This window comes from Cervus canadensis, chromosome 17, assembly GCF_019320065.1.
Source record: "Cervus canadensis isolate Bull #8, Minnesota chromosome 17, ASM1932006v1, whole genome shotgun sequence".
Lineage (NCBI taxonomy): Eukaryota > Metazoa > Chordata > Mammalia > Artiodactyla > Cervidae > Cervus > Cervus canadensis.
In genome coordinates this window covers 3234530-3519837 of record NC_057402.1, presented here as the reverse complement: position 1 = coordinate 3519837, position 285308 = coordinate 3234530, and the positions used below count along the sequence as shown (strand labels likewise).

At 52.8% G+C, this 285308-nt stretch overlaps 4 protein-coding genes and 1 long non-coding RNA gene across 17 annotated transcripts in view; 2 read left to right on the top strand and 3 right to left on the bottom strand.

Moving 5' to 3' along the window:
- The first annotated feature begins 64771 nt into the window (after positions 1 to 64771).
- BEGAIN (brain enriched guanylate kinase associated) lies at positions 64772 to 111063 on the top strand. Of its 9 annotated transcripts, none has more exons than XM_043434379.1 (8): positions 64772 to 64932; positions 83459 to 83487; positions 99153 to 99242; positions 102998 to 103159; positions 105072 to 105138; positions 105593 to 105700; positions 107962 to 108045; positions 108921 to 111063. In XM_043434379.1, the coding sequence occupies exons 1-8, from the start codon at positions 64891 to 64893 to the stop codon at positions 110295 to 110297; spliced, it is 1959 nt and encodes a 652-aa protein (XP_043290314.1). In that variant the 5' UTR covers positions 64772 to 64890; the 3' UTR covers positions 110298 to 111063. The 9 variants fall into 9 exon arrangements, with proteins under 9 accessions (XP_043290314.1, XP_043290319.1, XP_043290321.1 ...); XM_043434382.1 differs by lacking the exon at positions 64772 to 64932 and adding an exon at positions 81588 to 81943; XM_043434378.1 differs by lacking the exon at positions 64772 to 64932 and adding an exon at positions 82100 to 82214.
- Positions 111064 to 117007: 5944 nt separating this feature from the next.
- Positions 117008 to 249990, bottom strand: WDR25 (WD repeat domain 25). 3 transcript variants are annotated; one of them, XM_043489472.1, is made up of 7 exons: positions 249892 to 249990; positions 244871 to 245718; positions 171218 to 171365; positions 160402 to 160532; positions 121443 to 121613; positions 117978 to 118118; positions 117008 to 117470 (listed from the first exon to the last, which is right to left on the bottom strand). In XM_043489472.1, the coding sequence occupies exons 2-7, from the start codon at positions 245675 to 245677 to the stop codon at positions 117249 to 117251; spliced, it is 1620 nt and encodes a 539-aa protein (XP_043345407.1). In that variant the 5' UTR covers positions 245678 to 245718; positions 249892 to 249990; the 3' UTR covers positions 117008 to 117248. The 3 variants fall into 3 exon arrangements, with proteins under 3 accessions (XP_043345407.1, XP_043345405.1, XP_043345406.1); XM_043489470.1 differs by lacking the exon at positions 249892 to 249990 and adding an exon at positions 249369 to 249503; XM_043489471.1 differs by lacking the exon at positions 249892 to 249990 and adding an exon at positions 249360 to 249429.
- On the bottom strand, positions 156530 to 158463 carry LOC122454838. Its single transcript, XR_006273540.1, has 2 exons — positions 158350 to 158463; positions 156530 to 158083 (listed from the first exon to the last, which is right to left on the bottom strand). It is a non-coding gene; the product is annotated as an uncharacterized LOC122454838 (long non-coding RNA).
- On the top strand, positions 249458 to 278131 carry WARS1 (tryptophanyl-tRNA synthetase 1). Of its 2 annotated transcripts, none has more exons than XM_043489474.1 (11): positions 249458 to 249590; positions 255694 to 255870; positions 261009 to 261222; positions 262356 to 262464; positions 268679 to 268798; positions 269674 to 269856; positions 270676 to 270776; positions 272665 to 272777; positions 273028 to 273201; positions 275660 to 275800; positions 276875 to 278131. In XM_043489474.1, exons 2-11 carry the CDS (start codon positions 255766 to 255768, stop codon positions 277034 to 277036), a joined length of 1422 nt encoding a protein of 473 aa, XP_043345409.1. In that variant the 5' UTR covers positions 249458 to 249590; positions 255694 to 255765; the 3' UTR covers positions 277037 to 278131. The 2 variants fall into 2 exon arrangements, with proteins under 2 accessions (XP_043345409.1, XP_043345408.1); XM_043489473.1 differs by lacking the exon at positions 249458 to 249590 and adding an exon at positions 250569 to 250725.
- A 4092-nt stretch (positions 278132 to 282223) lies between these two features.
- Positions 282224 to 285308, bottom strand: part of SLC25A47 (solute carrier family 25 member 47) — a 7719-nt gene continuing 4634 nt past the window's right edge. For both annotated transcript variants that reach the window (XM_043434594.1, XM_043434595.1), the window contains exons 4-6: positions 284533 to 284715; positions 283408 to 283729; positions 282224 to 283088 (exon numbers count right to left, since the gene is read on the bottom strand). In XM_043434594.1, the coding sequence (XP_043290529.1) occupies positions 282808 to 283088; positions 283408 to 283729; positions 284533 to 284715 (786 nt within the window). In that variant the 3' untranslated portion in view covers positions 282224 to 282807. The remainder of the gene's footprint in view (positions 283089 to 283407; positions 283730 to 284532; positions 284716 to 285308) is intronic.

The window sequence follows — 285308 nt, the reverse complement described above, 5'->3', positions numbered from 1 at the left end:
GATGGCCTCCTCTCGTGTGTCCCCTCCGCCAGCCGGAGACCCGAGCCACCCCTGTGTCCCTGGCACCCTCACCCCTGCCGTCGGCGTCCAGGGGTGTTTGACAATGAGGATGGCCAACGCCTTAGTCTTAGTGGAGGAAGAAGATGCGAGCACACGTGCTGACCTAGTGAAACTCTCCCGCAAACATTTGCCAGCGGCTCCCACACTCTTCCCAGACCCGCCTACCCCCAGGCCAGCGGCAGCACACACCTCTGAGCCACCGCACAGGCTGATCCTTGTGCCTGGAACCCCACCTCTCATCCAGGTCCCTCCAGACCCTTGGCCGGGGATGGGGACTCCTCCTCTGACACCCCCGCCCCCCCCAGGCCCCAGGCCTTGCCCCGTCACTGTCCTTGGGCCTCTGGATCAGAGCGGGCCTGCCTACTGGCCTGTCCTCTCAGGGGTCAGCTCTTTGGAGCTGCGAGATCAGCCAGCAGAGTCAGCGTGTCTCCCAGCCCTCTCTCCTCTCCCCAGGGCCCCCCTCATCCCCCCACCTCGAGCTGCCCACCTCCCCTCTGTCCTCACACCATCTCTTCCTGAGTCCAGGAGCACGGCCCATTTCTGCCTTGATGCTTCCCAGCTTCTAAACAGTAGTATCCGCCACACCCTCACCTCTTGCCCAAGACACCTCGATCCCACCCTGGGCCTGGCCTGGGCAGGGTGACCCAGTGACCAGGACACAGCAAGAGTCTGGAGCTGCTCCCAGATCAGTGGGAGTGGCGGAGGCATAAACAGCCAGTGCAGCTCGGGGCGCTGGGCAGAGGGGCCCCAATGGTGTGAGATAGTCTGAGGTCTCCAGGGGGTGACGCCTGAAGGCACGAGGGAGGTGCTGGGGGGCCAGGGAGTGGTGGCTGGAGGCAGAACCATGGCCAGTGGTCGTCTGTGAGCATTAGGGCCGAGGAGGGAGGCTGGGAGGGTGCAGGGCCCCCGTGGGTCTGCCCGTACCCGGGGGGGCGAGGGGAGACTACAGTCTGGGCCACGTGGTGATTCTCAGGAACCTGAGGTGTTTTTTGCCTTTGTGGGCTCCTTCCAATATTAAAAGCTTTTTAAATTATATTTTACAACTGCACTGGTATAAAGACAAATATAATCCAGGCTGGATTCATATTATTATATTTATCTTTTTCTTTTTGATTCTAAAAGAAATTAAAATGAAAACATGTTTGCAGGCCCTGGAGCATCGCGAGTCCCCTGTTTCTGTTGCTTTTTAAGGGACTGGCCAGTCTGAACTGCTGGGTCTAACCCCTGCCGGAGGCTCTGCTGCCTGGAGGGGTCGGTCCCTGGAGCTAGGGGCGCAGGGGGAAGAGAGTTGAGTTCCTGCAACTGGCATCACCTTGGGGGGGGCGTCTAAGGCCAGACCTGAGGCTGGGGGCCTGGAGGGAGGCCGCGTTCTGCTTGCCCACGGCTCGCGGGACTGCTGCTTGGTCTCCCGTCTCGCTGGAGGGGCTGGGGCTGGGAGTTGGCAGCGAAGTTCAGCTACGCAGACCCCCAGCTACGGGGGAGGTTTCCTCATCTGTAAAATGGGACCATTCAGGTGGTATGAGCCACACGTGGTGAGTCCTTGACGAGTGTCACCACCTTCCATTCTTCTCTCTGCTATTAATAGTTATCTCAAGGGTCTCCTTGCCCCCCTGCAGCAACCCCTAGAACGATGCTCGTTATCCCCACTGTACAGATGAGGAAACTGACCAGCAGAGGAAAGGGAGCTGCCTGGGGCTGTGGGCTGCAGCAGCTCCAGGGAGGGACAGGAGATTTCAGTCCCCAGGGAACATTCTGGAAGCAGATGTGCAGGGCAGCCCCTCCCCCCCGGCCATGGCACATCCACCACATCACCCACCTGGCCGCCAGGGCCGGACGGGCCCCCAGGCCTCCCACCGTGTCCCCGAAGCTTCCGCAGCGGGATCTGTGGCTTGTTTTCTCTTTAAGTGGTGACTCATGTTCTGGAGACATCATGTTGCAAGAACAGTACATTCTCCGGGGCCCACACGGGAAGGAGGTATTCATCAGGACAGCACAGGATTGACTGAGCACCGTTCCTGAGGGCCTCGCATGCTGAATAGCACCCCGGAGGGTACGGAAGAGCCTGCCGCCCTGGGGTCTCCACCCGGTGATTTTAGCCAGTCTGGCACAAGCCATGATCCATTTGACCTATTTGTCCAACATTCATTCCTTTATTATTAAGTTTGCTGTGTGCCTACATGGGGTAAGCATCCCTCTAGATACTGAGAACATAGACTTGGACTAAACAGATCAGATCTAGTCGGTGAGACAGAGCTGAAGACATCATCACACGCTGCAGTGAGGGACAGGGAGCGCGGGGAAGTTCACCCAGGGCACTTGGCCGTGATGCCGAAAGCTTGGCTCTCTGTCTGTGGGTGCCGAATAGAATCTCAGAGACAGAGTTTTGGGTGAAGTAGAAAACAAATAGCTTAATTGCTTTACCAGGCAAAGGGGGATGCAGTAGCTGGCTCCTGCCTCGAAAACCTGTGTGTCTCACCCAGGTTTGGTGAGACCTCTCACCCAGGAGGGTTTGATAAGGAGTTCTATAGCTGCAGTCCATGGGGTCCCGAAGAGTCGGACACGGCTGAGCAACTGAACTCAACTCATTCAACTTCTATAGCCACAGTTCAAGGGTGAGGTTGCTGACAAGGTTATGGTGTGTGGAGGGTCTCAGGTGGTGGCTCTCCTCATCTTTATGAACTTCCTCGGTCCCTTTAATCTGGCCTTAGCTGGTTTCCTGGACATGAGTGTGAGCAAACTCCGGGAGATGGTGAAGGACAGAGAAGCCTGGTGTGCTGAGTCTCAGAGTCAGACACGACCGAGCAACTGAACAACAGGTTTTTTCTCACTGCTCCTTTGAGCGGTAACTGTTGGAATCTGCCCTTTGGAGCTCAGGGGAGGCTGAGTCTTGCCCACAAGAAATGGAGGGCAGAAGGAAGCCCCACAGGGTCCTTGGTTTCACCGGGGAGGCCCCAGAAGGTTTCTCAGGCACAGAAACCCCTAGAAAGGGGACGACCAAGGAGAGGAGGAGATGCTGGGTGAGGGAGCAGCACGAGATGGGAAGGAGGCTTTCCTTTTTTTGTTCCAAGGCCGGTGATAATCCCGACAGTGGGCGTATTTACCAGGACTCTGCCCTAGGCTCTGCCCGAGGCCCCGAGACACCCAGGTACACCCCGGTCCTGCCTCTAGCTGCCTGGTGTCCTAAGGAGAGGCAGATATTCCTGGACCATCTCCGGATGCACCCACTCCCACTTCCCTTCCTCTCTTATGCGCCCTCCTGCCACACAGCTTGGCCATGAGGATTCTTGCTTTAGGAGGGCTGTGGGGACCCCTGAGAACAAGGGCATCCTGGGGGCTGGGAGGTGCAGCACGTGTCACCTAGGACTTCCCACCTGACCAGACGAGGGAGCTGAAAGCCAGTGGGGAGGGGGAGCGGGGAGGGTCCCTGAATCCCCAGGGAATCTCAAGAATGCGGCCAAAACACTGGAAGATGTCCAAGGAGCCGCTGGGTGGGTCTACAAATGGCAGAGGGAAACATCCCAGGTAACCCAGCAACTGTCCATCCCCTAGACCCTGCAAGAGCCCCTCACCACTCTGCCCACCCACGCTCCACCCCATTCTCCACCCCGAAGCCAGGGATGCTGTTCAAAACCCAATATATACAATGGAATATTACTCAGCAGTAAAGAAAAAAAAAAAAAAAGAACGCATTTAAGTCAGTTCTAATGAGGTGGATGAACCCAGAGCTTATTATACAGGGTGAGGTAAGTCAGAAAGAGAAAAACAAAAATCATATATTAATGCACACACGTATATATATGGAATCTAAAAAGATGGTATTGATGAATGCATGGCAAGAGTGGAGACACAGGCGCAGAGGACAGACCTGTGGACAGGGCAGGGGAAGGAGAGGGTGGGATGAATGGGGAGAGTATCACCGAAACAGGCGCATTACCATGTGTAGAACAGACAGCCAGCGGGAAGTTACTGTCTGGCAGACGCTGGGAGCTCAGATTCAGTGCTCGGTAACAACCCAGAGGGTGAGGTGGAGGTGAGAAGGGGGTTCAAGAGGGAGGGGACATGTGTGTACTGGGCTGATCGATGCTGATATAAGGCAGAAATGATCACAATAATGTAAAGCAATTATCCTCCAATTAAAAGTACATCATTTTAAAATGGCAAAAATAAATTGATTACTTTTTTTAAAAGTAAAGAAAATAACACACACACATACGCACACACACAATCCCAGACGTTCGGCTTCTAATCTAGCAGAGAAGCGTGGAAGCCGCCGCTCCAGTCCTAACAGCAAGTAAAAACCTGCACAAGCTGAAAAATCAACAACTCTTGTTAGATTTGCAAAAGAAGTGAGGCCACGGGGAAAACTGCTGTCCCCGCTTGGGAGGCACCAACAGCTGAGCCCAGAGAAGAGTGGCTCCCAGGAGCAGAAAGCCACCCAGGACCCAGGACGGGGGAGGGACCCCAAACGGAAGCTGCTGGAGCGCTAGGGCCTCAGTGTGGCCAGGGACTGCCCTGTAGCTCAGACAGTAAACAATCTGCCTGCGATGCAGGAGACGTGGGTTCGATCCCTAGATCAGGAAGATTTTCTGGAGAAGGGAACGGCAGCCCACTCCACTATGCTCGCCTGGAGGAATCCCATGGACAGAGGAGCCTGGCAGGCTGCAGTCCACGGGTTCAGAAAGAGTTGGACATGACTGAGAGACTAACACTCCACTCAGGGTGAACAAGGCCCAGAACTGAAGCTCCAGAAGAGTCGGTGCAAGAGGGATCCTCACCTGTCTGTGAACTTCGCCTCCAAGAGCCCAAGCTGCTCTCACTAGGGAATACTGGAGGAAAAATCTCCATGTCCTTCCAGCAGAGGAGGGGGAAAGGAACCATTGTGGAATATGCCAGAATATTCCATTCTTCACAAAGCCCTCAGGGGAAACCGGTTTAACCTAATCTATCAGATTTAATCTATCGAATTATTTAATCTATTAGCAGTAGTAGTAGTATTAGTCACTCAGTCGTGTCTGACTCTGTGACCCCATGGACTGTAGCCCTCCAGGCTCCTCTGTCCATGGGATTCTCCAGGCGAGAATACTGGAGTGGGTTGCCATTCCCTTCTCCAGGAGATCGTCCCAACCCAGGGGTCAAACCTGAGTCTCCTGCATTGCATGTGGATTCTTTACCATCTGAGCCACCAGGGAAGTCCAATCAGAGCCTCACAGAGTGTTAGAGAGAAAGGAGTGTTATAACACAATTTCAAACCACTCTAGATGTCCTGTCCCATCTAAGGGGAAGGAATGAGAAACATTCATGAAATTCATGGTCCAGAGGCACAGGCTCACTGTAGGACTGAGACCTGGAATGCTGCCGCACCTTCACGTTACTGAAGTCCTATCTCTAAAAGTTTCTTTCTTTCGTCCATCATGCTGCGGATATCAAGAAAAAATCACACTGCAAACTTTAAAAATTAAAAGGCAAAAAGAACATAATTTGAAGAGACAGGACAAGCATCAGAATCGGATCCTGACACAGTGAGGAGGGCAAGAATCCCTTAGAAGAAATGGAGTAGCCCTCATAGTCAACAAAAGGGCCCCAAATGCAGTACTTGGGTGCAACCTCAAAAACAATAGAAAGATCTCTGTTCATTTCCAAGGCAAACCATTCAACATCACAGTAATCCAAGTCTATGCCTCAACCACTAATTCCAAAGAAGCTGAAGTTGAATAGTTCTATGAAGACCTCCAAGACCTTCTAGAATGAACACCAAAAAAGGTGTCCTTTTCATCATAGGGGATTGGAATGCAAAATTAGGAAGTCAGAAGATACCTGGAGTAACGGGTGTTTGGCCTTGGAGTACAAAATGAAGCAGAGCAAAGGCTAACAGAGTTCTGCCAAGAGAACGCACTGGTCACAGCAATCACCCTCTTTCAATGACATAAGAGACTAGTCTACACATGGACATCACCAGGTGGTCAATAATGAAATCAGATTGATTAAATTCTTTGCAGCTGAAGATAGAGAAGTTCTATACAGTCAGCAGAAACAAGACTTGGAGTTGACTGTGGCTCAGATCATGAGATCCTTATTGCAAAATTCATACTTACATTGAAGAGAGTAGGGAAAACCACTAGACCATTCAAGTACGATCTAAATCAAATCCCTTATGATTGATTATACAGTGAATGTGACAAATAGGTTCAAGGGATAGATCTGATAGACAGAGTGCCTGAAGAACTAGGGAAACAGGTTTGTAACATTGTACAGGGCACAGTGACCAAAACCATCTCTAAAAAAAAGAAATGCGAGAAGGCAAAACGGTTATCTGAGGAGGCCTTGCAAATAACTGAGAAAAGAAGAGAAGCTAAATGCAAAGGAGAAAGGGAAAGATATACCCAACTGAATGCAGAATTCCAAAGAATAGCAAGGAGAGATAAGAAAACCTCCCTAAGTGATCAGTGCAAAGAAATAGAGGAAAACAATAGAATGGGAAAGACTAGAGATCTCTTCAAGAAAATCAGAGATACCAAGGGAACACTTCTTGCAAAGATGGACACAATAAAGGACAGAAAGAACAGGGACCTAACAGAAGAGACAGAAGAAGAGGGGGCAAGCATACACAGAGCTGCACAAAAAAGGTCTTAATGACCCAGATAACCATGATGATGTAGCCACTCACCTAGAACCAGACATCCTGGAATGTGAAGTCAAGTGGGCCTTAGGAAGCATCACTGTGAACAAAGCTAGTAGAGGTGATGGAATTCCAGTTGAGCTACTTCAAATCCTAAAAGATGATGCTGTTAAAGTCCTGCACTCAATATGCCAACAAATTTGGAAAACTCAGCAGTGGCCACAGGACTGGTAAAGGTCAGTTTTCATTCCAATGCCAATAAAAGGCAATGCCAGAGAATGTTCAAACTATGTAGAGTATATCATGCAAAATGACAGGCTGGATAAAGCACAAACTGGAATCAAGGTTGCCAGGAGAAATATCAATAACCTCAGATATGCAGACTATTCCACCCTAATGGCAGAAAGTGAAGAGGAACTAAAGAGCCTCTTGATGAAGGTGAAAGAGGAGAGTAAAAAAGTTGGCTTAAAACTCGGCATTCAAAAAACAAAGATCATCGCATCCAGTCCTAGCACTTCATGGTAAATAGATGGGGAAACAATGGAAACAGTGATAGACTTTATTTTCTTGGGTTCCAAAATCACTGCAGGTGGTGACTGAAGCCATGAAATTAAAAGACACTTGCTCCTTGGAAGAAAACCTATGACAAACCTAGATAGCATATTAAAAAAATCAGAGACATCACTTTGCCAACAAAGATCCATATAGTCAAAGCTATGATTTTTCCAGTAGTCATGTATGGATGTGAGAGTCGGACCATAAAGAAGGTTGAGTACCAAAGAATTGATGCTTTTGAACTGTGATGTTGGAGAAGACTCTTGAGAGTCCCATGGACTGCAAGGAGATCAAACCAGTCAATCCTAAAGGAAATCAGTCCTGAATACTCATTGGAAGAACTGATGCTAAAGCCGAAGCTCCAATACTTTGGCTACCAGATTCAAAGAGCTGACTTATTTGAAAAGACTCTGCTGCTGGGAAAGATTGAGGGCAGGATGGCATCATCAATTCAATGGACACGAATTTGAGCAAACTCTGGGAGCTACTGAAAGACAGGGGAGCCTGGCCTGTTGCAATTCACAGGGTCGCAAAGAGTCAGACAGTCAGACTGAAGAACAACACGGCAGGACGATTGGAGTGATAAGACCAGGAATTTAAGACAATGATGATTGATATGCTAGGGATTTAATGAGTAAAGTCGACAACGTGCAAGAACAGATGTGTGGTGTAAGCAGAGAAATGGAAATCCTGAGAAAGAACCCAAAAGAAATGCTACATATCAAACACACCCTGGGATGGAAATGCCTTCGAGGGGCTTATTAGTGGACTGGACACGGTTGAGGAAAGAACCTCTGAGCTTGAGAATATCTCAATAGAAACCTCCAAAATCGAAAAGCCAAGAGAACAAAGGCCCCCCCCAAAAAAAGAAATGATAATATCCGAGGAGTGCAGGACAACTACAAAGGTGTGACATGTGCATAATTGGGAATTCCAGCAGGAGAAGAGAGAGAGACAGGAACAGAAGAAACAGTTGAAACAATTTCCCCCAATTAATGTCAAACACCAAATCACAGGTCCAGGAACCTCCGAGAACACCAAACAGGATAAATGCCCCAAATAAATTACACCTAAGCATTTCATTTTCAAGCTGCGGAAAAGTGGAAATAAAGAAAAAAGTCATAAAAGAAGCCAGAGGGGGAAAAGCACATTGTCTATCGAAGAGCAAAGGTAAGAATTACTTCCAACTCCTCGAGAATGAAGTATTTAAAGTGCTAAGAGAAAAACCCACAAATTTAGAATTCTGTACCCTGTGAAATTACCCTTCAAAAGTGAAGGAGAAATAAAGACTTTCTCAGACAAACAAAAACTAAGGGATCTCGTGGCAGGTAGACTTGCCTTTCAAGAAATGTTCCAAGTAGTTCTGTAAAGAGAAGGAAAATAATATGGGTCAGAAACATGGAACAGTGTAAAGAAAGGGAGAACACAGGGGAAAAAATAAGTGAAGGCAAAATAAAACCTTTAGTTTTCTTCTTTTACTTAACAGATAACAGTTTATTCCAAATAGTCATGCCGACAATATATCTGATTTTATACACAAACACACACACACACACACACACACACACACACGATATAGGCTTATGAATATTTATGTATAAATAAAATGAGGGACTTCCCCAGCGGTCCAGTGGACTTTACCTTCCAATGCAGGGAGTGCCATTTCAACCCCTCGGTCAGGGAACCACAGGCCTTGCGGCCAAAAAAACATAAAACAGAAGCAATATTGTAACAAATTCAGTAAAGACTTTTTCAATTTTTTACCTTAAAAGCTACAATAAAATGAATGATGGCAATGACACAAAGGATGGGGGGAGAAATTAGGATTACTTTCTTATTATAAGGGATTGGTACAACCCAAGAAATGGTACAGTGTTATTTGAAAATGGATTGGATTAGCTGTAAATGTATATTGCAAACTCTAGGTCAACCACTGAAAAAAAGAAAAAACTGATAGGATAAGAAAGGAGAGGAACTGGAATCATCTAAAATGCTCAATTAAACCACAAAAGGCAACCAGAATGAACCTTGGGAATATTCATGTTAAGTGAAATAAGTCAGAGAAAGACAAATACTGTGTGAACTCACTTATATGTGGAATCTAAAATAGTTGAAATCATAGACATAGGATACAAGGCTATAAGCTTTCAAGTGTAAGAGGAATAAGCTCAGGGGATCTAACATACAGCTGGTGACTCACACTAGCAATGCCGTATTGTAGAGTGAAAGCTCTCACCACAAGAAAAAAAGATGACTCGGCGAGGTGATGGATGTGTTAACTACCTTTATTGTGGTGATCATTTCACAATATATACTTACATCAAATCATCGTTTTTAAATTTATACAATTTATACAATTTCTTCTGTCAATTATACCTCAATATAGCTGGGGGGAAAAAGAGAGTAGTTACTCTAACACAAAAGTCTCTAAATATCAAGTGCTTAACGGATATTTATTTCTTACTCAAAACACACACACACAGACAAAAGGCAGGAAAAGTAGAAGACAAAAATAGTAACAAAGAACAATGATAACAAATATAAAACAGTGACAAATGCAGTAGACATTAATCCAACCACCTTGCTAATCACTTTGAATGTCAACAGTCTAAACTCATCAATTATAATAAAAGAAGTTGGTAGAGTGGATCGGAAACAAGAGCCAACTATAGGCTGTCTAAAAGAAGCTCACTTTCATATAAAGGTGCCAGCAGATTAGACGTAAATGGAGGGATGGGGAATTTGCTGGTGGTCCAGTGGTTGGGACTCAGCAATTTCACTGTGTAGCCCTGGGTTCAATCCCTGGTCGGGGAAACAAGATCTCACAAGCTCTGCAACAAAGACAAAAAAAAGAATAAATGGATGTGGGGCTACCCTGGTGGCTAAAGAGTGGACACACGGGTTCGATCCCGGGTCCAGGAAGATCCCACAGGCGTTGGACTAACTGAGCCCATGAACCACAACTATGGGGCCGGCCGGGGCGCCACAGCCACGGAGCCCAGGAACAGCGACCACTGAAGCCCGACACGTGCTCTGCAACAAGACAGACCACCACAATGAGAAGCCCCCACACCACAGCAAAGGACAGCCCCTGCTCACCACGGCTAGAGCAGAAGCCTGTGCAGCAACAAAGACCCAGCGCAGCTAGAAATAAAGGCATGATTTTTAAGTAAACGGATGGATAGGGAATTTCCTGATAGTCCAGTGGTTAGGATTGGGCACTTTCATTCCTGTGGCCGGGGTTCAATCCCTAGCCAGGGAACTAAGATCCCACAAGCCTTGCAGCAAAGCGAAAAAAAAAAAAGTAAATAGATGGAGAAAAAAAATATACCACGCTAACACTAATCAAAAGAAAGCAGGGATAGCTAATTAATTTCAGACAGAGCAGACTTCAAAGCAAAGAGTTTTATCAGGGATGAAGAAGGGTGTTGCAAAGTGATAAAGGAGTCAATTTTCCAAAAGGACATATCCTTAATGTGTGTGCACCCAACAACAGAGTATCACAATACATGAGGCAAAAACTAATAGAGTTTCAAAGAGAAATAATGAATCCCCTATCATGGTTGGAGACTCCAACTCCCCTCTATCAGAAATGGGCAGATCCAGCAGGCAGAAAATTAGTAAGGACATAGTTGGACCCAGCAACACCATCAATCAACTGGATAAAATTGACACCTATAGACGACTTCATCCAGAAAGAGCAAAATACATACTCTTCCCAAGCTCACACAGAACATTCACCATGATAGACCCCTGACAGGCAGAAAACACGCTTTAACAAATTTTAAAGAACAGAAAGCATACAATGTCTGCTCTCCAGACCACAATGGAATTAAATGAGAAATCACTAACAAAAAGAAAACTGGAGAATCCCCAAACACTTGGAGATTAAGCAACACACTTCTAAATCACACATGGGTGAAAAGAGAAATTGTAAGAGAAATTTTAAAATAGAGTTGACCGTTGAACAACATGTGTTTGAACTGCACAGATCCACTTAAATGTGGAGTTTTTCAATAAACACATCCCATAGTACTATACAATCTAAGGTCGGTTGAATCTATAGATGTGCAACAGCTGATACGGAGGGCCAACGGTAAAGTTATATGCAGATCTCCAACTGTGAGGGGATCAGCACCTCTAACCCCTGCATTGTTCAAGGGTCAACTCTATCTGGAACGAAATGAGAATGAAAGCATAACTTATCAAAATGCATAGGATACAGCAAAAGCAGTACTTTAAGGGAAATTTATAGCATTGAGTGCATATATTAGAAAAGAAGGAAGATCTGAAATCAGTCATCTACTCTACCTCAAGGAACTGGGAAAAGACCAATTTAAAACCAAAGTAAGAAGAAGAAAAGAAATAACAAGAATTAGAGCAGAAATTCATAAAATTGAAAATAAGAACTCAACAGAGAAAAATCAACAAACCTGGTTTGTTGAAAAGATCAAACTTGGTTCTTAGAAAAGATCAATAAAATCAATAAGCCTCTAGGCAGGCTAACTAAGAAAAAAGACTCAAATTACTAGTACTAAAAATGAAAGTGGGAACATCACTATAAATCCTATGGACATTAAAACAAATACCATGAACTATGAATCAGGGAGTTCTATGAACAACTCTGTGCTGACAAATCTGATATCTTACATGAAAGAGACCAGTTCCTCAAAAGACACAGTCTGCCAAAACTCTCATAAGAATACATAGACAATCTTAAAAGTACTGTATCTATTAAAGATTATTTTGTGTATGTGCTTAGTCGTGTCCAACTCTTTGTGACCCCAAGGCCTATAGCTCACCAGACTCCTCCGTCCACGGAATTTTCCAAGCGAGAATACTGGAGTGGGTTGCCATTTCCTTCTCTAGGGGACCTTCCTAGCCCAGGATCAAACTCGGGTCTCCTAAATTGCAGGCAGATTCTTTACTAGTAGCACCACCTGGGAAGCAACAATTAATAACCTTCCAATCATAAAACAACAGACCCAGATGGGTTCACTGGTGAATTCTACCAAACATTTAAGGAAGAAATTATACCAGTTCTCTACAATTTCTTTCAGAGGAAGCAGAGGAAACACTTCCTAACACAGTCTATGAGGTTAATACCAAGGCCAGACAAGGAAATTACCAGAAAAGAAAACTACAGACCAATATCTCTCATAAACATAGTTGCAAAAACCCTCAAAAATATTAACGAGCCAAATCCAACAGTGCATAAAAAGAATTGTAGACAACCAAGTGGAATTTATCCCAGATATGCAAGGCTGGTTCAATATTTGAAAATCGATTAATGTAATCCATCACATCTACAAACTAAAAAAAAATCATGATCAAATTAACAGATGCAGAAAAATTCCTTGATATAATCCAAAACCCATCTATGATTAAAAAAAAAACTCAATAAACTAGGAATAGAGAGGAAGTTCCTCAATTTGATAAAGAATATCTACAAAAACCTTACAGCTAACATCATACCTAAAGGTAAGAAACTAGAAGTTTTCCACATAAGCTCAAGAACAAGGCAAATATGTTCCTTCTCATCACTGCTTTTCAACATTGTACTGGAAGTTTTAGCTTATGTAATAAGGTAAGAAAATGAAATAAAAGGTACACAGATTGGGAAGGAAGAAATAAAACTGCCTTTTTCAACATGATAGTCCAAGTGAAAAATCCAGAAGAATTGACAAAAACAAAACAAGACAAAAACAGAAAACAAGAACAAGTGATCATGTATGTCAAGCCTGCAAGACACAAGATTAACACAGGCATTCCTCAGAGACATGGTGGGCTTGGTTGCAGACCACCAAAATAAGGAAAATATCATAATAAAGCAAGTCACACAGTTTTCTTTGGTTTCTCAGTGCATATAAAAAGTTATGTTTACACTGTACTGCCGTCTATTGTGCACAACAGCATCATGTCTAAAAAAAATGTGCATACCTTAATTTAGAAGTTCTGTATTACTAAAAAAAATGCTAACCAACATCTGAGCCTTCAGTGAGTAGTCGTAACATCAAAGATCACCAATCACAGATCACCGTAGCAAATACGATAATAATGAAAAAATTTGAAAGATGTGAAGAATTACCAAAATGAGACACAGAGACACTAAGTGAGAAATACTGTTGGAAAAATGGTGCCAACAGACTTGATCGATCCAAAGTTGCCTCAAACCTTCAATGTGAAAAAAAAAATGCATTATATGTGAAGCACTACAAATAAAAGGACAATAAAATGAGGTGTGCTTATGTACAAAAATCAATTGGTTTCTTATATTCTAATAAAGAACAAGTGGAATTTGAAACAGAAAGTACAAAACCATTTATATTAGCATTCCCCAAAATGAAAGAGTTAGGTGTGAACCTAACAAGATAAGCATAAGACTTACATGAGGAGACCCGGATGAAAGACACTTTTTAAAGATTCTAAATAAAAGGAAAGATATTTCATAGTCATGGGGAAAAAACTCAATATTGTCAAGATGTCAGTTCTTCCCAACTTGATCTACAGATTAAATGCAATCCCCAAAAGTTGAAATCCCAGGTCATTCTGTGAACATTAACAAAGTGATTCTAAAGTTTATGGGAGGACTTCTCCGGTGGTATGGTGGATAAGAAGCCACCTGCCAATGCAGAGGACACAGGTTCAATCCCTGCTCCTGGAAGATCCCACACGCTGCAGGGCAACAAAGCCCATGCGCCCCAATTACTGAGCCTCGTCTCTAGGGCTCAGCCAATAAACAAGCAAACAAACAAGTAAATAAGGCTGATATGGAGAGGGGGAAGACTCAGAATAGCAACACAACATTCAAGCAGAACAAAGTTAGAGAACTGGCATTACTCAAATTCAAGACATACTAAAAATCTACAGTATTCAAGACTGTGTCATTGGTGAAAGGGAAAGAAAGTGAAAGTCGCTCAGTTGTATCCAACTCTTTGCGACCCCTTGGACTATACAGTACATGGAATTCTCCAGGATAGAATACTGGAGTGGGTAGCCTTTCCCTTCTCCAGGGTACCAACCCAGGGATCGAACTCAGGTCTCCTGCATTGCAGGCAGATTCTTTACCAGCTGAGTCACAAGGGAAGCCCAAATAGATCAATGGAACAAAATAGACAGCCCAGAAACAGACCCTTTATGTATATATAGTCAACTGACCTTTTACAGTGGGGCAAAGATTGTCTCTTCAACAAATGGTGCTGGAACAACTGGACCTCCACGTGCAAAAAAAATGAATCTAGACACAAAGTCTACACCTTCACAAAGACTAATTCCAAATGGATCACAGACCCTAAATGTAAAATGCAAAACATAAGACTCCTAGAAGCTAACATTGGAGAGCATCTGGATGACCCTGGGTTAGGTGATGACTTTTTAGACATCAAAGGCAAGATCCACGAAAGAAAAAAAAAAAAAACTGATAAACTGGACTTTATTAAAATTTAAAAGTTCTGCCCTGTGAAAGACACTGTCAAGAGAATGAAAAGACAAGCCACAGACCAGGAGAAAATATTTGCAAAAGACAAAATCTGATAACAATTTATCCAAAATATAAAAAGAAATCTTAAAATTCAGTGATAAGAAAGCAAACAATTGGATTAAAAAATAGGCCCAAGACCTTAACAGACACCTCACCAAAGAAGATATATTGATGTCAAGTAAACATATGAAAAGATGGTCCACATCATATGTCATCAGGGAAATTCTAATTAAAACAATAGTGAGATACTGTGCTTACTCAGTTGCTAAGTCATGTCTGACCCTTTGCAAACCCATGGACTGTCACCCCGGAGAAGGCAATGGCACCCCACTCCAGTACTCTTGCCTGGAAAATCCCAAGGATGGAGGAGCCTGGTGGGCTGCAGTCCATGGGGTCGCTAAGAGTCCAACACGACTGAGCAACTTCACTTTCACTTTTCACTTTCACGCATTGGAGAAGGAAATGGCAACCCACTCCAGTGTTCTTGCCTAGAGAATCCCAGGGGCGGGGGAGCCTGGTGGGCTGCCGTCTATGGGGTCGCACAGCGTCGGACACGACTGAAGCGACTTAGCAGCAGCAGCAGCAGGACTGTCTCCCACCAGACTCCTCCAGGGGATTGCCATTTCCTCCTCCAGGGGATCTTCCAGATGCAGGGATCAAATCCATGTCTCCTGTGTCCACTGCCCTAGCAGGCAGGTTCTTTACCAGTGAGCCATTGGGGAAGCCGCTGGTGAGATACCACTACACCCCTTTTAGAATGGCTCAAACCTGAAACACTGACAACATCAAATGCTGGTAAGGATGTGGAGGGACAGGAACTCTCGTTCATTGCTGGCGAGAATGCAAAATGGCAGTATTATCCGAGATCACCCTCCAAATGAGTTGAAAACTTAATGTCCACACAAAAACCTGCACTTAGGTGCTTCTGGAAGCTTTATTCATAATTGCCAAAAGTTGGAAGCAATTAAGCTGTCCTTCAGTATGTTAACAGGTAAATAAACTGTGATTCGTCCAGACCATGGAATATTACTTAGCAAGATAGAAGTGAGCTATCCAGCCATAAAAAAACATGGAGGAACTTTAAATGGATATTACTAAGTGAAAGAGGCCAGCCTGAAAAGGCTGCAAACTGCTTGATTCTAACCACACAACATTCTGGGAAAGGCAACACTATGGAACCAATAAAGAGCTCACTGGCTGCCAGAGGTTAGAGGGGAGGAAGGGGTGAACGGGCAGAGCACAGGGGATTTTTAGGGCAGTGGAAATACTCTGAATGACACCATATTGATGGATACATGTCATTACGCATCTGTCAAATCCATAGAATGAACAAGGCTTCCCCAGTGGCTCAGACAGTAAAGAATCTGCCTGCAATACCAGAGACCCAGGTTCAATCCCTGGGTTGGGAAGATCCCCTGGAGAAGGAAGTGGCTACCCACTCCAGCATTCTTGCTTAGAGAATTCCACGAACAGAGGAACCTGGTATGCTATAGTTCATGGGGTTGCAGAGGCAGACACAACTGAGCGACTAACACGTATAGAATGAACAACATCAAGAGTGAGCCCTAAAGTAAACTATGGACTCTGGATAAATATGATGCTTGTGACATTTAAATTCATGTGTCAACCTGGCTAAGACAGGGACAGAAGCTTAAGTACTTTACAAGAACCCCCTGGAAACCCCCATCGCCCTGGACTAGAACCCAGCTCCTGCCACATCCCACACATCCCTCCTCTCGGCAGCCCAGGCGCCAGCTTGCCAGGCAGAGGACATGTTTGTCCTGCACGTCTGGCAAGACTTCCCCAAAACATGGGGCTGCGGTCAGTTCCCTTTGGGCCCAGGGTCTGTGGACACCCAGGGTGTGACCCTTGGACCCCCAAAGAAGCCAAGGCTCCAAGGTGGAATGACTCGCCCCATCTTACTGCTGGACATGATGGCTATGCATGTGGGTTTCCTAGTTGCATGCACCTCGGCTTAAAGTTGACCCCCAGGGGACTTCCCTGGCAGCCCAGTGGTTAAGACTCTGTGCTTCTAAACAGGTCCAACCCCTGGTCTGGGAACTAAGATCCCACATGCCGTGAAGTGTGGCCAAAAATAAATAAATAAAACTTTTATATAAATTTAATAAAATAAAATAAATCTCACTTTTAAAAGGGACTTCCCTGGCAGTCCAGTAGTTAAGACTCTGAGCTCCTAATGCAGGGGGCACGGGTTTGATCCCTAGCCAGGGAACTAAGATCCCACATGCCACTCAGCTTGGCCAAAAAAAAAAATAAAAGCTGCCCCCTCACCCCCTCCCAGCCTCAGTTTTCTCACTTATAACCTGGAGACAAGGACAGCTTCCTCTTGGGTGACAGGGAGCACTGGCTGAAATAATCTTTCCTCCATTTTGTTGGCATGTATTGAGCACCTACTATGTGCCAAGTGCTGGCCAAGAAGCATGGTATATGTCAGTGAGCAAAATAGAGGGAAAAAACTTGCCTTCGTGGAATGTACATGTCAAGGGAGGTAGAAAATAAACAACAACAACAACAAAAAAAGTTATAGTCCCAGGTGGTAGTAAATGCTCTGAAGATAAATACAACTACTGAAAAGAGAGGGAGGTTTCCCAGATGGGGCTAGTGGTAAAGAATCCGCCTGCCAATGCGGGAGATGCAAGAGACACGGGTTTGATCCCTGGGTTGGGAAGATCCCCTAGAGAAGGGAATGGCTACCCACTCCAGTATTCTCACCTATAAAATCCCATGGACAGAGGACCCTGACAGGCTACAGTCCATGGAGTCACCAAGAGCTGGACACGACTGACTGACTGAATACACACAAAAGGGGAGGGGGGGAGGTTGCCAGTCCTTTACCCACCATCAGGAAAGGTTTCTCTGAGAAGGTAGGGTTTGAGAAGAGGCTTGAAGGAGGAAAGACCATGAGCCACATGGCCATCTAGGGAAAGAGCCTTAAGACAGCAGGGCCGGGCCGTGCAAAGGTCCTGAGGCAGGAGCAGAAGTGTGCACAGAAAGAGCAGGGGTGAGGGCAGTGGGACGGTGCAGGGGTGAGGTGTGCACACCAGAGGCACAACGGGAGGACAGGGGCTGCAGGACACGTGAGGGCCTTGGGCGGTGGCCCCCCAGCAGGGTTTGGAGCAGACTTGCTGGAGAAGAGACTTAAAGGACAGAGGCAGGAAGGGGAGATCACGGCTGGGACTCAGTGGGCGACTAGAAAGCAGAAGAGGCACTCAGATCCTGGATGTAATCTAGGATCTTGTGGTAGCCACAAGCCCTAGGTAGCTATTTAAGTGAATCAAAATCAAACAAAAATGGGGACATCCCTGACCGTCCAGTGGTTAAGACTCTGCACTTCTACTGCAGGGGGCGTGGGTTCAATTCATGGTTGGGGAGCTAAGATCCCATAGGCCATTCAGCCAAAAAAATAAAAAACAAAACAAGGTCAGTTCCTCAGTCACACTGAACACCTGTCCAGTGGTCAAGTAGCCACGCCGCAGAGCCCAGACGGTGCCCTTCCTTGTGGAAAGTTCTACGGGACAGCGCTGCCCAGGGATCCAGAGCAGCAAGAGGGCGGCCTGTCATCCAGACACAGGGTGTGAGGAGACAGGAGCCGGGAGCGGCCCGGGGTTGCCCAGCACCCGGCACACACAGCGAGTCGGCCATTGTCCTCACTGTGACGATCACCCTTCACTCGTCCGTTCACACGCTCCATCAGGGATGCTCTCAGCAGAACCCTTTCCCCTTCTCTCCAGCCCCCGAGAGCTAGAAGTCCCCCAGCAGACGCTGAAGCCTCCGCCCCATTCCCCACACCCCTAGCCTCTTTGAAGGCAGCAGCCCCATCCTTGAGTCCACGACTCCTGAGTCCGCAGAACAGAGGCTAACTGGGGAAGCCAGTGCCGGGCCCCCTCTGGCCCAGCCTCAGGCGAGTTGCCTCCCCACTCCTGGCCTCAGTTTCCCCACTGAGCAGGGATGGACTGGTCACATTCCGGTCCTGCCTGGGACGGAGCAACAGCTCAGGGGCCGCGGCACGGGCAGGGTCTCTGGGCCCGGAGGCGGGGCTGATTTAGCTGAGGGATGCTCACTGCCCGGGTTGAATCATTTGCACCTTCAGAAGTCAAGAGGCCGATTGCGGCTCTTCATCATGGTGATCTGCAAGCTATAGGCCCCGTCACTCAGGCGCCTGCAGAACAAGGAGCCAGCTCTCCGGAACAAAGGACTCCTGACTCTCCCCCACATAGCCCCGCTCGCCCTGTGACAGAGGGGCCCACGGAGGCGGGCTCCACCACAAACACCTCGGTGCTGGGGCCAAGGTTTCTGCGTGCTTGCGCGGGGCCGCAACCCCAGAGTCTCTGCTCTACAAAAGGGCAACCGATGGCAGCCTGGATGGGCCTGCACCTGGGTGATACCCAAACATCCACTGCTTAGCACCCAGGCTGCAGCAAAGAGCTGGCCACTCTCCCCCCACGTGACGCAAAAGCAGGTCTCTAACAGACCGCCCGCCCACCCCAGCTGCTCTGTCAGAGGGTTTGTTTGGGGGCCGGAGAGTGGACAGCTCAAACCCCTGTAGAGATCCAGGGAGAACCTCTCTGTTTACCTAACCAGGGGCATTGAGAGGTCAAGGTGACCAGCGCTGCCTTGCCCCTTTCCTGCTTCTTCCCAGCAACATCCGTTGACCCCAACCTGGCCCTGGGTAAAGTCCTCACAATCAAACATTCGGAACAGGAGTCCAAACTGACCGCGTGGAAACAAGGAGACAGGCATTCTCTGACACCTGTAAGATGTAAGTGAGTCACTTTATAAACCAAAAAAGCACCTGGTTTTGGAGGTGTCTCTGTCCCTTGTTGACCCTCAGTCAATAAGGAGGCAAGGACGCACCCCAAGTTTATAAACCACCTTCCTGCCGAACCCAAGCACTAGACTATGGGGATGGAAGAGGGGTGGGGGATTTCTTGATTCACAGGGGAAAGGTTAGAGTTTTCTTAATACAATACCCTCTCCCTCCCCACTTCGGCTTCCCTAGGGACTCAGATGGTAACGAGTCTGCTTGACATCCAGGAGACCCGAGTTCAGTCCCTGGGTCGGGTAGATCCCTGGAAGAGGGCATGGTAACCCACTCCAGTATTCTTGCCTGGAGACTCCCCATGGACAGAGGAGCCTGGCAGACTACAGTCCATGGGGCCGCAAAGTCAGATACAACTGAGCGGCTAATTCTTTGACTTTCACCTCCCCATTCATTGTTCTTTGGACCCCAGCACCTGCCACTCCTGCTACTCTGGGCTGGTGGACCTCGAAGGCTCCCAGGAAGCAAAAGGCAGCCAGAGCCCCTGGTAGAGGAAGCCTGGGCCCGCCTTCCCTCCCGCCGCTGGAGGCTCTGGCAGGTAGAGACCCGACCTCTCGCTGCAGTCTGGAGTGGGCGGTGGGGTGGGAGGAAGTGTACCAGTAGTTCATGGGGGGGAGGCTCCTGCGGTGTCTATGGCCGGCGGCCAGCTCACTTGTCTGCTGTGATTCTCGCCCCCCAGCAGTGGCCTCCCAACGCCTTTGCTGGGTTCAGAGCAGAAGCCAGGCAGCTGAGACGCCAGCCCTGGGCAAGAGCCGGCCTGAGAGCCTGGGTGGGCTCTTCCAGCAAGACTTTGACGTGGTTGAGTCCAGCTGCAGGGGCTGTCTAATGAGGAGTGGTCCCAGGGAAGGTGGGGAGGATCAGAGCACTATCCCCAGGGGAAACCAGCTCCAGAGTACCACTCAACCGCTGAGCTGCCTAGTCTAAATTCCAAGTGTCGTCTGCCCTCACTGTATGAGAAGGAAGCCATCTGCAGCCTGTCAGACACGTAGGATTGGAGGAAAATGGACAAAGAGGCCAGGAACGTGGGTCCCGGAGTCAGGGTGCCCTGGATTGGGGTCTAGACTACTACTTCCTAGCTGGGAAGCCTTGAGTAAGCTGCTTACCCTCTCTGGGCCGTGTTTACTCAGCTGTGAAACAATGATCAAGGTCATTGGGAGGTTACAATCACCCGCCCAACAGGAGAAGACGCTAGCACCAAAGCCACACTGAGAAAAGCCACCTGAACGTGTGTGTAATAGCATGCTGCATTGTTCAAGTAAAACAGACCCATGTGCTCAACACCGGATTCCCAGTCTAAACATTCTGGGGGGACCCAGAATGGGTGGAGGGACCAGAGAGTGGAGGGTGCGGGGGGTCAAGGGCCTCCGATGACTGGGGTCTGTATTTGAGGCGATCCTTCAGGTCAGTGGGGCCAGTGAGAGGTGGAGTAGGAGGGAGGGTCCCAGGGCTCTTCTCCACTGTGTGGTCCAGAGCCTCTGTGCAGGGGCTGGGTCCTTCTTGGCTGACTGTCACTATAGTGATCACGTTGCCTTTCTCTTTCTTCCAAGTAAGAGGGCGCAAGCATTCCCTTCATGCCTCACTAGAGCCTTGATTCTGAAGGGTCTGGGGATATTTCAAGCACGTTCTCTGTGGCCGGAAGGTACTGACAGCTGGCCACGCCACCTCTTCTCCCCAGCTCCTCCCCCAAATTGGGAGCACAGTCAGAAAGCTCCGGCGGCATCCTGGGAGACAGGAGGCGGCAGGCCTCGGACTTTGCTTGTGTTCTGTCTGCTCCCCTGCTGTCTGACTCTGGGCAGGTCGGCCAGCCTCTCTGAGCCTCCGCACCTCGCTCCTGCAGTGAGGTGACAAATATTCACTGCAGACTGCTATGGACTGAATGCCTGTTTTCCCAGAAACTCATTTGTTGAAGCCCTAATGCCTCCATGTGATGGTATTTGGAGGCAGGGATCTTTGGGAGGTGACTAGGTTTCTATGGGACCTGCCTCCCTGGTAGCTCAGATGGTAAAGAATCTGCCTGCAGTGCAGGAGACCTGGGTTCGATCCCTGGGTCAGGAAGATCCCCTGGAGAAGGGAATGGCAACCCACTCCAGTATTCCTGCCTGGAGAAGTCCATGGACAGTCCACGGGGTTGCAAAGAGTCAGACACGACTGAGCAACTAACACTTTCATTTAGGTTTCTACGAGGTTATGAGGATAGAGGCCCCAAGATGAGATTTGTGCCTTTACGAGAAGAGACCATGCAAGCTCTCTCCCCGCCCCTGCCCCCACACCCCGTCTGCAGCACCACGTGAGGTACAGAAAGAAGGCAGACACCTGCACGACAGCCTTCACCAGGGACCAAATCAACCAGCACCTGGATCCTGGCCTTCTCAGCCTCCATCACCAAGAGAATTTGCTCGTTCGTTGTGGACGTCACCCAGCCCAGCAGCCAGAGCTGACTAGGACAAAAATTTGTGCTGAGAGGTCACGTGCTGCTGTAACACACCCTTCAAAACACAGAAGTGGCTTTGGAACCAGGTAATGGGAAGAGTTTCAAGATGCCCACTAGAAAAAGATGGTATCGGGATGATACTGTGAGCAGACAAAGTGAAAGGTGATTCTGTTAAGACCTTAGGAAGAAAAGAGGAGAGCTGTTGAGAAAATTTCCATCTTCCTGGAAAACACACAGATAATCGTGAACTGAATGTTGGGAGAATTGAGAAGGTAAAGGGGGACGCTGAGGAGGTCTCAGATGGAGATGGGGAGCACGTTATTGGACAGTAAAGAAACGGTGATCCTGCAGCACGCCAGCAAAGGACTCAGCTCAATTATGCCCGTGTTCTAGCGTTTCACGGAAGGCAGGACTTGCAGGGGATGAAACTGGGTGTTGAACTGAGATTTCTAAGCAGAGTGGTTCCTCCCGACTGCTTCCAGTAAAATTCGAGGAGAGAGAAGTGAATTGAAGGAGGAATTATTCAGCAAAAAGAAGCCAGCATTTAAGCATCTAGAAAATTCTCAGTCTATTCCATATTGCACAAAACGAGAGAGCGTGTTGGGAAGAGAGTCCTGAGAGTGTGGCTGACCAGCCCTTAATGAAGGTGTGAACCCCGCACCTCACCAGCCAGCCCAGTTTACACGGAAGGGACTGGGGATGGGAGGGAGCAAAGGGGAGCTGTGGGCTTCTCAGAGCCTAAAGGACAGGATGATAAAGCTGTTCAGCTGCAGAGGTGCACAGATCTTCGAGAAGAGAGGAGGGAGGACCGGAGGAAGGCATCAACGTCCAATGACAAGATAAATAAATCCTAGGGACTTAATGTACTGCACGCTGCCCACGGCGGGCACTGCTCTACGATACACAGGGGGCTTCCCAGTGGCTCGGCGGTAAAGAACCTGCCTGCCAAAGCAGGAGACGTGGGTGTGATCTCTGGGTCGGGAAGATCCCCTGGAGGAGCAAATGGCAACCCACTCTGGTATTCTTGCCTGGGACACCCCATGGACAGAGGAGACTGGCGGGCTACAGTCCGTGGGGTCACAAAAGAGTCAGACACAACTTACCGACTAAGCAGCAACAAAGATATACAGGGATGTTGTTAAGAGAGTCAGTCCCAAGAGTTCTCATCACAAGGAGAAAACGTTTTTTTCTTTTTATTGTATCTGTATCAGATGACAGATATTAACTAGATCTAGTGCGGTAATCATTTCATAATATATGTCAAGCCATCATGCTGTACCCCCTAAATGTATACAGTGATGTATGTCCATTATTTCTCAATAAAACTAGACATGGGAGAGAAGAAAAGAGGATAACGGTGCCTAAGGTGATTCAGAGACCCTTAAGGCCACTACCTAGGTTTTGACGTGCCAGGGGGCTGCCCACCAAAGCCATGGGCGCAGGGCTTCCAGGAAATTATGGGGGTACCACCCCTCCCGGCAGAGCTGTTGTTTCAGCCACCCAGTCTACGGTGACTGTTATAGCAGCTGAAGCAGACTAAAACACAGGAGCCACTCACTCAGGGTCCAAGAAAAAGGATTTCAGAATCAGCCAAAGTGGGGGCAGATGATGACCCATATGTCAGTCAGAGATGCGGGTTCAGAAGCCAGACTCCCTGCATTTAATTCCCTTCTCCATCACTCACTGACTGCTGTGTGACTCTGGGTAAATGATCAACCCCTCTGTGCCTCAGTTACCATATTAGAAAGATGTAAATAATAGTGGCCCCCACCCCCCTAGCACTGCACAGCAGGGCCTCATGTTATAAAGGCCCAACCATACGCCTGTCGCCACCATCACCATCCCAGCCTCAGAGTTTCTCGGTTCATCATGATCTGTCACTGGGGCCCCTGGCAGTGAAGTGTCATACACTTAGGGGTAGTCACAGGCTCTGTGTTCTGGGATCCCAGATCCTGACACCTCAGGACCTGTCAACCAGAGAAGTTAAGAGATTCAACTGGCAAAGGAACAGCTTATTCCTTCCATAGACAGCAAAAACAAAAGTAGTGTAGCTCCCCGTGACCGTTGCAGGGGAACACCAAGAGAAGGGGTAATGCCTGCCACACACAGGGTGGACCCCTGCCACCAAAGAGACTTTGGACGGCTTGCCGCAGTACCCTCGGGGGCAGAGCCAAAGGCTTTATACCCCATTGCGCATGCGTGCTCAGTCATGTCCGACTCTGCGACCCCATGGTCTGTACATGGCCTGTCCGGATCCCCTGTCTGTGGGGTTTTCCAGCCAAGAATACTGGAGTGGGCTGCCATTCCCTTCTCCAAGGGATCTTCCTGGGAAGCTCCCTCAAAAGTACAAACGAGGCACAAAGAAGCATCAAGGGAAGGACGAGTAAAATTGAGTCCCCACCACTAGTGGGGCGCTGGCCAGAGACAGTCAAGTCTTCATATATCCAGTGGAAACGCAAGGTGACCTGGCAGGGCCGGCCCCGGGAGGCGGGTCTGATGCAAGAGAGACAGACCCGTTTGGATGAGGGGCACGCAGCACCCTCTGGAGAGTCAGGGTCGGGGAGCAGACCCTTAACACCCTGACCGCCGAGGCCACCCTGGCCTCCAGGCAGCTGTCCCAGATGTGTCAGCAGGGCTCTGCCCTTCCCTCCTGGCACTGAAGGTCTCAGGGCTGAGTGTCTTCCTGCAGCTTCTCCTCTGAATCGGACTCATCATGGCAGACATGAATGGTGACTTGCATGGGGAACGGGGACAAAACCGTCTCTGTGCTGGCCTCCCTGATAGGTGGGGAGGGGAGGGGTGGGAAACAGCCTCGTAGCAGCTTCCTCACAAGCCCCTCAGGCGTCCTGTTCCAGGAGGAACACTGGGCGTCCCGCCGGAGCTTAGCTCAGCTGTGATCGGGCTTTGCATGCGTGGCCTTTGTGGAGGTGAACAGGGTTGCCAGGCGGCCAGAGGGCATCCGTTCCCCTAAAACTGGACGGAGGTCACCCTTCAGGAGGAGGTGACCCAAAGAGGCCTTGAAGGACGGGTTAGGACAAAAGAGGCCAAGACTTAGGAGCAGCATCACGTCACGGGGGCTGGGGCCAAGGCGTAGACAAGGAGATGCTTCCCGGGAAGCGCAGGTGGTCGAATCCGGCTGCTTCAGATAATGTGGATGTTCGGGGGTGTGAGCACAGGGACATTGGGAAAGGAGGCACGGAGATCGGGCCGCAGGGTTTCCTGGTCCCGTCGGGGAGGCTGTCCCGGCCACGCAGGCACCGAGCGCCCAGGAAACCCTGAGCTCAGGCAGAGAGCGGCACAGGCACAGGGCAGCGGGCCCGGGAGAAAATCAACTGCCTTGTTTTCCATAATTCAGAAGAGTTTGGGGTCTCCATTTGGGGTCTTCCTTTTCCCGGGAGGGGTGGCGTGAGTTGTAGCTGCCCCCCCCACCCCCTCCAATGTCGTCTGATGTACCTGACACACGGGGGCTCAGAGAAAGAGGCAGCCTCTGTGAGAGCCGGCTTGGGCCAGACCAGGGAAGGCAGGGGGGCTGCTCACAGGCCCCGCGAGCAAGGGCCAGGGGCCAGGCCCCAGACCCTCGGTCAGCCTTCCTGCTGACCAAAGTTGCTGTCCAGGTCAACCCCACAGGTTACACTGACCCCAGGACTCATTGACTAAGGATTCCTCTCATTTAAGTGACTCCTAAAAGAAACCGCCCCCATCTGTGGCCCTCCTGGAAGGTCTCTACTGCGTTCTTGAAAAGGCCTTTGGCCAAAAAGCAACACAAACCGACCTGAAATCGAACATTTCCCCCCACCTGGGCGGCGGCCTTGCAGCCTCACGGCGCTCCTGCCAACCCACTGTCAATACAGATGCAGGGCAGCGGCTCCAAGGACCCCCCAGCAGCACGTAATCAATCCCCGGCTCCCTCCTCGCCAGCCCTAGAAGGCAGGCGATCATTTATTCTGTCAGCTGCACATCAGTCTTTCTGGTTTGGTTTTTCTTGATCAGCGTGAAGGCAAAAGTTTAAAATGCATGAGAAGCCTTCAAACAGTACTCCCCACCCCTCCAATGCAATGCAGGCTGGCGGCAGGTGGGGCAGGGAAGGGCGGGGGGCCAGGCCCGTGAGTCAGGGAGACCTCAGAGGAAAGACAGTGTTAGGATGGGCTCTGAGCCTTAGTTTGGGTTCTTCAAAGTCGTTTGTTCATTAATTCCTGCCTGCCCGCTCCTAACAACCTTCATTTCAGCCTCACTCCTCCCCGGGCGAGTGAGTCCTCGTTGTCCCCAACAAGGCCCGGGGATCTTAAAGTGAGGACAACAGCTCCTCCTTCACCTGGCTGTCACAAGGGTCCTGGCGCAGCTCTCTGAGGTGTGGGGACAGAGCCTGGAGCCCAGGAGGAGAGGCGGCTGGAGCACGTCCTGGGAGCACCAGGGGAGGAGTTGCATTCAGCTGCCACCATGGAGCAAAGCCAATAGGAAGCCACACCGGGGCTCACGGAGGGCTGGGTGCTCTGCGCATCCAGCGGCGTCTGCGGGCTAGGGGTGGAGACCGGCGGGGCAGCAGGTGGATGTCCGAGGCCCCAGGCTTCTCGGGGGGGTGTCAGGGTGTGATCCCTCTCCCTGAGGTCACCTCCTCGCGTCCTCGTTCTCAGCTGAGCGGGCCGGCCAGACTGGGAGTGGGCCAGCTTCCCGCTCTCCTCCCTTCTGCCTCGGGGTTCTGGCTCCCTGCACCTCGGACCCTCTCTGCACTATACGTCCTCTGGGCACAGTCTGGGCCAGATTCCCTCTCTGCTTCTCTCCATCAGGCCTGAGAGATGGAATCTGATTGGTCCTGCCTATCTCTGCAAGCCCCGCCCTGCCATGCAGATTGGCTGCCCTCCCGGCAAGTCTCTGTCCTAGGCCAGTCAGCTGGGGCCATGGGTGGGGCTTAGTTCCTACAGGTGCAAGTAGAGTGTGGAGGGTCCGGGTGGGGCAGGGAATGGGGGGCGTCCCTTGTTGAGTTGCGGGGGAACGGTGGTCTGGGCTGGTGTAGGCCAGCAAAACAAGGCAGTGGTTGAGGAAGTGGGGCGTGCTGCCAGACAGTGTGGCCTGGCAAAAGTCCTCCACCTTTCTGCACCTCCCTTTTCTTCTCTGTAAAATGGGATGACAATGGCTCCATCTCATCAGGTTTGAATTAATGAATGAATGAGGAAATTCACTCATTTGGGCCTGAGTGTAGTGAAGGCTCTGGAGAGGGAAATGGGCAACCCACTCCAGTATTCTTGCCTGGACAATCCTATGGACAGGGACCCCTGGCGGGGTCTGGGAGGGGTCGGACAGTCCGTGGGGTCGCAAAGAGTCAGACACAACTTCATGACTGAGCACACAGTACACATAGGGAGGGCTCAGAAAATCCTGCTGCTGCTTTGTATCATCACTGTTATTACTATTGGGAAGACTGGCCTGGCCTCTGACCCACCATCAGTGGTCTCCCCGGGACCCTCCTAGTTCTGAATCCCTGAGCCATTTTGCTCAGTCTCCTCTGGGCTCTGCCAAATAAAGGATTTGAGAGGAGGTGGGGCCGGGGTGCTGGGTAGGGGGAGGATAGTGAAAAGCTGTGATTATCGCTTGCTCGCTGGCTCAGCAGAAGAGAAAGCGTACGCCCAGCCCACCTAGCAATTACCCACAATGATGATGGTGATGGAGCCAGATGCGGCAGTGATGGAGGGGGAGGGGCCGGGATGAGTGAAATCTCCTTCTTTGGAGAGGGTGCTGGAGGAGAGGGTCTTTGGGAAAGATGCCTGGGCCTCTCTTCCCTTGCCCAACCGCTGCAGAATCCCAGTGCTTTTTGAGTGAAGTTAGAGAGAAGACCAAACACCCATGCAGGCCTCCAGGGCCCCAGCTTAGACTGGTCCTTGCCGCCTCTGAGGCTCTGCCCCAACCCCCGCATTCCTGTGCCCTAGCCACCCTGGCTTTCTGCCAAGCTCTTTTCTGACTCAGGGTGTTTGCAAGGGTTGTTCCCCTGCCTGGATTGCTGTTCTCTCTACCCTTTGCCTGGCTAACTCTGACTCCTACTTTGGGTTCCTGCTTGATTGTCACCATCCCTTGGACAGCAAGGAGATCAAACCAGTCAATCCTAAAGGAAATCAACCCTGAATATCCATTGGAAAGGCGGTTGCTGAAGCTCCAATATTTTGGCCACCTGATGGGACGAGCCGACTCATTGGAAAAGACCCTGATGCTGGGAAAGATTGAAGGCAGGAGGAGAAGAGGGTGACTGAGGATGAAATGGTTGGATGGCATCACTGATTCAGTGGACATTAACTTGGGTAAACTCTGGGAGATGGTGAGGGACAAGGAGTCCTGGTGTGCTGCAGTCCCCAGGGTTGCAGAGTCAGACGTGACTTGGCAACCGAACAACTACAAAAGTCACCTTATATAGGCCCCAGTCCAAAGGAGGTCTCGCTGGAGGGTTTCTTAGCACATTGCCTGAGGCCCCTGGAAGCCTGCTGTGCTGTTCCCCGAGCCCCTGTTAGGCCCAAACTTAGGGACACGCCCAGATTGAGATTGCCTTTGGAACATCCTGTCTGGCAGGGAGGTGAGCCTGAGCTGATGGAGGCTTTGGGACCCACCATGGCCTTTCCATCGTCACTGCCCGCCCAGCCGCAGCCCCAAGATCTGACTTCCAGCAGCCAGCCGCCTGCCAGCCAAAGGGCAAAGTTATACTAACGAGGATCCTTTTTATGCTGCCGAGCTCATGTCTGAGCTAATTAATTTCCAGGTTCCACATGAACGCGAGAACTGAGAATTAGCACTTGCAGAAAGCCATTCCCCTGAATTACAGGGGGGGCTGGAAGCCCAGAGGCGCTGACGGTTCCTGGTATGGATGTCCCAGCAGAGGCTGCTTTCTCCTCACCCCCTCCCCTGGCTTGCTTCCCCGCCCCCCACCCCTGCCCCCTGGCTCTGGGCAACAGGGAGGGTACAGCATCAGGCCCCAGACATCTCAGTCTCCATGTGGGGCCCAGATCCCCCAGTTCATGGAGACCTGGGTCGAGCCCTGGAGATGACCTTCTCCTCTACCCCCCTGCTGGTTACACTTCCCCTTGAAGTAGACGGAGGGCTCCCTGGGGGAGGCAGCCAGGTTAGATCCATTCCTAGTCCCAGAAGCATCCGGAATCGTCCTGTTTAATGAGCCTCTCCTGACTCCTGGATGTGTCAGAAACTTCTGCCAACCTTGGATGAAGTCCAGAGACCTGTTTCTCCTCCTCAATGGAGTCCTGGTTCTCCCTGTGAAATGATGTCACTGTCTCCTGGGCCATGAATGACTATGACCATGGTGACCATGGTCACTTACTAATGTTTGACAGTTTTCATTCTCAGAAGAAAAGCTATGACCAATCTAGACATCAAATTAAAAGGCAGAAACATCACTTTGCCAACAAAGGTCCATCTAGTCAAAGCTATGATTTTTCCAGTAGTCATGTATGGATGTGAGAGTTGGACCATAAAGAAGGCCTGAGAACTGAAGAACTGATTCTTTTAAGTTATGGTGCTGGAGAAGACTCTTGAGAGTCCCTTGGACAGCAAGGAGATCAAACCAGTCAATCCTAAAGGAAATCAGCTCTGAATATTCATTGGAAGGACTGATGCTGAAGTTGAAGCTCCAATCCTTAGGCCACCTGATGCAATGAGCCAACTCTTTGGAAAAGACCCTGATGCTGGGAAAGAGTAAAAACAGGAGGAGAAGGAGGGGACAGAGGATGAGATGGCTGGATGGTATCACCAACTCAATGGACATGAGTTTGAGCAAACTCCAGGAGACAGTGAAGGATAGGGAAGCTTGGCATGCTGCAGTCCTTATGGTCACAAAGAGTCGGACATGACTGAGCAACTGAACAGTAACTGCAACACTGAAATATGTTCACAGTCCTTGCTCATCCTCTATAAGGACCGCAGGACCTTGGCTCACTGGGGCTAGGTTATGCGGTCAGGCTTAGGAACAGGGTTTTAGTTTTCCGGCTTGGTGGGTTTGGGAGTGGGAGGAGCTCTGCTGGGGGGCTTAAAGCTGATGACTGAGTGCTTGGCAACAGGCCTGGCTCCGGAGCAGCTTCTGCATTTGCCACCGGTCCTCTGGAAGCAATTACAAGCACCGTGGCATCTGCAGCTGAAGGTGAACTTGACCCTGCCACCATCCCGTGGATGGAGGTGGCATAATGGGGTCACAGGTGACAGATGTGGGGGGAAGGCTTTACTGGTACCCAGAGTTCAATCACCCTTGGAAGTCACCCTGCCCTTTCTGGACTCTGAGTCCTTTTTACAGAGGTGACATGAGCCAAACATCTGAAAGTAGTGTCCTTCCAGGAAGGGCAGCAGAGACACGGCTTCCCCGTTTTGTTTTGTTTTTTCACCCTTGCCCCAGGGCGGAGACAGCCCCTTGAATCGACAGCTTCGAGCCAGCGGTGACCCCGAGAGCCCCGGGCCCCCGAGAGCCCCGGGCAGGCAGCCACACTCTGTAGTAATGAGACCTCTTCCCGTGGCAGCTCGCTCCCCCTCCCAGACCCCAGGGTGCATGGGGGGCAGGAGATGGCCTCCCGTCTTAGAAGCACAGAAGTATGGAGCGAACCAAGAGTCGTTAAAACAGGAACAGCCCTTAAAAAGGATGATAGGCAGGATCCACACGGCCCATCCACGCCCGTGCGCGCCCCCGGAGCCCGTTTCTGTGTCCCCGCATCCTTCAGAGAAGCCCCGGGGCGCTCCGGCTCCTGAATGAAGGCCTCATTCATGTCACTGCCCGCCCCCCTCCCCAGGAGCCTGGCCGCTGCGTCCAGCACGTGCCAAGCTGGCGGGGCCCAGGCGGGCACTCAGGCTAAACTCTTCTGTGTTTGCACAACTGGGCTCTTGTCTGTCTTCTGACCGGTGTTATTTTAGGAAGAGTTCCCAAACAAATTAGGCTTTCTAAAAGCCCACCTTCCCTAAAGGGGAGGGGGGGGTGTGTGTGTGTGTTTCAGCTCAAACACGACTAAATCTGATTCTACCCCAGGGACACAAATCTTTAAGGCTCCGCCCTCACTTATAAAGGGGTGTGACTTTAGGGAGCACCCCTCCCACGGAAGACCTGCGGGAACCAGCCAGGCGGTTTCCTTGCATAGCCGCAGCTTTCCGCCCCGCCCTGCCACCTCCTCCCCAGCTCCCTCCCACACACACCAGGGGCAATCAGACATCCCTTCTCCAGTTTTCCTAGAGCTTAGAGATCTTCCCAGTTGCTCTAACCAATGGGTGACAAGAACCCGTGGATGGTTTCTTCTCCCATCCATCCCCCAGACATATGTTCAAGACAAGTGTTTTCAGGAGGCCTCTCTGAAGTCATTCCAGGAGACAGAACAAAGGCTGGGCTTCCTCCAGCTGCACCAGCGCAGCAATGCACCCCCACCTAGGCACTTTCACTTTTCTCACCCCAACATTCTGGGAATGTGTTCTATGTATTACCTACATATGTATATACATTTAGGCTGTGCTTAGTCGCTCAGTCGTGTCCAGCTCTTTGAGACCCTGTGGACTGTAGCCTGCCTGGCTCCTCTGTCCACGCGATTCTCCAAGCAAGAATACTGGAGTGGGCTGCCATGCCCTCCTCCAGGGAGTCTTCCCAACCCAGGGATCGAACCCAGGTCTCCTGCATTGCAGGCAGATTCTTTCCCTATATATGATCTTATATATAATATAATACAGGCATTGCCAATTCCCTGAAAGACCCCGGATCAACTTGTTCTGAAGCAAAGCCAAGTTTCCTAGTTATTGGTACCAGCTCCCTGGACCGTCTTTGTTAGGTCTCAGAACAGGGAGTTGAGGAATGGGTATCCCTAGAGGTCCGGGGTCTGGGCTTAAAGGTTTTAGTGAAAGTGTTAGATGCTCAGTCATGTCCCGCTCTTCGCAACCCTGTGGACTATAACCCGCCAGGTTCCTCTCTCCATGGGATTCTCCAGGCAAGAATACTGGAGTGGGGTGCCATTCCCTTCTCCAGGGGATCTTCCTGACCTAGAGACTGAACCCAGATCTCCTGTATTCTAAGCCACCACCCAAGCCTTTTGACATAGGGGTTGGCAAAGGCTGTTTAGTTTTGTTTTCCCTCAGGATTTAAACTATAAAACTATACATAACATGGAGTTTACCATCTTAACCTTTTTTTAAAAATTTTACTCTTTCATTTTTATGTCTGTCTTTATTTTTGGCTGCACTGAGTCTTTGTTGCTAAGCTCAGGGTTCCCTTAGTTGCAGTGAGAGGGGGGCTCCTCCCTAGTTGCGATGCACAGCCTTCTCATTGCGGTGCTTCTCCCGCTGTGGGGCACAGGCCTCAGTCACACTGGCTTCAGTCGTTGCAGCATGTGGATCCGGCAATTGTGGCTCGTGGGCTCTAGAGCTCAGGCTCAGTAGTTGTGGTCCACAGGCTTTGTTGCTCCGTGGCATGTGGGATCTTCTGGACCAGGGATCAAACACATGTCCCCAGCATTGGCAGGCAGATTCCTATCCACTACCAGGAAGTCCATCTTAACCATTTTTCAAGTGTTTGGTTCAGTGGGCTGACGTCCATTCACGTGGTTGTATAGCCACCCCCACCATCTGACCCCAGAACTCTTTTCACCTTCCCCAACTGAAACTCTGTCCCCATTAAACGCTAACCGCATCTCCCTCCCTCAGCCCCTCACAGTCACCACCCTGCTTCTGTCCCTGTGAATCTGACTCCTCTGAGTGCATCACATAAGTGGAGTCATACAGAGTCTGTCCTTTTGCACTACCTTATTTCACTCAGAACAGTGTCTTCAGAATTTCATCCATGTGGCTGTTGGTCAGTCGCTAGGTTGTGTCCAACTCTTTGGGACCCCGTGGTCTGCAGCACGCCAGGCTTCCCTGTCCTTCACCATCTCCCAGAGTTTGCTCAAACTCATGTCCATTGAGTCAGTGATGCCATCCAACCATCTTATCCTCTGTTGTCCCCTTCTCCTCTGCCTTCAATCTTTCCCAGCTCAGGGTCTTTTCCAATGAGTTGGCTCTTTGCATCAGGTGGTCAAAGATTGGAGCTTCAACTTCAGCATCAGTCCTTCCAATGAATATTCAGGGCTGATTTCCTTTAGGATGGACTGGTTTGATCTCCTTGCAGTCCAAAGGACTCTCAAGAGTCTTCTCCAGCACCACAATTCCAAAGCATCAGCTCTTTGGTGCTCAACCTTCTTTATGGTCCAACTCTCACATCCATACATGACTACTAGAAAACATGTAGCTTTAACTACACAGACCATGGAATGCAAAAGTAGGAAGTCAGGAGATACCTGAAGTCACAAGCAAGTTTGGCCTTGGAGTACAAAATGAAGCAGGACACAGGCTAACAGAGTTTTGCCAAGAGAACACACTGGTCATCGCAAGCACCCTCTTCCAACAACACAAGAGATGACTCTACACATGGACATCACCAGGTGGTCAATACCAAAATCAGATTGATTGTATTCTTTGCAGCCAAAGATGGAGAAGCTCTGTAGATTCAGAAAAAACAAGACCTGGAGCTGACCGTGACTCAGATCATGAACTCCATATTACAAAATTCAGACTTAAATGGAAGAAAGGAAGGAATACCACTAAGCTGTTCAGGTATGACGTAAATCAAATCCCTAGTGGGCTTCCCTGGTGCCTCAGCTGGTAAAGAATCTGCCCATAAGGCAGGAAACCTGGGTTTGATCCCTAAGTTGGGAAGATCCCCTGGAGAAGGGAAAGCCTACCCACTTCAGTACTCTGGCCTGGAGAATTCCATGGACTGTATAGTCATGGGGTCACAAAGAGTCGGCCACACGGAGCAACTTTTTGTTTTGTTTTGTTATTATACAGTGAAGGTGACGAATAGCTTCAAGTGATTAGATCTGGTAGACAGAATGCCTGAAGAGTTATGGACCGAGGTTCGTAACGTTGTACAGGAAGCGGTGCCAAAACCATCCATGTTGTAGTCTGTGTCAAATTTTCCTTCCTTTTTAGAGACTGCATAATATCCCATCATGTGTAGGTACCACATCTTGTTTATCCACACCCATCAATGGACACTCAGGATGCTTCCACTTCTCAGCTGTTGTGAGTAACGCTGCTGTGAACACGCATGTACAAACAACTCTTTGATTTCCTGCTTTCAGTTCTTTGGCATATATACCCAGAAGTGTAATCGCTGGATCTGGTAATTCTATGTTTAATTTTTGGAGGCACCATCGCCAGCGTTGTGCTGGGACAGTTCAGGATGGGTGGACCCAGTGAGGGGAGGATCTGAGAGTGGGTCTCAGTGAGTAAACGGTAGGTCTATAAGCGCGTTGAGGGATCCACTGGCCTGAAAAGGAAACGTGGGTCCATACGGGCACCCGCTGTCTCATGAAGGGGGTGGTTTGAGCGCCCCTCTGTGTGGATGACTTCATGTTCACACATCATCCTGTGGTTGACAGACTCTCCACTGATCCTGACGATCGCACCTCCTGGTGTTCACGCCTCCGAGCGTGGGCGGGACCCTGACTTGCTTATAAACAGCAGACAGCGGCAGAGGGAGTGTGGAAACACAGGAGGAAGTTACTCACTGGCTTGGTCTTCGCTTCCCGGGCGAGAACGCCCTAGAGCAGCCCCTCCTGTAGATACGGTGGTCTTAGCTCCTGGTCGTCATGGCTATGACGTATGGATGCTGGCAGGGGCGTTCTCACCCTCCACCTCCCCCACACTGACAAGAGACTCTGTCCTGCCCCAAACCTACCCTGTCTCAGCCCGATATCAGGACCCAGGCTTCTGCATGGCCAGGAACCAGACACCAAGCTGGCCTGGGACTGCCCTGGGCAGCCTGGGTGCGCTCCCTACTACCAAGATCAACAGATTCTTCTTCCCCAAACCAGCCTCACAGTCTTCCTGCTCCCTCCCCACTCGCTCGCTTGCCTGTGGGGAAGGATGGTGGGGATGGTTGCACGACCCTGTGAATGTATTTAATCCCACTGAACTGAACACCTGTAGATGGTTTAGATGGTACATTTGATGTCGCAGAGATGCCTCCCCTGACTGCTGTCTCCTTGTACAGAACCGGGGCAGGAGTGATCACCCACACACACGCCCACCCACCTCCCCCGCAACATGATTGATTTGCTTGCTGACTTGTATCTGCCGTCCCTGCTAACACACATGGGCAGAAGCACTTCTTCACAGGGATATTCCCACCCCCACAGCAGAGCCTGGCACATAGTAGGCATACACAGAACCTTTACTGAATGAACAAATGTGCAAAGCAGAGCTGGGCCTGGGAAGGGGCGCCCCTTCCCCGGACAGGATGAAGGCCTGGGTCAGGGGGTGGACACAGCCTGCCTTGGGTCCCCCTGTCTCTCCAGTGTGTCAGTCACAAGTGTCCCAGTCTGCACCGTGACCTGCTGACCTCACTCATCCTCAGACTCACCACGGAGAGCCAGGGGGAGGGGCAGAGCCGGGGAGGAGGCTTGGTTTGGGTGCTGAGACCCCGGAAGAGATGAAGGGGCTCATGGAGGCCTCCCCCCAAAGAGACACCTCCAGAGACGTCTTCTCCTTGAGACAACCACTCGGGGTCCCCTCCTGGGGTCAGCACCTGCCGTGAAACGGCCGACCAGTGTGATGATGGTGACAGTGGTGAGCGGGCTGGGGAGGGGGGGTGGGCACAGCCTGGGAATGGCCCCCAGCTCCATGTGGCCCCTCCCACGCCAGGCCACCTGACCATCAGCCCAGAGGAGAGGGCCTCCCTGCCGGGAACGCCGGCTGCCTCCTCCTCGGGGTGCCCTCCACCTGCAGACTCAGACCTCCTCTTCTCCCCACCAGAGCCTCAAGCTCAGCCCTACTTTCTGTAGCTGGAGCCCTGGTCATCCCCTGCCAGAAAAATACAAGGGCCTCACCCAGACGGCGGGACAGGGAGCTCGGCTCCAGGAGGAGTGGTGGGTCTGCAGGGGCCCATGCACAGGCCTGATGGTGCCCGGAGCCAGGGCTCATGACCACGCAGGGGCCCACGTGCTGCCCGGGGACTCGGGAAGTCCTCCTGGGACCAGGTGCAGAAGGAGGGGCTCCCAGGGCCTTGGCCGGAGGCGCCCATTCCTAGCAGTCACTGACGACCCCCAACCTCCTCTGCCCACCTCCATCCAGACATGTATTCCCCAGGCCCTGCCCTGAGCTGAAAACCAGGGGGGCCCATCCAGGCCCTGGCCGAGCTCCAGGAGGCCCATCTTCCACCCCCATCCATCAGTTACCCCCGAGATGCCCGTCACCCTGGCCAGGTGGCCCTGGCTGTCTGGTGGCCCCACTCCCAGCTTCGGGGCCCTGGGTGGGAACCATGGCTCGAGGATCTAGCCTCCTGGGGACACAGAAGTCGAACGAGAGTTATGATCGGGTGAAGAAAGGATCAGAGTGACAGCGAGCCCTCTCCTCAGGTGCGGGCGGCGGTAAGGGGGCAACTCCCCCCAGGTTCTCGGCAGGATCAAAGGCAACTTGCGAGCATGGCCTCGCAAGCGGAGGTGCGGTGGCTGCTTTCCAAGGAAACTGCAGGCAGCCCCGCCCCAAGGTGGGCCTGGCCCCGGGCCCTCCATCAGCCCTGCGGAGGGGGAGGTACCAGTGGGGTCAGGCCAGCCAGCCTCCGCCAGGGACACGTCTGTGTTTTGTCTAGAATCAGGCGGAGTGCCCATGAGCCCGCGGGGCGCATGGGTGGGGTCTTGGGAGGCATGCACACGGTGGGGGTGGGGGGGGTGTCCGAAAAGTGATCAGGAGGGAGTCTTCCAGAGGCTACAGGGCTGGGAGTTGGAGCCCGGCTCTGCAGGAAGGTGGGCACCCGGGGGCCCTTGTCTGGTGGCTGAGGTCAGGCGCTGACTCAGGTGTCCGCCTCATCCCTGCTGGCAGGGTCCTGACTCTGCCCACGCTCAGCTCCAGCGCCCCCTCTGTGCGGTGGCTCCAGGACGCGCTTTCTCAGCTGCCGGCCTGACGAGGCCCCAGGCCCACCCACAGCTGTCAGCTGGGCCCCTCCCGACAGCGCACCCGTCGTGTCTCCCCGACCCTCTCCCAGGGCAGCCCCACCCCCACACACGCATCACACTTCCGCACTGCCAGGCACTGCCCCTTCTGCCCAGCGGGCCCTCGTCACACAACAGCCAGCAACAGCCAGCAACATCCTCCTTTAGTCCAGCTCAAAGCTGGGAGGCCGCCAGGTCAACTGTGACCCTTCTGTCTTCATCTGAAAGGCGGCGCAGAAAGGGGGCTGCTGGCTGCCTAGATCACACACCACTTCTCGCTGGCTTCTGTGATTGTCCCTCCACATCTGCTGAGGCCTTGAGGACCCAGAGGTGGCCCCGACTCCGACCCCCACCGACCCCAGGGGCTGGCACTCAATAGCTGCTCAGTAAATATCAAATGCAGGAATTAGTGAATGAGGCCCTAATGAAGAGCTAAAAATGGACTCACCCCTCCCGAGGCCTGACCCACTTTCAGAGCCTTCGCCAGCTGCCCAGGGAAGCAGCTTTGATTCTTCCAAGCTCACGGCTGTCACCTCAATGTCCCTCTGGCCGTGGCCTCCTCTGGGCCTGGTTCAGGAAGAGCTGGGTGGGCCGGGACAGGCAGGCCCGGGCCAGTGGGCCCACGAGGACAGCAGGGGGGACCCGGCCCGCACAGGTCCCGGGGCTTTGGGGTCATTTTGCCCGTCCTGCCTGTCACGTCTCTCACATCTTGCCACATGTGGACTCGGAGTTCCCTGAGTCTGTTGGGCTTCAGTTTCCTCAACTGGAAGATGGGGTGACATCGCTCAGGGGCGTGGACTAGTTGAGGGGCCGGCATGGTGCTTCTGTAACGCGCAGGATAGTAAATATTTTAGGCTCTGTGGGCCAAGCCATGTCTGTTGCAAATACTCATGCCGCAGTGGCATGGAAGCTGCTACAGACAAGATGTAAATGAATTCATTTGGCTATGCTCCAGGAGGACTCTATTTATGGACACTGGATTTTGAATTTCATATAATTTCAGATGTCATGAAATCTTCTTTTTTATTTTTTTTTTTTCCCAACCATTTAAAGACATAAAGACCGTTCTTAGCTTGCAGGATGTATAAAAACAGGCTGGATTCAGTCGGCGGGCTATCTCTGAACTCGATTGCGAAAGTGCCCCCTAACATCTTTGTTCCCAGGTTTATCGTTGTCTCTGGCTCTTTGCCTCCAAAAGGAGGCACTTGGAGATTAGATATTAAGATAATTGCATTTTGTTGGTCATTTATCCAACACACGGTATTCGTGCGAGGAAGTTACTAGCAGTCAGGGCCATCGATAGATGGAGGTGGCTGCTGGAGTGGTTGTGAGCGCCCCGTCCCTCAGGGTATGCAGACAGAGTGGAATGCCCAGGGCAGGGAAGCTGTACAGAGAATTTAGGTATCAGGTGAGGAGGGCAGGAGAGTGTCCACGGAGCTCCCTTTTGCCGGACTGTGTGATGCGCAGGCCTGCGGCCTCAGTGGCACCGGGGACGCTGGACTGCGTCCTCTCCAGCCGCAGGCCCCATCCTCAGGCCCTGAGCCCAGTGAAGGGAGCCGTCTTCCAGGGTTGAATAGAGCGCACTGCCCAGTGAGCCTGGCAGCCCGTGGCTCTGGAGCTCCCGGAGGGCTCGGGTCCCAGCTGCTGCCACCTCAGTCTGGGCCCCCAGAGTCAATCCTGAGACAAGGATTTGGGTGCATGTGGTTTTATCTGGGTGATTCCAGGAAGCACGTGGGGAAGGGAGCAGGGTGGGCAGGTTTATAAAGGCCATCTTAATGATCCGTTGCTATTGTTTAGTCGCTCAGTCGTGTCTGACCCTTTTGTGAGCCTGCCAGGCTGCTCTGTCTACGGGATTTCCCAGGCAAGAACACTGGAGTCAGTTGCCATTTCCTTCTCCAGGGATCGAACCTATGTCTCCTGCATCGGCGGGCCGATTCTTTACCGTTGAGCCACCGAACAATGACTAATGATCCAGCGCCACCAGCTCAACTTGTGGGGGGCCCTCGGAGAGAGGGCAGGGGGACACCCTCGGGCTTGGCCCACCGCAGGAAGAGGAGGCTGGGTGCTTATCCACCACTCCTGCCCCCTAGATCCGGGGATGTTACCTCCGGCACCTCGCAGCCGCCCTGTGCCCCGAGGTCAGAGGCCCTCTGTGGGGTAACTCAGGTGCTTGACAGGCACTTCCCACAAGCTCAGGACCACCCCCCAGCCTGGGCAGAGGGAGGGCATGGCCAGGGCCGCAGTAGGGACTTAACTGATGATGGTTCTGGCTCCAGACATGCCCAGGGCCCTGCTGTAAACAGAGAGCCAGGCCTAGGCTCCCCTCCACCCAACGCCATGCCTTTGGCTTGTGTGGCTGGGGCTGCCTTCTGAGTCTTGGCTCCCTCGCTGTAACACCCCACCGCACACACCCTGCAGGGTTGTTGTGAGGATTAAATGAGACGATACGTGTGAGCACCGCAGACCGATCCTGTGCATCGCAGATGCTCCAGACCGGGCAACGCGTTGTCACTGTGTCCCCTTGGCTGCCCTTGTCTCTGGCCAACTGAGCCTCTATTTTCCACAACTGACCCCAGCGTCACTCTAATAAGTGAGTAGAGTTGTGTTAAGGCAATCACCTGGCTGGCATCACTGGTCAGGAACAGTGCACGCCTGCTAAGTGGCTTCAGTCATGTCCGACTGGGGCCCGCCAGGCCCCTCTGTCCATGGGATTTTCCAGGCAAGAATACTGGAGTGGGTTGCCATTTCCTCCTCCAGGTGATCTTCCCAACCCAGGGATTGTACCTGCTTCTCTTATGTCTCCTGCATTGGCAGGCAGGTCCTTTACCAATGGCGCCATCTGACTCAGGTATGGGCATGAGGCCTAATTCTAGCCAACAAGAGAAAAAAGAATTCAGGACTGTCTCTGCCCAAGGGTAGTGTGGTGGGGAAGTTTAAGCATGTGGGGTAGACATTTTGCTACCAAAAGGCAAGCGGCTGGGGCCGCGAAGGGTACCAATTTGGAGCCCAAGGATGAAAACAAATAGACAGAATGCAGTTGAGTTAGGGTGATAGACTTTTGAGCTGTTCGATCAAGTCTTACCTGAAGTTTTTCAACTTTTCAGTTACATGAGCCAATAAATTCCCTTTATGTTAAAGTCACAAGGAGTTTCTTTTCTTTTCTTTTGTCTTTTGCAATGTAAAGAGTCCTATAACAGATAGAGCATCCCTCTTGGTTGCTGGGGCTCAGGGGCAGGGCCTTAAAATATGGGGTTTACTGAAAAGACACAGAAAGCAAGACCTTTCCAGGCTGGACCAGTAGAAACTCAGTTCAGCTTCTGCTCATCGCTGCAGCAAACTCACTCAGTTCAGCTACTCTGAAGCTTTGAGGACATCATAGAGGCACCATGAATGACTGGCTCGGTGGCCAGCCAGGAGCCTCCGGGTATAACTATAGCCCCAGAGGTAAAGGAAGGGTAGCGAGGAAGGTGGGCTTCACCCACATTCACAGTCCCACGCAGCCGGCACGCCGCTTGGCAGCTGCAGCCCGCAGAGGACAGGCAGGGGCTCCTGCCTTCCCTCTCCATCATCTCAGGAGAGGAGAAAGCCTCCGGCGACAGCCCACGAGCGTCACTTTTCTCAGTTTGCAAAGCCTCGCAGACCTCAGGCCCCACTCCCAGCCGGGAAGCAGAGGGTGGCGGGGAGGAGGGAGGCATGTGGGAGGAAGACGCAGGCTGGGCGTCCTGCGGTTTGCTGGCGGTTGGAAATCTCCGACTTTGCTTTACCCGATTAACACGTTCGTGCCTCCAGAGATGTGGCGAGAAAGACGGGTGTGAGAACCGTGGGGTTTTCCTTTCTGTAGCAGTCACGGCGAAATAGCCACCAAAGGTTCAGCATTGAACCCGCCCGGGAGCCAGCCCACACGGGAAGTCACACTCCTGTCCCCAAGGTGTCCGGAGCCTCGCTCGGTGTATGGATGACCTGGTGTCCAGGAGGCCCCGGACACGGCCAAACAGAGAGCAGGTAAATGTCCCCGGTCAGAGGGCAGGGCCTGCTCAAGTCTTGGTGCTTAGAACCGGGTGGCCAACGCCCCCCACGGAAGACGGAAGGGGATGGCAGGGACTGAGCAAAACAGGAATCAGGGTGGACATTTTACAAACCTGTAACTAACTCCGAGTTCTCAATATTAGACCCATTTGACAAAAGGGTAATAAAGCCAAGGCTGAGCGGCACTGGGACTGACCCAAGGTCACCCAGACACTCTGAGCCAGATGGAGGTCTGAACCCAGCTCTGAGCCCCCCAGAGCCCATCTCGAATAGCCTGGTCCTCCCCAAAGCTGTTCCCGCTCCTGCTATTTGTCCCATCCCCCGCCCCACTGCCATCAACCCAGGCCCTCTTCAAAGTCATGCTCTGCTGAACCCCACGGACCTGGGAATGCAGGCGTGATGAGGACCCCAGCGGGCACCTGGTCATGGCAGCAAGACATGCAGAAGAGCCTGAGGGGCCAGGAGGCTGACTGGAGCCAGCGGACCTGCTGGGGCTTCCCGCCAGCATGCACGTGTCTGGATCTGAGAGCCACTCTTCGGGAGGCCTCTGAGGGCATCCTTTGAACCCCAAGCAGTGAAGCGGGACGTCCAGTTCATGGGGTTTTTTTCTTTTTTTTATTGTGTCTCCTGCCCCAGACACACGTACACACAGCTGTCATCTGAAAGCTGCTGGTGGGGGAGCAGAGGAGACAGCCAACCTCCCCTGCCTGGACCCCGTCTCCCCGCCCCCCCCCCAAGACCTCCCCAGTTCTCAGTCCTCAGCAGGCCTTGCCCGGGAGCTGCAGGAAGGCGGCGTGGCCCCAGGCACGGTGGCCGGGATCAGGGGCGGGTTGGAGGGTGGCCCAGCGGCCCACAGAGCGGCCATCTGCTCCTGGGCTCCCAGCGCGGCGGGCTGCAGAGAGGAGCGTGAGTTGGCAGCGCCCCTGGCGCGAGCGGAGCCGCGGCCACTCCGCGCCCCGACCGTGGGCCTGCCGACCGGCTCCGGGGAGGCAGGAAGGGCCGTTCTCGCTGCCTCCGATTTCCTTTCAGAAAAGTACACAGAACAAAGAGCGCACAGCTGTGCACCCTCCGCACAGAAGTGACAATCACCGGCATTCTGTGCCAATTGTTTCAACACTTTCTCTCTTTTAACACAGAATATGGAAACATAACAGATAATGCTCAAGTCCTCTACGAGCCCCCAGGTGGGGTGGGGGCAAGCCAGGACTCAGACGCTTCTTGCCAGAGACACAAGAACTTCAGAGGTACACACCGTGCCCAAGCTGGCTTGTGGGGTGGGGGGTGGTCCCCCATCATGGGCCCCTGGCTCTTCGTGACCACATGGCAAGTGGTGAGTCTAACCCCCGCTTCTCAGCCAGGGACTCTGACCTGCAGGATATGACTGCCTCAACCCCAGAAAGACAGTCACCCATGGAAGCATCACCTTAGCAGCATCCCTGGGACCCAGACTCCGCCACGCATCTGTTCTCTCAGCCTTGGTGTGTTGGCCTGGCGAGATGGTCCTTAGGTCCCCCTGTCACTCACAAACACAGCACATCTTCAGGGAAAAGACAGGCCATCGTTGCTATGTGCCTCTTAGATGGGTCCCCATGGAGCCTTGCACACTCTACCCTGGTCTCCTCGGCCTGCCCCAGGGGGCTTCCCGGACTGCTTCTGATGAGGGCATGGCGCTGCTGTGATTGGCTTGGAAGTCACGTGCAGGAAGCCAGGTGACCAGAGCAAATCAAGGTTCCCTTGGTTAAGAAGAAAGGGTGGGAAGGGAGTGAGGGGAAGGGTGTGGGCAGGCAATGCTAGCCAGCATTGGTCACCCTTGCAAGTGGACCCCAGTCAGCAGGGGCCGAGGCAGGAATGAGGTCAGCCCGCCTGCACCAAAGCCACGTCCATGCACTGCACCATGCATCGCCTGCACTACCTCCGCCATCTGCCTGTGCCACCAAATCACCAAACTCTCCCAGCTCTGCCACACGCCACCCCCACCACTCTGCCAGTGCACCAATGGTCCACCCTCCCCACTGCCACGTGGCCACTCCACCCTCACCACTGCACCTTGTAAGGTGAGTGGGTCCAGGAGTGAGGGGCCGCGGCTCGGGGTGGATCCGAGGAACACAAGGAAGGTTAGGAAGCAGAGCCCAGAGCGCAGGCCACCCTTGGGCCAGCTGCAGAGGGTGGGAGGGAAGCCCAGACCCAGGCTCGATGGAACGACCGGTGACCCGGCGTGACACCAGCCTCGTGACTCCTCACGGTGGAGCCACGTCCTCTGGGCACTCTTTGACTGGACATTTAAGAGGAAAATTGGGGTGGGCTGGGATGAGAGGGTATATCCGTTAGAATTAGGCTTGGCTACAAAGCAGAAAGCACTAAATAATGCAGGATTAAACACACAAGAATTTATTTTCTCAAGTAACAGAAATTGAGAAGTTGTGCAGAGCTGCTGTGACTGGGCCCTAGGCTCCTTCCGTCCATCTCTCTTTCCCTACATCCTTAGCAGGTAGCTTCCATCCTATAAGTCACCTCCTGGTCTAAGAAAGCTCCTGGAACTCCAGCCATCATCTCTTAATCCCAGATAATAGGAAAGAGGGTAGGGGACTGCAAAGGGAGACTTTGCCCAGTTGTCTGTCTCAACTTCTGAGAAGTCATACGAAGCATTTCCATTTCCAGCCAAAATGGAGTAATAGATTTACACTCCAGTTTTAAACTACACACACACATGAAACTATGGTTTTTCAGATACTGGATAAAGTGCATCCCAGGACAGGGAGTCCTGACAGAAGGCAAACAAATGAGGTGAGCATGATGAACGCCACCCAGAGAGTTTTCAGGCCACATCCGGAGAAGGGAAACCTAACCAGAGTCCAGTGATGTCTCTGAGTTGGTACACAGAGGTCAGAGCATCTCAGACATCTCTAATTCATGGTGTGGAACACCAGAGAAGAAAGAGCGGCACAGAGATAAAGAGCTTCAGTGATTTGCAGAGGGCTCTCCTCCAGTCTTGAGCTAAGTACTGAGTATGAAGAAATCGGCAAGGCTGAAGAAAGAGCATCCAGAATGGCAGAGGCAGAAAAACCCCCTGGGCTTGTACAGGGATGAGAATGGTTCATCTTCCCACCAGCCCAAGTGGAAAAAACTTCATGACAATAGGGCATAAGTAGAGTCCTCACAAGAGTATTGCCTTTACAGTGAGGTCAATTTAGTCCTAGACTAAAGGCTGATCTTAAAAGAATCTGCCTGCAATGTAGGAGACCCCAGTTTGATTCCTGGGTCAGAAAGATCTCCTGGAGCAGGGATAGGTTACCCACTGTATTGTTGGGCTTCCCTTGTGCCTCAGCTGGTAAAGAATCCACCTGTAATGCAGGAGACCTGGGTTCAATCCCTGGGTTGGGAAGATCCCCTGGAGAAGAGAAAGGCTACTCACTCCAGTATTCTGGCCTGGAGAATTCCATGGACTGCATAGTTCATCAGGTCACAAAGAGTCAGACACAACTGGGAGACTTTCACTTCACTTTCAAAGGCTGATCCGGATCTGCCTACAAAGCTTAAAAGTAAATCTCAAAAGAATCAAATTGTCCCCAAGGAGCTTAATTGCATATCAGAACAAAGCCAAGAACATTTAAAGAAATATGAAAAACTCTAGCACCTCACAAAGTGAAACTACAATGCCTGGCATCTAATAAAAAATTATCAGGAATGTAAAGACGGAGGAAAATAGGATCCATAAGAAGACAAATCAGTACAAATGAATCCATAAATGACCAGATGCTAGAATGAGGGAAAGGGATGATAAAATAGGTAAAAGAAGGCAGAGGAAATCATGAGCATGAAAATGAAAGAAATAGAGTATATTTTTAAAGGCCCAGATTGAACTTTTAGAGTTAAAAATACAATGTGAAACATGAAAAAATGCTCAACATCACTAATTATTGGAGAAATGCAGATCAAAACCACCATGAGGGCCCACCTCATACTCATCAGAAAGGCCATCATTAAAACATCTACCAATAACAAATGCTGGAGCGGGTATGGAGAAAAGGAGATTCTCCTACACTGTTGGTGGGAATGTAAGGTGGTGCAGCCATTATGAAAAACAATTATGGAGGTTCCTCAGAAAACTTCTATGGTCCTACAGTCTCACTCTTGGGCATATATCTGGACACATCTATAATTCAAAAAAATACATGCACCCCCATGTTCATAGCAGCACTACTCACAATAGCCAAAACATGAAAACAACCTAAATGTCCATAAACAGATGAATGGATAAAGAAGGTGTGGTACATATATGCAAAGGAATATTACTCAGCCACAAAAAGAATGAAAGTATGCCATTTGCAGCAACATGCATGCAATTAGAGATTATCATACTAAATAAAGTAAGTCAGAAAGAGAAAGACAAATATCATAAGATACCACTCATAATTAATTTAACTGAAGAATAATTGCTTTACAGAATTTTGTTCTTTTCTGTCAAACCTCAACATGAATCAGCCATAAGTAAGTAAGTCGCTCAGTCGTACCCAACGCTTTGCGACCCCATGGACTGCAGCCCACCAGGTTCCTCTGTCCATGAGATTTTCCAGGCAAGGATACTGGAGTGGGTTGCCATTTCCTTCTCCAGGGGATCTTCCCAACCCAGGGATTGAACCCAGGTCTCCTGCACTGCAGGCAGTTTCTTTACCAACTGAGCTACAAAGGAAGCCCATGAGTCAGCCACAGGTATACATATATCCATTCCCTCTTGAATCTCCCTCCCATCTCCCTCCCTACCCCACCCCTCTAGGTGGATACAAAGCCCCTGTTTGAGTTTTCTGAGACATAAATTAAAAAAAAAAAAAAAGATATCACTTATATGTAGAATCTAAAATATGTCACAAATGAACATATCTACAAAACAAAAACAGCCTCATAGACATAGAGAAGAGACCTGTGGTTGCCAAGAGGGTGAGGGGAAGGGAGAGGGATGGATTGGGAGTATGGGATTGGTAGATGCAAACTGTTACATTCAGAATGGATAAACAACAAGGTCCTAATGTATAGCACAGGGAACTATATTCAATATCCTATGATAAACCATAATGGAAATGAATATTTTAAAAAAAAAGTTGTTCTCTAACCAAACAAAAAAAAAACTCAATATGCAAGACAGAAAAAATATACTAGGTGGAAAAAATACACTAGGTGGGATTTAACAGCAGATTAAACACTTCAAAGGGAAAGATTAGTGAACTGGAAGCCGTGGCAATAAAACCTATCCAGAATTAAACGTATAGAAGAGAATGATCGGGAGAAAAATATAAACAGAGGATCACTGACCTGGGGACAACATCAACACATGTATAATTGGTGTCACAGGGGGGAAAAAGGAGAGGGAACAGAAAAAAAATAATTGAAGAAATAATGACCAAAATTTTTCTAAATTGGATGAAAATTATAAATCTACAGAACCAAAAACCTCAATGACTCCGCAAGCAGGGGGAAAAGAACAAGGAATCTCACTGAATCCCAAGCAGGTAAAGAAAACTACGCCAGGCCATATCATAATCAAATTGCTGTAAACCTATAAAAGTAGAATGAAAAGACAAATTGTGTACAGAGAACAAAAGATAAGAGTAACAGCAGACTTCTTGCTGGAAACAATCCAAGCCAGAAGATAATGGTGCAACAGCTTTATTGTAAGAATGAAAGCTGACCACCTTAAACTTCACACCCACTGAAATTTCCTTTCAAATATGGAGGGAAAATAGACTTTTTCAGATCATCAAAATTGGAAGGAAGCCATCACCAGCAGAATAGCTCAAAATGTTAAAGGGAGTCCTTCAAGCAGAAGGAAAATGATAGCAGAAGGAATCTGGACCTACAAAAAGGAGTGCAAGAGACAGAAATGGCTGTTCTGTAGGTAAATATAAATGGCTTTTCTTCTAATTTTTAAAAATCTCTTTACAAACTGCTTTACTGTTTAAAGGGGAAAAATGAACTGTGGGGCTTATAGTATATGCAGAAGTGAAATGTACGAAGAAATAATCTGAAGTCCAGAATGGGGGCAGGGAACGGAAGTGTATCATGGTAAGTTTTATGTTATCCATGAAGCAACACAATGTTATTTGAAGGCAGAGTGTTATAAATTAAAGAGGCAAGTTCTAAACCACAACAACACATATATTACCAAAGAGGCTCAGCTGCTAAGCTAAAAAAGGGTAAAATAAATATTAGTCAATTAATCAGAAAAGATGGAAAGAAAATAGAAAAAAGGGACTAAGAACAGATGGGCCAGATAGAAAATCAGTATTAAGATCATCAATTTAAACCTAACCATAATAATCATCCTAAATACAAATGGTCTATACTCACCAATTAAAAAGCAGAGATTGTCAGCTAAGATGAACAAGCAAGACTCAATTGTATGGTATGTACAAGAAACCCACTCTAAGTATATAGGCATAGATAGATTAACAGTGACATATGTAAAGAAAGATATACTGTACTAACACATTAAAAGAAAGCTGGAGTGTCTATACTAGCAACACACAAAGCAGATTTAAGAGGAAAGAATATTAGAGAGTAGTTTCATAGTGATAAAGACTTTAATTCCTCAAGAATTCATCTTGAGAACAATCTTGATGTTTTTGTACCTAAACTAAGCCATTAAGGTTTGACCTAAATCAAATCCCTTATGATTATACAGTCAAAAGTCAAAGTGTTAATTGCTCAGTCATCTCTGACTCTGTGAGACCACATGGACTGTAGCCCAAAAGGTTCCTCTGTCCGTGGAATCCTCCAGGCAAGAATCATGGAGTGGGTTGCCATTCCCTTCTCTAGAGGATCTTCCTGACCCAGGGATCAAACTCTGGTCTCCCACATTGCAGGCAGATTCTTCACCACCTGATCCACAAGGGAAGCCCACAATTATACAGTGGAAGTGACAAAAAAATTCAAGGGATTAGATCTGGTAGACAGTGTGCCTGAAGAACTACAAATAGAAGTTCATGACCTTATAGGGGAGGCAGTGATCAAAACCAACCCCAGAAAAAACATACAAAAAGGCAAAATGGCTGTCTGAGGAGGCCTTAAAAATAGCTGAGGACAGAAAAGAAGCAAAAGGCAAAGGAGAAAAGGAAAGATATATCCATCTGAATGCACAGTTCCTAAGAATAGCAAGGAGATATAAGAAAGCCTTCCTAAGTGAACAATGCAATGAAATAGAGGAAAACAATAGAATGGGAAAGACCAGCGATCTCTTCAGATGGGCCCAATAAAGGACAGAAATAGCAAAGACCTAACATAAGCAGAAGATATTAAGAAGAGGTGGCAAGAATACACAAAAGAACTATACAAAAAAAGATCTTAATGACCCAGATAACCACCATGGTGTGATCACTCACCTAGAGTCAGACATCCTGGAGTGTGAAGTCAAGTGGGCCTTTGGAAGCACTACTATGAACAAAGTTAGTGGAGGTGATGGAATTCCAGCTGAACTATTCCAAATCCTAAAAAACGATGCTGTTAGAGTGCTATACTCAATATGCCAGCAAATATGGAAAACTCAGCAGTGGCTACAGGACCAGAAAAGGTCAGTTTTCATTCCAATCCCAAAGAAGGGCAACGCCAAAGAATGTTCAAACTACCAAACTACCACACATTGCACTCATTTCACACTCTAGCAGGGTAACGCTCAAAATTCTTCAAGCTAGGTTCCAACAGTGAACCAAGAATTTATAGATGTACAAGTTGGGTTTAGAAAAGGCAGAGGAACCAGAGTCGAATTGCCAACATCCGTTGGAACATAGAAAAGTAAGAGAATTCCAGAAAAACATCTACTTCTGCTTTATTGACTATGCGAAAGCCTTTGACTGTGTGGATCACAACAAACTGGAAAATTCTTAAAAAGATGGGAATACCAGATCACCTTACCTGCCTCCTGAAAATTCTGTATGCAGGTCAAGAAGCAACAGTTAGAACCAGACATGGAACAATGGGCTGGTTCCAAATCGGGAAAGAAGTATGTCAAGGCCGTATATTGTCACCCTGCTTATTTAATTTATATGCAGAGTACATCATGAGAAATGCCAGACTGGATGAAGCACAAGCTGGAATCAAGATTGCTGGGAGAAATATCAATAACCTCAGATATGCAAATGATACCACCCTTACGGCAGAAAGCAAAGAGGAACTAAAGAGCCTCTTGATGAAGGTGAAAGAGGAGAGTGAAAAAACTGGCTTAAAACTCAACATTTAAAAAACGAAGGTCATGGCATCTGGTCCCAGCACTTCATGGCAAACAGACGGGGAGACAATGAAAACAGTGGCAGACTTTATTTTATTGGGCTCGAAAAATCACTGCAGATGGTGACTGCAGCCATGAATTTAAAAGACGCTTGCTCCTTGGAAGAAAAGCTATGACCAACCTAGACAGCATATTAGAAAGCAGAGATATTACTTTGCTGACAAAGGCCCATCTAGTCAATGTTATGGTTTTTCCAGTAGTCGTGTATGGATGTAAGAGTTGGAACATAAAGAAGGCTGAGCACCAAAGAATTGATGCTTTTGAACTGTGGTGTTGGAGAAGACTTTTGAGAGTCCCTTGGACTGCAAGGAGGTCACTCCAGTCAATCCTAAAGGAAATCAGTCCTGAATATTCATTGGAAGGACTGATGCTGAAGCTGAAGCTCTAATACTTTGGCCACCTGATGCCAAGAGCGGACTCATTAGAAAAGACCCTGATGCTAGGAAAGATTGAAGGCAGGAGGAGAGGGGGACAACAGAGGACGAGACGGTTGGATGGCATCACCGACACAGTGGACATGAGTTTGAGCAGGCTCCGGGGGATGGTGAAGGACAGGGAAGCCTGGCGTGCTGCAGTCCACGGGGTCGCAAAGAATCAGACATGACTGAGCAACTGAACAACAATAGCAGCAGTATGAGATTGATTTGACATTTGAAAATCATTGTGATTCAGCACATTGACAAACTAAAATATACATGTATGTACATATATATGATCATATATATACACATAGTCATCTCAATAGGTGCAAAAAAAAATTTTTTTTTTTAATTTCAGCTTTCATTCCTAATAAAGACTCAGTAAACTAAGATCAGAAAGGAACTTTCGTCTTCTATTTTTTTTTTTTTTTTTTTTTTGGCCACATGGTGTGGCATGCAGGACCATGGATCAAACCCATGCTCACTGCAGTGGAGTTGCAGAGTCTTAAATACTGGACCACCAGGGGAGTCCCAGAAAAGAACTTCTTTAACCTGATAAAATGTATCTAAGAAAAACCTAATGGCTTAACACCAAGTTACATTTAATAGTGAAGAATTCAATGTTTGCCGGCAATACAGAGAACAAGGTAAGGGTGTTCCCTCTTACCACTTCTATCCAACACTGTAATGGAGATCCTAGCTAGTATAGTAAAGCAAGAAAACAAAACAAGAATCACACTGATTGTAAAGAAAGAAGTAAAAGTATCCTTACACACAGCTGGCATAGTCACCTATGTAAAAATTTCTAAGGAATTTATACACACAAAAGATATTAGAGCTAATCTGTGAGATTAGCAAGATGGCCAGATACAAAGCCAATTGTATTTCTACATACAAGAAACAATTGACTGGGAAAGATTTTTTAACCACAATAAATGCACATTATTTTTAAAAATTGATAATGTGAACTTAATCAAATATGAAAACATTACTCTTCAAAAGACAGTTTGAAGAAATTTAAAAGCAAAAGCCTGGTAAGGAGTATTTATAAAAAGCCTGGTAAAGAGTATTTGTAACACAGATCTCTGACAATGAACTCATGTTCAGAACATATAGAGAACACTTACAGCTGAATAACAATAACCCAAACAATCCAACTAAGAAATAAACAACTGAACAGACACTTCACTGAAGTTGATTCTTAATACCATCAGTCATTCAAAAAATGAGAATTAAAAGCACAAACAAGTCATGCAGCTCAATATAAAAAAAAAAAACACAATCCAAAAATGGGCAGGAGACCTAAATAAAGGTTTCTCCAAAGAAGACATACAGATGGCCAAAAACACAAGAAAAGAACCTCAACCTCACTAATTATTATTGCTGTTGTTCAGTCGCTAAGTCGTGTCCGACTCTGAGTCCCCAGGCACTGCAGCATACCAGGCTTCCTGGTCCCCCACCATCTCCTGGAGTGTCTTCAGACTCGTGTCCACTGAGTCAGTGATGCCATTAACCATCTCATCCTCTGTCATCCCCTTCTGCCCTCAACCTTTCCCCAAATCAGGTCTTTTCCAATGAATTGGCTCTTCACATTAGGTGGCCAAAGTATTGGAGCTTCAGCTTTAGCACCAGTCCTTCAGATGAATATTCAGGATTGATTTCCTTTAGGATTGACTGGTTTTATCTCCTTGCTGTCCAAAGGACTCTCAAGAGTCTTCTCCAGCACCACAATTTGAAAGAATTAATTCTTCAGCACTCAGCCTTCTTTATGGTCCAACTCTCACATCCGTACACGACTACTGGAAAAACCATAGGTTTAATTATATGAAATTTTGTTGGCAAAGTGATGTCTCTACTGTTTAATACACTGTCTAGGTTTATCATCACTTTTCCGCCAAGTAACAAGCATCTTTTAAATCCATGGCTACAGTCACCATCCACAGTGATTTTGGAGCCCAAGAAAATCTGTCACTGCTTTCACTTTTCCCCATCTATTTGCCATGAAGTCATGGCACCGGGTGCCATGATCTTAGTTTTTTGAATGTTGACTTTTAAATCAGCTTTTTCACTCTCCTCTTTCACGTTCATCAAGAGGCTCTTTAGTTCCTCTTTGCTTTCTGCCATTAGGATGGTATCTGCATATCTGAGGTTATTGATATTTCTCCCGGAATCTTGATTCCAGCTTGTGCTTCATCCAGTCTGGCATTTCGCATGATGTACTCTGCATATAAGTTAAATAAGCAGGGTGACAATATACAGCCTTGACGTACTCCTTTGCCAATTTGGAACCAGCTCATTGTTCCATGTCTGGTTCTAACTGTTGCTTCTTGACCTGCATACAGGCTTCACTGGAGGCAGGTAAGGTGATCTGGTATTCCCATCTTTTTAAGAATTTTCCAGTTTGTTGTGATCCACACAGTCAAAGGCTTTCGCATAGTCAATAAAGCAGAAGTAGATGTTTTTCTGGAATTCTCTTACTTTTCTATGTTCCAACGGATGTTGGCAATTCGACTCTGGTTCCTCTGCCTTTTCTAAACCCAACTTGTACATCTATAAATTCTTGGTTCACTGTTGGAACCTAGCTTGAAGAATTTTGAGCGTTACCCTGCTAGAGTGTGAAATGAGCACAACTGTGTGGTAGTTTGAGCACTCTTTGGCATTGCCCTTCTCTAGGATTGGAATGAAAACTGACCTTTTCTGGTCCTGTGGCCACTGCTGAGTTTTCCATATTTGCTGGCATATTGAGTATAGCACTCTAACAGCATCGTTTTTTAGGATTTGGAATAGTTCAGCTGGAATTCCATCACCTCCACTAGCTTTGTTCATAGTAGTGCTTCCTAAGGCCCGCTTGACTTCACACTCCAGGATGTCTGACTCTAGGTGAGTGACCACACCATCGTGGCTATCTGGGTCATTAAGACCTTCACTGGATAGTTCTTTTGTGTATTCTTGCCACTTCTTCTTAATATCTTCTGCTTCTGTTAGGCTTTTGCCATTTCTATTCTGTATTGAGCCCATCTTTGCATGAAATTCTTCCTTGGTATTTTCAATTTTCTTGAAGAGATCTTTAGTCTTTCCCATCCTATTGTTTTCCTCTATCTGTTTACATTGTTCACTTAATGAAGGCTTTCTTATCTCTCCTTGCTATTTTTTGAAACTCTGTATTCATATGGGTGTATCTTTCCCTTTCCCCTTTGCCTTTTGCTTCTCTTCTTTTCTCAGCTATTTGTAAGGTCTACCCAGACAACCACTTTGCATTCTTGCACTTATTTTGTGGGAGGAGGGGATGGTTTTGGTCACTGCCTCCTGTACAATGTTACGAACCTCCATCCATAGTTCTTCAGACATTCTATCTGCAGACCTAATCATTTGAATCTATTCATCACTTCCACTGTATAATCATAAGGGATTTGATTTAGGTCATACCTGAATGATCTAGTGGTTTTCCCTTTCTTCAATTTAAGCCTGAATTTTGCAATAAGGAGCTCATGATCTGAGCCACAGTCAGCTCCAGGTCTGTTTTTGCTAACTGTATAGAGCGTCTCCTTCTTTGGCTGCAGAGAATATAATCAATCTGATTTTGGTTTTGATCATCTGGTGATGTTCATGTGTAGAGTCATCTCTTGTGTTGTTGGAAGAGGGTGTTTTCTATGACCAGTTTGTTTTCTTGGTTAGCCTTTGCCCTGCTTCATTTTGTACTCAAAGGCCAAACTTGCCTGTTATTCCAGGTATCTCTTGACTTTCTACTTTTGCATTCCATCCCCTATTATGAAAAGGGCATCCTTTTCTTGGTGTTAGTTCCTGAAGGTCTTGTAGGTCTGCATAGAACCAGTCAACTTCAGCTTCTTTGGCATTAGTGATTGGGGCATAGACTTGGATTACTGTGATATTGAACAGTTTGCCTTGGAGATGAACCGAGGTCATTCTGTTGTTTTTGAGATTGCACCCAAGTACTGCATTTAGGCCTCTTGGTGACTTTGAGGGCTACTCCATTTCTTCTAAGGGATTCTTGCCCACAGTAGTAGATATAATGGTCATTTAAAATTAAATTTGCCCATTACCATCCATTTTAGTTCACTGATTCCTAAAATACCAATTTTCACTCTTGCCATCTCCTGCTTGATCAAGTCTAATTTACCTTGATTCATGGACCTAACTTTCCAGGTTCCTATGCAGTATTGTTCTTTATAGCATCAGACTTTACTTTCACCCCCAGACACATCCACAACTGGGCATCATTTCCGCTTTGGCCCAGCCTCTTCCTTCTATCTGAAGCTATTTCTCTGCTCTTCCCTGGTAGCATATTGGATAGCTACCACCCTGGGGGGAGCACATCTTCCAGTATCATATCTTTTTGCCTTTTCATACTGTTCATGGGGTTCTCAAGACAAGAATATCAAAGTGGTTTGCCATCCCCTTCTCCAGTGGACCACATTTTGTCAGAACTTTCCACCGTGACCCTCCAGCTTGGGTGGTCCTGCACGTCATTGCTCATTGCTTCCTTGAGTTACACAAAGCTGTGATCCATGTGATCATTTTGATTAGCTTTCTGAGATTATGGTTTTTGTTCTGGGGGTTGTGGGATTATAGTTCTTGCTTCTTCTGTCTGCCCTCTGATGGATGAGGATAAGAGGCTTGTGCGAGTTTCATCTTAGAGAACTGTATATTAAAACTACAGAGAGGTTATCACCTCACAAAAAAAATCACCAAGAAATCTACAAACGATAGATGTTGGAGAAGGTGTGAAGAAAAGGGCATTATCTTGCACCACTGGTGGGAATGTAGATTGATACAGCCACAGTGGAGAACAGCATGGAGGCTCCTTGAAAAATTAAAAACAGAACTACCATGCATGTGTGCTAAGTCACTTCAGGCATGTCCAGCTCTTTGCAACCCTATGGACTGGGGCCCTCCAGGCTCCTCTGTCCATGGGAATTCTCCAGGCAAGAACACTGGAGTGGGTTGCCATGCCCTCCTCCAGCGGATCTTCCTGACCCAGGGATTGAACCCACATTTCTTATGTCTCCTTCATTAGCAGACAGGTTCTTTGCCACTAGCACCACCTGGGAAGCCCCTATATACCCAGATAAAGCCATAATTTCAAAAGATACATGCACCTCAATGTTTACTGCAGCACTATGTAAAATAGCCAGGACATGGAAGCAACCTAAATGTTCACTGACAGAGGAATGCATTTTTAAAAAAAGATGTAGCACATATACAATGGAATATTACTCAGCCATAAAAAGGAACAAAATTGTGCCCTTTGCAGAGATGCGGATGGACCTAGAGAATGGCTCATAGAGTGAAGTAAGTCAGAGGAAAACAAATATTGTATATCAACACATAATGTGGAATCTAGAAAAATGGTACAGATGAACCTGTTTGCAAAGTGGAAATATAGACACAGACATAGAGAACAAACATACAGACCTCAAAGGGATGAATTGGGAGACTGATACTGACATATATACACTGCAATGTATATAAAACAGATAACTGATGTGTACCTACTATGTAGCACAGGGAAGACTACTCAGTGCTATGTAAGGACCTAACTGTTTCAAAGTGACTGCATGATTTTACATCCCTAGCAGCCAAAGGAAGGAAATCCAAAAAAGAGGGGATATCCTTGGAAGAAAAGCTATGACCAACCTAGAAGGCATATTAGAAAGCAGACACATTAGTTTGCTGACAAAGGTCCATATAGTCAAATCTATGGCTTTTCCAGTAGTCATGTATGGATGTAAGAGTTGGACCATAAAGAAAGAGCGCCAAAGAATTGATGCTTTTGAACTGTGGTGCTGGAGAAGACTCTTGAGAGTCCTTTGGACTGCAAGGAGATCACACCAGTCAATCCTGAAGAAAATCAGTCCTGAATATTCATTGGAAGGACTGATGCTGAAGCTGAAGCTCCAATATTTTGGCCACCTGATGCAAAGAGCTGATTCAATGGAAAAGACCCTGATGCTGGGAAAGATGGAAGGCAAGAGGAGAAGGGGATGACAGAAGATGAGATGGTTGTATGGCATCACCGACTCGATGGCCATGAGTCTGAGCAAGCTTGGGGAGTTGGTGATGGACAGGGAGGCCTGGCGTGCTGCAGTCCATGGGGTCGCAAAGACTCGGACATGACTGAGCAACTGAACTGAACTGATAGCTGATTCCCTTTGCTGCACAGCAGAAACCAACCTAACATTGTAAAGCAGTGATGCTCCAACAAAAAAGAATTTTTTAAAAAAAGCACAGTGAGATACCAGCACACACCCATTATGAATGCCTAAAATTTAAAAGACTGGCCTTACCCAACACTAGCAGGAATGTGGAGCAGCTGGATCTTTCATATTCGGCTGCTGGGGATGTAAAATTGTTCAGCCACTTTGAAAACAGTTTGGCAGCTTCTTAACAAGTTAGAGATACACCTACCATATGATCAAGCCATTCCACTCCGAGGTATTTGCCCAAGAGAAATTAAAGCAATATGTCCACACACAAACTTGGACCCAAATATTCCTAGCAGCTTTGCTTTCATAGCCAAAAAGTGGAAAAACCCAAATGTCCATTAATTGGGAAATGGATAAACAAATGATAGCATATTCATACAGTGGAATACAAATCAACAATAAAAAGAAACGAACTATTGATATACCCAACAGCACGGATGAATCTCAGAATCATTATGCTAAGTGGAAGGAGCCAGAATTCCCCCAGCCAAAAAAAAAAAGGGGAAAGACAGAGAATACGTACTGTAGGATTCTACTTATATAAAACTCCAGAAAGTGCAAGCTAATCTGTAACAGTATAGAGCAGATCAGGGGTTGCGTGAGGACAGGGGTGAAGTGGTGGATGGCTTACAAAGAGGCAAGAGGAAATGCTTGCAGCTGATGGAAATGTTCACTATCTTGATTGTGGTGATGGCTTCCTGACATACACGTCGAAACTTACCAAATTGTGTGGTTTAAATGGGAGCAGATTATTGCAAGTCAATTGTACCTCAGTGAAGCTATAAGAAAACAACAACAACAAAATCCCCTTTAACAACTTCTTCCACTCAATTCCCCACACAATTCACCTGACCATTCTGGCTCGAGGATGGCTGGAACATACTGTGCTTCAACGGGGCCTGGACCACCAACCCCTGGACAAAGTTCTGTTCGGGGGCAGGGGGAGGGAGTCACATGGGTGGGAGGCACTGGCCGCAAGTACAGTCTCGGAATGAACACCCCCTGGGGACTGCGGACAGGCCCCCGGGGGCTGGGAGCTGCCATCCAGCCCCTGCCATCTTGCTCAGCCATCCATCTTGCTCAGCAGTCTTCCATTTGTCCAAGCTCCTTGCTTCCGGACCTGACGTCCTGGGGAAGCTAAGTTCCCACGGAGCCCCCTGGGCATCCCAGGGCCCGTCCTAGGGCCTCCACAGACCTTGTTCCAAATCTTCCATCTTCGTAGCATCTTTGCAGAGAAGGGAACCCCCTTTCAGATGCAGAAACAAAAGCTGGAGCCATGAATGGCCTCCCCCAGGGTAAGGACAAGGCCAAGCTGAGATTTGAACGAAGCCCTGGCTGACTCCAGAGTCCCCTCTGCCCTAGGTGGATGGGGGTGTGGGGGGTGCTTGTTTTGGCCAGAGAGACACCAGTAACGATGGGGTGGATATCCAGATGGTCTGAAAGCCAGACCTCGTGTCTCGCGGGGAGGCTGTCCTGAGGAAGAGTGGGATCCGAGACTGGGTCCCGGAAGTGCAGCCCCCTCCCCCCGGAGAACCCCCAAACTCCTCAGGAGTGTGCTCAGCTCCTGGCAGAACCTCGAAACAAGCAAACCCCACCTCCCTCCTAGCCAGCACTGCTTCCTCAGTCAACCTCGGCCCCCTCCACCAAATCCCCTCTAGCCCCGAAGCCCCCACTACCTCCCAGTCTGAGTTTGGACTTGAACCACCCAAAATTCTTTATCTGCCTGTGATCCTGGTTGGCCCAGGGCTGTCCCATTTTAGACCCGAAAGCCTGCTCAGCCCTGTACTAGGTGGGTCAGTCCCCCAGGCGTGTCCCAGTCTGCCCCAGTCACTGGCTGCTCTGACCGGGGAGGAGCATGCTGGGCTCCTGGACCTCAGCTGTGGCCCCCTGGCCCCTGCTCTGCCCCTCGGATGGGAGGCTTTGGTGGTGTCCTCCAGAAGTCTGAGCACCTGGACGTGAACAGCGCCTGGCCCCTTCGAAACAGGGGCGTGCTCCATTGCTTTACCCACCTCTGCTTGACTGGTCCCATCTGGGGACGAGCGAGGCCACTGGCTAAGGGGCCGTGCTAGGGCATTGTGGCAGTGAAACCCCACCCCTCATGTCCCCTGAGCACGCCAGCCCAATCCTCTGAGCCTCAGTTTCCCCTCTAAGCCGGGCTGAGCCTCCCTTCCTTGCAGGTCTGCTGGGGGCTCTGCGATCACTTGCGGCGGAAGCATGTGACCGCCCCACTGCGCTTTCTTTTGGGGCCCTCCTCTGTGATGTCCACAGCCCCGAGAGAATCCACCGCCCAGAGGGCAGGTGGAGGGCAGAGGGGCAGAGCCCAGAGAAAGACTGGAGAGGCTCGAGAAAGAAAGCTGGAGATGCTCAAGGGCCCGGAAGGGCTCCGGCCGCTGTGGGCGGGCTGCCTCCCTCCGCCTCCAGTCTCCGGAGCGGGGGTCCCTGCTGCTGCCTGACTTTGAGGTTCATGGCAGCCCCTGTTCCGACCAGCCTCTGGATCTCTTGCAGGCACAGAACCGGCTGGAACACAGAGGAATCAGAAGAAATAATTTTCCTGCTCAGTGGAGTGGGGAAAATTGGCGTCCGCCTCTGCCGCCCACTTTCACCAAGGGCAGCCCGCCCACGTTCCAGTAGCCCCGGCATGCATGCCCTCCTCGCTGTCTGTGGGGCTCTGCGCCTGGCACAGAGGGGTGTGCCCCATAGTTGGGATGTTCCAGGCCTTTGACCCCAGGGCTGAGGCTGCAAACTCCTCTGTCCCCGGACTCATGGGCATGGTTCCCATCCTCTAGGCGAGGAAATCTCAGAGAAGAGAATGTCTCCCAGTTAATCCCAGGCAAACTGGACCAGACCCACAATCTTCCTAGTACCCAGGTTAGAGGTCTAAGCAGGAGACTTAGAAGTCATGCATTCCTTGGCATTGTTCTGGGTGGAAGCCACGGAGAAGGGACAAGAGGAGACTCATGAAGGGGTACCATCTGCTTGGAAAAGAGAGTTTAGAGCCATTGAAGAATGAAGTAGTGAAACAGTGTGCCCTGGGGGCCAGAAAGCGGGGATGTGGACAAAGCTGGTCCCATGCAGACCTTGCCCAAAGCCTCAAAGGGTGGCCCCACCCTCACCATCCCAAGGGTCAGAAACACAAGAAAATTTATTTTATTGGAGTGGTAGCTCAGATGGTAAAGAATCGGCCTGCAGTGCAGGAGACCTGGGTGTGATCCCTTGGGTGGGAAGATCCCCTGGAGAAGGGAATGGCAACCCACTCCAGTATTCTTGCCTGGAGAACTCCACAGACAAAGGAGCCTGGTGGTCTACAGCCCACGGTGTCACAGTGAGTCAGAGACGACTGAGCGACTGACACTTTAACTTTTCACTTTTGCTTTTCTCCTGTTCTGAGCTGGGACCAGAGGAGAAGCTGAGTGGGCATGGGGGTAGAAGAGGCAGGGGGCCATCAGGAAGGGACAGGAGGGAGCAGAAGATCCTGTTGCATCTGTCAAGAGTTTAAGTCCCACTGGAGACTCCTTGGAAGGAAAGTTATGACCAACCTAGACAGCATATTAGAAGGCAGAGACATTAGTTTGCTGACAAAGGTCTGTCTAGTCAAAGCTATGGTTTGTCCAGTGGTCATGTATGGATGTGATGGTTGGACTATAAAGAAAGCTGAGAGCCGAAGAATTGATGCTTTCGAACTGTGGTGTTGGAGAAGACTCTTGAGAGTCCCTTGGACTGCAAGGAGATCCAACCAGTCCATCCTAAAGGAGATCAGTCCTGGGTGTTCATTGGAAGGACTGATGCTGAAACTGAAACTCCAGTACTTTGGCCACCTAATGAGAAGAACTGACTCATTTGAAAAGACTGATGCTGGGAAAGATTGAGGGCAGGAGAAGGGGATGACAGAGGATGAGATGGTTGGATGGCATCACTGACTCAATGGACATGAGTTTGGGTGGACTCTGGGAGTTGGTGATGGACAGGGAGGCCTGGTGTGCTGCAGTCCATGCAATAGCAAAGAGTCAGACACGGCTGAGCAACTGAACTGAACTGAACTGAACTGGAGACTCAGGGAAGCCCACGGAAGGCCTTGAGTGCCAGGTGGGACATGTCGGGCAGTAGGGAGCCATTGAATGTTCTTGAACAATAGAGGGACAGGGTGAGAAAGGAACTAGGGACCCTGCCCAGGGCCCAAAATAGATGTCAGGCAGGATTCAGAGACAGGGGCCACAGTGGGGAAGCTATGGGGACTCTGTGGAAGGAGATGGGAGCTTCTGGGCTGGGAAGGGTGGGCGTGGGCCCCCCCACAGATGCCTGCTGCAGGCATCTTCAGCGTCCATGCTTTGGGGCCAGCACACCAACTCAGCACTGCCCTGCCCTCCCCATCAGCCTTGCCATTCACCGCAGTGCCAGACACACATGCCGGGAGCTGGCAGCCTGGCCGGTGGCCATCCCCGACCTCAGTCTCGGCCTCTTGGTCTCCTTCTACCTCCTCAGCCTCCATTTCCTCGCCCCAGCGCCCAGGCTCCTGTAGGACCCTCCGACGATGACCTGCTCAGTGAGCCCCAGGCTGTCGCTCTTTGGAAACCACATGCACCTCTGTGGGGTTGGGGGGGGGGCGGTCACACCTCCTTCTTAGATGAGGCAACTTCGGGAGCTGAGAGGGGGCGTTTTCCAGAGGGACACGCCATGGAAAGGCACCCCAGGGTGAGAAGACGTCAGGTGCAAAGGCCCAGAAACGAGGGCGTCGACATTGACGGGGGGTGGGTCTTCAGCCCAGGCAGGGGGGCGTGGCAGGAGCATGGGAACAGCCCACCCCAGGAACCCAGACTGGGCCCAGGACCAAGCAGGTGGGCTGCTAGCGAAGCCTGGGTCTGCAGGTGGGACCTGACCACACCTGCCCCTGTTGGCAGGTGAGTCTGTCCTCAGCAGAGATGCATGCCGAGTTGTCATTTCACCCCAGTGAGGCCGCCTCGGCACCATCCCTGCCCTGTGATCCTCACCATGCCCAGGCCTGAGGATGGAGGGCCCAGAGACAGGCCCCCTGGCCTCCTGCAGGGCAGCCTGGGGCAGGAATCTGGGCATTGCCCTTCCCCAGGCGCTACAGATCATCCAGAAGAAGGGGGAGCCAAGCGCCGACTAGCCAGAGCTGTCCCAGGAGGGAAAGAAATGACCCTGGTCTTCTGGTGCCTTGAAGCCTTCTTTCAGCAAGGCGGCTCTCATTTCTTTTCTCGGCCTGAACTGACTTGTCTATTTAGGCGTGAGAAGTACATGTCCAGTTTTGTTTTCATAAGTATTTGGTAGAAATGGTTTCCCCCCCTTACAGTTTCTGAGCCCACGTCACAGCGCCCAGCCCCGCCTGGCAGAAGAGCCCGAGTGCTGGAGAGACGGCTGCTGCCTCCCAGAGACGGCCCAGGACGGGCCGCAGCCAGGAGCGAGGGGCAGAGCCAGAGGGTGTCCTGGCCCGGGGCTGGAACCTGACCTATGGGCCCGTAAGCCCCATGAGGCGGGACCACGGAGAAGGGGGGCGTCAGGGTTCCCCCTGGAGTCTTTACTACATGGCATTGACGCCCCTGTTTTTTTTAATGAATTGAGGAACATTTTGTTCTTTGGTTGCCCAAAAGTCTTGGGTTATCCCCCCAAGCAGACGCTGAATCCTTGACTCTTAAGAAAGTGCTCCCAGGAGAAACAAGTGAGGGATGGTGGGAGCAATGGGATGGAGAAGTGGTGACCTGGGGGGGCGGGAGGGGTGGGGATGGGTGGGGTGGGTGGGGAGAGGGGGAGGGGGGTGCTGGCTCTGCAGAGGGCAGCTCCGCGGGATCCTGCAGGGCAGCCTGGAGGAGGCTACATCACACACCTGTAGGGGCCTGGAGCAGACAAAACTCTCGGAAGGTCCAGAGTTCGATTTCCTAGAACCTTCTCCTTCCTAGCCTGAGAGGGGAAGACAGGAAACACAGAAGGCTGGAATTGGACTGACCGGCCGACTCTGGAGCCCAAGGCGGGGAGGGGCTGGACCCCCACACCTGGGTGTCTACAGGACCCTTGCTCTCTGTGACCCCTGACCCGCTACCCTCCCCCGCCCACTCAGCCACCACAACCAGAAGCCAGGCGTCACACCGGCCTCCTTCAACACCCCCTCCTTCTATCATCCTCCGTTCATTTGTTCATTCTCCTCCCCAACCCCGCTGCCCTCGTCTCAAAGCGTACACTCCAGCTGGGAAGGTCAAGAAACAAGTCAATGAGGTAACAGCAGAGAGTCGCAAGAGCCAGGAAAAGAAAATAAAACCAGGGCACGGGATTGAGAGGTGGAGGTGAGGACTGTGGTCAGGATGGTCAACAGACACCCAAATGAGGGCAGGAGGCTGGGGGACAAGGGACCGACCCACCCCTGCCACTTTTATCTCTTCTTCCCATCTTCAGCTGAAACCTCACCTCTTCCAGGAAGCCTGCCTGAATGTCACTGATGTTCCAAACCCTAGCTACACCAGCTGCAGAGGCCTTTCCAGGCCAGCCCATCCTGTAAGCATCTTCAAGTTTGCACCATCTTGACCTTCTCGGCAGAGACGCCGAGAGGCGGGTCCTAAGGTGAGACCTGAACAGAGGTGAACATCTGACCAGAAGGATAGGGTTACTAAATCCCAGCTTAGCCCCTATTTGCTGAGTGGCTTTAGGTGAGGGACTTTGCCTCTCTGAGCTTCAAAGAGGGCTAGCGCTACCTCCCTCACAAGGTCACTATAGGGGTCAACTGAGACCACCCCCGCCCCCCCCCCACCCTAGCATGCTGGCTTTCTCCCCACTTCCATCGTCAGTGAGCCGAGAGAGGGGAGAAGAGAGGGCTTGCTGGGTGGGGAGTAGGTGTGCAGTGTGGGCGAAGGGCTCTCCCGGGGCCTTCCCAAGCAGGCCTCCAGCTCAAGTGTGCAAGCAGCCTGAGCCAGGCCTGGGCACCTCTGCACCCCCGCCTCCTCCCCCCCTTCCCCCCCTCCCCCCCTCACCCCTCTTCACCCTTCCCCCCCTTCCTCCCTCCCCCCGCTTCCCTGCCGCCCCCTGCCCCTCCCCTGCCCCACCCCCACCCCCCTCCAGCCATCTGCAGCGTTGGCAGTGGCAGAGCCGGGGCTGATGGTGAATGTTCTGGCACCATCTGAGCAGGACCAGTGTCTGGGCAGGAACTGCGGGCAGAGCCCTACGTGTACCCTCCACCCACCTTCCACCATTACTGTTGTCCCCCTGGGACCTGGGGAGGGCAGGGACATTAGGGTTGGCAGGTGAGAGGTTGGCCCCCACTGCCTCTTGCATGCTGCCCCGATCCCTCCACAGGGCCTGCCTGAATAGGGTCAAAACCCTCAAGGGCAGGAGCAGAGGTCACGGAGCCTTCCAGCTCAGATGGAAAACCCAGGGTCCAGGTGAGCCAAAAACAGCCCTCCAAGGGGGATTTAAAGAGCCCACGCCCTTGGCAGCCACTTCTCATTTTGTCCCCGTGTAGGTCCTGTGCGCCAACCGGGAGGCTTGTCGCCTGATGCCCACCCCGGCCCCCAAACCCCCCTGCACCTCCTTTTCTTCATTTGTGCCTCAACAGGGTCCCCAGGGCCTGAGGGGCGGGAGAGAGAGGCCTTTGCCTCCGCGCTAAATGGCTCGAATCCGTGGCCGGCTCCTTTCTGCTGTCTCTCCTCCACTGATTTCCCCACTTCCCTGGCCATCAGGGCCTCTTCACAGCACTGTCCTGTGCCTGAATGTAGCCACCCACTCCTCCAACTAGAAGAGTGACTAGAACGCGCAAAGTGCACACACGTGAAATACAAGGCGGATGGCGGTGGTGGTGACCGCACAACGAAGTCAAAGTCCTTACTGCCACTGAGCTGTACGCTTCAAAACGGCGGAAATGGTCAGTTTTGTGTTATATGTATTTTGCAATGATTTTTAAAAGTATGTATATATATATATATATATATATATATATATATATATATATATATATAAAGTATTCATAGGCAGCACCTTGTAATCTGCCATGTGCTTGGGAATTATATAAACGTGGTGAGCCACGAGCCCATAGGTCTCAAGGGAGGGCAGGAGTCAAGTACATGTGCTCTGGGACCTCCCTGCACCAGCCAGGATCCTTCCGGCCCCCTTGTGCTTTTTTTTCCAGGGTTCCAATGCTGGCTGCTGCAGGGCTGGCCTGGCTGGCAGACTTGTCCAGGTGCCCTATGTAAGGCCCTCAGAGCTGAGTCTGGTTTTTGAAGAGGCCCCAGCCAGGCCTGGACCACGGGGATGACCTTGCACCAATGCCTCAGCAGGGAAGGGCCATGGTTCACTCTGTACCCTTCTTCAGGACTAGGACGGGGCCAGCCTGGGACTCTGCGGCGGGTAGGGAGAAGGGTGCTCCAGCTGGAAGTTCCTGGGGTAACCCTGACCCCTCCAGAGGCCACCTCCTCTTCCAGATTGCTGGGGAAGGGGGTGACCCTCCGCCATCACCTGGCTACCTTGGCACAGGTGTGCTGGCTCAAGCAGAGCGGGAACGCGGGGCCCCATCCATTCTTTCCCTCAACACTCCCTAGTGCATTCCTTCCTCATTCATTCGTTCCCCCGGCTCGCACCGCACTCCTTCATTCACCGCGCTCCACCATTCATGCTCCCGCGGGTTCATTCATTCCCCGGCCGGCTGCCATCCCCTCCCCGGCTCCCGAGTGCACGTGGCGCCCCGCGCCCCCAGGCCTGCCCCAGCGTCCCCCAGCCAGTGCGCCCCGCCTGGGCGCTGCGGGGGGAGCCGCGGAATCAGCCGCGGCTGCGCGCGGGGCCGGGGCTGGCGGGGAGCCGGGCTGGGGGCGGGGGGCGGGCGCTCCCTGCGGGAAGCCGGGCGGGGTGGGGGTAGCCCCGGCCGCGCCGCGGCTCCGGGCGCGCTCGGCCTCGGAGGGGAGGGTGCGGGCCGGGGGCGGCGGCGGCGGCGGCAGCGGGACCCGAGCGCGGCGGCGGCGGCGGCGGCGCAGGCGAGCCGCGCGGCTGCCCCGGGGCCATGTGGACGGGCGGCCGGCGGCCGGGCCGGCTCCGCCGGGCGGTGAGTACCCGCGAGCCCGGAGGGCAGGGCGCGGGCGCGGGCGCGGAGGCGGGGCGGGCGCCACCCACGCGGCAGCGCGGTCTCGGCGGCGCCGGCGGCGGCCCGCGTGCCCCCTCCCGCGAGGGGGGCGACTGTCCAGCCTCTGCTCCCCCGCCTGTAGCGCCCCCTCCGGTGCCGATGCGCGGGGTGGGAGAGGGGGGTGGGGGCCGGCCATGAACGCTTCGCCGGCCGCGGGGGGCACTCGCAGGGCGGGGCGGGGACTCGGCCTCGGCGCGCCGCCCTGCCCCCCGCGGGGCCGGCCCGAGCACCTGGGACCGAGTTGCGGGGGTCCTCGCCCCTCTAACACGTGCATCCCTCCGGTGGGAGGGAGGCTGGGGCATGGCGGGGGGAGGGGAGCAGGGCGGGGCCTAGGCGATCTGGGACCTGCCGCTGTCAGCTGTCACGGGCGGGTGGCCGGCGTGCTGGCAGGCCCCCCTCCTGCCGCGGGTCGAGGCTCAGTAAGCCCCTCCACCTACCCCGGGAAAGGTCGAGGAGCCAGAAGGAGGCTGGACCAGGGGCTAGTTCATTGAGCGATCGCAGTGCGTGGGCTTGCGCCGGCCCCGGACCCCCTAGGTCTCACTCTGCGCCTGCAGGGCAAGGAGCTCCCATTCCCCACAGTTCGAAGGGAGGAAACTGAGGCTCGGGGAGGGGAAGGCGCACCCCGGGGGCCGCTCCACCGAAGCGTCCACCCTCCCTGAACCCCAGCACAGTTGGATGGGAATTGCTGCCCTAGCGTTTCCGCTTCCTGCCTGGTGTAGAGGTGTTTCCTTCCTCGTTTGGGCCCCACCCCGTCCCCAGTGTGGTTCCTTTGGGGCAGGAGCAGCGTGGGCGACCTCCTGGAGACTCCTGGACCAGCCGGATGGGAGCAGAGTAGGGACCCAGGAATGGGCCGGTGGTGGCTGAGTGCGCTGTGCCTGCAGAGGTGGAGCCCTGGTGGCCAAGGTCAGCCACAGACCTGGGCTGTTTGCAGACTGGAAACTGACCAGGGGTCAAGGCCTCGGGGCTCCGGGCCAGCAGGACAGGGTCTCCCCACGGGCTTGGCTCCTGTGGAGGTCCCAGCGCCCTAGATCTCTGAGGGGCCGTGGAGAGGTCCTTGCCCTTCACTGGGCCCCAGTTCCCCTGCCCACTGCCTGCAGCGGAGTCCCTTCCACCCCCAGGGCCGGCGAGGACCGGGGAAGAAAGTCCATCATCCGCTGCTGTGCCGGCAGGCCCAGTCCGGGTGGCATTGCCGGCTGGGGCAAGTGGCCGATAAGGGGCGGCTCTGCCTGGCATGTGTGACGCACAGGGCGGGGAGGCAGCAGCCTGGGCCCTGGCAGCATCCCCGAAAACCCTTAATTTTCCCGACTCTCACTATAATCAGGGCGGCACAGAGAAGCAGGCGCAGTGGCAGATGCAGTTGCTGCAGGCCGGCGCCGGGGCGAGAGGAGGCTGCCTGCGCTTTCGGAAGGACTATTGTCTCATATTTATAGATTCCTGCGCTCCGTGTTCCTCTTACCCTCAGAACCTGGAGCTGTTCACACCTGGGATGCTGGGTGGGCAGGGCGGGGGCTGCCTGGAGCCTCAGTGCTATGGGTCTGTCTTTCCACCGGGCCAGGCTTGGAGAGTGGGTCATTTCTGGGCCGGAGAGTGGAAGCCAGGCAGAGCAGTCTGGAAGGAGATCTGTCCACCCTCAGAGACTCTTGGGCACAGACTCTGGCCCCAAAGAGCTGCCATTTATTGAGCAGCTACTATGTGCCAGCCCTGATATAAGCACTTTCATGCCTTGTCTCCACGGCAATGCTTTGAAGTAGCCCCCCACTCCCACAGGCACTTAAGGATGTTAAGAATGAATGAATGAGAGGGGGAAAGAGCAGTCCATGGGTGACTGAGGGCTTGGTTGGAGACGGTCCCTGCATGCATGCGTGCTCAGTCGTGTCCTACTCTCTGCAACCCCACGGACTCTAGCCCGCCGGCCTCCTCGGTCTATGGGATTCTCCAGGCAAGAATACTGGAATGGGTTGCCATTTCCTTCCCTAGGGGATCTTCCCGACCCAAGGATCAAACCCGGGCCTCCTGCATGGCAAGCAGATTCTTTACCGTCTGAGCCACCAGGGAAGCCCCTGGAGACCATCCACAATTTCTCAAGTCCTCGGAGGCTCAAGAAGCCCAGGGCCTGGGTGGGAGTTGAACAGGGGAGGGTGGAGGAGCAGGAGAGGGGAAGGCCTAGAGGTGAGAGTGATCCTGGGTCTATAGCAGCTTGAAGCAGGGCTTCAGTCCCTGGCCAGAGAGTGAGATCAGACCGTGGCAGTGATAGCAGCGAATCCTGACCACTCGACCAGTGGTCAGTGACAAGGCCCTGGCCCTTTGGCTTTGCCGAAGAAAAGAATTCCCACAAAGATGGAGAGTAGTGAAACAAGTTAAGTGCTTATTAGGAGAAAAAAGTACAGGACATGTGGATAGACACAGGGGCAGACTCAGACAGTCTCAGAGTTTGGTAGTTTGAGTTACTTTTATGGGGCATTTCTTCCGGTTTCCCTCTGACCAATCATTCTGACTTGCCCAGTGCAGAGTCCATATTTGGCGTGTCTCAGAATCCTTCTGTGTGTGCGCACGCATCTCTCAGCCAAGATGGATCCCACCGCAAAGGCCTGTGGGTAGTTGGCGTCATTCAGCATCACTCCTGTTTTGACCTCCAAGGAGCCTTTCCGCGCATGTGTGGTTGGGGAGGTCTCCTGACTTTGCAAATGAGAAATATGTGGTCTGGGCAAGGCCTAGCTTCCTCTCTCAATTGTCCTGTTCTTGATATTTTAGAGTTTTGGTCCACAGGGAATGAATCTCCAGTCACCTTACCCTGTGGGGTGGGGTCCGTCTACCTCCTGCCTCAAGGGGGGAGAGTGCAAGGATCAGAGGAGGCTCGGTCCAGCCGAAGTGTGGAGGTCAAGTGTGTGTGTGTGTGTGAGGAGGAGGCTCTTCCCCTCATAGCAGGTAGAGATCCCTGGGGACAAGTCCAGGGGTGACCCCAGGCTCACCGGGTTGGCCTAGAATTGCTCCCAGCATCCCCCTCCTGGCTCCCCCTCCTGCCCCAGAGCAGGTCACTAGCCTGCTAGGAGGAGAGGCCTAGATGGGAGTCTGGAGTCTTGGGTTCTAGTTCCTCCTCTGCTCTGTGACCTTGAGCAAGACCCTGCCCTCTCTCTGGGGCTCAGTTTCTGAGGCACAACGCCTCTCTGAGTCAGAGGAGTGGCTTCCATGGCCCGAGAACAAGCCCTTGGTGATAGCCAGTGGCAGAAAGAGCTGACCAGAGCTGTCTCTGTTGGTTCAGTACTGCAGGAATGAAGGACTGAGTGAGTGGATGAATTCCCCATCCCCCTTAGCATACTCTCCCCATGTCCCCCACTGCGCCCCGTTCACTGGGACCACTTAGGTGAATCTGATACAAACCTCGCCCTTCAAGATCTCACAGTCTGCCAGGAGACACAGACCTTGACTAGCATGATGGTGTTAGGAGGGTGATGGTGGCTTTCACAGCCCCCCAGCCAGGAAAGCGACCAAGCAGTGACTCCAGCCCCAACAGGCTGTGGATCTAGAGGCTCCCACTGCAGCCCCTAGGGGCTTCTTGGGGGTGGGCATCAGCTCATGCCTAGCTCTGAGCCAGGCCACGGGACTGCAGTCATTTGTCCAACTAGCAGCCTTGAACCGAGTCAGGGATGGGGATGGGCCAGACCTGGTCCTGCCTGGGGAAGACAGACACCGAAAGCTCCAGTCATGGTTCTGGTGGTCCATGCTGGGATTCCCGTGCATCTGGGTGGAGAAGCAATGTGGGTGGACTGCAGAGGCCGGTGGGTGTATTGTAGGCAAATGGACGTGGTGGGAGGCATGTGGCAGGGCAGACCAGGGGATGGATGGATAGAAAGCTAGAGGGATAGATGCATAGAAGGAGAGACTGATGGATCTAAGTGTTAAGAAAGGGATGGATGAGTAGATGAATGAAAGAATTGATACCGATAGGACTGGATGGATAGAAGAAATCCGTGGATGGATATAAGGGTAGATTGATAGACGGATGGATTTCTCATTCATATGACAAGACTGATACATGTGTGGATGGAAGGCTCTAAAATGGATGGATAGATGTCAACGGACGAATGGGTAAAGGGCTGGATGGATACAGGAGTCCATGTCAGAGGATGGATGGATACAGGCATGAGAGAGTGGATGGATGCTTAATGGGTTCAGTCAATGTGTGGATGCTGGGGTGGATGGATGGGGACTTGAATAATGTCAATAAAATGATGGATGTAAGAACAGAGGAGTGGATGGATGGATACAGGAAGAGTGCATGGATAAGTGCTTGAGGATACATTCGTGATGCATGGATACAGGCATGGAAGGGCAGATCACTGCAGAAATGGACACATGTTGGCGGGTGGCTGCATCCATGATGGACGGATGCATGTGTGGATATAAGACACAAATGACAAGGATGGATACATGGACGAATGGGTGGCGGGTGCAGGTGCAGGCCCGGAAGGATGCACTGGTGTGCGAATGGGTGGGTACCTGCTAGCAGATGAGTGGTTACCGAGATGGGTGGGTGCAGCATCCAGGCTTGCATAACCCCAGACCCTCCCGTTCCATGATCCCATAGCAGGGAGGCTGCAGGGCTGGGAGGAGGGCGGGGGCCAGGAGGCCTCTCCAGTTAGGCTGGAAGACAGGCTCAGGGAGCCAGGAGGCCGAGGTGTGGCCTCTTGTAAAGACAGGCAAGCAAGCAGGGACTCCTGCAGGGAGTTCCGTGTCCCAGGAGAGTTCCTGGAAGGTCTGGATGGCTCAAGTGCATGCCCCTGAACTCTGACCTCGGCCCCAGCCCTTCTTCCTCATGGATGTGTGGATGCAAGGATGGACACCTGGATGAATGGGTGGCAGACCGCAGGTGCAGGCATGGAGGCATGCACCGGTGTGTGGAGATTGGTACATGCTAGCAGACGAATGGTGTGAATGCATGCCCCAGGGCACGGATGCCAGGGCTACGGCCACCCTCAGGGGTTCTCAGGCCAGTACAGAAACAGCCGGAAGCAGAGGCAGCGTGGTGAAAAGCGTGAGAATCCTCAGACCTGGAATGTCCTCGTCTGTAAAGGAGGGGGCTGTAATAGAAACTTCCGCACTGGAATGAGGGAGGCTTGGAAGGCAACTGCACTTCCGTGGGTGTTGGCTACGGTTTATTGCGTGTGGCGGGCGTGGCTGTTTACCAGTCAGCCCGGGTCCTGCTCCAAGAGACGGGGTGGCACGTCCCAGCTTGGGGTGGGGGTTGCCACAGAAGTTAGCGAGGTGATGTTTGGAGCACTTAGTGAATGCTCAACCTGCCCTCCCCATCCCCACCCTCCCCACCCCCCAGCCCCGCAGGGTCCCACCGGTGCCTGGGTCCAGGTCTCACTGTTCCAGCTCCAGGAGGCAACCCGAAGTTGGGTCCCTCCTCCCTGGGAGCTCACAGACCTTGGCCAGCTTCCCATCTTTGGGGGCACGGTGGGGCCGGGAGGTGGAGAAGGGGCTTCGGGGGTCCCGGAGTGACACAGGGCCTGAGGCCCCCCGCCCCGGGTCTGCCACATCCAACCCCCGTGACTTCAGACAAGTCACCTGGCCCCCACAAGAGCCTGCTCCTTTAAACATGAGACAGAGTTCACGGCTGTCCCACCTCACTGGGTGAGGATTTGGGCTACGAGTTGGAACTTGGCACCCAGTAGGGGCTCAGGAAAGGAGGTGGGGGGGCGGAGCAGATGAGTCAAGAGGCAGGGGCTGGAAGCCCTCTCCGGAGAGGCAGCCCAGGCCGCTGAGAGGTGAGCAGGCCCCGGCTGCGAGCCGCCGACAGCATCCTCTGGGGCCTCGGGCCCAGGCGGCTGAGAGCCAGTGGGTTGTTATGACAACAGGAACTTGTCTGATGCAGCCCGGCAACTCTGGGAGAGGCTCGGAGGACCGGCTGGCCAGGCCCCCGGAACATTCCTACGACAGCACATAGCAGGGGGGTGGCCACCTGAGAGCCCCCGGGCTGAGGGGTCCCAGGGTCCCACGAGAGGCTGGGCTCCCTGCCGAAGGCTCCCAGCAGCCCCTGTGCGCTCTCCCTGCATCCCTCCTCGGGACTGGGTGCTGCTCTGTTGACATCTGGCGATCTGGAGAGGACGTGACTTGCCCAAGATCAGCTGGGGTGTTGGAGGTGAACTTGACCTTGGTTCTGCTAGCCTCCAAGTTTAGTTCACACCGGTGGTGGAGCAGGGCTGGATGACTGGATGCTGCTGGGGAGGGGGTTGTCCAAGTGTAAAGAGGTGGCCTTCAGAGGATAGCAGGAGCAGGTGGGGACCTGTGGCCTTCCCGAGAGCCTGAGACCCCTGACTCCCACGTTCTCCTGCCCGTGCCCAGCCAGAGGAAGTTCACACCAGGCCAAAGATGCTTATGAACGGACAGTCTGAACCTGGGGTAGTGGTGGTCGCTAAGTCCTGCCTGGACTCCATGCAACCCCATGGACTGCAGCACGCCACGCTTCTGCTGTCCTTCGCTGTCTCCCAGAGTTTGCTCCAATTCATGTCCTTTGAGTCGGTGATGCTATCCAACCATCTCATCCTCTGCCTCCCCACTCTCCTTTGGCCTTCAGTCTTTCCCAGCATCAGGGTCTTTTCCAGTGAGTTGGCTCTTCTCATCAGGTGGCCAGTGGATTGGAGCTTCTGCATCAGCAATGGGGTGCCTTCACTTATTCATTCGAGAACTACTGGTTGAGTGCCTCCAACGTGCTGGGCCCTGTGCAGAGAGCTGGGGTGAAGTGGAGCTCACCGTCTAGGGGGACACATGCTAAGCAGATTCTTGGGAATGTGTCAGTTACAGTTAGGGGTCATGATACGGGGCTGCCGCAGGGGTACCTGATCTGATCTGGAGGGTGGAAGGAGTAAGGTAGATGGAACCCTGAAAGGACCCTGTAAGGTAGATGGGAGTTGAGTGATGCTAAGGAGGGGGAGGGAGAGTGCTCCCCGGCAGAGGGACCAGCAAGTGCAAAGACCCTGAGACCAGTGAGGGCTTGGCACGTTCAGGAAGTAGATGGACGTTCCTGGGTGTTCTGTGGGTGAGGGTAGAGAAGACCCTGGGCCATCAGGGCCTTGCAGGGTGCATGAATGTGTGACATTGTCTGGTTATCTGGTCTGCAAATTTCAAAGTTCACACGAGCTTGTTTGTGGAGTGGACCAAGCTGGGGTCAGTGGCCCCAGGGAGAGGTGATTGTAGGTGTCCAGGTGAGACATGGTGGCACCTGGGACCAGCTAGGTGATGGTGAGGATGGAGGGAGGCAGCCAGGTCTGAGAGAGGCTGAACGGTCAGGGCCTGGTGATTAGGAGTATGGTGAGGGGAGGAGAAGGAGGGTGCCGGCAGCTTCCATCCCTGACCTGGGCAGTTGAGCTCATGAAGTTTTTCAGACTTTCAGTCCCAGGTGCTAGGAAACACTCAGAGAGGTGTCCAGCTGAGCTCAGAGAAGAAGGGGTCCCCAGCACTTGATGTGAGGCGTCCAGGTGTTGCCAGGTGGGCAGACGCCCCAGGTACACAGCCGCAGGCAGGCAGCGCTAAAGGCAGCCTGGGCTATCCTCCAAGCGGCACCAGAGACCAGGGCTGGGGATCACGGCCAAAGGCCTGGGACGGCCACCCGCTGGGGAGCCGTCCTGTGAGTACACACAGCCGCATCCCAGGAAGGAGTCCTGCCTGGACCCCTGGCTTCCTGAGATGCATCAGTGAGTCTCCCTTCATACAAAAGAGCAAATGCCCGGGACTGGCTCTGGCCCTTCTCTGGGGTAATCTCCCCCTCCCTACTCCCCATCTAACTATACTCTAGGCCCCCATCTGCCAAAAGCTCTTGCTCATAGCATTGTCAACTGTGATTCCTAACCTTATCCCCTGTGTATCAGTGAAGAATTGCAAACTGCTGCTAGTAGCAGAGATTGGAAATAACTATGGCTAAAATAAGACAGGGGTTATCTCCCACAAGTTAAAGAAGTGCCAGTACCAGAGGCAGGTGGCCCAAGGCTGGTGTGATGACTCAGTGGTCATCAGGAACCCAGGTTCTTCTGTCTTTCTGCTCCTCTAGCCTTTATATGTGGCTTCTGCCTCAAATTTGCCTCATGGTGCAAAATAGCTGCAGTAGCTCCAACCATCACTTGCATGTTCCATATAAGAAGTAGCAGAGTTTGGGAGAGGGAGCAAAAAGGGCACAGGCAAGCTATCTGATCCCTTTTAAGGAGTAGTCACGCCCAGTAATTTCTGTTTGTATCTCATTGGCTACCCCTGGCTACAAAGGAGCCTGGGAAATCTTGCCTCACAGAATAAAAGGAGGACTCTTCACTAAGAGTGGGATGACAGTGGGGAGCCAGCAGTCTCTACCACAGCCTCCTATTATTTCAGATGGAGGCAGTTCTAATTTCCCCTCCTTCAGGCCCCATGTTCACCCATGTCCCTGAGCCCAACTCACACCTGGCAGAGATGAGGAGATGTGGTGAGTGGCGTGTGTGAGGCTTACCCTTCGACACACAACGGGTATTCATTCAGCGCAGGCTACTTCCCCAGGCAGATGCAGAGTTCAGGACATGACCTTTGCTTCTCTAGCACTTTCTAAGCCCTGAAGCCCGGCTCCCATTTAGTAAGAATCAATTTAGGGGGCGGGAGGCCCCCTGCCACGCGCTGTCTGAATCAATTGGGGGCAGGCGCTCAGCTGATCACTCTGGCCAGTGAGGGACCAGTGACCCTGCGCCACCACCCCCGCCCCGCAGAGGGTACAGGGCCCCCAGCCACGTGGGAGGAGGGAAGCGGGAGTCAGTGAGGTACTTGGAGAGGCTTGACCTTGGACTGACAGAGGAGGATGCTCTCCGGGGCCGGCTTCCAGGCACAGGGCCCAGACCCCAGGAGCCCCAGGCAGGATGGCCCCAGCTCCCTCATGGAGCCCAGGGCCGAGGCCCCCAGGAAGGAGGCCTGCAGGGAGGACCTTAGAGGCTGCAAAATGAGCCCCACCTCAGGTCGGAACCCCAAGGGCCCACCATCTCACGCCGGCGGGGCAGCACAGCCCAGCCAGGAAGCCCCCAAAGCCTCACCCGGCCCCCTGTCCGCTGCCGAGCCCCCAGGCACAGGCAGCAGGCCAGCTCCTGGCCCCCTGGCCTGGCTGGGCTGCCGACGGGAGGCCAGACTGCCCTTCTCCAGGTTCCTGGATGAGGTCGCCGTGCGGGTGCTAGACCCCGGGACGCTGGAGGCCTTTCGAGGGCACAGGGGCCGCAGCCCGGAGCCCTCCCCTGATGAGCAAGACCCAGCCCCAGCCCAGGAGCCCCTCGCCAGAGCCGCCGCCCCAGAGAAGATCCTGGCCCTGAGCCCGGAGCTCTCCTCGGAGACTGCCCCGGAGGCTGCAAGCAGGGCTGGGCCGGGCCGGGCCGCGGAGACCACTGGGCTTCGCATGGGCAGCAGCAAGCGTGGAGGCCGGGCTGCCTCCCCCCGGAGGCCTCCAGGCCGGGTGAGTCTCAGCCCCCGCCCATCCCCCAGTGGGCAGCGAACAGAGGTCTGCTGGGCCCCTGCCCTGCTCCTTTCAGGGGCCGTTTCCCCACCAGCTCTGGCCGACCCTTCGGAGTTCCCTCCTCATCCCGCCTTTCATAGTCACTGGAATGGCAAAGGCCCTAAGAACCCAAAGAATGGACCTCTAGGATGAAACCTCTGGTTTAAGGAGGCTATTTCTGGAGTATGCATGAGTAGACAGCAAGGATATTCGTAGCAATAATAATAATATCACTCCCCTATTGGCAGAGAGCTTGCTATTTTACCTCAGGATTTCCTATGATGTTTCCTTTGAGGTTTTGAACGTCAGTCATGTCCATGTGAGGTAGGATGTCACGGCCCTGTCAAGCAGACAGGTGGGCCCAGGTCCTTCAGAGCTGCCCATTTGATGGAGTTGGAAACTGAGGTCCTGAGTTGCCCCAGGGCCTCCTGGGGAGTCTGGACTTGGACTGAAGTCTTTGTATTTAAATACCACGTTAGCACGTCCTCCAGACACACACGCATGCGCACACACGCATGCGCACACACACACACACTCTGGCTTCAGACAGATGGGTAGGAAGACTTGGTGAGACCTGCCCAGCTGTCCTGGGGGGGTCGGGTTGTGTGGCACGTCAGGGTGGCAGCACCCCCACCTCGGGACTGACCTTCATCTCCCAAGCCATCTGTGCCCCCTGGGGCCGGGGCAGGTCCTTACAGGCTGTTGAGGACATTGTCCCCTCCTGACAACTCCGGGCACAGGACCGAGGTTGGGCCACGGGGCCAGGGCGGTGAAGATCTCGCCCAGACCCTTCCCAAGAATGACGTCCCTGCGGGGAGGAGTTCTGGTTCTCGTTACATGTATTGACTTCTTTTTGGCTGCACTGGATCTTCGTTGCTTCTTGGGCTTTTCGTGTCCTCTCTTGTTGCGGAGCAGGGGCTCAGCACTTGCGGTTTCCAGGCTGTAGAGCGCAGAGTCGGTAGCTGTGACGCAGAGGCTTATTTGCTCCAAGGCATGTGGGATCTTGCCGGACCGGGGATCGAACCCGTGTCTCCTGCATTGGCAGGAGGATTCTTTACCACTGAGCCACGAGGGAAGCCCTGAGGGCCTGTTGTGGCAGCAAAGTCCTGGGTGGTAGGAGACAGCTGATGCTTGCCAAGTGCTTGCCCACGCTCTTCTGTCTCTGTGCCTGACCTTGGTGCATCCCCACCCTCGTGGGTGCCATCCTTGCCTCTAGTGACCTGACCCCCTCTTTCTCCAGGGAGAGTCCAGAAGCAGCATGGCTGCTGGGGGGTTCCGGGTGTTTGCAGCCCACCAGCCCTTCCCCTGGGGTCTGCTGGGCCGAGCACAGCCAGTGAGCCCTCAGCTCAGGGTAGAGTACCCTCAAGGACCCAGATAGGTCACCCACCCTCTCTGGGCCTCAGTTTCCCTGGCCGAGGAAGGGCGGTAGTGGTCATGAGCTTTCTTTTGCTTTGTCCCTGGAAAGCCTCCAGCAGTCACCCAGTAAGCCTGGCATCCCCAGCCTCCTCCACAGGGGCCTGGTGATCCAGGACTCTTCTCTGCTCTGGGCTCGGCACACCCTGCCCCCCTCACTCTGGGGACCACTGGGTCCCAGGGGAGCCCCACGATGCCCAGGCCTCTGGAGGATTCCATCTCAAGGCCCCTCGCACATGCCTCCTGGGGCTACCAGGCTGCACGGGGCCTTTGGGACCTGTCGAGACCCTGCAGCAGGTGCTGGGGGGGCGGGCAGGGCTCTGTCCCGGGACCCAGCCAGAACATCCTTCCCAAGGAGCTGGCGTTGGCACCTTGAAGCGGGAGGTGGGCGTCAGCCCTGCACCACCCCAGTGTCATGAGTGGTCCCCTCCAGCCTCGCATCACTCCAAAGAGGCCAGTGAGAGAGATGCTGGGATCAGGCCCATTCCACAGACCAGGAGCCGAGGCTCAGCGAGCAGAGCTCGGCAGAGTCCTGGCGGGGCTGTGCCCTGGCTCAGTGAGCCCGGACAAGCCGCATCCACGGTGTCTCCAGGCTGTGTGCGTGGCGGGGATGGGAGGTGATGGGTGAAGTTGCCTGCACACAGCAGGAATCCCATCACCGGGCCGATGGGAGCCAAGCAAGTGATATGGCAGCCCCTCCACCTGGCCTGGACAGGCTTGTGTCCCCGGAACAGTTCCCAGGGTGAAGCTGGAGCTTTGGGGAAGCAGGGCAGACCCCTGGCTTCCTGGCATTGGTCTGAAAGCCATTTCTCGAGGGCAGTGCCTGGAGTGACACCGTGAACCCCTTTGGGGAGGAAGCGGCAATCCAGGCCAGGGTTGGGGAACGGGGGGTGGAGGTGGGGTGGACTCTAGTCCCGCCTCTGCTGGGTCTGGCTGAGGGGTCACGGGGGACTGTGGTCTGACCCTTCACTGTCCAGCATAGGAGACACTACGGTAGAAGGTCTCCAGGACCCCAAACCGTCACCATCACAGACCTGGTACCAAGGTCCACTTGTGCTAGAGTGTCAATGACTTGAGACAAGGGTTTCCTGAGATCACAAGGGGCAGAAACGAGCAGGGGGCACCGGCCAGTGTCCAGGGCGGAGAGGAGGGCTGGGGCCTCTGCAGCAGGCTTCGGGAGGGTGGTCACAAGACCCCAGATGCCAGGCCTGGGAGTCTCCGGAGCTGCGTTTGGATCCTGCCCGACAGGCTTCCCCCCCGGGGAGACCTCAGGCAAGCCCCCCCACCTGCTGGGCCCCAGGCTCCCCGTTGGTGCGCCCAGCCTAAGGTATGACAGCGCTGCTCCGCGGAGAGTGGGGGACCCCCAAGGTGCCTCTGGAGGGGGCAGCTGCTTGATTCCCTTCTCCCCGACTGCTGCCACGTGGGAATGTGGGCCGGAGTTGCCAGATCTTCCAAAATTTCAGCAGGAGCCAAAAATACGGATTTTAAAATGTAAACGCTCCCAATTTTTACATGTTGGCTCAAATGCTTAAAAAAAAAAAAAAATTAAAACCCTCTCGCAGGCCAAATACAACATGCTGGCAGGCCAGATTTAGCTCAGGAGGCCAGTTTGCAGCCGCGGGCCTAGTCCATCTGCACTGGCGCACAGCTGGGGGCCCTAGGCCCCGCCCTGGCCACGCGGAGAAGCGTGGGGCGCGGCCGGGGGAGGGGACAGGGCACCTCTCGGCCCACGGCGAGGTCCTCCTGAATCACCAAGGGGAAGGATGTTCTTGGCCCCACGTGGGGACAGCCCCAAGCCAAGGTTTGGGGTCAAGTCCCCAACTTGCTGAGGGGCCTTGGGCCAGCACCCGCCCCCCCCCACCCCTTCCACCAGCGCTCAGCTTACTGTTCCGACTAAGGTATCTGCTGTGTGCCCCGCACAGTGGGCCCTGAGACCGGCCTCTCGACCTCCCCAGCCGCCCCGTCTCAGTCTCTCGGGCTGGTCCCGCCCCTCCCAGGGTGGAACCCCCACCCGGCAGAGTCCCTCCTGTCCCCGATCTGGGCTGGCTCCCCATGTGGTCTCATCCAGGGTCGGGGCTCAGGTGCTATCTCCATGTGGGCCACGTGCAGATTTATATCTCCTGGACCCTCCTCTGAACTCCAAACCCCTGTCCCCCACCCTCTCGCCCGTGTCCCCGCTGGGATTTCCGAACCTCCGGCCTGGGCCCTGTTCACCTGGACTGCGTGGGTGCGTCCAGCTGGACTCCCGGGGCACCGCACTCAAGCGGCAGGGCGCCCTCCATGCTGCAGCCCGAGGGGCACCCCTCTGTTCAGCTGGGTGGGGGGCTTCCCACCCTCTCAAGATAGAAGCCAGAGTTCTGACGATGGCACACGAGGCCCCCGACTCGATCTCTGCTCCCCACTGGTGAACGGACACCCCCTGAACTCAGGGCAGGAGGGGCACCCCACGGTGCCCTGGGCAGTCTGCCTCCTGCTGTGGGCATATCAGCACCATGAGGGCAGAGACGCTCCTCTGGTCTAGTTTGTTCGTTGCTGAGTCCCCTAGAACAGGGCCCAGAGGGAATGTTTGTTGAATGAATACAAGCGGGCAAGGAGTGATGTAAAACCTCTTCAAAGAGGGTCCAACCTGAATGATGGCATTAAAAGGCTGGCTCGGGAGCAGCGACAACCCTTCACCAGCCCTGCCCCCAAGACAGTCCCGTGCACTCACAGCATCCTCTGAAGACTTTGCAGCCTCCCGAGGTGAGGCATTGAGCTCAGAGAGGCTGAGGGTTTTTGCCCAAGGTCACACAGCTGCATGGGCGGCTCAAGACTCCACCTGCGGGAGGCGGGTGGCCGCCGTCTTGACCATGTCTGGAATCTGGTCCTCTCCGTCATCTCTGCCCTCGGTAGTTTTGGGCCTGTTTCCTCCCTTTGAAGAGGGGGTGAGGGAGCAGGCTACAGAAGAAACCAAGGAAGCTGGGCTCCAGGTAGATCTCAGGAGGGCCCAGGGGCCTGAGCACAGGCCTCATGGGAGGGCGGGGACTCGCCCAGGGTCAGGGGGCAAGTCGGAGGGGAGGCCTGAGCGCCCGGCAGGCCCCTCCCTGACCTGCCCTCACTTTCCTTGTCGGGGCAGTTTCAGGTATTACAGGACTGGGGGGCGGGGGGGCAGGAACGGGACGGGGCCAGATGGTCCAGCGAGGAGTCACACGTCCGCTCGTGGGGGCCGGAGCAGGACTGACCCCCTCGGCAGAGGGGTTCCCTGGACAGGGTTCTGTGCGGATGCATGGATGTCGGGGCCTAGGTGGGCTTGGGTGCCCCCAGGGTGATGGTGAGCTTTGGAGGGGGGGTGTGGGGGCATGGGCCGGCATGGGAGTGAGACCATGAGGGACCTTGAGAGCAGACCGGAGGCTGCTGGAGGCGGAGAGCAGATGCCACTGGCTGGGGAGAAACAGCAACTGCATTCATTCGGGCGTCACCGCCTGCTCGCTGGAGGCCGCTGTGCCGGCCTTAGAGACAGAGACGCCATGGCTGAAGCAGAGATGCCCCTGCCCTCAGGGTTCAGGGCCAGGGGTAGGGCAAAGGGCCAAAGGAGTGGAGTCCAAAGGGGCAGGGCGTGATGAGACACCCTTCAGCAGAGAGAGGAGCTCCTCTGGGCGGGTGGTCAGAGAAAGGAAGGCGCCAGCCCTGCAGAGATCCAGGAGTGAAGAAGTGCAAAGGCCCTGAGGCAGGAGCGAGCTGGGTGAGCTTGGGACCAGCACGGTGGCCAGTGTGTGCCAAGCGAAGGGCAGGGCAGGGGGGTGTGGGCAGAGGGTTAGGCGGGGCCAAGCCCGTGTTTCCCAACCCCTGGCTGAGGCCTGACTTGTGACCCTGAGTTGCCTCCCTCTGTGGCCTGTTGGCCATGCTGGCCACAGAGCAGGTAGCTCAAGGGTGGAAGGGGCTGTACCTGGCCCTCCAGAAGCTCAGAGTCTTGGGGAACAGGGAAAGAAGGGAGGTGGCGGGGCTGTGATGGTCAGCGCCCCCGCTGACCACCCCGCCCAGGGTGTGGGAAGGCAAGCAGTCGGGGCGGCGGGGACCAGCACAGGCAGAGACTTAAGAGGAAGAGGCGGCAGGTGGCCTGAGGCAGAGATGCGCGGTACCATCCAGTTTAGCCAGCAAGAAGGGCTTGTGTGATGCTGGGAAGTAAAGATGATGGCCACTGGGCTGGACCACCAGGAGGGTGGGACCACCCAGAGGGGCTGGACCACCCAGAGGGACAAGAAGCTAGTTCAGGGCAGACAGTGATGACGTCACAGGTCTGCTGCAGCAATAGGCACGGGGCTGTGAATTTGGGGTGAGCTGGAGGGGCGGCACCCAGGGCAGGGATGGAGTGTCCCTCTGAGAGACCCGGAGTAGCCCACCTGGGTTCTCACCTGTATCAGGAGACCACTGGGGGCCTCCCTTGCCTGTGGGTCCCTGGAGGGGCCCAATGGAGCCTTGAGGCTGTTTCCTGCCACCTCATTTCGCGCTGGGGACCATGGACAGCTCACAGGCCCTTCAGAGCCATGGTCCCCAGCGCCCTGCCCCCTTCTGTAACAGAGGCACCACTTCTGGCCCGAGACCCGGGCAGTGCCCCTCGGGTCTCCTCTGCCCAGCCCATCTGCAGCCCTCAGCTGACCTCAGGGGACTCAGAGCCGGCCATTCATGCTCCTGCTGGGTTTCTTCATCTCAGGAATACCCCCCAAATCTCGTGGTTATGAGCTGCAGAGTTAAGACTCGAACACGGGGCTCTGGCCTCAACATCAAGACCACGGCCAAAGGCACAGTGCCTCCCCACGGGGCCAGCCGCAGACCGCTGTAACTGCTCTTGGCTCGACTTCCCAGAGCTTCGCACCCAACTCCCACCCCCGGGTGAGGTGCTGGCTGGATACAGCCAGGACACAGCTGGCTGGGAAGGACATAGACCCTGCCCCAGGGAGCACATACCCACTGTAGAGGCCAAACCCAACAACTCGGCTGGGTCTTCTCCACGGAGGGCTGCCTGGAGGAGGCAATCTTTCAGGATAAGGACCACGGTGACCACATGGGCACTGAGTCTGGGGAGAAGGTGAGACTTGGTGGTAGGATCAGAGCCAGTCTTCAGGGTATGGCTCATCGGAGTGAAGGGAGAGGCTGTTAAGGTGCTGGGGCTGGACCCCCACGCCCCTTCTCTGTCAGCCTCTGTCCCACCCCCGCCGCCCACCCCTTGCCACCTGGGCGACTCAGCGTCCTCTCCTAGAGCCCCTTCGTGGGGGAGAAAAGTCCCAGACAGGCCTTTTAGACTAGCTGAAACATTCAATATAAATAATAAATGCTAGATTTTTATAATTAAATTTTAATACATGCTTATTAATTTTAGACAAACTCACTGGCAGGTCATTCACTGTGAGTGATGGAGGCAACCGGAGACATTTGAGGAGCGTCCCCAGCCTCTGGTGGGAAAGGTCCCTGAGGCTTGGGGGCCAGTCCCAGCCGGGCTGTGTCTCTGGGCTCCGCTCTCCTCCTCTGTAAAATGGGAGAGACTTCCCGGAGGAAGAGCTGGCCAGCGCGATGACGAACACAGGGCTGCTGGGTGCTGGTGTCCTTGTGACCTCAGCCCTTCTGCTGTGGGTGGACTCCTGGGATGGGAGCCACGGTTTCATTTCTCAACCATTAGCCCCTGGAGGGCAGGGCTCACCTCATTTGCTGCGGCCTCCGAACCCCAAGAACCCAGCCCCAGAGCTAATGAATGAGCAAGGCACCCGTGGGTGGATGATGGAACACTTGGACTTTTGGGGTTTGGGCTGACCCTGGCAACGCAGGGCTCCTCCCACCCTGCGTTGGCGGGGTGGAGGCCAGGCCTGCTGGGTGCTGGGGGTGCCCGGGTGAAGGGACAGGACTCCTGCCTGGAACTCAGAGCCAGAAGGGAAGAGGCAGGGAAAGACACGCCACAGAGGCGTAGGATTCAAGCATGCCTCGTCCGTGTTTATTGAGCGCCTGCTGTATGCTGGGATCAAGTGTGCTGAGCGTGCTGATGGGAACCCAGGAAAGGTGGGCCTGGGTACATAGGGGGCGTCGGGGAGGTGTTGGCCAATCGGCCAGCTCCTTGTCTTGGGGGAGGAGGGTATATAGAGGGGTCTGGGCTCGTGGGCTCCGACAACTTTTAGAGCATCGGGGACTGTGTCTGGCTGCCAATCCAGACGCCTCGGGGATCCTTTCGTCTGAAATCCCTTCCCGCACCCCAGCCCCTCCGCAGTCTGCGATGCAGAAGGGCAACAGAGCGCCTCATCCTGCTCCCCCCGCCCCCAAACCTAGCTCGCAGGTGAGGAAACTGAGACCAGAGGCATCTGGGGAGGGCCCGAGCGAGCACCCGGGGAACTGGTGACGGAGCCTGGCGGAGGGCCCCCGGCCGGGCCTTCCAGCTCGGCGCTGGCTGCCCGGGCTGCGCCCTCGCCCGGCGGGGCGGTGGGGGAGGCGGCGTGGGGCCCGGACCGGAGCGGAGCGCGCTCCCGGCGGACGCGGCGGCGGCGCCCGGCGCGAGGGGCCGGGATGGGCAGTCATCAGTCTTCCCAGGTGTGTCGCGTGGTCCCTGGACGCAGCCCCCTCCCCCGTCCCCCTTGAATCCCAGGCATGGTACGGGAAGACGGGGTAAAGCTCCCGGGAGCGGCCTCTCCCGGGCGACTGAGAGCCCTCCCCGCGCCCCCCGCTCCGCGCAGGAAGTGCGAGCCCGCCCGGGCCGCTTGCGGTCCCAGTTTTTCGCTGGCGCCCGCAGGGTTAACAGCAGCGGGTGGGCCCCCCGCCCGGCCCGCAGAGGGGCTGCCCGGCGGCGCGGGGCTGGGCGGGGAGGGTCTCCAAGCCGCGCGCGGGCGGGTCTGCGCAAGCCCGGCAGGGAGCCCCGCTGGCGAACCTAGTGCGCAGGGGTTAATCCCTTGGGCCCGCGAGGGGTGAGCCAGGCCCGGACCCCAGAAGCTGCGGGCAGAAGGGCCCCCGATTGAGGAGTCTGAGGTCCCGACTGCTAGCACCCTCGGTTCGCGAGCGTGTCAGGTTCTCCACTCCTGTACGGACCCCAACTGCCCGCTCTGAACATTCTCCGACTCGCAGATTCTGCAATTCCGGGCTTGGCTTCCTCCGGGAGGGAGCGTGGGGCTGGAAGGGTTAACGGGCGGGGTGGGGCGGGGTGGGGGGGTGTGCAGCGGGGGCCGCAGCCGCCGGAGAGTTAACGCAGTCGGGCCGGGTCCCTTCTTTTTCGGGCGGGCGAGACCGGGATCGCCTCGAGCAGTGCGGTCCCGAGTCCCCGGGCCAGCCCCTTCCTCTCCCCGGGGGGCGTAACTCGGTGCGCGGCGGCCCGGGCGGGCTCACCTGTTACTCGGCCGAGGCCCCGCGCATCCCTTGAGTCCCCGGGACCGCGGCCGGTGAGTGTGGGCTGGGGGCGCGCGGGCCGGACTTCCCAACCACCGAGGCGCGCCCGGGTGCCCCGCCGCTGTGCCCGCGGTGCCCGGCCCCGCCCGGCGCGGCCGCGGAGCGCACGACTCCTGCCCGCTGACCCTCTCGTTTGGTTTCTCGCAGGCCTCTGCCGCAGACATGGAGAAACTCAGGTGAGTGGAGCGTCCTCCGTGCCGGGGCTCCCGGGGCCGGGGTCGGGGATAGGGGCGCCAGGGAGGGCGAGGGGAGAGGACTGTTGTGCCCGAGCGCATCTGCGGTCCGCGGCCGCCCAGCGCGGCTGGTCCGGGCCGGTGTGCCTGTGTGGTGCGTGTGTGGGCGCGCGCGACTGGACAGCGGGGAGCCCCGCGCCGGGGTCCTCGGCGGGGCTGGGGCCACTGCGGCTGTGGGTGGGGGCGCGCCACCAAGGGCCGGGCCGGCGCGAGCGCGCGCGGGCCTCCGCGATCCCCGGGGCACTGCCCTGGACTCTGGATTGTCCCCGGGGACCCTCGGGGTCTCTGCTCTGCTGTTACGCACCCAGACCCCCGCGCCGGCCACCACCCCCCCCACCCCCCAGCTGACAGTTGCTTGGTTCTGAGCTTTTAAGTTTACGCCTCATTGGGGCTGGGGGGTTAGGGGATGGAGTCCTCCTGGCTGGCCTGGCCGTCGCGCCTTGGAGCCATTTTGGGGGAATCCCGCGACGGCGTCTGGAGAGTGCTCCCCCCGGCCTCCCTGCAGGTGCTAAACTTTGAGCCTAGGTGGACTCCAACTGGGCGCCCTTTGAAGCAGGCCCGGGATCCGTCCATGTGAATATTCATAACTTCCCTCGAGCCCCCTGACCCCCACTTTGGGAATACCGCGCGTCCCCCTGCGACCCCCCCACCTTGTGTTTTCCTTCCGAAGGCTGAGCCTAGACTTTGTGTGAGCAGGAGGCCCAGCTCTGGCTTCTGGGTTTCAGGACAGTCTCCTGGGCTTGGCAGGGGGGTGGCGGGGGGGTCTCTTGGCCTCCGCCCCCCCTCCTCTTTCTCCCTCCCAAGACCAGGATCCGCAGCCCTGGAGAGGACGCTGGATAGCAGGTGCTCCCATTCCCCAAGGGGCAGGGATCCTGAAGAGCCCAGCTTGTTCCAGGACAGGTTCCTGGGTCTCAGGGAGGGAGCCCCTCACTGCCGTGGATGGGTCACTGGGGCATGCCCAGGTGGGTGCCTGATGACAGGTGGGCTCACGCGGACTGGCCGCAGGCTGGACATGAGAGCAGGGCCATCTTCTGGCCACTGGGCTGGAGTGAAGCCCTCCCCTGGGGGTCCCCGAGGACCAGAGCCCACCTGTCTGGGGCTGGAAGGAGGGGTCCAGGCTCCTAGAGCCCAGGAGCTCAGATCCAAATGTCCCAAATGTCCATCAGTCAAGCCCACCTAGTCATGGTCAAGGTCCAGGGGGAGCTCTGGCCATGTGCCTCTGGCCATGTAGATGAGTTCAGATCTGAGCCCCCCAGGACCCTCCCCGATACCCCCATTGGCTGTATCTCGCCAGAACCCCCACTGGACTGGGCTCTCTGTGGAGGAGGGGTCCCTACTTAGCTGGGACTTAGAAAAAAAGGCACCATTCATGGGGCACCTTGAAACCAGGGTTGGGGGGAGAGCCCTCTAAGGTCCTCTGTCTCGACCCCTCTTTCTCCATGCCCAGCCAAGACTGGAGCACGTGTCCTTGTGCAAGACACAGCCCCACCTAGCTAGGAACACAGGCAGACAGGTCAGCCAGGTGGGCAGACCCACTGCCCCAGACTCTGAGGGCACAGAGCATCTCTCTGCTGGGTGGGCTAAGGGCTTCCCTGAGCCAAATCCGGAAGACTGGTGGCAGTGGCCAGGGCCCAGGCTTGTGGACTGCACTCGGGAGTGGAAGCAGAGCCCCGGAACTGGTGGGATTGGGGGGTCCCATGTGGCCAGGACCCAGTGTAGCCTCCCAGAATTGGGGCACCTCCTGCCCTCTTCTCCCTCTCACCCCATGAGTGGTCTCAGAACTCCCTCAAGGGCTTTTCCAGACTGTTTCTTCCCGGCCAGAGCTGGGGCTGCCCCTGTGAGGTTCTGCCCTGCAATTAGTGTTAGGAGTCCGGGACCAAGAAGCCCCAAGGGATGTAGGGGAAGTTGGTCAGCATGGCCCCCCACGGTGTAGGACACAGGCTGTGGGGTCCTCTGGCAAAGTCCTGACCCTCTCTTGGGCTCAGTTTCCTCATCTGTAAAGTGGGTATCCTAGCCACCCCCACCTTGTAGGGCAGTTGGGAGGATGACCTGAGCTATTCCGAGTGACAGATCCCACCTGGGAGCTGGCCCACAGCAGGGATCCAGGTAAATGTTCACTGTGGGACATCTGAGCTGCACAACTGTGGGTTCCCAGGCAGGAGAAGATTCATGTATGGTCCAAGGGAAGGGGTCCTGTGTGTCCAGAGTGATGACCCTCGGCTGGGATCCTTCCTCTTGTTCCTAGGCACACATTGCAGGCTGGGCCTAGGAATCTGCATTGAGCTCCAAGATGGCAGGTCCTTTGCCTCATCCAGTGTTTGTCACACAAGCACACACACCCCAGGGCCCAGAACCACAGGGCTCATTGTCATCCTCAGGTACCCAGCTGGGGTGCCCCTGCACTTGCCCCTCTCTGCCCGAGTTCTCCTCCCCAGCACCCACCCCATACTGCACCCCCACTTCTGGGTCCTGAACGAGTTGTCACCTTCATGCCTCTCTGCCTTTGCCCATGCTGTTCCATCTGCTCAGAATGCCCTTCCACCCACCTTCTTGTCCACGTGGCAAACTAGTTACCCTCCTTGTCATCTTTTCTCGGTGGCTTTTGTGACTCTCTACTCCCTCACCCCCCAGGTGGGTTCGCTCCCCTCTCTGTGATCCAGCTCCTGCCCTGTCCCTGAGATGGGCCAGCCCTCCAGAACAGGGACCCAAACCCATCCGCACATGCTCCCAGGGATGCCAGATTGGAGACACTGGCTGGGGGAATCCGAGAGGACTTCCTGGAAGCAGGGACACTTGAGCCAAGGCTTTAAAGAATGAATAGAAGTTTGCAAAGAGAACAGATAGGACGAGCCTTCTAAGAGGTGCGGGGTCCTGGGGGCCTGAGGAAGCGAGGCTGTGCTCAGGGAGATCGGGGAGGTGTGGGGAGCAGAGGTCGGGGGAGCAGGGTGTCCTTGGTCCTCCCCACCCCAGATAGAAGCCCCTGGAAGTCCGTTTCTCCAGCCCGAGGTCCAGCACCCCTGCTCTGGCCCGATGCATGCCCCCTGCCTGTCGCTCACTCAGCTATCCTGCTTCTGCTTGAAAAACTCTTCCAGTGACACTCAAATATTTGCAGATATTAGCAAGTCCCGACTGGCTCTCTGCGTGCGAGCCGCTGCTCGGCTAATCCCCAAGTTAATCCCCTCCTCTGCCTTCCTCTGCACCAGTCCGCCCACCTTGGCTCCCGCCACGGCCACTTTGCTGCATGCCTTTTGGCAAGCCACGTTGTCTGCGTGAACCTCAGTCCCCTCATCTGTCACAGAGCGAAGTGGGTCCGTCGCCCGCAAGGCGCGCGGGACACAGAAGGGGCCCCGGAAACCCAACCGCAAACCTGTTTCGAGTCCGCGCCTCCCCCCCACAACATAATTTTTCAAAGTTGTGAACTGTGCTAGGCACCTGGAAAAAGTAATAATTCCCTGTGCAGGTTAGAGGTTCACTTTAAGATAACCACCACCCAGGTCAAGAAGTTGAATGCCGCCAGGCTCCCAGGCGCCCCCCCAACTTCCCGCAAGACCCTTCCCCCCATCACAGCCCCCTCCACCTCCCCCTGAGGTCTCCAGGATCCTGGCTTTTGTGATGAAGTGGTTGCTTGGGTTTGTTCCCCGCCCCACCCCCCCAATCTGGCCGCCCTTGAGCATCCCTAACTGACTTGGTTTTTTTGTCTTGTCTGGTCTAGAACTTCACACACATGCTGTCTTTTAGCCTGTACTTTTCAGGTTGGCTTTTTATTTTTTTTTTAACCCCCACCAAAACAATGATGTTTTGGAGAGTCGTCCTTAGCTGTGCGTGGAGCTGCCGTTGGCTGGCTGTCTCGGGGAACGGCGCAGCGGCGGCTGTGAGTGAAGTTGCTGCATTCTGGTTATTAGCTGATGGCTGTCCGGGCGCTTCCAGCCTGGACCGCAGCAAATGAAGCTGCTACAACCGTGCCTGTCCGGGCTTGGGGGTGGTGGGGGGCGCGGGCGTGCAGCCTCCCCCCAGGGGACCCGGGAGCCGCACTGCTGGGGCGCATGTGGTGGGGGATGCCGGGGTAGGGGATGGCTCATGCACGGCCAGCTTTCGGCAGGGAGGCCACACCCTCCCCGCGGCCCCGGGACTAACTGCATCTCAGCATCCTCGGCACACCTGGCACCCGGGTACCAGCCCCGGCTCGCCAGGCCGCAGGCGGAGCTGCTGCTCCGGGCGCGGTAATTGCGCGGCCCTGGATGACAGCCGGCTTGGAGCTTCCTCGTTGGTGACTTCTGCGTGTTTTTCCATCAAGTTGCCGTATTGATTTGGAGCTCTTCAGAGAGAGCCCTCACCGGTCACATGTGTGGCAGAGGCACCTCCCGCCGGCGGCTGGATTCTGGCCCTTTCAATGGTCCTCTGATGAACAGAAGTTCTTCATTTTAATTCTGTTGAATTTCTCTCGAATCTTTTAGGCTTTTTACTTTCTGATGGAAGCTTCTTGTGCCTTGTTTAAGCAACCCTTCTGATGTCATGAACCTATTGAAAGTGGGTTTTGTGCATGGTTTTGAGGTTGGGCTCCTTTTTGACGTTGACCGCCACTGCATCACCGCCCCCCCACCCTTGGTTGGTTTGGTTTTGTGTGTGTGTGTGTGTGTGTGTGTGTGTGTGTGCATGCGTTTGCTTTTTCGTGTTTCGGGGGGGTTTTGGGGGGTTTTTTGTTTCTTTGTTTTGTCATTGGGGACTTGGGGGGGGTTGTGCTTTTTATTTTCGGAGGTTTTAAATTTTGAGGTTTGTTTTTAATTTTCTCGTTTCTGTGGGTCTTACATTTTTTTGGTTGGGGGGCATTTGGGGGTTCAAAAAAAATTTTTTTTTTTTTTTTGCTTTTGGATTGTTTCCTGAGTTTTGTGGTTTTAAGTTTGGGGGATTGGGTTTGTGGGTTTTTTTATTTATTTTTTTTTTGTTTGGGGAATTTTTTGGTTTTGGGATTTTTGTTTAGGGGTTTAAATTTTGGGGGTCTTGGGGCTTTGGCTTGCTTTGTTTTCTGGGTTTTGTGGGTTTAAAATTTTGGTTTGGGGGGTTTCTTTGTTTTTTTTTTTTTAGTTAAAAAATTTTTGTTTCTTTTAGTTTATGGCTTTTTTATTTTCTGGGTTTTGAGGGTTTTGTGTTTTTAATTTATTTTTTGGTTTTATGAGGTTTGTGTTTTGTGAGCAGGTTGCTTAGTTTTTATTTATTTTTTTTATTTGAGTGATTTCTTGTTCAGGGGGTTTTGTGCTTTTTTTTTTAATTTTTGTGGGGGTTTTTTGTTTGGGTTTTTTATGTTTTGGGGGTTTGTGTTTTTTTAACTTTGGGGTGTGTTAATTTTTTGTTTTTTTCTTGTTTGGGGTTTTGTGGAGGCTTTTTTGACTTGGCTTTTTGTTTTGTTGTTTGGCTTTGGGTGGGTTGTTTTCTCTGTTTGCTTATGTGGGGCTTGGGTTTTCGTTGAGTTTTTGTTTTCTGGCTTTTTTGCTTGGGGGTTCCGGTGTTTTGGGGGTGCTCTTCCTTCACACAGACGCCCGAGTGCTCAGGCCCACACTCTTGATTCACCCGTATCACCAAGTGTGTTACAGCGCTGCCTCTGCCAGACGCCACTCTCCACGCTGGAGACACTGTGCCAGGTGCCAGGCTGACGTCCTAGAGGTAGAGACAGACGGTTTTCAGGTCGCCTCACAGGTGTCAGAGCACACTGACCTCATCTCCAGAGACTCTCCCAGCCCACTCCCCCCTAGACCCCAGGCCTCCCTGCTGCGCTTCAACTCCATCAGACAGGCACCTGCCCCAGGGCCTTTGCACGTGCCTTTCCTGCTGGAATGTTCTTTCCCAGATATCCGTGTGACTCCCTGCCTCCCCTCCTTTCACATCTTGCTCAAAAGTCATTCCTGGTCAGGGGGTCAGGGTTGGGGGAGCTCCTGACCACTCGCTCCATCTACAGTTAGATCCCGTCCTCCATGCTCCGCCTCCTTGCCTTCATTCCCATCTCCCTGATCCCCACCTGACCCTCAGTCTGTTTTACTCACTTATCTTGTCTGTCATCTATTTTTCCCTGCTGATCTGCAGCACTTAGAGCTGTCACATAGTAGGTGCAGAGTAAATTCTCTGAAATGAGACCCAAGGGTGGTGCATAGTGAGGAAGAGGGATGGAGAACAGCTCCTCCCCACGCTTCCTGATGCCCATGATGGGGGGCTCACCACTCTGCCCCCCAAAATGGGGAGTGTTGGGGGACACTTGTGCCTCCCACCCTACTCCCAGGGGGGTTTTAATTTTTTTTTTTTTTTAATATCACCCTGTGAGAGGTTCCCAGAGGTGTGAGAGCCTCCAGTGGAGGGGATTTGGCTTGGATGGAGGGAGATGCTTGGGTGGAGATGAGGAGGTGTGGGGGAGGGTGTTCCCAACAGGGGGTCCGACATGGGCAAAGGCCCACTGCAGGAGGGAATGCGCTTCCTCACGTGGCAGCTGAGTTCTGCCTTTCTCAGACCCTCAGCATTCTGCCTCCTGCATCCTCCTCCAAGCCAAGAGGGAATGTGGAGCTGAAGGGGTTTGGAGAAACGGAGGCCAGAAGCAGAAAGGGCCTTTTCCAGGCGTCTGGGCCTCCCAAAACAGCTGGTCATTGCCCAGTGGGAAGAGGCTTCTCTGTGTTTGGGCCAAAATTTACAGCCCACTGGCCATCCTCTGACGTCCCCTCCTGAGGGCCACGCCATCATCCTTCCTGAAGTCCGGAGCTGACGATGTGCCTCCAAGACCTCCAGGTCCCCATTTGCCCTCAGAAAGCCAAAACTCTTGTGTGGCACCCAGTGCCACTTGACCCATTGTATGGCCCAGCTGCTCCTCCCGGCTCTGCCTCACTTCTAAATGTAATTCTGGGGGAGGAAGTCTTAGGGGCTGATTCTCACTAAACTGTGAATGACTCCCTTGCTTCAGTTTCTCCGTCTGGGAGTCAAGGCATTATAAAGGGACCCGCCACATGGATGGGGCTTGCCTGATAGCTCAGTTGGTAAAGAATCCTCCTGCAATGCAAGAGACACTGGTTCAATTTCTGGGTCGGGAAGATTGCCTGGAGAAGGGAAAGGCTACTCACTCCAGTATTCTGCCCTGGAGAATTCCACAGACCATATAGTCCATGGAGTCGCACAGAGTCGGACACGACAGTGACTTTCATTTTCCCTTTTCCACATATTCTATTCTATCTTACCTTCTTCTGCTCTGCCCTTCAAAGTCTCCTGTCCCTACAGCCCATCTGAGTCCCTACTCCTCTGCAAAGGCTCCCTGGTGAAGTATGTGGGTTAGTAAGAAGGTGAACCTACCTGGATTTGAATCCCATGCCTGCCACTTACTGTTTGGGTAGACTTGGGCCAGTTTCTAAACATCTCTGATACTCAGTTTCTGCATCTATAAAATGTAGATCGTAATAACACCACCTAACTTAGAAGGCTGTTTTGAGAATGAACTCATGAACGTGGAGCCAGGCACATGGCTGGTACTGGGTGGGCTGCTTCTGCCTGTTAACCTCCTGCCCTGCCCAGCTCACATGGTCTCCTTTGTTCCCAGGCCCTGTTTCCCCAACCATCAGGCAGATGACAGTATTCCTATCATGAAGGAGAGGACCCGGCGAAATGGGGTGTCAGGGTGTGACCTGCAGACCTAGATGGAGCTAAGACTGCCAGAGCATCTCAGAGTGGGGGCAGGGGGCCGGCTCTGCTGTGCCCCCAGGAGGCATCCCCTGCACATCCCCAGTCCCGGCAGTGACTGGGTGTTTCAGAGCAAGGATGTGTCCTGGACCTGTTTCCCAGCCTCTGCCTCACCCCCGTTAACCATGGGCAGAAGACGGCCCTGGCTGGCTGAGATCTCTGGGCCTTTCGGGCCCTTTCTTACTCGACATTCCCAACAGCCTGAAAGCTGCCACATGGCCTGCATCCCTGGACAGGCGCTCTGAGTGTCCGGAGGCATTTCCATTTGGCGCCGGTGACGGAGGCAAGGCCTGGGGGTCTCTCTTGAGTGATGGGGCTGAAGGTTCTGGAAACATCTGCCTGAGATCACTCAGTCACCCCCCTATTCAATCATTCAATCACCCAGTGAGACCTACTGCATGCCATTGACAGTCTCTTCACTGAGTCCTCACCCAAGGTTCTGGAAGGGACGGAGGGGAGGCTGCCCATTGCACAGACGAAGAAATGGTGGCCTGGAAGGCCTCTGTTAAGGGCCCCTGGTTAAAGAACCTGGGAGCCAGGATGGAACTCCCCCAGGGAAGCCCCTCCAGGTGTCACCACTAATTGCCCAGCCCTGGCCCTCTGGCCAGGACACAGCACCCCATCCCGCAGAGTACTCCGTGATGAGGGCTGCGGGTCCCAGGACACCTGCTCCCACCCCACAAGTATCTTGCGCCTTCCCACCTGCCCCGTCTCCATCCTCCACGTGTCAGGTGACCGAAGGATTGAGTAGGGGGCGATCTCAAGGGGGATGCTTTCAGAAGAAGGTGATGGTCACAAGGGTCCCTTTGGACTTCGGTCACCGTTGGGGAAACTGAGGCCCAGAAAAGCAGCCTCCTTCCTCAGCCTCTGTGCCTTGCACCCACCTGCTGCTGCTGCGAACATCTTCCATCATAACGCCAGTTCTTTTCTCCCAGACTGGGGTTTGGCCCCCAGGACTCTCTCCCGTGGGTGTGGAGAGGTGCGGGGTAGGTGGGGAGGCAAGAGCAGAGGGGCCAGGGACCAAGGGCATCCCTGAGGGGCCTGGGGCCACGCAGGGGGCGCTGGGTGGGAGCCGGCCGCCTTACACCCCGCGCTCTGGGGTCATCAGTGAGGCTCCCGCAGTCCTGATTATGTTTATGATCCCCAGAATTCCAGAAAACAGGCCCTCCCGCCGATCCAATTAATGCATGCCCGTGTCTGTTTGCAGGGGTGAGCCAGCGGGTGGGGTGGTCAAATTAGTGGAGCCAGTGTGGATTCTGTGGGGGGCAGTAATGAGTGCTGAGCGGCAGCCCCCTTCTCACCTGAGCTCCGGGGCAGCGTGGCGGGTGCTGGGAGGGTCATCTGGGAGCCCTGTGGGGACCTGCTCACCCGCCGTGGGGACAACCCGTAGTCACACCACCCACCCATCCTCCCCACGGACACCCCCTGAACACCACCTCTGGGCAGAGAGCAGGTGTGACCTTGGGGCAGGGAGGGACCCAGGGCCAAAGTGTGCACAGCCCCACCCTCCGGGCCCCCCACCCCCAGTCTAGAGCAGGGACGAGAGAGTAGACAGCAATGGTGCCGGGCTGGGTGCGGGTTGAGAGGGGCCAGGCAGGGGAGGGCCCCCTCCTGAGGCAGCCTCCTTAGGACTCCCTTTCTCAGTCCACCTGCCAGAGGGGCAGCCCCAATCCGGGCCTGCCTCCCGTCCTTCCTTCTCCCCTGGGGCTTCCTGTGCGCTGAGTGGCTGGGGAGCGGGGAAGGGATGCTTGGCCTTCACTCAGAACCAGGCGCCCGGGGCCTCCTGGCTGGCTGACCCAGGCCTGGGCTCAAGCCACACTGTCTTCCGGACACACCCGGGCCCCACCAGGATCTTCTCACCCCCCAGCCTTTGCCCCACGCTGAGTCTCCCGCACAGACGGCCGGCCTGCTTCATGACGGGGGCATGGACGACCTCTCCTGCCGGGGTTGGAGGTCCACCTCCACGGGATCACCTCTGCCTTCGTCCTGGGGCTGCCGGATGAAGTACAGGATGCCCAATGAATTAAATCCATCTAAATACATTTCACTGGGTATCCTCTGCTTTATTGGGCTGCCCAATCTCAACAAACAGCAGGGTGCTTATTTAGCATAAGTATGTCCATGCCCCGTTTGGCACATTCTTAACACCAAATACTATTGTTGGCCCAAAATTCAGATTTGACCCTCTCACGATCATTTCGGGGGCGGGGGTGGGGTCAGCCCTTAATGGAAATCAGAGAGCAACTCCTTTTGGCTGAGCCCGACAAGACCAAGCCAGACCACTACAGCTCCAGACCTCAGAGGCAAGGAAAAGGCCGAAGCACCAGACACTGCAGAGGGGCATCTGGATTGATCAGTGGGAAGCCTGCAGGCTGTGGACCCGGGGTGGGCGCTGTGTCCCTCGGCCCCTTCGCAAGCTCGTCTGTAAAACACGTTCATTGTGTTTTCCATTCATTCAGTGAATGCTTATTGGGCCCTTCTGGTTGCCAGGCTCTGCTGCAGGGTCCAAGGACACAGCAGGAATGAGGAGGACAGAAAGCCCTGTCCTGGGGAGCTCCTAGGTGGGGCGAGGCCATAGAGGGACACAAGCCCAGCAGGGAATGGGGGAGAGAGGGTGCAGAGGAATTCAAGAAAGTTGCATCTGAATGTTGAAGGAGGAGAGGAGCAGCCACGGGGCAGGGGGATCCAGGCAGAAGAACAGGAGGTGCAAAGGCCCTGGGGCAAGGCTGTGCTGCCTGTGGCTGGAAGGTGAGGTCCAGGGGGCGATGGGAAGGCCACCTGCCATCAGGTGACAAGAGTGAACACTTTGGGCTTGATCCTAGTGATGTAGGGGCCGTAGAGGCAGGTTTTGAGCAAAGGGAGGGGGTGGATCTGACTTAGCCTTCCATGGGGCCCCTCTGGCTAAGCAGGTGAGGGCAGAAAGCCAGTTAGCAGGCTATGCAGTAATCCCGTGAGAGAAGCGGGACCCAGGGTGACGGGTGGGGCTGGAAGAGCCGGAGGCAGGGCCGCGGGGGTTGCCGCTGGCCTGGGAGGACGCTGTCTCCTGGGAGACAGGAGTGGAGGATGCCTCCAGGTTTGGGCAGGGGCACTGGCCTAGCTGGGGAGGTGGGGATAGAAAGCAGAGTAGGATACAGAGGGCCCTGCAGGTCTGTGCTGCCTGCGAGCTACCCAAGCAGAAATGGAGGCCGCAGAGGGTATGCACGCCTGGAGTCAAAGGGGGACAAAAATTTGGGGGGTTCTCCGTGGAGTGATGGTATCTGTGGCAGGGGTCACTATGGGGAGAGTGTACCCAGAGAAGGAGGCAGGACCCCTGGGCCCTGCTGGCGTTAGGATGTCAGGGAGACGAGGTCCACCTGCAGAGGAGGCTGAGGAGGGCAGCCAGGCGAGGGCGGGGTTTGCAGGAGGAGGGCGGGGTTTGCAGGAGGAAGGCGGGGTTTGCAGGAGGAGGGCGGGGTCCACTGTGCCCCCGGGGGCCGAGGGTTCAGGTCACGTGAGGACTGAGAAGGGACAGGCAGGAGCCGGTTCAGTGGCGTGGAGGGGACAGGAGCCAGGTTGGGCCCTGGTCCTAGTGGGCCAGGTGCGAGGACACACGAGGTGTCTCGGAGCAGAGAATGAGGACAGTCCTGGACGGTCAGCGGAGGGTTGTTCGCAACATGGGAAGCATACCTGCATGTCTGTGTGCCGGAAGAAACGAGCCAGGAGGAGAAATGGGCGGTTTGGGAGCGAGGGGAGACAGGCTGGAGCTGCGCCTGGAGTGGGCGGAGGGGCTGCCTGGCAGGGTGTCTGTAGTAACAGGCAGGCAGATGCTGGGGGGGAGTGGTGGATGCCTAGCGGCGGCATCTGCAGAAGCTCCCTTCGGGTGGCTTCTCCATCTTCAGTGGAGAAGAAGCGAGGTCATCAGCTGTGAGTTGGGGTGGGAGGGAGGCGTGGGGACATCAAGCACAGAAGAGCCCGTGAAGATGCTTCCTAGGCAGGTGAAGGAGGGAACCCAACAGAGGATGTGGCCGCTTGCCCGGCCCCGCCTGCTGGCTGGGCTGAAAGCAAAGGCCTGGGGTGGCTCAGCCCCGGGGACATCGTGCGTCTCTGTGGGGTGCCGGCACCCAGGCTAGGGAGAGGCGGCACCAACCAGAGCGAGGTTTGGGAGGTCAGGGAGGGCTTCCTGGAGGAGGTAAATAGAATGAACCGAAAAGCAGGAAAAGGGGGTGTTCCGAGCAGGAAGCACAGCGTGTGCAAAGGCCCCAGGGTGACTCTACAGCTGCTCCATCCACCAGCCAAGGGGTGACCCAGCTCGGCCTGGCCCCGAGCACCCCTGGGTCTGCCCGCCCACGGAGGGCTCTCAGGCCGGCCGCCTGATAAGAGGAGGCAGAGGCAAGGTGAAAGGTCTCCTGTGGCATCTCGGGGTCTCTGGGCGGGAGAGCAGTCGTGTCGCCGGCCCTGAGGACGGAAGCGGGATGGTGCCCCTGGATGACCTTGGTTAGCAAAGCAGAAGAGGGCGGGGCCTGGGCAAGCATAGAGTCCCTGGGCCCGTCGGCTCCTCCTGGCTTGAGCAGGGGGACCCCTCCTGGCTGGGGGCCCCAGGCCAGCCCTGTGACAGTCCTCTCCCCCCCGCACACACACGGACACGCACAGACACACACACGCGGGCTCCTACAGGACCTAGCGCCTTGGTGGCCGGGTCCAGAGACCCCATCCCCATGCCCGTAGTGTTGCTGGTGAGGTTGTGGCAGAGTCAGCCGAGGGGCTGCCCAGGGGCCGGACGGGCATGCCTGAGCCTCAAAGAGCTGCCAGCCAGTCCCGGTGCCCGTCAGCCTGAGTTCCAGGGGGTCCGCTCCCAGGGGACCGTCAGACGCTGGGTGGGAGCGGGAGCCAAGTGGTCCCCACCAGCACCGCAGTGGGGAGGAGGGAGGACTGGGGAGGCTTTTCCAAGCCCCCTCACCATTTACCTAGCCCCACGGTAGGCTCTGGGAACACAAACACTCCCCGGATCTTGCAGCCCCAGAGACCAGACCGCAGTCTCTCCTGCCGACTCTGCACGGCCTTTCAACATCATGCGCTGCTGGTCCCCGGCTCCGCGGAGACAGCGCAGGGCACTGGGGCGAGAGGGTGTGGGAAGGAGGCGGTCCCACGGGAAGGCGGGCCGGTTCCCGGGGCATCGTCCCCGCGGCAATGAGACCGAGTGGAAGGAAGCAGGCTGTCCCGGGAGCCAGGGCCTGAGCGGGGAGCCCAGAAACAGCCCAGAGGGAAGGTCCCTGACCCAGCGGACGGCAAGGACAGGGTGGGAAGGAAGGGACCCAGGGGCACTCTGGCGCAGCCCGGAGGCGGGCGAGGCGGGGCCCGGGCCGGTCTGAGTGATGGACGGGACTGGGCGGCGGATCTTGCCCGGAGATGGGCGTGGTCTGGCTGGGGTTTGTGACCTGCCCTCCGGCCGATGGGGAAGACTGGACTCGGGGCTCGCGTGGAGCGGGACACCGAGCACTGGGCGCTCAGCCCCATGACCCTCCCTGGGGGGCCGGCCGAGCTGGCAGGGGTGCCAGGGTCCCCCCCTGCCAGGCCCTGGGTGGGGAGGGGTTAACCTGGACGGAGAGAGCGAGTGCCATCCTGGCAGAGGGGACACAGGGACAAAGTCACCGAGATGAGAAACCGCCTGCCGCCGGTGAAGAATGACAAGCAATTTGGTGTCACTGGAGCGTGACTGGGGGGGCTAAACACGGGGGTGTGGGGGCCTTTGGGGGCACCACAGGGACCTGCTGCTCCTGGATCTGTGTGCCCAGCAGCCAGGAAGAGAGTGGACATTCGTTCAGCCTCCACCCTGCCCCATTCGCCACCCACCAGGGAGCACCGCTCCCCTCCGCGGAGCAGGGAAGGAGGTCCCCCGGCTCCTGGGATCCCCACGGCGCGTGTGTCCTCCCCACCCTGTGTGCCCAGCACAAGCGTCACAGGCGTTCGGGGCAGGGTGGGGGGATCTCATCTTTGCCTTGGACTTGCTCTGTGATCTGGAGAGACTTGCTTAACCTTTCTGGGCGCCAGTCTTCTCATCTCTAGCAAGAGGTGCCCTGCATGGCAGAGGCTGGAGATGATGAGAATCGGGGTCAGAGCGAGAGCAGTTGTCAGGGACATAGAGGCCCTGCGTATGACCAGAGGCGAGGTCTGGCTGAGGCCACAGCCACGCTCCCCATTCCCCGTGTTTCCAGGCAAGCCCCCCACACCCCTCCCCTGGGCCCCAGTCTCCCAGTCTCCCTTCTACTCCCCTGAGACCTCACCTGCCAGGGGTCTCCCTGCGGAAGGGCCTTCTGGGGTGGGGACTGGTGGGCGAGGGCTGGGCAGGGCACTACCCCAGGAACCGCTGACCTCGGTCAAGCCACTGAGGGGAGACTGGGTCTCTGGCCGCTCCCACGGGAGCAGAACCAGCCCATCCTGCCCCCACTGTCTGTTCACTTGACAGCTCTGGGGTCATTGCCCGAGAGTGGACCCCAGGCCTGGAATCCCAGAGTCCAGTTTTCAACCAGAGAGCAAGTGCCTGCAGAAAGCCAGGCAGGGCCAAGGGCAGCCTGTCTCACAGAGGGTCACAGAAGCGGAGATCAGAGCCCAGAGCTTCCCCGGCACCCCCACCCACACCTTGTCAGATCAACACTGGAAATCTTTTTGAGGGGGAGGGGCCAAATGTGATCCTTCGTAAACTTTTTAAAAAGTTTTCATCCTCACTGTAGGAAATACGATCAATCCAGCAGAGGATAAAGGGAAACATCACACCTGCCCCAAATCCCACCACCTGGCCCAAGCCACATCGGCATTCTTCCTTTCCGTCACCTTGTGTGGCCGTCTGGGCGTGGTCATTTTGTCCACGGGATTTCGCGGCTCTTTCACACACACACACACCTGCCCATGTCTCCAAGCCTTGTTTGGACGCCTGATGTCCGGGGCAGCATCCTCCCATCAGAGTTCTGCTCTGGCTCGGGGGGCCGGCACGACCTCTCTGGAGAGACTGTGGCAAGGGCATGACCCAGCGGACTCGGGCCCAAGGCATCCCCCAAGCAGGGCATTGCCATGGGGCTGGGCTGGGTCGTCCTCCACCCTGCATCCCACCCATCCACCTGGCCCAGACAGGCCACGGGCAGGGTTGGTGAGAAGGGGTCCCAGGAGGGTCCTGTCTTGAACCCCTGACATCCACTGGGTCCCACAGCCTCCAGAATACTCCACTGATGTCCACACAGATCAGCCGATCACCACCTCCCAGCAGGGTCGGGGATCACACTCCCGCCATCCTCCTCGCTTCTCAGGGTCTCTGACCAACGGGTCCTACTAGGAATCCAGCAGTAGCTGGATAGGCTGGGTGGAGCCTGCCTCCCGGGACTCCCCTCTGAGGCTGAGTTGGGGGTGCAGGCCTGAGGGTAGGGACCCTGCTGCTGGTGGACGCGGGGCCAGCAATGCATTCAGGCAACCAGGGCTGGCAGGTGCCTACACCCCGGCGCATGCACAAGCACCCCGCTGCTGTGTTGGTGACAAGGAGCTCTCCTGCCGACAGGGGGATGACCCCCCACGTCTCTGTGACTGCGGGCTGGCATGGCCCCCCAGTTCTGGTTCTGAGCGGCTCTGGGACTGCGTGCCCACGGTGGGCCAGCGTGGCCCCCCGGTTCTGGTTCTGAGTGGCTCTGGGACTACATGCCCATGGTGGGCCGGCGTGGCCCCCCGGTTCTGGTTCTGAGCAGCTCTGGGACTGCGTGCCCATGGCGGGCCGGCGTGGCTCCCTGTTTCTGGTTCTGAGCGGCTCTGGGGCTGCGTTCCCATGGTGGGCCGGCCTGGCTCCCCGGTTCTGGTTCTGAGCAGCTTTTCTGGGACTGCGTGCCCCCGGCGGGCCGGCGCGCCCCGGTCCCCATTCTGAGCGGCTCTGTCCTCTTCGCCCACAGGCTGCGCAGCGCCTGGGTACCCTCGTGCCTCGGGCAGTCCCGCACCCTGCAGGGCCGACGGGCCAGGTCCTCGCCCTCGCTCTGGGACAGGTAATACACCTGTTGTCTCCCCACTTCCTCAGCCTCTGTCCCCAGACATCCATCCGGCGTCGGCATCAGTTTCCCCACCCCCCACCCCAAGAAGAGGCCCAGCACCCTCAGCCCTGCTTCCCAGCCATCCTGTCTCAGAGGCCAGGCCCCGGTGACCCCCAGCCCAGCCCAGGCCTCGGTCCGTGGGCTCCGGCCTCTGCTGAGTGGCCAGAGGGGCTCCTGGTGGGAGGCTAGCGGGGTTCCTCCAGGCCCTGCTCTATGCCACGCAGCTCATCTTTCTCCCCTGTGAGCTGGGAAAGCCTTCCAGGGACTTCTCACGGGCAAAGAGGGCACCAAGAAGCACCCACCCACCCACACACACCAGACCGCGGCTCAAGTAGGGCTTCCCGAGCCCCCCACCCCAGTCGGGAGGGTGCCCCTGATTTAAGGGCGGGCACAAGGGATTTCCACGCCCGCCCTGTGCATCTGTTAATGGGCCGTTTCTAGACTCCAGGGCCCCCTGAGCCAACTCCACACCGGGGTGGGGGGGAGGCAGAGGCCACAATGGCTGCCCCCAGCATCATCTCCCGGTTCTGATCACGGGGGTGCAGGGACCACGGGACAGCCCTGCTCCCCGAGAGTGGGCGCTCCAGGGCGCGGGTGCACACGTCCCCATTTTACAGACGCAGAGACTGAGACTGAGGTCAGGCAGGGCTCGATGCCCTGGGATGGCGGTACCACCCAGGTGACTGAAGACCTCGGGGTGCCCAGCCCAAGGCCCTCTCTGGACCAGGAGGGGCGGGGACGTGTCCAAAGCTCTTGAGTAGTGGATTGCCAGGACTTTGGTGACGGGCTTTGGAGGGTGACCACAGGCGAGAGGGGTCACCATGGCCTCTCGGGGTCTGACTGGAGACTGATGGGCAGCACAGGAGGCAGAGAGGGGTCAGTGTCAGGCGCGCTGGGTGAGGGGTGCCTGTGGGCCTCCGGGAGGAGAGGCTGGTGGGCGGCTGGATTTGGGGTGAGCATGGAACCCTAGAGAGGGGCGGGGCCTCCAGATGGAGGCCTGGGAGAGGTTCGTGTGGGGCTGGACATGGAGGACGTGTGGTCCGAGGTGTGTAGGGAGGGGTGAGGGACAAACCAGGGTCCTGGGATCAGCCTGGGCAGTGGAGCTGGAGAAAGGTGGCGGGAAGCGAGGCGGGCGCAGCCGAGGGGCCAGGGAGGCGCGATCAGGCCCGGGGCCCAGGCACCTGCACCAGGAGGGGGTAGGGGCCCGGGGCTGCGGGCGCTGCCCACCCAGGGCCGGATGGGCTCAGGGGTGGGTGGGAGCAGTGTTTGAGGGGTGGTGGGGACACAGCCGCCCGGCACATCTGGAAGAGCATCCGGCGGCCACGGGGGGACGTAGGCGGAGGTGGGCTCCTCGACAGAGCTGGCTGCCTTGCAAGCAGCGGATCACGCTGCCCCGGGGCAGGTCCTGGCTCTGCTTGGAGCCCACCCCACCACCCCATCAGGGATTCTTCCAACTCGCCTTCTTGGGGAGCCCGTCCCCTTGCTCATTGTCTGTCTCCCCTCGAGATGATACACTCTGAGGGCCAAGGACCATCTTTGCCACTGCTGTGAGGTGCAGGGTAAACAGGGGGCCCAGGGCAGGCCAGGAGGGAAGGGGGGGCAGGGGAGACGTGCCGTAGGGGGGATATGGCGGGGTCACAACAGGAGTGAACAGTCCTGGGACGGCAGGGCCCCAGCTATGGCTGTGGGCGGGTGGCCAGGGTCGGGGAAGGAAGGGTGCTGGCTCTGAGAGGTGGAGGGTGGGTGCTCTCACTTCTTTCCGGGGGGCGTGATCGAGGGCTGCGGGTGCACCTGCAACCCTGCAGGCTGGCTGATTGCAGGGGCTGCTGCCCAGACCCCTTGCATTGCAGGGACCCTTGGGGTGGACGTAGGAGAGCCCTCAGGGTGTCTGGCAGCCCACTGGAGAGACAAGCCTGGGCTGGGGGGAGCCTGGGATCGATAGCTGCAGGAAGCTCGCAGTGAAATCAGTCAGGTGTGCTGCCTGGAGGAGGTGGCGGGCACTGTGTGGGCAGCCGTGGGCACTCTGCCACGGGGCTCCCTGCTTGCTTGTCACTTGGCATCTTCCTTGGGGACGCCCCGCCCTCCTCTGAGGTTCTCAAAACATAGGCAACTCTTTATTTTTACTTATTTTGAAAAAATGTAGACCTGGGCAGGGGTCCAGGAATGCTTAAGGGAGGTTTGCTGGGTGTGTGCCTGTGGTCACACGTGTGGTTTGTGTGATCAGGCTGGAGGCTGACGATCACTCTGCCCCAGACGCTAGAGGAAGCCTCCTGCCTGCCTGCAGCAAACCCACCAGAAGTTACCACCCAGGGGCCTTGGCTCCAGATGGTCCCCTGAGGGGGGCTGTGCTTCTTCCAGCAAATGATGGGCATTTGGGCTCCTCCTCCCACCCGGGCACCTCTCTGGAGCCAGGACTGTGTGTCAGGGCAAGAGGGGGACAGATGAGTGCATTGCGGGGGGGTGGGCTGCTGGCAGGGACTGGCAGCTGGGTCTATGTGACGCAGGGCCCCTGCCCACCCCGTGACGCCATGGAGCTCTGGGCTTCGTTGTGACTGTAGCGCAGGGGCTGACGGGGCACAGTTCAGGGGGTGACTGAGCAAAGCGCACAGCCAGGGCACCGAACGGCAGCTTGAATCTTAGCCTCACTCGTGGCTAACAGCCAGCAGAACTCCCCTGGTGCCCCTACCCACCGCGCAGCTGTCCCTTCCCTACAGAAACGAGCCCTCCCGGCTGCTGAAGGTGAGTCCGCCCCCCGCGGCCCCCTCTGCGCGCTCAGCCAGCCCAGGGAAGGGTGCCTCCGAGGGTCAGCACGTGGTCAGCCGTGGTTAGGTGCTTTCTGGGGGCTGGGTGGCAGCCGACAGGAGGGTGTGGCCAGTAACACCTGCCCCTCCTGCCTCATGCCCCAGAGTAGCTCATGTGAATGGGTGGCATGTGGCTCAGCGGGGAGCCGCCCCCTGTCTGTTTTTCCCTGAGCAAGGGGACTCAGTGGCCAGGGTCCCAGAGGAGCCCTCAGTCTGGGGGGGAAAGTAGAGCCTAAGAGCCAAGCTTGCCTCTGGAAGGCTTCCTGGAGGAAGGGAGACATGAGCAGGCCTGGGGTTTTCTGAGTTTCTGATGCTCCGTGCAGCTAGCTGGCCACTATGGTGGATGCTGCCTGGGCACGGGCCCTCACACGGGGCCCCTCCTCTCCCTGGCCCAGAGGCCACGCAGCCCGCTTGAGGAAGAGAGGCCTGCTCTGGGATGTAGCACCACGGCCTCTGGGCCTCACCGGCCGGGCCCCTGCTATAGAGAAGCAAAACGGGGGCCCTGTAAACGGTGCCGGCTGGAGCTGGGCTCCCAGACAAGGCGGGGTGCTGCTGCTGGGCGATCTTTAAACCAGGGTCCTTTCAGCTGCCCCCAAACACTTGCCCCAGTGCCAGACTGGCTCAGTGTCAGGGACCGTGATCCCCCAGGGAGGGGCTGGGGAGGTGTGCGCGCTTGTGGGGTGGGTGTGTGTGTGTGTGTGTGTGCCTGTGGGGTATGGTGTGTGTGGGGGCGCGTGGGGAGTGTGTGTGCCTGTGGGGTGTGGTGTGTGTGTGCCCGCGCGCGTGCAGTGTTTGTGTGCGGTGCGTGTGCGCGTGCACTGGTGCGGCCGGGCGCACCCGGGGCGCACCCACGCGCGCCTCGAGCTCACTGCCCGCGGCCTGGCCCGCCGCCGCCGCCTGTCGTTGCAGCTCACTGCAGGAGCAGAAGGGCGAGCTGCGCAAGCGGCTGTCCTACACCACGCACCGGCTGGAGAAGCTGGAGAACGAGTTCGACTCCACCCGCCACTTCTTGGAGATCGAACTGCGCCGTGCGCAGGAGGAGCTGGAGAAAGTCACCGAGAAGCTGCGCAGGTGAGGGGGCGTGGTCTTGACGGGGCGGGGCTATGGGCGGGGCCCTGGAGAGGCGGGGCCTGGACGGGGCGTGGCCTTGGTGGGGCGGAGCTCTAGGACGGGACCCGGGAGGGCGGGGCCTTAAGGGGCGTGGCCCTGACGGGGAGGGGCTCTGGGGCGGGGCCCGGGGCCCTGCGGCCGGTGGGTAACCCCATTTGCACGTAAGGTCTGCGAGGCCAAGTGGCTCTGCCAGAGTCACACCTTGTACCAGGAGCTGCCAAACCAGGATCTGAACGTGGGTCTGGCCGCTGCGAGGTACAGCCGCTTCCCTGACACCTCTCGGTCCCCTGCTCGATCTTTCTGTCGTCTTTACGTGGTGGCGGGCATGATGACACAGAAGCAGCCATCTCCAGACCCAGACTGGCCCACCAGGGCCCCGGCCACTGTCGCCTGGGTCTCTGATAGGAAAACGATGTCTAGCCCCGGACATGAACCAGCATTTAGAGACCGTTCCCTTCAGCGGCCTGGTGTGTGGGACGCTGAGCGATGACTCCCTTAAAAACAAAACTTCTGAAAACATCGTTCTGCACAGGTGCTAGTGGCAAAGAACCCGCCTGCCAATGCAGGAGACGTAAGAGATGCGGGTATGATCCCTTGGTCGGGAAGATCCCTGGAGAAGGGAATGGCAACCCACTGCAGTATTCTTGCCTAGAGAATCTCCTGGACAGAGGAGCCTGGCAGGCTGCCGTCGAAATGATCGCACAGAGTCAGACACGACTGAAGTGACTTAGCACACAGCACACACATTTAATATGAACATTTTTCTTTAAAAATATTATACACTTTACAGCCTTCCTTTAGAAAGAATATTAAAAAAAAAAAAAAAGCACGCAAACTTTGCTATTGGCTTCAGTTCAGTTCAGTTGCTCAGTTGTGTCCGATTCTTTGTGACCCCATGGACTGCAACACGCCAGGCCTCCCTGTCCATCACCAACTCCTGGAGTTTACTCAAACTCATGTCCATTGAGTTGGTGATGCCATCCAACCATCTTATCCTCTGTCATCACCCTCTCCTCCTGCCTTCACTCTTTCCCAGCATCAGGGTCTTTTCAAATGAGTCAGTTCTTCACATCAGGTGGCCAAACTATTGGAGTTTCAGCTTGCTATTGGCTTGGTTTGTTTTAAATATTTATCAAGGATTGTGTGCTCAGTCATGTCCGACTCTTTGTGACCCCATGGACTGTAGCCCACCAGGCTCCTCTGTCCATGGGATTTTCCAGGCAAGAATACTGGAGTGGGTTGTCATTTCCTTCTCCAGGGGATCTTCCCGATCCAGGGATCTAACCCGTGTTTCTATAGAACACTGAATTTGCAGGGGGGCTCTTTGTCCCTTTCTACTTAAGCACTTCTAGCCTCAGTTTCTCTGCTGGCAAGACACAGCCACTGACACTACACACAGGCTGTCGAGAGGGTGGGCACTGCCCCTTCCACCATCACACCTCAGGGCGGCCATTGATTCCCAACCCACACTTGCCTCCCCACCTCAGCCTCTTCCAGGGAAAACCGTCTTATTCACCGTGTGTCTCCAGCAATCACCTCAGGGCTCATTGCATAGTCTTAAGCCTGTTCCCTGCTAACCTGCTGTTGAACTAGGAACCCCTTAGCCAGATTTGTAAGGACTGTGTGTAAAATGTGCGTTCACTGGCTCTGAGCGAGTTCCCGAGAATCCGTTCTGAATAAGAAACTTTCCCTTCTCATCAGTGGGGGTCCTGGGTCCTGGCAACCAGTTAGTTTAAATGAGATGTTTTCTAGCACAGGAACAATTAGACCAGAGAGGGGGCCTAGGTTCAGCCATCAGCAGGCCGTATGGCTGCAGGGGTACCATGGGAGGGTCAGGCCTGGCACAGCAGTGACCTCATGGCCTCCATTCCAGGATTCAGAGTAACTACATGGCGCTGCAGAGGATCAACCAGGAGCTGGAGGACAAGCTATTCCGCATGGTGAGGCCATGACCCTCCCCTTCCCCCACCACAGCACACCCAGCCCGGGGCCCCCAGCTCTGGAACCCTGGTGAGGACCAAGGGCCAGGCTACCATGCCCTTGCCCGTGGAGCTGAGCCAAAGGCCTCGTTTCCACCCTGCCCTCTCCCTCAGGGGCTGGGCCAGTCCCCCCCATTTCAGCCCCGAATGGGAGGTTGCTGTCAAGTCCTCAGCTGTCACTGTCCCCACGGTACCGGTGAGAAATGGAGACTCAGGGAGGCACTGACTTGCCCAGGGCCATTTGGCTCCTCGCTGGCAGAGCGGGATTGGAACCTGGGTTGCTCTGTGCTCTGACCCTTGCATTCCTTGGACTCCAAACTCCTCGCTTTCCGGGGAGGCCAAGAGGAACAGCGGGGCTTGAGGCCCAGGCCTTGGCTGACCGCTGACCACCCCCCTGCCTGTACCCCAACCCCAGGGCCAGCACTATGAGGAAGAGAAACGAGCTCTCAGCCATGAGATTGTCGCCCTCAACAGCCACCTGCTGGAGGCCAAGGTGACCATTGACAAGCTGTCGGAGGACAATGTGAGTGTCGGGCCGATCTGACCCCGCGTGGCAGCCCTGGGGGGCTGGCACAGGGCTGGGTGGAGAGACGGGTGAGGCAGGACCTCAGCAAGCACGTGGGCGGTCAGGGAACGACAGGGGCTGCCTCTCACACCACGTCCGTGAGACCCTCCGCTGGAAGGAGATAGAACTCAAGGTGGGGAACACGAGGCCGCCTTGGCCCAGTCAAAGCAGGGCTTCCCCGAGCCCAGGGTTGGGGTGGGGCCACTCAGGACTCCTGCGTTTGGCCACCCCCACTGGGCATCAGAGCCGTGGGGCTGCCCGTGGGTCCTGACTTCCTGGGTCCCATGAGAAGGGCGGTGCCCCCCTCCACAGACCTCTGACCGCTGAGCACACACTCGCTTATTAGCACCTGCTCCTCGAGGCTCTGAGAGCAGGGTGTGAAGAGCACAGGAAAGCCAGTGGCTTGTGCACGTGGAGCTTACATCTGAGCGGGGAAGGCGGACAGAACCCAGGAAAGTAGGTAAACTGTGTAGCGAGTTAGAAGTGCTAAATGCTGCGGAGAAAAATAAGGCAGGCGAGGGGGCTGGGAGCAGCCAGTTGCAGGGTCAGGGAGCCTCAGTCTGGTGCTTCAAGAAGGGGCTGCAGGAGCCGAGACCTGAAGGCGAGCAGGGACGTGACCACGGGACGGCGGGGGAGGGCTCCCCTTTCAGGCAGAAAGCCACAGCAGCAGATGGGGGCTCTGAGTAGCTTGAAGACCAGCAAAGAGACCGGAGGGGTCTCTGGTGGGGAGGAGGGCCTGAGGGTCTGAGGTCAGGATAACAGGAGGTGGCATTTAGGCACCGGTAGGAATCTGGGTTTTATTCTGCATGAAATGGGAGCCACTGAAGCTTCCTGAACAGCAGGTAGCCTGGCTGGACTTCCTCTTACGGGCTCCACGGCTGCTCTGCTGAGGACAGACTATAGAGGATGAACCTCGAGTGGATGCTCGACCAGGCAGCAGTCTGGGAGAAAGAGGACAGGGGTCTGCTGGGATGGCGCCAGGGAGGCGGGGAGGGGGCTTGAATTCTGGTTATATTCTGAAGATGGAAGCAAACTGATTGACCGAGTAGGGATGTGGGGTGTCAGAGGACGACATGGGTCCAGTCTGACCGCAGAGGTTGAAAGCTGTAGGACAGGAGCCACCTGCTGTGCTCTGGGTCGGGGGGTGGGGGGAGGTGGGTAGCAGGAGGGGGCAGGAGCCGCCCTGGCCAGCCAGGTGCCATGGGTAGGAGATGGCAGACGAGTACAGCAAAGGAGAGGGGAGGCCCCGATGGGGCAGCACTCCCGCATCTGTTCACGACTGAGTGGCAGGTCTGGGCTGGCCAGACAGTGCCCACAGACCTCTGGTGCCAGCAGCAGCTGGTCTGAGCCTCACAGGGGGCTCAGTTCTCAGCTCTCGGCCAACTGTGCCCTTCCGGGGATGCACTGAAGAGCGGGGGACCCAGGTTCCCTCCACTGTGCTGGCCAAGTGGGGGACACCAGAGTCTCTAGGACCAGGGTAGCGGGGACCGGCAGGGGTGCCCACGGCTTCAGCAGCGCCCCCGAGCTGCAGGACACCTGGTTCTGGTTGAATTGAGACTGTGGGTGGCTCTCAGGGCAAGGGTGCCCCCATCAGAGCCCTGGCTGCAGAGAGTCCCCAAGTGGGGGTGGGAACCAAGGACCAGCCGCAGGCACGTGCAACAGGTTTCCCAAAGGGAGAACCACGCACCCTGGATTCCTCCTGTGCGCAACTGTTTTCAGCTCAGGAGGCTGAGCCGGTCCCTGCCTGAACCTGGGGTCACACAGGCCCTCCACCCCCACTCGCCCTGACCCTTGCCTGGCCCTGCAGCCCCCTCCATTGCCAGGCCTCACCCTGAGACCTGGGGGGGCAGCAGATCCTCTCCTGATCACCGGCTACTGCCAGCACTGTCCACGGAGTTCCCTTGGGAGGGGCTCGGAAGCCAAGGGCAGGGAGACTGGGGCCTCTGGGACTTTAGGAGCCTTTCCTCCTCCATGGCCCCTGCCTTTTGGGAGGTTCCCGCCCGGGTCAGTGGCAGGACTGCCTGCCAGGGGACCCTCCACACATCGGGCTCCAGGTTGGGGCCGGTAACCTGTCCTACAGGTGAGAGCATGAGGCCCAGAGGGGGTCCGCATGCTGCCCACCGCACGGCCGGCTCTGCGGGCCACCTATCACGTCGGCTGCGGGGACCTTGGCACAGGCCGAGCCTGCGCTAAGTCAAACGGCTTCTCTTGTCTCCTAGGAGCTCTATCGGAAGGACTGCAGTCTCGCGGCACAGCTACTGCAATGCAGCCAGACCTACGGCAGGGGCCACAAGATGGCCGAGGTAATGGGAGCCCCACCCCGGCCAGGCCTGCCACCAGCCCCCGCGACCACCGTGCTCCTTCCCAGCAGCTCCCGCCCTTGAGCTCCGGGAAGGCGCCGGCTGAGCCCAGACCCCGTCCCCCTGGCCACCTCGATCTTGTCCAAGCCCCTCTGCGTATGTGGTGGAGGGCCCGCCCTGCACGTACCTCCCCACCAGCCTGGACCGTCTGCCCCAGTTTCCTCCAGGGGGTTGCTCCCGGCAGGGTGACCCTGTGTGAGCCTCTCAGAAACCCAGTGGTTTGGTTTGGGCACAAATCCTGCAGAGATAAGAAAGCTGGCTTCACCCAGGAGCCACTCAGCTGGGGCCACAGGGCGAGTGCCACGCGGACCCGGGGCTCCTGTCCCAGCCAGGCTGTTCCTCCCCATCCAGACACTCCCCTCACCCAGGCCTCGTCCAGGTGCCTGCTCCCGGGAGCCTGGGCCACCCCCGAGACCCTCACAAAACAGGCCATCCTCCACCAGGCACTCACGTGGAAACCGCATGCATGCCTGGGCCCTCAGTCTTTGCTGCATCTGTTTCTGAGTGTGTCTGGTTTGAGCCAGGCTATCACAGGACTGGGTGTCCCCTGGAGACCGTGGGGCTGGGACAAGCGAGTCAGCCCCTCAGGGGGTGGCCCGAGTCAGAGCCGGAGGTCCAACCTTGGGGCTCTGCGGGGGCCCCATCGGTGTGACCCGGGGGGTGACCGGGGCCATCCTGAGGCTTGCGGGATACAACTCCGGCTGGTGGGATCAGACAGGCCCCGGGGAAGGTCCCCTGTCGGTCGGCCTTGGCCGCCGGTTCCGGGCTGACCGTGACCCCCTCCCTCCTGCTCCTCGCATCGCCCCCCTCCCCTCCAGCTGCCCGCGGAGTTCCAGGAGCGCATGAACCTGCATGCGGAGAAGCCAGGCTGCAGCCTGCCCGCCCCGCTCTGCCACCCGGCCTACGCCGACAGCGTGCCCCCCTGCGTGCTCGCCAAGGTGCTGGAGAAGCCGGACCCCGGCAGCCTGTCCTCCCACCTGTCGGAAGCCTCGGCCCAAGACCTGGGCTTCCCCGAGGGGCTGGAGAAGCCAGGGCCCCGGCCCCCCTACAAGGGGGACATCTACTGCAGCGACACGGCCCTCTACTGCCCTGAGGAGCGGCGCCGAGACCGGCGGCCCAGTGTGGAGGGGCCCGGGTCCGACGTGGGCTTCCTGCAGGCCCAGAATTCCACCGACAGCACGGCCGAGGAGGAGGAAGAGGAGGAGGAAGCTTCCGAGGCCGGCGCGGCAGCCTACCCTGCGAGCTACCGCCACGAGGCCTTCGGCGGCTACGCGGCCTCGCTGCCCACGTCCAGCTCCTACTCCAGCTTCAGCGCCACGTCCGAGGAGAAGGAGCACGCCCAGGCCAGCACGCTGACCGCCTCGCAGCAGGCCATCTACCTGAATAGCCGCGACGAGCTCTTTGGCCGCAAGCCGCCCGTGGCCTACGGGAGCAGCCCGCGCTACGCGGCTGCCGCGGCTGCGGTGGCCGCCCCACTGGAGGCCGCAGTGGCTCCGGGGTTCCCCAGGACTGTATCGCCGTTCCCCGCCGAGCCCTTCCGCTTCCCGCTCTCCCCGGGCCCCCAGCCTGCCCTGATGCCCCCCAACCTGTGGAACCTGCGGGCCAAGCCCGGGTCCGCCCGGCTGGTCGCAGGGGCTGGGCGCGGCCAGTGGCGCCCGCTGAGCGTGGACGACATCGGCGCCTACCCCTTTCCGGCCGCGGCCGCGGCCCCTGCCCCCAGCCTCGCCTCGCCCAGCGGCTTCAATGACCGCTACTTTGGGGCCCGAGGTGGCCCCGGCGAGAACGCCGAGGGCCGCGCCAGTCCCCTCTATGCCAGCTACAAGGCCGATAGCTTCTCGGAGGGCGATGACCTCTCCCAGGGCCACCTGGTCGAGCCCCGCTACCTCCGGGCGGCCGGTGACCTGAGCCTTAGCCCTGGCCGCTCGGCCGACCCCCTGCCCAGCTACGCAGCCAGTGAGGGGGACCGTGAGCGGCTCGGGGTGCAGCTCCTCGGGGCAAGCGGCAGCCCTGAGCCCGAGCTCAGCCTCCGCAGCTCCAGGGACTCCCTGGAGCCCAGCTCCATGGAGGCCTCCCCGGAGATGCACCCCGGTGCCCGCCTCAGCCCCCAGCCTGCCTTCCCTCGGGCGGGCAGCTCGGGGCTCAGCCGCAAGGACAGCCTCACGAAAGCCCAGCTCTACGGAACCCTGCTCAACTGAGCGCCCCGTGTGAGGGCCCCGCCATGGCCGGTCCCACACACTGGGTCCCCAGGGGTGCTGCCTCGACTCCCCGCCAACCCCACCCTCTCGGCCCTGCACACCAGGACCCCTCTCCACCTAACCCAGTCAAGCCCGAGAGGGGGACCCCAACCCGAGCGTCTTGTCCACCCTGCACCACCACTGTGCAACGTTTTCTGACTCAGCAGTAGCCTTCCCGACTGAAATGAGTATCCTCCCCCCTTGCCCCCCTGCCCCCAGCTTTACCAAGTGCAACTATTCTTATAGAGCAAAGTGTCTTAATACACTCGGCCTCCAGCTCCCTGGACGGCAGCCCCGGGCGTTTTCAGCGCAAACGCTCCTGGATGTTTTCGGGTGAGGGCAGGTGGGGCCTGCCCCTGGGAAGGGAAGGGAAGGGTGGAGACACCCCATAAGCCAGTGATGACTGGTCCGGAAGCTGTGTCGACAGAGACGGGGACTGGAACGGGTGATGGGATGTGAAACGCTTCTAGCTGTTCTTTCCGTGTGGCCGCCGACCCCTCCCCCAGCTCTACTGTGGTCCGTAGTCCCGTGTGTCCCGAGTGGGGCCGGTGCTCGTACCCCCACCCCCAGCGTCCCGCTCCCCGGCACCACCTCGCGCTACCTCACACGTAATGAGGCCCTCTGACCCCGGTTTCCGTGACTTGCTTCCGTGTTGTTGTCTGTGATGCATGCCCTGTCTCGGTACTGTATTTTGCGATCATTAAATAAAGACATGGGTGGAAAAGAACTTGCGTCTGGGTGGTTTCTTCTCCCCGCTGCCTTTTGCTCTTGGGGCATGTGGCCCTGGGTATCTCCCCTCCCTGTCCTCCCCTCTCTGCACAGTCTCCTGAAACACCCCTCCTTCCCCGCCCTGGCGTCTTTTGTTACCCAGCTTAGAATTCTTCCACTGTCTCAACCTCTGCTGAATGGTGTCATTGCCCTCTTATACAACATTCCTTGGAGACTTTGCTTCTGCCTCAAGATTCCTTAGGATTTCCTTTAGTTTGGCTCTGCTGGTGACAAACACTTCTGGCTTTTTTTTCCTCCCTCTAAAATGTCTCTACTTTGCCCCATTTCTGAAGGTTTGTCTTACCTGGGAGAATGTCAGTGGGGGTTTCTTGCCCTTGCCTCACAGAGATGTCCCCTGGCTTCCTGCTGGGGTGGGATGTGCTGTCCGCCCCTCCGGGAGCTGCTTCTTTGGTGCTAATCTGTCTTTTATCTCTTCAGCTGCACGAGCTCTTCCCTCTGACTTTGGTTTCCTGCAGTTTCCCTGAGGTGTGTCTGGCTGTGGATTTATCACAGGAAGTCTTGTATCTGTGGACTGATGTCTTTCATCGGTTCTGGGAAATCCTCAGCTACTTTTTAAAGTAACTCTCTGCCCTTCCCGCCTCCTGGGACTGCCATCGGCGCCTCCTACTGATCTCTGCCTCCGTGTCCCTCCCTCATTATGACCCACATCTTGGTGTCAACGTGCCTGGTCTGCATGCCTTCTAGGTCACCCATCCCCTTCTGCATCCATTCAGCTGCCAATCAGAAGCCATCTAGTTATTAATGGCTTCCATTTCTAGAAGTTTTTTTTATCTGGTTATTTTCAAAACACACCATGCCACTTTCTAACAGGGTCCTATTCCCTAGAGATATTTCCACGCTTGTCCTTTGTTTCCCTAAACAGAGTGGGCACAGCTGGTTCACAGCTGGGTCTGACACGTCCATCAGTGGGGTCTATGGAGACCTGTTTCTCTTGGCTCCTGCTCACACTGCCTGGTTTGTGTGTGTGCCTGGTTATCCTTGAGCACGCTCACTGATGCCCTTGAGAAAGTACCTGTAAAACCTCCACAAGGCCTAGGCTGGAGGCTGCTCCTCCAGGGCCTTTATGTCTGCTTCTTCCAGGGGCTGGACACTTCCTGCTGGGAGGGGACCACCAGGACCCAGGTGCATGGCTGAAGTTGCCTGGCCCACCCAGCTTTGCATAACTCCAGGGTGCCTGCCCTTGACCTTCAGGCACACCCCAGGAAGCAGTCAGCTGGTGGGGGGAGGGGGCCTGTTGGGAGGCTCAGGAATCAGCTCCCCCATCTGGGGCCCAGTTTCCCTGTGGGCAGGTGGGAAAGTAACGCTCGCCGACCTGGTGTGGGGGCAACGGCAGGGTGGTGGGGAAAACAGACGACCTCCAGCGCCCAGCAGGCTCTAGCTCAGAGACGTTCCCAGAGGAGCCCTGGGCCTCGTCAGTCCCATGTGGGCTGTGCGACTGGACAGCAGGGCTGGGACCCCCAAGGGCTTTGCAGCCTGGGCCCCTACGCTGTCACCTCAGAGCCTGAGCACCCGTCCCCCAAATGGCCAGCAGGCCTCACAGAGCTGTCCTGCTGTGGCCTCCAAAGCCAGCCACAGCTGGGCGGGCGGAGGGCCTTCCTTCTTCCACAAGACACCCCTCTGGCTCCACGCCAGTCCTACCTCACTGCCAACGGGACCCCAACGGGGTGCCCACCATCCGCCGACCCTTCCATCCATGTTTCTTCTCAACCCACGGGGGGCAGTGCAGGGCTGTGTGACCTTGGGCAAGTCCCAGGCCCTAGGGGCCTGTGTCCCCTCTGGAGCCTGAGGACACTGACTCGTGAGATTCCCAGGGGCCCTCGAGACAGTGGCTGTCCCAGTGCTTGGAGAGCCCCAGGCTGGGCTGGAGGCCGGTCCCGAGGGAGGGGACAAGCACAGACTTTCCAGGCCTGTCCCTCTGCCCTCCGAGCATCGGGGCTCACGGCTGCCTCACGGGGGCTGCGGGCGCCAGCCTTACTCAGGGTCACCGCCACACCCGTCAGCACACACAGCCACGCCTGCCTCTCAAGATGGAGCTGCTCTCCTCCCACGACGGCTTCAGAGCTGTGTTCAGATGTATGGGCGAGGCCAAGGTAAGCGCCCAGCCCCAGGAAGGTGGGTGGAGGGGAACAACCCACATTCCTTGTACATTCCTGCTCCGTACTTTCTAATTTTAGCTCTCTTGTTTCAAAATTGCAAATGGTGAACTCCCAGACACCTTGCTGAGGATCAGAATGAGTCTTGAATGCTCTTTGGAAGAAAGCATTTGGAGAGAGAAACAGATGAGGGTGTGAGAGCACCTGCCTTTCTTCCCCGTGAAATAACCTAATGAGGCGATGGGGCTTAGAGGGCACAGAGCGGAGAAAGCAAGTCTGCAGGGGAGAGGGCTAAGAAAGAGCCACAGCAGTTTCTGGTGACCCTGGATGTCCCTCTCCCAGGGGGGTCAGAGCTTTCACCAGGGTGTCCTCTTTGAGGACAGAGGTTTGGATGGTGTTTGCCCCAAGATAACCTGAGACGGTAACAACCTACAAAGCCCTTTCCTCTGTGCTTCCTCCCTTGTTCACTCCAGCAGGCCCATGTTAGAGATGAAGAAACTGAGGTTCAGAGCAACAAAGTGCCCACAAAGGCCCCATGCAAGCAAGGGATGGGTCTGGGACCCACAGGTTGCAGGCAGCCGGGGTGTGGGCTCAGAACAAGGGAGGGGCCGGGCAGCTCGGTGGACATGGGGTCGGCCCCTGGTAAACGCCAGCACCCATGCCAAAGCCCAGCGGGTACAGCCTGTAACTGATGCCCATTAAATACCTGAGTGGTCATACTAGCATGTCACAGTGGGGAAAGCAGTCAGCAAACCACACGATGAAGTTCCCACTCGAAAGACGCTCCACATAAAGGAAGGTAGGAAAACGCCTGCTTCGGGCTAGGCTAGAAAGCAGGAAGCCTGGACTCCAGGATCTGGGGCTGGATGCAAGGAACGGGGGCAGGAGAGGCGGGCGAGAGGCACCTGGGAAGGCCAGTGCCCCCCCTGCCCCGCCCACAACGCCAGACAACTGCTGCCTGCCCTAGCAGCCTGTCTGACTTCATTCACACGTCGTCAGTCCATTCGACAGACACCGGCCAGGGGTCCGTTCAGACCGGACCCGGGGGATACTCCCTCGTGAAAGAACCATGGGGGTCCCATCACTCTCCCCTTCAGCTGCACAGTGGCAGCTACGCCTGGTCAGGGACCCCTGGTTTGGGGCGGGAATGTGACACAAACCAGCCAATCCTAGGCCTTCCCTGGGACTTATCGACTGAGAGAGTTGGGGGAGGAGCTGTCCCTCCCTGGGGGCTGAGGATGGAACCCGATTCCGACCTCCGGCCTGAACGGGCTCAAGCCCTGCCCCAGTGGCTTGGCTGCCACCAATACTAACGTTATCACTGACACTGACCCCCGCCGCCGGCTCCCGGGGGGCCTGCTGCACGCACGTCCTGTGTGAACCCCCACGAGCTGGGTTCTGAGAGTCCTTTACAGAAGGGACACTGGGGCACAGGGCGGCTTGGCACTGGTGGTGATGGCACGACGACAGAAGGTGGGGACAGGGTTTGAGCCCACGGCTGCCCGATTCCGAAGCCCGTGTCCTGTGGGCAGGTGACACCTGCAGTTATTCCCAGAACGCCCCCCGGGAGCAGGGCCCTGCGGCCCTGGGCAGCTTACACGGCAGTGTGCACGTGTGCTGGGAGGGGCCAGGGTTCAGGGCACAGCTCACACACAGAGCCTTGGAACGGGGGGGGGGGGGTTGCTGGGGGAAGAGGGTCGGCAGGGGGGGCAGCGGGGACACTGGGAGGGCTTTGCAGGTCACAGAGCTGCCCACCCAGAGCAGAGGCAGCCACTCCAGAGCCCGAGTGGGGAGGCAGGAATGCCCACTGTCTACCCAGCCTCCCTTCTGCTGAGGCCAGGACAGCCCCTCACGGGGCCTCCACTTCTGCCAGGGGTTAACCTGCAAGGGCTGGGGTGTGGTTATCTTTCTTATTTCACCAAAGCGGCCCTTCTTGAGCCTAAAAAGAGAAGGTGATTCTACCCTGAGCTCCTACCACACCCAGACCAGTGGCATATGGGGTCACTGGGGCCCTGCTGCGTCCTGCCCAGGCCTGGGGAGTTCCCTCCCTTCACCCTCCAAGGGTCTCAGCCCACCACCCACACACTCTGGCCCCTCCAGCCCAGCTCGGGGACCCAGCATCCAGTTGACACCGATGGCAGGCCAGGCTCCGTGCTGACTGTGGGGGGGTGGAGGACGAGGGACAGAAAAGGGGTCAGCCCTCAGGATTAATCCCCCTTCAGGGCCTTTGCACGGCCCTTCCCTCTGCTTGGGATGCCCGTGGACCCCAAGATTCCAAGGGTCCAGAGGCAAAGTAGACCCACTGAAATAAATGCTTCTCCACCAGCCCCAGTTGTTCACTCAGTCGTGTCTGACTCTTTGCAGCCCCATGGACGACAGCACGCCAGGCTTCCCTGTCCTTCACTATCCCCCAGAGTTTGCTCAAACTCATGTCCATTGAGTCGGTGATGCCATCCAACCATCTCATCCTCTGTTGTCCCCTTATCTTCCTGCCTTCAATCCTTCCCAGCATCAGGGTCTTTTCCAGTGAGTCAGCTCTTCACACCAGGTGGCCAAAGGATTGGAGCTTCAGCATCAGTCCTTCAATGAATATTTAGGGTTGATTTCCTTTAGGATGGACTGGTTTGATCTCCTTGCAATCCAAGGGACTCTCAAGAGTCTTCTCCAGCACGAGAGTTCGAAAGCATCAATTCTTTGGCACTCAGCCTTCTTTATGGTCCAATTCTCACATGACATTGGAGAAAGAAATGGCAACCCACTCCAGGATTCTTGCCTGGAAAATGCCATGGATGGAGAAGCCTGGTAGGTTACAGTCCATGTGGTGACAAAGAATCGGACATGACTGAGCAACTTCACTTTCACTTTCTCACATGACCACTGGAAAAACCATAGCTTTGACTATATGGACCTTTGCTGGTAAAGTAATGTCTCTGCTTTTTAATATGCTGTCTAGGTTGGTCATAGCTTTTCTTCCAAGAAGTAGGCGTCTTTTAATTTCACGACTGCTCCCAATCTGTCCAATCCCCATCCCCAGATGAGCTCCCAAGGTGCCGACACCCGCCACACACTTGACCTTCCTGGACCCTCACAGCAAGCCTGCAGGCTGGGTACTGACACCACTTTACAGAGGGGGCAACTGCGGCTCCAAGAGGAAATGTGACTCGCTCTCAGCTCCACCAATAGCAGAGCCGGACTGGGAACCCAGGTTCTGGAGAGGCCAGCTGGGCACCGCCTGCCTCTGTGGCCTCCTCCTCAGGTCCTGCGTTTCCTCACTGACCCCCTGCCAGGACACCCTCCTCACAGGCTCGCTGTCAGCCTCCTCCTGGTAGACTGCCAGGACTGCAGGGATGCGCCTGTCCAGAGACAGGCACCTCTGGCCCCCGCCCTCACCCATCAGGGGACCTTTTGGCTCCTGGGGGAACATGTCAATCACGGTCCTGGGGGGACTTAGGGCTCCTCGGCCTGTGGGGATCCTCGCAGGCTCCTTGCTTCTTCTCGTCGCTCTGTCTCCCAGGGAGATGCACTTCCTCGGGCAGAGGGTGAGAAGGAGTGCAGAGGGCCCTAGGCTCAGGGAAACCCAGGGACCTGGCCTGGAGGAGGCTGGGGCGGGGGGGGGGGGCGCCCGGGCCTGAGCAGACCCTGTGAGATCGGGGGGCAGGCAGACCTAGGACCCAGAGCCCCACCTCTCCAACCCCCACTTGCCCTTTGTCTCCGAGCTCCATCGGGCCCACAAGTAGGGAGGCGAGAGAAGCTGCCGATGCGTGTTTGTCGCTGAAATAACCTAAGAAATGGCAAAACACTCATGTTTATTGAGCATCGCCAGCAACCCGCCAGGTGCTTTTGCTAACACACAGTCCTCGGAACCCTAAGACACAAGGTTTTCATTCCCACTTTACAGGAGGACACTGAGGCTCGGAGGATGGGGAAGCAGCATCCAGCTGAGCCTGGCCCTGAAGCCAACCTCAGGCCGTCCTCATCGCACATGCCCGCCCGCCCGCCCGGCCATCGGGAAGCTTCCACGCCGCGAGGCTCAGTGCCAGATCTTGACGTCGCCCTCCCAGGAGCAGGTGGCGAGCACGGAGGGCAGCACGGGGTGGAAGGTGGCGCCCACGCAGGCCTGCGTGTGCCCGTGCAGCGTGCGGGCGCGGCTGGCGGTGCGGAAGCTGTACACCAGGATCCGGCCGTCGGCGCTGCCCGTCAGCAGCAGGTCGCCGTCCGGGGAGCACTCGCAGCCCACGGAGTAGCCTTCCACCTGCGGAGGGTGAGCGACCAGCTGAGCGACCGCGCGGCTCAGCGCACGCGGCCCCGCGGCCCTTCCCACAGAGGAGCGGCCGGGCCCGGGCCGGGGGCCGAGCGCCTGCCGTGAGCCGGGGCCGTCTGCCAGGCCGGTGTCCCTGGTGGCTCTCGTGGGTCCAGAGGCACATCTGTAGCACGGGGACAGGCAGGGGTCCCTGGTGCCTGTGCCTCAGGGCGGCCCGCAGGGAAGAGAGGCCGATGGAAAGGGCCCCCCAGCCCCAGGGCCACGTGAGCCGCCAAGTCAAGGAGACCAGCCCTGTCCGGCAGCTGGGGCCCAGGGAAGGGCCAGATGTGGCCCGGGGCCTTGAGCGGGCATCAGGTCACACGGTATGGGGTCACCCAGGAAACAGAAAGCACAGGTTGCCCGGACGGAGGGTCCGTGCTCTTGGAGACTGCAAGGCCCTTGCCGGCGTGGTCGTGGGACAACTCCCCACCCCCGGGGGGACGCGACAAGACGGGGTACCTTGTGCCCTTCGTAGCGCCGCCTTCTGCTCATCCGGTAGGGCCACACGGCGGAGAACAGGGCCAGGTAGTTCCCGTTGGTCTGCGCCAGGAACACAGGCTCCCGCGGATGCAAGGTGAGGCTGGGGCAGGTGTACCTCTCCTGAGAGACAGCAGGGCACAGACACGGTGGAGCAGGCTCCCCAGCGGCCTCCTGCCTCTGACGGGCCCCCCACCCACCCTCTGCTCCTGGGGCCTCGAGCCCCCCGCCCAGACCTCGGCTCAGGGGTCTGCAAGCTTCCTGTTGCTGCTGTAACAAAATGCCTCTAATTTTGTGGCTAAAAGCACATTTATTATCTTATGCTTCTAGATGTCAGAAATCTGACGTGGTCTCCCTGGGCTAAAATCAAGATGCCAGCGGGCTCTGCTCCTTCTGGGGTCTCTGGAAGGAATCTGTTCCCTTGTCTTTTCCAGCTTCTAGGGGTCCGTACACTCCTTGCCTCCTGGGCCTTGGTGTGGACTGAAACATATCCCCCCAAAGACTTCTATGTCTGAATTCCTGGGACCTGTGTCACCAACTGGGTTTTTTAAAAAAGCAGGGGGATCTTTGCAGGGATTAACTTAAGGATCTTGAGATGAGGAGGTTACCCTACATTACTGCCCTAAATGCAGTCACAAGCATCCATAGAAAAGGGAGGCAGAGTGAGACCAGACACACAGCAGAGGGGCCGTGAAGACAGAGCAGAGAGATCTGAGGATGCCGGCATGCGGGCTGCAGGGATGCAGCACAAGCCAAGAGTCACCAGCTGCCGCCAGAAGCTGGACGGAGCAAAGGACAGATGACAGAGGCCCCACCAGCACCTTGATTTCAGCCCCAGGATACTTTTTTACAAACTTCCGGCCTCCATCACTAAAAGGACACATTCCTATTGATTTAAGTCACTGGGTTTATGTTACTTTGTAATTTGTTACACAGCAACAGAAAACAAATCCACATGCCCATCTCCCCACCTGCACAGTGAGCCAGTGGGGAACCTCAGCCCAGCCTAGGGTCCAGAGTTACCAGAACACACAGTGAGCAAGGAGGTGACCGGCCAAGTGCGGAGATAAACGCGTGCACACGGGGTTCCGAGCAGGAGAGATCTTGCTGCCTAATGGACTGAGTCACACAGAAACACCCCTAAAAGCTCCCTTCTGCACTGCACCTGTCCTTCCACGTTCTAAGTGATGTCCTGAAGCCACAGCCTCTAAATGAGCCCAAATTCACAGGGCGACACTGGGAGTAGTTGGAACCACAGACTAATGTGCTGCTGGAGGCTCACGGCGACCTGATAATGAGCTCCTGGCGTGAGGCTCCAGGCGGAGCGCCTGCTCACCGGCACACAGGGCGAGGAGGTGTGACTCTAGGAGGGCTGGCGGCTCGGGCACACAGCACTTTCATCCACCTCACTCGCTTCCCTGGTCTCTGCAGGGCCAGCGGAGGCAGGATGCCCCAGGGGCCAGACACACCCCTCCAGCCCCCTCCCAGGGCTTGCCTTTCTCAGGGGGTTGAACTAGAACTCTGAAGTGAAGGTCTAGAGGCAGGTTTGTTCAGGGCTACTTAGAATCCTCTAAGAACAAGGGGGAAAAAAAAAAAAAAACAGGGAGAGGGAAATGGTGTATGTGGACACCTGCTGCTGCTGCTGAGTGCCCAGTAGTGTCCGACTCTCTTTGACCCCAGGGACTGTAGTCCGCCACGCTCCTCTGTCCATGGAATTCTTCCAGGCAAGAATACTGGAGTGGGTTGCCATTTCCTACTCCAACGTACACCTGATATACATTTTTAAATTCTGAGTGGCAGCATCAAAGAGATTAGCCATAGCTAACTTGAAATCTTAAAAGATGGTGGTGGTGGTAATGACAATGATGGTGATGATGGTGGAGATCGTGACGACAGTGATGATGGTAAAAGGAGTGATGGTGATGAGGAGGGTGGTGATGATGACAATGATGATGGTGGTGATGGTGGGAATGGTGATGATGGTGCTGATAGTGATGATGGTGGTGGTGATGGTTGGGATGATGGTGGTGATGATGACAATGATGATGGTGGTGGTGATGTTGGTGATGGGAGTGATAGTGAAGATGGTGATAACAGTGGTGATGACTGATAGAGATGATGGTGGTGATGGTGGATGGTGGTGATGATGACGATGATGCTGGTGATGCTGGTGATGGTAGTAATAGTGGAGATGGTGATGACGGTGGTGATGACTGATAGAGATGATGGTGGTATTGATGGTGGTGATGGTTGATGGTGGTGATGGTGGTGATGGTGATGGAGATGGTTGGGATGGTACTGATGGTCGTGATGGTGATGATGGTGGTGATGACAATGATGGTGATGATGGTGGTGGTGATGGTGATGTGATCATGATCACAGAGGTGATGGTGATGATGACGATGGTGGGGATGGTACTGATGGTCGTGATGGTGATGGTGATGATGGTGGGAATGGTGATGATGGTGGTGATGATGGTTGGGATGATGGTGGTGATGATGACAATGATGATGGTGGTGGTGATGTTGGTGATGGGAGTGATAGTGGAGATGGTGATAACAGTGGTGATGACTGATAGAGATGATGGTGGTGATGGTGGATGGTGGTGATGATGACGATGATGATGGTGGTGATGCTGGTGATGGTAGTAATAGTGGAGATGGTGATAACAGTGGTGATGACTGATAGAGATGATGGTGGTGATGGTGATGACGGTGGTATTGATGGTGGTGATGGTGGATGGTGGTGAAGATGGTGGTGATGATGGTGATGGTGGCGGTGATGGTGATGATAGGTAATGCATTAATTGAGAACTCCCTCCAGCTGGCACCGTGCTAGACTAAGTATCTACATCTTTTAATTCTCAAAACCACACTATGAGCAAGAAATATTCTCATCCTCAGTTTTCTAAGGGAAAAAAAATGAGAATCAGAGGGTAACTACGGGGCCTGGGCCCCTGCTTGCAGATGGTGGATGCAGGAATTTAACACACGCAGTGGTCTACCTTCAGGGTCTGGGCTCCAACCCTTGAGTCACAGCCGCTGCCAAAGCTACTGAGCAAGGGGCAAGGTGGACCCGCAGGCTGCCTGGGGTGGTGGAGGGTTAGAGTAGGGTTGTCTCGGGGTGGAGAGCCACTTTCCTGTGGATGTGAATGAGGCTGCCTCCCACACCCTTACCCCGTGGCATGGCTGTGCTGGGCAGAGATCGAGTGAGAGGACCGCGAGGGAGTCACCCCGATCCGGGAGCCCATGGAAGGTACTCCAGGCAGGGCTGGACCTGCATGTTGCCTCTCCGAACCCTACAGACTTCAGGCAGCCCTCTGCCTCCTAAGCTCCTTCTGGCTGAACCACCTCTGCAGGACGCAACCTGGGACCCCAGACAGCCTGGGGGCTACACGGATGCACCCTGGGGCGCAACCTGAAACCAATGCCCAACGGGGTTTCTCACGTGGAAGATCTGGTTGGAGATCTTGGCGGAGCTCTGGAAATCCCAGGCAATGATGGTGCGGTCGGCAGAGTCCCGGCTTGAAGCATCTGTGCTGCTCAGAAACTCGGAGCCTTCCCGGAGGAAGAGGATGTCCAGGGTCTGCTGGATGGTGGCCTTGTAGCTCCTCACCACCTGCAAGAGTGGGCAGCCGTCATGGTGGGGCCCCCAGAGCCCACGGGCAGGGCCAAGGAGGGCACCGACTACGTGTGGACTGCAGGGTCTGGGAAGCCAGTGCGGGAAGATGTGCACCGCCCCCCACCCCCACCAGGACGAGCAGCCCAAGCATGGGGGTGGGCGCTGCTGGAGGGAGACCTCCAGGGCCTCCCGCCCCCCAGGAGGCACACGTCTGTCTCCCTCGGGCCCTGCTCCCTGACACCCGCCACAGCCTTTCCTCTCCCCGTGGATGTCCTCCACACCCATGCCCTCCCCACATCCACTGGCACATGTGCCCAGGGAGGCAAGCAGATGCCCCCCGGCCTCCTGATGGGTCCCCTAGGGAGCAGCAGGGGCCGATGAAGCAGAGCTTAGGGAAGGGCCCACGCCTGGCCAAGGGCACAGAAGGGCACCATCACGTGATGCCCACCAATACCCGGGCCATATTTTGTGCAAGACTCTTGCTTCTGAAAAGTCCCATAATTCACAGCTTTCAAAGCCTCGGCCTGTAGTCCCTGGAGTGGTACCTGCGATGTGGGAGCCAGCCGTCTCCAGCTCATGGAGCCAGAATCACAGTACGTTAGCTAGCTTTAAAGACACGCTTTCTTTCTTACATCATTGCCAACATTCCATACTCTTCCATCTCTAAACTAATGCAATTTAGCATCAAGCCATTGTTCAGCTTTCTTCAGAGTGTTTTATCACATGAACCTTCCATTCTACAACAAGTAGGCTGGTTAGGAGCAGGGTGGGGTTCCCAGCACCAGGGTCAACAAGTACCTCCATGTAACAAACTCCAGGATGACTTTAAATTGCAATAGTGAGCAACAGGCTGTGGGCACAGCGCCTTGGGCCCACCTGCCAGGCCTCGCGGCCTGTTTACCAGCTCCCAGGGCGCCACCATGTGGCCACAGTACAAACACAGCTCTCCGGCACCTCAGCCGCCGGTCGGGAACGAGCTGTCTTGACACATATTTCAAAAACTGAAATTTAAAATCTTGCAAATACTGCAGACCTAGACATCGTAGCATCCTCTTTCAAACATATATAAGTCAAATTCACGTGAAATGCAGCACTCCATAAATCCAATTTAGACAGAGGGGTATTTTGAGACCCATTCTCCAGATGAGGAACACTGAGGCTCAGAGAGATGCAGCCATTTGCTCAAGGGTGCAGGGCCAGGGCGTGGTGCTTCCCAGGGGGGCTCCCAGCCAGGTCTCCTGCTGGCCAAGTCCTGTCTCGGTAAATGCTGGGACAAATTCCTGGGAGGAGGGTGGGCAACCAACAAGTGCCTTCTCTGAGCCTCTTCAGAAGCCCAGTGAGCATGGTTTCTGGGTGGGCCCCTGGAGCCTGAGAGGTGGTCCAGGGGCAGAAAAGAGAGGGCATACAGGCCTCAGAACCCAGGCCAGACTGTGCGGCTGCTCCCCACACAGCACAGGGCTGCCAGCCTCCCTTCCTCTCTCTCTGTACCAGGATCTCACAGGCTCGCCCTGCCCTCCTAGGAAGCCGTGAGTCTCCTGGACTGTGAACTGGAAGGAATGCTCCGACCCTCAGCCAGGAAGGGCACAGCAGCTGTTTTGCAGACAGATGCTCCGGCCTGCCCATTTGGAGCCCGGGCAGTGGTCTAGGTCCTTTGAGCGGACAGGGCACGTGGCCGCAGTGCCCAACATCTGCCCCTACAAGGGCACGCTATCCCGACTCACCAAGCACAGCGCCATCTCAAGACAGGCTTTGGAACCTGCTCTGGTGGGAAGAGAAGGGAGGGGCGGGAGCGAGGAGCGTCATCAGGGTTCCAGACCCACGGCCCCGCCCATCCGCGGAGCCACGCCTCTCCCCTCGCTTAAACCCCCCCTCCCCACCAGCCATCCCACGCCTCCACACTGCGGCCGCGTGGGGGCTGCACGCCCTCCTGCCCCCTTTCCCAAAGCTCTCGCCATCACCGCATCCAGGTGAGGAGCAGGGGGCTGAGGATGGCCGGAGCAGCAAGGATAGGAGTAAGTCTGACCCAACTCAGGCCCCTGGACGTGACCGGTACACTGAGGAGCTTCTCCTCCCGGGTCAGGGGGACACGGCCCCCCAGAGCCCCACCAGCCCATGAGAATGGCCGCCAGCGGGCACGACCGTGAGGCTCATGAGCACTGGGGCCACCTCCAGCAGCGGCACCTCAGTCCCCACACGCACTCAGGAAACGCACTGACCCAGGAAAGGACGGGAGAAGAGGACGGCCCCTGAAGCTCCAGCATCAGATAATTCATCTCCTGACGACGCGGGAGGAAGCTTCTCCCGGAGGGCGGCGCGGAAGCCGGGAGGAGCGAAGAGCCGGGGTGCTCGGCCCGACCCTGGCAGAACTACCTGCGTGCCCACCAACACGCCACCTTGCCTCCCCAAGACAAACTTTTTCAGGAGAATAAAAACCCTTGCTCTGTACACTTACTGAGAACGCATGGAAATGGCCCAATTCATTAGGGCGTCGTAAAATCAAACGGCCGAGAAACCAGCCGTGTTATGGGCGATCCCTGCCAGTAACACTGCTGTAAGTGGAAGGCTGACCTTTGGAGTGATCGCCGCGGAACATGATTGACTTGCCTTCCCAACTGCTCCTGCCCCGGGAAAGAGCAGGGAAGTCATTTGTGCGTCTAGTTGGTGGGTTTTATGATGAACTTAATTACACCGACAGCTGGTTCGTCCCGTCCCAGGAACGAGGGATGGCGCTACACGGGCCTAACTAGCTGGATACAGAGGGGAGCCTTGCTCAGACTCTTCTGGCAACCCGGGCCTCCATCAGCAGACAGTTGGAGACACTTGGCCAAGAGGCTACAGCTCTGGGAGAAAAGGAAGATGTGATCAAGACACATTCAGTGTGATGAAAACCACCTGATAACCCTTTAAAAAGTCTGCTTGACCCACCAGACAATCCTGGGTAACTGGGCTGCTCTGGATTCATCTGAAGGCTCAGCTTTCCCTTCCCGGGGCCCCTGGCACATCCGAGGTGCGTGGGGTTTGGGCAGGGGCAGGTGAGGCTCCAGTCCGGCCTGCTGACTCACTGTGTGCCCAGGGCAGTCCTGCCCTCACCGCGTCTGGTTTCAAATCATCACCACCCGGGGACTGGCCTGGACGACAAGCTTCTACTCAGTGATGGATCCCAGAGACAGGAAGGGCTGGGGAAGCCAGCTTCCCTCCTCCCACCCAGGCCCGCAGGGACGCGAGGGAGCCGCTGCTCTGCGCCCCACGGGACAGCCGAGGCCACCTGCCCACCGCACCGGACGCTGTGCTCCTGTCTGTCTGTCTGGTCACCCTTGGCCAGGGCTGGGTCTGCCCACTGCAGGCGGCAGTAAGGTGTGTTGAATGAAGGATAAGTGAGTGAGCAGCTACGCAAATGGACAACTTGAAAAGCAGCGACCTGTGGCCTCCGGCTGCCAGGAGCACGCCCGCCCTTGGGCATCACGAAGTCCAACACGGGCCCCTCCACGGCCCTTGCCGTGGAAACAAGGACACCTCAACCTCCCAGGATCTCTGAGGCCGTGGCAGGGGGGTGGGGTGACGCTCAGGGCATGCACGGCATGGCCAGACATCCGGAGGTGGCAGGGCCAAGCTCTCAGGCAGACGCCCGGGTATCTGAGCGTGATGGCCCATCTGACTGCCTGGTCCAGGGCAGGCAACTCACCTCTCCGTGCCTCAGTCTCCACACCTGCAAGGTGGGGCTAACCAGCAGGACCTATGGCTCGGGAGTGAAGGACGGTGACAGGCCTGGCCAAGCTGCCGACACACAGCAGCTGATCATAATCCTCTTCCCAGGCCAGCCAGAGCTCATCCCTGGGATGGGGCCGCAGGTCCTTGGACAAATCCCTCCTCCCCAAATCTCAGTTCCTTCCCCTTGAAAATAAACATATTGGTCTCTTCGGGCTCAAAGACGAGACGAGTCTCTGCACAAAGGCACGCTGGAGAGTTGAGCACAGGGCCCCTTTCCGTGGCTTAAAATCACACAAGGGAAAGTAGCCGGTCACAGAGGACAGTATACACCAAAAGTGCTCTGTGGGTAATTTTTTTAAAATCAGAAACTTCTATTAAAAACAAAAAGAAATTACACAAATATGAGAAGAGAGTATGATTAAATTTTTCTACAACCTGAGACTAGGGGAAACTTTCCTGGCTAGCGCTTCAAGGCCAGAGCACCAGGAGAAAAGATGGCAAATCTGAGTACATGAAAATAATAGTAATAACAATACTAAACACTATTGCATGGCATAAGAAACAAGTAAATAATTAAGAAGAGTAAAAAAGACAGATGGGAAAGATACTTGAGATTTACAGGTCTCATCCTTGTTTAGTTGCTAAGTCGTGTCCAACTCCTTGCAACTTCATGGACTATAGCCCACCAGGCTCCTCTGTCCATGGAATTCTCTAGGCAGGAGTACCAGAGTGGGTTGCCATTTCCTCCTCCAGGAGATCTTCCTGACCCAGGAATAGAACCTGTGTCTCCTGCACTGCAGGCAGATTCTTAACCACTGAGCCACTTGGGAAGCCCCAATTTATAAGGTCACTATCACAAAGGTCTGTCTAGGCAAGACCATGGTTTTTCTAGTGGTCATGTATGGATATGAGAGTTGGACTGTGAAGAAAGCTGAGCGCCCGAAAAATTGATGCTTTTGAACTGTGGTGTTGGAGAAGACTCTTGAGAGTCCCTTGGACTGCAAGGAGATCCAACCAGTCCATCCTAAAGGAGATCAGTCCTGGGTGTCCATTGGACGGACTGATGCTGAAGCTGAAACTCCAATACCTTGGCCACCTCATGTGAAGAGTTGACTCATTGGAAAAGACTCTGATGCTGGGAGGGATTGAGGGCAGGAAGAGAAGGGGATGACAGAGGATGAGATGGCTGGATGGCATCACCGACTCAATGGACATGAGTTTGAGTAAACTCTGGGAGTTGGTGATGGACAGGGAAGCCTGGCGTGCTGCAATTCATGGGGTCGCAAAGAGTCGGACACGACTGAGCGACTGCACTGAACTGATCCCTAATAGTCCCTAATATACAGTTTCTAAAAATTGATGAAAAAGACCAATAGCTCTACAGTAAAATGGGCAAGAGGAATGAACAGAGAGTTCATATCAGAGGGAATGTAATTGGTCCTTTAATCCTCGTAAGAAATGAAATTTTAAAATTACATGTGGAGATATCATCTCTTATTGGACTTTGCTGGTGGCTCAGACGGTAAAGTGTCTGCCTACAATGCGGGAGACCTGGGTTCGGTCCCTGGGTCGGGAAGATTCCCTGGAGAAGGAAACAGCAACCCACTCCAGTATTCTTGCCTAGAAATTCCCATGGACGGAGGACCTTGGTGCAGGCTACTGTCCACGGGGTCGCAAAGAGTCGGGCATGACTGAGCAACTTCCCTTTCCTTTCCTTTCCTATCATCTCTTATCAAATTAGAAGATCCCAGAGTTCGACAACACACTCCGTTAGGTGGCTGTGGGGCATTAGTTACACTACACACTGCCGACAGAAATGTAAAATGGTCCTGTCCCTCCGGAGAGAATTTGGGCAATGCCGAGCAAAACGGCATAGGCCTTGTTACTCAGCGACACGTATAACCCAGCACCCCGACTTGTAGGAACTGACCCCAAAGTTACAGCAGCAAATCCCAGAAAACAGAAGCATGAGGCTGCTGAAACCAGCAACACTTGTGAAATTAAAAAAGCAGAAATGACTCAAATGTACAAAACGTGCTAGTCACCCAGTCGTGTCAGACTCTTTGCAACCCCATGGACTAGTCCATCAGGCTTCTCTGCTCGTCGGATTCTCCAGGCAAGAATGCTGGAGTAGGTTGCAATTTCCTTCTCCAGGGGACCTTCCCAACCCAGGGATTGAACCCATGTCTCCTGCATTGCAGGCAGATTCTTTACCATCTGAGCCAAATGTACAAAAAGGGACCAGTTACGTTCTGGAATGTCCAGGCACGTTCTGGAATGCTATGTGCAGTGCTGAGAAAGAGACTGAGGCCCGTGTCCCCGCCTGCTGTGGGCTGGCCTCCCGGACACACAGCTCAGTGCAAAGCCAAGGTAGAGAGGAACAGGGTGTAAAGGAAATACGAGAGGTTTGTATTCGCTTCCACAAAAACAGCAGAAAATAAACCAGAAACTAAGTAAGGAAATAAATCAGTCAGGCTGCCTCTGAAGGGGACAGAACAGATTGGGGAATTAGGGGCCAGAGGTAGAACCCAGAGGATCTCTACAGAGGGGTAGACAGTAAATACATCAGGGTTTGGAAGCTACATTTAGGCACTGTTGCACACTTTGTGTGTGTGGTGGGGGGGGGGGGTGTTACAGTCATTTAAAAGTGTAAAAACCATTCTTAACTCAAGGACCATACAAAAACAGTGTAGCTAAGATTGGGCCCATGGGCTGTAATTATCCAATCCCTTCTCCAGAACCATGTCCATATTTTATAAAATTATACAACAAAATTAACTTAAAAGGCAGAGTCTTAAAATGTGAAAGCAAAATTAAGCAAATAAAATTAACCATCTTGAGCTAGTAGCTTAACCACACAAATAGAATTTATTTTAAAAGATATGAAAGCACAGTAGTTGAAGGTAGATCCTCTGCTGAATATACATTATAAACTGAAAACAGTAATTTGATGGTAAATCTTAATTGGATATACTTTGCAAACAAAAAGAACTGTGAGAAATCTCACACTGTTTTCAGTCATTACATTGCTAGAGTCAATCCATACCAACAAAATTTGAATTAAGGCAGAGAAAAATAAAATTTTTCAGTATAAAAGAGATCAAAAAATGTATAAAAACAAAGAAGTTAAAGAAAAGCTCTGTAAGGCTAAATCTGAATTGAACAAATCAGCATAAACAATGATATATTTTTTCTTAGAAAGAAAAACATTTCCTAGCTCTGTCTGAAGGAGCCAAGAAGCTATGAGCAACCACCACACTCTGATTCTGGTCTCTAGACCCGACGAAACCCACAAGAGACACAGATGACAAAGCAAGGCATCACACTAGTCTTCACAACTATACGTAACCTATGTTTAAGAAGGCAGACGGGAGACTGGCCCAGGTTAGAAGGGACGTGGAGGATACAGGAGCCCCAGAGAATTTCTAGCGATGGCATACACAGTGCTGGAGGGAAAGGAGCCTTAGATGGAGCTAACATCAGATGAGACACTGCAGAAGAGAACATGACCGAGCTAGAAGACACAACAATTGAAAATTTCAAAACATAGGAAAGAAAAAAGACTGAATTTTTAAAAATGAACAAAATCTAGTTTTCAACCAAAATGGAGCAAACCCATTATGGCCTCTCACTCTCTTTCATAAATTACAGCAAGAAAACTCTGGGCAAAATCCAAGAAGCAACTACCTGCAGACTTTGCAAAGTAAACAACAGCTGGTAGGCTGAAGAGGGAATCTGAAATTTGAAGAAAGACGAGTACAACAGGTAAGGCTCTAGTCTTTGTTTTAGTTTTGGGGGAGGGGGGCATTGGGGGTTTGTTTGGATTTTGTTTTTGGTGGGGTTTTTTTTTGGCCTTTTTAACTCCTGATGTTGACCCACAGACAGACTGAATTAAGGAATTACATAGTAGACATGGATAGCAAAAATTTTGAAATAAATCCATCATCCTGGCCAGAGGAATAAGAAAACGGGTCCTTGTAAGCCAGAGAGTATGGGGGAAAGTTTTAAAATATCTCCTTGCTCTCCTAGCCCTGCCCCGATGCCAACCCCAACAGCTCTGACAGTGCAGGACCAATACCTAAAAACCAGAAGGGAAGAAATCTGAATAGAAGAACTAGGAGAAGAGGGAAAATTCATGTCATCTTTTCATCTCTTTTCTCTGGCCAATTGTGTTGAAGGGGATCCCACTTACGGACATGGTGTGGTGAGGCAGCAGGCTAACATTCTCAAAGAACCCCATCTCTGTGCAGAAGAACCAGGAAAGGAAGTTCAGGAAGCCAGGCAGCATGGGAGAAATTCCAAAGAGGAGAAAGCTGAGAAAGAAATCCTCTGCTTCTGGATATGAACTGACCGCATATCCCAGGACAATCCCTAAGTTACATGTGTGTGGAACACAACCAAAGAAGCACAGCTAAAGCTTCAAGAAGTGGCATAACATATTACTGCTGCCCCAGTCTGAAACTAACCCTTAAGTGGTTCAGCATAACAAAGGTTTTGAATATGTAACTGAAAATAGGTTCACTGCCCACAGGAGAGAAGGAATTCACAATCTGAATCTAACAGGCTTGGTTGCCTATTAAGACAAACAAATCACTATTCTCCATGGGATTTTAACAAGACCAGGATCTTACAACATAATATTAAAAATGTGCACAATATAGTCTGAACTTACTTGTCATACAAAGAACCAGGAAATGTAAACAGTACCCATAAGAAAAGAGAAATGATATATGCCAACCCCAAAATGACCCAGATGCTTGACCCATACTATCAGACACATTTAAATAGCTATTAAATAAAAATCCTCAAATAAACATCTATTGAATAATAATCCTCAAGATAAACACCCCTGAAATGAATGGACAGATGATCTCAACAGAGAAATAGAAATACATATGCAGTAAAGTGCATGCTCAGTACTATCTGACTCTCTGCAACCTCATCTACTGTAGCACTCCAGGCTCCTCTGTCCATGGGCTTCTTCAGGCAAAAATACTGGAGTGGGTTGCCATTTCCTCCTCCAGGGGATCTTCCCAATCCAGGGACTAAACCCACATCTCCCACAACTCCTGCATTGGCAAGCAGATTCTTTACCACTTGAGCCAATTTGGAAGCCCAGAAATTAAATATATATATATACACACACATATAAGTGAAAGTTAAAGTGACATTCGTGTCCCACTCTTTGTGACCCCATGGACTATACAGTCCATGGAATTCTCCAGGCCAGAATACTGGAGTGGGTAGCCTATCCCTTTTCCAGCAGATATTCCAGATCCAGGAATCAAACCAGGGTCTCCTGCATTGCAGGCAGATTCTTTACCAACTGAGCTATGAGGGAAGCCTACACACATATATATATAATATATGCACACACTTATACATACACATACACACACACATATATATATATATACTTTCTATCTTTAAGTAGAAATTTTAGAGCAGAAACAAATATTTTAACAATGGGATAAGCACCGTAACAAAATGGAAGTGACAAAAGAAAGAACTGGTGAACTTGGAAAAGGATCAACAGAAATATTTCGACCTTAAGAAAAAACGAGGACTTCCCTAGTGGAGCAGTGGATAAGTATCTGCCTGCCAGTGCAAGGGACACAGGCTCAATCCCTGGTCCAGGAAGATCCCAGTGCCGCAGAGCAACTAAGTCCACGCGCCACAGCTCCCAGGCCCGCACTCTAGAGCCCGCATGTCACGACCACAGAGTCTGCGCACTGCGACTACTCAAGTCCACGCCGCCGGAGCCTACGCGCCACAACAAGAGGAGCTACCACGAGAGGCCCGCGCTCCTCAATGAAGAGCAGCCCCTGCTTGCCGCAACTAGAGAAGACCCACTCAAAGCAACAAAGACCTGGCACAGCTAATAAGTAAATCATTCATTAAAAGGAAAGAAAAGTTAAATCCTAATTTAAAAAGAAAAAATGAGTGAAGTCTTAGGAACTTGTGAGATAGTATCAGAACTTAAAACAGTTTAGTCAATGGAGTTCCTAAAGGACGGGGATAAGAGAGTCGAGCCAAAAAGAAAAAATATTGATTGGAAAGTGTCCAAAATGAGCACACTGAACCTTTACCAAAATAGACCACGTTATAGGACATCAAACAAGTTTCAATAAATTTAAAAGGATTCAAACATACAATGTATGGTGTGTGACCACAATGGAGTTAAATTAGAAATCACTAACATATATATATATGGAAAACCCCCAAGTATTTGTAATCTAAATTCTCCTAAATAATCCATGGATGAAGAAGAAATACAAAATGCAGTTAGAAAAAAAAAAAAGAGAGAAAAAATTTTAAATAAATAAATAAAAATGTAGTTAGAAAATATTTTTAACGGAATGAAAATGAAAAACTGTATCAACAGTTGTGTAATGAAGCTGCAAAACCTAGAGGAAAACTAAAAGCACTGAACATCTATAGCAGAAAAGAATAAAAATCCCAAAAGAAAATAAACCTAAGTTTTAAGCAGAAAAGAAAAAAGTTTAAAAAGTAAATTGATCATTTCTTAAAATAAGAGAAATAGAGAAAAATCAGTGATACAAAAATGTATACTTAAAGATCAACAAAATTGATAAATCTCTATCCAGACTGACAAGAGGAAAAAAGGGAAAAACACAAATCACCACTATCAGGAATGAGAGAAATGAGGTGATATTGCTACATATTATACAGATATTTTTAAAATAATTAAAATAGCATGACAAACTTTATACCAGAAAGATAATTTTGATGAAATACATGCATTTCTTGAAGGACAGAAACTACCAAAGGCCACTGAAATAGAAAAAGAAAATTGGAATAACCCTATATTTACTAAATAAATTTTATTTGAGGTTTCAAACCTTCCCACAAAGGAAATTTCAGGCCAAGCCAATTTCATCTGTAGTCAACTCTAATAAACATTCATGGAAGAAATAATATCAATTATACACAAACTCTTCCATAAAACTGAAGAGAAAGGAATACCTTCCAAGTTATTTCATGAATTTCATGAATTTCAGAATTACTCTGATATCAAAACTAGACAAAGATATTATAAGAAAAGCAAAGCATAGATCAATATCCCTCATGAATACAGATTTTTTAAAATTCTTACATTTTAGCTAGTAGAATCCCAAACTATGTAGAGAAGATAATATATCATAATCAAATGAGATTTATCCCAGGATTACAAGGTTGCTGTAATATTTGGAAATCTTTCAAGAAAATTCACCATATTAACATAATAAAAGAGAAAAACTACACTATCCCTTCAACGGATATGAGAAAGGCATTTGACAAAATCCAGTGGTAATTCATAATAAAAACTCTCAACAAACTAGAAATAAAAGGGAAGTCCTCAAACTGGTAGGAGCATCTACCAAAAAACAGCAAAATACTACAGTTAACATCATACATAACTATGGAAAAGAATATTTTTCTTCTAAGATTGGAAATAAGGCATGTCTTTTTTCAACATTTCTAAGTCAACATTGTTCTAGAGGTCTGAGCCAGTGCAATAAGGTAACAGGTGGTGGTGGTTTAGTCACTAAGTCGTGTCCGACTCCTGTGACCCTTTGGACTGTAGCCCACCAGGCTTCTCTGTCCTTAGGATTCTCCAGGCAAGCATACTGGAGTGGGTTGCCATTTCCTTCTCCAGGGGATCTTTCCCACTCAGGAACTGAACCTGGGTCTCCTGCATTACAGGCAGATTCTTTACTGACTGAGCTACAAGGGAATCCAAGGTAACAGGAGGAAGAAGGAAAGAAGAAATTACATCTAAATTAGGAAAGAAGCATTTAAGCTGCCTTTATTCACAGATGACATGATCATCTTTGCAGAAATAGAATCTACAAAGAAAGAAGCAACTAGACTACATGAGCTTAGCATAGTTGCAGAATTCAAGGTAAATATACAAATATTCACTATATTTTTATATTTTAACCATGGATAAGCAGAAATTGAAATTGAGAAATACTTCTTACAATAGCATTAAAAATATATAAATACTTACGCATAAATCTAACCCAAAAAATGTGAAAGACTTAATCATATGGAAAAATATAAAATGATTATGGATTGGAAGACTCAAAATTGTTAGTAATTCAATGCTCCCTCAAATTGATCTGCAGCTTAAATGCAATATCATTCAAAGTTCAAGCAGGCTTTTTTTTTTGTAGAAACTGACAAAGTGATTGTAAAATTGAAATGTAAATTCAAAGAAGCTAGAATAGTCAAAACAACTTTGAGAAAGAAAAAAAATTGAGAGACTTACATTACCTGATTACAAGACTCATTGTAAGATTACAATAGTGAGAACAATAGGGTATTGGTGTAGAGACAGACAAAGAAAACAATGGAATTGAAGAGACGGTACCAAAAAGACCTACACATATTCAGTTATCTGATTTTCCACAAAGGCATAAAGTCACAGATACTGTTTTCAACAGATGTTGCAGCACTATTGAATATCTATTTGTAAAACCATTAACTTCCATCCATACCTTGTACCGTATATAAAAATTAATACAAAATGTACCACAGACTAATATAAAGCCCAAAACTATACAATTCCTGGAAGTAAACAGGAGCAAATCTTTGTGGCCTTAAGTTATACAATTTACTTATATTGACCACCAATAACAAAAGTTGATAAACTGGACTTTACTAAAAAAATTTTAATTTGCTCTTTAAAAACTGTTATGAGAATGAAAATACAACCTGTAGACTGTGAGGAAGTATCTAAAAATCACACATGTGATAAGCGTCTTATGTTCTGAATATAAAGAACACTCTAAACTCAGTATTACAAAAGCAATCTGATTTTTTTTTTTTTTTAATTTTTTTAAATATTTTTATGTGCAATCTGATTTTTAAAATGAGCAAAACATCTGAACATACCATCAAAAAAAAAAGAAACAGATGGCAAATAAGCTCATGAAAACACACTCAACACCATTAGTCATTAGGGAAATGCATTTTAAAACCACAGTGAGAGAACACATCATATACATTTTAGAAGGTCTAAAATTAGAAAGATTGACCATACCAAATGTTGGCTAAAATAGAGAACAATGGAACCCTCACAATGTCAGTGGGAATATAAGAGTGCAACCATTTGGAAAAGGTGACAGTTTCTCTAAAAGTTAAGCATACACCAGACATGACCCAGACATGCCCCTCCCAGGTATTTATCCAATGCCTCAATCAGTTCAGGCCTCCGTGATACAGTACCACAGACTTACACAACAGACATTTATTTTCCCACAGTTCCAGAGGCTGGAAGTCTGAGATCAAAGTGCCAACGGAATTGAGGCCTATCTCTTTGGCTTGAAAATGGTGCTCTCTTTTGCGTCCCCACGTGGCCTTTGCTCTACACAGCACACAGAGAAAGCTCTGGTGGACTTCCTCATCTTAGAAGACACCAGTCTGGATTTCCCAGGTGGCACAGTGGATAAGAATCCACCTGTCACTATAGGGGACATGGGTTCCATCGCTGGTCCAGGAACATTCCGCATGCCATGGGGGAACTAAGGCTCGTGAGCCACAACTCCTGAGCCCACGTGCTGCAACTCCTGAAGCCCATGCGCCTGAAACCTGTGCTCCGCAACCAGAGAAGCTACTGCAACGAGAAGCCCGCGGACTGCAACAGAGCAGACCCCCTCACGGCAACTAGAGAAAGCCTGTGCGCAGCAACAAAAACCCAGCGCAACCAAAAAATAAACAAATAAATAAAAAGACACAGTCCTATTGGATTGGGGCCTCACTCTTAGGACCTCATTTATATGATCTAAATCAAACCCCTTATGATTATACACTGGAAGTGACAAATGATTCAAGGGATTAGATCTGATAGACAGAATGCCTGGAGAACTATGCCAAAGAACGTTCAAGCTACTGCACAGTTGCAATCATTTCACATGTTAGCAAGGTAATACTCAACATACTTCAAGCTAGGCTTCAGCAGTACATGAACTGAGAACTTCCAGGTATACAAGCTGGATTTAGAAAAGGCAGAGGAACCAGACATCAAATTGCCAACATCCATTGGATCACAGAAAAAGCAAGAACATTTCATAAAAAAACATTGACTGAACAACAACTTAGGTCCTCACTGAACCTTAATTAGGTTGTTAAAGGCCCTATTTCCAAATATAGTCACATTAGGGGTTGGGGCTTCAACCTATGGATATTCAGGGGGTACAGGGAAACACAATTCAGTCCATAACACCTAAGGAAATGAAAACACGTGTCCACACAAAGCCTTGTTCACTCTATTTCGTTTGTAATAACTACAAACTGGAAACAATTTAATGTCCGTCAATAGGTAAGCAGGAACACTGTGCAACAGCCTTAAAATGGAATACTACTTAGCAACACAAAGGAATGAACTATTACCGATACACGGCAAAGTGGGTCCATCTCAAAATAATTATGCTGAATGGGAAAAAAACATCATGCAAAAAAGAGTTACCTGCCATTGACCATATTTACACAAAAATTCTAGAAAATGGAAACTAACTTGTAATGACAGGGAACAAATCAGTGGAGGCATTAAGAAGGGGCACAAAAACACTTGAAGGTTATGGGTGTATTACAGGGCCTGGTGATGGCTTCATGGACGGATGTGCATGTCACCACTGTATACTTCAAACATGTGCTATTTATTATATGTCCATTATACTTTCATAAAGGTAATTTTCAAAGGGCTGACATGGGGAAAATGAAGGAAAATAAAGACTGTTTTGATAAACAAAAACCGAGAATTCACAACCAGCACATCTATACTACAAGAGATGTTAAAGGTAGTTCTTCAGACTGAAGGGTAATAATAGTAGATTGGTACTCAGATCAACAGGAAGAAATGAAGACACTAACAGCCAATTAAGAAATAAATTGAAAGACAGAATGATAAGAGCAATTTTATTTCAACAAATCTGACATCTCAGATGAAATGGACAAAATCTTTGAAAGAAAAAATTTAGAAAAATGAAGAAGAAATAGAACACCTGAATAGCCTATATATACACTTTCTAAATTTACTTTTTATTTTATATTGGGATACAGTTGATATACAATGTTATGTTAGTTTTAGGTATATGGCAAAGTGATTCAGTTATACATATACCCATTCTTTTTCACAGGAAAAGCAAGAGAATTCCAGAAAGACATCTACTTCTGCTTCATTGACTATGCTAAAGCCTTTGACTGTGTGGATCACAGCAAAGTGTGGAAAATTCTTAAACAGAGAGGAATACCAGACCTGCCTCCTGAGAAATCTGTATGCAGGTCAAGAAGCAACAATTAGAACCATACATGGAGCAATAGACTGGTTACAAATTGGGAAAGGAGTACGTCTAGTCTGTATATTGTCATTCTGCTTATTTAACTTCTAGGCAAAGTACATTACACAAAATGCCAGGCTGGATGAATCACAAGTTGGAATCAAGACTGCCAGGAGAAATATCAGCAACCTCAGATATGCAGATGATACCACCCTAATGGTAGAAAGTGAAGAGGAACTAAAGAGCCTCTTGATGAAAGTGAAAGAGGAGAGTAAAAAATTAAAACTCAACATTCAAAAAACTAAGATCATGGCATCCACTGCCATCATTTCATGGCAAATATATGGGGAAACAATGGAAACAGTGATAGATCTTATTTTCTTGGACTCCGAAAGTACTGTGGACAGTGACTGCAGCCATGAAATTAAAAGATGTTTGCTCTTAGGAAGAAAAGCTATGACAAACCTAGATAGTATATTAAAAAGCAGAGACAACACTTTGCCAACAAAGGTCCATATAGTCAAAGCTATGGTTTTTCCAGTAGTCATGAATGAATGTAAGAGTTGTGCCAAAGAATTGATGCTTTTGAACTGTGGTGTTGGAGAAGACTCCTGAGAGTCCCTTGGACAGCAAGGAGATCAAACCAGTCAATCCTAAAGGAAATCAACCCTGAATATTCACTGGAAGGACTGATGCTAAAACTGAAGCTCCAATACTTCGGCCACCTGATGTGAAGAGCTGACTCATTGGAAAAGACTCGGATGCCAGAAAAGATTGAGGACAGGAGGAGAAGAGGGCAGCAGAGGATGATGTGGTATCATTGACTCAGTGGACACGAGTTTGAGCAAACTCCAGGAGATGGTGAAGGACAGGAAAGCCTGGTGTGCTGCAGTCCATGGGGTCACAAAGAGTTGGACACGACCGAGCGAATGAAGTGATCTGAACTAACTGACACACGAAAAACAAACAACTGGAAAATATAAATTTTCTTTAAAACTCATTTACAATAGTTTTCAAAACTATTAAATAAAGAGAAAAAATTTAATGTAATATGTGAAACATCTGAACACTGGAAACTACAAAACCCTGCTGAGAGAAACTAAAGAAGATCTAAATAAACAGAGAAATATAATGGTCACGAGTCAGAAGACTCAATATCATTAAGATGCCAATTCTCCTGAAATTGATCTATATATTAAATATAATCCTAATCAAAATACCAGGAGGCACTCTTGCAGAAAGTGACAAAGCAAATACAAAATTGAAATGGGATGATAAAAACCTAAAATAGTCAGAAAAATTTTGAAAAAGGAAAACAAGGTTGGAGGATTTGAAGTATCCAATTTCAAGAACTACTGTAAAGCTACATAAAGAGGCTATGGGATGGGGAAAAGATAGCTATATTAATCAATGAACAGGACTGAGAACCCAGAATGCTTACATGGACAACTGACTTTCGAACAGAGGTCCAAAAGCAATCTAATGGGGAAGGAATGTCTTTTCAACAAATGGTGCTAAAAGAACTGAGCATGCGCTATGTGACAAAGCTAAACAAACCTTACCTCATACTAGACACAAAAATTGACTCAAAATGGATCCTAGACTTAAAAATACAAAGAAAAACTATGAAACTAAAAGAACACAGGAGAAGTTCTGTGCAACCTTACAGTGGGCAAAGATTTCTTTGCTAGAACACAAAAAACAGCCATGGAATGGGAGAAAACATATAAAGAACCTCTAGACCATCATCATCATCATCATTATTATTATCATCTTAAATAGGCAAAAGACTTGAAGTGACCTTCTGAGAAGAAGGTGTTCAAATGGCCGACAAACCCATGAAGAGGTGAGCAGCATCATTCGCCATCAGGAAAATGAAATGAAAGCCACAAACAGGTACCACTTACACATCCACTACAACAGCTAAAATGGAAAAGACTGACCATACCAAGCATTGGCGAGAGTGTGGAGCAGCTGAAACCCTCTTAATGGAGCAACTGAAACTGCTAATGGGAATGCAAAATGGTACAACCACTTAGGAAACAGGCTAGCAATTTATTATAAATGCAAACATATACATACAATACCACCTAATGGTTACACTCCCAGTTACATAAAAGAGAAGTGAAAATACATATCCACACAAAGACCTTTTTCATGAACAGTCACAGCAGCTTCATTTATATTAGTCATAACCAAAAACTGGAGACCACCCAGACTGTCCATCAACAGGTAAATGGATAAACAGACTGATAAAGTCAGACCCTGGACTAAGACTCGGCAACAGAAAGGAATAATGATACATACAGCAATGTGGATGAATCCCAGACAATTATGCTAAAAGAAGCCAGGTACAAAAGAGTATCTACTGCATGATTCCATTTATACAGAAGTCCAGAAAAAAACGCAAACTGCTCTTTAGTGACAGAAAATAGATCAGTAGCTACCAAAGGGCTGAAGCAGAGGAAGAGATTTACTGCAAAGGGGCGGGAGGGAACCCGTGAATGATGAAAATGCTCTGTATCTTGATTGCAGTGGTGGTTCCACAAATGTATACACCTGTCAAAACTCATTGATTTGTGCACAATAATGGGTGGCAGTTAACTGTATTAAGTTATAATAAAGCTGATTTTTTAAAAAAAGGTTCAGAAGCCTACTTAAAGGAGGCTCAACTCACCAAATAATGGGCAATTTGAGCACTGGAATAATAACAACCACAACTGATTGAGACAAATCAAATATATTATAAGGACAAAAATTCATAATGATACAAAAAAAAAAGAAAAAGTCTATGGAAACCTAATCAGGTACTTTTAGAGATGCTAGGGAAGCAACTCATTATTCTGAAAACTTGTAAATAAAGGAAAAGACTCAAGCCTTTCTCCTGCCTCTTCTGTCCTCAGGGTAGCTCAGTTTGAAAGCAAAGCTTTCTCTATAGCAGTAGTCCGGTATTCTACAAACTCTAATGAATTCATAGATCTCGACAATGATCATTAATAACTACTGAGATCATTAGATGAAAATCTGATGAGGATTTTATAAATGAGACGCCAGGCGGACAACCCCTGAACCCCCTGATGAATCACATCATCATCAAAAGTGGTTCAACCAGACGTTGGGGGCCTCCTGGTGGAAGAATGTACCATGACCTGTTCTTCAAAAAACTGAGTCTGAATCTGATCAAATATTCTTGATAAAGGGAAGAGGAAGAAAAAAAAAATCCCTGAATCTTATCAACCGTCTATCATAGGTATTACCTGGGAACTTATTAGAAATGTATCTTCTCTGACCCCACTCCAGACCCACTGAGTCAGAATTGGAATCAGAGTAACAAGTTCCCCGGGTGATCTGTGCACGCATTGCAGCATCAGAAGCCCTGTCTAGCCTTAACTTCCAGTTTGTAAGACATACAGGGAACAGAGGAATGTGCTAAATGATACCACAGGGGATGCAGTGAGGAAATGAAGGACAAACAACCAATGTATTCCCCGAGAAATAAATTACAAGCAGAACAAGGAAGCAAAGTAACCCAGAGACTGAACAAGACTTGAGAGATTTATCAACCAATTCTTTAGTTCCTCGTTTGAACAAGGCAACTGTTTTAAGAATGTTTAAAAACATGAGGCAATCAGGGCAACTTTAAATATGGATTGAATTTCTGAAGGAACTATTGCTAAATTGTTAGAAGGACAACGGTATTATAAGTCTGTTTCAGCCTTTATCTTTTAAAGAAGAGTGTGTACCAATGAAATACTGGGCTTCCCAGGGGGCACTAGCGGTAAAGAAGCTGCTTGCCAATGCAGGAGACATAAGAGATGCGGGTTCGATCCCTAGGTTGGGAGGAAGGCATGGAAATCCACCCTAGTATTCTCGTCTGAGGAATCCCCGTGGACAGGGCAGCCTGGCGGGCTACAGTCCATAGGGAGACAAAGAGTTGGACACGACTGAGAGACTTAGCACACAACGCACAAATGAAATACTAGCATGTGTCTGGGATTTGCGTCAAAATAATTCAGCAGTGGGGGCGGGGAGGGAGAGACTACTGGGAAAATGAGTAGGATCAGAGCTAAAAAGAAGCCTGGCCATATGTTTATAATTGTTTAAACTGGGTGCTGGAGGTTCATTAAACAGTTTCTCTACTTTGGTATATATTTAAATGCTTCAATAATAAAAAGTTTCCTTAAAGTGCTCTGTGGGGAGGAATGAGCTTCACAAATGTTAATTCTTCTCCTCCTCAGTGGGGCCGGAAACAAAAAGCAGAGTGAGGACCAGAGGAAATCGAGCAGCAGGTTACAGCACAGGCGTAATTAAAGCAAAACTACAGCCACAGCAACGTACATCTGTCTTGTCTCGTCCGGAGCACGGTCCCACCCTGCCAACAGGGCTCCAGCGGTCTTCAGAGGCCGGGCCGAGTCGCCGAGGCTGGAGGCAATGCTGTGCTGCGTAAATGAGACTCTGGAGCTCGGCGATGCTCCTACCTAGGTGCCAATGGTTTCTATAGAAACCACCAGAGAATGGTACTTCGGAGAGCACAAAGCGTCTCCACTGGTCTCCACCAGCTTTGTTCACACTTACCCATCAGCATCTGAGATCCAACCTATCAAAGCGGGCCTCGTGGCTCACTTTTTAAAATAGGTACAGCTCATTATAAGGCACCTGCTCTCAAACGTTTCCAAGGAAACAGAGGCCCCAAGATGCCCTTCTCTAAATTCATTAGCATTTAACAGCCCTTAATGAGGCTTAAAGATGGCGCGCTTTAATAACCATATGCTGGGGGAGGACACCTTTCCCTTTGGCATTTAGGTATAACTGATGAGCTGGCTCGGGCTCCCGGAGGACCAGCCTCTGCTCTGAGCCTTCCTTAAAGGCAGCGTCGTGAGCACTGGGGGTGTCTGCGTCCCTGGGGAGGGCTCCTTGTCCCGAAACCCTCCCTTGAGGTGCTCAGCCCTGGGCCCCAACCTAGACATGGCCAGGGTGGAGGCCCTGCCCTGAAAGCCAGGCTAGCCTTGACTCCTGACCCTCCTCTACACACACAGACACACACCAACTTACACACTCTCACACCCTGTGTGCACTTCAGTCACACAGACGCCTCTCCATTCCCTTATGTGTCAAGCCCTTTCACGCCTCTGTGCCATGGCGCGTTCCTTAAACCTAGAATTCCTTACCCTGACTTGCTGCCTAGAAAACTCCTATGCATCCTTTAAAACCTTCTGCAACCAAGCCTCCCAAAGTGCCAGGCAGACTCACCAGTTCCTCCCTCTGCGGGCCTTCCACCATCCCCCACGACAACTCCCATCACTCCACTCTCTAACTGTCCGATTCTGCCTCCTCCCCTTGGCTGTGAGCTCAGGGCTAGGCGCGGGGATGAGCCCCTTTGCCCTCTATCCTGCAGCCACTTGCCACTCAGTAGGTATCTGGTGAGTGGTGGAAGGCTCCCTGATGATGCAGACTGAACAGTTCCAGGGCCCTGGGGAATCAGTCAGCAGGTGGGGAGAGGGGCAGCCCCTGTCTGGGGGGCTGCAGCTCCCCCTGGGGAGAGGGTGCTGACCCCTCACAGCGTGTGGCCTCGGCCAGGCCTCCCCAGCGACACGCTGCGGAGAAGGGCCCTGCTCCGTGCAGACCTCATCTCAGAGTCCAGCCCCTGCCTGACAGATGCGGGGGACTGAGGCCCAGAGGACGGGGTGCTGAATGTGGGGCTCACCAGGGCCACCTGGGCCTTTCCCAAGGGGGTGGGGTGGGGAAGTGGAGGAGGAGATTGTCCCTCGGATGACTTGGAGAGGAGGAAGCCACCACCAGTTGTGGGGGGCGGGTGGCGTGTGGGAGGGCAAGGGCCCCCCACCTCTCCCTCTCCACGCCCCCTGAAATTGTCTGGGGCTCACACCAGAGGCTAGGCTCCTCTACTACCTCCAAGCGGGAGCAGGATCTGCCTCCTAGGGACCTCCTTCCTCGGCAAGATGCCCACAGTGGGGCCCAAGGAGATGGTGGGGTGGAGAGTGGGGTGGTAGTTACTGGGGCAGGTCGTGAGCCTTGGGCCTGATGGAGGGGGCGATGAGGGGACCCTGGAGAGAAGCAGCCAAGTGTGTCTCACTCTCCAGGAGCTCCAGGGAACTCAGGAAACCCCCCCACCCCTGGCCACCCCTGGGTCGAGCCTGTGTGGCCACCTTCCTCTGTCTCTACAGCGATTCACTGGCCAGTCTCCTGGGAATCACAGGACCAGCAACAGCTCCCGGGCGCCTGGGGCTGGGTTCCCATCAAGGCACCTCCTAAGGGCCCACTCTCTTCTCGTCCCTCCATTCCAAGTCTCCATACTCACTAGGCAATAATTAATTCATTTCTCTCTTTTAAAAATTAATCAAAGACACAGGGGAATGTATATCTGAGCCTCTGATCAGCCCGAGAGGACCCCTGTTACTGCACGGGGTTAGAACACCTTCGACTGAAAGCAGGCACTTGACATTTTGGTCAGGCGTGCTGCCTGGCTGGGGGGAAAGCATGACCTCCGCCGAGCTTCTAGCAAAACTGAAGGCAGCTGGTGAATGCCGATCACCGCAGGCTCGTGGAAAGCACGGCCCTGCAGGGACCTTCTGAGAGGCCCTGGATGGCAGGGAGCATTACCTGAACACCTACTGCGTGCGTGCACCTTACCAGGTGCTTTTCCTGTGACCCCCGCTCCATCCTCATGACCACCCTGGGGGTGGGGATTCCCAGCCTCGCTGTGCAGATGAGGACACCAGGCCAAGAGACGTGACGGGCCGGCCCGTGATCACACCGCTAGGTGGAGGCACCCCTGCCGCAGCTGACACCGAGGCCCCCCACCCCACCCCACAGGCTGCCCAGCCAGGGGCAGAGAGTAGCTGCTCAATTAGCGCCTGCTGAATCTGAGCCAGATCTGAACACGACCCATGGAGAGGCCGTCACGTTGGAGACAACTGTGAAATTTCAAATTACAGCTGCAGAACGCGAGGGAGAAGAAGAAAAGCAGAAATAGACAATTACACGTGTATCCGCGTCGCTGATCCTCTCAAGTGAAAAATTGGTTTTCCGCACTGTACAATGGAGGCATGAATTAAGAGTGGGTTCTAACAATGCAGCCGCCCCCAAGGCGGCCTGGCTCAGCGGTGCCCGCACCCCTCTGCTGTGCCCAGCGTGCATGCCTCTCTTCCGGGCGTCTCGGACCCTCCAGAGGCCATGAGGGCAGCACGCAGAGGCTCAGGCCTGCCCTGGGCAGGAGAGACAGAGAGTGTGGGGCTGTCCTGGCTGGGCCTGAGAGGAGGAAACCAGAGCACAATGGCCTTTGCCCCCTGAGACCCAGTCCATGTCCAGGACAGGGGCCTTGGAAGGAAGCAGGCCCCTAGTTAGGCAGTCCCCTCTCACCCTGCCTCTCCCCGGCCTCCAGCCCACCCCTCTCAACCAGACCTTCCCCGAGGGTGGTGAGTGTTCATACATCTCTCCTATGCACCATACAAGCCAGCTAACCCACCAGCCCTGTTCGCAGGGTACACACTGGTCATCCCTTCTGGAAGGAAGTGGCCAGTGGAGTCCAGAACCTAAAACCACACACACCTTTAGATCAAGTCTGCATCTGGGTGGGTCTCCCCTGGTGGTCCAGGTGTTAAGAATCCACCTTCCAATGTAAACTGGTACAGCCACTATGGAGAAGAGTATGGAAGTTCCTCCAAAAACTAAAAATAGAGCTACCACGCGTGCATGCTCGATTACTTCAGTCGTGTCCGACTCTTTGCGACCCCATGGACTGTAGCCCACCAGGCTCCTCTGTCCATGGGCTTCTCCAGGCAAGAACCCACTGGAGTGGGTTGCCATGCCTCGCTCCAGGGGATATTCCCAACCCAGGGAAGGAACTCGGGTTTCCCGCATTGCAGGTGAATTCTTTATAGCTGAGCCAGTGGGGAAGCCCAGAGCACCATATGACTCTGCAATCCCATTCTTAGCCATATACCCAGAGAAAATGATCTGAAGGGATACATGTACCCCAATGCTCACTGCAGCACTGTTTACAATAGCCTAGACATGGAAGCAGCCTAAACGCCCACTGACAGAAGAATGGATAAAGACGATGTGGGTGGGTGGGTGGGAGGGTGGGTGTGTGTGTGTGTGTGATGGAATATTACTCAGCCATTAAAAAGAATCAAGTCATGCATTTTGCAGCAACATAGATGGACCTGGAAACTGTCATCCTGAATGAAATTAGATGGAGAAGGAGAAATATCATATGACATCCCTTATATGTAGAATCTTTTTTTAAAAAAGATACAAGTGAACTTACTTACAAAACAGAAAGAGACTCACAGACTTGGAAAATGAACCTATCATTGCTGAGGGAAAAGGGATAGTTAGGGACTTGGGGAAGGTCATGTACACGCTGTTACATTTAAAATGGATACCCAACAAAGACCTACTGCATCGCACAGGGAATTCTGCTCGAGGTTATGTGCCAGCCTGGATAGGAGAGGGGTTTGGGGGAGAATGGATACATGTGTATGTATGGCTGAGTGCCTTCACTGTTCACTGAAATTACCACAACATGGTTAATCAGGTATACCCCAACATAAATAAAAGGTTTAAAGAGAAAAAATGAAAAGAATCCACCTTCCAATGCAGGGGACGCAGGTCCAATCCCTGGCCAGGGAAGTAAGATCCCATATGACCTGGGACAGCTAAGCCCACGCACTCTGCAACTCATGTGCCAAAACCAGAAAGCCCACAGGCCACAACTAAGTGCCACGTGCCCATCACAGCCAAATAAATAAATTAAAAATTTTTTAAAGTCTGCATCTGGGAATTTACATACGGAGATGTTTACATCAGTGTTGTAATAATGGAAACACTGGGGAATATGATAAATACCCAATAATTAGAGGACCGGTTAAATCCATTATAGGATACTGGGTAACTATTAGAAAATTACATCATCCAAAAACTTTTTAACCATACAGAAACACTAATAATATATTAAGTAGGGGGAAATCATTTGAAGATGTAAATATATGCATTAAAAAACTGGGAGGAAGGACCCCAACTGCCAACGGTGGTTCTGGGTGTGGTGATATTGATGGTTATCTTCCTCATTACAGTTTCCTATCTTCCAAGGAGGCTGCAAAGAGCGCAGATGACCTCTGTAATGAGAGTGAATGTCCAGAGCACAGCCTCCCTTTCTGCTCTCCTGTCACAGGCACACCTGACGCTCTTTTCCGTCTCCACCGATGCACGCTGCTGGCATCCTGAGTCCCCACCCCCAACAGCTCTCAGCCCTGGACCCAGCCCCACTCCCGGGTCTCCACCTGCTCCTCTGAAAGCTCTCCGTCCTCCATCCTCTTTGGAAAATAATGCACCTGCTCTTTTATTCTTAAGAGTCAACCCCACGCGTGGCAGACAAGTCAAATACTCTGGGCAGGTGTGAAGTCCCCCGGGCGTGTGAGGTGGTGGCTGCGGGGAGGGCTTGGGGCAGGCTGGGCATTCAGAGGCACGGCTGGCGACCCAGGCAGGACTGGGCACTGCGGAGCTGTCCTCACTGGGCAGTGGAGGGTCGGGAAAGGCTCTGAGTCCAGGGGCACATGGGTTTGGATTTGCATTTCCCAGAGATGACCTTGTGGTGTGGAAGACAGAAGGGGTGGACGGTGGGCTGTGCTGGGGTCCCTGGGGGAGAGGGTGAGGAGCAGACCTGGTGAGGATGGAGAGACAGTGGATACAGCAGATGGAAGGGGAAGTGATGGGGCCACAGCTGGCCCACCTGGGCCCTGGTTCGTATCAGGAACGTATCAGGCCCTGCTTCCCCGACAAGGGCAGGGCTTGGCCAGCAGAACACCGGCTGGATTCCAGCACTCAGCCGCCCCCTGACCACGTCCTTGTGTGCAGTAGACAACCTGCACGACCTCACGTGTCAGCCCCAGAAGAGGGAAGCACAGGGTATGGTGGGGGGTGTGGGGGGTGGTGAGGGGATGGCAGTCCTAAAAGCTGCCACTGAGGTTTCCCACTTGGTCCAGCGACTCGGTGGATTAAGTGCAGGTGTGAGGCGTCTCCTGTAGCTTCTTTGAATCCAGAAAACTAGGGAGATGGCCTACACGTGATAGGTGCTTGGCAAATGTTCAGTGAATAAATGAATGAAACAAGCCAGATAACCAGAACTTTCTTTAAAAAAAAAAAAGTAAGTGATAGGCTATAATTAAAAACTGAGAAATCTGCGTGATGTAAAATGTACGTGCAGGGCTGGTGAGGACAGACGCCCACCGCTCGTCTCCTCCCTGAGTCCACGGGATGAGGGGACTGCTCGGCACAGTCTAATTACAGGAGGCCTTGTGCCATTTCCTCCCTCAGAGCACACCGCCTTTCTCAGCCAGCGCGCTGGATCCGCAGACAGACACCAGACAGGCTTTTTGTCAGGGTCGGCGGGGAAGGCTGTGGCCGCCAGCAGAGTGGGCCCACTAGCGGGGTGCACAGAACACCCACGTGCTGAGAACAGCACTGCTATCGACACAGCCCTTGGGGCGTGAAGCTGGACTGCGTAAACGTAAGTCATAGAATCTTTGCAGAGTTAGGCTGCAGATTCACGAAGGTGCGTATGATCATTTATTTGAGAAACACAGAGCCACTGACCGCATACCAGCAAGACGGGGTCTGGGGACACGATGCCGGGTTGGACGAGCCCCTCGGGTCCCCCAGCCCTCACATTCCAGTGGAGCGGGAAGCTGACACTTGCCAGGAAGCTACAAACCACAGCAAGGGAGGGAAGCAGGCAGTGGGGCTTGAGGGGCTTGAGGAAAAGGCCCTGGAGAGGAGACAGCCGTGGACACCTGCAGGACAGGAGGCACCGGGCCAACAGAAGAGGGGGCATTCAAGGCCAGGAGGAAAACACCCACGTGTGGGGCCACGTGGGATCCAGTAAGCCCACCAGAACCTCTCGCCCCAATGATTACAACTAAAACTCTGGGGAAAATGCAAAAAGCAACTCCCCAAGGACTCTGAAAGTAAACATAAGCAGACAGACCACAGAGAAAGGGCGAAACCTGCAGAAATGACCAGCACAAAGGTGAGAAGCTATTTTCTTTTCCAGTTCTTTTTTTTTTTTCTTCTTATTTTCTCTAATAGCTTTGACCTGGGAGCAGGCCCTCAGTGGAGCTCTGGTGGCAACTTCTAAATACACAAGTGAAAAAGGACAGAACTAAAAAGAGAAACACACGAGCCCACAACTGTGATTGGTGACTTCAACACCCCTCTCCCAATAACTGAAAGAACAAGTAGACGGAAAAACCAGCCAGGATCTAGAAGAACTAACTGAACAATCCCTTCGTCTAACTTGCTCAAACTGCCATTTACAGAGCACCCCACCCAATAACAGCAAGACACACATTCTTGCCAAGAGCATATGGAATATATTCAATGAAACAAAACATGTTCTGGGACGTAAATGTATTGAAATCACACAAAGTATGTTTTCTGAGCATAACAGAATTAGTAAACAAAGAAGTTAGTAACAGAAAGATAACAAGAAAATCCCTACATACTTAGAAGCTAAATTTTGTTGTTGTTATTGTTGTTATTTAGTTGCTAAGTCATGTCCAACTCTTTGCAACTGCAGGGACTGTAGCCCACCAGGCTCTTTTGTCCATGGGATTTCCCAGGCAAGAAAACTGAGTAGGTTGCCATTTCCTTCTCCAGAGGATCTTCCTGACCCAGGGATCAAATCCGTGTCTCCTGCATTGGCAGGCAAATTCTTTATCTCTGAGGCACCAGGGAAGCCCAGAAGCTAAGCAATAAGTTCTAAATATCCCATAAGTCAAAGAGGAGGTTAAAAATAAGATTTTTTTACTTGCATGAAAATTTAAATACTGCACATCAAGATTTGTGGGGTGCTCTTAGAGGGAAATGTATAGCATTAAAATGCTTATGTTAAAAAGGATTTTGAATCAATAATCTAAATTGCTGCCTTAAGAAATAAGAAGAGGAAGAACAAATTAAACCCAAAGCAAGTAGAAGAAAATAAATCTCTAGCCACAGTAAGGAAAAAAGAAAAGACATAAATATCCATATCAGGAATGAAAAAGACAGAACCTAAAGACATCAAAAAGGGTAACAAAGGAATGTTATGAACAAGCTGGGCTTCCCTGGTGGCTCAGACCGTAAAGGGTCTGCCTGTAATGCAGGAGACCCAGGTTCGATCCCTGGGTTGGGAAGATCCCCTGGAGAAGGGGATGGCTGCCCACTCCAGTATTCTTGCCTGGAGAATTCCATGGACAGAGGAGCCTGGCAGACTACAGTCCATGGGGTTGCAAAGAGTCAGACACGACTCAGCCATGAACACTTTCACTTCATGAAAAAGTTATGTATATAAATTTGATAACACAGATGAAACAAACCAATTCTTTTGAGAAACACAAACTACCAAAGCTCATTCATGAAGAAATACAGTCTGCACAGACCTATATCAAACCTGAAGGAGAGGATTTCGCTGGCGGTCCAGTGGTAAGACTCTGAGATCCCATTCCAGGGGGCCCAGGTTCAATCCCTGTTCAGGGAAGCAGATCCCACATGCCACAACTAAGAGTTTGTGTGTGGCAACTAAATATATTGTGTGCCACAACTAAGACCTGGCATAGATATTGATGGACAGACTTTCAGGAGTCCACAGTGAGATACCACTTCATACCCACTGGGATGGAGATAAGCAAAAAGACTGATAACAAGTGAGGTGAGGACAGGAAAAATCGGAACCTTCCTACGCTGCTGGTGGGAATGAAAAGTAGTGCAAACACTTTGGAAGACAGTCTGGCGGTTCCTCAAACTGTATGATTCAACACATAAAATGTCCAGAATAGGCGATCTACAGAGACATCTGGAGAAAACACTTGAGAGTCCCTTGGACTGCAAGGAGATCAAACCAGTCCATCCTAAAGGAAATCAACCCTGAATACTCACTGGAAAGACTGATGCTGAAGCTGAAGCTCCAATACTTTGGCCACCTGATGTGAAGGGCTGACTCACTGGAAAAGACCCTGATGCTGGAAAAGATTGAGGGCAGAAGGAGAAAGGGGCAACAGAGGATGAGATGGTTGGATGGCATCACCGACTCAATGGACATGAGTTTGAGCAAGATCTGGGAGATGGTGAAGGACAGGGAGGCCTGGCATAGTGCAGTCGATGGGGTCACAAAGAGTCAAACACGACTTAACGACTTAGTGACTGAATAACAAATAGAGACAGAAGGTAGACCAATGGTTGCCAGAGGAGTTGGGGTGACTGCTAAAGGGCACAGGGTTTCTTTTTGAGGTGAAGAAAACGTTCTAAATTGACTATGGTGATGGCTGCGTAACTCTGTAACTATACTAAAAACAAATGAATCCCGTGCTATACATGAAGGCATTGATGATCTCTGAATTTCATCTCAACAAAGCCACTACCAAAAGATTTTAACAAGTATTTAAAGTACATTAAGACAAAGTAACTAGGGCATCAAACCTATGATTTTTTGGACGCTATTAGTTATGGCAAACTAAAATAAGTGTTTAAGTAAAACAAAAGCTGTGAATCAATTTCATATACATATTAAATTTTTAAAAATCTCAAAAAAACATCTCAAGGAGAGATGTTCAGTGTATGTAACACAGCTTATTTAAGTGGTAAAATGAATTGCAAAGGACATATACATTTATTTATATAATCATTACAAATTTCATGAAAATATTACATTTTCAAAAATCTCAAGGACAGGTGTTCAGGGTATGGAACACATCTTCTTTTAGTGGCAAAATGAAGGACAAAGGACACACACATTAACATTATGTAAATACTGTATTTCTATAATCACTGCAGGTCCGGTCAGAATCTGCTTTCTATTTTCTAACAGCCCTACTGCAGCTTTAAGAGCCCTAGTGCTCACGTGGGGACAGGGCCCTCCCGACTGGCACGTTCTGCCGTGGACACACACTGAGCGCCCCGTGGCAGGTCCCATTTCAGGTTTTTAACCAGAGTCTGCTTGGCACCCCAAGGAAAGTGCCGCCGAGTGAAGGTGAAGAGAAGGATCCGGCTGGGGGCAGTCTCTGAGACTCCGAACCCCAGGAACCCTTTCTCCAGCTTTGCCCAAGATTCTGGACGACCCAGGAGACACAGGGGAACTCCCCAGCCGCTTGTGGAGGTAGCCGATGAGGCCCACAGATCCACCAAACACCAAGGAAACGTCCCTTCTCGGGTCCTTCTTCCAGATCCTGAGCTCCAGGCCCTGGGACGCTGCCTGGTGTCCAGTGGGGGCTCAGTTACTGAACTGTGTCCTCCTCCTGCTGAACGGAGAGGGAGAGTTCAGAATAAGACCCGGGTGCAGATGCAAGTCCGCGGTGGCTGCCAACTTCTGCCCTGAAAGCTGGACCTCCCAGGACTGGTTTCCTCGTCCACACGTGGGGCAGAGGGGCCGCCCGCACAGAGATGCTGGGCTCGTGACTTCTGACCTGAGGCCGCAGGGCCCTGCCCTCTCCACCTCACAGCTGGGTCCTCTGACACCAGGCACCGGGCTGCAAGCGGCAGGGCTGAGTGGGCGTCTGAACTCAAGGGCTACCCTGTGTAGGCTTCCCTAGGACCAAAGCGCCCGGCTCTCACCGCCAAAGCTTTCCTTACACCCAAGACTGACTTCACTCAACCCGTGAACAGGAGGACCAGCGGGGTGTGGGAGTCCAGGCTCTGGGTCAAGGTCCTACCCCTACCGGCCCTGTGCTGGCACCTCTGTGAACCTCAGGCTCCCCGCCAGGGGGAGAGGGTGACGACAGCCCCTGGCACACCTCCCAGGATTGCTGCGTTGCTGTGGATGAGACAAGGGGAGGGCCCATCACAGTCAGCCAGGCGGGGACTGCCCAGTCCACACCACCACGTCGGGGCTGGGAGGCTGCAGGGCTGAGAGCTCCCCACTGCCACTGGACAGACGGGGCCGCGGGAGCCCAGAGGCTGTGACCACCTCCCCTCGGCGCCAGGCTGCCCACGTCCCTTCCCCACCTCTGCCTCCTCCCTTACCTCCCGCTCTCATTTGCGTAAAAAAGTTTGGTTTGAGGCAAAACTTAGTCAGGACTACACAAGTACAAAGAATCCAAATAAAAAGGCTTTTTAACATAAAGCTGATGAAAGAGACAAATGGAGAGTAATCAAAACCTCATTAGGGCAAATGAGCCACCGGCCTGCAACCCCGCAAAAACGGATGCCGCCCAGAACCCAGAGCCGAGGGCACTGCGTCTGCCAGGCAGCCGCCCCCGTGGGCGCCATCACTTCCGACGCCCTCACCGGCCCGGCAGACACCCCGCACAACACCATTCGGGGCTCGGGATTCTCACTTAGGCACCTGGCTCCCAGGATGGTGGTTCACCAGTCCAGCTCTGCATTAGAATCACCTGCAAAGTTTTCAAAATGCTGAGCGCAGAGACCACCTGCGGAGGGGCTGGGTCTACCCTAAGGTTCTGGGCGCTCTGACCACTAGGTCAGCGTGCAGACCAGCAACCACTGGCTGAGTGACCAACTGGTTCATCCCCCCGCCCCTGTCCGGGGCACGATGCCCATGGTGGGCGCCTGAGAAGAGTGTGTTAACAGATGCTGACTCAACTTCCGATTCAACTGGGAGGGCTCATCACGAGGGATTTTTTTTTTTCAATTGGTCTTGATTTAGGCCGTTAGTCATTCCTGCGACACTTCCATCCCATCCACCCAGCACTCGGCCACGCGCGCTGGGAATACAGCAGAAGTGAGCAAATTCCTGCCCTCAGGGAGTCTACACTCTGCAGGGGAAGTGCAGCGGAGTGAGAGGCGGTGACAAGGGGCAGAGATGAGATTCCAGGCGGGTGGGATGGGTGATCCAGAACATCGCCCCGCCCGCCCCCTGACACTGTCACCTGCATGAGGACACACACACACCTGCAGTGGGTCTGGGACAAAACTCCACAAGGAGGTCAAGACACCAATTCAAGATCTGCAAGTCAAGATGGCCCCTTACAAACTTAAAAAGAAAGAAAGGAAAGGGGCTTTCCCGGTGGTTCAGTGGTTAAGATACAAGCGACACTGGTTCGATCCCTGGTCTGGGAAGATCCCATGTGCCAAAGGGCAACTAAACCCCAGCACCACAACTACTGAGGCCCACGTGCCCCAGAGCCTGTGCTCCGCAACAAGAGGAGCCACCGCAAAGAGAAGCCCGCACGCCACAGCTAGAGAGGGGCCCCCAGCCAGAGAAAGCCCACGAGCACGGCAATGAGGACCTAGCAAAGCCGAAAATAAAGTTGTATTTTTAAAAATATTTTTAAAAAAAGAAAGAAAAGCTGTAGAACAAGCATGGAAGATTGATGATTCAGGTCAAACCAACACTAGAACAAAACTGCGTGGGCCTGTCGGAGCGAATCTCATCCTGAGAATTACCCGAGCAGGTGCGGTCAGGGCTTTGGAGGCCCAGTGGGGGCCTGAGTGCATCTGAGGCTCCTTCTTGGGCACAAAGTCCAGCGATGCATCAAAGCCAGCGCGGCCCCAGCCCGCCCGGGGTTGGCCCTGCTTGCAAAAGGGAAGAGAACTGGGGCAGGGGCCGGGCTCCCAGTTCCGGGAGCCACGTGTCCTAGATTCTCCAGGTCTGCTCCAGTTTGCAGCGCCAGGACCTGCTCAGCTGAGAGGTAATTTGCTGAGGTTGGAGTTCCATAATTTACTCTAGTAAAAAGGATGATTCACTAAATCAGTTCAGTTCAGTTACTCAGTCATGTCGGACTCCCTGTGACCCCATGGACTGCAGCACGCCAGGCTTCCCTGTCCATCACCAACTCCTGGAGCTTGCTCAAACTCATGTCCACTGAGTTGGTGATGCCATCCAACCATCTCATCCTGTGTCATCCCCTTCTCCTCCTGCCTTCAATCTTTCCCAGCATCAGGGTCTTTTCCAATGAGTCAGTTCTTCACATCAGGTGGCCAAAGGATTGGAGTTTCAGTTTCAGCATCAGTCCTTCCAACAAATATTCAGGACTGATTTCCTTTAGGATGGACTAGTTTGATCTTTTGAACTGTGGTGTTGGAGAAGACTCTTGAGAGTCCCTTGCACTGCAAGGAGATTCACTAAATAGGCAATATGATTTTTAAGCCTCGGGAGAAGTTTTCCTACAACTTTAATTCCTGATACAAGGGAGAAAATGTATTACCTATGCCAAATTTTGGCTCAAATTACAGAGTCATCTGACAGCAGACTTTCAAGTAACTACCTTGGAGCATTTCCCACAGTACTGACGGGCCCTGCAGGCCTGGAATTCTCAGGCTCCCATTCCCTGCTGGGCAAAGAGCCAGGGCCTTGCAAGGCTGGAAACTCCGGCATCTAGCAAACCATGGAGCCCACAGGAGCTTGGGTTCGGCCAAGAACTGCAGCGCTAGAACCACTGCATCAGGCCTCACCTGGCCTGGGATCTCTAGCTACACTTCTGGAATGATCAGTTACAGCACTGAATGGCAGCTAGCCTTTATTTCCCATTTGCGGGAGGACCCATCCCTCTGCAGAGATCCCAGGGAGGTCACTGCCCCTGAGTGGTGGGCGTTCCTGCAGGGCTCCCTCGGGGTGCAAGGGGCAGCAGACCCCACGTTTCCCCCTGACCTGCTGTGGTCCTGGTTCGGTGGGAGATGCCGGGGTGCAGCCATGATTCGACTCAGCCCCCCCACAGGCAGTTGTAGATGAACACCCCTCAGGTGACGACACCCACAGTCTAGTTATCACTGAGAGAGGTCACGGTGGTGAGGGTCAATCAAGGACGAAAACTGAGGGTGCTCACACGAGAGAAGCATGGGACCTGTTCGGAGGCCCTTTGAGCCCTGGCTTCTCCAAGTGTGGTCCGTGGGCCATCTGCCCCTCCTGGGAACCTGCTAAAATGTAGGATCTCGTCTGCAATGGGCTGAATGCTCGTGTCCCTCAAAACTCTATGTTTTGAAGCTCTAATCCCCAGTGCTTTCCTGTAGTCATGCACAGATGTGAAAGTTCAACCACAAAGAAGACTGAAAGCCAAAGAACTAATGCTTTTGAATTGTGGTGTGGGGACTCTTGAAAGTCCCTTGGACAGCAAAGAGATAAAACCAGTCAATCCTAAAGGAAACCAATCCTGAATATTCATTGGAAGGACTGAAGCTGAAGATAAAGTTCCAATACTTTGGCCACCTGATGTGAAGAGCCGACTCACTGGAAAAGACCCTGATACTGGGAAAGATTGAGGGCAAGAGGGGAGGGGGGTGGCAGAGGACAATATGGTTGGATGGCATCATCGACTCAGTGGACCTGAGTTTGAGCAAACTCTGAGAAATAGTGAAGGACAGGGAAGCCTGGAGTGCTACAGCCCATAGGGTCGCAAAGTGTCGGACATGACTGAGCGACTGCAACAACAGACAACTGCAGTCCCCAAAGTGATGATTTCTGGAGTTGAGGCCTTTGCGAGGTAATTAGGTTTGGGATAAAGTCACAAGGGTGGAGGGCCCATGGTGAGAATGGTGGCCTTAAAAAGGGGTAAAGAGATCAGAGGTTGCTCGCTCTCCATCACGTGTGGACACAGCAAGATGGCAGCTGTCTACCAGCCCGGAGGAGACCCCTCACCAGAATGCGACCACAATGACACCCTGATCTTGGAGTCCAGACTCCGGAAAAGTGAGAAATAAGTGTTCGCTGGCTAAGCCCATGGGCTGCAGCGTTTTGTTCCAGCAGTCTGAGCTGACTAAGACATCATCCGGCAGAAACAGAGTCCGCATCCTAACGAGAGCCCCAGGTGCTCTCCTACGTAGGGGAGGGTTGAGAGGCCTGCTGCAGAGATGACCTCCTGCTACCCCTTTCCTGCACCACTGGGGAAACCCGATGGAGGGAGGCTTTCGCCTAGAGATTCGCCTACAATCAGCCAGCTAAGCAAGTGGGAGAGGGAGGCTGGGAGCCAAGGTCTCCTGGCGCTCAGGCCAATAAGCTCCGGAAGCCCATTGGGGCTCAGACCCCCACGGTCACACGAAGGTCAGGCCACGGACATCTTGGGTTCCAGACCGTACCTACATTTGAGCAGACTCTCAGGAGACAAAAAGCATCAGAAAATCCCATGCCGGCAGCATGGAGCCAGCGCCAGTAAGCAGGCTCAGAGGGCTAGTGTGGAACACAGCCTGCTGACCGGCCGGAAATGAAGTCAGGCACTTTGCAGAGATGAGGGATGTGCTCTGATCATCAAACCTGAGTGGAGAGAGATCGGCCGAGAAGAGAGAGGAGCCAAATCGCCCATTTGCTGTAATGAATTGGGCTGGACTGGAGAAGCCCAGAATCCTGACATTGATCATGCAGCTTAGCTTAAGGAATCATAAAAGTCTATGGCTGGAAAGCAGCTTTAATGTCATCTGTTCCAACTGCTCCTCGGGCCCAGCGGGAGGCTGTCTGGCCCTGTTGTCATGCTCCAGTGGTGGAATCGGCCGTGGCCTTAGACACCTACCCCTCACCTTCAAAATGCGGACTCGCTTTAACCCAGCAATCTGAATCCTGGGGCCCAAGCTGCAGGAAATAAACTGCAAGTGTGGAAAACACTAGACACACAAATGCGCCTGACAGTAGAATGTATAATAAAGCACCCTGGGGTGGTTTGCCTGGAGATGATAGATAACAAGGGAGAGAAACAACCCGCATATCCCTGACTGAGGCACGGTTCTCTGGAAACAACGTTCCGCGTGCACACGATTTCCACAGGGTGAGGCACGGGGGGCCCCACCTGGTCAGCCAGGTCAGGGGGATCAGCCCTGACCAGACATGGAGTGACACACGCCGCAGCCAGACCCATCCCGGCAGGGGTCAGCCAAATCCCAGCTATGCTGGCCCTACGGATCACGCAGTCTTCGGCTCAACAACTCAACCCTTGCTGCTGTGGTGTGAAAACAGCTGCAGCCGCTACGCAAGAGAATGACCAGGACTGTGTTCCAATAAAACTTTATTTACAAACACAGGCGGCATGCCAGACTCAGCCCCGAGCTTCAGCTGGTCGACCCCTCATCGCCACCTTTACATCTATTACCTTTAAATGGCAAACCGAACAACAGGAAATGTCCTCCAAACCAACCTCAGGAAATGGTTTAATAAGCTGAACCACTTGAAATGGACTCATTTGATCCATATTTATTGGGTGCCTGCTGTGTCAGACACGTGTTCTGAGTACCAAGGATGACGCGAGGAGCAAACCAGCCAGGCGTGCGGTGTCCGAGGGATGCACTGAAAATCTACAAGAACTCAGCTCACTGTAAGAAAAACCCTCAGAATGCTGTGTGAAATGTGCGAAGTGAAATACAAAACTATAAGAATAAGACCGATCAACATTTAAAGAAACACACAGTGGAAAAGAACAGTGAAATTAAAAAAAAAACCGGCACATGTTACGAATGTTCACCTTCAGCTGGCTCGGCCACCCCTTCTATTTCTAGTTTCTAATTTCTTCATATAAAATCACATATTATATGAAATAATAAAGCCCTTCCCATTGTCCTTTTCATATTTATTTGTTTGGCCACATCAGATCTTAGTTGACAGCACGTGGAATATTTAATTGTGGCATGTGGGATCTAATTCCTTGACCAGTGATGGAACCCGGAGCCCTGGCATTGGGAGCACCAGGTTAAGTCCCCTTCCCATCATTTTTAAAAGAGGAAATCAGTCCTGATTTTAAGGTAAAGTCCGTGTACGTCCTGCAGTTTTCCTGGCTGCCCCTGAAGAATATAAGAGCCACACTCCTCAGCCCTAGGTGTCTGCACGCTCGCCAGGCAGGGCTGGAGGGTTCAGCACGCTGGACAGAGCCCCACGCCCCATGGGAGTGCAGCAGGACTGCAGAGAGTCACCTTAAGCCGGCACCCTTGACCCTCCTCTCTGGCCCCCCTGCTGGGTCCACAGGAGGCCCTTGGGCCACACCTCTCAGAGGAGACATTCATTGAAGCGGGAGAGAGAGTGGTCCCCTGAGCCTGGCTGGTGCAAATGGAACGAGCCCTGTGACCCAGCAAGGAGGACAGGCGGTCGGATTGTTGGGGAAAAGGAAGCAAAAACAAATGCTGCGCGGATCCCGTTACCCACGTTATCAGCTTGGGAAAGGGCTGGCAAGCATGCCAATACCAGTCACAGCAACATCTGCTCCTAACTGCTTCTCCCCTGGCGTTCTCAGAGCGCATCAGCTGGCGTCTGCCCTGGGAGAAAATCCGATATTTTTAACAAAGTCTTAAATCAGATGGCGTCCTTGATGAGCAATTTCTTACGTGGTTGGTCTTTGGGGCTAAAAACAGTCAGCGCACCTCCGAGGGACGTGGCCGTCAGCAGGGGCTGGGTGACCAGGAGGCCCGGCTTCAAACGGCATGACTAAGAGTTTCCAGCTCCAACAGCACTTCCCAGTATTTTCTTTCATTCATCATGTATTTATAGCCCAAATATGAGTGTTCCAGTGCTTTTATAAGTCCACGTGTCCACTTCTTTATGGGTAGCTTTTCTCTCTTTTCCAAATATTTTTGTTTAAAAAAAAAAAAATAGTCTCTTTGTAAAAGAAAAAAATGCGTGTTTTTTCTTTTAAAAAAAAGAGTACATCTCTCTATGTCTAATTCTCTCCCCCACCCACCCCCACCTCCCCCGTGTGAGGCACAATCCTTTAAGCTAGACACATATGGATGGAACATCCTGTCCTCTTGAAGGAAACTGTTTCTGGTTTTAGGTTCTCCTCAAAACACCAGCATCCCCCCTCCACAGCCTGGTGGGAGCTCACCTTCCTGCAGCGGCTGATCTGAAGCACCAGCCTGCCTTCTGAATCCAGCACTGGAGACCTCACCCCGCCACGTTTCATCCCAGCCGTTCGGAAAGGCCTCTGCTCAGCACAGACCCGCGGGGGCCGCTATACCTGCCAGGAAGGGGATGCCTTCAGGCAGCAGCTTCAGTACTGCAGGTGCAGCGGGCTAGAGCCCTTCCGCACGGGACCACCGACTCCCTCGGATCCCAGCTGGAGGACAACAGTCTCTGACAGTCTGCACCCTGTTCTTTGAAGGTCAAGATCGATGCAGGTTTCATCATGAATGACCCTGTAGCATTTCAGAGACTGGTGCCTCCTTCAGACCAGGGGCATTGCTTCTCAGGGCTTGAAAACAGGCATCCTGAAACCACTGGCTCCCCAGAGGCAGGAGCACTCAGGTTCTTCCTCACTGCCCCTCCCTGAGTCCTTCCTCAGTCTTGATCCCAGCCCCGCTGCTCACAAACCTCCCATGCCTCCTCACTGCTGACCCGAATCCAGACGCACAGCATTAAAAGTCTCTCGGCCCACCTGTCCTACTGCCTGGGGCCCATTCCCAGCCAAGTCGAGCAGGTCACTGGCTCTGTCCGCACCTTGCATCCCTCACAGTCTGCATGGTCGCCCTCTGCCTCCAGCTGCTCATTCAGTCAACCAAGATCTGCTGAGTGCCTTCCATGTGCCAGGCACTGGTCTAGAAGCTAGAAGTCAGCAGCAAACAAAACAGACAAAAACCCTTTCCCTGGAAGAGCTTACATTCAAAGAGAGGGAGACAGACAAATAGACACATACAGCCATAGTGTGCCAGATGATGATAAATGATACAGAGAGAAATGAGGTGTGGGGGGGACTAGTGAACACCAGGGCTGGCCGGCACCTGGTCCAGGAAGGCCTTCCTGCAGAGGCGGCATTTGAGCAGGACCCTGGAGGAGGGAGGGTGGGGACCTCTCCATAGAAAACCAGGAGGGGTGCACTGCAGGCAGAAAGAGCGAACGTGCAAAGGCCCCGAGGCAGGACTGTGGGACCAGAGCTGCAGAGGAGGGGCTGACGGGAGATTGTGAGGCCTGTGGGCCACTGCAGGGACACAGCTCTAACCGCGAGTGAGACCTGAGCCTGGACGGTGCTGACCGGAAGGGTGACACATCCGACTTTCGCTGTCACGGGCCACCCTGGCTGCTGAGTCGGGAACAAACTGTACGGGGCCGGGGCTGGGGCTGGCGCGGGTGGGGCGGTACTGCCGGGAAGACATTTATCAGAGAGGCAGGCGCTGCCATTACCCAAGCGGGAGACAAGGGCGGCTTAAAACCAGAGTTACAAACGGGTCTGCTGACGGTTTGGGTGTCAGGGGACGAGAGCAGGAGCAGAGAGCGTGATGATTCCGATGGGTTTGGCCTGAGCAACCGGAAGGATGGAGATGCCAGGTCTTAAGTGAGGGAAGCAACGGGAGCAGCAGGTTGTGGTAACGGATGGGACTGAACAATCGCTTCTCTATGGGACCGATGGGAACTAGCCTTTAAGCCCCGAAGGCAACACAGTCTCCTCTGTGAAGCTGTCCTTGCGCTGAGCTAAAATCTCACCCTCTCTGAATGCTGGCCCCACCCCAAGTCCCCTCCCCTCACGCACACACATACACACACACATGTGCACACACAGAGAACACTCCTCCACACCACTGATTTGGATCCACATATTACTCTAGGGAGTAATCCACAATCCACATACTCCCTTGAGTAATATGTGGATGATTCACTTTCTAACATCCAGAAGCATCTGCACACAGTAGGTGCTCCACAAATATTTTTAGCAACATGCTTTCAGAGAACTGCACCTACGATGCTTTAATATCTAACGACTCAAGACTGTTCTTTCAAAACTGTTCTTTCAAAACATCTAAAAATTATGCTTCGCGCTGATTAAATATTAAGTGGTAATTATTCCATCTCGAGGGTCCTATATATAGATGCTGACCCGCCCCCAATCATTCAAATTGTCAAGAAAGCTCTTCTGGAAAGGCCAAGTGAGGAAGGTGGGTGTTACCTTGCTGGTCCTTATGTCCCAAGCTTTCATTTCAGAGCTGAAGCCGCCACATACAAAAACACTGGGGTCTCTTGGGTGGAACTTCAAGGTAGTGATCCTAAAGTCACTTTGGCCACTGAATAGCTGGGTTCCTACAACACACAAGAAGAAGAGAGTATTAGAAAAGACTCAGATCACAAACTAAATATCTTAAAACTAAGATGCCACCTGGTATGGAGCCACAGAACAGAGCCCCCTGGGCCCAGGCGGCCAGTGAAGAATTCCTGGAAGCACAGCAAGGGCAGCATCTGCCCTCACTCTCAGGCTACCTGAGATCCTCTACTAGCTCAACCCCATCCCACCCCCACCCGCCAGGATAAGCAGTATGCCTGAATCCATGAACACCGCCTTTTAGGTGCTCAGTAAATACCATGCACATCAACCCAGGTAAAGCACATGACAACCCTAAGCCCACTTTGCAGTTTGAAGAAAGCAAGCCTCAAGAGAATTAAGTAACATCTCCAAAGCTGCACAATAACGCCATAGATCACTGATCTGGCAGTCTAAAAACCGAGAGCAGGATGCCGCAAAGTGATTCTTCTCAGGATCGGCACCTGACAATCACACCCTCGTGGCTTGCAATAGGATGTGGGGGGGGTGGGGTCTGATGTAGAGCGTGGCCGGTGGGGTGCCGTCAGACCCTGAGTGGTCAATGAGAGTGTGATATCACAGTGACGCAGGCCACAGGCTGGAGGAAAGGGCTGCGGACCACCTTTTCTCTCCGCCATGATACTGCAATCAAGCACTCCTAGGCGTTGTGCAAATGTCTGCCTGTATGCACGTAACTCTGCTGTGGAAAATATCTTCTTTATCACTGAGATCTCTTAGAGGTAAGCCATAAAAATGCCAGAATGGTCGATCATTTAGAACGGGTCAGCCTTGGGGCACGTGGGGAATGGAACTTATGCGCTGAGCCCAGGTATGTTGGCCTCCAAAGCCAGCGTGCCTTCCTCTCACAGTGCCACAGCCCAGGAGGGGCATCCTTGACCACCTTTGGCCCTCGAAAACCCTCCCCTGGACTGAGATGGTGGGCAGCTAGGGACCTAAGAAGCCGGAAGCCAGTGCCCTGCCAAGATCTCAAGCATAGTCTCCTCTCCCAGGAGCCCAGGAAGTGTGCTGGGCCCACAGATTCAGGAAGCACTTCAGGAAGGCTGCCTGGCTTTGCGTTCAGGACCCACACTTAATTAAACGCTCCACCAGCTCACCAGGGAAGGAGATCAAAGTCATCAACTGGTGCTCCTGAGACTTACAGCAGAAGTCTTGATAAATCCAATTTGCCTAGATCCTTGGTGTCCAACCTTGTCTGACAGCACAGGAGACACCCTTAGGCATATAATGCCAACACGGGTATATTTATTTAATAAATAAGTGACACAGTGTGCTACTGTACCCATGTATTATGAATATAAAAACAATTACCAAAAAAAAAAAAAAAGATGATTTTGAGACAAGGATAAAAGAATAAAATAACCCATATTTTAAAACACACTTTAATATGCCATTTACTAAGAGTACCAACAAACCTCTTGGAAATTATTAAACCAAATGAGTTACGATATTTTTAGTAAGAGCAGCAGGACTGTACTTACTTCCATTTTTGTAATGTAGGGACCTTTCATTGACTCGGGGACTTGACAGCAGTTCAGTTACAGCCTCAGTTTAGACACTGAAGTCTGTCAGAGCCCCAGAAGCCTCCTTCCAGAGATTCGAGGAACCAGAATGGAAGACATTTACCACTGGAAACAGGAGAGGCATTTCCCACTTTCTTCTACCACTGATGCAAAGAATTTTATGAACATTTTGCTAATAAAGCTCCATTTCCCCTAATGCCAAATAATGACTCCTGCAACTAATCTTTAACAACCCAATTCACAATCCACTGAAATTTTCATTTACAGGATTTTAGAGATTAGAAAAACACTGTTCCTGGGTTAAGAGTGCAAAAATCAAAGTTTTTAATAGGTGATACATTCACATCATTTGGGGCAACAAAAATTACAGAATATTACAAACGATTTAAAAACATGTTTTCAAAATGTCCTCTCCATGGTACAGATTTCTTGGAAAGAGGCTACTCTCTTGCTCTTTGTTAAAATATCACCTTTACCTTGATGGATGATTAAGCATGTTGATTTTTTTTTTTCAAATATCTTCTAAGGGCCTAGAGTTGGCAGTCACTTGTCATCACAGGAAATTTTGGAAACACTTGACTTTTTGTAAATGAAGACTCTGTGCCTCCTTAAGCTCAATAAGCCCCTCCGCTATTTTGCTACAAAATTCAATGCACAAAGATTTCCGTGGTCATCGTGTGTCATCGCGACATGCTGTCAAGAGCTGGTCAGTTGGGATCGCACTGCTGATTACGGTGAAGGGACCATAAACAGCAGCCTCGCTGTCCAACCCGAGGAGAGCAGTTAAGGCAAATACGGTTCTCTGCCTGGTACCAGGCTGAAAAGCCATTTACAACTGGAACTATAAATAGCACTGTGGCAAGAAAGACAATGCTGGATACTTGTTCTTGAGTTACAGGAATAATAAAGAAGGACGGATGCAAACAAAGATGGGAAGACGTAATTCGCCCAAGGAAATGCGTAGTTTGAGGGGCAGTAAGATAACTTCTTAAATTATACTAATATTGCTGTCATAATACTGCTTTTCTAATAAATAACTCCCCTGCGAAGCATCAGGAAGACGAGCAGACTTATGTTCTGGGTGCTGTACCCCTTTCATTAGCTCAAAAGACAAGCAACTCTCTCAAGTTAACCAAAAAAATTGCTTCCCAGGGAATCAATCTCATTGGAAACCTGGTACTTCTTGTTCTTACTCTTTCTTTTCCTTTCCTGAAACCTGTCTGGAAGCCAAACTCTTCCTCACCTTTCTGCCACAGTTGAAACCAAGTCAGAAAACCATGGTCAGAAACCAAGGGTGGGACTTCCCTGGTGGTCCAGGGACAAAGACTTCCCAGCCCCAATGCAGGTGGCCCAGTTCGATCCCACGTTCTGCAAATAAGTCTGCATGCCACAAGTCAAGATCCCGCATGCCGCCAGGAAGACTGAAAGGTCCCACGTGCCACAACTAAGAGCCCATGCAGCCAAGTAAACAAATATTTAAAAAGAAGATGAAAGAAAGAAACCCAGCATTTAAGAGCCCAGTTAGCAGGCTCCCCTCCCGGGAAGGATGGAGTAGAGGCTGCCAGCCCGTGCACCCCAGAGATGGACTTTGTGCCTGCAGCGCTGACCTCAGGAGCCTCAGTCCAGACAAGGGGCTGGGGGACCCCCACGGGGGCTCAGGGGGAAGGCAATCATCACGTTCCCTTGACGGAAAAGGAGCGTACAGGTGCCCCTGCAGCCCTCCCCAACCCGAGAAGGCCCCAGCAGGCCACAAGTCTTCTCTTCAGACCGAAAAAACTGCACCTAATGCCGACTTCTTGCTCATTTGCAATTCACCGCCAACCCTTAACTCCACAAGGAAAAACAAACCAACTGCCTGGAGGAAAAAAAAATCCTCCCTGTTTCTTGGACCATATCATATAACCATATGCTTATTTCAGGAAAGGCAGTGAATTAGCCACGTTTTTTTTTTTTTTTTTTAGCCACGTTTTTTTCAAAAAGTGTAGTGATACAGTCTAGCCAGCAATGGGGGCGGGGGGGGCGGGGAGGAGAGGAAAAGTGAAAGTCGAGCTGCTAAAAGATAATGGCTGAACATTTTTGCCGGAAAAAAATGTATTTCTGACTATGTTATTCATCCTCCATTCCCTAAAGAGACGGAGAGAGAATCTATGTCTTTTAAGTACTAAAATTTTCCAGTTAGAAGACAAGCCATAATTTATATCTTTTTTTCCTACTTTTAATTGTAATAACTCGGGATCTGCTGTATTTTCTTTGTTAAAAGGGACCAAAACTAAAAAATGTTTCCATTTTTTAATAAGCTTCAGTTCAGTTTAGTTCAGTCGCTCAGTCATGTCCGACTCTTTGCGACCCCATGAATCGCAGCACACCAGGCCTCCTTGTCCATCACCAACTCCCGGACTCTACTCAAACTCATGTCCATCAAGTCGGTGATGCCATCCAGCCATCTCATCCTCTGTTGTCCCCTTCTCCTCCTGCCCCCAATCCCTCCCAGCATCAGGTTCTTTTGCAATGAGTCAACTCTTCGCATGAGGTGGCCAAAGTTAATAAGCTCACAGATCCCTAATTTTCAAGAGAGACAACCTAAAGAGGTCTGGGGAGAAACTGTAACTCAATCAGGACCCCAGCGACCTGTGCAGAGCAAGAGGTGATACCGCGGAGGGGTTGAGGGTCACACAGACCCGGGTCTCATCCCAGCTCTGTCACTTTCAGGAGCGCGACCCTGGGCAGGCCCCTTCTCCGGGGGGTCGCACGCCCTCAAACACGCACGTCTGTCGGGAGGACAGTAAGCAGCGTGGTATGGAGAGGATGCTAGAAGGCCCAGCAGACAGCAAACAACAAAGGGAAACTCTTACGGTTTGAAGACAACTAAGCCTCAAATTATTGAATTCATCCTCAGCTAAACTGAAAGCTAAAACCAAGGGATATGAGTTTTCAACAGCAGCAGACTTGAGAGATTATTGACTTAAGTTTTTGTTCTGAGGCTATGAGACTATGATGCTCCGGGCTGGCCTGTACATTTTGTTAAAGAGATATGGACAAGGCCGGCAAATATTTATCAGACACTGTCTTGAAGGTGACAGCCACGATGCAAGCGGAGGTCCTCGCCTGTCACCTGTGTTCCTGCTCTGAAACTTCTCAGAAACGGAGCTGCGTGTTCATCACATCCCCTCCCCGGCCATGAGACTCTGAGCACGACGCTTGGTTGTATATAACCTCTAACCGTGAGACGCATCCAACTTGTTTACGTGTTTGTTATGGAAAATTCCACTTATTCGCTGTACGCTGCTTATAAGAAACTGAGCTTTAAAATATTTAATCCACTAACACTGATGTTATTGATCTTGTTCTAATGAACTCGACCGGTATAAGCACTGTTCAGACCCTCTTGGAGTTACGAAAAATCACTTCTTTTCCTCCATGAATCGATAATGATACAAATAAACTATAAATCGCCGTTAAAGCAAAAACATGTTGAAAACAGAATGCAGAAATGCAATTTGTTCTCTCGACACTCCTGTTGCCGCCAGTGCGCCGTCACCAATATAGCTGTGACAAGGCAGCTGGTCACACGGGCCAAGCTCCTCCTCAGGGAGCCCCCCTCCCCCTTTCTCAGATAGAGACCTTGAGTTCCCCGAGGTGCCCACCCACGCGCTGGGCAACACTAACGCCTGCCACGTGGGGCCCTTTTGTCATGAGGGCTCCAGGGCCCTTTGGGGGCCTCTCCAGCCCCGCAGTAGGTCTGCGCCCCGGCCCAGATCCTGGCACATAACAACTCAGGGGAAACCCAAGTCTGGGTCCCAAAGAGACTGCGGGAAGTTCAGGCCTCTCCCAGGGGAGAGCGCCCCTGCCTGGAGCGTGCACGGGTCCCGCCACGGCTCTGCGTGGACCTGTTTCACAGTGGGATGCACCGAGGACAGAGGGGATGCCACACAAGTCGGTCACGCTGGGACAGAGGCTGGACCCAAGTGACCCCGGCGCCCGGCTGGCTGCACCCCGCCTCGCCCGCCCACAGGCGCGCCGTGACCTTTCCTTTTCCTGGGCTCTGCGTGCACATCCCGGGCTGGGGAGCGGGCCGCCGAGACGTTGACAAGGGATTGGCTGCGGCTGCCGGCTGCGGGTGATGGAGCTTGTGTTCCCAGGCAGGCGGCATATGACTCATTCCGCTAAAATCAATATCATTACACTCATCCTCTGGGAAGTATTCAGCCAGCTGTAAATTTAACCATCCTGACTCGAAGTTAACGAGAACAGGAGCTTGCTAACTTTCAGATCAAACTCCACGGATCAGAAACAAGGGCCGCCTTGGCACGCCAGGCTGAGTCCTGGGGAGGGGCCTGGGCCAGAGTCAGACAGGCCCGTGTCTGCACGCTATCCCCACGGATAAGCTGGCGGCCCGTGGATCAGCCGGCAAGCCTCTCAGATCTGTGGGCTCCCGGTACATGGGATCAGGATAACAGATCTGACCTTCAGAGGCTGTTCTGAGAATTAGAGGCGATGCAGGGGAGACAGAGAGCCCCAGACAAACGGCAGCTGCTGACGGCAGTCGGAGCAGCAACAGAAGAAACGGCAGGAGTTGTAGAAAGTTCTCTTACATCAAGCTTGGCCACTGCATTTAATTAACTGGACAGGGCTGAATTTTCCAAACTTTTTTCTTTTTTTAATAGTTCTCCACTTGCAAAAATGAAAGGGTCCGTCCCAAAGGCATAACTTAAGTTGGTTTTCTGGGACCCGGAGGTCACCGCTGGGACATGAACAAGCCGTGACCGAGTTTAGGCTCCGGGGTCAGGCAACAGAGGTCGTCCTACCTGCGAAGGGAGCCAAACTGCAGGGCAATTGCAATTAAACACACACAGAGATAAAGCCAGCACCGCTGCGCAACAACGGTCATGAATGAAATAGGACCGTTGATTAAAAACCACCTTTGATTTATCCAGGGGGCTGGCAGGAGCTTAACTAGCGGATGACAAGATGGACGTCTGTGGAAGCGGGGAGGGGCCCCAGAGGCACATTCCAAGTGTGAGATACGGGGCTGGCGGGGGCCTGCTCTAGCATCCGATTTCATACATAGCCACAGCTAGGGTCAGCTTCTCACCCCAAAGCTGTGTGGAAAGAGGGGGAGAAATCAAGGTTGGGACTGGACAGAGATACTCCTGCGAGCAGAAGAGAAGAGCACAGGTGGGAACAGGGACCGGGGCCTGGATCGAGGGGGCACAGACTCCGTGTCTGGATCTAGGACCAAAGGAGTGATGACACGAACGTGCCCGCACCCTCGGGAGCGCCGTACCCATGCCCACTGGCAGCAGGATGCCCCGGACAGGCTGGTCACACATCAGTAGAGCTGACCGGGCACTGGAAGGAAAACAAGGGACCCTGACCACCCAGCGCCCTGGGGGCTCCAGGGAAAGCACCACCTCCTTTGCAGCCAACAAATGCATGCCAAGTCCGAGGCCTCACCAGCCAGGCTGGGGGGCTGGAATCTGCAAGAAACCAGCGCTACTTAGAACTGAACGAGCACAAGCTCGCCAGGAGCTTCCGAGGAGACAGGCTGACTTGGTATGCCGGACGCTGACTCATAAAATGGGAGACACTTGCGCCCGGGCAGAGTCGACCAGCGCTCCCCAAGGCCACCTCAGCCAAATGCACCAGAGATGTTTTGTTAGGAAGATTACAGACTGAAATGAGAGCACCAAAAATAATTAATCTGTGAGCAGATTTTATTTAAGTGTTGATTCATGGTTGTTCTATAAGCCAACAGCCTGTCAGAACTATAAATTAACGAGATAAAATGTGGTTGGCCCTCCATATTTCAGGCCGGGTATTGACGTTTCAGAATCCACAGATTTTTAACTGTATTGATTGAGGACACCAGGATAAATGGCCTTGGCGCCAAATTCCCATTAGCGACAATGGGCACCGAGTGACTAATTCCCAGAGCGCGGCGGTGAGAACGCCCTGCGTTGCCTTCTCCTGGCAGGGAGTTCTAATTAGATTGAAATGAAAAAGCCAAATCACCAAGGGCGGAAAGAGGCAGACCAAGTGAAAAGGAAGATCAGACTTGGTGGCGAGAAAGGACGAGAGAAGTCAAATGAGGTCACGAGCCACAGGGACTGCTCGCGGAGAGCATCCCCGCACGCGCTGGGCCAGCGCGTGGAGCCCCCAGCCCGCCCCGTCGCCCCGCTGAACCCAGTCCTGCCCGGCCAGCACCAGCCTCAGCTCAGCCTCGTCCACACGCCCGCTGAGCAGCTGCTCCAGCTGGTCCTGGCCAAGCGACAGAGACCCAGAGACCACCAGGACAGTCCCCCCCAACCCCCATCTCAGGGAGCTCCCACTCTAACCAGGGGGGATAGGCCCAGAAACCACAACAACCCCTCAAAAGGAGAGGCCCCGTCCAGGAGCTAGAGGGCTTCCCCAAGGGGAGAGCCAAACCCCTGGCCCCAACCTGCCCTCCTCAAGGAACAAAGCTCGTGCATCCTGCTCACTGAAGCGGCCCCAGCACCGGTCCTGTACACAGCTGGTGCTCAATAAGTAACAGCTGAATGAATGAAAGGGGGCCTTCAACAGGCGCATCAGGTGGTAAGCCCATTCCCAGCAGAGGGGTGCAGAGGAAAGTGCCCCCTCACCACCCTAAGTGGACAGCAAGACCGGGTGGGGTGGGGTGGGGCCAGACCTCCCCCGTCCCACCCCACACACCGCAGCTGGGGGAGCAGACCGCGTTCCCTCCAGCAGGGTCCAGCACAGACCGGGCGGGGCAGGCACATTCCCCTCCTGCGGCCCCCACCCTGCCGCGGGTCACACCCGCCACCAGGGAGACCTGCCAGGACTCCCGCCTGCTCCAAACTCAGCAGCGGCCCGCTACTGCCACCTGCTGTGGCAGCCCCTAACGCGGCAGCAGGAGGACTCCCGGAAGGCCTGAACACGTCCGAACCCCCCACACTCGCTCACACACACACTCACACCCAGAGACCATGCAGGGCCTGTTTAACATCTGTTGATTGAGGAGATAGATCATGACAAAGGGCCGCCAGGAATCCACTAATGTTATCAAACCAACTTGTATTTGATTAACCCAACAGCACCACCTGCATGTGAAACTCATCCCATCACCACTCTTGCGCGGGCGACTGAGTGGGTGCTCAGTCGCTGGTCTGGGGAGCAGTGTGTGCGGAAGGCACGCCCCACGGGCTAGGAAGCGTGTGGAGCCGGAGCTCCCGTTCCTGCACCCCCCGACTCACCTCCCCCAGCTCCCTGCACCCCACACACCACATGGTTCAAGCTCCTATGATGGGTCCATCCTCATTCCATCTGCTGAGAACCAACTTCCCTCCTCCTCCTCACCAGCCCCTCTCCATCCTGATTCTGTCTCCCCTATTCCTGCGTCAGCTTGGGCCCCGCTTCCTCCAGGAAGCCTTTCTTGATCTTCCAGGCTACATGCGCTTGCAGTTCCTACATCTCAACTCTTCACTGTTCTCTGGGACTCTCTGCACGTCTGTCTCCCCCAGCAGATGGGAGCTTCTCCAGGGTGGATCCTGGGGCTTGTTCACCTCTGTGTCTCCAATACTAAGCATGGCTTCCTGGACCCACGGGCAACACAGTGTAGCAGTCAGGCCACCCACCAGCCTCAGAGCCTGGCAGACCTGTCACCATCCTGGCTCGGCCACTGCCCGGATGTGCCTCTGGGCCTGCCTGACAAAGGGGACTCTGGGGGCGCCAGTCTCAAGGGGTGAGTGGGGCCTCACCCCGAATGGAAGGCTACAGAAGACCCGACACACAGTAGGTACTTGGTGACAGTACCTCCTGCTGTTGCTGACGCAACGGTCACCAGCACCCAGTGGCACCAGACTCCCAGAGCCGCAGGTCCCTCTCGGCCCGGACAGGCTCCCAGGAAGGTCACGGTCTGAGGGGTGCACACACCCCGCACAGTGGAATGGGCATGGGGCCTGCAGTGGCACAGGTGTTGCTCCAAACCCCACCTTCCATGCACCCCTGAAGGCCCCGAGCCAGTCCCTCGCCACTCCGAGCCTCAGTTCATCACCTGGGGAATGGGGAGAACGGTGGCTGGCAGGATCGACATGTCATGTGCTAAACCTGAAACACTGCACCCACCGCCCTCACGGCTCGGTCAGAGGCGCTGCGAGGCACCCACAAGGCCACCCCTGTGCGACCCAGCGGAAGACGAGGACACTCGGGGTGAGGAACAGACCCGCTGCATCCGTGACGCGGGGCAGAGCGAGGGCCCAGGCTCTGGGGGTGCCCACCCCCTTGTCTGCTGGGCTCTGGGAGAAGCCCGGGCCGCCAGCGCCTCCCCAGCTGGGCCAGGAGGGCAGGGGCGTCCCGGGGACCAGTGTGAACACAGGCCTCCCGTCCTGGCCCTAGCAGCAGTAGCAGAAAGTGAGCCAGGAGGAAGTCAGGGAGGCACCGAGGGCAACCAGCCTGGGGTCAGGGGGCGAGGCTGGAAGCCAGCTCCGTCCTCACCGGAGAACCACGGCCAGGCCCATGGCACTCCGGCACCTGCCGCCCAGGAAAGCTGGCGAGTGGAAAAGCTCCCTCGCTAACTTCTCTCTCCTCCTCGCCCCGCTTGTCAAGCACCCCTGGAGGACCCAGCCAGCACGAATCCATCTCAACCAGAGGCCTGTGCAGGACGGGCATGGAAGCAGAACTCATTCGCAGACAGACTTCCCTTATGAGCTGGAATCGTTCCTCACAGCCTTTCAATGGTAATGAATTGACAGAATTCTAAACTGATTCCAACCAAAGGACACTGTGATAAAGCTAAATCTATTTCAGTACAAATTGCATGTCAGAAGTTGATTAAAAAGCCACCTCTTTATCCAGCCCCGCAGCTTGGGGCTGAGACAACCTTGGGGCTCTGTCCTCCGGGAGAGTTGGCCGAGGCCCACCGTGAACCTCTCTGTGGCGAGGCTCCGTTTCAGCCAAATGGCCTGGAAACACACTCACCGAGCTGCATCTCCCCTGATCCCAGGTGCCCCAGCCCTGAAAATGTCTGCAGCTTGTGGACGCAGGATTCCCTCCCCCACCCCGCAACCTGGTCAGGAGAAGGCCCCCCCCCCCTCAGAGAGAACAATGCCTCAGCTGCCAGCTCGGAGGAGGGGGGGCGCGCCTTGGGGGAAGGATACAGAGAAACACACCTGTTTCGAGGTCTGTGAGGTGCAGGGCAAAGTCGAAACCGCCGCTGAGGATGCGCCGGCCGCAGGGGGACCACCGCGCGGCCCGCACCGCCTCACTATGCAGGGAGTAGGTCTGCAAACAGCTCCCCGAGTCCACGGCGTTCCACACCTACGAGGCAAACACAGCGCCAGACGTCATGAACAGGACCCCAAGCTCAGAGGCTCAGCTGGGCCCCTCTGCACGGGGAAAACGCTCCAGCAGTGGAATGAGACTCCCAATATTTGACCATCCAAACAGTATCTAGATGTGACATTCTCTTGGTGGAAATATAATAAGGCCTTGGGACTGGCAAGTCACGAGGGAGCCGTTCCCAAAATTTTCTCTGGGGTTAACGGAGCCCTCAAGGAAACAGCCGGTCCTGTGTCCTGCCACGCACCTGCCCAGCCCTTCACACCTGCTTGCTTCACACCTGCTCGCCACCAGAAAGTTCCAGCCCAGTCTTGCCTGTACCTCTGACATCTGTCCTCTGAGACAGGACTTTCTGAGCCCCACAGTGGACATGGCAGCAGGCCAGGCCATCTGCATAGGTCCTGCTTTAAGACTGAGATTCAAACTAGAGCCTGCCACACTGGTGCCTGCAACCAGGCCAGGAGCAGACACCTACCCGAGGGAGAGAAAGTACCATCCCTCACTGGCCCCCTGCTCTCCATGGAAAGTGATGCTCATGGCAGAAAGCCCTGTGTACACTTAATGACCTCTGAAATGTGTTTTTAAGCCCTCAAGTACAGAACTGAACATTCCGAGAGCGGGGACCATTCGGGCGTGAAAGAGCTGCATTTGGCTTCCCACCAGCTCTTGCAGCAAACTCCGCCAACCACCATGAGCCCCCGGGGAAAGGCTGGCAAGCAAGGAGCCTGAGCCAGCTAGCCCAAGGCCTGACACAGGCAGGTGCTTGACAGTACAAGGGTCCACCGTCTCTGGTGTCAGCCCAGGAAGAAAAGGACACTCTTACTGACCCTCCGAGCTGGGTCAGGGGAGTGAACACAAGAGCTGGAATGCACCTGCTGTGCCTCCCATGTGACGCTGCTGCTCGCAGGTCATGTGACTTGGCCAAGAAGCTTGGCCTCTCCTGGCCTCAGTCTCCACCTCCATATAATGGGGGTAAGCAGGGCCCCAACCCCGGGCAGCAGCGGTGGGAAACGAGAGAGGGCTGGGCACGCCACACCATGCCTGGCGCCCAGCAGGCGCTGCGGTGCTGGAGGCTGTGCTTTCCTGAGGCGTGTAGAGCATGTGGTTTTTAACAGCAGGAGTCCCTGACCCTCTCTTACTTCCTTAATAAGAGTAAACCCAAAGCATGCCCACGCGCGTCCACAAACTGGATGTGAGCAATAACCTCCCCTGTCAAGACGAGAAAATTCACCCTGTCACATCCTGAAGGTTCTCAAAATGCGCACGATCAGAGTTCTGAAAGCGTTATTTCCTGGGCATATGTAAATGTCTAAGATTAAGAAAATAAGAGGTCGACAGTGGCCTTCAAAGGATGTTAAGAGAGCTCAGTTCCTTTCTTCCTTGTGAGGGGTCAACAGTTGGGGTTTCAGACTGAAAAGCAAAAACCAGCAGCATTTACATTTAGAAATATGAACAGAAATAACAGAGGAGGCAGCCAGAAGACTTCAGAGTGAAGTGGGAATTCATGGTGGAAGGGCAGAGCACAGGAAACGGCTGTTTTTCCAAAACTATGCACAAGTATGACTTGAAAAGGAAAAATAAAGTAAAATCAATGAACTAGATCTACAGGGTTATAATCCTGAATACATAAGACAATACACACTGCTGCATATGTGCAGGATGATGTCATCTAAGCTTTAAAAGCACATAAAAATACCACCTCACTTCCATCAGAATGGCTTCTATTATTTAAAAAAAAAAAAAAAAAGGAGAAGAAGGTAAGTGTTGGCAAAGATGTGGAGAAATCAGAACCATTGTACACTGTTGGTGGAAATGCAAAATGGTCCGGCCACTAGAGGAAAAAAGTATAGCAAGACCTCAAAAAATTAAACACAGAATTATAATATGAACCAGCAATTCCACTTGTGTACATATGCTCAAAAAAGTAAAACCACAGTCTCAAAGACATATTTGTACCCCAATGTTCATAACTGTTGATAGATGGGGCTGTGTTCCCTCCCTGTAGACTGGCCTGAGGCCAAACCATGGTAGGGGTAATGGCGGTAATGGTGACCTCCTTCAAAAGGGCTAATGCCAAAACTGCTGTATTCAATGCCCCTGACCCCAGAGCAGCCACTCAACCCACGCCTCCACCGGAGACTCACACAGGCAAGTCTGATTCAGTCTCTTGTGGGGTCACTGCTCCTTTCTCCTGGGTCCTGGTACACACAAGGTTTTGTTTATGCCCTCCAAGAAGCTGTTTCCCCAGTCCTGTGGAAGTTCTGTAATCAAATCCCACTAGCCTTCAAAGTCAAATTCCCTGGGGGTCCTCAGTCCCTTTGCCAGATCCCTACATTGGTAAATCTTATGCGCATTTCATCACAATTTTAAAAACACACAGGAGGGACTTCCCTGGTGGTCCAGAGGCTAAGACCCCACACTCCCAATGCAGAGGACCTAGGTTTGATCCCCGGGCAGGGAACTAGATCCCACATGCCTCAACTAAGACCCAGCACAGCCAGATAAATAAAAGTATTTTTAAATGTTTAAAATAAATTTAAAAAACTCACATGAAGCAAAACTCTATCATGTTTATTTGCACACTTGTAATAAGACTATAAAAATATTCATGGAAGGCCTTTCCTGGTGATCCAGTGGTTGAGACTCTGCGTTTCCATGGCAGAGGGCAGAGGTTGGATCCCTGCTCAGGGAGAAGATCCCACAGGCCTCTCAACCAAAAAATAAATTCAGAAAGAAAATACACATGGAGAGGGTGGTCGCTTCTAGGAATGGAAGGTGAGGGGCAGGGCTGGGGGAAGGGAGCTGTGGATACTACCCTGTATCTCCCCCAAAGAGAGGCAGAGAGAGGGTCAGAAAATGAATGTGCTCTACAGCAAATGTGCCCAAATGCTCCCATCTATTAAACGCACTCATTTGCTTAACTCATTCAACAAACATCTCCTGAGTGCCAGAAGCTGGAGCGGGAGGTCGGGGAAGGAGGAGGAGGAGGGAGAGGAGAGGGTAGATGGGAACCCTAATCAAAGAAAGAAGAGGCTTTGAACCCTGTGACACCAAGGCCAAATGAGCGACCAGAGAGGTCTGATTTCTCGGCCACCGCCTCCTGAACCAGTCGTGGAAACACATTTCAGGAAATCCATCAATCCCTAAATTGCCCGACAACTCCCCTCCTAAGTGAAAAATGCGTACTTGGCTCTCCTGGTTGATATATACACAACGATAGCATCTGAATCAATGCAGACCAGTCAGCTGCTTCTCAAAGTACCGGGGGTGAAGAAGAGCAGAATCTTTGCTAATCGCTCTCCCTAATTGAATTTAATGTTCACTGTCAAGTTTTAAAGATTAATTCCCAAACACCGCGGCAGCCTGACGTGTGTACCTTTTTTCAATTAAGTAATTAGAGATCCCAATCTACCTCCGTGGAATTAAGGAGTTAAGCTTTCCGTCAGATGTGCTAAGATGACTTGATGTATTAAGTGGAGACAGTCTACGTGTCCAACGAAAGTCAGGTGCAGAAAGTACGTGACAAGTGGAGCGTGGTGCTGTAGCTCGCTCATCCCACGTTTCCTGAGGTTTCCGTGTCCTGGTTCCTGAGGCGTGGCCCTACCAGCAGCTCCCCCTAGTCTCTCAAAACCTACTGCTCCAGCCACAGGTCATATTCTTCTGGTCTGTCTGCCTGCGTTTTGTTTTTTGTTATAAAACAAATACAATCTCCATTAAAAAATACCCAAATTCTACAAAAGTACTGAAAGGAAAACCCCATAGGAATCAACAATAGGACTGCTGTTTCTCTGATGACACTGGAAATAGTTGTGTTCTGTGAAATTTATTTTTCAAAAAAAAAAAAAGAGAGAGAGAGAGGAAACACAGAAAAAATCAAGAGTCTGCCATCATCCCACCACCTGGAGACAATAGTTTCAGACTTCTGGGTGAGTCTTCGTTTGGCCTGGTCCTGCCAGCTCCTGCCCTGTGGCTCTTCCTGGCTCTCAGCCCCCGCTCCTGGCCTCCTGTCCATCCCTGACAGCCCTTGCTGCCCCCCAGGACATCACTCTAGAAACCACCGTCAGGCCTGCACAGCTTAGCAAAAGCCTGTGTACTCAGTGCCCAAGCCTTCGCCATGCCATTTACCTGCAAAAGCTTTGGGAACCCTTCAGGGTGAGTGTGTGCAAGGGCTGGAACTGTGCTGAATCCACCAACTAACTTGGGGAGATGTCTTAGCAACACTGAGTCTTCTGATAACACGAACAGGATATGTGCTTCCTTTTATTTAGGTCTTTAACTTCTTTTGTTGTTTAGTCACTAAGTCGTGTCCGACTCTTGCAACCCAGCGGACTGTAGCCCACCAGGCTCCTTTGTCCACAGTGTTCTCCAGCCAAAAATACTGGAGTAGGTTGCCATTTCCTTCTCCAGGGAATTTTCCCGACCCAGGAATCGTCTAAGCAATGGTTTATAGTTTTCTGATGAAAAAATCTTAGATATCTCTTGTCAAATTTATCCCTATTAATTTCATGTTTGGATGACATTATAAATGGTATTTAAAATTTTTTCATTTCAGGTTCTTCTTTTCTAATATGCAGAAATACAATTATTTTTTGTATATTGACCTTGAATTCTGCAAACTTGCTAAACTATTAGTCCCAGAAGATAATAGATTATCTTCTATTTCTAGTTTGCTAAAAATGAAGGAATGTATGTAGGATTGATTTGCTAAATTTTATTTAAAATTTTTACATCCATGTTCATGAGAGATACTAGTCTATCACTTTCTTCTCTTGGTGTGGTACCAGGGTAGCCTCAGAGAACAAGCTGGAAAATGTTTCCTCTTCTTTGATTTCCTGGAAGAGTTTGGGTAGAACTGTGTGCTAATTTTCTCGGGCTGCTGTAACAAAGTACCACAAACTGGGTGGCAGATAGATAGATATGTACTGTCTCACAGTTCTGGAAGCCAGAAGCCTGAAATCGGGGCAGGACTGGTTGCTCCCGAGGGCCGTGAGGAAAGGATCTGTTCCAGACCTCTCTTCTTGACTTGCCGATGGCTGTCTTCATGTTCATATGATGTTCTCCTTCTACGCCTGTCTCCAAATATTCCCCTTTAATGAAGACGTAAGTCACACTGGGTTAGGGTCCATTCTGAAGATTTCATTTTAACTTGATTATCTCTGTAAAAATCCTATCTCTAAATAATGACATATTCTGAGCCACTGTGGGGTTAAGACTTCAAAATACAAATTTTTGAGATAGACACAATTAACTCATAACAAATTGGTACTACTTCTTCGCTAACCATTTGGCAAAATTCACTAGTGAAGTTTTGGGGCATGGAGTTTTCTTTATGGGAAGGGTTTTAAATATGAATTCAATTTCTTTAATAGAGACTTTGGAAGTTATCTAATTTTGTGGGTGAGCTTTAAGCCTCTGAGTCTCTTAAGGGATTTATCGAGGTCATCTAAATTGTAGGATTCCTTGCCAGAAAGTTGACCATAACATTACCTTTGTTGTTGTTTTTACTTGCTAAGTGATGTCCAGCTCTTGCAACACCATGGATTGTAGCCCAGCAGGCTCCTCTGTCCACAGGATTTCCCAGACAAGAATATTGGAGTGGGTTGCTGTGTCCTTTTTCAGGGGATCTTCTTGACCCAGGGATCAAACCCATGTCTCCTCCACTGACAGGTGGATTCTTTACCACTGAGCCACCAGTGAAGCCCAACATTACCTTAGCTCTCTTAATATCTTTAGAATTTGTAATTAAGTCACTTCTCACATTCCTAATACTGGTAATTTGTATCTTTTTTATTCCTGATGAGTGGTTAAAGTTTTATCACTTTCATTGATTGCAAGGAACCAGTTTTTTGTTTCACTGATTTTACTGTTTATCTGTGTTCTATTTCAATTATTTCTGCTCTATCTTTAGCTCCCTTCTTTTGCTTATTTTGGGTTGAATTGTCCTTTTCTGTATGTCTTAAAATGGGAGCTCAGACCATGGATTTGAAATTTTCTTCTTTATTAACACAGGCATTAATGCTATAAATTACCATCTGAGAACTGCTCTGGCTACAGCCCACAAAATTTTATATATGGGGTTTTCATTTGCGTTTGGTTCACAATGGTTTCTAATATTCCTATCAGTTTCTCCCGGGACCGAGAGATTATTTACAAATGTGCTGCTTAGCTTCCAAATATTCGGATTATCTGTTATTGATTTTTAATTTAATCCTATCATTAGAGAATATACTTTGAATAATTTCAATCCTTTTAAATTTACTGAACCTTGTTTTATGGCCTATAACATGGTCTACCTTGGTAAACATTCCATGTACACTTGAAAAGAATGTGTATTCTGCTGTTACATGGAGTATTCTATCAATGTCAATCAGGCCAAGTTGAGTGATAGTGTTATTCAAGTTTCTATACCTTTACTGATGTTCTGCCTACTTGATCTATTGATTATTGAGAAAAGGGTGTTGAAAGTTCCAACTGTAATTGTGGATATGATTGACTCTTTATGCACTTCTGTCAGTTTTGCTTCATGAATTTTAAAACTCTTATTAAGTATATACATATTTATGCCCTCTTTATTTCAGACACTACTACATTTTTTAGTTCTAGACTTTTTTTCCCCTTATAAGTTTCTACTTCTGTACAGAGATTTCCTAGCTTTTTACTCATTGTGACTATATTTTTCTTTGTGTCTCTGAGCATTGTCATAAGTGTTTTAAAACAATTGTCTGCTAATTTCAACACTGGGATTACCTTGGAGAGAAACCCTTTCTCTTGAATATAGGTCCCCTTTTCCTATTTCCTACTCTATTGAGTACTTTGGAGTGAAATACAAGATATTATTGGGCTTCTCTGGTGGCTCAGACGGTGAATAATCTGCCTGCAATTCAGGAGACCTGGATCGGGAAGATCCCCTGGAGAAGGGGATGGCAACCCACTCCAGTATTCTTGCATGGAGAATGCCATGAATAGAGAAGCCTAGTGGGCTACAAGTCCATAGGGTCACAAAGAGTCAAACATGGCTGAGTAACTAACACATACTAGATATTATTAATACAAAATTTACATCGTATAAGCTCTGGATTCTGTTATGTCTCTCTGAAGACCACCAACTTTTTTTTTAAACAGGGAGCTAACTTGCCTCTATTCAAATTTCAAACTGTCTCCTCTGTTATGTGCAGCAGTAGAAATTTTTATTCAGTTCTCTTAGCATGAGCTGAGCTTCTTGGAATCTGCCCCATTCATGGATTCAGGAGTCATCAGAGATTTGGGTAGAGTCTATACACAGAATTTGTGGCTTCCCCTCTCTGACCCCTTCCTTTCTGAGATTTCCCTCCTCACTCTTTAGCTGCTCTGATTGCCCCAAATTATGTCCTCTGGCTCTTCAAGTCAGTAATACTGCAGGTTCTCTATCTGAATTTTGCTGCCTGGTACAGACTGGAGCCTACTCTCATGCAGAAAAACATAAAGGCAGGAAATTCCCCCCATTCCATTTCCTCTTCTAAGGGAAGGCTCCCTTCTGTGTCTGCTTGTTTTTTGTTGCTCTCCAATATCTTTAGGCAGTTTATTATGTTTTTGTTCAGTTTATAATTGTCAGCTGTGGGAAAGTTAGTCTGATGGGAACTGCTGCTTAGCTACTGGAAGTCAAATCTAATATTCAATTTTAAGCATCTGGTTTGCAGTAATAGAGGGTGATACCCCACCCTATCTCTTCCCCTCCACCCTCATACCCAACATATACATACTACTGTGCCCCAGTACTGCAGTCAAAATCTCCCTACACCCTGAAACCTGGTAAGAGCATTTAGAATAGTGAGGGGATTGGACCATTTGTCCTGCGGGTGAGCCACGATGTCACAGAGATGACAAAGCAGGCCAGTGTGATGTACAAACTGATGTCATTTACTGCAGGCAGGAGAGAGAAGCCAGGAATGATTTGAGGAGATAGTCCCACCCACACAGATCTCTGCACCCTGTCAGCTTCAGAAAACTTGCAGAGAGCCTGAGAAGCCTGCAGGTCTCCTACCATATGCCATAGAGGAGTCTGAGCCGATTTCAGTGCCATCGCTAAGAGCAGGGTAACCCGGCTGGCCTGTATTACAAAGGGTTCACATTTGCAGAAATAGAGAGCGCTAAGGCAGAATTTTCATCTTACACCATCCTTCTAAGTGCTTCCTAAAATGTTTTCTGTACTGAATGATGCAAGATCCCTCAAAGTAAAGGTTGAGGAGAAACTTGACCAGAATCTGTAAGTACATGAACATTCATTATACAGAGAAGTCCAAGAAATTATGCTCTCTATTCAATAAGGTCAGAACAAAGGGAAAGAGTTTTAAATGTCAACAGAAGATGTAAAAGGGCAAAGAAGAGTTTTCTTTGGGTAAAAAGGACTAAGAGCAAGACATCTCACAGAGGTTTCTGAGGGATGCGTGGAGAGCTGGAGATGAGGACTGGAGGTCATCAGTGCCACCCTCTTTGCAGACTGGGGATGAGCCCTCGGCGGCCTGCAGGGTCCCCAGCGGGGGCTGCAGCCTGTCCAACGGCGGGGAGTGCAGGCTCCAGGAGGTGCCAGAGCCCCTTCTGAGAGCACTGCAATCTTGGACATTATTCTGAGACAAAATACCACCTCACCTCCCACCTCCAGGTAACAGTAATCACGCATTCTGCAGTCACCAAAAAAAAAAAAATGCTTCTAAGCACAAGAATTAACTCAATCCTTACCACTAAGTATGAGGTAGGTATTATCATAAACATCATTTGGACAAACCTGAAGCACAGGGAGGTTATCTACCCTGGTCTCAGGGTTAGAGGTGGAACAGGGAATCAGACACAGGCAGACTGACTGCAGAGCCTTCAAGTTCAACCACCAATGTTCATCCACCTGTCACCTACAACATGCTCCCATCCACGGCTCCTAATCCTGCTCTCTGGACTAACACAACACAAGGCCAGATTGACCCCTCTTCCCACCAACAGCCCTTTAAGGATGGATGGGTGGATAAATGGATAGATGAATAGATGGACAGACAAATGTACAGATGAGTGAAAGATGGCCACCCTGGGTTTTACTTATCTATAGGACTAATGCTGAAGCTGAAGCTCCAATACTTTGGCCACCTGATGCAGAGTCGACTCACTGGAAAAGACCCTGATGCTGGGAATGACTGAGGGCAGGAGAAGGGGGCGACAGAGGATGAGATGGTTGGAGGGCGTCACCAACTCAATGGACATGAGTTTGAGCAAGCTCCTAGAGATGGTGAAGGACAGGGGAGCCTGGCATGCTGCAGTTCATGGGGTCACAGAGTCGGACACAACTTAGTGACTAAACACAATAGCTTGGACAAGCAGACCTCACTTCTGTGATGTTACACAATTTATTATTAAACTGTGGAACAGAAGAATGCTAAGCCTAATGCCCTTTGATCATGAGAAACCTTTCCCAACTCTAGGAGGAAATCATTAATTCTTTGAGATGGGTGCTATTGTTCAACAAGTCACAGTCATCCAGTTGGACTGTACCACATGGCAGACACCCTCTCTCTCTCTCTCCATGCTCATAAAACAAGCCGGAGATTCTCTGCCACCAGGAGGACCTGGGATTCCAACTCTTCTGCAAAACAAGGATGAGATGGAATCACCAAGGTTCTAAAGGCCTGCACCCTGGAGTGACAGGTGCCTTTCCAAAGCAAGACACACTCTGCTTCTAGCTTCAGTACAAACAGATCCTGTGAGTCTAAGAACTCAGAAAAGAGTGAATCGTTCTCGGGGAATGAATGCTGGATCCCAACAAGCACACAAGTGCCTTTTAGTCCTGCAGCGCCGTGGTCTCTACTGGCTGCTCAGTGTCCATTCACCCCCTTCCTTGGAGAACCATCCATGCCCCATGCAGTCCGTGTGTTACTGGCTCAGAGCTCCTACAAAGGACACGTCACCCAGGCCTGGCCAACCTGAGGCCATGAGGTGCCAGCCCAGGTCTGCAGGAGGCAGGAGAGGGGAAGAGGCACCTCCTCACCAGCTGGGCTGCAAAGCAGATGAATGAGAGGACGGCTGGGAGGCAGAGCTGAAAGGGGGTCACCACAAGGGTAGCCAAGAGGGACAGAAGGTGGGACCGAGAGACAAGGACATCTGACCGCGAGGACAGCCACATCGGAAGCTGCATGGTCCTCGGCCTTGTCACCCCGAGAACCTACGGGTTCACTTGTTTTGCTTTAAGTTACTAGGAACTGAGTGTTCTGTCACGTACACCAAGAGTTCTCACACAAATCCCTTGTAGATTTTTCCAGAAGTTAACGTTAATTTTGTTGATAGCAGGCTTCTAACACCACCTGTTTTCTCTCCTGGAAAGCCCATCTGGTCTCTTCCCCCGCTCTTCATAGCCTCCAGGCACCAACGCAGTCCACCAGCAGGTGGGATGCTGTGGGTCTCAGTGCTGGAGCTCACGTAGACACTGCCAGGCGCGCCTTCTGTCCAGCCCCCCAGCAGGGACCAGGAAGGGCGCTCGGGGGCCTTTCCAGGCTGAGGGTCACATCTGCCCTTGAGCCGCCAGGCTCCCCGCTCCTTGCTGCCCACCCTGAATGCAGATCATCAAACGTGCTTTCACCCTGCTCCCTGATCTTTTTATCCTAAGACGTACTCGCTCAAAAACTGGAGGGGGGCAGTGGAGGGTATGACCTTGTTCAGTTCAGTTGCTCAGTCGTGTCCGACTCTTTGCGACCCTGTGAACCTCAGCACGCCAGGCTTCCCTCTCCATTACTGACTCCCAGAGCTTGCTCAGACTCATGTCCATCAGTGATGCCATCCAACCCTCTCGTCCTCTGTCATCCCCTTCTCCTCCTGCCTTCAATCATTCTGACCTGGTTAGAAGGAGTCGTGACGTTGTATTTTAACTTCTGTGCATCACATTCCACGTTATGGTATCACGTGAGCCTCACACAGACCCAGGAGGTCAGCGGAGGAAGTTCTCTCCATTTCACAGGAGTGCAAACACAGCCTTGGAAAGACTGGGCAACTCTCAAGTCATTCATCGGGTTTATTCAACAGATATTTATTCAGGGTCCACTATGTGCCAAGGACATCGCTCACTGCCTGAATCTCTGGGGAACAAAAGAGCTCACAAGAGTCTGATGGAAGAGAAAGATATGAAGCCAATGTACAAACAGGTAGTACAAGTGAAGACACCATGAGAGAAAAGAGCTAGCCTCCGTGAAATAATCGGAGCAGGAGAATGGGCCTGCCTTGGTGGTCCAGTGGTTAAGATTCCACCTTGTAAAAAAAAAAAAAAAAAAAGAGGAATCCACCTTGCAATGCAAGGGACACGGGTTTGACCCCTGGCCCAGGAAGATCCCACATGCCGCGGGGCAACTAAGCCTGCACGCCACAAGTACTGAGGCCCGAGCACCCTAGAGCCTGGGCACCGCAACGAACAGGAGCCCTCCCTCGCCGCAACTAGAGAAAGCCCACGCCCAGCAACAAAGACCCAGCACAGCTAAAAGTTAAATAAACAAATTTGGATGAATAAGTAAAAGAGGTGAAGCTTAGTTTCGAATGGGGAGGTGGGCAGGCTTCTGAGCAAGGCGGGAGGCAGGAGGTCGGGGCAGAGCTGGCCTGAAGGAGACCAGGAGCCCGTGAGGATGGACACAAGGCAGGAGTGGGGAAAAACAGATGAGAGAATTTCAGCACCGTCTCCCTCCCTGAAAGCTGGGGCGAGGGCAGCGGAAAGGGTTAAACATAGGAAAGCAAAGCAATAATCAAGATTTTCCTTCCAAAAGAACACTCGGGCTAAGGCACAGGAAGCCAGGATACTGCGGGAGACCGGTGACGAGGACGTCCAGGGGAAAGGGCTGGGCCAGGGCCAAGGACACACCAGACACCATATAGGAGAGGGGGCGCCAGGGCCTTGGGGGGATCCGAGCGGCGGCGAGGAAAGCAGCTGGGGTGCTGCAGGAAGAGGGGGCGCCGCTGGAGCAGCGGGGAGGATGGAGTGACGGCAGGGGCAGGGAACTGGGACACCCGCCACCTGAGCGGGCCTGAGGGGCCGGCTCACCCCCGGGCTGGGCCGGGGTGCCCCCAGCAGTCACTGAGAGGGCACCCCGAGAGTGCGGCCTGACCCAGCTCCAACCGAACCCTCCTGTGGGCCCGGCCTGGGGGCCCCTGTGTCCTGGGCTGTCACACACACACTCCTGTCCCTGAGGAGCGCCTCCTGACCGCCTGCTCAGAGACCCAGCCGAGATGACCCTGCCCCCCTGCACCTGACAGCCAGCCAGGGCACGTCCCCATGACGGGGGCGACCACTCTAGAAAGTGAGGGTCACTTGGGTCCTGCTGCCATGGCAACCGCCACAGGCCAGCGCCAGGCTGTCTCCGCTCCCCAAAAAGGCCTTCCAGGGCAGCCCTGTGGGCAGCTCCGTCAGGCCCACGCTGCCCACCAAAGCCACGGTTCTCGCCAGCCCTCCCTGAGGGGGGTGGTTGTTTCCGTTAAGATTTCTCAAAAGAATGCAGGCCCCTGACCCTAGAACTCAGCCAGAAAGCCAGCCAGAAGATAAACCCGGTGCCTTCTGGCCGTAAGGCCTTATCTGGCTGTGGGCTCCTGCCGGATACACTCAGGGACGCGGTGGGGTTTGTGAATGGACCCCGTCTGGTGGGGAAGCCTTCAATGACCTGAGAGGCCCACACTCACCCGCCAGCCTCACCTCCCACCACCACCTCACCTACACATGACCTTCCATCGAGGCTTCCCAAACCCACCCTGCTCTTTGCCGCCTGCGCTTTACACATGCCCCCCCCCCACTTCTACTTGAAGTGAATTCCTCCCTCTCCACCAACTGGCCCCCACATTTCCTTCTGGTCTCAGCTGAGATGCTCCTTCCTCCAGGAAGCCCTCCTGACTACCAGGTGTAAAATCCCAGCAGATGTTCCCATCATGCTCCATGCTTCCCCTCTGGGAGGGCTGGATGCGCCTTGTGCACAAGGCTGGCCCCCTGTGCCACCCGACTCCCTCTTTCCTGAAGGGAGGAGCGGTCAGCGTGGTCAGGACGGAGTGGCCAGTGGTGGAATCGTGCGGCCAGATGGACTGCTCTGCTTTCCCATTTTCAGTCGTTACTACCTTCTCCTGTTATTTACCTCGTTTTGCAGATTTTGATAGACGCACACATGCACTTGTACAATAACCCCCACAAGAGTTATCGTTTCTTTAGACCCCCACAGGCCCCACAAGGCCAGGTGCTGAGTTGGATGATAGAATCTCCAGAGCACCCCCTGAGGTGGACGGAACTGGGCCGCTTTACAGGTGAAGAGACTGAATTCTGGGTATGAAGGGAGTGGCCCCAGGTTATATTAAGACAGCGCACACGTGACAGTCCCAGAGTCAAAGCCCATGTGCTTCTCTCTGGGGTGCTCCTCCCCTGAGTGCCAGGTGTTAGCACCCGGGGCAGCGGACAGTGGGTGAGGGACTGAAAAAGGACAGAAGGGGGCGCTGGATCTAGTCCTTGCCCTCAGACGGAGGAGCCACTGTGAACCCGCAGGCAGCATCTGCACCGTCTTTTTCTCTGTGCATTTGGTTTCTCCCGAGATCCTACTGAATATATTATAATTTGGCATCCTGCTTTCCTCACTTAACATTTTCCAATGTTCTTAAAAACTTCATTTCCAAAAGTGCAGTTACTCATCAATTCCAGAAGAGCCGAGCACAGATACAGCAGTGGCCTTGAACCTGACCATTTTCCCCTGGTGCCGATAGCTATATGCACACAGCAAGAGGATTTAACAGCCTGATTCAGCACGGTGGGAAGGAGTAAATTGCTTGAGTCTGGGAAATACATTACCTCAATCTCGCAAATGGTTTTTGAAAATCATTAGGCCACAGAAATGTCATTCTGCAGGCCCAGATTCCTCCGCCTCCCCCACCTGCCCGGCTGCACCCCATGGCACCACATCAACAAACTCAGAGCGCTCGGACCTGGAAGCGGGGAGCAGTGGCAGGCTGAGCGCCTGGGCCCAGACACCCCCAAATCCCTCCTGAGAGACAAGGAGAAAGTTTTGATCTGCTCAACTCACAGAACCAGACAGGGAACAACTCTCATCTCCCCCTGGAGGCTCGCAGGCCCACCGGCAGCAGAAACCCCTGCCCTGCTGCCCAGGGATGCTGCTCACCGGCCAGAAATGACCTCTGTGATATCTCCAGGTTGGGGCAAAAGTCAAACCGTAGTAGTCTTATGGGTCTCCAGTGGTTCCAAATAGGAAAAGGAGTCCATCAAGGCTGTATATTGTCACCCTGCTTATTTAACTTCTACGCAGAGTACATCATGAGAAACGCTGGGCTGGAAGAAGCACAGGCTGGAATCAAGATTGCTGGGAGAAAGAAAAAGAAAAAAAGAAAAAAAAAAAAGATTGCCGGGAGAAATGTCATAACCTCAGATATGCAGATGACACCACCCTTATGGCAGAAAGTGAAGAAGAACTAAAGAGCCTCTTGATGAAGGTGAAAGAGGAGAGTGGAAAAGGTGGCTTAAAGCTCAACATTCAGAAAACTAAGATCATGGCATCCGGTCCCATCAGTTCATGGCAAATCAATGGGGAAACAGTGGAAACGGTGGCTGACTTTATTTTTCTGGGCTCCAAAATCACTGCAGATGGTGACTGCAGCCATGAAGTTAGAAGACGCTTACTCCTTGGAAGGAAAGTTATGACCAACCTAGACAGCATATTGAAAAGCAGAGACATTACTTTGTCAACAAAGGTCCATCTAGTCAAAGCTATGGTTCTTCCAGTGGTCATGTATGGATGTGAGAGTTGGACTATAAAGAAAGCTGAGCGCCAAAGAATTGATGCTTTTGAACTGTGGTGTTGGAGAACACTCTTGAGAGTCCCTTGGACAGCAGGGAGATCCAACCAGTCCATCCTAAAGGAAATCAGTCCTAAATATTCATTGGAAGGACTGATGTTGAAGCTGAAACTCCAATACTTTGGCTACCTGATGCGAAGAGCTGACTCATTTGAAAAGACTCTGATGCTGGGAAAGATTGAAGGCAGGAAGAGAAGGGGATGACAGAGGATGAGATGGTTGGCTGGCATCACCAACTCAATGGACATGGGTCTGGGTGGACTCGAGGAGTTGGTGATGGACAGGGAGGCCTGGTGTGCTGCAGTTCATGGAGTCACAAAGAGTCAGACACAACTGAGCGACTGAACTGAACTGAAACTGAGTCCATTTCTCAGAAACAACCCCTATGTCTACTTACTTCTAAAAGCACCAGCCAAGGACCAATTAACCAGTTTCTGGTAGCTTTCAGTTAACTCAGAACCTCAGCGCCCCGAGCTCTTGCCCAGGCTTGGGGTTCTTGGGGATTGGATAGTCATCACTCCCTAACAAACTGTACCTGGAATACATTGTGATAAGTCTTTCAGTCGCGTCTGACTCTGCGACCCCATGGACTGTAGCCCGCCAAGGCTCCTCGGTCCATGGGATTCTCCAGGCAAGAATGCTGGAGTGGGTAGCCATTTCCTTCTCCACTGGCTCTTCCCGACCCAGTGATCGAAACCCGGTCTCCTGCATCTCCTTCACTGGCAGGCAGGTTCTTCACCACCAGCGCCACTGGTAGCTTTCAGTGAACTCAAGCCCTCGGCGTCCGAGCTCATGCCCAGGCCTGGGGTTCTCGGAGGGTGAAAATTCATCACTCCCTAACACACTGTACCTGGGATGCATTAGGTGGTATTATAAATGGAGCCCCCCAAATTTTTCTAATAGTTTTGAATTAGTCTATATAATGACATCACTTCAATGAGCGCAAAATTATTTTACCTGTGAAAGTTTAACAAGTGATTCTAAAGGATTAAGAAGAGTTATATAATCGGATAATAATGATAAGTCTGCAGCACTTAAGTCAGCCATTTTTGTGGTCACACAGCCTGTAATTTACAGAAGCCGCCTGGCTGTGAGTTTAGCAGCCAGAAAGCCCTTCACCTGCACTTGTGCTGACAGCATCAAGGACTCATACATCAGCGAACAGCAGTTCCCCCAAGTGCCAGGTGTGGTCCGCAATGCCTGTCCTGATTACAGAAGGCCCATTTGGCCATTAGTCAATCTGTCTCTCCCACACTCTTGCTCACGAGCTTCCGGATATGGCACGTGGCTTCCAGCTTTTTTTAAAGAGGAAAGCAGCTCAACTGCTGCTTAGCTTTCAAGCTGTTCTTCTGTTGCGGTGTGTGGGCTTCCCAGGTGGTGAAGTGGTAAAGAATCCACCTGCCAATGCAGGAGATTCAAGAGATGCAGGTTCGACCCCTGGGTCGGGAAAGATCCCCTGGAGTAGGAAACGGCAACTCACTCTAGTATCCTTGCCTGGAGAATCCCAAGGACAGAGGAGCCTGGCAGGCTACAGTCCGTGGGGTCGCAAAGAGTCGGACACAACTGAGCGACTGAGCAAACAACAGCGCGCTGAGTACTGTGTGCTACAATCCACATACATCTTTACCGACGCGGATCATCCACATCGGCAGGGCACCTGCTGTGGCTCCGTGTCATTTGTAAACACCACCGCGGACCCCAGGAGCAGGTGTACACGCCAACCCACTTCTGCTCTGCACGCCGATTGGGCCTCCGGCTGCTCCTTCCCACCCACCAGCCGGAAGGTGGCCCAGGGCGGAAAGGCCAGAGGGGCACAGTGCCAGGGACGGGCCACACGCGGCGGTTAACCGAGGGCTCCGAATCCTCGTGGTTGAGCCTCCTTCTCCTTGGCCAGGATGGCCGACCTGAAGTCCGTCCCCCCAAGGCGGGCATCACCCAGGCGGCCTGTCACCAAGTCACAAGTGCAGGGCTCTACACCCTGAAGCGAGCGGGCTGCTCGCCAGCACCGCCTCCAACACTCAGGTTAGGATGGAACACGGTGTCTTTTCTCGCCTGGACCCCCTCTGCCCAGCTGCTCCAAGAGGGGCTCCGAGCCCACTCCTTCCCAGAGAGGAGTCAGGAGCTCAACAAGGCAACCCGGGGACTGGAGAACAAAGGCGAAGGGGAGGTTCCTGATAATCTGAAAATGAGAAGCCTGCCACCCAGCAGGCCTCCCTTTCAGCTCTGGCAACCAGGGAAGCTTGCAGTGACTTCAGGGGGCCAGGTCGGTGGCTTCCGCACGTTCTGCCGCCCCCGCCCCCCGCCCCAGAGCCACGGCGCTGCTAAGCTTTCTTTTCATCCTGACGACAAAGTAAGCCTGAAGATCCTCTTGTCGCGCTCTAAGTTTTTATGATAAACTAGTTTAAAACCTCTTCTGGAAGTGGTCGTGGCATAAATTATAAATAAAGACCAACAAAGCGAAAGCTCTGAGGCGCAATCTTATTACCACCTTGAAGGCACTTGGTGTCATTTTTCTTCCAGTAAACATGTAAATCTGGTGTCCAAAACAATACAAGTTGCCTTATCCCACGGCTTATTTGCATGATTTCTAATGGCAAACAATAATAAAGTGTAACTGAATCCTCTCATCCTAAATTCATCTAGACATCGCTGCAGAGAGTGCATTCACGCGTTCCCATGTTCACGGGGGAGCTGTGGGGCGGGGCTCTGAGCCCTGGTGGGTCTGAGAGCAGGCGGGCGGCCTGGGGGACACACGGTGAAAGCTGCGGGGACGTGAAGGCCCAGTTCCACGGGGAACTTCGGACACCCCAAACCCTAGCCCCGCGGTGCCCTTCCGTCAACGTGGCTGAGCAGGCAACCCCACCTCTGGGCCACCACTTCCACAGCTAGAAAATGGGGCCAGCCCCCTCGCTTCCCAGAGCTGCAGGGAGGCTCAAAGAGAATTACGGCAATGGAGTAGAAGGCGCAAAGGCAGGCGCCACCGGCCAGCCGTCTGTTCTGTTTCTCATCCTTGACCACCTGCCACCAAAAAGCCCTGGTGCTGGAGCAAACGGGGCTTCAGACTCTAAAAAAAGTTCAGGCACAGCGTCAGTGCTTCCCTCTGGCAGGCCGGCCAGGCCAGACGTCTCGGCCACGCATGGTGGGGCACCGAGTGTCCGCCTGAGCTCAGTCCTGGAGGCCCAGGACCACAGCCACAGCCCACGACCCAAGCAGACACGATGGATGCATCCAGAGACGCACAGACGGGTCCAGAGGTCTGGTGGGCCCTGGGGTCAGTGTGCGGAGAACGAGGCCTGGGCCACGCGTGTCCGAGGAGACACAGCTGCCCTGAGACCGCTGTCGTGGCTTTAGCAGCTGCCCTGGCCTCAGCCTCAGCTGGCGACGAGACCTGTCCTAAGCCAGGCAGGCCTGGGCCGGGCCCTGGCCAGAGGGAAGCCCAGGCCAGACAGAACATCACACACCTGGGCTCCACCTCGAACCACGGGCTTTAGAGTAACACACCCAGCGTGGTTCCCTGGGGCAGCTTTCCTGACCCACAAACCAAACGGGACGGGCTGTGCTTGCAAACACGCCTCTCCGCACCCCCGCTGCTACTTTCGAAGTCGACCCATCGCCATCAGCCTCTGTGGAGCATCGGCCCCTTCCTGCCTGGCTTGCCTTTCCTTTTCATGGGTCCAGCCTCAGCACTCAGCCAGGCACAGGTGTGAGCTTCTCAGGCCCAACCCCAGGTCTTCATAAGGGCAGCCCCTCGTGGGACTGAGACCACTGCTGGGGCCCAAGAACCAGAAAGGGGCTTGGGGTGGGACGGCTAGATCCAGTGGCGGGGGGTGCGGGGGAGGCTGGCCCTCCTTCCAGCTGCCTGGGCGGACTTCGCTCTGTCCCTCCTTTCTGCAATCTGTGGGATGGAGCAGCGTGACCCCCACCCCTCCTCCAAGCGACCAGGAGAATAAACTGAGGATGTGCAAGAGGAGCACCTAGGCGGGTGATAGACGACAGCCGTGATTATGACTCACGATCCAATCACTCAGCACACGTTCCTCAACGCTTCCCAAACGCACGCACTTCACATCAGCCCCAAGCGCTCCCAATTAATGAAAGAACAAATTAAACTGTCATTACTTTGGTTTAATTCTGTAATTAAAGAACTTCAGGAAGCGACAGGCTCTAAATAATGCATGCTTTTATCAAAAAAAAAAAAGAAAAGAAAATGTTGAGTTCTGGGCAAAGAGGAAAAAAAAAAAGGGTGGTGGGACGCTTCGAGAAAAAGGAGAAGAGATCCCAGGCAGGAGCAATGATGTGTAACCCCAAAGATCTGAGGGAACAATCAAGTGACAGCTGAAGGACTTAATTTGTTTTTGAATTAAGGCTTTAGCTATCACCGGACACAGGAAAATAGACGGCCCCCACCCCGGGCTCCCGCCCCACATCTGCCATCTGCAGAGATGGTGTCGGGAGTAATTCAATTGGTGGCTCTTCCAGTTGATGAGGCAGAGCACGCAGTCGTTCTGACATCTGCTTGTGTGTGACTCTCCTTTTTACGTCAGTTGGGGGGAGAAGAGAAATAAAGAAAGGGAAGGCGTGTAGCACGTGAATTTGGCTAAATGCATGTCTCTTGTCCAGCAGATCATGTGGCTGCCGCATGTTACAGACCTAACGAGGTTGCCCTCGCAGGGGTGGGTTCCTAAGTCAGGAAAATGGGATTCTAACCCAGCTCTGCTTCGCCCTGCTCCCTACCCCACCTCTGAGCCAGCGAGCGAGCCAGTGCCTGTGGGCTGACAGCAGGGCTGAGTTAGGAACCAGCCGCCAGGCCTGTAACTTCAAATTAAATAACTTATTGAGATGTTTGCTTCTTGTTAGGCATTAATGTTTTCATAAATCTCGTACGCGGGGTAATTGCAGCGTCCTGGTTCTCTGAATCACATAAAGAAATGGCTTTCAGACACAGCTCCCATTTAGGCTACTATTAGCTGCAGAACCCAAAGGATGAAATGTTATTAAATATAACTTTTTTTTTTTCCCTGCAGTATCGCCAAGTTCCAAGAACAGCTTGGAGGTTTCCCTGAAAAGGTTGGCAAATGTGCTTAGTACACAGAATAGCAGCTGCTTTACAAACTACATACTTTTATTAAATTACTGCCCCTGCAACATCCCGCCAGCCGCAGGATTAAAAGGCAGAAGAGATTAAACTGATGGGAAAGGCTCCCAAGCAACAGGTCTAAGTCACGAGGGGTAAATCTCCTTCTAAGTCTGTGCTGTGAGGGCAGCAATGGGGGGAGGGTGGTTCAGTTGGTGTTGGTGGGGGGGCCAATACAGAAAACTTTAATGGCATGGACTCACCATTTCAAGACTGAAATGGCAATTATCTCCATTGCTAGACATGTCACGATTTCCTTTTCTTTCCTTCCTTCCCGATCTCACAGAATGCCTGGAACACAGTGCGTCGTGCTAAGTCACTCACTCACGTCTGACTCTGTGTGACCCTATTACTGTAACCCCCACCAGGCTCCTATGTCCATGGGATTCTCCAGGCGAGAATACTGGAGAGGGCTGCATGCCCTCCTCCAGGGGATCTTCCCATCCCAGAGATCAAATCCACGTTTCTTATGTCTCCTGCATTGGCAGATGAGTTCTTTACCACTAGTGGCTCAGACAGTAAAGAATCTGCCTGCAATGCGGGAGACTTGGGTTCAATCCTTGGGTCGGAAAGATTCCCTGGAGAAGGGAATGGCTACTCACTCCAGTATTCTTGCCCGAAGAATCCCATGGACAGAAGAGCCTGGCGGGCTACAGTCCATGGGGTCGCAAAGAGTTGGACACAACTGAGCGACTAACACTTAGACTTTGACTTCACCACGAGCGCCACTTGGAAAGCCCATGTGGCTCAGACAGAATGCAGTAGGTGCCTGGTAAATACTGCTCAGTAACTGAGTGAACCTGTGTACCCCCAGCAAAGGGGTGCTCGGGAAACGTCCGATGCATCGCTTCACTGAGGGGCACTGTGACTATCCTGTTCTCGCTGTGAGGCGGCCACCTCCTAACCCCCTCGCTACACAAGCTCGCTCCTCTTAGAGGAGGCCCCTGCCCCGTCCCAGCCTCTGCACAGCCGAGTATGACCCTGCACCACTGCCTGACCCTCTCAAGAGGAGGCTTCTCGGATCTGAGATGGGAAGCCAGAGTGGCGGCTTCTGCCCAGCGCTTGGCACCGTAGAAGGGCGACTCTGCACCCCCACAAGCCCCGCCCCATGGGATGCCCGCTGCCTGGTGCCCTGACCAGGACCAGCGGGTCGAGAGCTTTACTCCCAGGGCCACTTCATCATCACAGCAGCATTGACGGGTGTGAGGCCATGATGACTGCTTCTGTTTTGCAGGTGAGGGAACTGAGCAGAGAGCTTCATGACTTCGGTGGCAGGCGAGGCAGCAGCAAGCCCACGTTGGTCTCCACTGAGCCCCCAGCCCACCTGCAGGGCCGCACCAAGCCGCCCCGGGGGATGCTCCTGTACGCCATTCACTGCCCCTGCAACTCACCCCCTTCCACGTGCCCTCACACTGCTTCCACCTCCGCCTGGAAGGCCCCCAAGGTGAGGGCCTTTTGCCTGGTGAGGGGACGCCCTCCCTTTGAGGCCCGTGTCAGCCCTGTGCCACCGTCCCTCCTCCCCCAGCCGTGAGGGCAGCCCAGGTCCTGCTCCCAGCACCTGGGCCACACAATTGCTCCCGTGGACGTCTACCCATCCCCCCTCTGCGGGGACCGCTCCTTCGAGGGGAGGGGCCCCCAACCTGCCGCTCTGTACATCTCGGGACCCACCGCGAAGCAGGGGCCCAACTAACGCCTGACGCTCAATGAACAGAGCGCCTTCTGAGTGTCCATCACAACACTGGTGCCGGAACACTCTGAGAACCTGAGCCAGGAAGCAGAGCCTGGGCTCCCAGACCTGCTTTCAAGACCAACTCGGGCAGAGCTCGGTGGGCCTTGCTTGATGGAATCGATGAGCAGGAAGTAAACACGAGGCTGCTCATCGCCTCCAACGTGGAAGCCTCACTCGGAAAGCCAGGGGACCGGGCACTTTGACACAAACTCAGCAGCGGCCTCTTTAATCATTTCAGGGTTAATAAAAAAAATGTCAATTACATTTGTCATCATGGTCACCCTGGGGGAACAATCCCTACGCAGATAAGCTCCGGTCAGATGACAGCCTGGTCTGTGTGTCACATGTCCCTCCAGCTGCCTCACTGACGAATTAATCGAGTTGCTTACCTCCCTCCTGGCCTGGCCCTTCGTAAATAATTAGTGGTAATATGGATCTTCCAAATAATCTGATCGGAGAATTGCTGCTCCTGCTCGCCCAAAATAAGGAAAAGGAACAGAAACAAGAAATGAGCCTCTAAATACCCCAGAAGTTGGAGGCCGCCTGGAAAGTTGGGCAGGGTGTAGCCCCGGACACACGAGCTTCTCCCACCTCGACGGGCTGGGGCCTGTCCTTCCATCCCTGCATCCTTCAGTGCCCAGTGTGGTCCCCTGCCCCCGAGAGCTTACCCTGTATCACACTGGCCAGTCTCCACGGCCCCCATAATCTTACGCGGGGTCCCACCCGACCACCCTTCTATCAGCCAGCAAACGGCAGCGGAGACCAGACTGAGCAGCAAGCCCCAGTGGGGCTCAAACCCAGGTGTCTGGCAGCAGCCCGCTGCCCGTGGCTGAGGGGCTCCTGAGTACGGCTGCCTGTCTGCATTTTTTTGAGAGCAGCTATTTTGCAATCAAGGAATTCCTGCACAAATTGTCAGGTGCAAATGCATCCAAGAGGAAAACGCTCCCCTGGTATAAACTGACACTTAACACACAAACATAGGAATGAAGTCAGGTTGAAACGGAATAAGGAAAACATTGCTTTCTACCCCAGGACTACGCCAAATGCTCTGAAACCATTAAATTTGCCTAAATTAAGCCTTCTGTCTTTATCAGAGAATGACTTGAAAATGACTGTTCGGGGACTGCTACGTACATTTGTTTTCAAACAATGGGTCCTCCCCTTGACTTAAACCTGGTCTCGGGCCCAAAGGCAGGGGTCCATGTTCCCCCAGCCCCGACCAGAAGAGGGGCTTGGATGAACCTCTTGGCCTCGCCACCGCCGCCCCCGCCCCGCCCACCGCCCCTCACAGCACAGAATATGCTGTGCTGGTTCTGTTCCCAGCCCCAGCAATGTACTTCACAAAGGAAAGGCATTTCTGTCACCAGAATCTCAGACATTCAAGATCGCTTTTATTTGCAGAGAAAACATGAGGAGTATGAAGAATATATACAGCTATTTCCTGGATTCATTTTAAAGCTGTTGTGACTCAAAGGGTTAAGCTGAACGGGGAAGGGGGGCTCCTCAGAGACCACTGCTAATTTCTCCAACTCACTGTCATGTAAAATGCGTTCCCCCGCCCCCACGAGGCGATCAGGGGCTTCCCGACTGCCCTTCTGGAGAGTTCTGTCTCCAGTGAGACATCCAGATGACACTTTCTCGACAGCCCAGCAGTCATTAGGTTTGCAAGTTAACTTCCATGAGACAGGCGAAGGCTCTTATTTTGATGGCTTCCCTCCATTTGGGCAATTTTATCCCCTTCATAAACACTAATGGCTCTTGAATACCTGCTGTGGGTGTGGTGTGCTGTGCCAGGCTGAACTGCACAATGCCACACAAAATGCCATCACATGAGTCACCCATCTCCGCTGGCAGTCAGCTCCGTGATGCACAGGAGCCTGGGGGCTGAGGCAACTTCTCGGCTTCTCGGCCGTGGCAACGAGCAGGTCTCCAGAGGGCAGGGCTCCTCAGTGCAGGGCCCGCCGCATGACAGACACTGCCAGGTGCCTCCCACATAGCATAGGTAATCCTACAACAACAACAAAAAAAACCAGGAAGTTTCACGATGCCCACTCACTCACCGGTAGGAAGAGTGATGGTCAGAGAGGAGGCCTGGCTCGGCCTCGGGCTCAGAGTTAGAAAGTGCCCAGGAAACTGAAGACCAGTCCCACCTCCGCACCACCCCTCACCGCGGTTTACAGGAGGGCGCCTTAGTCACTATGCACCGGGCCACATCCACCAGCAGGTGGCCAGTCGTGTGGTGGCAGAAATGCACACTCCTCCCAGCCCCAATCGCACACTCCCCACCTCCACTCCCTGCACCAGGAGTTGTAGAAAGAATGATGGCCTTGGACCCAGAGGGCTTCGAGTTCAAACCCCTGGCTCCGTCTCTCACCAGCTCTGTGACCAGGCTCAACAACGCCTGAGTTCCCTCAGATGTAAAGTAAGGGAAATGAAACAAACTTGAACTTCAAGGGCTGGTTGAGAAGATTAAAAGAGATTAAAGGAGATAACATATGCAAAGCCACTCAACCTGTCTCTTCTTCCTAATCAGCTCTGCCTGTAATCAGCTGGGGATGAAAGAGCATAAGCCTCAGCCCTAATTCCAAATCCCACCTGACTGACCCGCTGGATGCCCTGAGCTCAGGTCACCACCTCGCTAGGCCTCTCTGGGCTGGCTGGCTCCCTCTCACCACCATTCAGGCGGTGCACGGGTTAAGGAGACTGTGTCTGGCAGGGAGTGGGCGCTCAATAAAAGCTCATTCAATTCAATTTGACTTAATTAAAAAACCCTACTCATAGCCTCGAGAATGGCAGGAGCGCAGAGGGCTAAAACTACAAACTCAAATCCATTTGAAGCCCATAAATTTTATATCCTGCCGATGAATGCATTTTCTTATTAAGCAACAATATTATAAACCGCTTCTGAATTCCTGGCAATGTTTAAGAGTCATATCTTCATCGGGCTAAAAGCGGTTGTCAAATCACAAAGAACTTGAAGGGGTTCTAAAAGAACTGATGAAAAGGAATAACTGAAACCAAGTTTACTGAACAAATCAAATTATTTCACTGCTGTGCCTGACTTTGCAAAGCTTCTCCAAATTACACTTCATTATGAGACTCAGAAATTAGACACCAGTAACAAAATGAGAAAGCCAGAACGCATAAATATTTACATAATCGTCAGAATAATATTCTTCTGTGCGAATCCACCTACTACTTTGTTTATTCTTACTAACTCGAGTTTAGAAATGGGGCGATCGCTTGAAACAGCGCCCTGGGGGTTTCTCTCCCTGACTCCAGCCACTTCTTTTCCTTTTGAGAAAACAGTGGTGCATCAGAAGAAAAGGGAAAGAGAAGGCGGGGGAGGGTGGGATGGCCGCTCCCTGGAAGCCCCTTCGGGCTTCAGTGGTCGGCTTGGGACTCGGAGCAGCTCTGCAGATGTACACACTGATGACAGCATCTCCCTTCTCCCACTGAGGGAGGGGTTCACACACCAGGGCTGCGGGTGGCCACGCAGCGGGGACAGCGGGCTAGCGGGGGCAGCAGACGATTGCCTTGGGGTGGAACGGTAAGAGCGATCGCAATCAGGACAGCAGCAACTAATGACCAGGTGTCTACGTGCTGCACACAGCATCCCACATCCCTACCAGAGCTCTCTGCAGACGGGGACACGTTGTCCCAACTTGGAGATAAGGGAACCCAGGTGCCAGAGCCAGCAGCCGCCTCATTCAAGCCCACGCAGCCCGCAGGCACCAGAGCTGGGGTACCGGCCCAGCTCTGGGTGGCTCTTCCTAGTGCACGAGTACCACCTACTGGGCGCTGGGTGCTTCTGTGGAGGTGGGTCCTGCGGAGCCAAGGGGAAAGCGGGGCTGAGATTGGACGGCGGCAAAAACAGAGGAGACCCACTCTCTGCAGCCGGGTGTCGCGCCAGGAGCAGGGCCAACCACCACACTAGTCCTGGACAGGGTCCCAGGGTTGAGGTTCACCTCCTCCTTTCTCACAGTGGTCGTCAGCCTGCAGCCACATGAATCAAGCCTTCATTTATTCATTCGTTCAGTGAGCAGGCGCTGGGCCCCTGCTCGGGCTCCTGCCCTTGCCAAGCACCGGGGAAGACCCAAATGGCTGAGGCCCAGCCCAGCCCTAAAGGGCCTTCTGTGCTTCCCTAGGCAAGACTTGAACTGTTGTATCACATTTTCCAAAACAGAAAAGCAGAACAGATGCTTCAGCATATGAGGTGGTGCGGGGACAACCGAAAGCAGAGCACCCAGGCAAGCCGACGCCCTCCAGGGCCAGCGTCCCGGTTCCATGGTGGGTGCGCGCCCTCCACAGCTGCAGGGGCTGGGGGCAGGGACCAGGACTTCCTCTTCTGCACGGGTGATTCCTGGTCAGACACTCGTAAGTGGGAAACAACCTCAGGAGCAAGCCAACCACGTGGCAAAGTGAAACCCCGTCACATGGGGGACCGATGTTCCCTTTTCCTCTCCTTGGGGAAAAAGGCCCCCCTTGCCCTGAGACAGTGGACGCCCAACACAGAGGCTGCCCAGTGGGCCTGGAAGGGAGCTCAGGCCACAGTTCACGGCCACACTGCCGCAAGGTGCCGATCGTCAGGTGGGGAAGTTAGGATAACAAAAGTATCGGTCGGCAAATCCATGGAGACACCATTAAGATGCCATTAAAACACCATTAAAACATGTAAGCTCAGTGTAAAACTATTTCACTGCAAATTATACTGCTGTAAAATAAACAAAGGAAATAGATTCCAAAAAGCATTAGAGTAACATTAAAGCAAACAAAACCCCTCTCTCAAGTGCGGGAGAAGTCTAAGTAAGAAAAGCACGCAGTCCGCAGTGGAAAGTGGAACCCGGACTCGGCAATGAGCCCCGCGTTCCAGCCGAGCCTCAGTCTCCAACTCGCTGCGTGACCCTCCACGAGCATTTCACCTCTCTGAGCCCCAAGATCCCCTATGGAAAACATGGTACGTTGATGAGAGGGTTAAAAAGGATGAGAGGAGAGACAGAAAGTTACACGCTCAGACTCCACATCTCAAGCTCACGTGGCCGGCCAGGAGAAGAGTCGGGAAGTGTGATACCCGAGTCTGGGCTCTGAGCATCTGCACTTGTCTGAGAAGAGCTCGCCCTGGGGCTGGTGGTACAGAGAAGCCACCTGAGGCCCCAGGAGACGCAAGATCTATGCACCGTGAGCTCCATCCACAGCCACAGTCCCCCTCCTCCAGACCCTCCTTCAGCTGAAGGCTCACAGGCATCTCCTGCACTGTCTCCCATTTCTCCCTGGAAGTCCAGCCACCAAATCTCACTCAAGAGCCTCTCTGGGGTGACCCAGGGCCCCATGTTCTTCCTTGAAGGGCTGGAAGCTCCCATCTGGACTGGAAGCTTCAGGATGAGGTCTGGGCAATGCACTCCTGTTCATTGCATTAACCTCACTGCCCGTCCAGTGAGCAAATGAATCAGTGAACTCGCAGCTGCTCATCCCATGTGGCGGCGGCAGGTGGGGTCACAAGAGTCACCTCTGGACCAAAGGCCCACTCTAGCTTAGAGAGCAACTCTTTCAGAAGCCTCCAAACTATTTTGATTACATATCACTATCACTTTAATTTTTTTAAAAAACTTTTTTTGAGCACGCAACTTTAGAATACATAAACACTATTCTACCCATACATTCAGTTCAGTTCAGTTCAGTCGCTCACTCGTGTCTGGTTCTTTGCGACCCCATGAATCGCAGCACGCCAGGCCTCCCTGTCCATTAGACACATGATAAAACATACACACACAAACAGAAATTTCAGAAAGATAATGTGAAAAGTAGCTGTAAGTGGAACATTCAACAATTTCTCCTGGGTTACCCCTCCCTGCTCCGGGATCTTTTTACATGACACCCAGGGATGTGGCTTCCCGGGTGGCTCAGTGGTAAACAATCTGCCTGCAATGTGGGAGCCACAAGAGACACAGGTTCGATCCCTGGGTCAGGAACATCCCCTGGAGAAGGGAATGACTACCCACTCCAGTATTCCTACCTGGAGAATCCCATGGACATAGCAGCCTGGTGGGCTACAGACCGTGGAGTCGTAAGAGTCGGACGCAACTGAGCAACTGAGCATGCACCCCTGCAGAGAGACTGGTCGCCTCCAGGGCAGGGCTGGGGGGGGGGAGCTGGGCCACGGAGACGGTATCGGGGGTGGGGAGGCGCTCCCCTAGACAGAGCTTTTCTGTCTAGATTTGACTTTCGTACGCACGTTAGTGGTTTACACCGAAGCAAAGAGGGAAGGAAGGCAGGGAGAGGGGGCGGGGAAGGGAAGAAGGGAAAGTAGAACAGAAGGAAAAGCAAGTGCACCGAATGGTGTTTCAAACAAACAACAAAATCACACTTGAGAGAGACAGCGAAAAAGAACTTGGCGCAAGGAACATCTCAAAGTTCAGACAATATGCCCTCAGGCTACAGACAAAAAAAAAAAAAGAACTCTAATAATGAATTCTAATTAGCAGGGTTTTGTTTTATTTTTTCTTAACAGAGGTTAACAATTCTGAAATGATGTTTTGACATTCTAGAAATTGGCAAGTATATAAATCTGTTGTGAAAATAGGAGCCAAGTTTCACATTCTGGAGAAGGGAGCTGCAAGTATGGAAATAGAAAAAGGCAGAATGAACTTCACAGTACTGGGTGGGATTTAGAGAAATCCACGTGAACTCGTGGGTTTAACAGTAAACCCACTAAACAGCAGGTTTAACAGCAAAACCTACTAAACAGTAGGTAGGGGTATATATATGGGTATATGCATGTATAAATCTGCTGACCTGTCTTCTGAGAAGCACTGACAGCCCAGCATTAGTGAATACATTTAAAACCCAAATGTTGGCTTCTAAACACCTTTCTCCACTGACAGAAGGCAGAGGTCCTTAGAGGTCCTTTGTAAACAGCTCCTTGGAGACAGGGCAAAGACAGAGCAAGGTAAGCCTGAGATATGCTGCTGTGCCAGAAAGTAAGCAGGTATTCAAAGAATGGTGGAAACGTCTCAAATGGACACGGGAGCCAGCTCGAAGGAGCTTCCACCGGTCAGATGATAAAAACGGATTAGAATTTATTAAACTAAGAGTCCGTGAATCCACACTGATATAAAATAAACAGACTTATGGGCGGGGCTCTTTATAGTAGGAGGAAATGATAGGATGAGAAATCACCATTTTCCAACCATCATCATAGGAATTGGTAATTGGAAGAAACGCCAGTTCAGTCACTCCATCGTGTCTGACTTTTTGAGACCCCATGGACTGCAGCACGCCAGGCTTCCCTGTCCATCATCAACTCCCATACCTTGCTCAAACTCATGTCCATCGAGTTGGTGACGCCATCCAACCATCTGATCCTCTGTCAGAGGAAACATCAATGGACATTAAAACTGGTGGACAGAAGTTTGAGGAATAACAGGCTATTTGTGCCGTCTCAAGGTGTCTCTCTACACGATACTTTTGCATGACAAAAGGTAAAATCATAATGACGCTGCAGAAATCTGGCAGGCCTCTCCCTAACCAAACCATCAAAGCCAGGATCTCCAACAGCAGAACTGAGAGCATGTGCCTCCCGATACCGGGCACCAGGAAGGACACAACAGCTCCCCTGGGACATTCCTGCCACAGAGTCCACAGCCTGAATCTAACCAGGAGGAGGCAGCAGACACACCCAAAATGCAGGACAGTCTTACAAAACACCGGGCTTGCACTCTTCAAATACGTGAGTGTCATGAAATACAGGAACTGTTCTAAACTACAGGAGACTGAGGAGACATGACAAGGAAGGTAACACATGATCTGGAAGTTTCCTCTGCTATAAAAGACATCGTTAGGACACTACTGAAAAAAATCTCCACGAGGTACATTGTAAGAGATTAGATAATAATGCTGTTTCAATATTGTTTTCTTGATTTTGATAAATGCACTGTGGTTATGGAAGAGAATTTGTTGTTTTTAAGAAATCTACACTGAAGTATTTAAGGGGAAAGGACCATCAATCTGTAACTTAACTCTTAAGTGGTTCAGAAAAAAAAAGTACCTAAGGATGTGTGTAAGAATGTATATACATGATGTTGTTATTATTGCTGTTTAGTTGCCAAGTCGCATCTGACTCTTTTTTGACCCCATGGATCACAGTCTTCCAGGCCCCTCTGTCCATGGCATTCTCCAGGCAAGAATACTAGAGTGGGTTGCCATTTCCTTCTCCAGGGGATCTTCCCGACCCAGGGATCAAACCCTCATCTCCTGCATTGGCAGGCGGATTCTTTACGGCTTCTTTACAGGGAAGCCCATTGTGCATATACATCTATATATCAAGACAGAAGTAGAGAGAGACTATAAAACGGTACTAACATTTGGGGAATCTGGGTAAAGGGTATCTGGAAAATTTTTGTACTACTCTCACAACTTTTCTGTAAGGCTGAAATTATGTCAAAACTTTTAAAAAAGGAAAGAGAAAGGAGAAAAGATTTTTTTTTTTTTTCTTTTTGTAGCCTGGTAAAATTTGGTGGAGTTATTTGCAAGGTCTCTTGGCAGGCTATGCTTGGGGGAGACTTTGGCACTATGACAGTACACTTTCTGAAAATAACTAATGAGAGGAGTCGACTCTTACAACTGGGGTAATATCCACTTATTACGTCTTCTTTACAGTTGGTGTTTCTAAAGATACTTTCCTTTTCATTTCCTCCCTTTCTTTCCTTTCTTTTCAAATTGCTACCTCTGGCAGGCATCCTCACCTGAGTGAGATGAGAATAAAAAACCTGAATTCTCTTCAGCTCTCCCATTTCGAACACTGTCATAATTCACGACTCATGGATGCTGAAATTGAGATGCACGTGGGGTAACAGATCTACTGCACAGAATAAACTCAAAGAAGAGAAACGCTCCTCCTGGAGGGAGAGTCACAGAGAAGGTTCTAAACAGAAATATGCTTTCTCCAGGCCAAATAGCTCTCCAGCTGTCAGAGGCTCTCATATCATCCTCAACATTAATTCAGCTCTTACGGATGTTTTTTATCCCCCCAACACATAAAGAGGGAGACTTTAATAAATAATCCTTTAACTGCTTTTATCAAATGTGTATTACTTTTAATTCGCATTAAACAAAACCAAACGAAAAACCAATTTCTTTCAGTTAACTAGGGAATTGAAGTACCTTGCCAGGCAGTTACATGATCCCAGAAAAAATTAAAAAATCCTTTAGAAAATATAATTAAGTCTAAATGTTCTAAAGCCACTAGTCTTACTGAAAGTTGTTTTATTAACTGAAGCTCCAAGGATACAGATACCCAAATCAATCCCCGTCAATATTTTAATGTCATGCATTACTTAGCCACGCTAATAAAAGAAGAATGCACCTCAGAATGAACGGCAGGGGCCAAAGGGAGTAACAGGTCAACCAGCTGAGCCAAACGGCCTTGATTTAAGCCTGTGAGGCTGGTTCACCTGTCCTTCCATCGACTCCCTCACTCACTCACTCGCTCACTCCGGAAACCCCAGCCGTGGAGACCCAAAGCAGGCCAGAAGGGAGGCCAACGGTTTGCTCCGGCAGGCTGAGGCCTGGGGCACTTCAGAGCGGGCATCTCCTAGGCCCCTCCCCCCCCTCCAGAAAGGTGCCTGCCAGGTAGGGGGCCCGAGGAGGGAGCCCGATCTGTGCAAACCCACACAGCCTGGTCCTCCCGGGACTGTCCCTCCCCGAGCTCAGCAGGGCCCGACCCCCGCACTGGCTCATCTGCACAGATCACCGGTCCCCTCGGCGCCTCTGTGTCCTCACCTACCAGCGGGGGCGGCAGCCCTCCAGGCTCGGCGGAAGCTGCCAGTGCAGGCAGCGTTACACGGGTCATAAGGACCCTCCAACCCTTTCAAGTAAGTCAACACCCTTTCAGGGAGTAACTACTTGTGCCGGGCACTGTACATAATGGTCATGAAACTGTCAAACTCCTTGCACTCCTGGAGCTAATTACTCAAAAATAAGGTATTACGATGAGCAAAGACACTAAGAATTTGGGTTTCACAATACGTGGCCCCATTAGCATCCTCCCCTCACCTTGGCCGAACCTGGCAACTCTTGCACTTCTCCAAGAGGGCCAGGACGTCAGAGACTGGGGATCCGGAGCTGGCCCTCCCCTCCTGCCTCACACCTGACACTGGCCGATGGTCACAATGTGCCCTCCTGCGAACACACACCACTTCGCGGGGCCTCACGGCCTTCAGGATTTAGCAAGAGCCTTTGGGGCCGATTCCATCTCACCTAAGACCTTCCAGATTCAAAGGCAATGAGTGTTCACGGAGCAGCTCCCACCGTGTGTCAGGCAATGTGCTCTGACAGACGGAATTGCATCCCCCAGATTCATATGTTGAAGCCTCAACTCCCAGGGTTGCTGTATTTGGAGACAGGGCTTCTAAGGAAGTCAATAAGATTAAGTGGGGTCAGGGATGTCCCTGGCAGTCCAGTGTTTAAAACTCTGAAGTCCCAATGCAGGGGGCACAGGCTCAATCCCTGGCAGGGGAATTAAGATCCCACATGCTGCACGGCATGGCCAAAAAAAAGGTTACATGGGGTCCTAACAGTGGGGCTCCGACCTGATAGCATTTGTGTCCTCGTAAGAAACACAAGAGAGCTTGCTTGCGCTCTTTCAACACAGCAGAAAGAGCCCCGTGAGCATACAGCAGGAAGGCGGCCATCCCAAGGGAAAACCCTCCCCCGACACCGACCCTCAGCACCGTGCTCTTGGACTTCTCATCTCCAGAACAGGGAGGAAACAAACTTCTGCTGTGTAAGCCGCCCGGTCCGCAGTGTTCCGTCACCGCAGCCCTAGCAGACTGAGACGTGGCATTTCACATACATCACTGGGTTGAATCCTTCATTTTTTGAGGCTCCAAGAAGCTGGATGTGTAGGACCGTGAAGGCCTCCCCCAGGCCACTGGGGCCTTGTTTATAAAAGGCATCTTGACAGATAAACAGTGGATTCTCCTACAAGAGGACAGGCTTGTATCTGAACCCCTGGAGCCCCTGAGACCCCGGGGGATGGCTCCATCTCTCCTTCCACTCTGGGTCCCACTCACATGCTGGTAGGTCAGTCTCCTGTGAGCCCCAAGCAACGGGAGCATGCAAGGCCCCCTTCCCACTGCTGTGCTACCCTGCCCCCACACCTCCGTGGTCCCGAAGGAGAGCAGGAGCTGGTGACAAGCTGACAGTCAAGAGTTCTAGAAGGTGGGTGGACCACGTCTAGGAGAACAGAGGGTGTCCAGCAGCGGCGGGGGGCGGGGGGGGGATGGCCCTGCTCTGCAGCCCAGATAAAAGCCTGAGGACAAAAAATACAAAGTGCCAAATAGAAAAACAAAATGTCCTAAAGTTTCACAAATGAGTACCTGCAGCTTGGTAAGAAGTTTCCAGTGACAGCATCACTCACTGATTCAATAAGTGCAGGATCTGAAACGACTTAGGTGGAAGTGAAGCTGACACGCTCTGGAAAACTCTATTAGATGACTCAGAGTGGCCCGGGGGATCGCGATGACTTGGCTGCCAGAGACGCGAGAGAAAGTTCAATAAAACTGCTTCATGAAAGGCGAGAAGAGAAACAAACCAAGATTATGAAATTAATACATATGAGATTTTAAATATAAATGTGCAGCTAAATTAAACTTACAAAGTAGAATAAAAACTAAGGTGCAGTACTTTCGAAAGGGGTGTCAGATTAAGAAATATATATATACACATACATCCACTGGATTACAGAGGAAGTGAGGGGGCTACTCCTGGGGGCAGCTGCAGGCTGGGTGCTGCAGAGGAAACAGCCATGGGGAGGGGTCTGCCCACTGGGACAGCACAGGACTGAGAGATAGAGGGCAGGCACCGCCCCCTCCACAGGTGAGGGGATGCAGCCCAGAGGGGCCGGTGAGGACTCCACGCTGGCCACCCCTCCGGCCACCCCTCCACCACGCCGGAGCCTGGTGGTCCCGGCCTTCTGCCCCTGGACCCTACCGCCCAGGCCACTCTTGCCATCTGTCTGGGGGGCTCTAGTTGGCATCCAGGGTCCCACAGCACAGCCTCCAACCTCATGGCAGGGGCACACATTAGGGGTTTCCTCGGGAGGGAGAAGTGGCCTTGGGGGGCACTCCCCAGGGAACCAGGCTGGGGAAGGAACAAGAGATGCTTCCCACCCAGGTGGGGGGGCAGTGGCCAGCAGAGTCCCCACAAGCACCAGCTGGCCATCAGGGCAAGGAAGCCCACTCCTGCCCACAGGCCCTACCTTGCTGCCTGCTCAGTGCCCTCTCCTCCGCAGGAAGGAGCCCTGGACCGCGAGCCGGGAGGTGAGGGCTGCACCCCTGCCCTCTGGCCTCAGGGTCCCGCAGGGCAGGCAGGGAAAGGAGGCTGGGCCGCGCCTCCTAATGGCAGCCCCGCCCGCCCGCCCGGCACTCTTGCCAGGAGTCATTTTTCTCCCCAGCGGCCGCGGCCCCGACACCCCTGAACTTGTCCTCAGAAACAGGCTATTTTTCCCTCGGTGGTGAAGGATGTCAAGTGATAGGGCCAGTTTAATAAAGGAAGTGATGACCGGGACCCGGTGAGCATCCTTCACCCTCACGCCACCTCCGGCTCCGGCCTCGCGGCCCCCGCTAGCACACTGACAGCACCCGGCCATCACCCGGGTCACCGGGCATCGCTCCTCAACACTGACAAAGCGCCTGCTGCGCGGTACCCGCCGCGCGCACACCAGGGGCGCCACCACAAGCCGGACCCGCGCCCCTGCCCCGCAGTTAACTAAGGGGACGCCCTCCGGGAGGTGACAGACAAGGACGGTGAGGGAGGAGATTGGGGGGGGTGGGAACAAGCTGGGAGGGGGGCGCCCCTCTCAGTAGGAAGTGGGTGGGGGGATCCTGGGGAAAAGACGAGCAGGAATCACTCGGTGAAGCCATGCAGGGGAAGAGGGAGGCCCAGGAGGCCCCAGGGGCACCAGGAGCAATTGGGACTCTCTGGAAGACAGACAGGAGCCTCTGCAGGGTTTGAAGCAAGACTCGAGTCATCAAGGACATGGGAGCCCCTCTGTCCACAAGTTCAGTAGCTGCTGTGGAGAAACGGGGCCCGGCTGGCAGGGGACGCGACTCTGGGGGCAGGGTGCACCCCCTATTCTGCGTGTGCGACTGCCCAGCCCCATGCCTGGCACCTAGCGGGTCCCAGTAACTGGAAAGATGCTGTGAGTGTGGACAACAGACAGTGTGGACCAGGCTGCTCGCCAGACGGCTGGAGCTCAGACGATCATGGTCTAGGATGGGCTTTGGGGCACACATCCTAGTGTGCGGGATGTGAACACTTAGGGAGGTTGCGGAATGAGAACCACTAAGGAACTCACTATGATGCCACCGCCTAATCCCAAGCAGAGTCCACGCACGGCGCTTGATGAACGCTGCCTGGGTCCACACTGGCGCCTGAGGACTTTATTGGCTTCTGACAGCCCCACACACCCGCCTGAAATATCGCACCAGAGCGCCATTGTCTAAGATTCATGCTTTCTTCAAAGAACTTGGAGCACAAATTTATAACTTGTTGTCAAATAGATGCCCACTGTTCTCTAGAAGGGCAATCCCATTTGGGGAAAAATAGCCAATAACTCTTCCGAGTTGGAAGACCATTCTCGAGTTGATTTCCCCAAGCACGGGGAGAAGAAAGGCAAAGCAAAGTGTAATTGCAGAAACAATAACCCTATAGACATAACCCAATATCTTCCCCACACTGACTTTTCAATAATTTTGTGATGGATTCTCCCAGAAAGCTTAATTTGTACTTTTAACCACAAGAGTTAGTGGGCCAGAAAAAATTAATTCCCAGTATTGGCTCACAGAGAAAGAAATAAAGGCCTGTCTGTTAATTTTTTTAAACCACCCCATGCGAAGCCCCGGAACGCGTACGTGAGGTGACACCGTGCGGAGAATAACCGGGACCTGCTTTGTACTGATACCGATCCACTTCGGGGTGGACATGTCAGCCCAGGCCCCAAGCAAGCTCGAGGTCGAACCCTGGCCCCATTCAACAGCCCTGGGCTCGTGTTGAACGTTCCTTCCCCCCAGGCTGCACGCCGGGCCCCAAAGGAAGCCGAAATTGTTTTAATTCTGCCCTGGGCTCATTACCGGCAAGAGCTTTAGTAAACAGTCCGCACATTTCAGCCGGGGAACAATGTTAGATTAACAAAGACCCCCGAAATGAAGCCTGTCATTTTCGAGAAGTCTTTTTAAAACAAAAACCTGCCAAGGCCTTCATACAGCCTGCCGAGCGCGCGTCAATACGGGTGATCTCAGCGTCGCCAGCTTGTGACAGCACTTCCTAATGGGTTTCAGAGAGGCGAGCCGGGCTGCCAGGGACAGTTACCGTGAAATACACAAGCCAGGTTTCAGCTGGGGTACCGTTCCCCCATCAAGCCTCGAATCATCAACTCGAGAGGACAGAGAGGGTGGGGAGTTCTGGAATCTAGCCGATGTGAGTCCAATTCCTAGTCTCCCCAATTTTAGCTGTGCACCTCCCGGCAACACGTGTATATCTGCCCAACCACCAAGCAGGGGGTGAGGGTCAGTCCCTGGGGGGCACAGGCAGGAGGGGCAGGTGTGTGGGCGAGGGGGTGCCCCGCTGGGCCTCAGTTTCCCCACCAGCACGATGGCACGAGTCAACTCTTGCTCTGTGTGCCTGCGAGGTGCCTGGCAGAGCCTGATCCCTCACAGGTGCACTCCAGGTGGTGACAGCGTCAGCTGCTGCTGGGAGGAACCCGGGATCAGCCCAACCCCCAATCTCAGGGACTAGGGAACAGAGACCCAACCCCGAATCTCACGGACTAGGGGACCGAGACCCACCCCTAATCTCATGGACTAGGGGACCGAGACCCAACCCCAAATCTCACGGACTAGGGGACCGAGACCCACCCCTAATCTCACGGACTAGGGGGCCGAGACCCACCCCTAACCTCACGGACTAGGGGGCCGAGACCCACCCCTAATCTCACGGACTAGGGGGCCGAGACCCACCCCTAATCTCACGGACTAAGGGACCGAGACCCACCCCTAATCTCACGGACTAGGGGACCGAGACCAACGCTTAATCTCACAGACCAGGGAACTGAGACCCAACCCCCAATCTCACAGACTAGGGAATGAGACCCCAGGTGGGATGGCTATCCCAGAACCTGGGTTCCAGGCTCCTGGGTGTAGGATGGGGGTCCGGGGGGAAGGGGCGCCTTCGAGACCCACAGGAGGTTGGGACCCTTGGCAAAGCACAGGCAACACTCACCAGGGCCATCAAATAAGGAAGCCCCGGCGTCAGTGGTAGGTCCCCAATAACTAAGGACACACCCCGCTAACGCTCCTTAAGCAAATGAGGTCTTGGTGTAATTAGGATCGCAGGCGCCCGTATTTGCTTCGGCGAGATGCAAACTGTTAGGCTGTGAACAAACCTGTCACGGAAACAGAGCTAAGGCCCTGCCCTTGTTAGACTCTCGCTGGCACCTTGAATGTGGCGTGAAAACTCCACGGGCTCTGAAACTCGGCTCCCTGGAAGTGGGGTGGTCTTGGGAGTGCCTGGGCCTGGGGGCCCCCACCCCACCAGCCTAGGAGGCCTTGCCAAATAGCCTCGGATGACCCAGCGGCTCCATGAAGGTGCAAATGAACCACCCCAAAGCCTCTTCCCCCTGAAGAAAACAGATGATGGTTTCTTCATCTACACACACATTTGGTTGGTATAGGGCGAGCCCAGGGAGACCGGCATTGAGAGTCCAGGCTGGTCGCCCTGTTCTGGGAAGTGACACCCGTCAGTGACCTCCCCAGGACCAGCGTGGCGCCGGGCCAGGACAGGAGCCCCCTGCCGCAGGATCTGGATGGCAAAGCACCAGTGGCGTGGGAGGACACGCTGCAGGCACAGAGGGTTAGGATTAGGGTTAGGGTTCTGAACACAGATGAAAAGCAGCAGCGCACCCCTCAGGACAGAGGCAGGGAAGACCATGTGCTAGCCGCGGACAGAGTGTTCAGCCGGAACCTGATTAAATTAAAAAGTAGCCAGAAGTTCGCTTTTCAAGGAAGGCTTATGAATTCATTTTAAAACCTGTGATTCAGATGTGGCTGTTTTTCCAGACGTTCTTGAGAGAAGCCAGTAGGTTGGACTGATCATTACAATAATCGAGCATTCGGAATTATTTGGTTCAGTGAGTAGCTGCTGAATGCTCCCAGGTGTCAGGCTTTCTGGAGGTGATGGATGCCATCTGTAAGCTCCCAGAGCTGTTAAGCAAGGTGTGATTGAGGGGTGGGGTGCCAGGCAGCCTGGGGATGACCCCAACCCAGCCCGGGGGTCCCGGTAAGCCTCCTAACCTGGGGTCTGCCAACTCCAACAGCGCCCGGTCCCAGGAGGCCTTCTCCCCGGAAGCTTCCCGCACACGCTGCTCTAGCAGGAGACGAGGGTGGGGGGGGGAAACGGTACCAGAAGTAATTAAATGACCGAGGAGACAGCAAGACTCGAAGACAGACACGTATTGGCATCATTTCTTATTACTATTATTGTGATAACACATAGCAAGAACAGGACTCCCAGACAAGGAGAAAGCAAGCTTCGGGGCATTTTTAAATTGGGCAAATTATAGAGAGGTGAGAGATTAAATGAAAATCCATCACATTACAAATACAGCCTGCAGTTACTGAAATCATATTTTTTTCATAAGTGAGTCATACCAATAATAACTCCAAGGTCTTCATAATAGTTTGCAATAAACTCTGTGGGATACTCACCACTTCCCTTTTGAAAAACTGACATCATAAGCCAAAAAAAATAGCACTTGGACGTTTCTGTCTTCTTTAGGGCAACCAGCTGGGAAAGGGAATACGACACTTCCCAGGGGGCAGCGTGGGGCTCGGCCTCACCCCTGGACAGGCAAATTAAAACAACCAGATCTTATTTCACACCCACCAGAGGGGCAAAAATCAAAATCCCCAGCACCAAGGGTTGGAGAGGGTGTGAAGAAATGGAATTCTCAAGTACTGCAGTGGCGTCCGGAGAACAAACACCCAGGTCAGCAGACCGGCCACATCGGGGTGGCTTAAAGGGGACGCACACCAAGGCCCGTCAGCACACCTGGAGGGCCAAGAACCTCTCCCAGGTGTGCACGGAAGAAGAGCTAAGGCCGCTGGTTTTAAAACAGCTGTAAACACTGGGGCATTTGCCCCATTAAAAGTGAAAATGTTAGTTGCTCAGTCATGGCCGGCTCTTTGCAACGCCATGGACTGTAGCCCATCAGGCTCTTCTGTCCCTGGAATTCTCCAGGCCAGAATACTGCAGTGGGTTGCCATTCCCTTCTCTAGGGGATCTTCTCAACCCAGGGATTGAACCTGGGTCTCCTGCATTGCACCAGCTTCCCTGGTGGCTAAGATGGTAAAGAGTGTGCCCACAGTGTGGGAGACCCAGGTTCGATTCCTGGGTTGGAAAGATCCCCTGGAGAAGGAAATGGCAAACCACTCCAGTATTCTTGCCTGGGAAATTCCGTGGATGGAGGAGCCTGGCAGGCTACAGCCCATGGAGGCCCAAAGAGTCGGACAGGACTGAAGCAACTTCCCTTTCACTCTTTCACTCCTGCATTGCAGGCAGATTCTTCACCATCTGAGCTATCTGGGAAGCCCCATTAAAGAGGAAGCCTAATCCCCCTGAACAGGAGCCAGTCCTGGTGACTTGCTTCTGGTGAACAGAAGGCAGCAAACAGCGGGCAGCAAACTGTGTCTGACTTCCGAGGCAAAGTCATAAAAGCCACCCGGTTCGGGCCTGGCTCTTTGGTGCACAGAACCAGACGCCACGTTGCAAGGAAGCCCAGCCCATCTGGGGCGATCACGCGTGGTGCTCCAGGGGCCAGTACGTCGGGGCCCGCCAGGGCAGCCAGGGGCCACCCTCGGGCGCACGCGTGAACAGCCCTCAGAGGGTGTCACCCCACACGACACCTGGCAGAGGGGAGAGGAGCTCTCCCCAGTGGGCCTGGCCCGAAGTGCAGATTCATAAGCAAAATGAACGTTACTGTTCTAAGGCTACTAAGTTTGGAGGTGCATTGTTACACAGGAGTGGATGACTACAATAGGTTCGCAGAAATACTGTTTGCTGAGAGATAAAAAGAGAAAACCTTCCATGAGTAGGGAAAATGAAAAAACAAACTCTAGTTTATTCCATCTGGTGGAATACTACACAGCAGCTAAAAGTGAATAATCTAGAAAAACACACAGATGTGCGTGTGTGTGTCTCTCTGTGTGTGCGTGTGTATGGAAAAACTGCAAAAACATAATGTTTTAAATGCTTCACAAATTACAAAAGGATAAAGAGTGTGGTCACAGTTCTCTAAATCTTTAAAGCACAAAGCCGATATTACATACTGTTTACGGATAAATACGTGTAGTAAGGTTCAAAAGCAAATCCACCAACCTCAAGAGAGGGAGGCTGGGCGTTGGCTATGTCAGTAATACTTGCTGTTGTTTAGTCACTCAGTTGCGTCTGACCCTTTGCTGCAGCCCGCCAGGCTCCTCTGTCCATAGGATTTCCTAGGCAAGAATACTGGAGTGGGCTGCCATTTCCTTCTCCGGGGGATCTTCCCGACCCGGGGATCGAACCTGTGCCTCTTGCATTGGCAGACAGACTCTATCGCTGAGCCACAGGGAAGCCCTCAGTAATAATTCACTCTTTACAAAATAAAAAGAGGGACCCAACACAAACATGGCAAAATGTCAGTAACAGTTAAACCTGGTGGGGGCGGGGTTCATGTGGGTCTTTTATTAATTTTCTGGAGAACGGAGTGGGTCACAAAGTGCTTATTTCCACACTTGGCCTGGTTTACCTGGTGATAACCGGGTGATGGCCTCTCTGCCTGATTCCTCCCCTCTCCCAGGAGCTCCCCGAGGCAAGCCTTGTGCTCGCGATCACCACTGCACACAGCGGGTGCTCAACAGACTCCCTTTGGCCAGATCAACTGGAAGAAGCGATAGGACCCGGGAGGGGTGCGGCCCGCCTCTGGTGCTCAGGAGCCAAGCAGAGAGCAAAGGAGACCTGCTCCCCCAAGGGGCCCGGCAGGCCTCGAGACACGGGACGCAAGACCAGCCCGCCAAACCGGAAGATGAGCCCCTTCCCAGGCCTGAGGCACACAGCGCCCCCTCCTCCACCTGGACGCGGTGAAGATTTCAGCTGTGGCCAAACGGTATGTCACCAACACAGACAGCTGCAAAGGCGAGATGTGCAGGAAAAAGTGGCAAATGTCTCATTATAGTAACAGCCCAAATGCAGGAGACAGTCTGTCTGAGCAGCAGAAGCAGGTGGAAGTCAAAGACTCCTCCCATGGAAGCGGCGGGCAAGCCTGCGGCCAGGCCCACAGGAAGCTGCCATGTGGGAAACCTGAGCAGAGGACGAGGGATGGGGGTGCAGACCGAGGCCAGGCCACCGAGGACCATGGGCAGAAGAGAGCAGGGGGCGTCTCCAGGGAACCAGCCAGGGAAGCCCCTCGAACGCCTGTCCCGAGTCACATGTCTTCACCAGGGGGCTTCCTGTGACTTGCAGTCCGGGGCACTCCTAGTCGACACGGTGCGAACTCCACGTAAGTGGATGGCTGGTCATCTTTATTTGCCTTTTCTTCCCTTTTCCTATTTTCCAAATTTGGCTCAGATGGTAAAGAATCTGCCTGCCATGCAGGAGACCCGGGTTCAATTCCTGGGTCAGGACGATCCCCTGGAGAAGAGAATGGCAACCCACTTCAGTATGTTTGTCTAGAGAATCCCATGGACGGAGGAGCCCGGTGGGCTACAGTTCATGGGATTGCAAAGAGTCGGACACGACTGAGCGACTAACACACACACACACGTTACCATCGTAGGAAAATGTTTACGTTTTTCTTTAAGTTGATCTGAGTCTTGGCTAGTAATTCCAGCCCTAGCAATCAAGCCTAAGAAAATAACTACACAGAAGCTAAATATTATGTACATAAAGATGATCATTGCAGCCGTGCCTATAAAACAACAATAAAAAACCTGCTGGAACAAACCTCAATGTTCAGCAATAGGGACACAATGTAGTAAATGGTGGTGCAACCGCGTGAAAGAAGATGACTACTCTGAAGCCTATAAAAATAGGGAGAGACGTTAAGCTTTAGGAACAGGATCCAAAATGATATATGAATAATGCCTACAGAACTGTAGCAAAACTGTTCACAGGGGAAAGGAAAAACACAAAACTCAGGTTATTTGCTGTGGGCAGTGACGGCCAAGGCGGCAGAAAGAAGTGAGAAGAAGGGGAACAGCCAGGGCCTGACGCCATAAGCGAGGTGCAGGGGGGTGGAGGGGGAGTGTGGAGGTAGGAACAGCCGGCTGGCCCAGAAGGTGGCAGCCCCGGGCCACCAGTGGCCATCAGAGGTCCGGGCGACACAGTCAGATGAGGGAGGCTCTCGTGGGACTTGGTGGGTGCTGCCCCCCTGCCCAGGGACATCCTCATGGATCCCCAGGGCACAGGGTCATCTGACAGGAAGAGCCAGGGAGGAAGTTCAGGGCGAAGGCTCATGTACTTGAAATTCCTCAGCAAAGAAAGTTTCCCCCTAACTTCAGACGTGCACGTTCCCTGAGAACTGGGTACAGGAAGAGTTTATGAGCGCTGACCTCCCTGGTTCCAGACACAAGGCGTCAGCAGCAGACGTGACCCGGTTTGCCTTGGCGTGCCAAGTTAGATGGGGGGGCTCCACCTCTTTACCTGAGATCTTCTCCAGCTATTTAAAAAAAAAAAAAAAAACCACTCTGGATGTCAGGGTCTGAAATGACATGCTCACAATTATAAGTATTATATTCGTATGGATGACTGTAAAACTCCACCTCAGCTTGCTAAATGAAAACACCAGGCTGCCAAACCTTCTTGAAGAAATTAAAACTGTTAATGTGTTAAAGACTATTACAGCCCCAAAGACATTACCATAGAATTCTCCCCCCCATTTCAACAAGGCAAGATGCTGGACTATATTGGAAACCTCTGTGAATTGCCTAATTATAGTTAATAAGGTCATCATCTTCCCATGAAATAGCCTTTTCTGTTTTCCAACAGAGCTTTCGACAATTCTAAGAACTGTTTCATTTGAAGGCTCCCTGAGAAGGCGATCACATTAGGGGCAGACGGCGGAGAGAGGCAGGCGAGAGGCGAGGCCCCGGGAGGTCAGAGAGGGCGCCCCCGTGGAAAGGGGAACACAGCTGTCCTGGAGCTCGGCCTTTCAGGCCCGGCGTGTCCCACGTGAGAAACAGGGGCGAGGGGACGGAGTTCACCGGAGCTGTGGGCATGGGGACCACTCCTCAGCCTGCCCTGTTGTCGTGGGCAATGTGGTGACCCCAGGACTGTCCAGGAACCCACCCCCCACCCCCGCCTCGGCACATGCCTGCCCTTGACGCTGGTGGCTCAGACAACGGCACCGTTGCTCAACGCTGTCCTTTTTAATAGATGCTGGGAAACGGGAAAGTGAATGCAGAGCTGTCACCGTGTGCATAATGTACAAACTCACGGGCAGTGAGGAGGTCAGTAATGACCTTCGTGCCAACCTAAAAGTAACACATGAGGAGTTTAAGTGTCCGGGCCCGGTGTGGGAGAAGGTCACCGTGACAGGGATGACGGAAGGTGGACAGCAGGGGCCAGGAACAGCTCAGGGTCATTCCTGCGGCGACCCGGGGGGATGTCAGGTGGAAAAAGCGACGGCTGCTCGCTGTCTGCCGCCCAGACAGACCGGGCAGCCGCAAGGTAAGGCTCACGCTTCCGCCTGGCCCCGGCAGGGCGGCCGGCGCGAGGCTCGGTCTCTAGCGCCCCTGCCGGCGAGCCGAGGGACTGCACAGCACTCCTCACGGCGGGAGGGAGATGCTCGCCGCCGCCTGGGGAGGGGGCAGGGCCGGGGCTCGGCCTGCAGGGGCCGCAGCACCGGAGCCGCTCATCCGGGTGGGTAAGAAAGAGCCTGGCTCCAAATCTGGCTCCATTTCCGCGGGCCTGAGGTCCTCTGCCTCCCCAACTCGCTGGGTGATGGGAGACTGAGGACTCTGAAGCCTCCAGGGTGCTAAGTGTCCTGCTAAAAACACTCCTCGCTCGGCTAGTCTGGGTAAGGGCCAGGCCGGGGAGATGCCCATAGGTACCCGGTCATACCCCTGCTCAACACAGTCCGTTTCCTACAGAGCTGGACACACAATGACCATACCACGCAGGGGTTCCACCCCTAGATATTTACTTCAGAGACATGAGAACAAATCGCCACACACAAATGTTCATAAAAATACTATCTCTTAACGGCTCCAGGCTGGAAATAAACCAAATGTCCCTCAACAGAAGAACAAGATAAAGACGGTATGCATGTTCATGTCTTGGAATACTACTCAGCAATAAAAAGGAAGGTGCTACTGACAACACACAGCCACGGGGATCAACTTCAAAAACACGACGTTGAGAGAAGCCAGACACAGAGATTAGGTGCTGGATAATTCCATTTACGAGAAATTCTAGAACAGGCGAAACTAATCTATAATGACAAAGCAGATCAGTGGTTGCCTGGGGCTGGGATTGGAAGGAAAAGCTGGACTGATGAAGGACACTAGGAACTTTCTGGGTGATGGAGACCTTCTGTATCTTGATGGTGGGGGAGGGTGGTTGATTGGAGGCACAAACTTGTCAAAACTCACCCAATAGCACACTTAAAATGGGTGTGCTTCATGACATGTAAATTGCGCTTTAATAAAATGAATTCCATTTTTTTTTCAACTTCATCACGAATAAAATCCTAAGGCCCTATCAGGTCCTTGGAGGCCCCTCATCATCTGGTCCCTGCCTGAATCGCCAGCCTCAACTCAAGCCATGCTCCCCGCTGCTAACACTCCAGAACTAAGGCAAACCAACAGGACCTCACTCATTTTCCCAGTGAGAAAGATTAGAAACAAAACAAAAAGGTTAGAGGCCATCTTGAATATATAGACTTCTAGAGATATTGGGGAAATGATCAAACATCTGTATTTATCTTTAACACACATGTATATTTAGAAATACTGTATTCTTCCACTGCCATTCCCTCTCCCTAGGCATCCTCAAGATCAGTGGCTTCACCACTATAGTGAGAGAGGCATTTCTACATATGTCCAAGCAGGGAGCCCAATAGTTACTAAGCACCAAAGACAGGGAATGGCCTTGAACATTTGTATCAAACATTGCATTTAACCTTCACGAAACCACCAGAGGTTAAGTACCACTATAGTTCCCAAACTCTGCACCAAGGCACCTCTGGGCCCTCACAGCAGTGTCAAGAGATATTTTAACTTTCTAAAGGAAACACAGCACTATCTGTTGACACCAGGCAGACTGCAAGCTGAGATAGATAACCATTTCAATGTTAGATCACTCTGCATTTTCTATATTCCATGATGTCATGGAATATATATATCTAGGTAAAGCTGGGTTTTCAGGGGTTCTGTGACAAAAAGCAAGTATCACATGAAGATCTGGAGAAGGAAATGGCAACCCACTCCAGTATTCTTGCCTGGAAAATCCCATGGACAAAGCAGGCTACAGTCTACGGGGTTGCAAAGAGTCTAACCCAAATTAGCAACTGAGCATGCACATGAAGTTCAATGTGGAACAGGAAATGAGGATGGCAGCACCCAATCTGCCTCTGACAAGTTGGAGAACTTGCGAGTGCCAGACAGGTGCCAAGCTGTTAGGATACACACACTAAGTTGTTTGGCCCAAACTCCTTAGTAAATAGGACCACTGAGGGGCTTCCTCTGGCCTGGAGAAACATGAGAGATGTTACCGTTGATGCTAACATTGTTGTAAACTGAGACCCTCTGTACCATTTTTGCTGTTTTACAGGTGAAGAAACTGAGGCATCAAGCAACTGCTCACCCAGCATCACAGAGCTGAGAAGCTGGGGCTCAAGACCAGCGTAAAGTAACATGGCCTTCACAAATGCATTGAGTGCTAATTGACTTGCCAGGGACGTGTGTGTGTGTGTGTGTGTGGTGTGAGTGACGGGCAGACGGTTAAAACAAATTACGTGGTAGACAAAATAGCAAAAGATCTGCTTAAACTTTGTGCTCCAAAATTAAGAGTGTTCTATCATTTAAGAAACTGTAACTGAAACGCCTACTTCTCTGAGGACAACCTGGGGCCCAAGCCAGCCTGTCGTTCCCCTTCTTGCCACATTGACCCCCCCCCCCCCCCGCCAAGCCCAGCCTTCCACGCCTACAGCCTGATCTGGGCCTCCGTCCTCAGTCCTGGGTCCTTCCCTCACATTTCCTGCACATTATCTTTTCATGGGTTCTCCCCTTGCTGTTGTTCAGTCGCTCAGTCCTGTCTGACTCTTTGTGACCCCATGGACTGCAACCCACCAGGCTTCCCTGCCCTTCACTATCTCCTGGAGCTTGCTCACACTCATGGCCATCAAGTCAGTGATGCCATCCAACCAACCCATCCTCTGTCATCCTCTTCTCCTCTCACCCTCAACCTTTCCCAGCATCAGGGTCTTTCCCAATGAGTTGGCTCTTTGCATCAGGTGGCCAAAGTATTGGAGCTTCAGCTTCAGCATCAGTCCTTCCAATGAATATTCAGGGTTGATTTCCTTTAGGACTGACTGGTTTGATCTCCTTACAGTCCAAGGGACTCTCAAGAGTCTTGTCCAGCACCACAACTCGAAAGCATCAATTCTTCAGCGCTCAGCCTTCTTTATGGTCCAACTCTCACATCATACGTGACTACTCCTGTGCCCACAGGCCATGTTTCTCTATTTCCCAGTAAATAGCAGTTCACTATGTATAATGACCTTGTTAATGAATGAATTTATTAGGCTGTGAGCTAGGCAGGGCAGCCCTGGCATGAGGTCTGCCCCCCACAGGCCCTTAGTGGGCAGCGGCTGCCTTTACCAATGGCTGTCTCCCCTGGGCCCGCAGGGTCAGGAGCTGGGCCTCGGCAGCGTGGCATGGTGGAGGCTGCGTGTGTGGCCTCCAGCCTCCCCTGGGAGGCCCGTGGCATCTCCAACTTCAAGAAGCAGTTTCCAGAGCGCTCCCGAGGCCAGGGGTTGGTTCTCCCACGTGTGATGGAGGTGGCCCTTTTCCTGATCTCAGTGGCTGCCGTCCTCAGAAGCCTCAGAAAAACAGAACTTTAACTCTCTCCTTCTGGAAGCCCAGAAGGGTTCTGGCCCGGAGTCTTCTTATTTTGAAACACTTCTTTTCTAAAATGGTAAACTTTTTTTCGGCTACTTGCAAACAATTAAAATCGAAAGCGATCCATGGGGAGATGGAAGGGGAGGGTGGGTAATTATTATCAACAAAACCAATGAGAGGGAACAAATGTATTGGGCCAAAAATCTAATAAAATAAGTGGGAGAATTCTGGCGCAGCTCTGCGGGAAGCAAATTACTCTTCGGCGTCTTCACAGACAAATACACGGGAGAGGCAATTTATTAACTTGCGCCATGTTGGCCTCAACATTAACCTGTATCCCTAAAGTACTTAACTCTTACCCGGGAAACAGCTTCCTTCACTTGCATTAGGACACGCAGGGCCAATGTAGGCTTGCTATTCACAGCTTCAAATTCAATTTAAAGGGATCCCTGTTCCAATTTCCTGTAGAAAGTTACTCCGTGTTCTAATACATCAGTGTCAGGAAACACGGCCTTTACTTAATTTCTTCTCATTATTCATACAACCAGGGATCACCCAGAGCAATTTCTCCTCCTTTGTGGGCCTAACGGCAATGATGGGGCTTTTACTTTTCATCTTTTCAAGCACCAGCTGCTCCGAGGTCTCCCCTGCCTTCCAAAGGGACCCTTGCTCTGCCTCCTGCGGGGTGGGGGAGGTCTCTGCGTGGCGACAGAGCTTATGACAACGACATTCAAGCCTGCCAATGTCTGTGATTCATATTCGAAAAGGCAGTGGAGTCACAAACCATAGAGACAAGCCCCAAGCCACCATGTTTCCTTAGGCCAGACACCTCTCCCCCGGGGCTCAGACTCCATGCTTGAGAAATGACAGGCTGGACCCGGATCACTGAGCCCCCAGCCTGATAAGTCACGGAGCCATTTGCGCCAAGGCAGCCATGTGAGGAAGCCTAGTCACGAGAGAGATAATGCAAAGATATGGGGAGGGAGGGCAGAGGGGAGGGTGCTGGAGCCCCCCCCAGCTCACTCTCCCTCTAGGGAGCCCCCGAAAATTTGCACGAAGCCCTTGGAACTCCCCCCACCTCCAGCCAAAGCACAGGTTGCAAACCAACGATCTGAGTTATCTCAACAGGCCCCTCTAAGAAAATAAGTCTAGTGCTCTGAATTTCCTTTGCACAAGCAAAACACTCTTAATAAGACTGTAATGGAAAAATAATTCATGCATTTTATTTCCTATTTAATGCATTTATGTGTTTTCTACGATAAGCATACATTATTTTAATAATCAGAAGAAAACAAACATTATTAAAAAGACAATAATTCACATGGCTTTAAAAAAAAGCAAAAGAAAACACCCGAGGCACAGAGGAGACAAGCAGGGAAGATTTTGTACTCTTCCGGCGTCATCTGCCAGCGTTAACGGCTAATTGCTCTCGTCCCTTCAGAGCAGCAAAATACCACGGTGTCTAGAAAGGTCTGATGAGTCACCAGCAGCTCTGCGGCTCTGCTGCGTCACTGAGCCCTGTACAGGCTGCGCAAACACTCATCACCCCGGCTGCCTTCGGCTTCAGAGACTGGGGGCGAGGGGGGCCACCGGAAGGAACAGATCCGGCACTGGGCGGGGGGCTCTGTGGAATCTTCCAGAAAGATCTTGACCTCCCCACACCTCAGATTTCTTCCTCCCTAACAGCCACCACACAGGGCCAGGCAATATTGGACCTCAATATATGTACAAGTGGGTTTTCAGTAAATGCAGGCATTTTTAAGCCCCTAAATTTTACTTACATTTATACTGAAATCTTGGGAGTCTACAATAAGGGAATGGGCAAAGCTATCTGAGGTCGGGGTTGACACGACCCTTCCCCATCTGTTCCATCTTAATGGTCTAACAGATCACAGGAGTCTCAGAAGGGGTCTCTGCAGGGGGGCTTCCCTCAACTCCACACGCACCAGTAAACAAACTCCAAGGCTCCCGATGCTTATATGAAAAACTCAAGATCCTCCCGTATTCCCCACAAAGCCCAGATCCCGCACTACAGGTCATTCCCCTGTCCACAGCTCCCGGGCCCAGGCCCCCCTCACACCTGCTGTGTGGGCACCTCTGCTCTGCGCCCTCAGGTCCTCAGCCTGCCCTGCTTCTCTCCCACCCCAACCATCTCCCAACCCCCAGGACCAGCCTGAGTGTCCTCTCCACCCCTGTCAGGACCGGCCCTCTTCCTCGCTGCTCCCAACACCTGGTTTACACCAGCCAAGGGCCCCTCCTACAGCCCACCTTTTGAGAACTGTCTGGACACTGGCCAGACACCATGAGCTCTCAGAGGAGGGGCTGGCCACATCTCTATCCCCACTCCAGTCTCTGGCACCCAGACTCAGACCAGCAACACTGGCCATCGGGGCCTGTTTGGGCACCAAACTGTGAGACTGTGGTCCCCACTCTTAGTAATTTTATGCTTTAGGAGACAGCTGCCTCCAAAACCTCTAAGAAGAACATAGCAGAGCTCCAGGCATACATGTGGCCTCAAAGGTTTCTCTGATTTGCATGCAATAAGCAGCCATCAGCAGCAGCTGCCCTGGGAATGCACTTGCTTCCAACAAGGGCACCCTGAAGCAGGAATCAGGGAGCTGAAAGGCAGCCATCTGCCCCTGCCCACGACCACTGCCCAGGAGGCCAGCCTCGATGCTCTGAGCCACGCGGACTTTCCAACACCATCTCACCTGACTTAGGAAGATGAATAGGGCTTTGAATTAAAAGCTCTTCCTCACTGCTTCCTGGACCAGGAGAGGTATGTGGGCCTGAGAGTAAAGAGGACGGGAGGGTTATTCATGTCAAAGGAGAACAGTTACCCCCCAAAATGTGAACACATCAATAAGAATCTGAAAGCAACTTCTCAGGAATATAGGACACAATGCACATTAAACACCTGAGCACCGAGCATACATCATTGCCTAACCTCTCAGACACTCCCTGGTTAGTACTAAGATGTTAACAGCAGGCTCAGCCCGGCATCGATCTTCCCCTGCGAGGACTTCTGCAAACTTCGTCGTCTGCGCTTAACTCACTCTGCTCCCAATGCTGCCACCGTCTTGCTGAGTCCACACAGCGCCGGCCATGGGGCTCCCCTAACCAGCGGGGACCATGGTGCCATCAACATCTCAAGGTTTGGAGAGGAGCGGGCGTGTATGTGATGCCACGCACTGAGCTGGGAACGTGGTGGGGGTCTCACCAAACAGACTTGTCCTCCCACCGCAAGTCAATCTCCCCTCGAGCTCTGGTGGTACAAGACGCAGGCCGTGGTCAAGTCCACACCAGCGTGGCCCCCAGTGCCCCAAGATACTTTCTCAGGCAAGCCAGAAACCAGGCCAACGGGAATTAACTTCATGCTTCCCTAGGTCCGTCATCCACTCTATTCCCCGGAAGCTGCCAACCAAGCAAACAGGAATATTGATCACTGCAATCATCTCGATGCAAGTCTGAGGGCCGAGCACTTCATGTGCGTTTCAATTAGAAGGGGAGGCTAGCCGTTCTAATTCTACTTCATTCCAGCCAGCATCACTCTGGGCAACAAATGGGCTCCTAAAAAGTTGAGTTAATCAGCAATCTATTAATGGAATCACACCTCCACATTGATCTTACATTATTGTTGCAGAATGGTGCATATTCATTCTCCGCCCTGAATTTTAAGCACGGGGAAGGAACCAGGAGTTACCACGGCTGTGCCAAGCTCCGGGCATCACAACTGCCATCGTGCTGAGTGTGCAAAAGTCTGCATGCGGAGTAACACGGGAGAGAGCCCGACAACCTTTCCAAGGCCCCGGGGAGAGAGAACACAGCTCAGGAACAGCGCGGCCAGCTTCCTCTAGGAGCCCCACTGGTCCCAACAATTCTGAAGCCTTTGCCTCCGATTCACTCCCTCGATATCCAGCCATACATGCTCTGGTTGGAAAGGCAGCTGGGTCCTTCTAATCCAACTGAGCCCACGTCCATTTAGTTCTGCAGTCAGGCTGGGTGTACCCCAGGATTTAGACATGAGTGAGGAGTGGCTCCCCCAGCCCAGGACAGGGGACCTGGAACCACAGTGACCAAGAGGAGGAGACCTGTTTTGTTCTGTACATCCTTTGTCTGCCTTGATTTCTTTTAATTGCCTTTTTTTTTCAACTTAAACAAATACAAATAAAAAAACAGCTCACCCATTTCTTTTTAATGTTACACCAAACTCACATATCGGGTTGGCCAAAAAGTTCGTTTGGGTTTTTCCATACCATCTTACGGAAAACCCAAACAAAACCTTTTGGCCAAATCAACATTTCTACTCTTAAAAATTTTGTTTTTTAATGAAATGAGTGAAAATGGTTTCTTCCTCCTGAGGAGGCTTACAATCAAACAAGGGAAATGAGATCCAAAATCCACAGGAGACATTTTCATTCACCCCAACAACCATCTTTTGGGCCCTTGTGCTGTGGAGGCCCTGAGCTCCGCAAGAAAGGTCACGAATGTGGTGACACTCAGCTGTCAGTTTCTCGGAGAGCGAAGGACCCGCTCCATGCTGCTGCCTCGGGTCCAGTCCCCTGGCATTTGATTGCATGGTAGGTGGGGGCGGGGGGGTCACAAGGTGTTAGCAACTTCCCTGCTCACTCAGTGACTTCCTCGGGAGGTCACGTGGAGAGAAAACCTACTCGGAATCAGGAAAGCGCATTTCAGCAACTCTGCCCAGAAGAGCTGGGGTGACACCTGTAATCCTCTCATTATCTCATTTAGCTGAAGTTAGTCGGCAGATCACACCACCACTCAGCTTAAAAAAGGCCTTGGAGAGCCGTCGAAGCCTCCCATTTTCCCAACGAGAAACCAGAGCCACAGCTGGCCTGACGTGCTCAGGGTCTCAGCCGATACACGCTGACCCACACATGGGCCCCTGGCCCCTGACCGCCGGCTCACCGCGCTCTGCCCCCACGGCTCACCTGTCTTGTCCCCGTCCACAGTGATAACTGCACAGAGAAATGAGTCACTCACTCGCCCAGATCATGCCTGTAGGATCACAGCGCTGTTTTCTTAGGGAAAAAAGTAATAACAAAGAAAAGGTGAGGGGAGGGGGAGCATCTTAAGTAAAAGCTGTCCCTCCTGATGTGATGGATGGAAAGCTTTTCCGTGTGAGATGGAATGGTGGGTGATTACACCAAGGTAATACAATGCTTGTCACCTGTCAGGAGAGCAGATGTCACCACCTTTTGACAGAGGGCATTTGGCAAGAAGAAGTTACAAAGAGAAAGCTTTCCTCCCCTTACTTTCTAGGGGGCAGAATAATAAATCACCTGCATCGTCAAGACCTGCTCAGGGCGGCACGCGTGTAACAGGCGGCACTTCCTAAGCCCCCGTGCCGCTGCAGGCATGCACCACAGCAGCAGGGATCACTGGGCTGTTATTTTGTTTAATTTATTTGGCTGTGCCGGGTCTCGGTTTCGGCACGCGGGGTCTTTAGTTGCGGCAATGTGACCTCCTAGTCACGCCATGTGGGATCTAATTCCCTGACCAGAGACTGAACCCCGGGCCCCCTGCAGTGGGAGCGTGGAATCTTTGCCACTGGACCACCAGGCGACTCCCAGTAATCAGCGGGCTTTAAAAGCCTTACACGGTTGAGCACAAGTCCCATCCAACACTTAACTACTCTCACCAGCACCAACTAACGCCCGTCAGACCCCAGGAAGGTGAGCCAAGGGAAGTGAGCTAGAGCCCCTCCCAGGAGTCTGTACTAAGGTGACACCCCAAATTCCAGGGCGAAAATGGCAGGTGCCTGAATACAGAGGATGCACTGAGCTGGGAGGGCAGAAGGCATCTCAGGAAGAGAGCCCGGGGTGTGAGTTACGAGTGAGTCACCGTCCCCAGCTCCTCGTTCTCTCCCGTACCCTCCAACTCCTCTCTACAAACCCGTTTAGAGACAGAAACAAAGTGAAAAGCTAGAGAAACAAAAAACTTGTAAATGAACCAAAAAAAAAAAATTTGTTTTTGGCACAGCATGCGGGGTCTCCCTTCTCCAACCAGGGATGGAACCTGCGCCCCGCCCCCCTACGGTGCAAGTGTGGAGTCTTGACCACTGAACTGCCACAGTTGTTTGTTTTTAATGGGCCATAAGAGACTCCTGGTCCAAAGCGATGAGGAGGAAGGAATGACCAGTTCCGGCAGGGGGTGAGGGAAGCCCATTCAGCAGAGAGGGAACTTGGGACAGCCCAGGAGGGCAAGGACCTGCCCCATGGGGAACTGGGGGACGTGGGCACATGGCTTGGGCTGTGGGGGGTGGTGCAGAGAAGGTGAAGACACTGCAGGAAGGAGAGGGGTCTTGCCCCCATGACACTTACGGCTTACAGGCAGGATTGGACTGAGACCCCCTGAAGCAACGAGAGAAAGCAATAAGCAAGGGGCGTTTAGTTAAGCAGTACAAGGGGGAGATACTGCTTAACTACCCCCCCGAGGCCACCAAGAAAGCCACATAGGAGCAGGGGCTGCAGCCGGGAGGAAGGAGGACCCCCTCCCCCCGCCCCGGGAACGGGAGCAGCCGCCGACGCGCCCCGGAGGCCCAGAGGAAATATTATTGCAAGACAAAAACTGAATTATGAAATCCGCAAGCAATAATTAGTTTAAATTACTACTTCTACTTGAATAATTAAACACGCTTATTTTCACTCACTGATGTTTTATTCATTACCATACATCTTTCCTGAAAGTTGTTTTTAACGTGAATATTCTTTTATTTGCAAAGATCCCACAGAGATTTACTATGCTAATTTCAAACCTTTCTTCTAAAATAAAAACAACAATAACAAAAACACTCCAGATTATCATCCATTAGCGACTGCTGTGTGGGGCACATTATCAACTTAAGTCATAGCAACTGGCTGCAAGTACTGTGGGCTGTTGTAAAGTTATTCACACACCAAAGCTTCCTTCCTTTAAAATTCACTGCTGAAAGGACGATATTTAAATAAGCTCGAAATGACTATCAAAATAAAAAGACCCAAGTGCAGCAAGACCATTTAGGCACCAACAGGAAGCGCCTTTTGCTTTTTATCACACCCTCTATTAATGAAAATGATTTTGCGTTTCCACAAATAATGTTTGGATTTTATAAGTCTTATTTTTACACCCCAGAGCTAAGATACCCATAAGCACAGTAATAAAGGCTTAAGGTTTTTATTAAGCAAAGTTACCTTTGGGAATAAGTACTAACTTAAATGTAATCCATGAACTAAGTCTCCCCTGCTGGGCTATTAGCTGGTATTGGCTGGATGGCAAAACTCCAAGTCCGAGCTAATGCCAACAAGCCGGGCCTAAGTCAGACCCTGAACAAACAAAAGGAGCGACAGTGCCATCACGGTCAAAGCCAGATCCACGGGGTCCTCGGGGCGGGTGAGGGGACCACGAAGCCTACTTAATGTGCAGGCATGCAGGCCACTCCACAGAACTGACAACAGCTGGACCCACTGGACTGCTGAGACAAACACCAGGGCATGTGACTCTGCAGTGAAGCATGTGTATGTGTACACATTCACATGCACACACACACACACGCCGTTCCACAGAACTGACAATAGTCAGACCCACTATACTGCTAAGGCAAATACGAGGGCATGGGACTCTGCAGTGAAGCGTGTGTGTGTGTGCACATTCACATGCGCACACACACACACACACGCCGTCCCACAGAACTGACAACAGCTGGACCCACTGGACTGCTGAGACAAACACCAGGGCATGGGACTCTGCAGTGAAGCGTGTGTGTGTGTGTACACATGTGCGCACATGTACACACACACACACATACATGCTCTGTTGCTCAAGCACAGGCTTCTCCAGGGGAGCAGCACCTGTCCTGAAATTGGCTGGTTCTCGATGAACATTTGTCAAGTGAAACTGAGTATCAGATTTTTTTTTTAAGGCCCCAACTATATTTCTCTCTCTCCCAACCTCCTATAAGAGCAGTCAGCCATCCATGCCAGGAATGCAACTAGTGTGCCGCACCCGCTTCCCACGGGGAACGTAAAAGTCACCCTGGGAACCTGGCCACCCCCCGCCAACACTGCCTTTCTTTCCCCTGTGATTTCCCCCCCATTAAGTAAATTCAGCCAAGGATTTTTCACACGGGTTCCAACTAGTCTTCTGGAGCCATGGGAAAGTGGATTACTCAAATTTAGAAGTTGCCATATCAAAAATGACCATCTACTGAACAGATTTATGAGCCGTGGCACTAGCTTGGCCTTTGGAAAATGAAGGGGCTCCGGAGGCCACAGACCGGGGGCTCAGCTGATTCTAGAACTCAACATTATCTGCGTCATCATCGTTAGAAGCATCCGGACCACAGAGCAGAGCTTCTGCTGGGGCTCCTGTTTCCGTGGCAACAGCTTCACTGGCCTGTCACAGAAAGGAGGAAGAAACAGGAGGGGGGAGAGGCAGGAGGAAGCGGCAGGGTAGAGAGGGGGAAAAGCTAGGAAGAGGGCAGGCGAGGACGGGACGTGGACGAAGGCAGGGGAAGAGTACAGAGAGAGAGGACCAGGGGGGCGGGGCGGGGAGAGGAGACGCGGGGACACTGTCAGGCCCAACCACCTACAGGTGCGCTTCTGCCTGTATGCAAGAGCCTCCTAGTTCCACTTGTTAAAAGCAACCCATTGCAACTCCCGGATGCTGCCTCAAGACACACTCAATTATCTGATAAACCCCAGGAAAGCTGTGCCGGAAAGTGAATGTGGTGAGAGGTCTAACTCCAAACTCTCAGTAACGTCAACATCCGCCCAGAGGTCTGGCTGGGTTAAATCCAGAAGGGAAAAAAGGGAAGAGAAAAGCAAAGGCCCAGGAGACCTGTTATCACTAACCTGCAACCATTAGGACGCTGCCCCACTGGCGCCTGATAAAGCGAGCAGTTCTCGGAGCCTCATTAACAGGCAAACCTGCTGGTCCTGCTCACGGCTGCACGAGGAGACGGGTCTTGAAAACCAAAACATGTCCAGCCAGAGCCTGGCTGTAGGGCCCTGACATGGGACACCAGCCAGGCCTGGAGGTCGGGGGCTTGGGGGCGGGGGGCTTGGGGGCGGGGGGCTGGGGGGGGCGGTCCTCAGTACAAGGAGCTCAGAATAAGTGGCCAGGACAAGATTCAGTCCACTCCCTGTCCCCCCCGGCACCTCCACCCCCCCCAAAAGAAAAACAATAATTAACAAGTAAAAATTACAAGAGCTCTAAATGCAACCTGCGATCCTGGGTTGGGTTGGATCCTAAAATAGAGAAGGACATTAGGGGGAAAACTGGTGAAATCTGAACAAAGTCTACAGTTTAGCGAATGGAGTTACACTGATGTTAACATGTTGGTTTTGGCAAACACATCAGGGTTGTATAAGATGCCGGGGAAGCTTGCAGACGGGCACCTTGGAACTCTCTGAATTACATGCATGACTCTTCTATAAGTCTAAAATTATTTTTTTTAAGTTTTAAAAGAACAACACGGGCTGTTTTAAAGTAAGACTCCTGCTTTTCTAACAGTGATTTATCTTTTTCATATAAAACCAATGCCCTTGATAGGGTTTAACTATCATAAAGTTTTGCTGGAAGGCTGGCTGAAACATTATGGCAAAAGCTAGGCTCCTGCAACAAAAGTGAATTATTAAACTCGGAACGTGTTAGCAGTGCCTCTGTGCTCTGGAGCTGGGATGCAGGGAGAGACGGGCCCCGTGCACATAGGAGCAAGGGCTCTGATCCGCAGAAACGGAGAGGCTTGCAAGAACCTGCCTTTACAGCCTCTTCACACACCACACTCCTGACTTCCTGCCTCCCAGGTCTTCTCCAGAGAGCCTCGCTCCCCGGCTCTCTGGGTCCAACCCCCCAGCCCTGCTGGCAGCCCTGCAGTCTGCATGTTCCTCCACGCCTTCCAGCCTTCACAGTCTATTCCCTCTTCCCCAATGCACTTCCACCTCTTTGCTGCAGAATGACTTCCGTGCATCCTCTAAGACCCCACGTGACTCTCACACAAACAGTGCCCCCTGCAGGGCTATCCTGTGTGCCCCGGGGGCACCTCCACCTCCACCCACCCGAGCAGTTATGATGGGATGGAAGTACATGTCCACCTGTTCCTTTTTCCCAAAGAGACCGAGCGACTTTCAAGGAAGGGTGAAATGCTGAATTCAGCCCTGTATCCACGCTCACCCCCAGCACCCAAGTCTTGCAACAGATGCTCAATGAATGAAAGACTTGGGAGTCAAGAATGAGGGCAACTCTTTTAAAAGAGAAAATACCAGTATACAACCTTCCATATTCTGTGAAAGGGTCAAAAAGATTCTATTTGTGAGATGCGAAAGCAGCAAGCCCTTTTAAGAGAAACAGATTTTGTTACAGAATGACGGGTCCATTTCCATAGACAACATGAGCCCGACGCGAGTATCCTCTTCCAACCGGGAAACTGAAAAGCTTTTCAAAGGTTTCGGTTTCCTTGACAACAGCATTGCTGGAGACAAGCAGGGAAATAATTAAAAAGTATGTTCTCTTCGCTTCGAACTCCTTGAGTGTTTATAAGCAATAATGAACAGGCCGAGCTCGGTGTCCACGGTGTCAGTGCGGACGGAGCTAGGGGCACCGGGGGGGCACCGGGGGGGCACCCCGTCCTGCCACCCCCTCCAGCGGGGCCTCCTCTGAACCCTGGTGAGGACCTGCCCAGGACCACACTTATCCCCAGGAATCACAGCCCACACAGGTCAGATTCGCGACAACTGTGCTCGCCAAGGGCCAGGTCTCAGGCCGCGCGCTACGGCCTTACAACAGTCCACTGAGTCTTGGCACCACTTGGCAAGAGGGTAACTGAGGTGCAGAAGAGTGAGGGGCAGCCCAGGCGCTTGGCCCAGGGGCCCCGGGAGAGCATGTCAGCTCCGCAGACTGACCCTACACGACCGCCCGGGGCCTCCACTCTGACCCTCCAATCTCACCGTGGGGCAGCCAAGGCCCTGGGGGAAAACGCCTGCCCTAGCACTGCCAGCGTCCAGCCCACATCCCCACGCGGGGCTGCTCGCCGTGGCAACAAACTCAGGCAGCAAGCCTGGGCAGCCCGCGCCCCCACCCTGGCCGCAAGCACATGCAGAGCCCGTCCGGCCCCGCGGCAGCACTCGGTCCTGAGCTTGATTTATGAGCCTCCTTCTCCTTCCAGGGTGGCTTTTCACGGTCTGTTCTGTCTTAACAGCTTCACCGTGTGTGTGTCTTTTATTGTAAGCCTCCTCAAATCTTTTCTGGATTTATGATTTATAAATAAATAACAAATAAACAAATGCACAGGCTGTGAGCGTCAGCCCAGGCACGTTACCCGAGAGTGGAAACGCAAACATCCCGACGGATGGAGAGCAAGCCTTGCTCTGACTTAGTTTCCAGCTCCGCTCTGGTCTTCGAAGCCCCTTCCCCAGCCCAGCCGCCTCCACCAGGGCGCTTCCTGAACAGATCAGAGGTATGGAGGGCATCGAGGTGTGTGGACAAGACCACCCCCGAGAGTCTCTGTGCCCCCGAGGTCCAAGGGGCCCACCAGGGTTGTGGGACCGAGTAGGTGTTATTCATTCATTCCCAGGTGTTTTTAAAGCACCTACTATGTGTTCAGCCCTCTTCCCAAAGAGGAGATACAACAAAGGAAAAAAATAAATTCCCTGTCATTATGGAATTTATATCAGAGTCTTCTCATTTCACAGAGGAACCAGTTAAGGCTCACAAAGAGAACTTCCTTGGTGGTCCAGTCATTAAGACTGTGCTTCCAATGTAGGGGGCACAGGTTCAATCCATGGTTGGGGAAGTTCAACATGCTGCAGGGTGTGGCCCAAGAACAAAACAAAACCAAACCAAAGACTCACAAAGATTAAGGGCCTTGCCCCCCTGCGCCCCCGACCCCCATCTCACACACACACACACACACACACACACACACACACACACGACTACTTTCCGGAGTTCCCAAGCAAGAAGCAGACAGGGAACAACCCCAGAATGCAGAAGCAGAAAGAAGGGAGCTCAAATACCAGCCCTGTGCTGAGGAGCTATACATCTTTCAGTGCCCCTCTCTGCTCCTCAGTCTTCTCATCTGTAAAATGGGCATAAGGATGGGGCTAACAGCAGTGCCAGCCAACATTAGAGCGCGCCGGCTGTATGCTCTCAAAGAATTTTCCATGAGTTTTCTTGTTTTATCATTAGACGACTGAGATGGATGCTATGATTACCCTGCTTTACTGATGGAGAAGCTGGGGTCCCAAGAGTTATATAACTTACCAAAGCCACACAGTTAGAACACACGGGGGCGGGGTAGACACCCCCCACCCCCACTGCAGTGGCAGTGGGACCTGAGCTTAGCTAATTGCCCTATGACCCAGCTGGGGGTCATTAAGATGCAAAAGCCCAGTGTGGGGCAGACCCAGCCAGACTCTTGCCACTGACTATTCAGGCCTAAAGCTCACAAGAGGGCCGCCCCCACCCCCCCACCCCCCCACCCCCGCCCAGCTACCCTCGCTAGGCCCCAACACTGCCCAGACCCATCCTCCCCGACCCCCCACCCCAGCACAGCACCCAGCACACCCTTGTCATCCCTCCTCTGGGACCCGGCTCAAGTGTGTCCTTCCCTGAAGCCTGGCTGGTCCTCTGCCCCGCCCTCCACAGAGCCACCGGCTCCCCAGCACCGTCAGTCTGCTGTGCCCCAGGTCCCGTGGGACCCTAAGGGTCCCGTGTCTGTTTTGACACCTGACCCCCCCAAGCCTTCTTGACAGCAAGGGTGTCTGGTCCCCTCTGAGCCTATAGAGGCAGCGTTCAATCGATGGCTGGACAGACGCCCAGCTGAAGAATGCACTGGAGGAAGCAGGTTTCCCAATAGGGACCCGGAGGGGCCACTCACGGACTCTGACACCCAGGCCCCCTCTGGGGCCCTTGCTGCTCACACCGCTGACAGAGCCCCAAACAAGGCCTGAGCAACCCCCCCAGCCACGCAGCTGCGAGTCCAGAAGGCCTGGCTCCCGGGCCGCGCCGCCCCCGGGTGCACACCCCAACTACGAGCGGCCGACGTCACGCTGCTGAGCCGGAAAATAGGCAGGCACGTCCCGGGCGGCCCAGGTGCCCAGAGCGGCCTGCTGGCGTCGGTGGGCGCACGCCGGATTATTTGTTCAGCGAATCAAGGCAACCGGAGGCAAATTGGATTGCAAGCCTCCCGTGCTTAGGAACGCGGCTTAGGAGGCAATTACAGAATAAACCCGGGCTTGGAGTCCTTGATAATACCTTCCATTTGTAAGGGTTTAGAGTTTACAAAGTGGTTTCACACGTCCAACCTCATCTGATCCTTACAGCCCTGTGAGGTAATTATTTCACAGATGAGAACACGGAAGACCCGACGAGTCCGCGGAGGATACGCGGCCTCGTTCGGAACCAGAACTGGCCCGGGGGTCCAGGGGCGCCGCAGGTCAGGACCAAGCCAGGCGCCCGCCGTCCAAAAGGGGCCTCGGAGCCCCCGGCGCAGCCTGCAGCGGCCTCCCCGCCCACTGGTAGTGCGGGCTCCAGCCTGCTCCGAACCCTCCCATCCTCAGCGCCCCCCAGAGGAAGCCGCGCCCGTGGCGACCGGCTCTGAGTACCGGAAGGTCCTGCCTCACCTGTGCTGAGCGGCCCCTGCGATGCCCCGGAGCAGACATCTCCTTCCTCTCCCCGCCGTGGCCCCTGCCAGCGCCGGAGGGCAGCCCCGCGCGTCCCGCCCGGGCCCCCTCCAGGACATTTCAGAACATAATTGAAATGAGAGCCAGAGAACAGGAAGAGAGATGGGGGACGAAAACAAACAACTTTTCTACCCGAAGGTGACAATGAAAATGAGTTCTAATTTGTGTTTTTGTGCCTTTCAAAATAACACTTCAGCTAGTTCAGAAAAGAGACCACTTCTGTTTATAAAAGCTCTTGAGTTTTCCCTCTGGTTGCCGGGGCTTGTGTAAATACACTGCGAGCAGGGAGAGAAAAATTGCTACTTGGGAAACTTTTAATGTTAGCATGTATGCGAATCAGAATCCTAGACTCAGCAGGTTAAAAATGTTCTCAAAGCAATTTTGGTGTTAGTCTAAATAATTATAGATCACATTCACTTAGATAAGGGCCTTTGCCCCCTCGGGGCTCCAAAGGAAAATTCTAGGCATGATAGTTAAGCAAAATAGTTGGTTATTACGCAGGCTTTGCAGTGGCAGTGCAAATTGGTATAATCCTTTTGGAAAGCAATCTGACAGGAGATGTATCTGGACTCATGGAAATGTACAACCCTTTGACCCAGCAGTCCCATTTATGGGAATCAATCCGAAAGAAATAATCCGACAGAAAAGGTTCCATGCATGAAGATAACCACTTCCGCATTAGCTATAATAGCAAAAATTAGCAACCACGTAAGTGTCCGAGGACAGCTAAGTAAATTACAGTTAATCAACTCGATAGAGCATCACGGAACCCGCGGAAATTGACGGCCCTCCAAAGAACGCGGAGGCGGCCGGTGGCGCTGCGGAGGGAGAGGCTGGGAGAGAATGTTAAGTGGGAAAGCAGGCTGCGGAACTGTGCGCGCGCCCTGTGAAACCCACAGGTCCATGCGGGTCGCAAGTTGACAGGAGGGTGTTAAAAGGATAATCATACTCTTAGTCTAGGTTGGCACTGGGAGGTTTTTCCCCATCTTCGTGTAATGCTGTCGCATCATCTTCGTAAAGGGCAGAACAGAGCGGTGGGGAGGAGGGGGAAGGGGACCAAGAGAGGTTGGGACCCTGTAGGGATCGCACTGGGGTCACATGGTTTGGAAAGCCGACCAAGCAGTGAGGAGGCAGTGGCGGAGCCTGGGCTGACCTGCACGCACACATCGGAGCCGGGAGGCAACACTGTCTTTAACAATATGGACAGCCCCACCCCCCTGCCCCCCGCCGAAATTATAGATGTGAATGAAAAGGCGGCTCTCAAATCCTTCGGCCCCTTTGTCGCTCTCTAAAGTCAGGGACCTCTGGGGTCGCAGAGAGTCGGACACGACCGAGCGACTGAACTGAAAGTCAGGGAAGGCTCCAAAGAGCTGCTGTTTACACGTGGTTTACCCCTCCACATTTAGCATATTAAAGATCATAACAAGGACATAGAAAAATACTTATTAATTTATGTAAAAGGAACAATAATAAAGCTGTTACATGTTAACATAGATAACATATTTCTTATGAAAAATAACTGTCTTCCAAGATAAAAAATAAACGAGTGAGCAAGCACTGTTTACATTTTTGCTATCTCGTTAATGGCTGGCTTAATACAAGACAGCTGCGTTCTCATAACTGCTTCTGTATTTAATCAATTGCAACAGCACACATATCATAGCCTCTGGAAAACTCCACGTACACTCATGAGAGAACGAGAGTGAAAAGGCAAGGAACTTCTAGGTGTTATTATGAAAATACTTTTCACCCCGTAGACCCCATGAGAGGGTCTCAAGGACCCCCAGGGGTTTGCAGACACACTGACCACCACTGCAATAAACGACACTATTAAAAACTGCTACCATGGGGGGTGGGCGGATTTAAAATTATACCTACAGTTGGAATTCAACAGGGTTGATTTTTTTTTTTTTTCAAGAGTAGATGGAAAGAGACTAAAAGTCTGCAGTCATTGCTTCTGGGTAGAAAGACAATGGGCAATTTTTTTCTTTATGCCTTCCTGTTTTTGTTTTTTTCCATAGTGTGTGCGTATTTCTTTTATGGTCAAAAACAACATTTCTTTTTTGAGGAATGGTTTGGGTGGCTGTGGTGTACCCGTGCCCTGCGGAATCAGTTAATGGGAAGACGGTAATTTTAAACCGTCGGTGGCGGGCATCCGCGTGGGGTGCGGCAGCTCCCTTTGTGCCATCGATCCCTGGCACCCAGCGCACATCCATCACCCACGCCGCCTGCCCAGGGCCCGCGGGGAGCCGGGGAGAGATGATGAGAACTGAAACTGGCTCCCGCTAATCACTGCGAGATGAAGGTCAAATATAGGCGACTGTTCATCAACACCTGGGATGGGTGGGGAGGACACGCTCCAAGGCCAGGGGACAATTACAAAGGGAGAGGCCCACAGACTGGACCACAAAATAATGTTAGGTCCAGGACCAAAAAATAAATAAAATAATGAGATACTAAAGTCAAACAACACACGGTGGTGGGGAATGAGGGGGGCGAGGTATGATGACGGGTCAACATTGTTAGCATGTAAATTGCTCGGGTAAGAGAAATGCCAAGACTCCAGGAGATTAATGGGCGAGAACCACAAACACTCATTCAGCATTCACGAGGTGCCAGGGTCTGTTCTAAGAGAGCCGCCGGTAAATGAACTCATTTGGTTCTCAAACAAGATACCCCTCGCTTAGCCAACGTTGTAATCATTTTAGTGCTGTCGAGGGTGAAGAGATGCAATCATGTCTACACAAGAAGTGGTGGCGTGTGCCACGAGCAGAAGGCTACGGAGCCCCTCAAAAGGAGGACGCGGACCTGGGCGCTGAGAGGAGAAGACGTGCACGGCACATGAGTGAAAAAGCCAGCCGGGGGACGGCACCGGGAGTGAAGCGTGCGTGCTTAACAGAGGCCCCGGCCTTCGCCCCGGCCAGGACGCAGGGGCTGCGCGCATCCCCGGGGCTGGAAGATTCCTCACCAGGCAGACTGACAATCATCGGAGATGTGGACGTTCAGGGGTCTAGCCTACCTCATCATTCTGTAATATCCTCACCGTCACACACACACACACAGTCTCATCAGCTTTTTCAGGATCTCCCTCCTGAATCAGAATAAACAACAGAATATTTCTCACGTGAAATCACAGACACCAAAACAAGAAGACAGAAGGGGCTGGAGACAGACAGGAACGTTTTCGGCAAAACTTTCAAAGAACTCAGCCAGGAAAAGACCTTATCAGTAGGCAATGAAAATAATCTACTGTAAACAATGTCAGAAAGGAATATTCAGAAAACAAGAAACAACTCTTGGAATGTCAAAAGAGGATAGAAGGGAACACTTCTCTGAATACATGGAGAAAAAGTTTACGCACAGGACAGCAGAAATAACAAAATCGCGGGCAGCTGGGGGGCTGGTGGGTAAGGATTGAAAAGATAAAAGTGGAGGAGATTTCCCCCAGAAGAAATAAAACAGGAAGGCAAAGCAACAGAAAATTAGATATGAAAAAAATCAGAAGCTCAATCCAGGGACACCCAGATAATCCAATTAATCAGAGTCCCAGAGCCAGAGCCCTTCACAGGCAACAACCCCGAGGGCTCTCGATATCTCCGAGCGGCCCCTGTTCCCTGGGAGGCGCTGAGGTCCGCACGTCTCATCCTTGGAGGGGGGAGGCCGGGCCTGGATCAGCTCCAGGAGCCCTGGCCAAGCGGAGCTAACGGGCTCCGTGTCACTATGGGTCAGGGCATCTTGGGCGGGGGGCAGGGGGGAGGTAGCTGAGGCATGCCTGCTCTCTCTTATCTCGTAAAGAAACTTCGGGAAGCTGGCCAAAGGGAAGCCATGTGAAGGAAAGCTTCCAGGGGTGCTGGACCGACCCCGCTGGCCTCGGTCCAGGGCTCTGGTCCCCGCATCCTGCCCCACTCCCCTGGTTCCCGGGGTCTTCGCTAGGGCCGCGTCCGTCTGTCTGGGAGAGGCGCCAGACTGCAGACGGCAGAAGCAGGGGTTGGAGCGGGGGGGGGGAGGATTGATTGGAGATTGGAGTGACTTACCCACTCCCTTCTTTTCAGGGATAAAAATACTAGCGACTGGGAGAGGAAATGACCTCCATGGAATTTTTAATTGCTGGTTACAAAAATAAAGTACCTAGGGGTATGATTAAAATCAGTTGACGCACGTGGGAAAAAGGCTGGACGCACCACCGGCAGAACGTTCGAAGTCACTGTGTCTGAGCGGAGGGGCTATGGTTACCTCTTACATTTCTTTTCTTTTTTTTAAAAGGAGAAGGACAATGCCATCCCTGGGCACGAGACAGGGGCCTTTTAAGAGTCTTCTGGGTCCAAGTTTTAAAAGCAGCAAGAAATAATTTGCCAGGCTCAACTCCTAAGTGTGCCAATTTTGCAATCTGCATTTTTCAATTACATTAAAAGCATTTTCCCCAATTGCTCTATTCTTCCCTTAATGACGCGGGTTGGGCCTGGATGAGGCTAGTTCCCTGAGGACAGAGTCTGCACCTTCACATGGCGCTGTTTTCTCGCCATCAGCATCCGGCACCAGGGACGCCGAGCTGTTTAAGTCTAAACCGAATGAAGTTCTCCGAGAGCAGAAAGCACAGCTTGGGTTCTGCCACAATTTTCTTTCTTATTCCTCTTTCAACCCAGGGTTTTTTTTTCCTGTGAGGCAGGCACAAGCTTACAAGGCCGTTCTGGCAAGCACAGGAGAAGTGGGAAATGTCTCATTTGTTGGCCTCAGAAACGTCGCAGCTTTCATATGGGGGAGAGGAGTGTCAAAACTTCACTTCCCACGAGGAGAGGGTTCCAGCCCAGAATCACAGCTCTTCCTGGAGGCTCGGCAGCCCTGCTGTCTCGACCAGCCTGAAGCCCTCGCTCCCCACCTTGTTATAATTGAGATGGTGGTGAACTTTCCCTGAAAGGAGAACACTCCAAGGGTGGGAACAGAAAGGCGCAGACACAGGGTGCAGAGAGGGAGATGGTTCAACACTTCCTATACCTGACCCCGCTGTGTGCCCCCAGGCAAGTGTGTTCCCCTCTCTGGGCTTCTGTCAAGTGCAAATGGAAGAGATGATCTCTGCGTGCACGCGTGCACACACACACACACACACACGCACCCACACACCACCCATTCTCTCCTCGCCGTCACCTAATTACCCGCGATGCGCTGTTAACCGTTCAGCCCCCAAATACCAGACGCCCACCGCTGCAGCCCAGCCCTCCTCCCCAGCTGCGCGGCTCTCGTTTCCAATAGATTGGCCTCGTGCTCGGAATAAATTGCCAATCATCTACATAATGCCCCGAGACTCCTCACTCTACACATCAAATCATTTCTCAATCTCATTTTGTAAAATCCATCAAGAATAATTCTTTCAAAACTGAAATAAAAACCCTCACTCTGGCACTTGAATCCATAAATTCCTTGTCTTTGAATCTGAGATATATTACTTTCTACAAAGCACATCTAAGACACCTTAATATAATCAGATACGCTAACAATGATAAATCAGCGGGGTCCTGTAATACATAAAAATGCAAATCCAAGCCCCCGCGGAAATCACCTCATCTCCTCACGCCCCTTTTATGGGAACCACAAGGCTCTGAGGCTGGGCAGTGCTGGGGGACCCCCGGGAGACGGGCGCAGTTCCGACCTTTATTCTCAGGGGCAGAGCTCTGACGGCCAGCTGCGTGAGTGTGGACAAACCCTTAACCCTCTGGGCCTCGACTTCCTCACCCGTGAAATGGGAAGAAGAACAGTGCTGTGAACACAAGATGGAGGCTCTAGGGCTGCGCCTAGCAGGAGGTGGGCACCCCGGGGTGATCGGCTCTTCCCCACCCTCTCATCTATGCCACAGGCAGGGCTCCGTGGCCCACCTTGCAGGCACACCTGCCCAACCCTCACCCTCTGGGTTTCCTCGGGTATGATGACGACACTGCCCCCCGCCCACCACTCCGTCGGAGGCTCAGACACAAAAACGCTCCGCGGACTGGCGGACGCAGCTGGGCCTGTTCTCACCCACGACACTCGGATGCCAGCAGTTCAGAGACAGGGAGCCAGCCCTCCAGGAGGAACTTCCAAGTGCGCAGTGCATGAAAAGGGAGCGGCTGAGTGGCTGGGTTACAGACAATCTCAAAAGCTGTTTAAATTTTAAAAGTATCTACCTCGGGAACAGTAACACTGAAACACTTGAAAAATACCTTATTGATAGACAGACTGGGAAAAGATTCCCAAGAACCAGAGAGCTGCATACAGTCGGAGGACCGGGTGTTTTTTAATCAACAGATCGGGGGCAGGGGAATCGGGAGCCTGCTTCTTCAGCCCTGCCCGCTGCTAGGCGCTGGGCTGCATCTTCTCATCCCTTTTCCAATAGCAACAACCCTAACAGGTAGCCATGATCCCTATTTTACCAGTGAGAAAAACAAGGGGATCAGAGAGGCTAGGTGATTTTCCCCAAGTCAGACAGCTACCAGGTAGCGTAGGGATCGGGAACCCAGGAGTCTCCTGTAACAAAAGCATGGACAGAGGCTGGCCCACCTAACCCGGTTCTGCTCAGCAACACACACAGGGCTTGTAGCTGCAGACTGGGGCGTGGGAGGCGGCGGGGGGCGGGGGTCAGAGCCCATCTTTACTGCATGAAGGCAGCAAAAAAAGCCCACATTGACGCAGAACCTGTTCACTGCAGTACTGTTTGAAAAACAAAAGCAGGAAAGACAGGACACAACATGGAAATGACCAAACCAAGTTCGGAATCTGAAGACGGTTAGAAAAAAACGTTTGGGGAAAGTTTCTAAAGACTTATAAAAATGCCCCAGCACAAAAGACGGGGTGGGGATGGGGGGGGGGGGGCACAGACTCCAAACCGTGCGGACGTGCGCTCTGCGGCACAAGCCGGATGCCATAAACAGTAAACAGCTGGGGATGCGCTGGCCATTACCGGGGAGGGCCCTGTGCTAACGAGCTGCTGGCTCGGGGAGAGGACTGTCAGGGATCTGTTTTCGCCTTCCCTCTTCCTGCTTTATGCATTTCAAAGTCAGTCCCAGGCAGCAAGAAACATGCCCAGATGCTTCTGGGGGGTCTTCCCGGTGTCTGGCAGAGGGCTCTGAGACAGGCGGCTGCCAATCAGGGCTGCCCATGTTTGGTCAAAAGCACTACACATTTGTACTTTTCCCTTCAAAAAAGGGCCTCAAAGTCTGAATTCTACCGCAACATGCAGTGGGTATTCAAGCTTGTTGAGCCAAACGAGGACACAGGGAAATGAAAAGAATGCACAGGAGGGTATTTGTGCTGGGACTACAACCACAGAGAACAGAGGCACGGGGGGCCCCCAGAGGGGCAGGCAGGAAAGAAAACAGATCATCGGTGCGGAATTATGAGTCATTGTTTTGTTTTACTTAATTTCTCTAGCTGTAAATTTTTCAAAACTAATATAAGCATATTTTACAGCTCACGGAACATTTAGAACATATTAAAATAAGTGTCTTTCCGCTGTAATGTGCCCAATTGAAATTTATGAATTCTGAGGCTACGTTTTTAAGAAGATGAAGGGACTGGCACTCCACGTCCTTTAGATTAATCAGATGGATTGTGCTGTGTTTTTTCCTCCCGATCAGAAAACAAATCGTATTTCAGTCAATGTTACCTTGAATTAAGGATTCTTCCACGTTCTAGAAGCTTGGAGGAGCGACTCACCCTGTCTTACTGTGCCCCCTAGTGGCAAAGAGCATGTTTGCACTTTAAAGACGACTCCTCTCCCCAAAGGCTGGAAGGAAAATCCAAAAAAACGTTTTCAATCTTTTTTGATCACTTAACAGGTACAAAACCTAGTGCCAGGTGCTATGGAGAATGTAAAAACGGATTTCACACCGTTCCCCTGCTCAAGAAGCTTAAAAACCTAGACGGGAAAAAAAAAAAAAAAACCTAGACGGTGTGGCAGGCACTGCTCCATGGCCATGCCGCTGCAGTGAGACGCCGCGGCGCGGTGAGGACGGGAGCGCGTCCCCGAGGGCGCGAGAACGAGCACCCAGCAAGCCGGCCGAGCGCCCGGAGTCACAGCAGGTAACTCAGAACCAGCGCCACTCACTTCTTCACGAAAACCCAGCAGGTGATGCATCCTTGGGTCCACTTTACCTATAGAGCTTGACGCTCAGAGAGAGTGAGTCACTTGCCTGAGGTCACACAGCCAGTCAGTGGCAGAGGGACAGTCCGAATCCAGGTCCTGTGAGCCCAGCCCTGCTGACCAGGTCGGGGACAAGAAGGCACTCTGGCAAACTTTAACCAAAAGAGATGGGTGGGGGGAGACTTCCCTGGTGGCCAGTGGTTAAGACTCTGGACTTCCACTGCCAGGGGGCATGGATTAGGTCCTGGCCAGGGACCTAGGATCTGGCATGCTGCGCGACACAGCCAAAGCAGAAGCGGGGGAGGTACCCTCAAAAGGGAGCACAGGGTGGGGGCTGGTTCCCAAGTCACGTCCACTTCTTCGAGCTCCTTCCCTGCTCACCCACCATCTGCTCTCCACCCCGGAGCCCCACCTGCACCCCCGCCCCACTCCAGACTCCATGCCCACACGCCTCCCATGCACCCCTCGATCTCAAACCAGACCACAAGGACCCCCACACTGCCCACCTGCTGACACCAGGGACGGAAAATAACACCATCCTGCCAGGACTGCCCACTGCTACACACACCCCCCGCCCTGGGGGCCCAGCACAACCAAGGTCTCAGCCAGGAGGGCCCCCGGCCCCCAGGTGCTCCCCACCCACCTTCCAGCCTGGCTCCTCCACCCTGCCACACTGTCTTCACACCGAACAGTTGCTTAAAGTCGATTTGCCAAATGACTCCATCACTGAAAACTGCCAGACATCATAAAGCAGAGAGGACCCTGGACCCTTGGCCTCTAACGCTTATAAACGCCCTGATTTTCAAGACACCACAGTAAGAAGGTCAGGAGACACCGACCCCCGTGGCCACGACAGCAGCCACACTCTGCCCCTGGGGCCACCTCCGCAGCCACCCCACCGTAAGGGATGGACGGCACAGTGGACGGGGCTCCTGGCCGCAAGCAAGGCGGCCCAAGACCATGTCATTGCCTGCAGCACACATCACCCTCCCCGGGACGGGACTGACAGGCAGCCTGGCAGTCAGGGAGGGGGTCTCAGAGAACTGCCGCCAGCAGGTGGGTTTTCCACGAACACAGTCCCTGCGCCTGAGCGGCCTCCCAAGGTGGACCAACTGCGCCCCCATGTGGTCATGCGGTGTCACCGCCGGCTGGCAGCTCCCAGGTCCTCTCCACCCACCACCGCCTCCTCAACCCCGTGCAGGGCGCCTTCATCTACTCCACTGACACCCACTACGTGACAGAACCACGGCCCAAGTCAATGGCATCACTCAGACGCCCTCTGTTCCAAAACTCGTGGGATGGCCTTACTTGGGAAATCTAAACTTCCTGGGCAAAAGAGACCAGGGCAGAGGCCACGGAGCATGCCGCCGAGGCCAGGTGCAGACCAGTCCCCAGGTGCAGACCAGTCCCCTCAGGGCTCCAGGCCAGGAGACATGACCCCGAGGGTGAGCGGGCAGCAGACACTCACCAGGACACACCTGCCTCCACCATACCCCTCCACTCAGCTCTGCCTGCCTTCTGAGACCCCCAGGAAGCCTGCCGCCTCGAGCCTGCGCTGCCGATGTCTGCCGGTCTGGTCCCTCCCTCCAGGGTCCCAGAAAGGGGCTGCCCACGCCCTTCAGGCAGCCCACCTGGACCCGTGCCACATGCCCAGCATTAAACTGGGAGCTTTAGACAGAGCTCTGGGCATTTGTCCCACCTAAGAAGCCTCAGCCATAGGTTTCAGGAGCTTGTCAAGAGGAAAGAGGTTCAGAGGGGTCAAGTGCCTTGCCCAAGATCACAAAGCTGTTGGTGATAGAGCCGGCACCAGGCCCAGTTCAGTTCAGTTCAGTTGCTCAGTCGTGTCCAACTCTTTGTGACCCCATGGACTGCAGCACGCCAGGCCTCCCTGTCATCACCAACTCCCGGAGTTTACTCAAACTCATGTCCATTGAGTCGGTGATGCCATCCAACCATCTGATCCTCCGTCCTCCTTCTCCTCCTGCCTTCAATCTTTCCCAGCATCAGGGTCTTTTCAAATGAATCAGTTCTCCACCAAGCCCAGATCATTCTAAGTAACTCCAGGGGCCAGCCCACCAGGGACACTGCCCACCAAGAACCCTCCAGGGGGGGCTCCTGACCAAAGCAACAGGCCCCCACAGCCCCCCAGAGCTGCAAGCCCCCCGCAGAGAAGCCCCAGGCCTTGCGGAGGAGGGGGCAGGGGGGTGTCCAGTGCACACCAGGGACGCCAGGACCCCCTGAGTCGACCACAGGGCCCCAACTCTCAGAGAAAGCACCACAGCCGTGTGCGCCAACCCCAGGGCTCCAGACTGCAGACAGGACCCGACGCTGTCCCCACAGAACTCCGTCAGCCTCGCAGACGTGAGCACGGACACATCGTTTCAGGACTCAAACACGCCACCTAAAGGGACACTCGCTGATGGAGCTCCTTGCCAAGACTTCACTGCACTTGGACTTCCCGTCTCGGCTTATAAAAACGCCTCCTATGCGAAAAGCTCAAAACAAAGCTTGCAAATACAATGTTCTGGGCAGAAGGGCTCCAGAGCCGTGAGGACAATGCGGGGGTGGTGTGGGGAACCTATGTCTACTGGGCACCTGTGGGGCTCCTGCTCTGTGCCAGGGGCTTTGGAAGTGAGTTCTCACGTGATCTTGTGGCCCAGGTACTGAGCACAATCAGGCCCTCACAGGTGAGACTCTGGGACCTGAACTGGGCAGCCGGGCCACTGACCAGCTCCTCCACAACCATGATCCACAACTCCAAAGCCACCTTCTCCCCAGGCAGCTTTTGTTCGGATCACGTGTATTTGGCACCTACTGTGTACTGAGACGTCACTTTGCCGACAAAGGTCCGTCTAGTCAAAGCTACGGTTTTTCCTGTAGTCATGTATGGATGTGAGAGTTGGACTGTAAAGAAAGCTAAGCGTCAAAAAATTGATGCTCTTGAACTCTGGGGTGTTGGAGAAGACTCTTGAGAGTCCCTTAGACTGCAAGATCAAACCAGTGGATCCTAAAGGAAATCAGTCCTGAATATTCATTGGAAGGACTGATGCTGAAGCTGAAACTCCAATACTTTGGCCATCTGATGCGAAGAGCTGACTCATTGGAAAAGGCCCTGATGCTGGGAAAGATTGAAGGCTGGAGGAGAAGGGGACGACAGAGGAATGAGATGGTTGGATGGCATCACTGACTCGATGGACATGAGTCTGAGCAAGCTCCGGGAGCTGGTGATGACAGGGAGGCCTGGCGTGCTGCAGTCGGTGGGGTTGCAAAGGGTCGGACACGACTGAGCGACTGAACTGAACTGATGTACCCTGCTTGTGCTTCCCAGGTGGCCTAGTGGTAAAGAACCCGCCTGCCAATGCAGGAGACGCAGAGACACGAGTTCAATCCCTGGGAGGGGAAGATGCTTTGGAGAAGCAACTGGCCACCCACTTCAGTATTCTCACCTGGGGAATCCCATGGACAGAGGAGCCTGGCGGGCTACAGTCCATGGGGTGGCAAAGAGTCGGACACGACTGAAGTGACTTAGCACGCACACACATGTGCTGTACTTTGCTGGGCTGAGGAGAGCGAGGAGGAGCAGGTCCATTAAACAGACCTTCACCTTTAAAAGCGCCATTAAGAGTACAGGTCTCCTGGGCTCCCCTGGGGGGGCGGGAACAGACAGAGGACAGTCCGGGGGCGGAGGCAGCTTCCTGGCAGGTGTGACACGCGTGTCACACTACCTACCCGTGGACTGGGCGCCGCTTACTGTAAGTCTGCCTTACTTCAGGAGTGTTCCATATATGTGTGTATAATTTTATTTATTCACTTATTTACTTCTGGCCGTGCTGGGCCTTCGCTCTGTGCGTGGGCTTTCTCTGGATGCAGGCTTCTTGCAGCAGAGGCTCCTCTCCCCGCAGAGCACAGGCTCAGAAACTGCGGCGCACAGGCTGAGCTGCAGGTGGCATCTGGGATCTTCCCAGATCAGGGATTGAACCCGCGTCTCCTGCACTGGCTGGCGGGTTCTTTACCACTGCGCCAGAGCCCAGAAGATTTTTTTTAATGGAGCTTTTAAAATAAGTAAATAACAACCCAAAGAGTTTCTGTGTAAACCACAACTCCCCAGCAGGGCACCCGAGGCCCTCCCTGGTGTGACGCTGCCTTCTTTCCTAGCGCCTCCCCTCACCCCCTGCCCCTGTGGGCCCCTTACGCCTCCCCTGCTTAGAGCCAAGAACGCCTTCCGCCCAGCCCACCTGAAGACTCACCTGCTCCCTCCAGGAAGCCTTCGCCAAGCCCTCCTGGCTGGGCGGCTGCCCCCCACACCCCGGCGCCTGCAGTCCTGGAACCCCCTGGGGCCCCGGGCTCACAGCCCCGACCCAGGCCTGCGAGCACCCCTCTGCAGCCCCCACCCCCAAGTACCAGCCCAGAAGCCAGGGTCGGGTCTGGGGCCTTCCCATCCCCTGCACCCAGCACAGCACCGGACTCGGAGCTACCAGCGCTCCACACTCAGCGGGGGTCACCGAGGAGTCCCTGGGATCTGGGTCCACTTTCCTCCCTTCTCACTCAGCAATCTCCCTCTCCCAGGGCAGGAGAGGGTCTGGGCGTCCTAGGGGGCCCCTATGAGGATGACCCACATGGGGTCTGGACTAGGGTCCTCCAGTGGCCCGGGCAAGGCAGCCTTGGAGGGGTTGCGGGGGGCAGAACAGACCAGCCATCCAAGCGAGAGCCCTCACCTGAGGGCAACAAAGAGGATCCCAGGAATTCCTAGAAAGCAACATCCAGCGTGCAGCCGGGCCAACCTCGCCGTGGGGAAGAATGAAACATCCCAGCAGCTCATCCCCAAGAGCCACTTCACTCAAGGCCTCACCTTGAAGGTCTTATCCATAGACGTCGATAGAAGCAGGTGGCTCCTGGCAGACACGGGACACCACTGAACGCTGTTGACGGGGCCCTGGTGGCCCCGCAGGTGGAACAGCACCTTCTTGGGAATCTTGGTTTCCTTATACTGACTGTCCAGGTATGGCTGGATAAACTCGGACGCTTCAGGGGCCACACAGAGCGGGGCTGGGGCACGGCCGGCGCGAGGACCCCGGGCCTCCGCGTCCTTGCCCCCGTCTGCTCCTGTGTGTGGCACCGGCAGCGGCCTCAGTCTCTTCGGGGTATAAGGTACCACACAGTCCTCACGCCGCTTCCTCTGCAGGGAGCTGCCGCTTTTCCCTGGGCCTTCAGACCCCGCTCGGGCACCAACAGATAGCTCGGGGGAGCCGGAAGGTTCCCAGCAGCCTCTCACCTGCTTCAAGCAGGCCCCTGCCAGGGGCACGTGGCCCGCGGGGGCCTGGCTGGTCCACAGGGAGGGGCGGGCCGGCGGGCTGGCGGGGAAGGCAGCCTCGGGCTCCGGCCTGGGCCACCGCAGCCTCTGGCTGGGGCAGGACCCCGGGTCCTGGCTCCAGAGCCGAGCCAGCGGGAGACGACACCTGGCAGGGTCATCACGAGAGCCGCACTCCGCGGACGGCACCCGCCCGCCTGTTGCATCCAGGATTCTGGATCCAAAATCCTGCCCCGGAGGTCTGACCGTGGCTGAAGTGTCTTCCATCTGGCCGGCTGGATGGAAATCGCCCGCAAGCTCGGTCTCGGCCTCTGAGTCCGAGTCCTCGTAGGCCACCAACGAAGCCATTAAAGACACAGTTTAGCGTTGTCCTTCAAGGGCAAACTTCCCTAAGGCCAAACAAAGTCAAGTGTCAGAAGACGTGCATGATAGAACATTTCCTGTGTGCCACCAAGCAAATCCAAGACTGAAATACCCACGAGAGTGCTGCTGCTGTAGCTGCTAAGTCGCTTCAGTCGTGTCTGACTCTGCGACCCCATAGACGGCAGCCCACCAGGCTCCCCAGTCCCTGGAATTCTCCAGGCAAGAACACTGGAGTGGGTTGCCATTTCGTTTCCCAATGCATGAAAGTGAAAAGTGAAAGTGAAGTCGCTCAGTCCTGTCTGATTCTTAGCGACCCCATGGACTGCAGCCTACCAGGCTCCTCCGTCCATGGGATTTCCCAGATGAGAGTACTGGAGTGGGTTGCCATTGCCTTCTCCAACCCATGAGAGTAAACACATTAAAAATGAAGCCTTAGGGGGAGGGAGGTTCAAGAGGGAGGGGACATAGGTATACCTCCGGCTGATTCATGCTGCTGTTTGGCAGAAACCAACACGATGTTGCAGAGCAATTATCCTTCAATTAAAAATAAATAAATTTAATTTTTTTTTTTCTTTTTTTCTCTTACTCTTTGCGACCCCATGGACTGTAGCACACCAGGTTCCTCCATCCATGGAATTTTCCAGGCAAGAGTACTGCAGTGGGTTGCCATTTCCTTCTCCAGGGTAATTTTTTTTTTTAAATGAGGCCTTGGGACTTCCCTGGTGGTCCAGTGGTTAAGAATCTGCCTTCCAATTCAGGGGACATGGATTCGATCCCTGGTCGGGGAACTAAGATTCCAAATGCCACGGGGCAACTAAGCCCACTTGCTGAAAACAGAGAAAGAGACCTGCCCCACAACTAGAGAAGTCTGCACTCTGCAACAAAGACCCAGATGCCATAGTCAAGATCCAGTGCAGCCAAAAATAAAAAAAAATGAGACCTCGTCTATGCACCAAATATAATTAGTTAGAAGATACAATTTTTTTTAATGAAGACTATGGAATATCTGGGAATAAATCTAACAACAACAATAACAAAAATAGCAAGACCTACACAAAGAAAACTAAATTTACTGAAAGACATAAAGGAGGACTTGACTCAATGGACACAGGATGCCTGGACAGAAAGACTCATGGTTTTAACGAGGCCTTTTGGAAGGTCCATTCAGGGAGGATCTACTACAAATTTAAACAGATAGTTTTTACTGCAACAACCCCACGTTAGAACTCTAACACTAGCACATGTTTGCAGAGATAGGTATACAGAGGGCCTGCAGCGTGGTTTATAAGTAACAAACGAGAAGAGCAAACACTCATCAACGTGAATGAAGTTAATTCTGAACATGCTGAAACAGAAAGATGACCAGGATCTGCCACGTGGCAAAAGCAAGCCGTCCTCACCTCTGTCCTCCCCCTGTGCTCCAGGCCTTCCTTCTATTCTCTCCACCTAGAACGCTCTTCCCCAGACATCCCATCTCAACAACAAGCCAGTGTAGACAGACAGACCCACAGCACAGGGCCGAGGTACGTGAGGCATCGGTACCCCCCATTCCCAAGGTGCGATCCAAATCCACCTGTTTCACTCCAAACACACAGACTCACACAATAGTCTATTTCCCCTTTCTTAAAAACTCTTCCTGTAATTCTGAACCATCACTTATGATCAATTGAAGCCAAGGAATTTCTACAAAGAAGCACCTCCTTCTGGAACTCAACGCTGTGCAGTTAACAGGAAGCAGTCAAGAGGAAAACAAGGGTGCTGCACATGTCCCGGACAGCAGAGGGCGTGGTGGAGCAGCACCCAAAGCTCCAGCAACAGGCAACTTCTGAGAAAGCCCACTTGTGTCCTACCTAAACAGACCATCCTGAGTTCCTCTTCCTACATGTGGGGTCAGGTGAGACCTGAAGATTCCCTGGGGGGCCTCGGTTACACCATTCCAGATAGACTGTCTATCACTCACGTCCTCCCCTGGACGGTGGCTTTCATGTCCCCTGGAATCAACCATCCCCACCTTTCCCATAACGGGTACCATCTGCCTGAAGAGCTCCACCGCCAAACCAGTTTACATCATCATTCAGAAAATGTCTGTGGCCTGCCTCCTCCAATAATCCAACTTCATCTGCAGCCCAATCCAGGCAGGTAACACCTACATACAGAGCCACTGTCTAAATAAAACTTCCAACCTGAGCCAGCCCATCTCAAATGGGGCTAATATAACACAACGGACTAATTATAAACTAACGGAACAGTGGCACTGCGAAGGATTTGGCATTACCCTAACGACTCAGTCCTGTCCTAAAACCTAATCAGACATCTCATCTGTCTCAATTCCTATGCAGAGCACAACTCACCACAGAATCCCATGCCATCCCGCCAAAGGGAACCCACCAGGTTCCCACCATGAAGGCACCTGTTCTCAGCCTTTAGGATGGACTCCTACCCACCCAGCTGTCCAGTCAAAGGAGAGGCAGGTGGCCAGAGCTAAGGATGAGGTCTGTGGAAAAAGATCAGAGAGTAGAGGCCATGAGGCCCTCTTCCTATGAGGCCCACTTCCTACGAGGCAAGGCAGCAAGGACTGAATGAATGCAGGCACGTGTGCATTAGGGCTTCCTATCTGCTTCATGTACATTTCCGTCTGTCCTTCAACAAATACCAATGGCACAGGCCCTACCACCCAAGCCCCAGCTCACCATGCTCAGATGCCAGTGCAGACAGACAGACCAGAACCAAGTGAGACAGAACATGTCCAGAGGTGAGAAATCCTAAGGAAAAAGGCAGAACAGAAAAGAAAAGCAGGCGTGATGGTGGGCTTGGGATTGCAGCTTCATTGCAATTGGGATGCCGGGGCAGGCCTCAGGCAGAAAACGATAATCTGAGGGTGGTGAAGCAGAGGTGATAAGAAACACCAAAGATGGAACCAACAAAATTGATCAAAATGGAGTGGGAGAGAAGGCAAGGATGAGTCAAGGAAAAGAGGCAAAAACGGACAACAAAATAAACTCTAGAGAAAACTGTTTGTTGCCTTTTATGTGTCTTAAGGCAAAGGAGGGGGAAAGGAAGTTTTGTTGTTTTTTGTTTGTTTATGGAAATGAAGGAGCCATTAAACCAAGAAGAACGGCCAGATGAAAAAGTCAAGTCTTTGGAAAAATAAGGCTACAAAGAGGGGAGAGTGCCACGGACAGTCATCAACATGTCAGCTCCACCAAAACATAGGACTTTCTGTGTTTTGTTCATTGTTTAAATCCCCAGCATCTAGAAATATTTGTAAACTACAACCCGGTGGGAGGGGGGACACAGAGAACGTAAAAGGAATAGGATGTAGTCATTCAACAAATATTTCCTCATTACCTACTCTGTACCAAGCCTTATGTCAGGGTCTTATGGACTGAGATGAAACACAAAACACAGATTCTGCGCCGGAGGCTAAGACTGATGAAGGCCACTAACAAGATACGACCAGGAATGGGTTTTGAAGAATGAATAGGAGTTAGCTGGGCTGTCAGAGTGAGCGGTGAGGATCGTCAGGAATGAGCAGTGAGGACCATCCAGGGCACTGCGCGCTCGGAAGGAACCAGAGATACAGGGAGACAGATACACGCGAAGGGGCGGGCAGCGCTCCGGCCGCCGCCAGATCGCAGTCCCCTCCCGCCCCCGGCCCGCCGCTCACCACACGCACCGGAAGCTCTCGGTCCCCCGGAGGGTCGTCCGGCCGGCGCCCTGAAACCCAGTAGCGTTCCGCCGATGCCGGAATCGCTAGCCAATCAGCGGCGGCCTCCGTGCTAACAGCCAATGACGGCGCAGCTTAGCCGGAAGTTGTTCCAGCCGGAAGGCGTTTCCAAGGACGCCTAGGAGGCCACCGGTGGCTGAGCCGGCAGCGCTGACGGGCCGGGTTGGGCCGGTAAGTGTGGGTATGAAAGAAACAGGGCGGGTAGGCCGGGGCGGAGCCCAGTGACCTGGCCCTCCCGGAGCCGCTTGCACGCCAAGCCCCGAGGTAGTCTCCTCAGAGCCCGGCTCTCTGCTCGCCGGCTTCTGGTTCCTCGCCCCCTTTTCCCTCAGCGCCGCCGACCCTGCCCTGTCGCGCACTCGCGCCGGCACCGGCCCTTCATCGTCTCCTTCCTGTTTCGTTTCCCCAAAGGATGAGGCCCCCACTTTTAACAAGCGTCGGCCGTGTGACAGGGGCTTTGCCTGTGGTAACGCACCTAGTCGCCGCCTCGGTGAAGTTGTGTGTTTAGTCACTTCAGTCATGTCCTACTCTTTGCGACCGCCACCGACTGTAGCCCACCAGGCTCCTCTGTCCTTGGAATTCTCCAGGCAAGGATACTGGAGTGGGTTGCCCTGCCCTCCTCCAGCGGTGAAGTTAGGAGGCTGATTTTTTTGCCCATTTCACAAGTGAAGAAACGGGGGGTGAAGCAGAGAGGTGATGTGATTTGCGCGAGGTCTTGTAACAAAGAAACGCCCAAACTGGGATTGGAAACCCAGGTCTCATCCCAGAACTCAATGGTCTCCGCTGCACTGCGTCGCTTCTGTGAGTAGTGGAGTAGAGGAATTTGCCATCTGCTTTTCCACCCCGCCTTCCCCGGCTGCCACTGCATAACAGACACAGTTCTTCACACTGATGCCAAGAACTAGAACAGGGAACAGAAACAGGGCGAGGAGGTTATAAGAAGGCCAGCCTGGGGTGTAGAGTGGCTGATGCAATGACCAGCCAACAGCTTGGTTCTCAAGAGAATTTCCCTGGTTTCCACCCGCATTCCCCGCCCTCCGTCTTTCTGACAGCCTCACCCAAGAGGTTGGTCATGAGGTTCAAGTGTTTCTGGGAAACCGGGTAGTTTATAAGAAACTCCTACATGCAAGTGATAGAGGGTGGGGCAAACAGGAAGCCAAAAAGGGAGAGAGAAAACAGTCTTTTTTGAAAAGGAAACTGAAAGAAAGAGGGCAAGACTATTTAAGAGCTGGAGCTGCACTGGGCAGTCTCAGCTCCTCAGCTCCTGGGCGTGACCACTGGCCACTTCTGCAGTGTCTCCTGCCCCCTGGTACGTATTACCATCTTTTGCTAGGCTTAGAGTTTATTGGGTATTGTTACAACACAGCTTTTTCCCAAAGTGCTGGAAACCCTGGCTTCAGGGATGGGGAGTAGTCTTAGGACCACAGCATTGTGCATTTCATTTCATCTATTGACAAAGCTCTGGTGACTCACAACTGCTGTAAGGAATAGAGATCCTGGATGAGCCACTGCGTGTTTGGGGTCATAGCTTGACTTTCAGCACTTTGATGTTGGCTGTCCTGTTTCTCATTGATGAAGTCTCTAAGTAGTCCATATCCATCCACAGTATCTTGCCTTGAACTCCTAAGTAGCTTATGCCTGGCTTCATATAGATTAAGGCTCTTCCCTGGTGGCTCAGACAGTAAAGCACCTGCCTACAATGCAGGAGACCTGGGTTCAATCCCTGGGTCGGGAAGATCTCCTGGAGAAGGAAATGGCAACCCACTCCAGTATCTTGCCTGGAAAATCCCATGGACGGAGGAGTCTGGTAGGCTACAGTCCATGGGGTTGCAAAGAGTCGGACACGACTGAGCAACTTCACTTGCCTTTTAAGATAATGTTCATCTTATCATTTAGAGGGTAAAGTAAGCTTTCCTCTCAGTATTTAAAAGACAGGGAGTTCCACCTGTTCCAAGGTTTGAAGCATTAAAGGACTCATTGCTAAAAAGAAATCATTTTCTTGTCTTCTGGAAACTTGACAGTCCAAGGCCGTTGTCATCCACACTCAGGGGCCGGAGCGTGGTACATGATACCCCACCTTGGTAATATTCCAGGCACCCGGAAACCCCCTGCTCTTCTCTGCTGCTCCAGGGCTGGCTTTCAGGCACGATGCCACCCTCCCCACTGCAGAATCAGTGTATTCCGATCTGAGGTGTGAGATGACTTCAGAGTGGCCCAAGGAATTGTCATGTTGTAGTTCTGTAATTCCTCTTTCTGTTCCTCATCCCAAAACTGTCCCCGGTTCTTCAGGGGCCCCTTGTGCCCCTCAGGAACAGTGGGACCTTTCAAAATGAGCTCACGGTTCAGGTTCCTTAAAAAGAGGGAGAAAGAGTTTGTTTATACGATCCTTTTCATTTTCCCCTAAACTGTCCTGCTCTGCTGTGGAGTAGGCAGTTCTGCTCTGCTCACTCCCAGCCCTTTTTCTAGAGGAGGTCATAGGTTACCTCACAGATGATAGCTTCCTCACAGATGGTTACCTTTGCTTTAGATTGTAGTAGTTGTGAAATAGATAAGGCACTTTCCCTTAATAAAGACTCAGAGCCGTGTTTGCAGTTTACCTTGTAAACACTGAGGACAGTGGTCCTTAGCCCTTGGGCATCTTGGGCCCCTTTGAGAAAGTAGCAGAACCTGGTTATTCTACTTCGAACCACATGTCTGTGTGTAGGCAGACTGTTCACTTTGTTTCAGAGGTTCTGAACTCTGGGTTAAAAACCTCTGAAGTTAAGTTAAATTTTAAAGTTTATTTAACAAAGAAATAAAGGAGAAAGCTGACTAGATGGGAAGGAAAACTGAGAATATATGCCCATAAGTGGGCTAAATGGATGGATGCCTGAAATCAGGGCCGTGGTAGTTCCAGTCTCTTTGTCTCTGATCACTCCTGAAGTCCTGTGCTTAATTCAGGAAGTTGCATCAGATAACACACACACACGAGATTTATAGTGTGGCTGATTCCCATGCAGTGAGTGTATGCCTGGTGATCCTGAGAGCAGGGAGAATGCACCTGCTGTTTCCTCAGTCTGGTTTCTTACTTAAATGGGATCCTGATATTTAAAGGTACATGTTTTTCCCTACAACAGGGATCCTAAATTCAGGCTTAGTTCGTCTAACTGATCCTCTGCAGTTGTCTGCTCCATGACAGGGGGAGATTGACCGTCCGGGGCTCACTGAGTCATTCTACCTGGCACTTTACCTAGGAATTTAGCAGGGTAATTTTAATCTATATTTGATTTTGGTCCTGCTCACAGACTTCAAAACCCACCTGTGTCGTTTCATGCAGAACACCACATATTTGGAAGGACAGGGGGAAACCAAAGGGAATTCTAAAAAGAATGACCAGGACAGTGCGCAGATGTTCACAATGATTGAGGAAACCAGACGTGGGGTAAAACTAAGGCTCTGTGCACTGTCGGGACATTTTAAGAGGCCTTCTGAAGTCCAGATTGGGGAAATCTGCCTTAAACTGGAATAAGTGCTTGCAGAGATATTATAAGAGTATATAAACCGGAGCGGGGCGGGGGGGAATTGAACTAGTTGATTTATGAGATTTATTCAGTAACCTGTACTCATAAATCATCAGTTTGATAAGCTACCCTGTACCAGGTGCTAGAAGAGCATGAAAGAATATAACCCAGTGCTTGCATTCTCTGTGGGGTGGATTTTCATAAATTACTACATGCAGTGTGAGTGCTCTGCACTCGCTAATGAGTCTCGGGGATTGCCAAGGACAGAGCAGCCAACTTGGCCCCACAGGCGCAGGGGCCAGGAAAGGCTGCAAAGAGGAGCCAAGGTTTGAATTAGTAAGACAGCGGGCAGAGGAGGGCGGGAAACACTCTAGGCAGGGGAGGCAGTAGAATTTGAGAGAGCCCAACATGGTCAAGGGGGCTTTGGCATCAGATCGTGACTCAGCTGCTCTGGCATGGAGCCTCAGAGGGTGGTTCCCACTTCCCTGAGCCATGTGCCTCTGGTCACTAATGCAGAGCAGATTCTGTGCCACCCAGGTTTGCAGCTTGGGAGAATTGGGGATCCTGTGTAAAGCATCTGGACGTGATGTTTGATCATTTGTGCCTTGAAGTCACTTTGATTGCTCTTTGATATGGGCCTGAGAGTTTCTCCTCTCCAGCGCTTGTCAGAAGGTTCGTCCACGGTCTTTCTCTTTCTTATGGGCCTTTCTTTCTGGGAATTGAGGCAGTTCTCAGGAAAGGAAAGAAACTGGCTGCTGTCCCACCCTGGTTTTAGCATTATGGTTTCATTGACTTTAAAGATTGGTTTAAATTTTACATATTTTTAAACAGATACTTAACAAATGGATGAGTAAAAATAAATTATCCCCTCACATTTGTGTGTTTTCTTCATAGAGCTCCTAGAAAGAAATTTCCAGTGAGTAAAGAAACAAAATCATCCTTCGTTAAACATCTCCTCTGAGGCTGATGCTGTGCTGGGCTGTTTACTTAACCACGTTATCCCACTTAATCCACGACCGGTCCTGCTAGCCAGTGTCATTCTTGCTGTTCCCACTTCACAACTGAGAGGCTGAGGCTCATGACAGTTGAGTACCCCACAGGATGATGTTAGAGAGTGTGGGCTCCAGGGTCAAACTGCCTGAGTCTGTGTCCCGTCTCACTGCCTACTAACTGTGTTGGGCAAGTGTGTTAGCCTCTCAGTTTATTCGTCTACACAACAGAGCCAGCAGATCTGTCCCATAGGGTTACTGTAGGCATCCGTGAATTGATATGTATCAGTGTTACCTAAGGTGCTTACAAGGGCTTCCCTTGTGGCTCAGCTGGTAAAGAATCCACCTGCAATGCGGGATACCTGGGTTCGATCCCTGGGTTGGGAAGATCCCCTGGAGAAGGGAAAGGCTACCCACTGCAGTATTCTGGCCTGAAGAATTCCATGGACTGTATAGTCTATGGGGTTGCAAAGAGTCGGACAAGACTGAGCGACTTTCAACTTCACTTCTCACTAGAAGAACACGAGATACAGGACTTCAGTTCTGGAAGTTAGCTGCTCTGGCATAGCCTTGTTGTCACTGACATCCTCCTTGTTCAAGGTGTATCAGCAGGTTACAGATGGGGCTGGGGCTCAGCCGATATCTGGAGTCCTAACATGTAACACTTGCAGTGGGCTTGTTCCTTGCTTTACAGTCTGTAAAATGCCACCATGTTGCTTTTTTCTCATTTCTTCTCATAACAGCCCTTGAGGTAAGTGATAGACATTTCTGAGGGTTTTGCTTTATAGATGAGAAAGCTGACAGAAAAGGAGAGTAACCAACCCAAGGTGGGGCTGATCCTGGCCAGCTTCAGCCCCAAGGCGACTTTTGCCCCACCTTTTCCAAGGTTAGCAATAAATAATGACTTAATAGGAGGTACAAGGACACCTTCTTCAAAGGTTTGCAGTTAATTAAGGCAACCTGTGGAATGAACAGGCTGTATGTGGTTCTTGCCTCACTTGCAAACCAGAAGGGATAAGGCCATGCCTCCTCCCAGGCTCCCCTTCTCCTGAGAACAGAACAGCTGGCCAGCAAAGGAAGCTGTTTGTTCTGTAATACATCGGTTATGACTGCAAAGGCCTAGGAATTCATCCCCTAGAGCAATTAAGATAAAGAGTAATTGCAGTTTATCAAGTGTTTCTAGCCATGGTGGACTTAGGTTTACTAAAGCACTTTGGTATCTGCTCCCTGAGCAAACACAAGTCCTTCCTATGTCCTGGGCACTAAGTGAGGCACACGGACACGTCAGCACATGCTCACTTATCCTTGGTTGTGAAAGTGAAGTTGCTCAGTCGTGATAAACTCTTTGTGACCCCGTGGACTGTAGCCTGCTAGGCTCCTCGGTCCATGGAATTTTTTCAGGCAAGAGTACTGGAGTGGATTGCCATTTCCTTCTCCAGAGGATCTTCCCAACCCAGGGATTGAACCCAGGTCTCCTGCATTGCAGGCAGACGCTTTACCGTAGTCTGAGCCACCTGGGAAGTCCTTGGTTGGGAGGGGTCTGTCTTTGCCCTCTCTAAGCCTATAAATCACAGCAGTTCTTTTCAACCCCGCCATTAACATTTGTTCTTCCTCTTTTCTATTTCCTGGCTCCATATTTCTGTTTATATTTTTATTAATGTTATATTATCTATGCCCTTTATCACAACTCATCTCCAACCTTTTTGGAAAGAAGAACCAGATAATGGTAAAGGAAAAACAGCTGCCATGGTTGGTTCATCTCTTTCTGTCCCTCTTCTCTGCCCACAGCCTTGTCTGGACCACCGAGCAAATCTGCCAGCACCCCAACCAGCTGTGAACGTTGTCCCAGACGAGGCAGACATGCCCAACAGCGAGCAGGGCTGTGGGTCCCCCCTGGAGCTGTTCCACAGGATCGCTGCTCAGGGGGAGCTCGTAAGGGGCCTCAAAGCCAGAAACGCAGCCAAGGTAGGTCATTTTTCCAGTCCTCCACACACGTGTCCCAGCCAGTCTGTAGGACAATGTCACCTGTTTCTGTTCCCTCATCACCTGAGGGATTTTGGCTCTCGTATTAAATGTATTTTCTCCTTACTCGGCATCGATGCCTGTGGTCTGAAGGGAAGCTGCTGGGAAGCACAGCCGCTATCCACCCTTCCTCTCCACATGTCCTGCTCCCAGAAGCAACCACTTTCAATTCTGTTAGCCAATTCTTTTGATATGCAATGCCCACATCTCTCAGAATCACACATCATTTTGCTCCTTATGGATGTTCAGGTTTGAGGCTTCCACTGTGGAAGACAAGGAATTAGCCCTCTCGTAAGCACTTCCCACCCCCCGGTCCCATGTAAACACCGATGACAGCTAACCCCTCTGAGAACAGCACCAGTGCTTCTCCTTTCCTGCCCGACTTTTGTTTTTTCCAGGGTTGATAAGTTGTTTTTATTGCTCCTTGCTTGGTTTTTCTTTGTTTTGGCCATGCCTTGCTCCCCGTGAGATCTCAGTTCCTCCACCAGGGACTGAACCCAGACCATGGCAGTGAAAATTCTAACCATTAGGCCATCTGGGACCTTCCCTGCTTAGCTGTTCTGTATACTGATGCTCATGGACCTCCAGGCACTCCCCCAGTTGGGTGAACCCCATCTCGAGACACATCAGGCCACCGATCAAGTCCATCCTCTCAAGCACTCTCTCCCAGGATGCCCTGCCCACTTCTGTCCCGCTGGTGATCCGCCTCCCACACAGCCCATCTAAGGACCCACCCTCCCTGTCCGTGCAAGCCTTCCACTCTCTCTTTGGGGTCCCTGTTCCTGACCCTGTGTCTCACTCCTCCTTAGTTTATTTTGGCAGAGCAAATCCTCCAGAGGTTTCTGCAAAAATTAGTGCTAAGGAAGTGTTTTTTGAGCTCTTGGCTGGTCTGCAAGCATTGTACTTCATATTTGGCTGATAGCTAGGCTCGGTTGAGCATTCTCAGGAGGATGTGACTTCCCTCAGAATTCTGAAGCCGTTGCTGCATCCTCCCAGCTCCCAGGGCTGCTGTGGAGAAGCCGGTGCCTCTCCTTTGTCCCCTCTCCTGGGTGTTCAGGACCTCTCCAGTTCTGAAATGCCCTGTGTTGGGTGCTCAGGACTCCTTTCAAACTAGAAATACATGCCCTTTAATTCTCAGAAATTTATCCTATTTTGTCAATTTATTCTGGGTTGGTTTTTTATTTTTCTGTTTGTTTGTGTATTTTCTTTTTAGTTCAAAGACTGTGTCCTCTGAATTTCTTAGTTTTTGACTCATTTTTCTTTTATTTTTATTTTTTTCTTCTTTTAGGTATGTTTCCTCAACTTCTAACCTGCTATTGTTTTTCACTCATTCTGTCATTTTCAATTTCCAAGAGCTCACTTGTTCTCCAAATGTTCCTTTCCTCGTGGCTGTCTAGTCTTATTTCACAGGTGCACTGGTCTTCTGTCTCTGAGCTCTTGGTGACAGTTTTCCCGATGTTCTCTACCCGCTTTATACACCCGGTTTCCTGCAGCTTAGCTTTTTGTTCCTTCTGCCCCATCGTCAGGTGTTGGGTGACGCAGCTGTGCACTCACACTTTGGAGGGTGCACTCAGAGCCGGGAGGAGCTTAGGGTATAGCCTTCCCTTCCCTGGACAGCACCCACAGCACTCCTTTGCCTCGGAAGGTTTCCAGTGCCAGGTCTTTAGAGCTCCTCTTTGAGGCCAGTAGAGTCCCCAGAGAGGGCTCCTCTGGCTCGCTGTCCAGAACGTCCCGGTGTGGCCGCCCACGTTGTGAGCTGAGTAGGGCTGAGGAGCTGGCCACGTGGTCCTTCACTGAAGCCCCTGTTAGCCGTGTGCCGCCCCGACCTCTCTCCCTCACTGTGCAGAGCACTTCCGGCGTGGACACTTGACTCTCCTTGTCAAGACACTAAACCTCTGGATGGGGCAGGAGGCATGTGCCGGCTGTGGGTGGGGCTAGGTAGAGAGAGCAGCTAGGTAGCTGCTTCTTAGACTTTCAGCTAGTGCTCCTGATCTTAGAGCCCACTCTTACCCTCACTTGTGTTAGTATCTAGGGCCACTGGTGCCCGAGCCTCTTGGGGATCCCTAGCAATACAAGTCCAGTCGCTGCCCTGACTCCCCCGTAGTCTTAGCATTTGTTGTTCTCCTGTGTTCACTCAGACTCCAGTCACGCCTCTGCTCTCCAGCTTCTAAAGCTTGCTGCTGTCATCCTCTTCCCGTTTCCTTGGTCCTTGTGGGTTATGCCTTTTTTAAACATCTCTCTGTAGTTGCTATGTTGGGTTTCAGAAGCATAACCCAGTCAGTCTACATCTATAACCAGCCCTTCCTTTCACTCCGGGTCACCCAGCTTCTTCAGCTTCACAGCTTCCTCATCCATCACTTCCAACCCCTGTTGTTGTCTTTTTAAAAATCTCTTTCTAGGTTCTCACCAGATGGGGTCAACCATTTCATACTCGTTTCAGTAGTTTACTTTGACTTTTGGGACCCTAAATAACCCATTACTTCTTAAAAGAAAGAAATAGTGATGTCCAAAAAAGGAGTTGATTATTCACAGAAAGAGGTTTTACACAGCAGATAGGGCTCAATAGATAAGGCTGAATTATTTTGTTTTGTTTTTTAATCTATAAACCTACAATAAATAAAGAACTCATGTTGATCATTTACTCTATAAACCCATTTACTCTATAAACCCATTTACTCTATAAACCTATTATAAACAGTGATATTTTTGTTATTTAACATTAAATTTGAATAACATTAATGAATGCTTTTAGTTAGTAGTTCTTAGTGACCCCAGTCGCGTTCCACATTTTAGCAAACAAACAATACTTGATGCAGTTTAGAGTTAAGTCTTCTGAGCATAGTCTTTGACTAATGCTAAGTCAGATGGCACTCAACAAGAGACAGCAGAGGTTACTTGATGAAACTAGAGTTAAGTGAAGTAAATTTGTATCAATGTATTATACTAGAAGTACCTGATGTTTTACAAATTCACTTTAGGCGAAATAGTGAGCCACTCGGGGACGGCTGGTCCAGTGAAGGTGCCTTGGGCTCTTCCTCCGCGGTCTTTGCACCGTCCAGGTCATGGCCTTCAGTGTTCTTTCTGCTCCGTGTACCAAGAGAAGAACGTCCATGGCTTTCAGAAGTAGTAGCTCAGTAGAGGTTCTCCTGGAGGACAGGTTGGAATCTGGGGGCTCTGACGGGAAGACAGTTTGAGCAGGATTCGAGAGATGACACTGGATCATGGGGCTGAAGATAGGGAACAGAGCCCTTTTTCTTTTCCTTTCAGTTTAAATAAACTTTTAAAATTGGAATACACCATTCATTCAGAGAAATGCGGAGATCACAAACAGACAGCTCACTGAATTTTCACAAGATGACCAAACCTGTGTAACCAGCATTCCAATGGAGACACAGCCCAGAAACCATCTTGGGCCCTTCTGCTCCTCACCTCTTTCCTCCTGAGAGAGGCCTCTTCCTCCCTCTCCTTCCACGGAGAATTCCTGTGCAGGAACTGTATATAATCACCCACAGTGTATATAGAGTCTTACATGTCTGGCTTTTTTCAGAACATCAACTTTTAAAATCTGTTTCAACGTCCAGATCCGTGTTAGATTGAGAACAGGAAAACAGACAAGGGAGCCTGCTTGTCTCTTCAGTCCCATTCCAGATGACAGACAGTCCTTGAGTTGGGACTCTGGTTAGATGTTCAACTCTCAAAGAGCCACCCAGTTGGAAGCTGGTTAGGCCAGATAGAGTATGAACTGTCACACCGCTGGGAACTAAAGGGTGGTGACAGCAGGGTACTTCTTCCTCAGATAATAGATCACAGAGAAATAGATCGTGCTCTCAAAGCCTGTATTCTGCTGCAAGCACTCAGCCTAGGAACGCCGAATGAGGGGAGGAGAACACGCCTGCCTGCCTAAGGTGGGCCAGCACCCAGCCTCTAGCATGAGCTGTATCGGTGGGGCTACTGATTGCACACTCTGACTCATTTAAATGACAAATTCCAGATGGGTTCAGAGTTTGAAACACAAACCTGCATCTGAAATCACCCCACAGTAACAGCCCTCTGTGGCCCAGACGTACCTGATGGAGGGGCTCTCTTGAGTGCAGTCTGGGACTGCATTATTCCTCCACTGGGAAGCCCAGCTTATAGCATGTTATGTATAAAGTCTAAATGGAAGTGTTTGTATTTCCCTTGGCAAGCAAGTTGGACAGTGTATTTTCTTTGTTTGCGATCAAATCCAGCAAGGCCAATTATGGGAGTAGAGCTTTAGGGCATAGCGTGACTAATCTGCTTAATTAGGTTTGCTCTTTTAAATGCCAGGCTTCCAGGGGTAGCTAGTGTGGGCTCCTGCAAGAGGAAATCTTCAGTAGGTTTCCAGCGTACCCACAGATACACTTTATGTTTGTTTTTGTTTTTCTTCTTATGCTCACTTTAAAACACTAAATATGCAAACGCTTTGGACAGCTGGATAAGACTCCAAAATGCTGTAGTATAACTGCTTCCCAGTGAATCCCCCCTTATGTTCTGAAAGTCTGTATTTTTTCCTTGCTCTTATCTGTTTTCACAATGCCTATTTGAGTTGCTGTTACTATCCGGTTGCATTGTTGTTGAAGTTTCCGTAAATATTCATCTCAACCTGTGTGGATTGTAAAAACAAGTTCCAGTGCAGAACTCACCGTAATTGATTAATGGAGCTTGTCACACATGTTCACTGGCGTCAGTAAAGTTTAGGTAATATTTGCCACATTAACTCTGTCACAAACAGATGGTACAAATTGTGTCGCTACACACAGCCTGTAGTGTTTGTGGTGGGAACCCACGACACTTGACCCCCAGATAAAAATAAAATACGTTCAGGCCCACGACTTGCTGTTTGTGCATGGGCAAGCTCCTTCACATCTCTGAGTCTCAGACTCTTCCACCGGAAAAGGCCAGTGACAACACTGCTGTCCTCTTAGGATTATTGTAAGAGTAAATGAAATAACGTGTGTGAGAGCATTTAGCACACCACCTGCCACCCAGTAGCAGTAACGTTCAGCAAATGCTAGTGGTTGTTAATATTTTCCACCTTCACCCTTAATGCCTTTGTACAGGATGAAATTGACTCGGCAGTGAAGATGTTGTTATCCCTAAAAACGAGCTACAAAGCTGCCACAGGGGAGGATTACAACGTGGACTGTCCTCCGGGGGACCCAGCACCCGAGAGTGGTGAGGGCCTGGCTGCCACTGATGCAGATGAGGACTTTGTGGACCCCTGGACAGTGCAGACAAGCAGTGCCAAAGGCATTGACTACGACAAGCTCATTGGTACGTTTATGGGAAAAAGCCTCAACTTTTAGAAGTGATGTTATTGATGTTTTCTAATTTGAATTAATCATAAATCCAGTCAAACTTCAATGCCAAGGGAAGAAAGACCCTTAAATCTTTTGGTGGTCCATTATATTCCCAGAGGTTTATTTTTAATTAACGTGACGATATAAAATATGTTTTGAAATAATAATCTATACTAGACAGCTTAGTGGGCTTCCCTGGTGGCTCAGACGGTAAAGAATCCACCTGCCAACGCAGGAGACCTGGGTTCAATCCCTGGATGGGAAAGATCCTCTGGAGAAGGGAATGGCTACCCACTCCAGCATTCTTGCCTGGAGAACCCCACGGACAGAGGAGCCTTGTGGGCTACAGTCCATGGGGTCACAAAGAGCCGGACACGACCGAGCGACCAAGCATAGCACAAACAGCTTGGTGTTCACTTTTTCCTCTTCCTGAGCAATTCAAAGCTTAGGGAAGGTCCGTCACACCGAGTATTTTCGCAGTGGTTTAAATTGTCTTTCACTGAGTGGGTACAATTCAGGCATGGATTGCATAAGAAGGAAGCCTTCTCACAGGTGGCATGTCCTCACTGCCCAGCTCTGCCCTGGAGGGCTTCCTGCTCTGGAGGATCCTTGCTCTGAGATCATTGGTGGCTGTCGAAGAAGAAACAGAACTAAAGTGCTCTCATCTGAGTCTAAGCCATTTTCCATGATTTATGTTTAGACCATCAGGGAGAGAAAACTAGCTGGAAGACAGACATTAATTTGGTTATAGACTCTCTAAAATGATGGTTGTAAACATATATAAATTATACTGCAATAAGTAATAAGCAGCTGTGTGTAGGAGGCAGGTGGGGGGAGGGGGGCGGGTTATCTAGAGTTCCTCACTAGGCTGCATTCTGGATCTGTTTCCCATCAGAATCCAGTCCCAGACCAGAGAGTCTTTAGCCCTGCATTTATTTTCTTTTCTGCTGGCCATGACCTCTGCTCTGGACTGATGGAAGGGACTAGAGCCAGCAGCCCCAAGAGGCCTGGGTCTACTGAGAAGGCGCGTGATCGTGATCCCTGTCATCTCTGCAGCATCCCCAAGCCTCCCACCACCTAAGTTCCGCCTCTCTTCTTTTCTTCCAGTTCGATTCGGAAGCAGTAAAATTGACAAGGAGCTGGTAAACCGAATAGAAAGAGTCACGGGCCAGAGACCACACCGCTTCCTGCGCAGGGGAATCTTCTTCTCACACAGGTCAGGGGCTTCTCACTGCAGGACCTCCCCCCCGCCCCCTGCCGTCCTCTTCTCTTAGAGAAGGAAGCAGTCAGGATGCTGGGCCCTCAAACCGCAAGTCCCGCCTCCTGTCCTTCAGTGACTGGCTGTGGGATCACACCTGTCCCTTCACCTCTGGCCCTTAGTTTATTCATTTGTAAACTGCCCGTCTCACAAGGTGGAGGTCAAGTACTCACCAGATGAGATTCATGCCAGATTGTGTGCTATAAACCATAGCATGTCACAAAACAAAAGAGATTAATGTGTCCAGGTTCAGCATTTCCCGTGAGATAAGCAGGAGGCTTCCTGAAGTTACATATGCCTTCCTCCTATTGTACTGGCCTGCTCATAAATCATGTCCAGAGAGAAACTAGAAGAGGGAACAGGGCACAAAGTATCCCTACCTGAGACCATAAATTCCACGCAGATAACATCAGAGAGTGGGCAGGTTCGGAGCCAGCTCCTGCCTCTCCCACCCCACACACCGCCTCTGGTTGGGTTCAAGAGATCTTGGAGCGTATAGTCCAAGGCAGGGTTGTTCTGTTCTGCCTACCCCAGGGTTACAGAGAGCACACACAGAACTCGGCCCTCTGCCGAACATTTGATTTTATTTTTTTAATTGGAGGATAATTGGGTTACAATGTTTTATTGGTTTTGGTGGTGCTAGTGCTAAAGAACCTGCCTGCCAGTGCCGGAGATATAAGAGACACGAGTTCGATTTCTGGGTCGGGAAGATCCCCTGGAGGAGGAAATGGCACCCCACACCAGTATTCTTATCTGGGGAATCCTATGGATGGAGCCAGGCAGGCTACAGTCCGTGGGGTCACAAAGAGTTGGACTCGACTAAAGCGACTTAGCACGCCATACGACATTGTGAATCAGCCACAAGTACATGTGTCCCCTGCCTCCTGAACGTCCCTCCCGTCCCACCCTCTAGGTCATCATAGAGCACCAGGTTGAGCTCCCTGTGTTACATAGCACGCCCAGCACTTTAAATTCTGCCCGGAGAGAAGAGGCCCCTACTCAGCCCTCTTTCTGGGCAGAATGCACTCACAGCCTTTCCCTTAGCTGAGATGTAGCTCACACGGCGCACGGCTCGCCTTTACTAGGACCCGGTGCGGCGATGCGCTCGCAGATTTCCCGTACCTGAGATGTAGCTCACACGGCGCACGGCTCGCCTTTACTAGGACCCGGTGCGGCGATGCGCTCGCAGATTTCCCGTACCTGAGATGTAGTTCACACGGCGCACGGCTCGCCGTCACAGAGGACCTGGTGCGGCGGGGCTTTGGGTCTGCTCACAGGGTTGTGCAGCCATCACAACTGTCTGGCTCCTTACATTTTCATCACCCCAAAAAGTAGCCCTCTACTCAGTAGCAGTCACCCCGCATCCCCCCACCACCCCACCCTCAGCCGCACCATGGCTGCCAGTAATCATCTTTCCATGTCTCTGCATTTGCCTGGGATACAGCATGTGTCACACTTCATTCCTTTTTATGCCTGAGAACTATTGGATGGATGCACCCCCGTTTGACAGCTGGTGGGCATTTGGGGGGTTTTCCCTTTGGGGTTAGCACTAGTACTGCTCCAAGTGTCTGTGTACAGGGTCTCATTTCTATTGAGAGTATACCTGGGAGTGGGGTTGCTGGGTCCTAAGGTAACCATTTAACATTTTTTTGGAATTGCCAAAGTGTTTTTCACAGTAACTGCATCATCTTGCATTCCCACCAGCAAGGTGCAAACAAGGATTCCAGTTTCTCCACATCCTTGCTAATGTTTGTTGTTTTTTTCCAGTTTGTGTTTTTCTGTGACCATGCTAGTAATCGTGAGGGGGTATTTCATTATGGTTTTGATTTGTATTTTATCATGACTAATGATCTTGAGCATCTTTTCATGTGCTTACTGGCTGTTTTTATATATTCTTTAGAGAAATGTCTGTTCTGATCCTTTGCCAACTTTTTAATTGGGTTATTTATCTTTTTATTGGATTATAATAGTTCTTTATATGCTCTGGATAATAGTTTCTTATCAATACTTGATTTGCAAATATCAGCTCTTTATTTACAGTGTCCTTAGAATATTTTAATTTTGATGAACTCCTGTTTGGTTTGGTTTCGGTTGCTTGGTGTCATATCTGTGAAACCGTTGCCTAATTCAAGGTCATGAACATATCCAGCTGTGTTTTCCTCTAAGAGTGGTATTATTTTAGCTCTTACACTGGGGTCTCTGATCCATGTTTAGTTAATTTTTGTATGTGTATGAGGGAGGATACAGCTTCCGTCTTTTGCATGTGAATATCCAGTTGTCCCAGCCCCACTTTTTGGAAATTGTTGTTGAATTTTCTTGACACCCTAGTTGAAAATCAATTGACCATATATTTAAGGATTTTTTAAATATATCTTAAATATTTCTTAAATATATATACTTAAATATACTATATTTAAATTTATTAAATATAGTCTTGATGACTGTGGCTTTGTAGTGAGTTTTGACACTGGAAAATGTGAGTCCTCCAGCTTTGTTCTTCTCAAGATTATTTTGCCCGTTGTAGGTCCCTTGCATTCCAGGTGGATTTTAGAATCAGCTTGCTAATTTCTGTACAAAGAGGGCAGCCAGGGTGTTGACAGAGATTGCGCTGCGTGTGTAGGTCAGTCTGGAGAGAAATGCATCCTAGGATGGCGTCTAAGATGGAATACTAAGCTTCCGGTCTGCACACAGAGAACGTCTTTCCCCTCGTCACTTTGGTTTCTTCATACAGTGTTTTATAGTTTTCAGTGGACAAGCCTTGCACTTCATTTGTTAGGTTTATTCCTTAGGTTTTGTTCTTTCCGGTGCTCTTGAACATTTTCTGAATTTCCTTTCTGGACGTTTCACTGCTGTTTCTGAGGGGGAAGTGTGCCCCTGCGTGTCTCCTCTAGCTCAGCCTCACTGCAGCTCTGCTTCACTGCTGACACCAGAGAGGTAGCGTTTTCACACATCAGGGGGTTCGTTTTCACCCATCGGGGTTCTGCAGCATAAGCTGGGTCTCTCACAGTTTAAATCTATTCTGACACTGTCAACCTGGAGATAGTGTCCAGTCCAGTCCCACGGGTTCAGGGCTCAGTCCCATACGACTGCCCCCCCAACCCCCTACTTCAGACACAAATCAGAGTCAAGGTTCTCACCTATGCCTTAAATCCCACAACTGATCTGGAATTAATTTGCTCAAGCATCTCATATAAGTCAGGAAAACATTTTACTCACTAGATGGCCAGTTTATTATAAAGGGTGTAAGTCTGGAGGAGCCAGATTGGAGGAGGCATGTGGGGGAGCTCAGAGCTCCCTGCCCCCTCCCTGGGCACCGTGCCCCCTGTGTCTCCATGTGCTCACCAACCCGGAAACTCTCTGACACTATCCTTTGGGTTTTTGTAGAGCCTTCATTACACAGATTATTTATATCACTGGCCATTGGTGGTTAAACTCAATATCCAGCCCCTCTTCCCTCCCCAGAAAGAGGGGCAGGGGTTGGGAGCTGAAAGTTCCAACCCTGTAATCAGAGCTGGTTCCCCGGCAACCAGCCCCCTTCCTTAGGGTATCCAGGGACTTTCCTAAAGTCACCTAAATGACATAAACTTTGATGTAGTTGAAAGGGGAACTTTTTATGTGAATAACACTCTATCATTCTTATCGCTTAGGAAATTCCCACAATGGTTTAAGGAACTCTGTGCCTGATATGGGCTAGAACAAAGACCAAATATATGTTGTTTCTTTCTTTTTTTTTTTTTTTTTTATGTTTCTGATTATTAACCACAATATTGCACTACTGTATAGAAATACAACTGATTTTTGTTTCATTCCACATCCTGCAACTTTGCTGAGTTCATTTATTCTTATTTAAAAAAATTCAAAAATATAAATTTGAAGATTTAACTATATAAGGGACATTGGTCTGTAGTTTTCTTTTGATGTCTTTACTTTGGGTATCAAAATAATACTGGCTTCATAGAATGCATTGAGAGGTATTCCCTCTTTGATTTTTTTGGAAGTTTGTGAAGGACTGTTGTTAATTCTCTTGAAAATTTGATAGAATCCTCTAGTGAAGCCATCTGACTTTAGGCTTTTCTCTTTGAGACTTTTTTTTATTACTAGTTTAATTTCTTTGCTTGCTCTGGATCTGTTCAGATTTTCTGTTTCTTCTTGAGTCAGTTTTAGTAGTTTGTTTCTCTAAGAATTTTGTCTGGTTCTTCAAAGTCATCTCACACACTGGCATGCAGTTCATATTATTCACTTACAGTCCTTTTTATTCTTGTAAGTTGTTCGTTGTTCAGTCACTAAGTCCACTCTTTGTGACTCCACGGACTGCAGCACACCATGCTCCCCTGTCCTTCACCATGTCCCTGAATTTGCTCAGACTCACGTCCATTAAGTCAATGATTCCATCCAACCATCTCATCCTCTGCCACCCCCTTCTCCTCCTGCCCTCAATCTTTCCCAGCATCAGGGTCTTTTCCAATGAGCTGGCACTTCTCATCAGGTGGCCAAAGTATGGGAGCTTCAGCATCAGTCCTTCCAATGAATGTTCAGAGTTGATTTCTTTTAAGATTGACTGGTTTGATCTCCTAGCTGTCCAAAGGACTCTCAAGAGTCTTCTCCAGCACCACGGTTAGAAAGTATCAATTTTTCCACACTCAGCCTTCTTTATAGTCCATCTCTCACATCTGTACATGACTACTGGGAAAACCACAGCTTTGACTATAGCTGCAGACCTTTGTCAGCAAAGTGATGTCTCTGCTTTTTAATACACTATCTAGGTTTGTCATATTTTTTCCTCCAAGAAGCATCTTTTAATTTCACGGCTGCCGTCACTGTCCTCAGTTATTTTGGAGCCCAAGAAAACAAAATCTGTCACTGTTTCCATTTTTTTCTCCGTCTGTTTGCCATGAAGTGATGGAACCAGATGCCATGATCTTCGTTTTTTGAATGTTGAGTTTTAAGCCAGCTTTTTTACTCTCCTCCTTAGGGACTTGATGAGATCCACTGTGCACTGTCGGGCAGCAGCACCAGCAGGTGACTAGACTCCCTCGGAGCCGAGGGGTCCCTGCTGGGATCCGCCTTCACAAACCTGAGCTCCACGAGGGCACCTAGCCAGTGCCCTGCCCTCGGGACAGCACCTCGAGTGCTCAGAGGCTTCCTGCAAAAGCATCCACAGCAGCTCGAGTGATAGCCACACTCTTTTTTTCTTCCGTAAGCCGATAAAAGTTTGATTTGTTAGAACCCGAAAAGGACTCTCTTTCTTCCAAACTCAACCATTTTCGTTCTTTCCTTATTTCAGAAGCACTGTGTCACCATTCCTTGGGGGAAAATCAAAGCTAAGTACAAAAAAAATCCAGAATAGCCCTAATCCTGTCAGCCCACAGATAAGCGCTGCTAACCCCTGGTCAGGAGTAGAAGGAGAAGTCACTTTCAGAATACTCTTGTCTGGGTTCTCCTACCCAGGCCTCTGGGAAAGGGAGCCAGTCCTCTTTTATTTGGCACACTTTAACGATACAGACTCCCAAACACCACCCTGGACCCGCTGGATCAGAGGCTGGGAAGGTGGGGTGCGGGCAGGTGTGATGTAGAGATGGCCAGTCAGGTGACTGTGATGCCCTCCAGGCGGGAGGCCCCTTCGTGTGCACTGTGTGTGGGCCCCAGTCCTCAGGGAGGGCAGATGACTACACGGTAACTCCCCAGATGGAGACCTCTAGTCCCGGTGTGGCGGAGGGAACCCAAAGCAGATCTCCAGCTGGGGACATCCCCCACCGAGTCCGGACTGTGGGGAGCCCTGCGATTGCCCCCTCCTGAGCCAGCAGAGTTGGGGCTGCGTGGTTCTCAACAAGGACTGGGTCGTGTCGGCCTGGTGTCACTCCCAGGAAAGCATGTGAAGCAGACAGTACGTCAACATCAAAATTTGGAAAGATTCCAAAAGAGGTCCAGTGCTGCCCAGCCATATCCAGCCTTTAGACACGTTGTTCCCAACCTGCACGGCTTATGCTTTGACAACGGGCACAGGAGGAACCGTTCAGAAGCAGTTTCCTATCATCCTTACAGCAGGAACAGAAAGGGTAACAAGCTCTAGTGACTGGAGTGTCCTGTCTGGCTTTCATTCCCAGTTGTGCATTCACACCCTGACTCTTCTCTCAGAACGCCTCACCGTTTTCTTGTCCCCTGTGTCCTTTAGAGACATGCATCAGGTTCTGGATGCCTATGAAAACAAGAAGCCATTCTATCTGTACACGGGCAGGGGCCCCTCTTCCGAAGCCATGCACGTGGGTCACCTCATCCCGTTCATCTTCACCAAGTAAGTGTTGCAGCGCGGGACTGTGCTCACCCGTGTCAGTGAGTTTTGAAACATGGAGAGAACAAACCAGCAATATATCTGCCAATTATAGGCAATAAATGTATTATTAGTATTATTGTTTTTTTTTTAAAAAGGGAAAGAAATGTTAATCACAGACTCTGGGTAGAGCTGAAGAGGCAGTACCAGCTCACGTCTGCCTGATCAGCCAAGGTCTCGGGGAACTGGTGCCCTCGTGGCTTCTCCCCGCCCTGTCCCTGGGGTCACTTTGGCAGGATTGGGTGGTGGGGAGAGCACTGTGTGGAGTCAGCGGACCTGTGTCCTCCCGTCTCTGTGCGGGTGACCATGGAAGAGTTACCTCTCTGGGCCTTAGTTTCCACTTCTGCCAGAGTGCCCCCCTCCTCCCGTCCCTGTAAGACTTCAGAGCAGAGTGTGCAGAGCGGCCAGCTCGGAGCCGACATGCATCGCCCTCCAGGCTAATAAATGGTGGTAGCCTGCAATGTGGGAGACCTGGGTTTGATCCCTGGGTCGGGACGATCCCCTGGAGGAGGGCATGGCAACCACGCCAGTGTTCTTGCCTGGAGAATCCCATGGACAGGGGAGCTTGGCGGGCTGCAGTCCACGGGGTCACAGAGTCGGACGCGACTGAGCACACACACAGCACAGCCCTTGTTCACAGGGAGGTGCACACAGTACACACAGTCAGGCTCCGTGGGTTCCTGTTGACGGGGGCCGAGGTCACAGTGTGGTCAGCGGTGCGATTTCCTGGGCAGGGCAGTTTAGACATGTACTGTTAGCAAGAGCCACCGTTTCAGAGGCGCAACAGTGTTTCTCTGCAGAGAAATAAGGTGTGGGCCCCTCTTCCCCGTGTCTCCCAGGTGGCTGCAGGATGTGTTCAACGTGCCCTTGGTCATCCAAATGACCGATGACGAGAAGTACCTGTGGAAGGACCTGACCCTGGAGCAGGCCTATGGCTACGCCGTGGAGAATGCCAAGGACATCATTGCGTGTGGCTTTGACATCAAGAAGACGTTCATCTTCTCTGACCTTGACTACATGGGGTAAGGGGAGAACGCCCGGCCGCCTTTTAAATGAGCGAACGCAGGCTGTAGACAGGCCATCGCGGCCAGGGCTGCTTCAGAAACATCTGAAGCATCTTGAGGTCTGGAAGGTGTTTTCTTCCTTTATTGAACGTTATGGTCTGGTTTCCTGGTTTATTGACAGCTAAGACTTCCATCCTCAGCTTGTGGAGGGGGTAGCGATGGCCAGATGCAGGCCAGAGCAGCTCACAGAGACAAACCCTCCTTCCAGGGCCCATCAGGTCATACCCAGATACTCTGGCCGGCCGCAAGTTGCAAATACCCTGAGTGATGAGAAGGTTAATCTGCTTTTAACCCACCACTGGCTCTCTCTAGCCATGGTTTCCCCACATCCGCAGACTCAACCAGCCAAGCCAGTGCAGCACCGCAGTACTGAAAAGTAGCCCGCATGGGTGGACCCGTGTTGTTCCAGGGTCAGCAGTAATCTCCCACAACAAAGCACACCGTCCGTCCCAACAGATAAGCTTCCCTGGAGCCCTCAAACTTGAAGCCCCGCAGGTTCAGCCAGCGATCCTGGCAGAGCTGACACCCCTCGTGTGAGCCCCTGAGTCTGCATCGGCAGTGCTGCTGCCTCCTGTGCTGCTCAGCTTCGAGCTGACTTCCTTCCACGGGCAGGGGTATGTCTGCTCGCCTGCTGCGGGCGTCTCTGCCCACAGGGGGCGTCAGAGCACCTTCTTCCCCCGCCGACCCGGCCTGCATGTGGCCGGCAGGCCTGTGCTGTCTGCTGCTTTGCCCTCGGCCACCACCCTCCAGTTCTGGATTTGACTCTGACCTTCACAGGATGAGCCCAGGCTTCTACAAGAACGTGGTGAAGATCCAGAAGCACGTCACCTTCAACCAAGTGAAAGGCATTTTCGGCTTCACCGACAGCGACTGCATTGGTAAGCCGCCACTGCCCATAGCTCCCGCTGGCCCCTCAGAGAGGAGCCGCGCGCAGGAGGAGGGGGTGGGCGTGCCAGGAGCCTGCGCGCGGCCGCGCTGTCTCTGGGGTGGTAGCGTTTGCAGTTTGTCTCTTTAAAAAGATGGGTTTTCCCAGAATGTAAAGAGCTGCTGTGATGCATTTGGCCCTTTTTCTGGGCCCCGTGGAGTGTCCCCTCAGGTCACACTCTGTCCCTTTCCTGCCTCGTCCATTTTAAGGTTTAGAAGGAAAAGGAGGCTATGGATGACTTTGATCCTCCACCTGTTCCTGGGAACCCTGTTGGTGTGGAGGCCTTGGTGGGGCCTGGGTTGCAGGAGGGCTGCTCTGTGGCTGGAACTGGCCATCTTTGTCTCCCTGGACCTCACTCCCCACCTCCAGGAGGAGCCATCCTGCGCGCCTGCCTCGCTCTCCTGCCAGGCCCAGTGCCCAGCAGACAGGTCTCTGTGCACACACTGACCTCCCTTTCCCGTGTTTCTGCACCCCTTTCAGATGCAGTGACCATCTCTTCTTTAGACTCTCAGCCCCGTGAGCTAAGAGTCAATCCTGAGACTACTGGCTGGGTCTCCTGACCCCTCCGTTTATTTTAGGCGCCAGCCCCTGGCCCAGTAGCTGCCAGCATGGAGCTCCCAGGATGTACCTGTGGGCGCCTGTGCCAGGCATGCCCCACTGGGAGGGGGCACGTCCGGGGCCCGGCTGGGGGGCCTGTCGGAAGAGAAACGCCCCAGAGGCCCTGCTGGGAGGCTTTTCCCATGAGCAGGACCCTTTGATGCCTCCGTCAGATTCATTCCTGACACTTGAGGCATAAACCATGTGCTTTTGAAATGGATTTGGAGGGGGTGTTGTTTATACTTTTTTCTGCTTTGAAACGGTGTTTTAATCCTGGGAATCCAGGCAGCGAATGGGGAGATGTCTCTGGAACTGCCCTGAGCCAGTGCGGAGACGGGGCTGCGGCAAGTAGCCACACATTCTGTGCTGCCGAGACCCGGGTGTGAGTCCGGGCTCAGCCTTTCAGAGCTGCGCCCTAGCTCTAGGAACCCAGCGGTGATCCGGGCTGGTGTCCACGTGCATAAAATGGGGACGCGGCGACACTTCCTCTGTAGTCATGGGGCATGAATAGGATGCTCAGTGCTGTAAAGGATACACTGGTCCCAGCAGAGCCGCCGCGTGGACCCCCAAAGACAGGCAGGAGCCCAGGAATGAGCCAGCGGAGCCGCCACGTGGACCCCCAGAGACAGGCAGGAGCCCAGAAACCAGCGGTGTCTTTCTGCAGAGGGGAGAAGACAGCTGCCGGGAGCTAGCGTCACTGAGAGAGGACTCGAGGCTGGACCCACTCCAGGCCATCCCAGAAACGTCCCGGCCTGGCCTGCCTCCACTTGTCAAGGGTCACACCAAGGTCCATGCCCTTTGACCCCAGAATTCTGCTTCTGCAGATCTGAGCACATATAATAGCAGTGTTAACAGCAGCAGCATCCAAAATATTGAGAACAGTTTTATGTCCCAAAATGTCATAATTTATAATAACTAAAACTGAGGAAAAACCTGGACACCCAGTGGGTAGAGAATGGCTGAGGTACAAGATAGATCATGGGTAAGCATTACAAAGTGGAACCTGTGAAGAACAGACCGGAGGAGGATCTCACTGAAATGGAGGGAAAATGGATGAAAAAGACACAAACTAGGACTGCAGATTTTTCTTCCTTCCTTCCAGCAATCCTTCTCTGTAGGTTTCAGGGTTTTTTTAACGAGTGTTACTTTTCCAGTGGGGAGAAAAGCCCATTTTTGTTCATCCCTTCTACAGTTCCAGACAGGAACCAGTCTCGAGTATAAAAATGTTTTGTCCTCCCTCCCAGGGAAGATCAGTTTTCCTGCCATCCAGGCCGCTCCCTCCTTCAGCAACTCATTCCCTCAGATCTTCCGAGACCGGACGGACGTCCAGTGCCTCATCCCGTGTGCCATCGACCAGGTCAGGAGGCAGAGCCGGGGTTCCGTCAGCCTGGGGGTTAGCAGGGGTCTTCACCTGCTTCAGGGGTGGGAAAGAGAGTCTGACGGTGGTGCATGGCAGAGTTACTCAGGAGAGCTGGGTGTTAACAGGGGTCTTCACCCTCTTCAGGGGTTGGGAAGGAGGGTCTGATGGTGGTGCGGGGCAGAGTTACTCAGGAGGTGCCCACCGGCTGATGGCATCCCTCATCTCCCCTGCCCCTCCCTCTGCACAGGACCCGTACTTCAGGATGACCAGGGATGTGGCCCCCAGGATCGGCTACCCCAAGCCAGCCCTCTTGCACTCGACCTTCTTCCCTGCCCTGCAGGGGGCCCAGACCAAGATGAGTGCCAGCGACCCCAACTCCTCCATCTTCCTCACGGACACGGCCAAGCAGATCAAGACCAAGGTGAGCACGGCTCAGGCCTCGGGGAGACTCATGCACTACTGCTCCGCCCTTTGGCCACCACAGGCACCCTGAATTCCAGGGTCCGGGCAGCCTGCCCCGTTCCCAGATACAAAGTGAATGTGTTTGTGTCTTTACATGTAGGCAAAACTTTGGAATTTTTTTTTCACCTCTGATTTCCTCACCAGCATTGTTCAGAAAACAAAATCATGGCAATTTTCTTTAGTTACAGCTGAACAATAGAGAAAATTTAGTGTACTTCTAAGCACCAGTTGTATTCTAGGAGCTGGACCACGCGCTCTCTCTGTGTTTCGGTTTTTATTCTCACTGGTGTGTCCCTTTAAGATGAGAGCGATGAGGCCCAGCGAGGATGACCAGCTCGACCCAGTTTCCCCCAGAAACTGAAGGTGCCCTCCCAGCCCACGCACCATGTTACGCACCAGGGTGTAGGGGCTGGTTCTCTCCAGAACATTCCTGCTGAGACTCAGGATTGACAAGCGTCCTTCCACAGGCCAGTCGGGTCCTGGCCAGGACTGCTGCTCCCAACCCACGTGCAGCCGGAGCTCAGTAAATATTTTTCAAGTCACCAGAGAAGCGAGAAATGGGAATTCGTTTGAAATTCCTTACTTTTCAGGCCCGCACTTCTGGTGCTCGGCTCTGAGCTGCCAGTGTGTGTACAGGCCCCTCACTGTTGCACAAAGCTGTGGACATTTTAGCTGGAACTGTGTGTGTGTTCGCGGTCTGGAAGATTACAACAGGAGTGACCGAAACTGTATCTGGGGTGTGTGATGCAACCGTGAGTCGGTCCAGGCCCCTGCCCCTCCGGGAAAGTCCCACTTTCTGGTTGACAATGAGGAGCCCTTAGTATCAGAATAGGCCTCCAGGAAGTGGCCGCCGCCAGCTTTCCCAGCCTCAGTTGGAGGCTGGTGTAAACAGGGCTTTTTCTTTTTCTTTCACTTCTGGCTAAAAATTCCAGAGCCTGGAATCCAGAAGAAGGGGAAGGACACTCCTGTTCCCTCTTGCAGAGAAGTCATTTCATTTCATTCTCTGAGAAGTTCTTATAAAAGAAGTCCTTTATGGCTCTGGGACACTTTTCACTCAGGGACCAGCAGAGACCCAAGGGTCAGGAACCACCCTGGCTGCCAGGGTCACAAGCACCCTGGGAGACAGGACAGGGTCAGGCCAGGCCCTTGTTCCCAACCCCTAAGCCCCCCTTCAACTCCAGAAGCAGAATCTTCAGCCCAGAGAGGGGGCATCTGCTCCAGCCCCCTCCCAGGAAGTAAGAGTAGAGTGCTAGGAACACTGCGGCCTGACTGCGTGGTCACCTGCCACACGCTCACCTGTGTGAGCTCACGGAGTCCTCACACCCTCCTGGATGCCGCATCCATTGCCTGGGCGACGAGATAGGCCCACAGCGTCTGGCAGCTTCTCTGCGTTCACACAGCCAGGTCGCAGAGGGCCAGCTGTAACCCAGGTGGGCCTGCGGCCTGGAGTCAGGGCCCCGCCGCCCACCTGCCCTTGGTAAGGGACCGTGGTCGTCAGTATCACTGTCCAGTGGGAGCCGCTCTACAGAACGGCAGCCTAGCGGCAAGGCTTACGTGAGCTTACATACACAAGCGGCTACCATCTGCAGAGTGCAGCCCAGATTTGGGATTTCAGTTCCGACCTGGATCGCTGAGCAGCTGCTGAGTAGCAGGGGCCTCGTCAGAGCTTCCAGTGTTTCTCAAAGCCACTCAGCACCCCCACCAGAAAGGCCTTGCCCACCAGCCTCTGCCCCCACATTCTCCTAGGCGATCCGGTTAGGAATCTGCCTGGAGTCCTTCTGGGAGGCTTACCAGACGTCTCCTTGAGACCACTGGCTCTACGCACTCCTCCCTGCGAGAAAATGTGTTTGTACATGGAAGGTTTCTCAGACACTCACTAAAAGGACATTGAAGGGACTTTGTCTCTACTTTTGGGGTTTTCTTCTCTCCGCTCTTGACTCTGACTTCTCTAAGGTTATCTTCAATCCTACAAGCCACTTTGTTAGTTTCTGAACCTGTCTGTCTTCAGCCTCTGGACGTGCCTGTTTGAGGTGGGCGCTGCCCACAGGCCTGCTCGGGCTCTGCCTCCCCGGGGCCTGTCCCCAGGGAGGGGCGGGGGCAGCAGCCTCGCCGGGTCAGGCACTCTGCCCCCTGCACTGTGCCGTCAGGGGCCCTGCTCTTTCCACTCAGGATGGCTGTGCCTGTCCTCTGGGTGAGCCTGCGGACAGGTGAGGACGCTTGCCCAAGCTTCTGCACAGGCCGTGGCGTGGCTTTCCCGATTCTGTTCTGTCTCTGGGAGTCGGGGGAGGGGTCAGAGCTCACCCGCCGTGTGGAGCCCCCTTCTCTGCAGTGAGCTCCGCGGGAAGGGGCGGCGTGCAGGCTCCCCTCACCACACAGGCGGCCGCCTGGCGAGCATCCGTGTGCCCCTCCTGGTGCAGGTCAACAAGCACGCCTTCTCCGGAGGCAGGGACACCGTTGAGGAGCACCGGCAATTTGGGGGCAACTGTGATGTGGACGTGTCCTTCATGTACCTGACCTTCTTCCTGGAGGATGACGACAAGCTGGAGCAGATCAGGAAGGTAAAGCGGGGCTGTGCCCGTGCCGGCCCCGGAAGGCTTGGTGGCCAACGTTCCCGGGGCCTGGGTCCATGGGGCCGGTGCTCAGCTGAGATGAGATCACAGCTGAGTAGGTTGGTCGTGTTCATGACCACGTGCCTGGAAACCTCGTGAACGGATGGTTCCCAAAAGAGAAAATACAAACTAGTAGTAGCCACACTGTAAGGTTTAATCCTACTAGTCATCAGAGAAGTAGAAGTTAAAACGAGACCCCATTGGTGCTGACACAGCCCACGTACCCAATCCTCGGGTTTGTGTTGTATTTACAGTGACTCAGTGAGCCCTAGAGCCCGAGGAGCATTCATAGCCTCTGCCTCAGGATTTCCAGTCCTTGGCATCTTTTCCAAGAAACTAACCCTGAATAAGAAAGAGCTTTGTATGCAAATGTGTTGAAATGGTAACAGCAAAAAGTTCAGAACAGACTGTACAGCAGAGGAAGCCTTAACTAAGAATCGTCAGGAGGGATTCTTAGGCAGGTGTGAGGCTTTGATCATGTAAGAGGATCGGCCAGTGCTAGTGGCAGATGGACCCCAAATTGGCCATGCAGCGAGATCCATGAAGTCTAAATACACTGCAGAGAAAAAAATCTGACAGAAAACCTGCCAGGATGTTAGCAGTGGGCTCAGCCTCTGGGCCCTGAATCTGCAGGGGATTTTTTCCTTTCCTCGCCGCTTTTTGTCAGCTTTGGGTACTTTGTTGAGTTTGTTCAACAAGTGCGTGTTACTGTCACAATCAGAACATGAAAACAGATTCAGCAAAGATTTTAGAGACGCCAGTAAGGTTGAAGGGCGCAGTCATGGGTTCGGGTCTTGGAGTCCCCTGACCTGGCGGGCAGGTGGGGTGGCCAGCCCTGTTGTCCCCATCATGTGTCAGCTGAGTCACAGCTGCCCGCAGACCCCAGAGGCGTTTTCAGAAAAGGGTGGCTTAAGGCCCTGTGTTTCTGTGTGGCCAGCATGCCAGGCTCCGCGTGGGTGGTGTTGAGGGAGGGAGGCGCCCGGCGTGCGCACCGTCTCACGTGGCCTGTCTCCCCCCGCCCAGGACTACACGAGCGGGGCCATGCTCACCGGCGAGCTCAAGCAGGAGCTCATCGAAGTCCTGCAGCCCTTGATCGCCGAGCACCAGGCCCGGCGCAAGGAGGTCACCGATGAGATCGTGAAAGAGTTCATGACCCCCCGGAAGCTGTTCTACGACTTTCAGTAACGCCCCCTTCTCTGTGCTCCCTCGGAGATGTGATTCACCCGCAATCCCAGCTCAGTCGAATCAGCACTCCCCCTAGGCTCTATCAAATGGTAATTACGGGCCTGGGTCTGTAAATTCTGTTTGTCTCAACGCTGTTTCTTCCCCTGAATGTCATTCCATCCCCTGTGGGTAATTGGGTGCCGGGTAATATCGTGTGGTCACACAGACAAGTCCAGCTGGAGTTCTCCCACAAAGCAGCGCCTTGGGCTGGATGTCCACCGAGCAGCCTGTTCTGGTCCACAGGACAGCGCCCTGTTGGAAAGCATCCTGCGTCCAAACCCATGCTTCCACTTGTTCTATAAAGGAATATACAGTCTATGTATACATACCTGGAATCAATGTGGTGTTGCCATCAAACTTTTTTTTAAGTGCTTTGAAACGTTAACATGTAGAAGCTTAATGGGCACAAGAGGCATTTCAGCTCATGCCCCCTTCCCACCTTAGTACTGAAAAGGAAGTGCTGGCCAAAGGCTTTGCTAAACTTAATTCTGAGATCTCACAGCTTAAAAGCTACCTTTAACGTTTCTGAGTATTGGCCAGAGTGGGCCAATTTTTACTAAATTGAGTCTTTGTGGGTGAAACTTCCCAGTTTACTTACTAAACTCCAGGCCACGCATGTACTGTGCTCAAGAAGTGACACTCCTTTCCCTGAGCAAACTAACACTCTGTCCACCGAGTAATCCTAGACACTCCATCCTGAGAACCAATGACTGCTCCATTCTGACCGAGCCGGATGCTGAGGCCAGTCTGTTGCTTTGCAGATCCTTTTGTTTTGACACCTGACTGGCGTGGAGGTCTGTCTGCACAGAGCACGCCCTGCCTGTGTCCCCAGACGGGCGGACGTAGCTAGATAGCGCCCAGCAGCCCTCAAGGCCTTGGCCATGTGTCCGTGGGAGGCCTGCTTGATCAAGCACCCTCTGTAGTTTTGGAAAAGTGAAGACCTATCTTAGGGAAAGCTCTTGGTCCAAGTATCTGTCCTTTCTGGAGGCACAGGGTCCATTCCTGGGCGCCCTACTCTGGTCTCTCATGACAATAAACTTCCTCTGGTCCCACCCATGTCGCTGTGCTATCTGGGGTTTGAAGAGCGAGCAGAGGCCTCCCTCCGGCCCAGGGCCGTGCCGTGCCTGCCCCTCTGTGGATGCCCTTGAGCCCGCAGGGGTCCCCTTGGGACACGTGCGGGATGGGATCACAGCCCTGGCATGCGCCTTCCTAGCCCTCAGCCCTGCGTGGCGCTGGCTCCCACACTCACTGGATGTTCCTGACAGCCGGTGGAGAACGCAAACAGGTGTCCACGTTTTTTGTGGTCGAGGGAGGCGGCCATGGGGGTGGTCAGAAAGGTGCTGTGTAGACAGTGGCCCCAGGCCATTCACGGGGGTCCCAGAGCAAGGGCCCGGCCAGATGGGGACGAGCCCCGGGCTTGCGCTGCCCGCCCACCTCATACTGCAGGCGGGAAGACAGAGGCCCAGGAGCGAGCACGACAGCTTGTGCGCGGCCGCCCCGTGAGGTCGTGTCAGACAGACCTGCCCTGTCTCATGCTGTGCCCACTCACGGGCCGTCCTGCAGGAGGGCCCTGAGGCTCCCACCCGGGCAGCGCGTTCCGTCTCCTCGCCCAGCCTCTGCTCCCTCCGGAGTGGAGGTGGCCCATGGAGATGCCCCCAGCAGAGGGTGGGGTGGTGCGGCTAGGCAGCTGAGGTGACCTCTCTGCTCCCTTGCACCCGTGTCTCAGGAGGGACCGCAGCCAAGTCCCTGGGCTGGCGGGGCCCCGGGGAGGGGTGGGCGTTGTCCTGGGGTCTCAGAGGGCAGGGCTGCGGCCCCACAGCAGCCAGTGACTGTGGGTGGGGCAGGGACCTCCCCCCATCCCCTGGTGGAACAGAAGCAACGACAGATACCTCATGTTTGGGTCAGCTGGGTCAGAGGTCAGTGCCCAAAGTCACTGCTGGTAAGGGCCACAGACGCTCCCACCCCCTACGTTTTGCTAGAAAACACTGGATTCTTATAGATCCCGAGAGAAGCCCTGCATCGGGATGGGCAGATGTGCAGCCCGGCGCTGTCTGAGGGCTGAGGTGGGATTCTGTCCCCAGCCGCCATGACTGTTAGTGTCTGCCCCTCAGACCTCACAGCACCTCAGGGGTGCCCAGTCTGGTGGGTCCAGTGGAGCTGGGCCTGGGGGACAGCGAGGAGCCCACTCAGGTGGAGAGCTGGGCCAGGCCCAAGCCGGCTCAACCCCTCGTCTCCTGTGTCAGCAAGTGGGATCTTTACCACTTCGCCACCTGGGAAGCGCCCTGTCGACTCTGGGCCGGCCCTTCTCCCCACCCTTCATTTCTGTGCTCCAAAGGGCCTTGCCTCTCCACGGCTGTGGCCCGAGCCCGAGCGAGCGAGGCAGGGCCAGAGCTCAGAGCCCAACGGTCCCCACCCTCCACTGGAGGGAGGGGTAACTCCATTTCCAAGGCCAAAGCACCTGGGCAGGCTAGCAGCGCTCTTGTCAGAAAGAGGACGCGGGTGCGGGTTCGACAGCTGTTGAAACCTTTTGTTAGCCCATCCCCTCCTGCCAGCACCTGGCCAGGACACCCCAGCATCTTTACCAGCTTGCCAGTGAACTCCCAGGAATGCTCTGCGGGGCTTCCTTCACTCAGGCGTTCGTGCATTCCACACACACACCACATACATACATACATACACCACACACACACACATACATACACAACACACACACATACACACACACACACATATATACATACATCACACACATATACATACACCACACACACACCACACACATACCTACACCACACACACACACACATACATACACAACACACACATACACCCCACACACACACACACACCACACACATACATACATACACCACACACACACATACATACACAACACACATACATACACACACACACACACTACACACACACCACACACACCCCACACATACATACACCACACACACACACATACATACACCACACACACACACATACACCACACACACACACCACATACATACACAACACACACACACACATATATACATACACCACACACGCATACATACGCAACACACACACATATATACATACACCACACACACACACATACATAGACCACACACATACATACACCACACACATACATACACCACACACACACATACATACATACACCACACACACACACACATACATACACCACACACACACACCACACACATACACAACACACACACCACACACATACACCACACACACATACATACATACACCCCACACACACATACACCACACACACACACCCCACACACACTACACACACACCACACACACCCCACACAAACACATACATACACACACCCCACACACACATATATACATACACCACACACACACCACACACATACATACATACACCACACACACACACATACATACACAACACACATACATATATACATACACCACACACACACACATACATACACCACACACATACATACACCCCACACACACACATACATCCCACACACACACACATACACCCCACACACACACCACACACATACATACATACATACACAACACACACACATATATATACCACACACACATACATACACCCCACACACATACATACACCACACACACACACCCCACACACACACCACACATACATACACATACCACACACACATACACACACACCACACACACACACATACACCCCACACACACACCACACACATACATACATACACCCCACACACACACACATCATACATAACACACACACATACATACATACACCACACACACACATACATACACCACACACACACACAACTACACACACACCACACACATACATACACCCCACACACCACACACATACATACACCACACACACACACACCCCACACACACACACCACACACATACATATATACACCACACACACACACCCCACACACACACACATCATACATAACACACACACATACATACACCACACACACACATACATACACCACACACACATACACACACACCACACACACCACACACATACATACACCACACACACACATACATACACCACACACTACACACACACACACCACACACACACATACATACACCACACACACACACATACACCCCACACACACACCACACACACACATATATACACCACACACACACCCCACACACACACCACACACACCCCACACATACACACACACACACCCCGAGCACCAGCTCTGTGCCAGGCTCTGACCAAACCAAACATGTGCTGCCCATGGGCAGCTTGTAGCCTTGGGTGGGGGCAGGAGATGGATGAGTGACCGGACGGTGAGTGGGGGATCCAGGGGACCACAGCAGGAGAGACTCCCACAGCGAGGGCAGGTAGGGAGAGCTTCCTGGAGGAAGTGCCATCTCGGACCCGCGGTCAGCCAGGTGGAGGCAGGGAGGGGCGCTTCCATAGAGAGCACAGCGGGTAAGCAAATGCCTGGGTCTTGGGACACGAGAGGCCAGAGTAGGTCCACCCACGTTTTCTGGGAACAGCAAAGAGTTGTCAGCTCAGCCAGAACCCTGAATGTCCTTCAGTCCAAAGTCACGGTCAAGGCTGGTGTCCGAGTGAGCGAGTGTCCAGGCAGGGGGCGCCTGACTTTACCAGAGGGCTGCTACAGTGGGCACCCGGCCGTTCATGCTGGACCATCCCTGGGAGCCACGTGGTGCCCAAGGGAGGGCTGGGGTCTCAGAAGTGCGGGTGTGAGGTCCCCCATCCTCCCTGCCGTGTGGCCTTGGGCAGGCCTGGCTCCCCCTCTGAGCCAGCGTGATGACCTGCTTGAGGACCCCACGGTGCTGAGGATACACCGGCCCCCTCCTGCAGGCCCTGGTCTTGACTCAGAAAGTGGGTGGGTTTGGGACGGGGAGGGGGGTAAGGAGAACCGGCTTTGTGCTGCGGCGGGCTCCTCGCACAAGCTGGGGGAGTCGGGGGGAGCTGCGCTGGGCCTCCGTGCACTGTCCTCCCGGTGGGCGCCCTGGCCACTCAGGCGGCAAGGGCCTTGGCCTCTGAGGACCAGCTGACGAGGCAGAAAACAGTCACCAGCCCCACAGAACACAGAGCAACATGCCTGAGCAGCCTGAGAAAAACTGTGTTATTAGCAACAGCTCCCCGCTGAGTCCTGGCTCTGCAGGTGGAACAAGGGGGACCAGGCCTCACACTAAGCTCCCGGGGCTGCCTGGTGCAGGGACCGCGCCGGCGGGCGCCCGACGGCTGTGCCCGGGTCCCAGGCCTGAAGGGCGGCCCACAGAGCAGGGAGAGCTGACTGAGGAGGGTGGGGTGCAGGAGGGGGTGTCAGCTGGACGCAGGGGTGCCCTGAGGACCCGGGGCGGCGGGGAAGGCTGAAAGGGAAGCCAGGGACGGACCCACCAACCAAATGCACAGACAGCCCTGGGCCAACACATCCTTATCCCCAGGGGCCTGCCGCTCCTTCCTGGCTCTGACCCTCAGGTCAACCGAGCCAGCGGCAGGCAGGGCCCCCCACCTCCCCTCATGGTCTGTCGCCGGGCGGGCAGGCCCTGGCCGGGCCGGCGGGTATTAGCCCCCTGGGTCCAGACCCTCGCACTCCCCTCCGCCTCCTCTAGCTCCTTGCAGCCCCCTTGGGAGCTCTTGGCAGGTTGGTGCCCCCCGGCCTGGGGTGGGTGGGGGGCACCAGCTATGTGAGCAGGCCCTGCGTGAGCCTCAGCACGGCCTCGTAGGCCACGAACACCACCATGTTGACGGGGAAGGCACGGCAGCAGTTGAGCAGCAGCCCCTTGAAGAGCACGCGCGGCCCCTCCTCCCGCACGCTGGTCAGCACGCAGTGCAGGAGGCCCCGGTAGCGACAGCGGCCCCGGCCGTCCGCCTGCAGGCGCGCCTTGATCACGTCCATGGGCGTGGCCACGGCCCAGGCCAGCGCCCCCGCACAGCCACCGGCCACCAGCACGCCCGAGACATCTGCGGGGAGAGCGCATGGGCGCCTGGGTCAGAAGCCGCACGGGGGAGACTGGGCAGGGTGGGGGGGTCGGGCACCCAGGGCAGGGCCTCCTGGTCGTGAGGGTGCCCTGGGCTCTCGCCACCCACGTGACCTGTCCACCGCCACCCGGAGCAGGCCTGTCCTGACTCGTGCTGGGGGCCACGAGCATCCCCACCTGGGGGCCCTGGGGGCCAGCGCGGCCTCTCCCCGTCTCCTCTCCAGGCCCCAGTGCCAGCTGGGCTGATCACCCCCCTGCATACCCTAACCCTCACCGTCCCGGGCCCCAGGCCCCCTGCTCACCTGGCCTGCTATGGCCGGCAGGAGTCAGCCACTCACAGAGGATGGCGTACGAGAGGAAGTAGGTGGCGAAGGAGTGACCGTCCCGGAAGAGCAGGGCCGAGCTGCCCTTGTAGAGGCCACGCAGCCCCTCCTCCCGGGCCACCGTGGCCAGGCAGTGCAGCGGCCCGCGGTACTTGGGCCCGGCCGGCAGACCCGCGGGGGGCACGGGGCACGTGGGGGGCGTGGCCAAGGGCCCCGAGGCCGAGGGACGCCGCCGCTGCTGCGCCTGCGTCTGCGTCTGCAGGCGGACCTTGGCCACCTCGGTGGGCGAGGTCAGGAACACCTGGGGGAGGGGGGCACGGTGAGGAGACAGTGCCGCCCGCAAGACCCGGGGCTCCCTCAGCCTCCGCACATGAGCCCCGGGAAGCTCTGGGCTGGCCCACGGTGCCCTCAAAGGGTACGTGAGCCTCAGGAAGCTCTGGGCTGGCCCACGGGCCAAGGTGGGGCGGGTTCAAAGCCAGCTCTGCCCACCCAGCTGGAGCCAGCCCTTCCTTCAGCTGCGCATCCCCTGCTGGCAGAGCGCCCGTCACACAGTAGGCGTCGGGTCACTGTGACTCCAGCTCATGAAAGTACTCGGTCACATCATTCATCTGGTCATGACCAATGCTGCTAAAGCGCTCAGTCGTGTCCTGCTCTTGTGACCCCACGGACTGTAGCCTGCCCGGTTCCTCTGTCCATGGGATTTTCCAGGCAAGAATACTGGAGTGGGTTGCCATTTCCTCCTCCAGGGGATCTTCCTGACCCAGGGATCGACATATTAAAGTGTTATTTAACTAATGTTGAGAATAATGCAACACTTAATGTGAGCACTGACAATACTAACATATATTAATAACATAGGATTGTTTTACTCATACTATTGGCTGCCATCTCATGGGTGCTCCTACCAGTTAGCCCCCCGGGCTGGGGGCCTGACATGTGTGACCTCAGCACACCCCTTACAGATGAAGAGAGAAGCTCAGAGAGGCCCCCTAGCCTGCCCCACCGGTTACCGAGTCAGCTGTGTCCTCAGCCACAGTCCCCCAGCCTCCATCCACCTCTCCCCCCGCTGGGACCCCCGGACCCCCTCACCCCGCCCCTACTCACGCGGACGAGGCCGGAGGCAAACCCCGAGAGCGTGATGTCGGTCTTGGCGGGCTTGACGTCAGCGCTGCCGTAGCGGACCCGGCAGATGTGCGCGAGGCAGTGGCGGTAGGTGCCGAAGGACACGGAGGAGACCAGGGACACGGTGCACACGGGCAGTGAGAGGCCCCTGTAGAAGCCCCGCAGCTGGGGCAGGCGCAGAGGCCCCGAGGACCGAGTCAGGCCGGAGGAGCGGCTGCCCTTGGGGCCCCTGGAGCCAGGAGCTGGCTCCCACCTCTCACCCCCCGCCACGGGACCTCGGCAAGGCAGCCTCAGCTTCCTCAGCTGTACAATGGGGACTGTAACACCCCGGAAGCCAGGCCCGCCCGGGGCTGCTGTGAGGATAGAGGTGCTGAACTAGCAGCGTGGCCTCTGCTGTTTCCCTTTCGCGCCCCTCTGGTCGGCATCCATTCCCACGTTCACTTTGGCAAGTGTCCCTGAGACCCCTCCTCCGGATGGGGCTCTGAGCTGGACCCCTGATGACTCCACCCAGCATTCTTTGGAGGGGTTCCCCGCCTGGTGGGTCCTCCCCTGACCTTTGAAGTCCCCTGAAGCCCCTTCCAGATCCTCTCCTGGAGGCAGGACTTCACTCTGAGCGCCTCCTATGTGCCAGAACCCCAGCTCTCGTCCTCAGAGGAATCCGGGGGGGCTGGTACAGCTATTCCCGTTTGGAAGGTGTGAGAACTGAGGCTCGGAGAGGAGCTCAGGATTGTCAGGCAGGCTGCTGAGTGGCAGCCCCG

Bases quoted from the DNA above. Each gene is read 5' to 3' on its own strand.
- BEGAIN (XM_043434377.1), top strand. From the start codon at position 102,804: ATGGTGTGTGTGGGGGCGCGTGGGGAGTGTGTGTGCCTGTGGGGTGTG. The intron at 105,139-105,592 runs GTGAGGCCATGA...CCCCAACCCCAG, and splicing joins AGGACAAGCTATTCCGCATG to GGCCAGCACTATGAGGAAGA. The intron at 108,046-108,920 runs GTAATGGGAGCC...CCTCCCCTCCAG, and splicing joins GGGGCCACAAGATGGCCGAG to CTGCCCGCGGAGTTCCAGGA.
- WDR25 (XM_043489472.1), bottom strand. From the start codon at position 245,677: ATGGCTTCGTTGGTGGCCTACGAGGACTCGGACTCAGAGGCCGAGACC. The intron at 171,366-244,870 runs GTGAGGCCTTGA...TTTGCCTCGTAG, and splicing joins CTATGGATAAGACCTTCAAG to GTGTGGAACGCCGTGGACTC. The intron at 117,471-117,977 runs GTACCCCGTCTT...CACCCTCCGCAG, and splicing joins GGCGCTACGAAGGGCACAAG to GTGGAAGGCTACTCCGTGGG.
- WARS1 (XM_043489474.1), top strand. From the start codon at position 255,766: ATGCCCAACAGCGAGCAGGGCTGTGGGTCCCCCCTGGAGCTGTTCCAC. The intron at 261,223-262,355 runs GTACGTTTATGG...CTTTTCTTCCAG, and splicing joins TGACTACGACAAGCTCATTG to TTCGATTCGGAAGCAGTAAA. The intron at 269,857-270,675 runs GTAAGGGGAGAA...TGACCTTCACAG, and splicing joins TCTGACCTTGACTACATGGG to GATGAGCCCAGGCTTCTACA.